General features: G+C 54.3%; 7 protein-coding genes and 4 long non-coding RNA genes across 17 annotated transcripts; 6 read left to right on the top strand and 5 right to left on the bottom strand.

The window, feature by feature from the left end:
• Positions 1-734: 734 nt before the first annotated feature.
• VHL (von Hippel-Lindau tumor suppressor) lies at positions 735-2,355 on the bottom strand. The gene is made up of 3 exons (XM_064433170.1): positions 2,085-2,355; positions 1,569-1,679; positions 735-1,230 (listed from the first exon to the last, which is right to left on the bottom strand). Exons 1-3 carry the CDS (start codon positions 2,338-2,340, stop codon positions 1,058-1,060), a joined length of 540 nt encoding a protein of 179 aa, XP_064289240.1. The 5' UTR covers positions 2,341-2,355; the 3' UTR covers positions 735-1,057.
• A 1,173-nt stretch (positions 2,356-3,528) lies between these two features.
• THUMPD3 (THUMP domain containing 3) lies at positions 3,529-8,397 on the bottom strand. Its single transcript, XM_064433169.1, has 9 exons — positions 8,145-8,397; positions 7,696-7,773; positions 6,670-7,191; positions 5,697-5,827; positions 5,222-5,291; positions 4,724-4,839; positions 4,428-4,538; positions 4,113-4,236; positions 3,529-3,883 (listed from the first exon to the last, which is right to left on the bottom strand). The coding sequence occupies exons 1-9, from the start codon at positions 8,355-8,357 to the stop codon at positions 3,752-3,754; spliced, it is 1,497 nt and encodes a 498-aa protein (XP_064289239.1). The 5' UTR covers positions 8,358-8,397; the 3' UTR covers positions 3,529-3,751.
• A 1,774-nt stretch (positions 8,398-10,171) lies between these two features.
• LOC135308253 (uncharacterized) lies at positions 10,172-19,896 on the top strand. Its single transcript, XR_010368785.1, has 3 exons — positions 10,172-12,417; positions 13,096-13,293; positions 19,602-19,896. It is a non-coding gene; the product is annotated as an uncharacterized LOC135308253 (long non-coding RNA).
• A 3,007-nt stretch (positions 19,897-22,903) lies between these two features.
• SRGAP3 (SLIT-ROBO Rho GTPase activating protein 3) lies at positions 22,904-95,756 on the top strand. Of its 5 annotated transcripts, none has more exons than XM_064433164.1 (22): positions 22,908-23,189; positions 55,526-55,718; positions 58,336-58,498; positions 64,886-64,948; positions 69,903-70,088; positions 70,890-71,018; positions 75,947-76,168; positions 76,609-76,710; positions 76,928-77,125; positions 78,016-78,100; positions 78,603-78,630; positions 80,495-80,597; positions 82,601-82,661; positions 83,016-83,093; positions 84,104-84,238; positions 86,558-86,663; positions 86,905-87,132; positions 88,073-88,161; positions 90,175-90,355; positions 90,893-91,042; positions 91,502-91,829; positions 92,932-95,756. In XM_064433164.1, exons 1-22 carry the CDS (start codon positions 23,123-23,125, stop codon positions 93,346-93,348), a joined length of 3,312 nt encoding a protein of 1,103 aa, XP_064289234.1. In that variant the 5' UTR covers positions 22,908-23,122; the 3' UTR covers positions 93,349-95,756. The 5 variants fall into 5 exon arrangements, 4 of the variants coding, with proteins under 4 accessions (XP_064289234.1, XP_064289238.1, XP_064289237.1 ...); XM_064433168.1 differs by lacking the exon at positions 80,495-80,597 and adding an exon at positions 81,926-81,956 and having other exon boundaries at positions 22,909-23,189; positions 88,073-88,152; XM_064433167.1 differs by lacking the exon at positions 80,495-80,597 and adding an exon at positions 81,926-81,956 and having other exon boundaries at positions 22,909-23,189.
• A 644-nt stretch (positions 95,757-96,400) lies between these two features.
• On the bottom strand, positions 96,401-97,706 carry LOC135308251 (uncharacterized). Its single transcript, XR_010368784.1, has 3 exons — positions 96,930-97,706; positions 96,813-96,866; positions 96,401-96,468 (listed from the first exon to the last, which is right to left on the bottom strand). It is a non-coding gene; the product is annotated as an uncharacterized LOC135308251 (long non-coding RNA).
• Positions 97,707-106,614: 8,908 nt separating this feature from the next.
• RAD18 (RAD18 E3 ubiquitin protein ligase) lies at positions 106,615-134,167 on the top strand. The gene is made up of 14 exons (XM_064433163.1): positions 106,615-106,769; positions 106,889-106,970; positions 108,855-108,916; positions 109,841-109,911; positions 113,424-113,761; positions 114,941-115,040; positions 117,332-117,516; positions 118,596-118,672; positions 119,343-119,403; positions 121,628-121,762; positions 123,364-123,429; positions 124,902-125,058; positions 131,708-131,770; positions 133,388-134,167. The coding sequence occupies exons 1-14, from the start codon at positions 106,722-106,724 to the stop codon at positions 133,488-133,490; spliced, it is 1,548 nt and encodes a 515-aa protein (XP_064289233.1). The 5' UTR covers positions 106,615-106,721; the 3' UTR covers positions 133,491-134,167.
• Positions 134,168-141,097: 6,930 nt separating this feature from the next.
• On the top strand, positions 141,098-146,911 carry OXTR (oxytocin receptor). Its single transcript, XM_064433156.1, has 2 exons — positions 141,098-142,590; positions 146,519-146,911. The coding sequence occupies exons 1-2, from the start codon at positions 141,660-141,662 to the stop codon at positions 146,758-146,760; spliced, it is 1,173 nt and encodes a 390-aa protein (XP_064289226.1). The 5' UTR covers positions 141,098-141,659; the 3' UTR covers positions 146,761-146,911.
• Positions 146,912-150,598: 3,687 nt separating this feature from the next.
• On the bottom strand, positions 150,599-153,777 carry CAV3 (caveolin 3). The gene is made up of 2 exons (XM_064431874.1): positions 153,667-153,777; positions 150,599-151,030 (listed from the first exon to the last, which is right to left on the bottom strand). Exons 1-2 carry the CDS (start codon positions 153,775-153,777, stop codon positions 150,689-150,691), a joined length of 453 nt encoding a protein of 150 aa, XP_064287944.1. The 3' UTR covers positions 150,599-150,688.
• An 18,994-nt stretch (positions 153,778-172,771) lies between these two features.
• LOC135308246 (uncharacterized) lies at positions 172,772-183,133 on the top strand. Its single transcript, XR_010368782.1, has 3 exons — positions 172,772-173,132; positions 173,337-173,472; positions 182,722-183,133. It is a non-coding gene; the product is annotated as an uncharacterized LOC135308246 (long non-coding RNA).
• Positions 183,134-190,047: 6,914 nt separating this feature from the next.
• Positions 190,048-190,798, top strand: LOC135308245 (uncharacterized). The gene is made up of 2 exons (XR_010368781.1): positions 190,048-190,440; positions 190,621-190,798. It is a non-coding gene; the product is annotated as an uncharacterized LOC135308245 (long non-coding RNA).
• A 507-nt stretch (positions 190,799-191,305) lies between these two features.
• Positions 191,306-213,546, bottom strand: LMCD1 (LIM and cysteine rich domains 1). 3 transcript variants are annotated; one of them, XM_064433153.1, is made up of 7 exons: positions 213,479-213,532; positions 205,377-205,444; positions 202,197-202,285; positions 200,780-201,035; positions 196,522-196,851; positions 192,865-193,080; positions 191,306-191,833 (listed from the first exon to the last, which is right to left on the bottom strand). In XM_064433153.1, the coding sequence occupies exons 3-7, from the start codon at positions 202,283-202,285 to the stop codon at positions 191,678-191,680; spliced, it is 1,047 nt and encodes a 348-aa protein (XP_064289223.1). In that variant the 5' UTR covers positions 205,377-205,444; positions 213,479-213,532; the 3' UTR covers positions 191,306-191,677. The 3 variants fall into 3 exon arrangements, with proteins under 3 accessions (XP_064289223.1, XP_064289224.1, XP_064289222.1); XM_064433154.1 differs by having other exon boundaries at positions 205,377-205,441; positions 213,479-213,493; XM_064433152.1 differs by lacking the exon at positions 205,377-205,444 and having other exon boundaries at positions 213,479-213,546.
• Positions 213,547-243,793: the final 30,247 nt, after the last annotated feature.

The raw sequence follows: 243,793 nt of genomic DNA, 5'->3' as shown, positions 1-243,793 counted from the left end.
CAATCTCCAACCAATCTGCTTCTAACCTGAGCTGCACCACATCTTGCTTGATGGACAATTCATCTAACTCTGAACTACAATGCTTTGAACTCTCTGTGCTCACACCAGAGCACATTGCACTGAGATGTGGGGAACAGAATACAGGCAAAGAAATATCATCTCTCCTTCTCCAGCCTGCCAGTAAGCACGGCCCTGTTTGTGAGCTGGCTGTGTGAGCCAATACAGCTCCCAGTGGTCCTGAGAAGACACAGGCAGCTCAAGAGGCCCATGCTCCCTGCTATGAACCTCCTACTGTGACCTGGACTGCAGCACTGCGAGGGGAAAAGACAGAACTTAGAGCATCTGCCTCCTGGGAACCCTGCACGGGCTGCTGGGGAAGCAGCTGTGGGGGACACGCGTGTTCCAAAACAAGAGTCTGGTCTGCGTGGCTGAGATCAGCCAGGCAAGACTCCTATGGCAAAGGCAAATAAGGCATCTGAGGTATGATGACAGTAAAAACATGTCAGCGCTGGAGCAGATGGGACATGGCTTTGTTTGTGGAAAGGTAAGAGGCAGAATAACCTGTTTACACATCATCTTTCCACCAATGTAACGTCTGTCAGACCCTCGGGCGCTGCTGGAAACCCTCATGTACAAACCCCTCATGCTCTGTGACCCACAGGCACACTGAGGTGACACGTGAAAGGGAAATTCCATCAAAACAAATTACTCAAACAAAACCCATGACACAACCATTAGTCTGGGCTAAATTAATCCTTGGTGTAATTTGCTTTCTAATACAATGAAAATTACTTTGTATGAATATTTTCCATTTAGCTGCCCTGATCTTACCCTACAGTTTGCAGTAACTGTAATTAAGAAATGAACGGAACCATCAGAACCCAGCATGCCTCCCCGTGCTGTTCAGTCTTTGGGATTTTACTGTCACCGAAGTTATTGAGTTTATGTTTCAAATTTAAACGGAGGCATCAGTTGGTGTGTGTCCTGGGGACTCTCGCCGCTCACTCAGTGGTTTGTAACGAGGAGTCTGGAGTGAGTAATCCTGCTATTCCACAGTTTAGTTCCTCAGTGCCTCATTCCTCTCCAGAGAAAGCCGCCGAAGATCCTTCCAGATGTCAGGATGATCCTCCAGCTCTTCGTACAAGGACTGAACAATGTCCAGCTTCCTGTAGTCCACGGGGCTGACCAGGCTGCGCACCACCTGCAGACACCTCTCCTTCAGGGTGAACACTGCAGCCAAGCAAAGCACAGCACAGCCTCGTCACGAGGGCTCGCAGCTGCTGCTCCAGCGCCAGCAGCGCTGCCCTGAGCCTGTGAGTGCAGAGCACCAGTGACCACGACAGGCCGGGCTCTGCACACAGGACACAGGTGTGGTTCTGCCAGGAGGCACCTACGAAACCCCTCTGAAAGCCCCTGAAAGGAGAGCTCTGCCACAATACAACAGCTCCACTACAACCCCTCACCATCTCCTCCAGTCTCTGAGCTGGCTTAATTTCATGGGGATCTGATTTCTCACTAATCCCAGCAGGTCCAGAACTCCCCGGAGCAGATGTGCTCCTGTCCCTCACCTGGCAGCGTGATGTCAGCTTTGGTCACGTTGGGGGCTATCACGAACAGCTCCTGCTGGTTGACGAGCAGCCCGTCGTTGGTCCCTGCATCCCGGAACAGCCAGAGGTGCCCTGCCAGGGAACAAGGTGGGAAGGCAGCAATTACAGAACTGTCTAATGAGTGCCTCTGAGGGGCACCTACCGGCAAGGGACCAAGCTCTCCAGCACAGGAGAGCTACCACAGCCCCAGTCACTGGTATGAGTGGGGAGGGGAAAGGAAAAAGGGGGAAAGGAGAGGAAAAAGGAAAAGGGCAGAAAGAAAGGGGGAAAGAAGAGGGGGAAAGGAAGAGAAAGAAGAGCAAAGGAAATGGAGAGAGAAAAAGGGAAAAGGAAGGGAAAGGTAAGAGTGGAAGAAGGAAAAAGGGAAGAAAAGGAAAATGAGGGCAGAGGAGGACGGCACAAGGGTAAATTGCACGGCAGCAGCTGAGCCGCCCGGGCCCCGCGAGGCCCAGGCGCGTCCCGTGCCGCCGCACCCACCCCGGTAGCTGCGCATGACGCGCCCGCTGCGCGGCTGCAGGACCGGGTAGCAGCGCGGGCGGCCCTCGAAGTCCAGCCAGACGGGCAGCACGCGGCGGGGGCTGTGGTTGTTGAACACGACCTCGGAGAGCTCGCGCGTGTTGACGGAGCGCAGCACGGGCCCGGCCCCAAGCCCGCCCGGCCGCCCCGGGACCGGCGGCGCCATGGCGCCCGGCCCACCGCGCACGCGCCAGGGGGCGGCCCCGCCGCGGCGCATGCGCTCATAGAGCGGGGTGGGGCCCGGCGTGAGGGCAGCGCCGTGAGGGCAGCGCCGTGAGGGCAGCTCCCGCACGGGGCCGCCAAACGCTCGTTCTGTTTTAACAAACAGACGGAAACAACAACGGCGGCTGGCGAGTGGTCACTGCAGCTGTCAGCTCTGGGTCACGTCTTACCGCCCTGCGGCCTCAGTTCACAGTCCTGTGACCAAAGCACTGGGCTCACCAGGGCTGCCGCAAACCATTTCTTCCTCAGCCAGTAAGAGTTTTCCTCTCCCGATCTCAGGGTGCCAAAACATTCCTTTATCCTTCAGCTGTAGATTCACAAACACTGTATTATCTTTATCACACGCGTGAAAACACTAAAATTTGAGAAAAATTAACTAGATTTTGGGAAATCTGGACATGAATCAGAAAAAAACCACAAGACATCTCTTTATGCAAAACTTCTGAAACTTTAATACTTGTTAATTCACCTCTGAACAGTTACACAATCTTAGCATGAACACTCTGTAATGGAAAGGGCAAACTGGCAATTTGTTTTCAGCCTCTGATGAGCAGAGTGGGAGGCTGAAAAATCCTAGTATGGTCACAGAAGAAAAAAATATTTGCAACAATATTTTTGTGAATACTGTGACAGCATAGCTGTGGTAGTTAAATTACCTAAGAAATTCAAATTGCCACCTTGATGCATCCATGGTAGACACCAAAACTGTGAACTTTTTAATATAACTGCTGAAAGAACCTCAAATAGTAACTACGGACTGTTTTCTGGGGCTGTGTGTTACCCCCTCACCCATGGCAATGGAATGCCAAAAACCAGATCAGACATTTACTGGCAATTAGCCCTAAGGTGAGGTAACAGGCAAGAGAACCAGAAGCACAGCATACTGTTTGCCAACTGGAATTTGCTTATCAGACCACAAAAACCAGATACTGGCTTATTATTAGTTTACATTTGAGTAATGGTATAAATCAGAAAACTACATTGGAGATACCACCTCTGAACCCTTTAAGGTGACTGTCTTAGCAGTACGGTTAGTAGTTTGAAGATACACCTTGGTAAATAAATTAACTGTTACACCCAGAGCTGCCTCAACATGTTTTCTACTGTAAGCAGAAGAAATAAATGTTTAACTGAAAAATACAAGAGAAAATCCAAGCCAAGGAAATAATTACTAATTCCCCAATGAATTTCGGTTTGGGTGGAAGGGAGCAGAGGTGATTTAAATAATAAGGTTTCAGAACACGCAGCAGAAGTGGCAGCTCTCCAGTTGATCCCAGGTTTAGTATTTGTGTGAGGATTTCTCCAGAGGCTGTTTGGTGTGGAAACCGACAGGCCCGTGCCCTCAGGCTGTACCAGCTGGCTGCTCAGCCGGGCCTGGGGTGTCTCGGGTGCGCGCTGCAGGCAGCTCACCAGCGGGGCCTGCTCTCGGGTGCGCGCTCCGAGGTGCGCCGCAGCAGGTACACGGCGGCGTGCAGGCCCCCCACGTTCACCCACACCGTCTGGGCTCTGCGCCAGATGTGCCCCACGCGGGACAGGGCCTGCAGGCCAAAACAGACAAACAGGGGCACTCAGACAACAGCATTCATTTGGATTACTCTGTATCACAGCTGATGGCAACAAAGGACTTTCCAGGCCCAATACGGAATTTAAGCGTTACTAAAGATAGCTCTATAAACGGAGTGTCTTTTGTAATGATGGCAGCTCACAATTTTTCCCCCAACGCATTTTCAAGTGCAAACAGGTTAGATTTTCTCTCACAGAACAAACCTTGGCAAAGCATTTCTTGTCCTGGGTAAGCAGCACAGCCCTGCCTGTCCCTGGGGTGCAGATCCGGCCCATCTCCATCAGGCAGGCTGGGTAGAGGTCCCAGTTCTTCTTCTTGGACCCTATCCTGCAAGACACATTCAGACCCCCCTGCGGCCACGGGCACCAGCTCAGCGTCCACGGTGTGTCAGACACCAATCTGCCCGTTCAGGAGCAGGTCACTCTCGAGCTCATTTTCAGCACAGGGCCCATGGCTGCTTCCCCAGCGGTTCAGCTCTGCAGCTGGGGAGGAGCCCAGCCCCGGGCAGCACAGCTCACCTCTTGCCAAAGGGCATGTCTGTCACCACGATGTCCACAGAGCCCGTCCGCAGGGGCAGGTTGCAGATGTCCCACTGCACAACGTCCAGGGGAACGCCCAGGGCAGCGCCGCTGCAAGAGCAAAGGCACTGCCCTCAGACATGAGCACTCGGAGGGTTTTCACACAGGGCAGGGCTACAGTGTTGGCAACAAAATGAACAGGAAAACAGGAACCAGACACTCAAGGGCATCAATGCAAAGTGGATTTCTGTGCATACAGCACTGCAGGAAGGGTAAACCCATCAGGCTCCTCTCACCTGTCCTTACTCTCGTTTTTCCTCAGTAAGGAGTTGATGTTGTTTGCTGCTCTCTTCACTGCCTGAGGGTTGTTATCCCCTGCAATGTGGTAGCAGTAGGGCCATTCTGCAGCTCCCTGGGAGGGAAATTACAATAAGCAACATCAGCATCAACACTGCTTTAACGAAAAAAACCAGAATAATTTCTCAAATGTGACAGAATACAACAAAGTGACTGCAAGTGGATGGCTGGAAATTTAGAATTCGGTAACAGATAGCTGTATTTTGCACCTTTAAAGCTCAAAATACTTTTGGATTTAGTCTCTTCCTGCTACGTCCTATGGAAGGAAAATGAGGTCATTTAATAAAAGTGCATTTGCATCTGTTCAAAAACTGGTGAGACTGGAGCTTACTATTCAGTCATTACTAAGAAGATTTACACGTATTATTCAGCTATAATAGAATATAGCTAAGATAGAGACAAGTTTAATTAAGTTTAAAAAATCAAGGAAGAATCACCTCTATTGGTATCGCACCTGTACCACACATGGGATCAACTATGATATCTGTGGGCTGGGGATCACAGAGTCTGAGGAACAGAAGAAAAAATATGGTGAGAAATGTCTTAAAAACCTGAATTTCTGTAAATAAGGGAAAGTGAACTATTTTAATCACTCTACAAAAAAACTTGATGTGATTATTTTTTCCACTAGTTAATTTTTTTTTATAACCAGCAATGAAGTGAAATTCTTTCAAGACTGTGGTACAGTTTTGAAATTTGGCTAATACAGCAAATGTTTACTTTCCTTGGCTGGGAAACACCCACTGTTATTACAAGGCCCATGGTGTCAGCAACTCCAGGGGTTTCTCATTTATTTTTCTTTAAGAATTAACAGAAATGGCTTCTGAGGAAGCAGTGGGGGAGATAAAAGGTTTAATTTCTTAAACAAAAGCCACTTGTTAACCGAGCATAACACAATGTAACTGCCCTGACCTGAGCATGCCGTAAGCCAGGGTGGAGCGCAGCGTGGTGGGCCCGAAGTGTGTGATATTCCGTCTGTGGAGACTCTCTTCAGTTAATGCAATCCCCACCACCACTTCATTGTTGTGAATATTCAGAAGGACCTGAAGAAAAAACTTGACGTGAATTTCAGGAGTAACAGAAACCTTCCACAGAACTCCTAGTAAATACTTACAGGAATCTTAGATGGTAATTTGAAACCCAGGAATGACATATAAAGAAGCTTTTCTTCTTGGAAGCAAAGCAAAGAACCATTTTAATAGGACAGAGTTCAGGTGAGCATTCACACACTCTCTCATTCACACCAAATTTGTCACACAAGACTTCTCAAAGTGCTATAACCATTGCACCGGCTTTTTAAAAGACTTGGTTTTTAAGTCTGGGGCAGAGGCTGGGTAAGTCCAGCAAGACACAGTGAACCATCTGCAAAAGCAGCAATAAAAATCATTTGTGAGACTAGATTAACTAGGAAGGTGAAATCTCACTCAAGGGCAGTGGCCAGCCCTCAGTAAAGCAGCAAGAAAAACTGAGGTCTTTCTGCCCCTCAAAAACACTGGTTCTTCACCACCAACAGGCCAGGGGTGCTGGTTGTATTTTCCCAGCCTCTGCTCTCCCCTGACAGAAAACAAACACCTGACAGTTATTGTCAACTCCTTCTGTGCCCTTCACCCCAAAACCAGCTTCCATTCGGAGCATTTCCTGGTAACTTAGACTGCTAATAAACAATGCATTAGAGGAAAGATTTACTGAAGGTGAAGTGCATGCATCAGAGGACACACATAATGTTGCCAGGGAAAGGAGCACTTCAGAGGAGGCCAATTTCAGCATTACCAGTTTTCAGTTCCAGAGTCTCTGGAAGGCAGTTTGGAGATCTCTAAGCATCAGAAACAAGAACTAAAAATCTGTACTGCAGAAATGCAGGTATTTCCAAGGCATGCCACTATACCTCCACATCAAAATTAGTCATGTCAGCTTTCCACTGGAAGTGCTCCTGCACGGCTCCACCGAAGTCTCTGGCGGCCTCGTTGGACGTGAAGCTGTGCCTGTCCCCAGCTCTGTTGCACGTCACTCGGAACCTCAGCACCTTGGCCTCTCCTCCGCCCGCCTCGGGCCCGCTCTCAGAGCCCGCCTGCGCTTCAACCTTCACATCTTCCTGCTCATTATCTGCCTCCTCCTCCACCCCATTTCCGGGTGTCACTCCCTGGGGATCCTCTGTATCCTGGCCACCAGTGGCTTCCACAGCCACAGGGTTTTGGGCACAGTCCTCCTGGTCGTTAGTGGTATTTTGGTCTGCTCCTCCCTCTTCTCCACCACCACTCAGCTTCCCGCTGCTTGCAGCACTCTGCAGATTGTGTTTTTTGCGTTTTGTCTTTTTCTTTTTCAAGCTGTTGTTCAACTCCCAAACTTTCAATGGATCGGTCCAGGGTAGCTTTTTAACCAAATCTTCCAAATCCTTTAGAGCATCTTCCTTCAAAGGACAGAAGAAGTTGTGCTTTGAAGTTATTCCATCCTTTTAAAAGTTATCCTTTGAGATCTCTCAAATTAATTTATTAAACATTAATCCACTACATGTTTAAGCAAAGCTTATAGGTTTTTGTCTGTTTTTTACTGCAACTAAATGAAATTACACTGAAAATCACAAGACCCACAGGATTTCATAATTTATCTTGTAACACAGACAACTAACACTGTATTAAGTGACCAAAGTGACACTTCACTGTTCTATGTCCGTGACCTACAAACATGGCATCACCTCTTACCCAGATTTTGCCAATGTAAAGCATTTAACTGCAGAAATTATGTTAGATGACATGGTCACACTTACCTTTTTCTGGCTTGTAAATGGAACTAGATAACATCACAAATTAAAGCCTTGTTAAACAAACAGAATATTTTGATACTAGTCTTAAATTAAAAACCCCAAACAAGACTCCAAACCCCAGAACCGACAGAAAAAGGTAGAGTAATTCACCTTATTTTCCTTAAATTGATAGTCTTTGAATTCCTGAACAACAACGAATAAATTATCCACTGACCTCAGACGATGGACCTGGAAGAGATGAAAAGGTGACACATTGTTAACCGTGTGCCGTGGGGACTGCGTTTGCTGTTGTCAGAACTTTGCCATCCTTCATCGAGGTTTCAGACTGCGGTTTTCCACCCCGAGTCCCCGCAGGAGTTATCACTCTACGTCCTTGCACCGACCCCATGTCCCACCTCATCTCCCCCGGTAACGGCGGATACCCCGCTGCATCCCGGCCGGCCGTGGCTGCGGGATGGCTCCGGACCGGCGGCCTCCGGCACCGAGGCGTTCTGGGACCAGCCGAGCCGAGCCGAGCCGAGCCGGGCCGGGCCGGGCCGGGCCGAGCCGGCCACAGCGGCACAGCGGCGGGCGGAGCGGGGCAGGGAGCTCGCACAGACCTGGGGCAGGCTCCGGGCCGGCACCTCGAAGTAGATCTTGCCCCGGTCCCTGCTGATCCTGGAGGCCGAGCCCAGCTTCTCGCGCACCTCCTCGGCCGCCGTCTGCTCGAAGCCCGTGGGCACGGTGGCGCCGATCACGGCCGCGAGCTCCGCGCCCTCCTGGGCTGCGCCCGGGCCCGGCCCCGCGTGGCCGCCCGCCTCCGCCGCAGCCATGCCGGGCCGGCCCCGCTGCCCGCGCCCGCCGCCCGCCGCCCCTTCCGCTTCCGCGCCCGCGGCACCGCCCCGCGGCTCTCGGCTCGCTGCTGGGCACCGGCACGGCCGGGAGGCGGCGCCGCGGCTCCGCGGGCACCGCGCGTCTGTCCGTGCGTCTGTCCGTGCGTCTGTCCGTGCGCCCCGCCGGCACCGGGTGTCGGTCTGTCCACGGGGACCGCGCGTCTGTCCGTGCGGCCCGCCGGTACCGGGTGTGTGTCCGTGGGGACCGCCTGGTACCGGGTGTCGGCACAGCCAGGAGAGTGAGATTGCTCACAGTGCTGATGGAGCTAGCATGAGCTTTAAAGAATGGAAAACTAATAAGCCCTACAGTCATTTTTAACAGATCTGGAAACACAACTCCGGAGTATATAATCTCATTGTGACCCTGCACTGCGCATTGGTGTATTTTCCTGTTACACCTGATTAGCTCCTACCGAGTCCAAAATGCCACTGATGCTAAAAATATGCAGCCTTGGGAAGTTACCACGGGCACTGCTGAGCATCTTCAGAGTCTGCAGCTGTGTTTTACTAATGCCTTTGATCTGAAGCTTTGTTTTCCTAACAGCTAATTTATTAGTGAGCAAATTGAGGCTTTTGCATACTAACAGACTTGCCAAGTATCACTTAGGGGCCAGAACAGAGGCTAATGGAATTATAAAGTCTCTCCTCCACACCCAAAAAACTGCCCCTCTTATAAAGTCAATTTAATTATTCTCTAGAATGGAATGTACAAGATGTGTAGCGTATTGCAATATCAAAAGAGTTCAGTTAATTTACCTCTGTTAACCTCTGTGTGACCCTGCTCTGGGGACGTGAGGATCTGTCACCCCTCGTGCTGTTGGCTCAGCATCTGTGGTGTTAAACCACACATTCAGAGGATGCATTGACTGCTCGGCGCTGCTGCTGTTGCTGATATTTTGAGCTGAGAAGAAATCAGTTTCAGGTTCTTTTCCCTGGAAGCAGCGGCACACAAGTGCTGTACCCTCTTTCCTTCTGAGCCGGGAGAAGCAGCACCTGTCAGAGAAATTGCCTGTACACAAGAGCTGCTGCTCAGGCCTGTGTTCCTGGCTCGTGGGTTATTCCCAGCTGATCGTTGGTCAGTGCTCTGGGAGGAAAAGCAGAATTGTTGCAGTGCTTAAATTGACCTCAGTGGCATCTGAGGGCATGAACATCACCCTGTCCTGCACAGCAGCTTCTACAGTGCAGAGCTCTGCTGGATTTCCTGGGAAATCCCAGCTCCTTAAACGGCAGAAGCTTGGCAGAAACTGGAGTGACCTTTGTGCCAATGACTCTGCTGGGAATTTTTTGGCCTGCATGTAACCTGTATGGGCATTGCAGCTGGATATGGTGGTGGACAGCTCAGCTGAATTGTCAGCTTATTTCTTCAAATACGTCCTGCAGAGAAGATTTAAATTATGTTACTGAATGGAAATCCTTCTGTTGGGAATATTGAAAGAAAACTGGCACACACGCACTTAAAAAGACATTTTTGGGGAGCCTGAGGGTTTGGGTTTTATTTTAAAAAGTCTGATGTACTAGTTTATTTCTGTTTTAAACATGCTTTTAAGTGGGAAACCTACACTGTCTTTTACCACGTGAAACAAACAGTTTGATTGCCCCCTGAAAGCCCATTCTGCACAAACCTGTGCCTGTGCTTGGGATTTCAAAGCAGGAGAGCTGCTGAGGAAGCTGCATGGGAGACACCCTGCAAGAGGCTTTCCCTAAAGGAGGTGACTGAATCTCAGGTGTCTCGTGTGAGGCTGTGTGACACACACAAACCAGCTCCAGCAGCGCAGTGCAGGATCTAGCTGTACCCTCTCTGCCTGCTTGCAGGTCCTTCTCCTGGAAGTGCAGCAAAGGGAGCATCAAGGTGAGAAGCAACAATGTGCAAGCACTGCATTTCCTGCCCTGCCCAGCCCAGCATCTCCCTCCTGCCCCAGGGCTTGCACAGCTCACATGGGGACTCACAGAGAATTGTGTGTGCCTCACACTGCTGCGAGTGGACAGCCCCTCCTCTGCTGGGCAAAGGAGTAATCCTGGGTAGCACGTCTGCTTGCTGCTACCCCTTCATCCTAAATCATTTGAAAAAGATGATGTCAGTAAGATGAAAACTCAGATTTGAGAATTATGTTTCCATGCCAAACCCGCAGTCCCCGGCAGGGTCCTGAGAAGCACCCCTGAGCTGTACTAATTCTTCATGAATTACTCGCTCTTCCGGGCCAGAGACAACCCCCTGCACGTTCTGGTTCACATGTGAATTTCTGGGTATGACTGTGCTGTGATGAGTGTTCTGTCTGAACAGATACCTGACTGATTCCTTAACAGATTCTGCAGCACTGGGTTTTTCAGAGGCTGAGGGGAGATGCCTTCCAAGTTAGACAGTGTTTAACTCAATCTGTGAAGTCAGCCATGGGGAATCCAGGCTGCACTGGAAACCCAGCTCTTTGGCATTAAATCACAGAGATATTTTAATGTGAAACTGGGAATGTTGTGCAACTCTGCAGAGAGCAGAGTCCAGAACAAACTCCAGGTTTAAATTTTCTCACTGTTTTTCTGCAATTTAGTGATTTGTTTGTTCTATATCCATGACTACATGGCTGCAGACATTATCATCAAATGTGGCTTGTATGAAATACATGGCAATAATTCGAGGCTCCTCAGCCTCCTGGGCTGTGGATGCCAATCCTCTGGCTAGGGTGTCCTGCTCTCTAGAGCGGCCCCTCCAGCGTGCCTCACTCTGGGCTGGAGGGAATCCCTTCAGCAGGGACAGGGATTTGACTGAGCTGCCAAACAGTGAAGCCAGAGAATCAATGCTTGTAATTTTGGAATTCTGAAATGTGATGATCTTCAAACTCATTTCACAGTGGGAGAAGACAACCCTTTGTTGGAATGAATCCAACTTTAGCACTGACGTGGGTCACTCACCCAAATTCCTGCCGGTAAGATTTTGGGGTGGAGGGTATGGGACTCCCTCCACAGCTCTGAACCCATCCCCTCTGTGCAGTCATTGCTGCTGTGGTGGGCCTTGGCATCCAGCTCTGCTTCTGATGTGTCAGGTGAGCTGTGTGTGAGGGCTGTGATACACAGCCTCAGGGGACCAGCAGCGCGTGGTGTGTGGCTGCTGCATGGGGATGACAGGATTTAATCTGTTCAATAGTTGTGCCTGATTTTGTGGGGTAAATCAGTAGGTGGAAGTGAGCAGTAGGGAGGTGCCAGTTGTCCCAAATTCTTGGTTTTCCTTACCCGGCGATTTCCCAGTGTTTCATGTCTTAGGGGAGCGTGGAGGGGTCAGTCACTTTCTCTGCTGACCCGGCTCTTCTTTTTTGACCTGGATGAGCTGTGAACTGGAGCTGTTTTGGATAAGAAGTGACAGCTGAGGGAAGAGGGAGCAACAACTCATCCTGTGTACCAACCTGAACCACACTCACACAGCAACCCGTTTGTGGATTAGTGGGATTCAGTTTAGTGTGAAATATGTCAAAACAAAGATCTTGCGGTGTTGGTAATGAGTTTTTGTCGCAGTTTTGAAGCATTTGCAGGAGTGTTTCATGCTGCTCCCCCATGGTCTTGCTCAAGTTGATTATGAAACTGTGACCTTGTGGGTGGTTTGCTCAGGAAATGGGGCTCCCTCTGCTCTGGCCCAGCTCCTGTGCATGCAGCAGCTTCCCCGTGAGGCTGCAGCAGGCTCTGCTGCTGGTGTCAGCTCAATTTCCTCCTCCTAAGAGCACGCCAAGGCCTAGATCTCAAACACTGGCAATGAAACAGCTCTTGGAGGAACCTAGAGCAGGAGTGCAAGAGGGCACGGGAGGGAGGCCAAGACTACAGAAACAAGAGGCAGTAACTGCTCGGATGGTGCTTGGGCAGGACTGCAGCTTCCAGCACTGCTTCCCTCAGTCCAGCAGAAAGGAACGGGCTCTCGGTGCTGGACACCACCATCCGCCTTTTTCTGTAAATATTTCTGGGCTCTCTGCACGTCTGCCTGGGGAGAAACTAGCCATACTGCAGACAGAAAGAGAAGCAGGTGAGCAAACCTGAGATGAGCATGCTGAGATCCCATGAGCCCAGGTCATGCTGCCTGGGAACAGCAGGTTTGGGACTAGTTCATAAAGAATGGGGGTCTAGATCTTCAGCCAGAGACTGATAGGAACTCTGCAAGTAGCTCTTCTGAGTTGAGGGAGTGAAAGGATGGAAAAATAATATCCTGACTACAGGTAAATCCGCATCTTGTGAGAAGATGAAATGCAGGCTCATATCTACGACTTGTCTGGCATTTGATGCATCCTACAGAACGTCGGACTGTGAGCATCGGGGAAGCTGTGTCCTTTGGACAAATAAATTTACAATTAAAACAACAGCAACTCAGGATTTTGCTTGCCTTTGACATTTGAGACTTTACCATGCTCTTGGACTGTATTTTTCAGGATTTTTCTCTGCAGCTTTGAGGCAGGGGAGCTTAATTAAAACCTGAAATGAAAGGTCACTCCAGCCTTTATTTCAAATTAAAATCCCCCACAACATTTTGCCTCTCACACAAGTACTGGCTGTGAGTCCCTGGGAGCAAGCAGGCTGTGCTGTTTGTATTACAGCTGAGGTTGCCAGTGAGATCTGACAGTGTTTTGCACCAATTCTGGGCACGCGGACAGCTGGCACAGAGCAGCTCAGTTCCTGCTTTACACATGTGTTTTGCTCTGCCCCTCAGATCTGGGAGCTGCTGGATCCAGCTGCATTCCTGCAGGGCAGGGCTTTGGAGCAGGAGCCCCACAGCAGAGGGCCATGTCCTTGCTGGAGAGAAGCTGTGAGAGCTGGCAGGTATCTCAGCTCTGCAGAGCTGCACAGCAGTGCCACGGAGCCTCTGGAGTCCCTGCAGAGCCTCTGGAGTCCTGCTGCAGGAGAAAGGGTCAGTGCTGCAGGAGAAAGGGTCAGTGCTGCAGGGGAAAGGGTCAGTGCTGCAGGGGAAAGGGTCAGTGCTGCAGGAGAAAGGGTCAGTGCTGAAGGGGGAAAGGGTCAGTGCTGCAGGGGAAAGGGTCAGTGCTGCAGGAGAAAGGGTCAGTGCTGCAGGAGAAAGGGTCAGTGCTGCAGGGAGAAAGGATCAGTGCTGCAGGGGAAAGGGTCAGTGCTGCAGGAGAAAGGGTCAGTGCTGCAGGAGAAAGGGTCAGTGCTGCAGGGGAAAGGGTCAGTGCTGCAGGGAGCCAGGGTCAGTGCTGCAGGAGAAAGGGTCAGTGCTGCAGGAGAAAGGGTCAGTGCTGCAGGGGAAAGGGTCAGTGCTGCAGGAGAAAGGGTCAGTGCTGCAGGGGAAAGGGTCAGTGCTGCAGGGGAAAGGGTCAGTGCTGCAGGGGAAAGGGGCAGTGCTGCAGGGGAAAGGGTCAGTGCTGCAGGGGAAAGGGTCAGTGCTGCAGGAAAAAGGGTCAGTGCTGCAGGGGAAAGGGGCAGTGCTGCAGGGGAAAGGGTCAGTGCTGCAGGGGAAAGGGGCAGTGCTGCAGGGGAAAGGGTCAGTGCTGAAGGGGGAAAGGGTCAGTGCTGCAGGAGAAAGGGTCAGTGCTGAAGGGGGAAAGGGTCAGTGCTGCAGGGGAAAGGGTCAGTGCTGCAGGGGAAAGGGTCAGTGCTGCAGGAGAAAGGGTCAGTGCTGCAGGGGAAAGGGTCAGTGCTGCAGGGAGCCAGGGTCAGTGCTGCAGGGGAAAGGGTCAGTGCTGCAGGGAGCCAGGGTCAGTGCTGCAGGAGAAAGGGTCAGTGCTGCAGGGGAAAGGGTCAGTGCTGCAGGGGAAAGGGTCAGTGCTGCAGGGAGCCAGGGTCAGTGCTGCAGGAGAAAGGGTCAGTGCTGCAGGGGAAAGGGTCAGTGCTGCAGGGGAAAGGGTCAGTGCTGCAGGGGAAAGGGTCAGTGCTGCAGGAGAAAGGGTCAGTGCTGCAGGGAGCCAAGGTCCCTGCCTTGTCTTCTGTCTTTTCTGGAAAGCAGTCGTGGCTATACTTAGAACATTCCTGATCCTGTCTAAAGGGAAGGATTCACACGCAGCTCACTGAGTGGCACCACAGGAGGAGCTGGCCCATCCCAGCAGCAGAGGCTGGATGCACAGCTCTGCTGGGCAGACCCACGGTGCCTTCCAACAGCTGCTGCTCTGCCACCTCCACATTCCACAGGGCTGTGAGAGCAGCACAGTCAACACAGCATGAGCTTAGAAAGAGGGGAAGGAGAAATCAAACATCAGGGTGCAGCTGAACAATAGCAGGGTTGCTGTTGTTGTCAGGGAAGCTCTTGGAGCCTCCCTGACAATTCCCCCCAGTGGCTGCAGCTCCAGCGGCCACAGTGCTGTCATTGCAGGGTACAGCTCTCCAGCTGGAGGGACCTGCTCACACACAGCTGGTTTTACTGGTGTTGTTGAGGATTCTGGTTTTCAGGGCCTCTGTGTTGTGCGAGCCGCCCCGTTATCGATGGCATATCTGTTACGTGACACTCCTCTGTGCTCTGAGGCTCTGCCAGCGCTGCAAGGCAGCTCAAAGCACACAGCAAATCTGCTTTAACTGCCTTGGAACAAAAGCCTAATGTAGTGTGCAAAATAGAGGGAGACAAAAAGGATAAAAATCAAATTAGATTCACTGTGCACACAAACTCTCAAACCCAAAGCACAGTGATGCTGGTCATGGAGGGAAGAAAACAGCTTTAAAAACATGGCATAAAAGTGGATTGCTGTCCCCACTCTGGGAGTCTCTTTGTGTCCTGCAGGCACAGCCAGGCTGAGATGCTGTGGTGGTTCAGTACACCCTCCCTGCCTGCCCCAGCAGCTGTTTGTGCCTGTGGGGCTGATTGGAGTGGACGATCCCGGTGCTGGCAGACCTCACTCCCTGCAGGGCAGCCCTGGCTGAGCCCGACTGCAGCGAGTGAAGGCTCAGGGCTCCCTGAGAGCTGCAGCAGCTTCCCCGTCCTACAGCTGAGCAGGGGCTGGACCCTCCCAGGGGGTGGCAGCCTGCCTTGGCCATGGGGCACGTCCCTGCTGCCGATGTGTTCCAAACCCTCTGCAGATCCAGGAGGGCTCGGCCAGGTCCGGATGTGCTGACACAGCTCCTGTCAGCAAAGTGCTTGTGCTGCTTCAGCTCTTCTGGGAAGGTTCGACTGATGCTGCTCCAGTAAACAGCCTTCCTTCTCCAGGGAAGGTGCATCTCCGTCGGCTGATCCCCTGGCTTCAGGTGCTCCCTGCAGGGCTGTGCCCCCAGGTCCAGGCCAGAGCTGGCACTGATGGTGCAGAAGATTTGCAACTTGTATGTGGAACTGCCTGTGTTTTCTTGTGTGTGCCCAGTGGTGGGTAATCCATGGGATGGACAGTGATGGGTGTCTAGCCCGAGTTCCTGAGAAAAGCTAACAAATCCCTCTGGGGGGGCTGCTGATAGTGCCTGAGACCTGAGGTACCAAAATCCACCCCTGTGTCTCGGTGCTGCTGCTGAGCACAGGCCAGGTCACTGGGTCTGTGTGCCGAGCTGTGCTGGTGTGAAGGGGCACTTAGAAACACCCCAAAACTTTCCACTCTTTCAGGAAATAACACTTTCATGCTGGAATTTGCAATGAAGTTGTGAATGTGCCTGGGGCCCGGGGCTTCTCCAGGAAAAGGCCCCTTTGGCCGGCTGCATTCAGCTCTAATGAGAGAGCTGAATTCTCCCTCAAAGCTGTGTTTTCCATTTGGCCCCTTTCCCCCCATCAATCGCTGTCAGTTCAGACAGAGGCCCCACATGCAGCTTCCCCTGGGCCTGTGTGCCGCCCGGGGCTGCTGGGGAGGACAGCCTGCCCTACTAAACTGCATCTCTGAGCCTCGGAACAATAGCGCTTTGTGCGAGCGCACAGTGCGAGCTCAGTTTCCCAGGCTTTTCCTTTCTGCTGTCCCTGTCCCGCTGGAGCCCCCGGCAGCGCAGGGGCTGCTGGCACCGAACAAAGGAGCGGGGTGGGCCCCTCGGCCCCTGCCCCGGCTCCAGCTGCAGGTACTGGATCGCTGTCCTCCAGTACAACAGACCGGGTAATTGGAGCAAAAACGCACAGCAGGGTGCAAGGAGGGCTGCAGCCGCTGCTCCAGCAAGTCACCTGCAAGCAGTGCCCTTGCTGCAGCCCTGGGGACACCGTGGTGGCACCGGGGCTGGCCTTGGTGGGCACAGAGTGCCCTGGTGCCCACGTGCTGCGGTGAGGGCTCCCTGAAGGCAGATGGAGATGCTGGAGAGAGGAGCTACAGAGTGAAGCTTAAAAGAAATCAAGCTAGGCTAAATCTCTGCAGGCAGGGCCATCCAGTCTGCACGCAAGGGGATGCTCCTTTTTGCCAGCAGCCATGAAAGTACCCCCAGAAGGAAGCAGGAATGCTAACTCCACTTACAGACGGGGATGTGGGCAAGACCTTGGTGTCCCAGATGAGCCCGTTTCTGTCCCAGTGGGCCCATGCCCACCCGCCTGCCCCTGCTGCCCCTGGCTGCTGCCGAGGGCTCGGGGAGCTGCTGGAAACGCTGGGCCCTGTGGGTACAGGCAGGAACAGGGGCTCACCCTCTGTCCTGTGCCCTGCTGGCAAATCCAGTCAAGCACCAGCTCAGGTGGATGTGCTGGGATGCACAGGGCCCTGTTTGGTGCAGGGATGTGGGGCCATGGTGGCCAGGCTTGCTGGTCCTGCTGGGCTGTGAAGGGGCCCTTCCATGGGGAGAGCTCCTGCACTTAGGAGCTCTGCATCCCAAAACGCCTAAAATTGCCGCTAGTGGGTTTCACACTGCAGATGGAGAGTTGGAGATCATGTGTGACTAAATTAATTGGGAACAACAAACAGCAGGGACCCAACTATTGGAAAACACTGGCAGCCCAGCCACCACCGGCACTGGAGCTTCCTTTGCTGCAGCATGACCAGCTGCACGCAGCCCTGCAGGGCACACCTGAGCTGCTGGCATCCTTACCCTGCAGTGCTGCCTTCTGCTGCCCCATGGCCTGTCCTTCCTGAGCTGCTGTGCTGTTGGCCTCGTCCAGAAAGGCAGTGGTGGGGAAAGCTGTCTCTTATTTATAGCTGCACAGTCCCACGCAGTGCTGATCTGCAGGGTGCAGAGTCCCCAGTGATGGAAATGGATCAAGGAGTAGATGTATCTTGCATGTGACAAGAATGGGCTCAGTTCTGCAGAAAAGAGTTGCCACCATGTGACTTGCAGAGAGGAGCTGAGAACACCACTGTGTGTGACAGGTGTAACACCTGCAGGCTCTGGCCTTGTGTCCATAGTCATTGATACCTCAGGAAGCGATCCATTGGCTGTGAACAGTAATTCAGGGAGGGTAAAAAGATGTTGTTAAAAGAGCAGCAAGCTCCTCCTCTTGTGCAAGTTCTTTTTTTGGTCTGTTGCTACAGCAACTCTCTACCAAGAACAAAGATGACAGCAAGATATTAAATTTTGCAGCAACTCAATTGACTCCTGATTTCCCTTCTTTTTTTCCTTTGGTAACTGAATCCTGCTGCACTAATTGTGTTAGATTTCAGATGGAAATCGTGTGACAAGAATTCCTGTGTTGCTCTTTCCTCCTTCCCCTCAGAAACCAATTAAATAAATTTATTTAAATCCAGTGGGTCATTATAAACACTGGATTTCTTGGCCTTATTTCTTTTGCATGTGAACATCATGTATTTTACCCACAAATCATATTCTGTACCAAAATCCCCAAAGCCTTGATATTCTTTAAAAAGAAGCAAACACTTTTTGGCAAGTACTGTTTTGGCAAAGTTCAACGTCTGCCGGTGGCACAGACCAGAAATGTAAAATGTGAGTAACTGCAACAGAGGTTGTCTGGATCTGGAAATGTTAAAATCGGTTTTAAAGCACTGCTGCATTTCAGTTCTGCTCCCCACAGCTGTGTTCCTTGTGGGCAGACCTGAGGAGCCACGGAGCTGCGTGTCCGGGGTCACGTCTGCACATGCAGAGCCCTGGGTCTGGTGGAGCAGAGCCTGACAAGGCCCTGCTGCCTGCCAGGACCTGCCACCTCCAGAGCCCCAGCCCCTGGCCACGGAGCTGCAGAGCTCCTGCGTGGGGACGGCCCTGGAGCTCTGTCACTTTGGGTGTGACTGTCACCTGTGTGTGCCAGGTGCTGCTCCAGACAGGGCTGAGCGAGCTCAGCGCTGCAGGGAACGAGGATGAGGGGCAGAAAGGCCAGAGGAGTCATCTGAGATGACACAAAACATGACTGCTTCTGGCACGGGGATGAACTCCTGGGAGCGTGTAACCAGGGGGAACAGCACCATCCTACGGGAGCAAAGCATGGGTCAGGTCGTAACCAAACTGCAAATCCAACTGCACCAAATAGCAGAGGTTTGTACCCAACCCTGGGGAGAATTCTGCCCGCATGGTGGAAGAGGAGATGGTGGGACCATGCTGGGTGGTGGAGAGGCAGCTCCCAGGAGCACAGGGTGGGGTATCCTGGGGAGGGAGAGCATGGGGGAAAATGGAAGAAAGTGGAGGCAGAGAGGAACAATAATAACGGAGAAAGGGGGGTTGACTGATGGACATAAATTATTGCATATTTAGCTTTCCTCTGAATCAGTGGGAGTATAATTAACAATCTGGTTCTGGCAGCTTTGGCTTCAGCACGGTGTGCACAGGAGGGATGGGCCCAAGAGGGGTCTGGGCCACCATGGGTTTAGCACAAGATCAAAGCTGTGGAAACGGCCCAGCAGAATAAACAGCTCCTGTTGCTTTTCCTGGAGAGCTGTGCAAAAGCACCTCTTTGGGGGCACATGTAGTACAGGGCAAGGGCTGCAAGCCACCCCATGGCAAGGCTTAAGCAGCCCTGGGGTTTCAGACACACACCTTGGATGTCAACAGGCAAACAGCAGGTTGTGCAGGGCATGTGCTCCCTGAGGAGCCCGGGCGTGGGTGCTGGTGCCCATCCCTGCAGCAGCGGCTGCTGGGCACAGCTGGAGCTGCTGCTTGCAGCGGGGAAGCGAAAGCGCAGCGCTGACCACAGAGCCTGGGCAATCTCCCTGAGGAAACGCAGGCTGCAGATCTCTGGCAGGAAGCTGCTCGCAAGAGCCCTTTCACCGCTGATAAGCACCGTGGCCACGGCCTCGTGCACTTACAGCAGGTTCTCAGTGGCTGGTGGCTCCAACGCCCTTCACAGGAGAATTAGAGCTACTGGGGAGAAATGCTGTTGCCTTGCCAAGTTGTTTATCGTAATTCTTCATGCATCTAGTCACATATAAGTATTCCCATTTCTTACAGGGACGTGAATTATTGACCAGTGTAAAGCTGAATTCTACTGGTACCACAAGGGCTTAAGATGGCAGCAGTGGAAAAGGCTGGGATCAAGGTGGGTGTGTATTTTAGAACACCCTTTCTCTTCTCTGAATATTCATGGCCTCAAGGATACTACACATGTATTTTTGGAAGATACCTTGCTACTTACAACTGAGCTGTTGGTGACCTGAATAAAATAAAAATCAAAAGCAAACTTCTGGGATGCTTTACTTGAAAAACAACATGCATTTCCACATACAGAAATCTTTGGCTGCAGTTATTTTGGGTGCAAAGGCAGGACCCATTGACGAAGCTCTGTCAGTGCCAAGCTACAACTGCACTCCACTACAGAGATAAAAAAGGGAACAGAGTGAGAAGTAGTTTTCTGTTAATATGACAAGGTAACAGCACTTTGCTGGCAGGAAAGAAGATGTAAGGTTCAAAAAACAAAGGTGATGTGCAGCACCAACAGCTGCTGTGTTACGTGTCCCCAGCTCGTTTACTCTTACACTGGCAAAGGTGTGTATGGAAGCCTTTCCCCAGCGTGCTGTGCCAGAGCCATGCCATTCCCACAGCGGGGACAGCCAGCACGGCTGGCTTCTGCTGCCCTGGCTCATGTGGATTCCATTCCCCAGCTGACCCTGCTGCAGCTGAGTGCTTTCCTGCGTGGGCAGTCTCTCCCAGTCTGGCTGGTGTACTCAGGCCTCATGAGCCTGAGGCAGAGCCCTCCTTGGGACCCTCGAGCCTGGGCTGGAATTGTTCCCATCACCAAGGAGGGATTTACAGCAACTTCCCTGAGAGGCTGTAGAGGTTTAGCCACATATCAATGGCCAAAGTCATCCCCCTTCCCAAACTTCTTCAGCAGAAGGGATTCTGCCTTTCAGAGACCTCAGGAAGGCAGACAGACCAAGGGAGAGTTGGGGTCCTGGCACGAGCTGCCTTACTCTGGGATGAGCACCTGGCAGCAGTGCTGCAGCTCTGGCACCTGTGTAAGGTTGTGAAGGGGTTCATCAAACAGCTTGGTGTCCATGTCATCTGTGGCCTCTGGCTGGCTGCAGCCTTCTCTGGCAAAGCTTCACCAGTGTGAGAGTGGCTATGGTGATATTCCATCTCTGAAAGTATCCAAGACTGGGCAGTGCTTGGAGCAGCCTGGTCTACTGCAGGTGTCCCTCCCATGGCAGGGGGTTGGAATGAGATGAGCCTCAAGGTCCCTTCCAACCCAAACCAGTCAGTGAATCCATGACCAGAGGGTCTGCCCAGCTCGTGGTGACATACCTGAGTGTCTCTGGAAGCAGCAGGTCATGCTCTGCTGAGGCTGCTGTTGTAGGCTCAGCACATTGTGAGTTACAGTTTGAAGCTGGAAACAAAGAGTGCAAGACAGCTTCTGCTTAAAAAAATTTCCTTAATTTAGGAATTGCTTTAAGCCAACATTACCTCTGCTTCCTGAGCACACACAAGGCTACTGCCCTGGAAATAATCTGCATTAGCCTTACTGGAGTGACCACGTTGCCATAGCTACTGTTGGTTTCTCTATACCTCAAGCTTGAAGTGTTTATTATGATTAAATCCCATCCCATCCCATTCTTCATTAAAAAATTCTGGGTTGAGAGTGTCACAAAGTGAATTACAATGTAATCCTTCCTTTTAAGAAGCTGTTTCAAGTAGAAATTCCACAAAGTATCTTAGACATTGATATTTGTTAAAGATCATTAATTCATGATTGGATTATTTTTCTTCAGCCATCGCTGCTTCTTTATTCTTTATGATATCTGAGTAGCAGAAACCCCTGGCACTGCTGGATCATTTCATGACTGGGATTTTTCTTCCACTACTAGAAAAAGAAAAGGTGCTTAACACTCTCAGACACTCAGCTTTGACCACAGAGCTGGCCTTGCAGGTTTGAACCAATTTGGCAAGGAAATCAAAATCTGTCTTATGGCACAGGTGGTTATCAGGAATGCTGGTCCTTGCTCCAGATCTGAATCCCTGAGGGTGTCGCAAGGAGAAGTGACTGCTGCTAGGATGAATCCTTTATCCAATGGCCTGTGCTTCTCTTTCCTTGCTTAGTTTGGTTTGTTTTTTCTTTGTGGAGAGCAAGCTCGGAACTGTAAGATCCCTCCAGGGTGTTCTTGGCTGTGAAGGAACACAACATCATCATCCCTGGACTCTTCTGGTCATTGTGTAAATTGGCTTTTCCTTGCTTTGGGAGATGACACTCCGCTGGTGTACAGCAATCATTGCACACCCCAGTGGCACCCTCTCGAAGACCCGATGTTCCTGGAGGATCATTCTTTGATACCTTTTGACTCTCCTCGGTGTTTCCTGTCCAGCCTGGTCCCAGTACAGCTTAGGGCAGTCACACACAGGTCCCAGCCCAGCCCCTGCCCAGACTCCTGGCAGGGGATGCAGCAACTCGCCCTAGGGACTGGTACATGCTCTCTGTGTGCTCCTGCCCTGCCACAAAACACTGACCCACGCTCACAGCCACTGTCCCCGTGCCCTCCCTGTGGTCCCTGTGCCCAGCGGGGGTCTAGCACAATTTTTGCTGTCCCTGAGACTCTGAGTGCCTTGGTCCCCCTGGAGTTGGAGTAACAGTGCTGAGCCCTGAGCCCGTGCCTCACGTTCTGCTCTCTGTGCTTCCCTGGAAGGGCTCGCTCTTTCTCCCTCCTCCCCGGGCCTTTCCACAGCCACTGAGATGCAGAATGCCCCTCTGTGCCGCCTGCTTGCACTAGGTAAATTATTTGTGTAATGGGCTGGGGTTATTTTTTAAAGTTGGCAGAGTAGCTGTGAATCATCAAATCTCCCTGAATTCACTCCTCACAAGACACCCACAAAAGACCCCATTGTGCGGAGCAGCGATGGGAGCGGAGCCGGGGCGGACAGAGGACCCACTCAGCGGCTGCGGGATGTCCCGAGCGCTCAGCCGGGACCCCTGACACAGCGCCTTAACCTCTGGCCTTGCTTCTGCTGCAACGAACACTTTCCCCTTTTTCCTCAGTTTTAACAAGAAGTGACAAATCTGCCCCAGCGCACCGCGCTGTCCCAGCGGCGCCCGGACGGTGCCGAGCCCCGGGCTGCGGAGGGGCCGCTCCGGGACGGGGACACGCGGAGAGAGCGACGCATCCCGCGCCGGGGCGGGGCCGGGGCGAGCCGAGCCGAGCCGAACCGAGCCGAGCCGTGCGGGGCCGGGCCGAGCCGTGCGGGGCCGGGGCGGGGCCGGGGCGGGGCAGGGGCTCCGGAGCGCCCGCCCCGCGCGCAACCTGAGCGCAGGAGCGGCGCCAGGGCCCCGCCTCGGCCGGCGGCGGGAGCGGCTGCGCTCGGCTCGGCTCGGCTCGGCTGTGCCCGGCTCTGCCCTGCCCGCTCCGCTGCCGGCGGCGCTGCGCGGGCTCCCCGCGGTGTCCCCGGCGCCGCCAATGCCGGCGGCCGCTGGCGGCGGCGGGGCCGCGGCCGGGTGAGGCGGCGGCGGCGGAGCGCGGCGGTGCCGCGGGCCCGCGCCCTCCCGCACGATGTCAGCGCAGGGCAAGTTCAAGAAGGACAAAGAGATCATCGCCGACTACGAGGCGCAGGTCAAAGGTGCGGAGCGCGGGCCGGTGCGGGCGCGGCGGGGCCGCCTTTGTGTGCGGGGCGGGGCGGGGACGGGCCGGCTCCGGCCGCGGGCTGCGCCGCCGCCCCCCGCCCCTCCCGCGCTGCGGCAGCGCCGGGCGCGGAGCCGCGGCCCCGCGGAGCACCGGCGGGGAGCCCGGCCCGGCCCGCCCGGCCCTGCCCGCCGGGCGCTGCCGTCGCCGCGCGGGGCTCGGAGCCGCGGCGGTGGGCAGGGGTCGTTCGGCCCCGGAGCCGCGGCGGTGGGCACAGCTCGTTCGGCCCCTGAGGGCGGCGGTGGGCAGAGCTCGTTCGGCCCCGGAGCCCAGGCGGTGGGCACAGCTCGTTCGGCCCCTGAGGGCGGCGGTGGGCAGAGCTCGTTCAGCCCCCAGAGCCCAGGCGGTGGGCACAGCTCGTTCGGCCCCTGAGGGCGGCGGTGGGCACAGCTCGTTCGGCCCCGGAGCCGCGGCGGTGGGCACAGCTCGTTCGGCCCCGAGCGGCGCTGGCCCGCTGGCCGGGCCGCCCTCAGGGGGCAGCGGCGGCTGAGGGGCCCCGCGCGGTGCGCGGCCTCCCGGTGCGGAGGGCATCGATCCTGCGGTCCTTATGTAAGGAAGTTCGCCTTCTGCTCCGGCCCCTCGCCTCCAGGCCCGCAGTCATTATTATGCAAGTGCCGGTAGTGGTGCGGGGTGCGGAGCTGTGCGGCAGGCGCTGCCTTCCTGGGTGTTGGAGAGGAATAGAACTGGGGGTTTTGTCTATTGCGACCACTGAGCAGCAAATCCCAGGCTCCAAGTTAATTGTTGTTTCGACGGAAAGTTGTACCCTGTGACACATGGCAGCTCTGCAGCCCAGGGAAGGGCTGAGCGGGTTGGAGTCAGAGGGAGATAAGCGAGTGAAACCTTCTGTGTATTACACACCCAGGGAATGAAGAGTGCACCCTTCTGTCTATTGCACACCCAGGGGATGAGCAGTGCACCCTTCTGTCTATTGCACACCCAGGGGATGAGCAGTGCACCCTTCTGTCTATTGCACAGCCAGGGGATGAGCAGTGCACCCTTCTGTCCATTGCACACCCAGGGGATGAGCAGTGCATCCTTCTGTCCATTGCACACCCAGGGGATGAGCAGTGCATCCTTCTGTCCATTGCACACCCAGGGAGTGAGGAGTGCACCCTTCTGTCTATTGCACACCCAGGGAGTGAGCAGTGCACCCTTCTGTCCATTGCACACCCAGGGAGTGAGCAGTGCACCCTTCTGTCCATTGCACACCCAGGGGATGAGCAGTGCATCCTTCTGTCTATTGCACACCCAGGGAGTGAGCAGTGCACCCTTCTGTCCATTGCACACCCAGGGGATGAGCAGTGCACCCTTCTGTCTATTGCACACCCAGGGGATGAGCAGTGCATCCTTCTGTCCATTGCACACCCAGGGGATGAGCAGTGCATCCTTCTGTCCATTGCACACCCAGGGGATGAGCAGTGCATCCTTCTGTCCATTGCACACCCAGGGAAATGAGCCAGTTACCCTTCTGTCTATTGCACACACAGGCATTTTCCTGTTGGTACCAAACTGTAGTAATGGGCATTTCTAGATAACTTAATAAATCAGCTCCTTATTGCGATAATTGCTAATTTTGTTAGCTGATGACAGTTCCTTTTCCCACCTTCAGACGGAGGATACTCTCAGCTACTTGCTTCATGCCTTTCACTTGCATTGCCTCCTTCAGTCCCCCCACTATTATATAAAACCAGCTCCTCTCTCTCTCCACTGAGTTGTTCTGTATAGATATGTGTTTACCACTTCATTATATTTAAGTCCAGGACATGGTTAATTAAAGTGTAAAATAGCTTTTCTGTGGATTAACTTGTGCTTGTGCAAACTCAAGAGCTTCCATTTTTCTCCAGATCCCAGCTCAGCTGGTGATGGCTGGGCTGCACAGGCTCTGCTTGGAAAAGTCTCTGCCCAATGCGGCAGCGCGATGCCAGAGGGAGGGATTCTGGGGAAGGGGCTGGCTGTTGGTTTCGTGCCATTGTTTACTTTCGTGAATTTCAGGCTTTTGTAGCTGGCCTCGGAGAGTGATGGAGCAGTCACAACACGCCCTGCTCGGTGCCAATTACCTTTCTGCTTGTGTGTAATTTGGGCAAATTGATGTTATTGCACCCTGCAGTTAAGCAGATGAAATATTCTTTTAGTCTGTGGTATTGTTTGTTTTATGGGAGGGGATTTGCATTTGTTCCTAGAGACTGTCCCATGGTTTTGTGTTATTCTCAAAGATGTCCTGGGCTGGGTGATTCCTGCTCCTCGGGTGCTCAGGGTGCAGAGGGGTCACTGGGGGCAGGACTGGTTCCGAGCTGCTCCCAAAGCTTTGCTGTGGATGTCTCCAGTGTTTTACTCTGATTGTTGTTTGTGACTGGAGTACTCCCGCGCCATGATCATTCTTGGCCTGGCTTCTGCAGCCTCATGGTTTCCATATGTGAGGCAGTTAATGCTGGAGTGTGTGTGAGGGTGTTACATTACACCACAGTGATCACGTTTGGGGCAGCTGTAGTGCAGACAGTTTGCTGATGGGCCAGTAATAATTTCCTTGGTACAGTTCTGTGCATAACTGCACCTCCAGGAAGGTCTGATTCCTGATATAGGGTAGTTGCTCTGTGTTTTCAGCTGAATAGTGGCTAATTCTTGTGTTGAGAGGGTGTGCCTGTGGCTGGGCAGAGCTGGGCACAGTCACCCCAAGGCCCGTGTGTGCTGCTGCTGCCCTTGGGGAGGTGGCAGCTCCATCCCTGCACACTGCTCTGTTACAGCCCCACGGTGGTCGTGGGGTGACCATGGTGGGATGCAGGGCTCCCGTCCTCACAGCGTGACTGGGGAGCCATCACTTGCTGGCACCTCTCTGTGGGACCAGGGTGGTCCTGGTTTTCCCACCTTGCTCAGCTGTTGGAGGAGGATAGGCATGTGAGTTCAAGGGATCCTCTGCCGTGGCCTGTGCTTCCTCTCTGAATAGGAGCAATGAGAACAAACGTGGCAGGCAGGACAGCAGTTGGTCACTGCATTTGTAGGGACCAAGGAGGGCTGGTGGCTGAGGATGCACTGCAGAAGGAGAGGGCTTTTTTGTGCTCAGCTGTGTGTTGCGTGTGCCAGCTGGACATGGGTTTGTGATCATCTAAACCTTCTCTGAGGCGTGGCAGTGACCATGAACACGCACCTCCACTTGTGCACAGTGTGGTCTCTCCTGGCTTGACTGAAGGATTGATGTAAACTACCTCATTATCCCAGATATCCTGTTTATTTTCTTCAAGGATTGAGTCATTATGCTGTTCATATCTAATCCCTTGCTACCCTCGTGAAGACAGATGCCAGACCTCCAGAGAAAGACTAAAATGGAAGAGAAATAGGGATAAAGAAGAGCAGAAGTGGTGGCAAGGGGTACTAACAACCAAGGTGTTGATACAGAAGTGCTGAAATATGGAGACGATAATAGATGAAAATTTGAAGCAGTGATCTCATGCTACGGAGGATGAGCCTTGAATCTGAACGTGACACAGTGTTTGTCCCCACGGCACTGACAGGAAGATGGAAGGGAGGAAGGTGCAAAACCCTGCGGGTGAGCTCCAGGGCGTATGTCAGCGTGCGGGGAAGAGAAGTAACCCCAGCAAAGCTGCGCTGGAAACGCATTTGAAGAGGAGGTCAGAGGGGTTGGGAGCGGGCGGGGTGCTGCTGTTGTGAGGTGCCAGCAGCGCTGGGTGAGGCTGTGATGTGCCAGCAGCGCCTCAGGTGCCTCAAACCAGAGACAGGAGCTGGCAAGGCACCTGCCGTGGCAGGGAGGGGGAAAAGTTACTGAGGCTGCTTTCGGGGAAGTTTGGCTGAAGGCTCTGGCTCTGGCTGTTGGGCATTAGAGCGAGGGCTGGGGTGGCTCGGGGTGGCTGTCAGCGGCTGCAGGGCGGGAGCTGAGCCCTGCCCGCCCTGCGGGTGCTGCAGCCTGGCTCCAGCAATCGAGGAGCCCACGCGCCCTGTGGGGAGTGAGATTGGAAGGGGGAGCGTTGAACTGGGAATTATCTTCATGCGCAGGGTGATTTATTGGCCGTGATGGCTCTGTTCCTTCCCTGGAGAGCTGTGTCTGCTCCTCTCACAGTGGGAAGGAGTTGTCCTGAAAATGCCTGGAAAGATAGCGGGGGCGTGTGGGGTGCGTGTGGGTCTGCTCTGCTGCCCACGCTGTTCCTGGGCGCCTGGGAGGGCTGGTGACAGGGGCTGACAGGGCCGTGTGAGCTCTGGGTCGGTGCCACTCTGCTTTTGGGAGTGGGAGTGCGTGATGGCTGCTGGCGGCTGCAGCTCCTGCAGCTCCTGCAGCTCTGCAGCTCCTGCAGCTCTGCAGCGGCTGCTGCCTGCCCGTGCACGGAGCCCTCTCCCTCACCTCTGCTGCACACAGGCAGCACTGGCAGGCTCCTGCCCACGGTGCGGTCTCTCCTGTCAGTTACCCAGCCTCTGTCCTTCTCTGCTGCTGCTGCTTTGCACCCTCCAGCTGTCCGGAGAGGGGAGAGCCGGCCCCAGCACTGGCAGGAGATGCTTGCTGCTTGGTACCAGAAAGAAAATATTTAAGAATACTTTCAGGAGGCAGGTTTTCTTATTGCCTTAGCCTTGCAGACAGGAGTGGTGGTGTTAAAAATAAACACCAATGGAGATATGGCTGCAGATTTACAACTGCCACATGACAGCTGCCTGCGGAATACAGAGCACAGCAGATCCTTGGATGCACAATTTAAAGTGCTTGTTTTCAGACATACAGTTTTGGGGGGTTTTTTGGTCGATCTGGCCAGAAATCTAAATAAATATCTCTCCCTCATTATGGTTACATGCCTGATTTGTGGCTTTAATGCAGCAAAACAAACCAGTTTTAATTATGCAGATGCAACCGCCTATGGTCCAGCACTGGCAATCTTGCAGAAAATTGCTCATTGTGTCGATTGGCTGTTTTATTTTGTATTGCTTCCTGCAGTTTTCCTTAACCCTGGCAAAACACAGGCCCCTGTGTGATCCCTCTGGCTGCTGTTGGCAGCAGACTGTGTGGTGTGACTGGCAGGTGACAGGATCCTTTGTGATCCTGGAGGTGGGGCTCTCCAAATGGTGCATCTGGCTGCATGCTGGCAAAGGGTGATTCCTTGACTTCTGTGGCTCTTAGTTGCTGCTAAGCAACTAAAATTGATAATAAAACTAGAGTTTAGATGGTTTTAGCATCTAAAAACACTAAAAGGATTTGCAGACTTGGGCCAAAGAAAATGAATGTATTCTTTCTCATTTTCATAAAGTTTAGGTTAATTTATCATTGCCCATTAGCTTCCTTTGACTTCTTCCATTGCAGTAACTGCATCCCTTATTTTGTGTCTGTTTTCTTTTCCTACCTCTTGCCCTCTTTCCTTCGCTCAGAAAACGTTGGGAAAATTCCCATGCCAAATAATTTTCTGGGATACTGGTTTGCTCAGGGCAGGAGCTTTGCTTCCCAACCTGGAGAGGCATGAAGGCTTGAACTTGACAGCTCATTCAGTGAAATGGTTCAGTGCAAGAGGGAAAGTTGCACCCCTTTGTGGGGGCTGGAGGGAAACTGCTAAGTATTAATCACAGAAACAGATAGAAAACGTCTGTTGGCTTGATTGTGCCTAACAACGTGGGGAAGTGTCAGCCAAGGGCACCCAGCGTGCCTGGTACAGCTCAGCTGGCTCTGGTGGAGCTGTCCGCATCAGGTAGAGAATCCTGGTGAATCTGATCTGGTTTCTGCTGTGAGACTCGGGGAGAGCTGCTCCAGGCTGTCACCACCCCTTCCTTCCCTGCTGTGTTTCCTCTGTGGTCTGCCAGCCTGGCCCTGCAGCTGGGTTTCACAGAGCCCTCTGGGCACCGGGCAGCCTGTGTGCAGGGAGAGCAGGGAGTTTAGATGTGAGTCCTAATAAAGATCAGTTGTCAGTTTCTAATGGAATCAGTTTGGATTTACCAGAGATGTTCCTGCAAAGTGCAAGTCCTGAGCGCTTCAGCAGAGGCTGGGATGGTTCAGCTGGGTCAGCAGCCCCTGCCTGACTGCCCACCACCAGCCCCGTGCAGGTGCTTCTGGGATGGTGCATCCATCCTCAGCAGCTCCTCCTGCTTGTCTGCACCACCAGAGGTCAGAGCTGTGGGCACTGTGTCCGGGCCACGGCTTGTCCCAGGGCAGGGATCTGGTGGCAGCAGCTGGGGTCCTGCCGTGCTCTCAGGTGATTTAATACCAAAGAAGGGTGTTTTCATCCTCTAAGCCTGGCTGTGTTCTTCCCTGGTAGCTGGCAGGTGCCGGGGTGTGCAGCTGGCACTAGGCAGTCTACCTGTCCTCCTGATAACAATAAAACCCTCTTACAACACTTACTCAAGGCCTGTGGCTGGTGCTCGTTCCAGGTGAAGAGTTTTAAGGGCGGTTGGAGTGCAGCGCCAAATGCCCTTCAGGTGCTTGGCAGATATTTATAAGCCTGTGTGAGGTGGCATGTTGTAAGTGCTGTGTGCAGTTTTATCCCCTCTCAGGAGCAGGATTTACTCTCCCTTTGCTGGCCCATGGAAGATGAGGGAGGACTGTCCCCCCTGAGCTCTCAGGTTTTCTCCTGGCTGGCTTTGGCTTGGTTGCAGAAGCTGTTTGTCGAGCTCCCACACGTGGCAGCAGCAGTCACCTCCTGAGGTCGTGCCCTTGCTCCCTGGGAGGCTCCTGGCAGGGAGGGGACAGGTGACACAGGTGACCCAGGCCACGCCTGGCTCGGGCTGCCAGGGTTCAGCGGCGTGTGCGGGCATGCTCCTCGTGCTGCTCCAGCTGGCATCAGGGACTCTCCCCTTTCTTACAGCCTGGGTGGCTCTGCACTCCTGACTGCGATTTGATCCCAGGAGGCTTTTGCTGAGCTGCCAGCAAGCCCTCCTCCTGAAAAGGTGAATATTCCTTCCTGATAACTGCTGAGCTGTGTGTGCCCCACCTCTGCGTGTGCCTCAGCAGTGGCTGAGCTCAGGAGACGGGTGAACAGTGAGTCCATGGGGTGATGTGGGGTGAATGTGGGCTCTGCCTGTCACTGCTGACCTCCTTAGGGCTGCCAGCCCTGGCCCTGTGCTCCTGCTCTGGGCCTGTGGTTATTGGATGCACTTTACGCTGTTCACATCTTTGAGAGCCTGGTTTGTAAACTTTTCCCTGACAAACTGCCCTGAGATAACTTATTTTAGCCTCCCTTTTCTCTCTGTAAGGCAGTGGCAGTGGTTTGGACAGAGGCAGCCACTGAACAGTGTATTGCAACATGCGATTTTCAGAGAGGAAGTGGAGTATCAAAATAAAGTTGGTGAGGGAGTTCATGCAGCTGTGGTGTGCTCCCTGGCCTGGACCCAGTGTGGGGCTGTGTGTCCCTTACTGCCAGGGTGCTGTGGGAGTGTTTGATGCCTGTGATTTTCCAGCAGCCTGGCTTTAGAGTTCACGTGAGAAATGGCCCCATCACAGTGCAGCAGCCAGGGACATACAGCCCAGCTTTTATCCCAAAATTGTGCTGTTCCTCCCGGGGTTGTTGGTACTCAGCAGTGAGGAGACAGCTGGTAGGATGGGGCAGGAGGGAAGGAGAGGTTTTAAAGCCTCTTTAATTTAAATATTCCCCTTTGTTTTACCAACAAAGACATGTAAAAAAGGTGTGGTAATAATCCCAGAGAGGAAGCTGGTGCTTCCCAGCCTCTTGTGGAGGTGGGTCCCAAAGTCAGCTCTGCAGGCACAGCATTATCAGAGGGGAGCAGCAGCAGTGCCTCTGGCTGGTGTTCGTGTGGCTGTGGTGTGGTGTGTCTGTCTGTCTGTACTAGGTGGGTTCTCCAGTTTGGGAACCCCTGGCCTGGGAGGGGTTGGGGAAACTGGGGGACAGCTACTGCTGTCAGTCTCTTGCTTACACGTGTTGTGCTGTTGAGCTGCCTTAAACAATCTGCCTCCCAGAAGTGTTTCTATCTGCTTTCCAAATGTATTTTCCTGGCTAGGAAGCTCTGCTGATGTTCAGGGAGGTTCTCTGTGTGGTGCTGCAGGTATTGGTTTGGAAACTGCAGAGTTTGGGAAAATTTCACAGCCGCACTGTGTCCAGCAGCTTCCAAGAAGAATTTGCAGTAGTATTGGTTGCTCTTCTTGCCTTTGAAGTTGGAGAATAGTTTTGAAGAGGGTAAAAAAACTTTCAACTTTTTCACCTCAGCCTTTAGGAGGACCAGTTGTGTCTGTGGCAAGAGATGGCAGTCACTGGAATGCGTCTGGCTTCCCAAAGTAGCTCTGGAAACGTTGCTGCATCTTGCAGCAGTGGCAGGTGTGCAGGACAGCTGGGAGCTTGCTGCTGGAGGAGCGGGGAGCTCAGTGGTCTCCGTGTCTGTATCCGTGGGAGAGGAGAGGACACTGCTCTTGGCTGAGCAGGGGGAGTGCTGCTCTTTGGGATTCTCTCCATCCTGCTGCTTCTGGGAATGCTCAGGGCTGCAGCCCTCAGGGCAGTTTATCCATGTGCCTGGTGCTTTGGTGATTATGGAGACAGCCAAGCGAGCTGCAGTGGTGGGGTGAAGCTGCTGCTCTTTTACCAGCATTGTATTTCAAGTGTAAATATTTAGGAAGACAGAAGGATACAGACGTGTAACTGACCAGGATTCAGGGGATGGGGGACTGACTTTCATGATTCCCATTAAGGGAAGAGGGAATCTGGTTTTCCATGTCTTTTCTTCATCTGTTAGTCCAGCTTTGTGGAGCAGTGTTGCACACAGCAGGACTGCAGTAGAAGGCCCTGTTGTGGGCTCGCTGAAGTGTAGTGGCTTCTCCTTCACCGTGGCACAGCCCAAAGATCCATTCTGTTGCTGCTGCTGGAGTGTTGCTGCTTTGTTTGTTTGTTTGAAGAGCCGTTTGTGGTCTTGCTGCTTTGTTTGTTTGAAGAGTCGTTTGTGGTCTCCAGGCACTTCTGAGGCTCGGTGAGAGCCCCGGGGGATGTTGTGCGTTTGGAACTTTAAGAGGAGATGATCTTGAGAACAGATCTAAGCTCCAGATCATCAGTGTGATAACTTTAGGTTGCTGGCCTGATGTGTGTGCAAAGTTTTTCTCTCTGTGAAATGTGCTGATGAATCAGTAGTTGCTTCGTGGGAATAACACGGGTGTTGGTAAGGATTGAAAATGCTTCCCCTGCCACTCTACCTGTGGTGCAAGCTGGGTACCCACATCAGCTGAATGCCTTCCAGAACCTTTCTGTGTGTGTAACCCTGTGGCTGCCAGCAGCTGGGATCCACAGGAGCTCACAGAGGGTGCTTTGGAACATCACTGGCAGTGTAAAGCCCTGGCTCAGAGCCTGGCTGCAGTAGGTAGCACTGGCTGTCCTGGCCATCCCTGGTGACCTCCTGGCTCTGAATGGACTGGGTTTGGAAAGGCGTCTGTGTTTAAATCTCCACTCCCTTTTTTTGTACTTCATGGAAATGGGACTCTCATGACACCTTAATCATTGAGATTTTGGGACTCATGGAAGAGTAAGGACAAGAGATCAGACTGTTGATGTGGCAGCCTGGAGCTTTTGTGTTGGCAAAGACTTCAGAGACAACTGAAGATTTTCTCTGTGTGAAAACATGTTAATTGATCTTTGGGAAAAGCCTAAATGATGTTTCATTCAAGAGAGCTTGTTAGTGTGGGAATGTTGAAGATACAGACTTGTACTGAGCTGGAGAGAATGGAGTCCTGCTGCCATTTTGCAGTGTTGGCAGTGTAGTGGGACTGAAGCTGCAGGAGAGCTTGAAGGTGGGAGCTGCATTGCCAGAGAGTGATGGTCAGGAGGAAAAGCCTTGTGCAGACAAGTCCTGTTTGGGAATGTTGCCCTGGAGTGGAATGCAGTGTGGATCAGTGGGCTGTGGCTTAGGACAAGATGGGAATGGTGTGAAAAACACCGTGTTTAGCTGCTCAGTTAGTGCAGGAGGAAATGCTGCTGGCAAGATGATCCTGCCAACAGCAGAGAGTATATTTAGCTCTTTCTTAAAATCCACATCTAGTGCTCCTGCCTGCCCTCAAAAGCTGATTAGTGACTCCAGAGTGATGCTGGTGCTGAGCAGGTGACCCGTGGTCAGTGTGGAGCTGGATCCCTGGCCTTGTGAGCCACGTGGGGATGTCTGTTCAGTGATGTCTCTGGGAGGGTGCCGTGGGCCACTGACCAGCAGGGACTGCCCCTGCAAGGAGAACTGTCCCCAGCTGATGAGGATGCATTGGGCCTCCCAAGAAAATGTTATTGTAGGCACCTGTTCTTGCTCCTCTGTTATTTGGGAGAGTGTGCTGATTCCTCTGGAAGGACAGTGTGCCCTAAATGCCCCTTAAATGGTGGGGAAGTTCTACTCTGGCCAAAAGACAGAGTTTAATTCGAAAATACACTCAGCCGCTGTCCACCATGTCACTGTGGGTTTAACAAAGTCCTCTTGTGTGGGTGGGATGTCTCCTGTGGACTGTGGCCTGTGGTGCTTCATGCCCTTGGGATCATGTGCCCAAATCCCTGCTCACATGAGGGATCCTGCAGTGCTAGGAAGGAGTTATGGTGATCCTTCACCTTGCTCTTCATCCTGCAGTGGCTGAAGCCTGTCCACACCCACCCCTCCTGCAGGACCAGTCAGGGGAACCGCTCCTTTGGCATGTCCCTTCCTGCAGGTACAAATCCTTGTTGGCTGTCACTCTGAGGGCTCAGCAGTCAGCTGTGTGCCCCTGGGTGCTCCCTGCCCGCCAGCAGGGTGTTTGCACATGGCAGCTAGTGCAGCCACTCTGCCTCTGCAGGCTGGAGGACTGTGGGCTGGTTTTGTTTGGCTTTTTGTTTGGTCTAATGTTTTTTTTCTGTTCCAAAGTGGGCATGTTTTCCAAAAGGCTGAGTACTTCTACATCAATATTATGTACAATGAGGCAGCACAAGTGAGTATCATGCTTCAGGGTGGAATGTGATTGCTGGAGAGATCAGAGAACAAATTTCCCTGTGCAGAGTACACAACTGGATATGTTAGAGTTTCACCTGCAGCATTGAAGCAATGCTCTGAGAGGCCACTGGGTTTGGTGACCCTGGCATGTCTGTAATACCCGTGGAATAGCTTCAAGACAGCTGAGAGCATTAAAGGCTGTGTTTTCCCAGTGCCTCCAGAGGCAGGCGGGGTGAGGTGGCAGCAGGGCAGTGCTGGGAGCAGGGCAGCAGTGGGGCCCAGCCTCTGCCCCGAGCAGTGACCTGTGGGGTGAGCCCAGGGACCCCGAGCTGGGCTGGGGGAGCTGTCACCCTGCTGCTGCTGCTGCCTGGGGCAGGACAAGGTGTTGCCCTGTCTGTGGGGCAGAAATGGGTGGATGTTCCCCAGCACAGTGCCTGCCTTCACGTGCTGGAGATGTCCTGCAGCTCGGGAGAGAGCAGGCTGCAGCCTGGGCTTGCAGCCTCGGGGATGGGGACTGCTGGTTCCTGAGGTGGTGTGCAGGAATCCTGACAGCCTGGGAGAGCTCTGGGAGCAAATTGTCGTGTCACACCTTGGGGAGCGTGAGCTGTGTCTGGATGGGGCTGGGCAGCTCCAGGGAGTGCTGAGGCAGCGTTGCAGCAGGTGCTGCGAGTGCCCTGTGAGCTGAGAGGTCTGCCTGCACCGAGCTGCACCAGTGAGGGGCCACGTCCTGCTCAGGCCACTTGGAATTCACTTCTGCAGTCACAGACAGAAACTCTTGTGCTTTGCCAGCTTTTCCTTTAATCGTTCTTGATTTTATTTTCCTTTAAATACATTAAATGTTTTGTAGGGGATTTCCTATTGCCCTGATCTTTTTTACCATTAAAGTGAATGGGGCTTCTACTCTGGTAATAAATGAACATGGAAATCAGGATCTCCACTGTAATTGGATTTTTCAAATAGCTCAGGAAGAGCCTGAGGAAGTGTGGCAAAAAAGAATTTTAATTTGGAATAGATCAAGTAACCTGGGAATCAGACTCTCAGTAGGTTCTTTCAAAGCATTTTTTGTTTCTTTTTACATCCTTGCTGGATCGTGTTCTGAGTGACTCATGGCTTTAAAAGCATTTTTCCTGCATGTTTTTTCCTGCTTGTGTGCTCTTGACCTACTCTTGCTAAAATTCCTAAAGAAATACTAAGTAAACATATTGTAAATGAACATGTCATATTCTAAACCCCTGGAAGTGAAATCATTACAAAGAGTACTCATGTAGCCATTGTTCTGCAGGATGGCAGTGTGAGATGCACTGTTGAAATAACAATAATCTGTTCCGTGGGAGAGGTCAGCTCCAACCTAAGGGGGAGTGAGAAGAAGAGGAAAAAAGAAATGCACACTCTTTGCCTGTCCTCCCAATCACACAGCATGTACTCATGCATCCCTGGGACTGTGTTGTTGATGTAGCTGCCTACTGCTTTTAAATGCCTGAACAGGGCAGGCAGGAGACATCTGTGTGCATGGGAGAGGAGCCTGGAGCAGATGGTGTACCTTTCTCAAGGCTCTGGATGGAAGGAAGTAATTTTGCAGGTCACAAAGCCAGAGAGTAACTTCAGAATTAAACCTTCATTGGGGTTTAGTGGTGGTTGGTCATGGCAAGAGTCACAGGTTGTGTCCCCAGGATTTCCCTGACTGTGTGAGAGCTGGGTGCAAACCCTGGCTGCCCTGCTGGTTTCTGGCGTGTGTGGTCTTGTTGGTGTGCCAAGAATTTGGAGGCTGGTCACATTGTCCCTGTGAGTTTGCTGCAGTGTCCTTGTCTGTGGCGTACATCACAATGACAATGAAAAAGACATTTATGGTCACCAAGCTAACTACTGAGCCTGCAGCGATTCATGGTGGCAGTACACCTTTGGAAAAAAGAAAAAACCTTCAGTGTCCTCTTCTTTCACTTTTTGGGGTCTTCCCCAGGCTGTATGTGTCCAGAGTTTGTTGGGAAGAGCTCCTTGTCCCCGGTGTGAAGTCTCAGGTTTCCCAGCAGCTCGTCTGCTCTTTGTCAGCCTGCATCCAGATGACAAGAGCACAGCTGGTCCTTGCAGCCTCTGAATTGCCAGGGTGTTTGCTGTGGCTCCAGCTTCAGTGGACACCCAACATCCTCGGCTTCTGGGATCACCCTGGCTGAGCCTTGCTGTTCTCCTGCACTGCAAGGCCTGTCCAGGTGCAGCCACCCGTGCCTCTGATGGCACTGCCACTGCTCCCCTGTGCTGTTGTCCCTCAGTGCTGCCTGCTTGGTGTTGCACCGTGGGGCTCTTTGATTGTTGTTTGTCATCGTGGGAATTGCTTGTTCTAAAACCAATTACAGCCTGACAAAACTGCTCTGCCTTATTTACAAATACATCCATCTGCTCGTGGATTGCCTGGTAGCGCTGCCAGAGCAGTGTGGGGCCTGACTGCTGCTGAGTTACCAAAGGGCTCCTGTGCCCGCCGCCTGGAGCTGTGCTGCAGGGTGTCCTCTGCAGGACGGGGAACTGGAGATCAGAGTGCCAAACGCTGTGCAGACCAGGCAGGGGTAGGGCAGTGTGTGCCATGTGCTGGAGGGGCTGCTGCAGAGCAGCTCCAGGAGCACAGTGCCTGCTGCGCCTGGCACCGGGCGAGCTCTGCCCTGGGCACAGGCAGCTGGGCAGGAGAGGGATGCACACCCCTGCTGGGGCTGGAAGCCTGGACGCTGGGATGGGGCTGGTGGTGGGTGCCACTCGGGTGGGTGCTCTGTGCCCTTTGGCTGCTGCAACAGCCGTGGGAATCCAGACTGCAGGATCCCCACCTCAGGGAAGCTGGCAGATTCCTAATCTTCCAGAAACCTGTTTGATAATCGAGGCAGGACTAGATTCCTCCCTGGAAGCTGTAGTCTCAGAGTAGGGCTCATGTAGGCAAGAGGAGGTGGAAGGTGCCTGAGGTGCGAGACTCTGGTTTCTGTGTGTTCCTGGAACTCAGCTTTGAAAAGGCTCAAAAAAGGAGAAAAATGAATGGCTGGTGTCGGGACATTGGAGATAAAAACCATCAGATCTGGTAGCTGAAACTGTTTCAGACTATTTTAGTTTTCCTCTGAATGTTGAGTTGCAGCTTAAAAAAGAACTGAGACACTATGAGTCAGTTCTGATTTCACCCTTGGGCCAGCAGTTCAAAGCTGAATATAGTGAATTTCAGAAGCCTTCACTAAGTCTCTGTTCCTTGTTTACTCTGTGTGTGGCCCACAGAGGGGAGGAGACACAGACATACGTATGTTTGTTTACATACGTATGTAAACAAATACATACAGCATGGGGAAAACAGGGAGGAGTTGGCCCCCTAAAACAAGTAATTGAGATTAGTGTGTTTGGGTTTTGGCAAGTACTGGAGGTGAGCGAATTGGTTATTGCGAATAATTGATATGAGAAATTCAGACCTGTTTTTGTTTGTGATTTATCTAGGAATGAACTTTAACTTTTATATTTATGAATAATCACTTGTTTTTTTCTGGTTGGCTGAATAATTGAAAATTCATAAATTGGGATTAAGTGTCAGTACAGAATGCTGCAATCTGTGCAGGAAAACCTGTGTTTACATGGATCTAAGTTTTTTTTGATTCCCCGTCACCATAGTAACAAAAGATTTTCCATAAGGGTGAGCTAGCCTGGCAATGGGAGCGAGGTGGGACATTTCCATTTTACCTCCAGATCTCTGAATGTTCTTTGACCTCTTAGCTCAGATTGTTAGTACCACATTAATGTGGGCTTTTGGTGATGGGATTTTTGTAATTGGTGATGGTTACCACGCTGAAATTGGTATTTGTGTTATAATCCGTGATTTCCCTGATTCTCAGCAGTGCCTGGTTCCTGTTAACAGGTTTTTCATAAGTATTGTTCTGAAATTCATTAGAGACAAATAACAGCCCTTTGATTTTCCTATTCTTTCTCCTCATACCAGACCATAATTTAAAGCTGAAAATCTGGGGGGCTCTTCTGTTCTCCCAGGGGTAGTCTGTTAACTGATTTGGGATTATGGGTGGTCTGGGGCTGTCCTGGTTACACTGCCAGGGTTATGAGCACTCTGGGCTGTCCTGTCCCCAGGGTTATGGGCACTCTGGGCTGTCCTGTCCCCAGGGTTATGGGCACTCTGGGCTGTCCGGTCCCCAGGGTTATGGGCAGTCCTGTCCCCAGGGTTATGGGCAGTCCTGTCCCCAGGGTTATGGGCACTCTGGGCTGTCCTGTCCCCAGGGTTATGGGCACTCTGGGCAGTCCTGTCCCCCAGGGTTATGGGCACTCTGGGGCTGTCCTGTCCCCAGGGTTATGGGCAGTCCTGTCCCCAGGGTTATGGGCACTCTGGGCAGTCCTGTCCCCAGGGTTATGGGCAGCCTGGGCTGTCCTGTCCCCAGGGTTATGGGCAGCCTGGGCTGTCCTGTCCCCAGGGTTATGGGCACTCTGGGCTGTCCTGTCCCCAGGGTTATGGGCAGTCCTGTCCCCAGGGTTATGGGCAGCCTGGGCTGTCCTGTCCCCCAGAGGCTGCTGAGGGGGTGTTGGCTTTGGCCAGGTCTCTCATGGCCCCACCATCCAGTGTGTGCTGGTGTCTCCAGCTGTGGAGATGCTCCAGAGGAGCCTGGGATTGTACAGTGCTGTTCACATGGGCCCTGGTTTTGTTCACTAGTTTTAAATCCAAATGGAAAATTGTATCCCTGTTGATGATCTTCTCCTTGAAACATAATTATGGCTCTGTATAATGCAGCTGTTCCTTAGCTCAGTAAAATGTCCTGGAGGCAACTTATTGGACATAATTTATGAGCAAAGGCATCTTGTGACATTTTTTGGGAGAGGGAGAGAGAAAATAATCCATTAAAATTTACAGTAAAATTTTTAGGATAACCCCTACGAATTTAAAAAAAGTTCATTTGCTTATAGTTATTAATGAAATTTATGGCTAAATTTAGGTGAATTCTTTACACATCCCTTAGTTTGGACAAATGCTCTGCTTTGTTTTATTCAGTTTCAGCATTCATTTTCGTCAACAAAAAGCTCCTAAGTTAAGGGGAGATTTTTTCACAGAACTAATTATGCTATTAATACCTAATTAGAGGCAGTCACCTAATATATAGACATTATTTCTGGGAAATATTAATGTGTAGCCTTCTACCTTTTCACTGAAGCTTACCTTTTCAGTGAAGTTTTCACTGAATTTTATTCGTAATTTACATTTTACAACTTAAAATAAAAGTATGCCTCTTGCATTTGATCTTAAACGTTCCAGCATGTTAGAAATACACAGTTGTTTGTAAGGGTCCTGGGTGTTTCCTCCATGTGCTTGGCCTTGCGGTCAGTCTGTCCGTGGCCTGTGCCATTCCCAGTGCAGCGAGTGTTCCTGATGGGTTCCCTGAAGGCCATACAGTGATTTTCCCGGGCAGGGTGTGAGCACCAGGCCATTGGGGTGAAGCCCAGCGAGGGCTGCGGTGGCTCTGTGCGCTGGGGTGGACGAGGTGTCCTTCCCTGCCAGAGCAGCACGTGGCTCCCGGGAGAGCTGCCGCGTGTATGGTGCTGCAACACCCGTAGCTGTGCCCTGTCTGGCAGTGGTGTGGTTTTGGGGCGTTTGAGGGGCATTTCTGTGGCTTTTCCTGCGGATGTGTGCTGTGGCCTGGCTGGGAGGGCAGGAGGGCACTGACATCCCCATGGCACTGTGGGAACGCCTGCCAAAAAACTCCTCATGCCTCTTTTCTGTATCTTGGTGCCTTCCTGGCAGAGCACGCATCTTGACATATGCTCCTCTAGTCTGTAGATAAAATCCTGCAGTGCTGGGAGATCTGACATCCTCCTGGGTAGTCTGTTAACTGATTTGATACATTTCCCCCAGTACTGAAATGAAAGTTTATCTTGCGTGAAGGAGGTGGCTCCTTCCTGTGTTTTCCTTGGATTCTCTGGGAAGATTGCTGCAGAGAAATCACAACATTTTTCCGGGAGTGCAGCTGTATCCTAGGTGAAGCAGGCAGTCAGTCTGGCAGTGCTCCAGCTGGAGTGTGGGGCTGCGTGTCCAGGGGAGCTGCTGGGTTCTGAGCGTGGCTGATGGAGCGTGCTGCTGCTCAGAGGGACCTCGAGAGCTTGGGAGACAGGCAGCAGGAGTCTCGTGAAGTTCAGCCAGGGAAGTGCCGAGTCCTGCAAGTCTTTTTTCCCCAAAAGGCAGGGAAATAGCCCTTTTAGACTCACTGTGCTGTTACAAGTTACATTTCTTAAAAAGCACTCCAATAAAATAGTGGTGGGCTGGTCTCTAACTGGATTGAAAATGTTTCTTGTAATTCACTAATGCATTTCCCATCATGTTGCCAGAACGTATGCTGTGACTTTGAGGAGGCAGCAAATGCAAGTTGCAGAGATTCCGAATTCATTTATTTTGAGCAGGATCTTAGTTCTCACTTGGAGTTTCCTGCCATTGCTGAGAAGGCTTAAACATTTCTCCTTGTTCTTGTGTGCTATTTAATGCCATGAGTGTGTGGAGGCCCCCCTGAATTGTGCTGTGGCCATTCAGGTCAGCAGTTTGGTGGAGGTGGTGAAGGTTGGGTGCTTGCCTGGGGCACAGCCTGTGGGGCCACGCTGGGTGCTGGGGTCTGGGGCACCCGGGCTGTGCTGGCACCAAGCTCTGCCCGGCCATCAGGGGAGCAGCACACTGAGAGCTGATGACAGATCCTTACACAACCCTCTGCTTGTGTCCTCTTGATGGCAATAGCTTTTGTCTTTCTCTTCTTGGTAATATCCTCTTTCTCTTTTTGTAGTATCCTGTATCTTTATTCATATAGATTCCATAGGATTTTGCTAAGAGCAGACCAGCAGTCTTGGGCAAGATGGTGCTTCAGACAAAGAGCAGGAGCTGTGCTTCTGTGTGCTTCTTTGCTGAGCAGGGTAGCTGTACTCCTGCAGGAGGGACACAGCTGTCCTGCTGTCAGCGCTGTCCCCTTCGTCAGGGACCATCATCGACAGGAACAGTCAGTGCTGGTGAAACTTAGCATTTTGTCCTATTTTTGCATTTATTAGCATACACTGATTATTCATAGGAATAATTACCCTTTACCAATTCACATTAATTTAGATGGCTTTTGAAAAGCAATCAAGAGGAGTGGGAATGATAATGCATCAAAGGCATATGGCACAGAAGAAATAGGGTGCATTTTACGTAATGACCATGTCAAGACACTGTCAGCTTTTCCCTTCAGACTGCAGTCATTAGAACACAGTTTGATGGTTGTGGCTAAAGGCTACAATGTGCTCCCTACCTCAAACTGATTCATGCTCTTTGTCTCACTTCTGTGTCCCTTCAGAAAGGAACAACATCATTTTGGGGAGGACAGCGTGAAAGCAGACAAACCATGTACTAGGTCATTTCACCATTCCAAAGTGCCTTGCCTGTCCCTGCACAGGTAGGGTTAAGTTCTCAACTGCTTTTATTATCAGGGAGCACATGAAGCTTGGAAGATAGAGCAGATTTTTGTCCACCCTCAGCTACAGGGAAGAGCACTGGAATCTTCTTCATGGCCAGGGCCAGCGTGTTTCTTTCACAGGGGAGAATGTCTTGACAGTACAGTCAGATATTGGGCGTGTTCAGGGGGTCACACACCTGTGCAGGGCTGTGAAGTGTTACTCTCTCAATCATGGCGAGCCTTCTCTGACTTTGAACTAGGCAATGGAGACAAAAATCCGAGTGTCACAGGGACTCATGGCCTAAAAGTACCGTGTTCTTTTGCTCTGGGTTACAGATGCTGCTCTGAAAGCCAAATGTGATGTGATGGAATAAGAGTGCCTTGGTAGACAGAGATGTGGAGTGAGTAATCCTTGGAGAAGGCAGGGTTCAGTTCAGGTCAGAGGGGAGGCTGAGCAGTGGTCATGCACATTTTGGAGGAGGAGAGCAGCAAGTGTATATAGGGTTGGTGTTCGTGGTGCTTCAGTGGCTAAAACCTTGTTTTCTCAATTCAGGGAGATAAATTCTTCTGTTTTGCAAATGAGCCTGAAACTGCTCCTGTGCAGATTGGTGCAAGTGTTGATCAGCTGCTGCTGCTCGGCAGGAGCAGCTCCGCAGCCCAGTGTGGCTCCAGTCAATATTGGCTGCTTGCAGGGAGCACAAGTCATCCCTCTTTGGGAGTGTCTCACAGAGGAATGGCTCCTGCATGGAAAACAAACACAGTCAGCTGTGGCAGATATAGCTCCAGGATTATTTTGCTGATATTGTCAGAATTTTAGTAACTGAGAAGAAATCTCTATTGAGGAACGTTTGCAGGGGGTTGGTTACACACTTCATGTGCAGGGAGGGGTGGGTGTCAGTTCTATTAGTCTGAAATAATGTGTTGTCAGGAGATATGAAACGGGGATGCTGCTCAGGCTGGCTCTGTGGATTCTGCTGCACGTCATTCATACACTGTTCTGCATTCCATGTGCATTATTTTTGGCTAAATAAGTGAGCCCCTGAGTTCATCACGGCTTCAGCTTTGTGCTGTCAGATTGGAATGAGGACACGCTCTGAATCTGTGTGATAGAGTGGGACTTGTTCCACCAGAGGCTTCTGTTAAAGGAGGAACACACTTACTGCAGTGTTGGAGACTTCTGTTTATTCCTGGCACTGATGGCAGGATGTAATCATAAAATTAGGAATTCGTGTGAGGAACAGTGACAGCATGCTGCCACCTTTATTTGTTTGAAATTTTGTATCTAAAAGAATCTGTTTACAGCATAAGGAGAAGAGGAAAATACAGTTTTCTACCAGCAGTGCTTTGGTACTTCATTTGGTTTATAAATGATTTGATAAGCATGGATGTGCAATAGCAAAGAATACTTTAAAGCAAAAAGATTGTGAATGTTTTCTTTCACTTTGGGGTCTGAACTCATGAGACCCCCTATCTGAGACCTCAAGATTCCTTGGACTATGCCACGCTTACCCCTTGGCAGCAGTAGGTGCAGGTCCAGGGGGGATTTTAGTCCATAAAAGGCTGTTGGACATTGATGGTGAGCTGTTCATGTGGGTGGGTTTGTCTGCTTTGTGCCCAGGTGGGCAGAGGTGGTTTTGGAGCAGGGAGGAAACGTGTCCCTGTGTGTCTCAGATACACTGCTGTGCACAGGGGTCTGGGCTGAACCCCAGCTGTGCTGAGGCTGACTCCTGCCCCTGTGCAGGGAGGGAACAGACCCATCCCCACCTTTGCAGGCTGCCTCTTGGCTGCCCACACACCTGGTTTGCTCATCTTGCTCGAGAGACGAGAGGAGGCATTTTACCGTGGGGAGGTTTAGGCTCCAGTTCAGGTCTGAGTGAAGAGAGGGTGCTAAACATAGCTCAGAATCACGTAAATGGGCACTTTGTGTGGGAGAGAATGGGAATAACACATGGGGCCAAGGAAGGAGGCTGGCTCTGGGAGGAGCCCAAGGGACCCGTACTCTTCAGAGGGCTCCTCCAGGCAGGTGGTGATGGGTGTCTCAAAGCAGGGGTTAGAGTGCCTCTGAAGGAGCTGTCGAGGTCCCCGTGAGAAAGGAGTGCTTTGTGCTGCTGTTGCCCAGATAAATGATACCAGAGGGAGCCCAAAGGGAGCTGTGCCCGGAGCAGGCAGAGGTGTGAGAGGAGCTGGGTGGGCAGCTGCACTCTTGTGCCTGTTCTGCCATTTCAGGGGGCTGAGATTGTGGCTGATGCCTTGAAACGCAGGAGGTTAGAGCAGAAGAGACAACGCGTGTTTGGAATGCTCCCAAAGTGTAACATATTGCACATGTATTATGTAGGCTTGGGAAACGATGTTTAAAGTAGCTGAGCCCACAGGCTGCTTGGACAAAGCAAATATCAAGACCATTAAGTTTTCTTGCTAAGCTTGACTTGTCCTTGTTATTGTTATTAAGGTCATTTCAGTGCGTATTTTGATAACTGTGAGGTTTCTGTGTAACAACTTTGTGCTTGAAAATTTTTTTTAAATCAGTTGGAAAACATTTTGCCAGATTTTTGTCAAGCTGTCAGTGAGAGCTTTGTTACATGCAGGAGTGATAGAGAAACACTTTTGAAAGTAATTTTTCTTGTTTTTCACTCTTAGGCTGACAAATCAGGAGAAGCAGCTTTTCTGGTCATGCAGGTCAAGCAGAGAAAGGGAGTAGTTCTCAGAGAGACTGCAGGTGTGGTGCTGGCTTGGAGGGGGTTGAGAGCCTGTCAGTCACTGCAGGGAGTGCACAGGGAGCATCAGTTCCATGTGTTTTTATAAGCCTGTTCCAATGTCAAACCCTGTCCTAAAAATGTGCTAAAATTGCCTGAGGGTATTGACCCTCAAGATGATCCCAGGGCCAAGGGAAGTTCAAGGCTTCTGCGCAGAGGAACTCACCATTTCAAAAGGAGATTTTAGGAGGGCTGGAGTAAAACAACTTCCATATGGAATACAGACCCGTAGGTAACAAGAGCACATTAAAAGATGGTGATGGGTGTAAGACACTGCTGCTGCCCAAACTCTTTGTGTTCTAGTGTATTTATACCAGCCTGTAGCAAATCCTCTCTCTCCCTTTGTAACTAACTGCTTGCTTTAATCTCTTTCCAACCAGCGGGAGTTAGTGCTGGCAATGTTAGTTTGGCATGGAGTGGATGGATGACATCCTAAGGCCAGGTGGAAGATACCCCGGGGGAGGGCTGGGGAGAAGCTGCCCTTGAGCTCAGGGTACGGAGCAGCAGCTGGGCTGCCCTGGCCTCAGAGGAGGCATCCTGAGCTGGCTGCCCTGCTATCTCAGCTCTCCTGCCTAACTCAGTGTTCTATCACAGATTTAGCCAGGTTCTGCTCCTCTGAACTCCTGAAGTCAGGACAAGGAACGAAAGTGGAAGGCAAGGAAATTCTGGACATCCCCACCCATCCGCGCAGAGAGGCAGAGGATGTCTCTTCTGTATCAGTTTAGGAAGGGCAAAGTGTCAAAATTACACTTGAGAGTGATAAATGTGATGCTGTCAAATCCAAATGTAGTTAAAGCAGCTTCTAAATAAGCCAGGAGCAGTAGTGAGTCAGCAGAGAGGGGCTATAAATACCAGAGCTGATGCAGCAGCTGCAGCTGGGGGGGCCACCAGGGAAGAAGGGACTCTGGGATGTACCAGGATCACATGTGTTTTGAGAAGCTGTCAGAGAGAAGAGAACCAGAACTGGTAATTACAAGGTGCTCTCCAGATGCTTAGTCTAGAGTTAAATGGCTGGTTTTCATAGGTTCTCCCTTAGATGAAGTAAAAACCAGAGCAGGTGAGTCAGAGCTGTGCTTCAGTGGCAGGGGGTGCTCGTGCAGGTGTACGGACGCTTCACTTGCACTGGAGCAAGCACTGCAGTTGCTTGTGCATCTGTATTCCCAGCACTCTGGAGGGAGAGTTCACAGTAAACAAACCTTTAATTTAACAGAGTTTTAAAACAAAGTGTGCTAACTGTCTCTGCGTGGTGTTTTTGGGAGATACAGAAGCAGGGGAGCAGTGCCTGCATGCTGCAGGTCGGGGGTGTGCATGGAAGTGGCATGGTCACAGCTGACAATTCAGAAAGATTAAGGGCAAAATAATGTTCTGATGTGCTTTTGCAATTGAAGATTATCTGATGATAAAGTCGTGAGATGTTTATTTGTGGGGAGGTTTGTGTATGTAATTGCTTCCTTTTACACCCTGGATGTCTGCAGCCATGTATTTTATAAAGGAATGGTAGAAACAAGGGGCTGAGAGGTTTAATTTCTAATTCCTCTCTACTCTCCCACTCCTGCAGGGCTGTGCCCACTGACATGCTCCCCTCTGCTGTCCCCACTTGCCAGAATGATGCAGTGCTTCTTGTGCTTCCATTTAGCCTTTGTTTTTTGGTCCTTAGTTTAGGTAGAAATCCATGGCTTTATTTGGAGCAGTCCCCATGTCCTCCCTGCTCTCCCTGTCCTCAGATGGGGTGGCAGTGGCATGGTGAGGGTTGCTGGTGGCTCGTTCCATCCTTCTGTCTGCTGTGTGTTCTGCTCAAGTCTGAATTTCAGGTGGGCGGGCAGTTCATTACTCTTTCTGCAGCATTTATGCAGATTGCGGTCTGAGCTTATTTTAGAAGAGCAAAAATCAGGAGCAATTAGCAATCTGCTCAGGAAGGAGCTAGGCAAGAGGCAGACAGCAGCTCTGTGGCATGAAAGGACTGGGCTCTCTGCTGAGCTTGGCCAGTGTGTCCCCATGGTGGCCATGGGCACATCAGTGTGGCCGTGGTGGGCAGCACTCCTGCTGCCAGGCAGCAGCTGGAGCAGAGCCGCTGCAGGTGAATAATGCAGGACTTCTGGAGAACTGCAGCTGCAGGGTGCAGTCTCACGGGCTCAGGTGAGCGCAGGGAGTGGCAGCAGTGCTGTACAGGAGAGGCAGATGTGTCAGTAGCCCAGGGCTCAGGCATGGCTGCCGAACCCTGCCAGGGGCACAGCACATCCCACGGTGCCTCCTCACTGTGCACAGCTGAGCGGGGCCAGGCCATGGCATGTGCCAGCTGACCCTGGCAGGGAGGTCTGAACCAGGGTTAGGGCTGCCCTCAGTACAGTTCACATGAATAAACAAATGCCAGTCTTTATTTGCTCCCCCCACCAGGATGATGCATTACTTCATTTTTAAGTGACTGTTGTTAACCTGGCTGGTGTCTCAGCCAAACTGCAAGCCCTCTACTCTTGCCTTGTGTGAAGGGATGTGAATTCAGAGAATGGGAGAACTCTGCACATCAGAGTGGGAGCAGAAGAGCAAGAGGGGATTTTTAAAGAAAACAGTGCTTTGACAGAAGGAATGCTGGAATGTTTACATCTATATCTTCTTCCATATGTGTGTGACACAAGGCAGGAGAGTCTTGCAGGAACAGTGCTGCAGCAGCTCTGCTCTGCATACCAAGGGAAGCAAGTGAAATATCTGAGGGATTGTTTTCTGGAAGTGATGGACACCTGCAGTGACAGCTGATTTTAGCCAGAGCTGCAGCTGCAGGAGCCCTCTCTGTCCTGATAGCGCTTCAGGAGAAGCTGTGCACACTGGTGCATATGGATTGCACTTGTCTGCTGGCTTGCTTCCCCTGGAGCTGCCCAAGTACCTTTAATGCCCTTTCTTGTTTCTGGGTGGGAATTTAACACTCCTGTACTACAGCAGGCTATTTCTGTATTTTCTTTGGTGTTGTTTGTCTATAACCATCTGGTTCTGCACCCACTAATAAATGGGATTCTGGGGAAGATGGTGAGAGCAGACAATATGCTTTATGCTGATTTACCCTTCTTGAGAAGGCAGGAGCACAATCACTTCTGAAGAAATGAAGCAAGCGAGGGCGATAATCTCTGCGTTGTGGGTGGCAGCTGCACAACCCAGTGATCCCAATGTAGAACATATTATTAGCCTCAAGCTAAGCTGTCTGCAGTCTGGAACTTGCTCCAGGTCTGTAGTAAATGATGAATTCATGAGGAGGTTGTGAAGTATTGGGCTGGATCCTGTCTGGTATGGAAAGCCCTTTGGAGACAGTCTCCCCACAGCTGCTGGATGTCTGTTACCTTCTGAATATCCAGGTGGTCCTTCTGCACTGCACCAGTGAGGTTCTGCAGCTCTTTACTCACCCTGAAGCACCCCAAGACCACTGGTGCTGCCTGCGGCTGCATTTGCAGCCATTGGGGAGGGTTGTGCTGGTTCTTGGGAAGGTGAAATTCCTCCCTACGCTTATGCTTCCTGTCTGCAGGTTCCAGGCTGGCTGGATCCAGTGGCAGATGATGCACTTTCCTTGGTCGTGGTACAGCTTTCCCTTGCTATTCCAATATTGTGCTTTTTCTGGAAAGGAGGAGGAGTGAAGAGCAGTGTCAGCCTTGGGCTGACATTTTGCTGATCTCTGAGGCAGAGGCTCTGAAGGAAGCAGCACTGCTGATTCCCTGGCAGCAGCTGAAGCTTTCCTGGTCAGTGCTGATGAAGGCAGGGAGCAGAGCATCTGCACTTGCCTTTGGCCAGGTCCTTGTGCTGAAACTGAAAAAGCACAGGAGATAGTTAGCCAAGAGGGCAGCGGCATTTCTGGGTGATGAGGACATGCTCCAAAGGAAGCATGATCAGGCTGCAGGAATGCTCAGGAGGTTTTGGTCAGAGGAGCAGCAGGGAGCTGGATCAGACCCTGGAGGTGCCCAGGGGGTTTTGGTCAGAGGCACAGTGTGAAGCTGGCCATGCCAGGTACAGGCCTTGGGGAGCCAGTTGCCTGTGGTATTTTTAGGAACATTAAATCAAACAAATAAAAGAAATTGGGTAACTGCTGCTGTTGGACTTGCCCATTCCTACAGGTTCTTCAGTTTGAGTCTACTGCTTTGGAATTTGTTTTTCATGTTGTTTTCTGTGTCCCTTCAGGCTGGGAGCAGTTTGGCCTTGAAATGAAGCTCAGGCCCATCTCCACTGCAGAAAAGCACAGTGGGAAACAGCAATGGCACAGATGCCCAAGGAAAGACTTGTTTTATCCTATCTGTAAAATTAGGTTGTAATCCATCCCTCTTTCTGGAAGATGTTGAGGCTTATAGGATACTTTGAGATGTGAGATGAAAAGTTCTTAAAAGGAATTATCCTGTGTTTTTAATGCATGTGAGGTATTACTCTGGAAGAGAATTGGTTCAGTGGATCCATGAATACACAGATTTTTCAGGCCAGAAGGCACTGCTGGTTAATCTGATCTGACTTGTGTGTGTAATATTTGATCCTGTTAGGGCTGTACAGAGGTTGGGGAACTTGCACACATACAAGGGGCTGGCTCTAGGAACTGTCTGCAAAGCTGTGCTCTCTTAATGATCTGTGAAATCTTTCCATGCCTGGATTAAGGAATGCGAGGTGCTGAAGTGAACCGTTTAATGATCTTCTCCTTTATTCCATCTCAGTGGCTCAGGGCAGGATTCACATTCTTGTTCAGCTCTTTCTTTTCCAGTTTGAATACATTCTGCTTTGCATCTTAATAGCCGCAAGCCCGGAGCTCGGGTTACATCATTTCGGGGCTTTGGGCTTTTTGGAGCCTCCCTGCAGCCCGTCCCGGTGCCTCCCGTGTGGACACAGGGGATCTGGGGCTCCTGCCGCCTGTGCAGGAGGGCAGCCAGAAGAGCTCTTTTCTCTGGGGAACGAGCCACCATCTGGTTTTGTGAAGTTTCCTTTGCTCTTCTTAAATCATGAACTAATACAAGAGAGCTGTTTGGTTCTTTCTTTTTAAAGCTTTTTTGTATCCCTTGTATTCCTAACAGGCAAAACCAGAGCCAGAGGAGGCACAAACTCAGCAAGGGCAGCCGTTCTGCCTGCCCCCTTCTCCTCCTGTACCTGCCTGGGAAGCACTTGGGGACAGAGCTCACTTGGGCAGAAGTGCTGGCTGTGGGGCACAAGGGCTTCCCCTAAAGACACAGGCAGCAAGCAGGGCATTGCCAGGGATTTTTGAATGCTGGAGGTTTGGGGTGGATCTCTTTAAAGTTTGGCTTCTTTAATGTAACACCAAAAACCCCAAAATAAACAAACAAAAAAACCCCAAATTCAAACCCCAAACAACAAAACCAACACAGCCTTCTCCAAGTCTTTTTTAATGAGCGTTTCTGGGGCCTTGCTCCACCTTCAGTCCTGTAAATTCTCCTTCCCATTGATCAGCACGATCAGTGCAGGGCCACATAGCCAGACAACAGGGTGTAGGGACAGTAAATGAGATTTACTCCCTCGGTGCTGCTCGCAGTCAGACAAAAGTGGCAGCAGATGTGACCAGTTCAGGCTGTGAATTACAAGTGGACAAGCCTCTGTTCCCAAGGAAACGTGCCGGGGGCTGTGGGAAAAGGAGCAGGAGGATGCTGCAGCCCGGGCCAGGGGCTCCCCCATGCCAGCCCTCTCACTGGGCTGGGGTCGGGTCCCTGCCGGGCCGGGGTGGGCTGGGCACAGGCTGCTGACATGAACCTCGGGCTGAAGCACACAAGGGGTGAGTGGAGCAGAGCGCTGGAGTGGCTCTGGGATTCCAGTGCTCCCTGGGGAGCACACAGCCTGGAGCTGTGCTGTGCCCTGCCCATTGCGGGCAGGGGCCATGGGGAGATCGGGGGCACTGCCAGCAGGGCCATCCCTGGGTTTAGCCTGCTGTGCTGCTGCCTGGGCTCTGTGCCCGGCAGGAGAGAACGTGGAAATATGCACTTTGCTGCCTAAATTTAGTCCCCAAAGCTGGTCTGGTCCCAATGGTGACTCCTGTGGTAAACCACAACTCCAGAGTGGGGATCAGCCCCATCTCCAGCGTCTGACGAGGAAGCCAGGAAGTCTGCTGCCAGGCTTCTGCTCTGCTCGTGCCTCTCTTCACAGAGAGCACCAGGGAAAAAAACTGCTGTGGGTCAGTCTCACTCATTTCTGTGGTGGTACAGACTGAAACAAACCAGCTCCTGTGCCGAGTGAAGATTTCTTCTGCAAGCAGCTTTGCCCTCTCCTTCCTGTCAGAGAGGAAGGACTGTGGCATCCCTGGACAACAGTGTCCAGGAGGTGCGAGAGAACCTGGAGAGGCAGTGCCCAGCTGTTCCCAGAGCCAGCGAAGCTGTGGTTGGCATTGGTGCCTGGTCTGGGCACTCTCTGGCCAGCTCTCTTCCCATCTGGCACACAAGATGTGTGGTTTGAAGTGCTGTTTCTGTTCTTAAATTGGACGTAATTGCAACACACCATTATATCTGTTCTCACTCTTGATCTGTGGGAAGTTTGGCCTTGAGGCTCAGCTGGAGTTAACAGTAGCCACTGTTTGGATTCCTTTGGTTGTTTTTTTGGTTCCTTGTGTCCCAGGAGCACGGGCTGTCGTGCAGGCAGTGCTGCCTGTGGAAGGGAACTGGTGCTCTGCTTCACCCAAAACGCTTGTTGTTCCCTGCTGCCTCCTCAGGAGCCAGGCTGGCTGCTTTCAGACCTGCATTCACAGACAGATTTTAAGGGAAGTCTGCTGTCAGTAAGTCCTGTGGATTTGGAGTATCAAGGTGTATGACAAATGCCTCTGCATCTGCAGCAGCAGCAGCCACCATGGTGTGCAAGGACAGGAGAGGGAAGGGGAGCGCGTGAGGGGCAGCGTGTGGGATCTGCTGTCGCTGTGCCTCTCCGTGGCAGAGCTTTGCCACCTTCTTCTTGTACTTGCTAAGCTTATTATTAATCATTTCAAGGCTTCATTGTCACCATATCAGAGGTGATATTTGTTCTTGGACATTGAGGGACTGTTCTCATCTTCCTTTGCCCTTTGCATTAAACGAGGGGCTGCTCCAGGGCAGGGGTTTCCCAGGAGAGAAGTCACTGGGTTTGAGATATGCTATCTTACACTTTCACTTCCCTTCTGAGTGGTTGCACATGAAGTTGTTGCCTCACAGCCCAGCAGTTGCAGTGTGGGTACGAGGGAAAACTGGGGCTGTGCACACAGAGTGCTGCAGCACGGGCTGGGGATTACAGACACACATGGAAATACCTGAAAAATGCCAGTGCCACTGGAGCTGTTTTCATACTGGAGAGAAGTGTTTTCATGTCACTTTTTTTTTTTTTTTTTTTTTTTTTAACCGGGAACACTTGTTTCAGATAAAAGGCTTGTCTTGTTCTTTGTTTTACCAGGAGCCGTATCTCTTGTCTTTGTCTAGGCAGTGATGTTACTAATCACACGGAAGGAAGGAGAGGGGCGGCTGGGGCAGCTTTGGGCTGTTTGCTTTCAGTGCTCCACAGGGAGCCGTGCAGCGGATGGAGGCACCCCTGGCGTTTGTCTGGGGTGCTCCAGGCTGCGAGCCCTGCAGCTCCTCGGCTGCTCAGGCTCGGTGCTGTCCCTGCTGGGGCCCGGCCCGGCCTCTCCTGGCTGCAGCCCTCACGAGAAGGTGGATGGCCCTCTGGCACCCCATCCCTGCTGCTGCTGTGTAGGGGAAGCAGTGCTAGAGGTGCCAGACACGCGTGGGCTCTGGAAAATGCCCTGCCAGCCTGGGACCGAGCCTGGCTCCTCAGCATGGCACCGAGAGCCCGGCGCTGCTGGGCTGTGCTGGGTTCCACAGCAGAGCCGGCTCCGTGTGTGTGAGGGCTCTCCCAGGGGAAACGGCGGGTGCTGGTCAAACAGGGCATGACAAAGCACTGGGAAATACATCCGAGGTGCTGCTGTTCTGAAGGGGGCTGAACTTTTAGGGAAGGCAGCGCAGGGATACTCTGAAGGGGGCATAAAAACAATCGAGTCAAGTGGCCTTGTTAGTGTGTTCTGTAATTGTGTAAGAGTTGGATCCTCCCTGAGTCCAGCTTGCTGTGCTATATTTGCAATGAACTATTGGGTCTAATCCCAGTTGTGAGAAAATAATGGCTTTTGTTGCCAAGCACATTTTCTCACTTGTCACAAATCAGTGGGGTGAAGCATATGTTAGAGGAGCGGCTGTCTGAGGCTGCCCGGCGGGGGGATCCGCGGCAGCGCTGTTCTCCTGGATGGGGAATGCGGATAGTTCAGCGTGTGGAGCAGCCGGGATGGGAAATGCGGATAATTCAGCGTGTGGAGCAGCCGGGATGGGAAATGCAGATAATTCAGCGTGTGGAGCAGCCGGGATGGGAAATGCAGATAGTTCAGCGTGTGGAGCAGCCGGGCTGGGTGGGCTGTGCTCGGGGCCCTGCAGGGGCTGGGCAGCGGGGCTTTGTCCTGCTCCCCCGGCACGGCAGCCGCAGAGCTGGGGCAGCCTTGTCCCAGCCCGTTGCTAGAGAAACCTCGGCCTTTGTCTGTCCCTGTCTGAGCAGCCAGAGCGTGGCTGGGGAGGGGGTGTTGTGCCAAAACCCACATCTCCAGGAGGAGGAGGAGGAGGGTGCTGCGGCCCGCAGCTGCTGGGGCAGGCTGTGCTGGCTGGAGCAGCACCAAGCCCGCGCTGCAGGCTCCCCGTGCTCCCGGCTCCCCTGGCCTCTCCTGTCTCAGGTTGCACTTTGCAAGTCTTAGCTGCCCAGGGTTTTCCACTGCCTGCTTTTGCCAGTGTTTGCCTGTGGAGAATTGGGTTTATTTAATATCCCATCCTAACTTCCCGTGTGTTGCCTGTCCATGAGCTCTGCAGGGTATCCTGCTGCCCTTCTGCTGGGCTTGGCTTCCATGGTGGCTGATGCCACTTGAGGAGCCAAAGGTAAAGTTTTGGGATTTGGTGCTGAAGAGAAATGATCTACTGTGGAAAGCATACCTGGCAGTTGTTTGAAGGTTGGAATTGCTGGCCTGTGAATGCCCCCACAATGGACAGCAGGGATGTAGCATGGCTGCAAGCAGAGAGGAGCTGACTCCCTTGGAGCACTGAGCGATGTCCTTCTCTCTGCTGCCACGTCTGTCTTTGCATTGAGGATGCCAGCTTCGCATTTTGTTTTCTACACGAGCCCTTCCCATTTAGCATGCAGCAGCAGCCCTGGGGTCAGTGCCATCTCCACTGTTGGTGTGATGGCTTGTCACTGGCTGGCTTTAGGGTCACGGCTGGCAGCTCCCTGTGCCCACAGAGCCTGTCCTTTGCCTCTCCGTGCTGGGCTGGCACTGACCTGGCTGAACTCCTGCAAGGAAACAGAAGTGTCAAATCAACATATTACAGGCATAGGAATAACAAAGAAATTCTGTCGACAAAGGTCAAAGTGTGCCAGGGACAGAGAGCTGGACTCCAGCAAACTGGGAACAGAGAGAATAAAGGCTGAGGCACTGATACCAGTTGTTGTGAGACCTCGTTTGCAATTTAGCATCCTTTCCTGCATTCTTCTGGCAGAGAATTTAACTTTTGAAGGTATCTCTAGCATTCTCAGTGGAGTGGGATTGCCCCTCATTTTGGAATTTCTACAGCTTGCTGTGAGTGAGGGCTGATGTCTGTATGTCTGTGTGCAGCAGATGCCCAGAGTCCCAGGGAACCCCCAGTCTGGCCAGAGGCAGCAGCTGTGCTGAGCATCCCTGCTCTGCCTCACCCATCCTCTGCCAGGGGCCTTGGCTTCTCACCAGTGTCGGGTGAGCAAAGTGAGAAAAACAGAGCTACTTACAAACCTCAGGGAAAGGCAAAGGACATCTTGTGTGCTATGGGTTGCTTGTACAGCTATAGGAGCATTGAAGAGGCTGTGTCTGTAGGTGGACTGAAATGGCCACAGGTGCCATGGCTGGTCTGGCACTGCCATGAGAGGAGGAGAGTGAAGGGTCTCAAGGGGAGCACATGCAGGAGCTGCCTCCCCTCAGCTGTGCCCACCTGCCTTCTGCCAGGGGTGTGGGGTGGGGAGCTGGGGGCTGCTCTGCACTGTCCCCGAGGGCTCTGGGGACAGGGAGGCAGCACATGGACCTGTTCCATTAGCTGACCTGCCATTCCAGCTCCTCTGATCCCTCTGCTGTGCAGCTGCCCCCCGCAGCCAGCTCAGCCCAATTGTTCTCAGTTTGAATAGACTTCCCTATGGTCTAGTCTCATTTTTCCTCTCCCTCCAGTTCTGTACATGCCCTCCTGCCAGGCTCCCCATCCCTCCGGGCAGAACTCAGCTGCTGCTCCCGGGAGAGTGAGCAGCTCCTGCACAGGGCTCCTGGCCAGGTGCACTTCACAGAGCTGCAGAAACCCTGCCTGGGGTTGGGAAGAGTTGGGGAGGTCTATTTCCATCACATCCTGTGCCACAGGTGCTGTGTTGCTTCTCCTGCAGGGCAAGGGGGCTGGCTGTGCCCGTGAGCAGCTCTCCTTCCCCACTGTCTGCCTGGCTTCCTGGGATCAGAATCCCCCGTGTGGGGTTCTGAGGTGCTGGGTTCTGGCAGTGCCAGGGCTGGGCCAGCACTGGAGACTAGCTGTTCCTGCAGTGCCTGTTCCCTGCAGGACACAGCAGGGCCCCAGGTGGCCAAGGAGCCCATCCCACCTCCAGGCACTGCTGAGCCCACTTTGGGAAGAGTCACAGGGGGCTGCAGTGTGTCTGACCTGGTGGCTGAAGGTCCTCAGGGGAAAGTAAATAAACATGGAACAGATGAAACCTTTGGTGGTTTTGAGCTGGGATTTGGAGGGTGTGAAAGACTTTTTAAGCCTTTGAGCCAAAGCTGGGTTGGATTTGTTGTTAAACCCAGCAGTGCAGGGGGATGGGGTGAGACAAAGGGTGCATGGCAGTGCCTGCTTTCTTAAGGTCAGTGCTGGCCATCTTGAAGGTATTCTCATGGACATTTATCAAGATAAAATGTTAGTTTATATGAGAATAGTGTGTGATTTCAGGTAGTACCAGCTAGATAGAAGTACGGTTTTCAGGTTTCAAAAGGCAATTGAAAGCTCTGAGGTTGGTCTCAGTGTTGTAAGACCATTTGTTTTGACAGAGAATAAGGTTTAACGTGAGGCTGGTCGATGGCACTGTTCTGCTCTCTCAGGAAGAAGGTCCTTTGGCCTTATTGAGTCCTGAATTCACCCAGGGCTTGGAGGGAGCTCCTGCAGAGCTGTTGGCTCTGGGACAAGGGAGGAGAACCTTCCTGGCCAGTGTCTGCAGCTGATGTCTTTTGTTCCTTCTCGTGTCCCGTGTGCCTGCAGAAATCCGAACGCAGCTGGTGGAGCAGTTCAAATGCCTGGAGCAGCAGTCGGAGTCGCGCCTGCAGCTGCTGCAGGACCTGCAGGAGTTCTTCCGCAGGAAGGCCGAGATCGAGCTGGAGTACTCGCGCAGCCTGGAGAAGCTGGCCGAGCGCTTCTCCTCCAAGATCCGCAGCTCCCGAGAGCACCAGTTCAAGTAAGTGCTGTTCCCAGGGGCACGCTGGGGCACAGCGATGGGCAGTGGGCGCTGGAGGCTGGGCTGGGGCAGTCCTAAAGCAGAATAAGGTCTGTCACATCAGCCGTGACCTGCTCTGCCTCCTCCCTGCGGGGCTCACAGAAGGAGCTGGACAGGTGTCTTTGCAAGGCTTCCACCACAGCATTGCTGACCCGTGCTGTGTGAATTACACTCACTGAGCACTTCTTCAGAATACAATAAGAATAGGAACAGGGGCTAGGAAGGAGTCAAACCCCTCGATTTTTTGAAAGGTCTTGAATTCAGCCACTGCTTTGATTGTGCAGATAGTGGTGGGCCTGGTCTGTAGCCCTGGTTTTTGTGTAGCCCAGTCATCAGCTGTCCAGGTGCTGTGTGTTCCGTGCAGGCTTGCTGGCAGGCTCAGGGTTGGAAGCAGTTTCTGGAAATGGAGTTTACTGCACTTTATTTGCAATAAAGTAAATGCTTTTTCTGTGCTCAGCCGTATGGTGTTGGAGGAAGGCAGATCCTTAGTGGAAATATTGTGAAACAAAGATTTGAAGTAGGAAATATGAACTGAGTCCTGGGATTGTGTGAGAATCAAACCAGTGATGCAATTGTGAAATCCATGAATATGTAAATATGTGTTTTCAAAAGCAGCTTCTTTTCAGTTTAACCACACTTGTGAGCTTGGCTAAACCAAAAAAAATCTGAAAAAAATAGAAAGAAAACCAACCTTGACTCAGATTTTCATTTTGGAGGTGACTGCTCTGTGGTGGGGATACTGGCTTGTGCCATTCTGCTGGCTGGTGACCTCCAGGCCCCGTGGAGCCCACTGCAGCTGGGGGCTGCTCCCCGTGTGTGCCAGGCCAGAGGTGTCTGGCTGGGCTCTGCGGGGCCACGCTTGGTGCTTGTGTGGGGGTTGGCAGCTGCTGGGGGTTGTTGTGTCCCCTGCCACAGCCAGCCAGCTCTCCTGGCAGTGTCGGGGCACGGGGTCTCACTGGGCAGAGAGAGCTGTGCCTGGCAGGATGTGTGCCCAGCAGGATGTGTGCCCTGTGGCCAGCACAGTCTGTGCCCTGGGAGCATGTGGCAGCACAGGTGCTGGTCCTGGCTGCTCTCCTTGCAGCCCCTGAGCCCAAGCTCTCCACCTTTGCCTCCCTGGGCCACAGTGATTGTCCCTGTCTCTTCTGCCAGTGGTATCTGTGAAAGTCTCTCAGCTGGAATTGTGCCCTTTGTTCCAGGTGAAACTCATGTCGTTCAGTTCAGTGGCCAGAGACTGCAGCTGCTGTTCAGTGCCTTTCACAGAGAGCCTGGGCTCTGCCTGATTGCTGCCCTTCTGCTCACCAGCCCCAGGCTCTTCACAGTCTGTTTCTTTCTCTAACCCTTGGTGATTTTTTTCCTGTTTCAGCTGCAAGAGCAGTGATTTTTGCTGTTACATTGCTAAATCCTATTTATTCCATATTACTAAATCCCATTTAATCTGTTTACTCGGTCTCTCTGGTGTGAGGCTTTACTGCTGTCTTATGCCAAGCTCTGCTGATGATGAGTTGCTGTTCAGAGCCTCTCTATCCTTTTGGCATCTGGCTGTTGTGTGTTGGTTGTGGTGCTGGGTGCTGCACTGTACACCAAGGAATTGAAGGAATTGGCCAGTAAGGAGCTGTGGTTCAGAGGTGGAGCCCACAGAGGTTCAGGGGCTATCTGGCCTCACCCTTTAGCTCAGAGCATTGCTTACAATTGTGGAAGCTGCTGCTGTGCAGTGTCCACAGGTGACAAGTGGTTCTCCTCTGTTCCAAAAGACCTGGGCACAAGTGCTGGTGTTGGTGGTGTTAATTGGGTCAGCTTGATTTCAGTGCTCTCTCCTGCTGAGTCCTCACTGTCCATTCCATGTCCAGAGACACCCTTAGTACATTTTTGTCCTCCCGACTGCTCTGTATGCCCTTGCCAGGCTCATCTGCACCACTTCCCCAGCTGCTCATGTGTGTCATTATTGTGATGAGGCTCAGGATTCAGGGTCTCTTCAGTGCTCCTTGTCCCTGTGTGGCTGTGTGAGCAGGCTGTGCCCAGCCCTGGCTCTGGCCGTCGCCGTGGCTCCAGAGCCATGGAGTCATCCTGGTGTCTGCATGCATTCGGTCTGTGTGTGCTTGCAGAGGGGTCTGCAGTCTCCACGGTGTCCCCCAGCATACCTGAGGGTGTTCATGTTGTGCACAGACAAGCTGAGGTAATGCTGGATGCAGAACCCTTTCATGAGTACTTTTGGGTGGACTAAAGGCAGTGCAGTGTATTGGCTGGCCCTTCTGCAGCAGAGTGACAGCTGTATTTGTACTGGGAGTGGAAAGAATGCGTAAAACGAGTAAAACTCTCTCCCTTTCCAGGGATGGCTCTTCTCCTGTGCCATCTTCCAGAGCACCCAGTTTGGGAAGGGGCTGGCTGGGGGCCAGGAGCTCGTGTGCCACTGGGCATCCCTGCGTGGCAGTGCTGGTACAGGTGGAAGAGATCACACCCTGAATCCCAGTGACTGTGTGCATGGGAGGGAGGCGATGTGCCAGCAGAGGTCATCTGAAAATGTGTGCCTTTTTCACATGTTCTCCTGGCCTTTTTGTTTTTCTTTTCCACAATTCTCCAGGAAAGATCAGCACCTGCTGTCCCCTGTGAACTGCTGGTACCTGGTTCTGACGCAGACCCGCCGGGAGAGCCGAGACCACGCCACCCTGAACGACATCTTCATGAACAATGTCATCGTCCGGCTGTCGCAGATCAGCGAGGATGTCATCAGGCTCTTCAAAAAGGTAACCTGGGCAGCCGTGCTCCATCAGCGTCCATCCTGGCATTTTAGTCTAAAATAGAATTGTCATAGATGTTTCAGAGCAAATCTCGCAAGGGACTATCACTAAAAGTCTTTCCAGGTAGTATTTATCCTAGAGTTTGAAAGAAACTGGGATCTAGACCTGTCAAGTCTAGAGTGTGAGGTGTGACCTGGTGCTCAAAGTGTCAGTGCTGGAGAAGTGAGAGTGGAAACAGGCTGACTTTTTTCAAGACTCTTTGGAGGGCTTCAGAGAACAGGTCAGAACAGGCTTGCTGGGTGGAGCCTTGCTCAAGAGCAGGATGACAGCCATGAGGCAGGTACAAGAAAGGAGTCACTGGCTTCCTGAGGGGAAGAGTCATGCCTCAGAAATTCAGTGGAGGTATTTCCAGGAGCCAGAGATCATGTCATTAGCTGCTTGTAGGGCCTTCACTGGAAAAGGGCCTTAGCTGAAATTCTTGAAAAGCTGTTGAGTAGAGAGGGGTTGTTTTCTGGATTAATGATTAGTTAAAAGGCAGGAAAAAAGGGGAGTTCCGGTGCAGTTCCTAATAAATTATTTGGAAAAAGCCTGAACAGCAAGATGACAAAATCTGCTGATGATACAGAATTATTAATGATAAGCAAATTAAAAAGGAGCATCAGAGAGATTCTGAGAATCACACAGTCAGGTGGACCACAACTGTTCATTGAAGCTGAGGAGTGTGGTGAGAACATGAAGAGTCCCAGCAGAGGGTGGGCTCTGTGGCCTTGTTTTCATCAGGGGCAGCTGAGGGTGAGCCACAGGGCACCTGCCTCTCACACAGGAGAAGGCTCATAATCAGGGCTTATCTTGAAATTTCAGCCTGACTGGAGAATAAATTTCATATGATATTTTTATGGCCAGTTTCCTCTAGTTTATAGATCTGACCTAGAAATTAAACTGCAAGGTCAGGTTTGTGTTGGCTGATTTGATATGGGATATCATCCCTTTTCCTGTTCTCCTGCCCTCCAGAAATGGAGATACTTGGTGTATGTCAGTTAGTCCAGTTCTGTCTCAAAATGTTCCTCCCATTTGCATTTTGCTCTGAAACGCTTCTTGAGATTCATATTTAAACTATGCTTCTGCTTTCCCTGCCCATGTCTGTGGATGGTGTGTCTCCTTTGGAAGCACAGGACAAATCCAGCCAGCTGGCAAACAAAGACATGTATTGAGTGTTTTGAGTGTTCTCCTGTTGTATGTCAATCCTCAGCCAGGACAGGATGGTGAGGTATTTCATCCATTCAGCAGAATTATTTCTTTGTGTTTGATGTTCTTCCATCTCCCCTCATTTTTGAACTTAAATTTCAACTTCTAAGGCTCAGCATTTAATTGGATAGAAGTGGTTGCTCCTTGTTTCTCCCTCCTCCATCTCCTGCCAGGAGAGCTGGCGTGGCTCCCTCTGCAGCCTGCCAGAGCCAGCACTGCCTTGCATCCAGAGGAAGCTTTACTGTTGGGGTGCCTGTGATTTCACTGCATTTGTTCCTTGGTCTTACCTGTCCCTGGAAATAACGTTCAGCTAAGTCAGGGAAAAGACTTACTTTGTGTCAACGCTTGCCTTTCATGTGGACAGGGAGGCTGCCACTTTTGAGCATATTCAGGTTATTTGTCTTTCTCAACCTATCTGAGGCTGCACTTCCACTTCCCAGCAGTGCTCAGTGGGAACCTGGAGCACCTGTGAGGAAGTAGGATCATGCTGGTAAATGGATTTTGAAGATCCAGCCTTGCAGCATATGAAGCTGCTCAGGGGAGGGATCTTTCACTGTGGTGTCCAGTCTGGCTTTGAGTGTGATGGTAAAGTGCTCCAAGCCCTCCTGCAGGGGCCAGGCTGTGCGAGGCTGCTGGCAGATAGCCTGGCTGCAGAAGGGTTAAAGCCCCTGCAGTCGTGCTTCAGCTGCTGGGTGTGCTGCAGATTGCTCTTTGATGGTAAATTAGAGTAGCATTTTTTTCCAGAAATGTCACTTTTAATTCTTCCCATCTAGAGTTTATTAATGGCTTGTGACATGCTGTGGGGACATAAGGAGCCAGGAGGTTTTGTGTTTCCTGCATTCATTATGTAAATGTAAACAATGCTGAGGAAGAGAGGGGAGGGCTCATGGGGTAAGGATGAGCACAGCTAAGGAGCAATTGCTCAGCAAGTGGTCATCTGCCTGGAAAGATGTGGGTGCTGAGCTGCTTCCCTGTGGGAAGATGTGGGTGCTGAGCTGCTTCCCTCTGGAAAGATGTGGGAGCTGAGCTGCTTCCCTCTGGAAAGATGTGGGTGCTGAGCTGCTTCCCTGTGGGAAGATGTGGGTGCTGAGCTGCTTCCCTGTGGGAAGATGTGGGTGCTGAGCTGCTTCCCCGTGGGAAGATGTGGGTGCTGAGCTGCTTCCCCGTGGGAAGATGTGGGTGCTGAGCTGCTTCCCTGTGGGAAGGTGTGGGTGCTGAGCTGCTTCCCCGTGGGAAGATGTGGGTGCTGAGCTGCTTCCCTCTGGAAAGATGTGGGAGCTGAGCTGCTTCCCCCTGGGAAGATGTGGGTGCTGAGCTGCTTCCCCGTGGGAAGTTGTGGGTGCTGAGCTGCTTCCCTGTGGGAAGATGTGGGTGCTGAGCTGCTTCCCTCTGGAAAGATGTGGGTGCTGAGCTGCTTCCCTGTGGGAAGTTGTGGGTGCTGAGCTGCTTCCCTCTGGAAAGATGTGGGTGCTGAGCTGCTTCCCTGTGGGAAGTTGTGGGTGCTGAGCTGCTTCCCTGTGGGAAGATGTGGGTGCTGAGCTGCTTCCCTGTGGGAAGTTGTGGGTGCTGAGCTGCTTCCCTCTGGAAAGATGTGGGTGCTGAGCTGCTTCCCTGTGGGAAGATGTGGGTGCTGAGCTGCTTCCCCGTGGGAAGATGTGGGTGCTGAGCTGCTTCCCTGTGGGAAGATGTGGGTGCTGAGCTGCTTCCCCGTGGGAAGATGTGGGTGCTGAGCTGTGCTCCCTCAGCATCCCTGGCTGAGCCTGGCGCAGGTGGGGTCACGGTCACTGAACCAGCAGTTTGTCCCTGTCCACCCAAGTGTCCTCCCCCCGGCCAGCAGCAGCAGCTCCAGCTCGCCTCCTCTCTGTCCGCTGGGAGCCCTTCCAGCCCAAACCATTCTGGCATTCTGTGAGGAAAGCAGAAGAAGAAAACTCAGTTGGGCAGATTTCCCTGGAGCCTGCAGTGTGAGTCCCGTTCCCAGAGCAGGAGAGGTGACCAGGCTGAGGGTGTTGCTGCTGCTCATAGGCAGCAGTGAGTGGGGATGCTGAAATGTGTCCCTGCAGAGATCTGGCTTGCTCTGCTGTCAGGGCGAGTCTGTCACCCTGAAAGCTCACAGAGTGTGCTGGCACACTCAAACCCAGGGTGAGGCACCCATTGCCAGGCAGGTGTTTGCTCCACTCTAACCTTCTGCTGTGCAGAAGGAAAGTTTGATGCTTCTTCCAGGTATGGGATACAGGAAATGACATGTTTGAGACAGAGCATTGCTATGTCCAAAATAAGGGTGCTGGGTTATTCCCCAGTGTGGTGTTCAATTATGTGCTGTGACAGTGAATTTAATTACAGCCCATGCTCCTTTGTCCTGCATGGAGGTTGGAGGAAGAAGCAGGGTCTGCATGAGAGCTCGTCTTTGTCTTTAGAGTGTTCTCTGTTGCCAGTCATCCATGCTACTGCTTCCCCATACTTTGTCAGCATGGCAGGAATTTTAATAAATTGCTAACTTGAAGCCATTGCTGTCTCAGTGAGTAAACTGTGGGGTTTAGGAGGAGTGTGAGGCATAAACAAAGCAGCTAAATTGTAGTTTGGGTTTTGTGGATGGTCCCAGGAACTGGAATGATGTTTTGGTGTTGTTTCTTGTAAGTACAAAAATATAATTTCTTCATTGGAGAAAGGGAAGGCAGCAGGCTTGGAGGAGAGGCAAGTCCTTCAGCTGCTCGCTTTCCTGTGCTTGAAGGAGGCTGCAGCATCGTCACTCATCCTCACTGCTCTCCTGGATGCTGGGGTCTCCCAGCGATGCCGCAGACCGGTTCCAGCAGGGGCCAGGTGTTGGGTTAGTGTCTGTGAGCAACTGGCTCTCTAACTGTGCTCCCCAGCTGTGTCTGCCTGTGCAGATGTAGCTCAGGGAACAGCAACTGAGCAGTTGGTGTGCTCTGTTTTGGAGTCTAAAACTGGGTTTGAGAATTGCGGCTTTGTGGCCTTGCCCTGCAGGAGATCCGGGGCAGGACAGGAGCTGCAGCTCACCTGGGCCACGGCTTCTGCCACCAGCCTGTCCTGTCCTCTCCCCAGGCTTTTGGAAGGCCTTGGTGTGGGGAGTGGCCTGTGACTCATGGCAGCAGGGATGGCTGGAGGGGTACATGAGACTCCTGCAGGCTGTGGGCTCCAAGCCCCCTGTTTGGAGGCCTTGACTGTAATAACTCATATTAAAATCACAGAATGGCTGAGGTTGGAAAAACTCTCTGAGACCATTGAGTCCAAGCCTTCCCCCAGCACTGCCAAGGCCACCACTAACCCATGTCCCCAAGTGCCACACAGGTTTTAAATTCCTCCAGGAATGAAGAAGAAATTTTTTCCAAATATTCAACCTAAACCTCCCTGGCACAACTTGAGGCTGTTTTCTCTTGTGCTGTCCCTTGTTCCCTGTCCCCTGACCCCCCCCTGGCTGCACCCTCCTGTCAGGGAGCTATAGAGAGTGAGAAGGTCTCCAAACACCTTTTGGCTGTCTCTGGGGGGATGCACATCTGTCACAGCTCTGTTGTGAATTAGCAAGTCCCAGTGAGATTTTTGAGAGCAATGATGACCATCAGTGTTGGTGGGCAGGGACTGGGCTCCGGGGTTCTTGTTAGGCGTGGGCCTCAGCTGAGGTCCAGCCTTCTGGTCACTGGCACCATCCTGGCACCTTGTACCCATGCAGTGGGACCAGTGTGCTCAGCTGGGCCTCTGAGGATGGGACTGTCTGACACCCTGACACTAGCTCACGGACACACGGTGCTTACTGGGTGGATTTTCACCCTCTGGACTCCTTGCTTCAGGCTTTGCTTGAAGTCTAACTTCTAATAATTAGATTAAACTTTCAGAGTATGTAGGTTGTCCCACAACTGGAATTAGAGGACCTTTCCGTGTTGAGGGCTTCTCTCATCACCCAGCCTGATGGAATGTTGTTTTCCCTGCCCACGTGCACAAAACTTCCTGGAGTTATTTGAGGAAATCTGGGAGAAGCTGCTCAGTTTTGTTTTGGTTTGGCTTAAGGGAGGGAGGTGTCTATACTTAGTTTAAACACATCTTCAAGCTATAATAAGTATTTCCTAGCCAAGAAGATTCCACGGAGAGATTTGTGGTGTAATTACAGGCAGGCAGGAAAGCAGCGTGAGCACCTCCAGCTGCTGGGCTGCAGTAGGAGTTGGTTTGGTCTGCAGCCAAGCTCCAGTGTTGGGCAGCTCCCCGTGCTGTGGCCTCTCCATGAAGGCTGTGTCCATGCTGTAGGAGGCTGGCAACTGCATCTGCCTCATCCTGCCTGGCAAGCAAAGGGAAAACACAGGCTGATAATGGGATTTCAGCAGACAGGAGGATGCCAGGAGTTCCTCACTGGCAGTGAGTGTCTCCTCAGCTGGCTGAACTTTGGCTGCTGCTGTTGTGAAACTGGAAACTTCATTATATAACTGTGGTGTAGCTATTTTGTATGTCGTTTTTCAGTGATGCTTTGGTTCACTCAGGTCAGAATAGTGAAATTGAGCTACTGAGGAGGAGCTGGGGTGTAGGTCATGGCCAAGGGAGTTGTAAACCTGGGATGCTGGTGCTGGGGAGCCCTGGTAGTCTTTGCTCTGAAATACCAGCGTTGGCTGGAAATTGCAGGTCCAGCAGCAGATGTGTTTAATCACAGAGCAGCAGAGTGTTTCAGATCAAGACACATTGACAGGTGATGCTGTGGGGCTGGAGAATGCCAGTCTAGGGAACTGCCAGTCTAGGGAACACAAATGGCTGTTGCATGATGTACACCTGCCTATCTCAAAGTGAGTCTCTGCCAGTCCCAGACTGGGGGACAGTGTTGTGTGTTATACCCAAATGGGCAGCTGCTGTGGGCTGGGAATGAATTTTACCAGTGGAACGGCAAAGCAGTATTGCCTGTAATTTTAGATTCATCTGTTTGCAGGGTAAGTCAGTTAAATTATATGAAATTCCTCCTCATGGTCTCTGAAACCCAGTTTGGGTGATCCATGGGCAAACGTCAACCTCAAATGAATATGGAACCACTCTGGAACTGCATGAGACTTTGCAGCGCTGTGTATTCATGTTTATGATTCCTCTGAAATGTATTTTCATTTCAGAACGGCATGTTAGAGCATAACAGCCTCGCCTCTTCTTGTTTTTGTCTTGCAGAGCAAGGAGATTGGCCTCCAGATGCACGAGGAGCTCCTGAAGGTCACCAATGAGCTCTACACGGTGAGCAGTGAGCCCGTCCCACGGCCCCAGCCACAGCCTGGGGAGCACAGGCGTTGTTAGAGCACATCTGAGGAGGCTCTGCCCTGGCTGTCCTGCAGCCCTCACCTCCTGTGGGAGAGCCTCTGTGCTCACTGGGGTGGTGGCAGTGCTGGAGGGTGTCCCAGCAGTGCGAGGCCACGGGCTGGGTCCCAGAGCCCAGCTGCTTCCCCTGAGCCTGGCTGGGGCTCTTTGGGTGAGCTCCACTCAGGTTCCTGTGTCTGTGACGCTCTCACCTGCTGGGCTCGGGCACCACGTTCCCTTCTGGCCCTGCTCAGACACTGCAAAGTGTCTGATTTCAGGCACCAGGGGCTCTGAGCTGGCCGTGCTGGTCCCTGCCCCTGTGAGCCCGTGGCCAGGGGTGGCTGAGCACACCTTCTGCTGGGGCGTGCAGGAAACTCCTGGCTCGTAGGGGCTCAGCTCTCTCTTGTGCCCCAAGGAGCACTTTGGCTGCAGAGTTGTCTGTGCCTCCCAGTGAGATCATGTGCTGTTAGTCAGGACATGGCTCTTCAAGCAGGTTTTCATAGCAGAGTAATAAAAAGTCTTTGTGTTGCTTCTGCCTCTTGCCCTGTAGCAAGTGGTTTTTAAAAAAAGTTATTTTATTTGTGGTTTAGCAGCAACAAAACCATATAAAGTCTGCCCTTTGTTGGAAAATTGAGATAATATATTTGCTTTCTTTGGTTGTATCTGTAACTGGTACATAAATAATGCTGCAGTAGGTTTATTCCTAAACAATCATTCTATTTCATCTATTTGAAGAGCAGGCCTAAACAACAGAGCATGAATGATTGTATTTGAAATTTCAGCCATAAATCTCCTCTTAACAGGTTTGTTCCTGCATTGGCTGTTGAAGGATTTGACTGTTGTGAGACCTGCAGTGTGGGTGGACAGCAGATCAGATTAAAAAGCCTTGTGAGATTTGGGAGTGCGTTGTTGATGGTTGAATGTCACAAGCTGTGTTAGGGGTGATGACTAATTAGGATTAATTACAGCAGCAGCATGACAGATGCAAAACAAGGAAAGACTAACAAGGGCTGGGCTGACCTGCATAGCTGTGGGCAGGTATGCCCTGAGCCCAGCCAGGGGACAGGGCCACAACCCGAGGGACACGCTGGGGTCACGGGGGGTCAGCAGTGTGCTGAGGTCCCCAGTGCAAGCAGGGGCCAAGGGGGAGCACAGAGGGTGATTCTGCTCCTCCTTTATCCCATTCACTGCTTTGCTCCACGTGCTGAGCAGAATGGGCTCGAGTGGTGAAACAAACTGGTTTGAGTGGGAAACTGGGAGGGCTGGAGGAGCTCTGTTTGCGTTCAGCCTTGCTGCTAAGACAACAAACTGGTTGTGTCATCCAGGCAGGAGGGAGCAGGGAAGGGACATGTTTCAAAAGCATGCAGAAAAAGCCTGTGGGGCAGTCAGGGTCACCTCACATCTGCTTGGTGCCAGCAGCTCCTTGCTCAGAGTTCTGTTCCGGAGCCATCAGGTGAGACGGGCCCAGCTGCCCCCTGGCTCTGTGCTGGGGTGGCTGGGGACACCCTGGGGACTGAGCTGCTGCTGGTGTGCTCTTTGCAGCACGTTGGGTGCCCACGAGCAGCACGGGAGCTGCTGTCAGAGCCAGACACGGGGTAGGGACCTGGCTCACAGGACCCCGGGCTGCTGCCTCCTCACAAATGTCACTTGTCTGCTGTCAGCTCAGGGAAGTCGATTTTCTTGCCTCTGGCCAGGCCTTTACCCACAGCTCATCTGTGCCCTGGAGAGGCTGCTTTTTAAGCCTCTCCAAGGGGAATTCTGTGCACTGGGTGGAAACAACAATTTTTTACAGGCTTCTCAGGCATTCACTGACTCAAACTTAAGCCAAAACAACGGCATTGATTTTAACTCAGCCTTGTTGCTGTTCTGATGCAAGTCACCCTGTGGAGTCTGTATGGAGAGAACCAAAGCCACACTGATTTTAATCAAAATGGAAGTGGGTGACTTTCATTCTGAAGTGGAGATGCTTGTGAATGGTTTTGTGCAGAAATAGTTCAGCTGTGAATTAAAACCAGCTTCGTTCCTCTGGTTCCTCCATATGGATTCCAGCAGAGAGGTACCAGTTGGAGCTGGCAAAGGCAGAAGGCTGAGGGGGCCTGAGCCTCTACCCGACATGGTCACCCCACTTCTGCTCTGGCTCCTCTGCTGGGACAGAATCTTGGGGATGAGCTGTTGAGGAGAACAAAGCCCTTGTAGCTGGAGACTGCCAGCAGTGCCATTTACGGCCGGTATTTTGGCAACAGCCTTTATCCAGAACATGTAATTAATATGGAAAACACAACTCGTGTTGTTAAATAACTAATGAACATTGGAACATATTTTTCCTCCTTCGCTGCAGCTAATTAACTGATTTGCAGGAAAGATCCCCGGGACGCAGCTGTGGCAGTTTGTCTTTGTGTCACAGCAATGCAAGCCAGGGACAGCGTGATTTGATTGCAGGCACTGAGATGGCACGAGGGAATTGCAGATCAGGGGCTGCCTGCTGCAGTGCAGCTTGGCCCCGGCCAAAATTAAGGCAGATATAAACAGAAATATGCTCTGAATTTCCAAGAGCGAGCTGTGTGGCAGGGCAGCTGGTGAGGAGCACAGTGAGTTGTTTAAGGTGTCTCTTCTGGTTGGGTAACTGTCCTGTAACCTTTAGATTTCACAAAAATCCTGCAATTTGGAGCCCTGTGACTCGTTGGGCTTCTCTGTCGTGTTGTGTCAGGGCCTCTCTGAGTGCTGCAGAACCTTTCCCCTCACTGCCTGAAGCCCTGATCTGCAGCACTTTGCTTTTCACTTCCCTCTGTGTGCTTCACAAAAAGATGTAGATGGTGAGGATGAGGAGGGTTCAGTGAAACCCTCTGGTCTTTCCCAGGAATTGTCTGGTTCATGTGTGTCCTGTGACATTCACTGCAGAAAAGGCAGTTTGAAATACATGGCTGGATTCTGTGTTAAGAATTTGTGGGGTTTGGAAATGCAGCAGCTCAGGGCCAAGCAGGAGCCTTTGCTCACTGCCCCTTGCCTGTCCCTGCAGAGTGGGGTGTCCCTGCAGAGTGGGGTGTCCCTGCAGAGTGGGGTGTCCCTGCAGTGGGGTGTCCCTGCAGTGGGGTGTCCCTGCAGTGTGGGGTGTTCCTGCAGTGGGGTCTTCCTGCAGTGGGGTGTCCCTGCAGGGTGGGGTGTCCCTGCAGAGTGGGGTGTCCCTGCAGGATGGGGTGTCCCTGCAGTGTGGGGTGTCCCTGCAGAGTGGGGTGTCCCTGCAGTGTAGGATGTCCCTGCAGAGTGGGGTGTCCCTGCAGAGTGGGGTGTCCCTGCAGGGTGGGGTGTCCCTGCAGTGGGGTGTCCCTGCAGGATGGGGTGTCCCTGCAGTGTGGGGTGTCCCTGCAGAGTGGGATGTCCCTGCAGTGTGGGATGTCCCTGCAGTGTGGGGTGTCCCTGCCGGGTGGGGTGTCCCTGCAGCGGGGTGTCACTGCAGTGTGGGGTGTCACTGCAGTGTGGGGTGTCCCTGCAGTGGGGTGTCCCTGCAGTGGGGTGTCCCTGCAGTGTGGGGTATCCCTGCAGTGCGGGGTGTCCCTGCAGGGTGGGGTGTCCCTGCAGTGGGGTGTCCCTGCCGGGTGGGGTGTCCCTGCAGGATGGGGTGTCCCTGCAGTGGGGTGTCCCTGCAGTGCCAGGTTTGTGCAGCTCCGGGGGTGTTGGGTTCCTCCTCTGGCTGAGGGCTGTGCTTGGCAGGAGGAGGGATCCTGCGGCGCAGCCTGAGCTGCTCCAAGTCAAACACTGCTGGCTCCTGCTGGCAGCTGCAGCTGGGGAAAGCTGTGTTTGCTTCATTAAGCCGTGTGTAAAAATCCCCTGCGTTTGGGGGTTCCTGCTCTGTTTTAACCCTTGGGCGTCAGGCACCCCGTCCCAGTGTCCCAGCGTGTCCCAGCGTGTCCCAGTCTGTCCCAGTCTGTCCCAGTGTCCCAGCGTGTCCCAGTCTGTCCCAGTGTCCCAGCGTGTCCCAGCGTGTCCCAGCGTGTCCCAGTCTGTCCCAGTGTCCCAGCGTGTCCCAGTCTGTCCCAGTGTCCCAGCCTGTCCCAGTCTGTCCCAGTGTCCCAGCCTGCAGTGCCCAGCCCTGCTGAAGCTGATGGCAGTGAGCAGTCGGGCACTGTGTGCTGTGTCAAAGCAATGTGAAATAAACCATCCACATCCTGAAGGGAGATGATAGAAGGGGACAGTGTGACTAAAGGCATAAAGAGAGAGGAGCAGATGTGTCCCTCTTGCCAGCTCTGTTGAAATGAGCCAGTGTGCCCTTTGGGCTCTTGTTTCTGAAAGGGAAGGTTGTGCTGGAAGTTTTGCCTGTAGAGTGTTCCAGGATCAGCATCATCCCTCCTGGATCTGGATTGTGAAGGACAAGGTGCTGCTGCACCTCTCCTGGCAGTGCCTGTGCCTGCTGGTGGCACCAAGGGGGGATGAGGTGGTGACAGGAGACAAACCCCATTTCTGCTGGGGATTACAACCACTCCACTTTTGGGTGGTTCTGCTGTCTGGGTGAGAGAAAGGGCTGTCTGATGGCTTAGCAAGTCCAAGTGTAGGAACAGAGGGGTCAGGTCAAAAGGCAGCTCAGAGTGACTGTGGCCTCCCTCACAGTCACTTGTCATGGAGACCCTTACCCCAGCTGCAGAGCTCTGAGGTCGTGCCTTATTTCCCTGTTGGCAGACTCGGTGCTCTTTGACTGCACGTGTGTGCTGGATCATGTCCCCCCAGTGGGGCTGAGTGTCATCACAGTTCTTAGACCAGCCTGGAGCCTCTAGAAATAGGGCTGGCATTCATTTCTCAAGCTCTCCTCCCCACTCTGTTCCTTAATGCCCTGCCCAGCGCTGCTGGCCTGCCCTGCTGCGGGTGACCATGGGAAGGTGGCTCATGACCTCTGTGTCTGCAGGTGATGAAGACCTACCACATGTACCATGCAGAGAGCATCAGCGCCGAGAGCAAGCTGAAGGAGGCAGAGAAGCAGGAAGAAAAGCAGTTCAACAAGTCAGGGGACATCAGTGTGAACCTGCTGCGACACGAGGACCGGCCTCAGCGGCGCAGCTCCGTCAAGAAGATTGAGAAGATGAAAGAGAAGGTGGGTGAGAGGGAAGGAAGAGGGAGCTGGGCTGGGGTTGGGGCTCCCTGCAGGCAGCAGGGGTTGGATTCATAAAATACCAGTGTTCTTCCTCTGTAGACTGTCTGGGAGTGAGAGTGCAGTATTTAGATAGATTTACTAGGCAAAACCCTTCGTGCCATTCTAGCCTCAGCAAATCCCTGTGACCTCAGGATCTCCACAAGTTTTTGTGTTAATTTTGGAGAAAAGGAAATGGTTTCCCCAGCCAAGGCTGCATTTGCTCGTTGGCTCACCCAGCCCTGGGACATTTCTAACAGTGAACTTCTCGGAAGGGTTAATCTTTTGATTCAGCCTTCAGAGCAGGGATCTGCCTGAGCAGATGTCCCAGATCTGGAGCACATCTGCTTTCCTACAGTTTTGAATTCTGGGTCCTGTTCTGAGTTGTGTGGCTTGGGCCTCTGGGCAGGATTCCACTTTGATACAGCTGCACACATCTGGAGCAAGTCCAAACGTATGTCAGCATTTCTGGGGGGAAAATTTGGCCCTCTGTTTTTGACTGATGCCAAAATCCCCAGCAGCAGCTGTGCTCAGGGGCTCCAAGTACCTCTGAGCAGGATGCACTCCTCATGGCAGGCTGACAGTGCCAGGGGTGTTCAGGTGGGATCTCCTCCACCCTGGCAAGGTCCCTGTTTTTGTACCAGATACCAAGTTTTAGTACTTACCTCATCACACCCAGGCTGCAGGGTGCTGTGGGGGTCTGTGACAGCAGAAACTGCCAATACCATCCTGTTTGTGCTCTGACCCTCCATTCTGCTTTTTCAGAGACAAGCCAAGTATTCTGAAAACAAGCTGAAGTGTACAAAAGCCAGGAATGACTACCTGCTGAACCTGGCAGCCACCAACGCAGCCGTCAGCAAGTACTACATCCATGATGTGTCCGACCTCATCGACGTGAGTGCCTCCCCGGGCCAGCCTGCCTCCTCAGCTCCTACCTGCACTCCCCCCTGCTGCTGCGGGGTGTCTCTGGGGGCTTTAGAGTACTCCTGACTGGGGCTGAGGGTGTCCTGTGAGGTGGGTTTGCCTTGGGGTGAGCCAGGTGAGACTGAGGTTTCTTCTTGGCCCCTTGGTTAGTCTGTGTTTGAGACAGAGAAATGCTTCCCCAGGTCAGACACAGCTTTGGTTTTGGTGCTGAACCAGAGGGGTTTTTTCTCTCTACTACTCGGTGACTTTGGTGGGGATTCAGCACAAGTGGCAGTGCTGTCCTGGCTGGGGAAGGCTTGGGAGCTTTGTCCCAGTGCTCCTTGCAGGGAGTAGCCTCAGGGCAGGAACTGCTGGAGGCAGCTTCATGGCAGTGGCAGGAACTGAACACTGGTGACTCCTACAAATTGCTTTGAGATGATTCAAAGAAGGGATTTACCCAGAGAAGGGATTTCTGCTTCTTCCTTTATCAGGCATCCCACAGCGTGTAGATTGCACAGTGCAGTTTCTTCCTGCTGGAGTTGCCTCAGTGAGTGCATAAATAGCTGAGCTTGAAGCACTGAGTTACCACCATTACCTAAATGTGCAATTCAAAAAGCTGCTTGAGTGTTTACCTCCTTTCCTAGCCCATTAGCATGTAGTTACACTTCTGAGAATTAAAGTAAGTCTGATGCAAATCCCCTGATGACTTCAAGATTTTGATGTATCATAAAATACTCTTCATTATGTTTTGTTCTCTTTGTTATTGAAGATGTGTTAAAAAACAAATGGAGACACTTGAATGGCAAGGTGTGAGAACACCTTGATTTATCTGCAGGCTTTCTGCTTTTGCAGTGTATATTCTATCTTTCTTTCGTTAACTTATTTTTTAAGCAAGAATGACTTAGTTTTTTGGAGTTTTTTGACTTCGATTTTCTGGAGACTTGCTGAGTTCCATTTTAGCTCTGTCTGTTTATATTATTCTTCCCAACTTTTATTTCCTCACTGACACTTCCACTGGAGTCAGCAAATGGCATTTCTCCCACATTCCAGGAATCCCTTCAGGGACTTTAGCTGAAGCATCTTTAACATGGAGCAATGACATTTCCCCAGTTATAAAGTCTGTTCACCAAAGAAACAAAATACTGGATGTGTGAGCTGAGCATGGGTGTCCTATGTCCTCAGAGGAGAGCAGTTTATCTGGACAGGCCTTTTTACGAGTTCAGTGTATCTTGCAAGGGTGAGGCAAGAAGGGCTTCAGCAGCTCCAGAAGAAATGAATCCAAGTCCCGGGATCCCAGTGGTGCTGGAGGGGTCTGTGCAGGGCAGCTGAGCCCGTGGAGGGAGCAGCTCTGCAGAGTGTGGGTGAGCTGAGCCCAGCTGGCCACTGCTGAGCCCGGCTGGCCACACTGCTGAGCCTGGCTGGCCACTCCTGCGCCTAGCTGCCCATGCTCCCGTGGCTCCTGCTGGCTCCTCCACCCGGCTCCACTGTGGAATGGCGAGGGATACACCGGGCTGGCTCTCTGGGACACGGGAGAGGCGACAGGGCTCTCACAGCCTCCATCTCCAGCACAAATTGCCTCGTGCAGCTGCTGATTTCACACAAATCTGAACCGTCAGGACACTGCAGAACCAATTTAGCGGAGTTTCCCCCAAATCCCGGCTGCCTCAGTGTCATCTCTCGGGCACAGCCATGCCACCACTTGCTCCCTGGGCGTCCCTGCGGAGCAGTGGCTGGTGACAAAGCCGTGCTCCACTCTCCTGCTCTGGCGAGGCACAGCCCCAGCTGCCGAGGGAGGGAGGCTTAATGAGAGCTGTGAAGCCCCTCAGAGTAGCCGTCTGCCCCTCTGTCTCCAGTGGCCTTGTTGTTTTGTCCTGGAAAGGAAGGGAAGAATACAGAGATAGATCAAATTAGCCTCGGACTGTCAGTGCACCACGGGGCCTCCTCCTCGGGTGACACGTGTGTCTATTCAAGCGCCTGGGTTTGTCTCATTTCTGTCATTAACTGTGTGACCAAGTTAATCTTTTTGGCCACGTATGCGAAGAGGAGATAAAGCTCCTTATCCATCCCTCTGGAGTTCTGTGAGAAATGGCTGCAAGATAGTTTGAAGTGGTCACATGAAAGATATCACTAGATTCAGCAGAGAAAATGGAACAGTTGGTGTCCATGCAAACTGATCTGCCAAAACGTGTGCAGCCTCCTCTGAGTCCTGGAGCAGCAACTCGCTCCTCTATGGATTAGTGATTGCTGTATCTGAGACAAGCCAGGAAAGGAGGGGAACTCTGAGGAAATTCAGTGTTACATGGAACTGTCAAATTGCTTGGTCTCTGGAAAAATTAGCTGAGTCAAGTTAGGGAACAGAAACAGCAGCTGAAGTAGTTACGCCAAAAATCCTCAGCTGGCTTCACTGGCCTGGTTGAACAGGGCTTGGAGCAACCTGGGCTCATGGAAGGTGTCACTGTTCATGGCAGGGTAGTTGAAATTGGATAATCTTTAGGGTTTATCCCAACATAAACCATTCTGGGATTCTGTGATTTACTTGCCTCACAGTACAGCTCCAGATTTTGCAGCAATGTCAAGAGGGAAGAGGCCATAAATTTAAATAGGCATATAATTATTATGTATTATGCATATAATTAAAAATAATACAGAATATTCTTTGAAAACGGATAAGGAAGAAAATGCAGAGAAGAGGGAACAGAGCAGAGCAAATGAGTTGGGCTCTTTGTTTGCAGGCAGTGCTGGTCCTGTGGAGGCAGGGGCATTACTGCTGTGCCTGGGAAGTTAAGGGTGGCTTGCAGGGTGCTCAGGTGTCACTCCAGGGTTCCACTTGCTCAGGTCTGCCTGGCTGAGCTCTGTCATGTGCAGGTTCAGCCTCCCAGGTAACAGAGGGACTCGAAGTTGCTGGAGCCTCAGACCACTGTGCATTCCTTCTCCCGGGGCCCAGCACTGCCCCCGTGCAGCTCTGGAGTGGGCAGTGGGAGGCACACGGGTATTTGGCTGCTTCCACGGTGTTTTGGCCAAATGTGCTTGCTTGAGCTCCAGGAGCCAGTTTGTTTCTCAAGCTGAGCTCTGGGATATTTCCACCCCTTGCAGGGTGTTACCAGCCGTGATGAATTAATGCTTGGGGAGCTCTGAGCTTGGCAGATGAAAGGCGCTGCGGAAGGGCTGGGATTATTATTTGTGGTTCTAATTTATTTGCCATCAAAGGGATGAGAGGGGTGAGAAAATGCCATTTGTTCTGGGGCTGGGAGCATCGGTTTGAAGTCTTTTTTTTCCCTTCCTTTTTCTTCTCCCCTCCCCATTGTGTGTTCCTCTGGGAATTGTGTGGAAATCCCTGCTCCGTCTTTTCTTCTCTGGGCATCCGTGTGTGAAGCAGCCGGCGTGGTGCTGATCACCAGGGACTTCAAGGGCTGCAGTGTGTGCGGGAGGTGCTGCCCTGCTTTTCAGGAGCAGCTGATTTCTGGGCACTGCAAATCACCGCCAGCTCCAGCGCGAGTCCAGCAGCAAAAAAGGGGAAACGTCTCATGTGGAATTTTGTCCTAAAAGCAGCTGGCAATGCCCTGAGCCCTCTCCTTGGGTTCCATTCAGTGCTCTGCCTTGCAGTGGCTGGGTTTTGTGTGCTTTGGGAATTCCCACCCTTGAGCAGTGGCAGATATTTCCCCCGGTACTGTTTTTTGTAGCAAAGTAGCTGTGATTTCAGGGGTGGGGAGCACGGGTGAGGGCTGGCAGTGCTGGGGAGCACACAGTCCGTTCCCAGGGCACAGGGCTGTGGTCAGCTGCTCAGGGCAGGAGTGCTGCTCCTCCCCCAGTGCTGGCACTGGGCTCCTGGCCCTGGTCCCTGCCCTGTCTGTGTGGCAGCCCCTCGGCTGCATTGCTCCAACTCTGGGGTTTCTGCACAGCCTGGAGTGGTCGTGTGGGTGTTCATGCTGAAACTGTCTCTTGGGAGAGACTTGCGGCAGAGAATGAGGATTGCCCCAAGCAGCAAATGGAAATTCACCCCTTACCTTTTTTGTGTTGCTTGTTGATTTTTTTAAGGCAGGTCTGTGCTAGTTCATAACTGCCCATACTCTCAATTAATGTGATTAGAAGCTGAATAGAAGCAGGATAAATGGAGGGCTGTAACAATTTGATAGTTTTTACAGAACTGCTCATTGTTGCGCATGAGTTTTCACCGGTTTTAAAGGCTAGGAGGGACAGTGGGGCTGGGAATCAGTGCAGGGTAGCTTTGCTGCTGCTGGTTTTAGCAGAGGCTGAAGCAAGCACAGCCCTGCTGTGATGTGATCTGATGTGTCACCTCACACTGGCACCGAGCGTGGGACGGCTTCTTGGGTCAGAGCTGTGTGTGGCACCTGCTGAGGTTTTGGGTTTCACTTCGAGTTTATCAGTATGAAGTTCAGGAAGTGTTTCTTCATGGAAAGGGTTGTCAGACACTGGAAGGGGCTGCCCAGGGAAGTGGTGGATTTTCCATCCCTGGAGGTGTTCAAGGAGTAGCTGGGCATGGCAGTTAGTGCTCTGGGCTGGGTGACAAGGTGGGGATTGGTCAAAGGATGGACTTGCTCAGCTCGGATGGAGCTTTCAGGGCTGCAAATCCCTGTGCTGGTATGACACTTGACACGCCAAATTCAGTTATAGTGGGGACAATGTTTAAAAGCAGTTTTTTGTCTGAAGTACAGTATTTTGGCAGCAATTAAATCCAAGTTTTATAATTTTCCCTAAGACAGACATGAGAGTGATGAGCAGCATGAGGAACTGCTCCATGGTGGGAGGCAGGCAGCTGCCCAGGGACAGAGCAGGATGTGCACACACCACAGGGCATGGTGTCCACTGCCACGCCTTGCTTCAACGCCCATCTGTGTTTGAGAGCCTTGCCGAATGGCCTGGCAGTGTTTGTGTGACCAGAGCCTCCTGGTGTTTCTCAGTGCTGTGATCTGGGGTTCCACGCCAGCCTGGCTCGCACCTTCAGGACGTACCTGTCTGCTGAGTACAACCTGGAGACGTCGCGCCACGAGGGGCTGGACGTCATCGAGAACGCCGTGGACAACCTGGACGCGCGCAGCGACAAGCACACCATCATGGACATGTGCAACCAGGTCTTCTGCCCGCCGCTCAAGTTCGAGTTCCAGCCTCACATGGGGGACGAGGTAACGTGCTCACCTGTGGGGCTGCAGAGCGGCCCTGCCCTCCTCTGAACCATCACTGTGAAATTGTTCCGGACTCCTCGCCCCTCTCTGCTGCCTTCACACACTGCTGTTCGTGTTTCCTTTCCTAATGAGACTCTTGGCTCGTTAGGGCTCCTCCTTTCAGGCTGCCTCCTGCTCCATTTCTGCCCCAATTAGGGAGCCCGTGGTTTGGCTCTCTCTGCCCCACAGATCTGCACAGGGGAGCTGTGATTAACCTGCTGTAATTGGGAGATGGCAGAAACACTCGGTGCTGGCCTGGGTCCAGGGCACTGCTCGTGGGACACACGGCAACACAGCCTCTCTGGAGGCTGCCAGGATCTTGTGGGGGCTGGAGGGAATTGTGAGGGTATGGAAAGGTGTGTCTGGTCCATGCATGACCCGTGGAATGTCTCCTGTCTCAGGTGTGCCAGGTGAGCGCCCAGCAGCCTGTGCAGACCGAGCTGCTGATGCGGTACCACCAGCTGCAGTCTCGGCTGGCCACCCTCAAGATAGAGAATGAAGAGGTAAGAGCTGGGGTCTGTGGGCAGCACTGCTGAGCCTTTCTTTCACTGGAGGTTTCCTGGTGTGCTCAGGTGTGGAGCCCCTCCTGTGGCAGAAGTGCCCACAGACTGCAGCCAGTGCTAGCCCAGGGCTCAGAGCCTCCTGTTGAGTGGTTGTTTTGGCTCAAGAAGTGTCCTTTTCCCAGTCTGCCTCAAACCCACGCTGTCCTGTTTCTGATAGGTACGGAAAACGCTGGATGCCACGATGCAGACCTTGCAGGACATGCTGACAGTGGAAGACTTTGATGTTTCAGATGCCTTCCAGCACAGCCGCTCCACTGAGTCGGTCAAATCAGCTGCATCAGAGACCTACATGAGCAAAATCAACATTGCCAAGAGGAGAGCCAACCAGCAGGAGACTGAAATGTTCTATTTCACTGTGAGTCTCAGCTCAGGCATACAGGACACGAAGCATTAATTACCAGGGCTGAGGCCCAGTTAAGTGCTCATTAGTGAAGAGCAAGAACCAATTCAGTCTCTTTAAGTACTTGTCTTCTGTCAGATTTGGGTCTGGAATGCATTTCAGTGGCAGGGCACTACAGAGGGACTGACAGTCCAGTGCCTGCCTTGTTTTTTACTTTGAAGGAACAACTGGAGCAGCCAGATGAGATTCAAAACTTACTGAGTGGAGTACGAGAGGCTCAGAGCTTCTCCTTTCTCTTAGTAATATTATTGTAAATAGGGGGGAAATTGTGATTTTCATTTGGAATTGTGCTTGAGATTACTTTAATGGTTTTTGCAGAGATTTGATCTTTCCCATTCTCCATCCTCCATTTTCCATCTCTTGTCTCCCTCTGTCCTCTTACCTGTGTAATGCCTTGCTCAGAGTGTTCTGGTGTCTGACAGCCTCACTGGGGGGTGGCAGTTGTTCTGCACAGTGTCACCAGCTGCATGGGGCACCTGGCAGTCCCTGCCTGCGAGGCCTCAGGCACTGGGGGTTCTTGCTTGGCACTGTTGGTTTGCACAGAGGCGAAGCCTTGGCAGTGCAGGGAAAGCTGCTTTGATTTCCTAGGCCGTTCCCAGAAGCCTGACAAAAGAAAGCCAGCTTTGAACTCTGTCCCTCCCTGCATTCCCGAGCAGGAGGGGCAGCTCCAAGGAGACAAGGCTAATAAGAGCATCAGGGCAGTGGCTGGAGCAGGGAGAAGTGATCAGAGGCTGCTGAGCCCTGCAGCACAGCTGGCCCAGCCTGCAGCCTCCCAAGCCCTGGGCAGCAGCGAGCTCCATTAGGGGCTGTGGTGCTTAACCCACCCGTTTGTTCTTTAATTCCAGAAATTTAAGGAGTATCTGAATGGCAGTAACCTCATCACGAAGCTCCAGGCTAAACATGACCTGCTGAAGCAAACTCTGGGAGAAGGTGAGTTGGGGTCAGGTCCAGGGAGGATCCTCCCGTCACCTGAGAGGGTTAAACCACGTGCCATCTGCCAGCCTTCCCTGTGTGTGTTCTCCTGAGTGACTGAGGGTTCTGTGCCTGGCTGCTCCTCAGCCTAACCAGTGGCATGATTTCCTTGGATTACTCCTCCCAGTTTTCTTTGGGAGTGCACACAGAGAAATCTCTTTGAATCTGAAACTGTGTGAAGTGCTGGGTTACTTCTCCAGCAGCAGAGATTGCCACTCACTCCCACCCTCTGCCTCTTTCCTTCCTCTCGCTCTTCTCCCTCCAGATTTCTAATCTGTCTTTTAATGGTGGGGGCACAGGTGGGCATCTCTCCTCCCCCAATGCAGCTTCTCTCTGCTGGAAGCCATTCCTTGGGGTGTAGGAGCCAGCAGTGAGGGTGTGAGCTCCTGTGCAGCTGTGCTCTGCAGTCCTTTGCTGGTGGCTGATGTGGAGGGATGATGGGAACTTGTGTTTCTTGCAGGTGAAAGAGCTGAGTGCGGAACAACCAGGTGAGCACTTCCTTCCCCTTACTGCTCCTGGGGAGGGCTGGCGCCAGCAGGAGGGGCTGTGGGAAGGGGGGCTTGCTTGGCTACTGGTGCAGCTTGGTGGGGTTCAGTTACCCACCCCCAGCCCTCTGCTGGCAGGCTGGCAGTCCCTGTGCCCACATGCTGCTTCCCAGCTGCATGGCCTGCAGTGCTGGGGTCAGGGGATGGCAAGCAGCCCTTGGTTTCTGGCTGGCTGGCTCTGATGTGCCTGGATGTGCTTTGTCAGCACAGTGCAATGCCCTGGAGCGTAGCTGAGGTGGGGTTGTGTTCAGACAGGGTGACACAAAGGTGTCCACTCGCTCCCTGCCATCCCTCTTCCTTTGAGGATTTTACTACAGCCCTGAAATCCTCTCCCAGCTCTGGCTGCTTTACCTGTGAGTGCAGAGCATGCCTGTATCACAGACTTCATCCCTCTGCTGCAGGAGGTAGGGCTGGGGCAGATGGGACAGAGGGGAGGCTTTGATCCCTGTCCAGTCCATGAAGCACCTCTGCAGAGCTCCAGTGGCTTGCTAGGAGTGTGCTGGTGTTGACAGTGAGACACGGGCCAGCAAAGCCTCCAAACAGCTCCCTAGGACATGCACGGCCTCCCTGTGTGTCAGCTTGTTCCAGCCTTGTTTGTGTTTAATCAAATTTACAGTACCAGCCACCAAAGGTCCGTTCCCTGCTAGAAGTGGTGAAGCAGATGGTGCAGCCTGGCTGCCGTGCCAGGCAGGAAGGAGGCTCCTTGTGCTGGCAGCACCAGCCCGAGTGGTGCCAGGGCCGGGCACCCAGCGGGGCACGGGGTGCTGTCAGGACAGAGAGGGCCCTTCAGAGAGCAGGGGCTGTGCAGTGTGCCACTCTGAGGAGCTGAAATGGCCCTGGGGCCCGGCCGTGAGTGCAGGGCCCTGGCTGGGGCTGCAGGCACAGTCCCTGCAGTGTGGGCAGGGCTCTCCCAATGGGCAGCAGCACCTCTGCTCCTCTGTTACTCCTCAAAGGAGTGCCTGGAAGCTGTAGGAGTGTTGTATAGTCAAGTTGCTTAATTAGAGGCATCTGATTAAGGAACCAGCAGACCCCTGCTGTCCCCTTTGCACTGAGCTCTGTGTAAAGTGTCCATGTCTGTTCCATGAGATCTCCTGCATGAAGGCTCCCAGCACCCAGTTTGGTGTGTGTTTGCAGTCGTGTTCTCTCCCCTGCACACATCAGAACAGCCTGGGCTAGAGGGCAGGGCAGAAATCTGTTTGGGATTTTGTGGTGTTTTTCTCCTTTTTCTAGAGCTAGACACCAAATGTCCTTGATTATCCAGAGGAATTGGGCTGGGAACAGCATTAATGCAAGTGGCACTCCAGTGTCCTCAGTACTGCACTGAAACCTGTCACAGGCTTCCCTGCCCTCTTGGTCACTAGCAGTGGCAGGGTCGTCCCCATCCCTGGGGTTCCAAACAGAAGTTAGACACAGCACAGTGGAGGTGTTCCCCCTGTCCTCATTCTGGCCTCTTCCTGTGAGCAGAGTGAAATCTGTTTAGGAGCAAGCAGGAATACCCCAGCGTTTTCTGGGGTAGCTGTGGTTTATTTTGGCTGTATCTCCTCAGCTGCTCTTGGTGCCTCTTCAGGCTGAGGTGGGAGGCAGGTGTTAGATCCAGCTGGCCACCAATGCTGTTGGTTCCTGCTGGAGTGGTGTCTGTGTGGGACAGCCAGTGTCAGTGGCTGCAGGGTGCGTGGAGCCACACGAATCCTCACAGAGGGACTTTTCTGTTTGGTTTCTTATTCTCAGTTATAACCTGTGAGATCTCACCCTGTCTTTGCATTTATGTTGGTGTTTTGTTGATTTATTTTGTTCCATTTTCTCCCAGGCCCCCATGTCTTCCCCCTAAGCCACAGAAAATGAGGAGACCTAGGCCTCTCTCAGTGTATAATCATAAACTCTTTAACGGCAATATGGAAACATTCATTAAGGTACTTGCTGGCTTGCAGTAGGAGTGTCTGTGAACGCTGGGAATGGAATGGTGGCTTTCCTGTCCTGGCTGCTTGCCATCCTCAGGGGGTCCCTCTGGCCCATCTGCACCCAGCTGGCGTGGCCAGCACGGCTTTGCCTCGGTGATGATTTCTCTCCATGGCTCCCCTCATGCATTCCTGGTGTTCCTGTCCCATCAGCTGCGTGCTCCAGACCCCACCCATGGCTGGTGGCCATGTGCACTGTGAGGCAGTCCTGGCTGAGTGTCCTCATTGTCCTGCTGCTTCTACCCATCCTGGGAAGAAAGATTACACCAGCTCAGCCTGGCTCTCTAAGGAGCAACCTACACCCCCCTTCCTGTTTTTGGTGGTCGTCCATCCTTGTGGCTGAGAAGGAAGATAAAATGACCCCAGAAAGTGTTTCCCACTTTCAAGGACTGTCAGCCTGGGGTAGAAATCCTGTTGTGGGCTGTCCATGTTGGAGGGCACACAGGTGACCCTCAGCCTCACACACAAATACATCAGTAACAGCCAGCCCAGCTGGCTCAGCCCTGCCAGCTGCTGGCAGTGGTGTCCTGTAATCCTGCTCTGGAGAAAGCTTCAGGGAAAACACTTTGGGAAGCTGTAGAGACAAACTGTTGGATTAGGTGACTAATAGGCATCATCTGGCTGGGGTTTATTGCCTCAAGCTCAGCCCTAAGCCCGAGGGCAGTGTATGTACACAGCACCAGCACGGGGAGTACTGGCCCTGCTGGCAAAGCCTGTAATCCCGTTAGGATTTCTGATTACTCCTGACTTAAACTGGTTTTTAAAAAAGTAATGCTCATTAAATCCCAGCTGGTTCAGCACTGAGAAGGAGGAATTACCTGCTCTAGAAATCCATCTGAGCAGGAGTGACCCGTGCTAGCAGAGACCCTTTGGGGATGGCTGCCTGCCCTTGGGGTGTACAGCCTCACAGGCAGCTGGGCCATTGGCTGCTGCCCAGATGTCCCCTGGTCACCAGTGCCCCCATGGCTGCTGAGTGCCCCCTCAGAGCATTGCCTGTTCCCCAGGCCAGGTCTGTCCCTGTGCCCAGGCTCCTGGGAAGGGCCCAGGTTGGGGCAGGGAGGAAATCCGAGAGGCTGTCCCTGCAGGTCGCTGAGGCTGGGCTGCAGCGTGCCCAAGGGCTCTGGGAGGGAGGGTGGGCATCCCAAAGGCCTGTGTTGGCCCTTGCTAAGCTGCCATTGCATTTGAGCATTCATGGCCTCCGAAGGAGATGCTTACCTCTAACTGAACTTATTCCTGCTTAATCTGTTCTCTTTTTTCCACTCTGCTGCTTTTTTTGTGCTCAGAGGAAGGAGGAATGCACGAACAAGGAATCAGGTACTTACTGGAGACCCATCTGTGAGACACAGGGAATTGCCCAGAGATGCCCCTGTGCTCTGCTGGAAAAACCACCAGAATCCCAAAAATAAATGTGTCCACTTGGGCTGTCAGACATGGCCCCTGGTCCCCTTGAGCTTTTGCCACAAGGGGCCTGGGAAGAAGCCAGAATTCACCAGTGGCTCAGACTCAGGCACTTGGTTCCATACCCAGTGGTGTTTGTTGGGTTTTTTAGCTCCTGCTGACAATGGCTCTTTCCTTTGGTGGAAATATTGTTGTAAGCTGTGTTATGGAAGCTTATTCCATCAGCCAGGTATAGCACATGTTTTATTTCAGCTCAGCATTCCACCTGTGGGGTGGAATAGCTGTGATCCCTCGTGGCAGTCTCCTGTTTGAGCCAGACAAGGAGCAGCAACATTTCACACACCGTAGTGACAGCTTTCTTGGGCATTTTTGGCTGTACACAGTATCCTCAGCACTCTTTGATGGCTCCATGTTTGTAACACCTCCTTTCCTGCCTGTCCTCTTACTAAACTCCACAGCATTAATTTTCAAATCTCTGTTTTTGCAATCTTTAGTGCATTTCCTATGCTTTGTTAGCAATAAACCAGTAAATGTTTCTCTTCTCCTTTCCTTTCCTGAAGGATTCAGGACAGGCCATTCCACTTGTTGTAGAAAGCTGCATCCGCTACATCAATCTGTATGGTAAGTTGGCTCAGTGTGGCCCCAGAACCTGCCCAGGAGGAAAGGACTTGAGTGAGCAGGGGAGCCTGCAGGGATTCCCAGGGCTGCCTGCCTGTTCTCCATGGCTCACTTGGAATTCCCACGGCATTGGCTGGCTGGCCACCAGTGAGCACGTGCCCAGGTTCAGTTGTTTGCTCGGCCATGAGCCCTTTCAGCACCTTGATCTGGAGGATATGAGCACAAGTGAGGTGCAGCAGGCTGTCCCTGCTTGCTCCAAGCCTGTCTGGTGCATCAGCTCCTGGGTTCTGCTGTTTTAACCTGCAGGTGTTGCCCCACAGTTCCAGAAATCTCTCCTAAAGTGTTGTTCTCTTCCAGGCCTCCAGCAGCAGGGCATCTTCAGAGTCCCTGGCTCCCAGGTGGAAGTCAACGACATCAAGAACTCGTTTGAGAGAGGTGTGTGGCTGGGTGTGCAGCTACAGCAGGATGCCCTGCCTGGAGCATCCTTGTGGGAGGTGGTGTGTGCTGGGTGCATTAGCCAGGGTGTAAAGCCTGTGTTAAAGCCCTTTGTGCTATGAGACATGAGCAGGTTTTATCCCCTCTGGGTTTCCCCGTGCTGTGTCTCTGGCTGTAGTGAAGAGTTACCCAGAGAAGGAGTATGAGAAGTAGGGGTACATGCAGAGGTCTTTTTCACAGTCGTTAAAAACACAAGAGCCATGAAAGAGTTTGCTGGGGACCTTTTCATCCTTCTTGCAGCAGTTTGCCAAGGGAGGTGCAGCATTCCCTGTACCTGCTGCCACTGCTGGCTGAGGAGGTGCCAGTGAATCTGCTGAGAAAATCACACTCAGGATGCCAGGCCAGTGAGAAAGGGAAAGCAGCCCTGCTGTCCTGCGTGGAGGGGAGCTGTGACAGAGACAGTCCTGCTGGGAGTGGTGACCCTTAATCCTTGAGCAGCGTTGGAAGGATCAGGATGGAGGTGGATGGGCCAATGGATAAGGCAGTGTTAGGATTGTCAAAGGCTGGAGGATTTGCACATCCAATTTAAGATGAATTAGTATCCAAATCTCGGGGGCACTGAAAGCCTTTCACAGATTTAAGTCAGCACAAAGCTATCCAGAGCTGTTGGGTCCATTCCAGAGGTGTGATTGTATCCTCCAGCCAAGCCTGTTCTCTCAGCCTCTCACTCAGTGTCGTTCAGACCTCCTCAGCTTTCCGGGCTGGTGCTGTAAATAAAGGAATGCACTGAGCTGGAAACAGTAAGGAGAAACAACCAATATCATCCTTGTTCTCAGGAAAAGTTTGAAATCCCCCAGTAAAACTGGTTTTCAGGAAAAATCAGCATTGCCATTGCACATGAGGAGGGTTTCTGAGCCCTGGAAAGTTTGGGTGTTCCACTAAATGAGGAAATCCTCTTGTGCTAGTGCTGCTTGATGGTGATGCTGGATATCAAACCTTTCTCTGGGCAGGAGAAGACCCCCTTGCTGATGACCAGAATGAACGGGACATTAACTCAGTGGCTGGAGTCTTGAAGCTGTATTTCCGAGGACTGGAAAACCCCCTCTTTCCTAAGGAAAGGTTTCAAGATTTGATATCTACTATAAGTAAGTACATGTGACAGCTCTTCGGGAGCTGGGTAGGATGAGAGAAGCACTAACTGGGGGCAGGTGCAGCTGAGTGTGCAGCCAGGGCTTTCTGCTGAGGAGGGAGGCAGGTGGGCAATGGCACTTGCTGGAAAGGATGTCAGGAGTGTGCACTGCTGGGAGGGAGAGGGGACATTGCTTCTCTGGGGGGAACGAAGGAGGCACAATGACCTTGAAGTCTGAGAGGTGGTGGAAGTGCTGCCCATTTTGGCTGCAGGGTGATTTTATGTTACAGGAGAGGTGTTGGCATGTCTCGGCTGTACGGGCACCAACGGGGGAACATCTGCTCAAGGCCCTCTCTGGGCTTCACTGCCCGTGGTGCTGTCCCCCTTCTGAACGTGCCTGTTCATAACTGCTGGGGCTCTGGTGATGCTGAGGGAGACAGGTGATACCTGGAGAGCACTGGCACAGCGATGGGCTTGTACCAGGGCAGAGGAATGCCTTCTGATTTCTCAAGAGCAGTCGTTTTATGTAGTAGCTTTAGGACATTGACTGTTGCTATTCAGTTTTGATGTGTAAAGCAGCACAGCACACATGTGAGACAGACAAAGGAAGGTGGTTCTGCACCAGCTCATGCCTGGACAGGGGTTTGCAGTTTGGCTTGTGCTTTCTCTGGCTGCCCTCCACGGGGGCTGCAGAGCTGGAAGCCTGAGGGCACAGCCTGGGAGAAGGGGATGGGTCCCCTCTGGTGCCAGAATGTGCCTGGTGCTGCCTGTGTGCTTGCAGATAGGCTTGTGTTTGGCACCATCCCTAATTAATGCAAATTTGCACTATTTATTAAGCTTTTGGGAATTTTTTTGCAAACATCATCTGTTAATTTTCTGGGTGTTATTCTCTTATTCTCTCTCTTTATTTTTCCCATTTTAACAAGAATCTTCCTTTTCCTCATCTTTCTCTTCCTGCTGCTCTTGCAACTTTTTGATTAAGGATAGATTTTAAGTAAATTCAAGTGTCTTATTCCTGTTAAAAGTCTGACCTGAAGTGCAGCTGTCTGTGCCACACAAACACACATAAACATAGGCTGCACACTTGGTGTCCCAGCCTAAGCAGGGTGAAGAACATCTCGTTTTGCTCTTGGAGGGCTTGGGGTTTATGTGGAGGCTCCTCAAAGGCACAAGGGCAATACTCAGGTCAAAAGGCAATTCCCAGAGTCCACATGGGGCTGTCCTTGTGTGTGCAGTGGTGATTGGTGCCCTCTTAATTCCATATGCCCAGTTGAAACATTTCTGGGAGAAAGGCAAGTGATTTGAGAGTTTGTTCCTCTGGGTGTCAGAACAGATATCTATTGTCATAGGGTTGTATCCAGTTCATATTTAGTTGGGTTTTTTAAAAGCAATAGCCTCTTTTGTAAAACCAAACTGAAGAAGTAGAGAATCCAGCAGGCAATAATGGGATAAATCAAATGGAAAAGTTCCCCATGTGAAATACTACAAAGCTTTCCTTCTTGGTATTGAGGCCAGATTTTGCTCAGAATTTAGATTAAATGGCAGCCTAGCTGCCACTGACATGCTGTCAGTGAACTTTATTGTGACTAGCAAATGGCATAGCTTGAGCCAGAACGAGCACTGCTGTGTGACCCGCCTGCTCCAGAAAAGCTCTGGTGCTTGTCCTCTGCTTCCTGTGAAACAGCAGCCACAGGATTAACTCTAGAGAGCACAGGGATAGCCCAGGGCAGGGCAGCCCTGAGTCAGCCCCTTCCCTTGGCAGGGAGCAGGTGTCTGGGGGCAGCTCTGGGCTCTGCACCCCTCTGGAGTGGAGAGCAATGGGTCTAAAGCACTGACTCAGCACTGGTCCAGCTAACCTGTTTCCTGGGAGTTTCTAATTCCTATTCAGAGCAGTAGGAGACAGGAGCGGAAGGGCTCAGAAGGATCCAATGCATGACCCAGAAGAGTAACCTGAATAAAAACCTCATTTAAAAATCTGCCCTAGAAAATCAAGCAGTACTCTGTTTTCAGTGCCACATTGACTCAGGCTTTTGAGGAACAGAGGAGTTGTTGAGGAATGAAATGAATAATGCATAAACATTTATTTTAAAAATAAACCTATGGAAATGTCTTTACTTGCTGTTCATACTGCATCTGAACATAGAAATTCCCTGCTGGAGGAGCAGTGTCCCCCATTCTCTTCCTGCACCTTAGTACCAGACTAAGGATGACCTCTGGAGACAGGCTTTGTTTTCTTCACTTACTGGGCCACTAGATCTGGAACAAGTCCCTTGGTGCTGAGCTGTCTGGTCCTGAAAAGGTTTTTAAAGATATGCTTTCTATCCATGTGTTCCAGAAATTGAGAACCCTGCAGAGAGAGTGCACCAGATCCAGCAGATCATTGTCACTCTGCCTCGGGCTGTCATCGTGGTCATGAGATACCTCTTTGCATTCCTTAACCAGTGAGTGTTTTCCTGCTTCAGCAAGTTCCTCCTTGCTGTCCCTTTTGCCAGGGCTCCCCGGTCTTTGGGGCAGGAGTCCCTTGTGCTGTTGCCATGGGGAGCTGTGCGTGGCTCCTTCCCGGCGCTGCTGGCCCTGGCTGTGTGCCGGGAGGGCACAGCTCGGTGCCAGGGCTGTGGGCTCTGCTGGGAGGATTCCCAGAGCAGGAGCACGGCACGGCAGCTCCTCCCTGTGTGCTTGCAGCTTGTCACAGTACAGCGATGAGAACATGATGGATCCCTACAACCTGGCCATCTGCTTCGGGCCCACGCTGATGCACATTCCCGACGGGCAGGATCCGGTGTCCTGCCAGGCCCATGTCAATGAGGTCATCAAAACCATCATCATCCACCACGAGGGCATCTTCCCCAGCCACCGGGAGCTGGAAGGGCCTGTCTACGAGAAGTGCATGACCGGAGGGGAGGAGTACTGGTGAGCTCTCTGCAGGGCTCCTGGGTACAAACACCTTCAGCAGGCCAGGAGGCTCTTGCACACTGAACCATTTAATTTAGTCATACCAGTCAAAACAGGCAGTTTCACCAGGCATTTCATTTCCTTGTGCTAAATCAATATTTTAAACCTCAGTAAAAAAAACCAGTAAAAATAAGAAACTTTTTCTGGGGCAAGTACTAATACTGAAGATTTTTTTTTGAGCTGCATATCCACAGAAGCATGTTCAGCAAAACAGAATTTTAGGTAAATTGTATCCAAATTTCACCTAGGCTGGAAATTTTGAGTAAAGACCCATAGTTTCATTATAATTTGCTGGTTGGATGAAATCCCTTGGCCCGAGGTTAACCCAAACCTTTAGTTCTGTTGCTGGAATTCTAACCAACGTTTAGGTCTGGGTTTAACAAACCAGGATCAATGACATACTTGACCTGATTTTCTACCAGTTTTGTACATTTCTGAGATATCACCATGTCTCATACTAGTCACCTGCCACCATCCTTCCTGGTGCAGCAGAGCAGCTAAAGGTGAAGCTCACTGTGAATTAGGGAATGGACATTTAACTTGGTGTCACTTTGTGTTAGTTTTGCCAAGCTCTACTGAAGACACAGGAGCCAACAGAACGTGACATTCTGGGCCTGGTGATCATGGTGTGAGTGTCTGCAGTTCTCAGCAAGTTCAGGGGTCTGCTGTGATTTGAAATCAGAGAATCACAAATCACAGAATTAGTTAGGTTGGCAGAGACCTCCAAGACTGAGTCCAACCTTTGACCAAACACCACCCTGTTGCCTAGACACATCCAGTTGTTGTGGTACACCCCCAGAGGTGGGCACTCCACCCCTCCCTGGGCAGCATTAGGTGTGCTGGGTGCGTTGGGAGCGGTGCCACTTGCTGTGTGACAGCCTGGTGTGTTCCTCTGCAGTGACAGCCCGCACAGCGAGCCGGGCACCATCGATGAGGTGGACCACGACAACGGGACAGAGCCGCACACCAGTGACGAGGGTGAGCTGGGTGAGCAGGGGCTGGTCCGTGCCAGCAGGGCTGTGCATGCAGGGCTGGCTGCAGCAGGGCTGGCTGCAGCAGGGCTGGCTGCAGCAGGAGGCAGCGCTGTGCTCCCCGTGTGCCAGCAGCACCAGCCGCGAGCGCGCCTTTGGGAAACGCCGCTGGCACTGCCGTGGGGAGGAACCGTGGCAGGGCTGGCTGTGCTGGAAGGGCCCTGGGGAGCTGAGCACCTTCTGCTTCCGACAGCTGCTGCTGCCCTGGCTGTGTCCTGCCTCGGCAGAGCACATCTGCCCTGTGGGGAGGAGGGAGGGCTCACCTGATGAACGGGGCCGCGGGAGGAGGAATGGCAGAGGGAAGGGCACGGTGGGCCAGGTGGTTCTGGGCACAGGGAAGGGCACACGAGGCCAGGTGGCTCCAGGCACAGGGAAGGGCATGCAGGGCTGGGCGGCTCCAGGCCTGCTCTCAGCTCTAGGCAGGAGCCAACCAGCCTGGCAAAGGGAGGCAAGGGAGCTGCTGTGCAGCCAATTTCACACTTGGGTGGCCACGTTAATGGCTCCAATCGGGGTTTCCGAGTGATTAACTGTGGTGCCAAGTGAAGAGCAGATGAGCAGCTGTATTTTGTGGATTTACATATTCCCTCTCCCCCTTGCCCTGCATACACTCCTGCTGGTAGCCCAGCATTGTGTCAGGGCTGAGGGAGCCCTCCTGGCTCTGTCTCCTCCAGAACACTCTACTGATCCTCCTGTGATGTTTCCAGACACTCTGCCCACATGTGGGGGTTGCTTAAGGTGGGGAAGATGAATCTGCTGAAGTGGCCTGGCCTGTCCCAGGTGGGGCTGGAATGGGGCAAGGGTCTGATGCAGCATCCTCTGTGTCCTCCTTTGGTCTCCCCTCCTCCACGTGGGTTTGGTTCCTGAGCAGAGTGTCGGGTCACGCACTGCTGGATGCTGAGCCCACAGTCAGTAATTGGGCAGAGCAAGTTTCCGTGTTTAATGAGAATGAGGCAGATCTGGAGGAACTGGGGGGCTTGCCCTGTTCTGCTCTGTCATTTTCTGTCGGCCAGTCTCCAGGTGGGGATTGAAATGATCCACTGTCTCAGTTAATCAAGACATGCTAATGCTCCAGCAGTGGCAGGGGTGGCTGGGGAGTGAAGCAGTTCTGCCACCCAAGCAATGCACAGTGGGTCGCTCTGGTTAATGAGGAGAGAGACACTGCTGCTGCTTTGCAGTTGTTGCAATGGTTTCTTTAGGATTCAGTGCTCCCCAGCTGGAAACAGATCTGCATGTGAGCCAGGCTCTTTCACAGGCTCCTCAGTGCCCTTGGGTGCCCCAGCAGCTCCTGCTGTGACACACTTGGCCAGAGGCTTAGAGGACCCTGGTGTGCTCATGACCTTCCAAAGTGAAGGTCTGCCTCAGCCCTTCTGTATTTCAGGCCCTGAGCTCCCAGTTTGAGTCACGGGTGTTTGGTAGAGCTCACATTAGGAGAAGTGGGGAAACAGTGAGGCAGAGTGCTGCAGATGGCAGGGTGCAGAGCAGCTGCCTGGCTGGAGTGGTATCATTATTTCTGTGGGAATCCCCAAAGGGACATTAGTTTCTCATCAATAATTCAGGCCAAACTGTCTCCAGGATAAGGAAGGGAGGAGAAGGTAAGTGGGGTTTGATCACAGCATCTGACATGGCTTGACAAAATCTCAGGCTGGAGGATAATGGGTTTCTGTAACCAAAGGCAGAAAATGGGAATGTTGGTGAGGGTGCCATATGCACAGAGGGGGATTCCTGCTGCTCCCCATCTGCTTTCTAGCTGTTTGTAATTGTCAGTAGTTTGTGAGTCTGAGAGGTCCCAGAAAGCCTGGAACAGCACTAAGAATTGATCAGTCTGAAAACAAGAAGGCTCGTGCTCAGTGTGAGCTGCTTGGGGGCGCTGGGCGGCAGCAGCACTGCTGCTCTGGTGAGGGGCTCTGGGGTTCAGCCTCCCGTGCAGGGCTGAGCTCAGCTGCCCTCGCTGTGCCTCTCTCCTGTGCAGAGGTGGAGCAGATTGAAGCCATAGCCAAGTTTGACTACATTGGGCGATCTCCACGGGAGCTCTCCTTCAAGAAAGGGGCCTCGCTGCTGCTGTACCATCGGGCGTCGGAAGACTGGTGGGAAGGGAGACACAACGGGGTGGACGGGCTCATTCCCCACCAGTACATCGTGGTGCAAGACATGTGAGTAAAGTGAGGGTTGTTCAAATCACGTACTTGCACAAGGTCCACGTCAGTCACCCTAAAATAATCAGCCAGTTCTGCAGTTTGTTTAAAGACTTTGGTGAGAAATCTGCGCCTGTTCACTTCTCCCTTTCTGTGCATTGGCTCCATTTGTTTCTCATTTGGGCTGATAAAGACCAGTACTAAACCTTGTACCTCAGTGTACCTGGACCCCATCTCTCATTGCCTCTCCAGCGTGCTGTGACCCAGGCTTACCACTGGCCTTGTCCCTGTGAGCATTGACCTGGATTGTTCAGTGCTCACCTGGCCTGTGGGCAGGTCCCAGGGCCCTTTGCCTCTCTTACAAGTGCTGTGTCTGGAGTCATCACAGGGGATGGGGAGGCAGGTGTGCATTGTTTCCCAGCTCCCAGTGAAGCGGTGGCCTTGGTGCAGCTGCTTGTTAACCAAGGGTGGAGCTGCTGAGGTGGCGATGTTCAGGTTGGCGTGGCACCCTGGCTGCCCTGGGCACAGCCCTGTCACTGGTGTGTCCTTTCCTAGGGACGACGCCTTCTCTGACAGCCTGAGCCAGAAGGCAGACAGCGAGGCGAGCAGCGGGCCGCTGCTGGACGACAAAGCCTCCTCCAAGAACGACATCCAGTCACCAACAGATCACATCATGGACTATGGCTTTGGGGGAGTGATGGGCAGGTAACTCACATTCCTGTCACCATGAGGTGGTTGCTGTCACAGGTGTGGGCAGTCGGTGTGTGGGTAGGGCAGGATGGCAGGGAAAGCTCTGGTAAGCACTGCAGGGTAATAGGAGCTTGGAGGGATTTCATGTGCACTGCTAATGGGAATTTAACATTCACAGAGGGTACAGGGGCCCTGAGCATCCTGGGATAGTGGAAGGTGTCCCTGCCCATGGCAGGGGGTTGAAACAAGATGACCTTTGAGGTCCCTTCCAACGCAAACTACTCTTACGATTTGATGCTGTCCCTTTCTTGGTACTGGCTAAAGTATTTGTCTTTCCTCTTGGCTGAGTCTTCTGAAGCTGGGAGGCTGGAATTTGGTCTGAGCTGAGCTCAGGGCTGAGCTGCTGCCTTGCAGCAGGTGGCCAGCCGTGGTGGGGCTGAGACGCTGACCCGGTGCGTGCTGGATTCCTTGCAGGGTGAGATTGAGGTCTGATGGTGCAGCCATCCCCCGGCGCCGCAGCGGGGGGGACACCCACAGCCCGCCCCGAGGCATGGGGCCCGGCATAGACACCCCTCCTCGAGCAGCAGCCTGCCCCAGCAGCCCCCACAAGATCCCCCTCAACAGGGGCAGGATCGAGAGTCCTGAGAAGCGCAGGATGGCGACGTTCGGCAGCGTGGGCAGCATCAATTTCCCAGACAGGAAGGCCCTGGCTGACAGCCACCCTCTGAGGTCGACCTGCGGCTCCACCCGGCACAGCAGCCTTGGAGATCAGAAATCCCTGGAAGCAGAAGCTCTTGCTGAGGTGAGAGGGCTGGGAGGGCACCTGGAGGCTGCAGGGGAGTGCCTGGAGCCCCTTCGCCTCAGACACTGTTACAGTGCTGCTGCCACTGCTGTCACACCCAGCTCTGTTGGGATGTTCTTGGAAAAGATGCTCACCCAGATGATGTTAATTTTCACCTTGAGTCTTGTGGGGCTGCTGGGCTTGGGAGTCCTGAGGCTTCTCTGGGAGAATATTTTCACTCATCATCTTAGAAGCTCTATAGAATTAATTGGAGCTAACTTGATAGTTATTTCCCTTCAGCTGATTCTTTGAATGTTACCTGAGGCTCACTGAGCATTTTGTAGGTGTTATAAAATTAAGGACTTGTCTACACCAGAACAGCATTAACTAGAGTGACTTTTCAAACAATTGGCTCTGGTGCCTTAAATTGCTTCTCCAATGGTCTTGCTGAGTTAGAGGCCTTAATTAAGTTAAGGTGGATTTAAGCAAAGGCAAATGAGGGTCTCTCCATTTGTACAGGAGACCCCAGCACTGTAGCCATAGGCAGTATCTAGTTCCCTCTGCATGGGCACTTCTGGTTGAACTGGGTTCACCTTCTGGGGGGTCCCTGTGGACAGAGTGTGGAGCCTGGAGGTGGGTGGGCAGTGAGGGGCTGGAGCCAGTCTCCTTGGCTGCCTCAGGCCTTGTTGCTGCCTCTTGTATATCCATGGCGAGCTGCTGTTGTGCCACTCACTCCATAAACATCCCTGTGTCTGTCCCTGCCACGTGCCATTGTCCTGTGTGCGTGGGGCAGCAGAGGCCCCAGACATGCAATGGAGGCTGCAGGGTCTCTCCTGTGAGGAAAAGCCAGCCTCAGTGCTGTGGGGGAGCTGTGTGGGCAGGCTGGTGCTCACCCATCACTCCTGGTGCTCAGGATTTGTGCCCTTTGGAGCCGGTGACGTGGGGAGCACAGGGCACCTTTGTGCAGCCAGTCTGGGCTTCACAGCTTCTCCCAAAGCTCCTGTTTTTCCTGGGAGCTCTTAGCTCAGAGACCCCCTCTGCAGACACGCTTGCCAGGATAGCTGGTGGTGTGCAGGAGAGCGGGTGGTGCTGTGGCACAGCTGACGTTGCTTTGCGTTGGCAGGACATCGAGAAGACCATGAGCACGGCGCTGAACGAGCTGCGGGAGCTGGAGAGGCAGAACACGGCCAAGCAGGCGCCCGACGTGGTCCTGGACACGCTGGAGCCCCTGAAGAACCCCCCGCTGGGCGCCGCCAGCTCGGAGCCGGCCAGCCCCCTGCACACCATCCTGATCCGGGACCCCGAGGCGGCCATGCGGCGCAGCAGCAGCTCCACCAGCGAGATGATGACCACCTTCAAGCCGGCGCTGTCGGCCCGGCTGGCCGGGGCGCAGCTGCGGCCGCCGCCCATGCGGCCGGTGCGGCCCGTGGTGCAGCACCGCTCCAGCAGCAGCAGCAGCTCGGGCGTGGGCAGCCCCGCCGTCACCCCCACCGAGAAGCTGTTCCCCAGCAGCTCGGCAGATAAATCGGGCACCATGTAGGCTGGGCACGGGGACTGCGGACGCCGGGAGCGGGGCGGGCGCGGCGGAGCCTCGCTGGCTGGGCAGGGGGGCAGAGCCCTGCCCGGGGAGCCTCTGTGCAAGGAAACACGCGTGGGGCCTGGGCCTGGTGCTGTACATACGTGTGTGTGTATGTACCTAGGTGTGCACACACCCCATCCATGCAGAACCACTTCCCGAGCTTGCAGTCCTACAGCAGGAGGAGACGGCAGGTCTACGTGTTGGCACTGGAGAGCACACTCAGTGTAGAAGTATATATTAGAAACAAAGTGTACAGAATTCAGTGACTTTTTAAAACAGTAGATTTACCTCAGAAACTGGCTCTGAAATGTCCTCTCTTGAGACAGTGGGTTGGTCTGGGTTTCCAAGGTTGTCTGTGTGCACCTGGAAGCTCACACTGCAGCAGCTGTGCGCCAAGCAATACAAGGCCAGCCTGGAATTTATCTTCTGTACCTCTTGGCATTGAAAAAAAAGAAGGGATGGGAATACAAGTGGGGTCTGTTCACTGCTGGGCTGTGGAGAAGAGCTGGAAATCCATACATGACCATGTGTGACTGGCCAGCAGGAGTCTTTCCAATCCTGAATCCTGAGATGTCTTCATGTGCCTGTGATGCCCTGGCAGCAGGGACAAACCTAGGTGTGTGCCATGGGTGGGAATGGAGTGAAGTGAGTGTCATGAGTGGGACAGAGTGAGGCGTGTGCCATCACCCTCGTGCAGGAGGACGCTGTGCTGCACTGGGACTGTGGAATGCTGCTTCTCTGCAAGTTCTCAGAGTGAGCAAGGACTAGTGACCAAACCTGTGGTAAAGCATGGAGTAACTTAGAGTTTGGAGATTCTTCATCTCCCTTTCCCCACGTGCTTTTTCCTTTTTTTTTTTTTTTTTTTTTAAATCAAAACCCAACCCAGTGGTCTCTTGAGAGTCAGGCCTGAGCAGTGAGGAGGGGTCTCAGGTCAGAGTGGTTGTCCTGCATGAGAAGCATGAGCCGTGTTTGACCTCATCAGATGCAAAGCTGATCTGATGGGTGATACTTTGCACTTTCTGTACTGTACCATATAATACAACAGTTTGAGTTTATGCAAAAGAATCTACATTTTGTTTTACCAGAGAAAAAAATATGCAGAAGGCTGGGGATTGCATGGTCCTGTGTGATAATCCAGACTCCTCTGTAAGCACTGAATCTGAGATGCTCCGTGCTTCTCCTGCAGCTTTTCCTTGTACAGATTTCCATGCAATGCCCCATGGTTTGATTTGGCACTTCCCCATGGTCACGTGCTAATGTCTCCTGACATTCACCCTTCCTCCCTGCTGTCTCTGATCCTGCTGCTCTGTGCCTGGGCGAAGACGCCTGCAAGCCCTCCTGACTCACCCAGCAGCCACTTACCCTGCCTGGGGCTTTGCTTTGTCCCCCCCTTCATCTTCCTCATCTCTCCAGCACTGCTGCGGACCCCAGCTCTGCAGGAGAAGCAGCCTGACTTCTGGAAGCAGCGGAGGCACTGCCCAGGGTGGCAGAACCCGTCAGTCCTGCCGTGGCCCGTGTGTCCTCGGCTGGGGAGCTGCCACGCGTGCAGACTGCCTGTACACTGACACCTGTACCCGTGTGCCTGTGCTTCCACAGCTGCACCCACACCTCACCTCCACGGCTGCGCCCTGTGCACGGGCACAGAGCTGACACCGCAGCCGTGGGACCGGCGGGTGCCCGTCGCGTGCCCGGCCCCCGCGTCCCCTCGCGCCCCGCTCTGCCAGCCCTGTAAATATTGCTGTACTTGCTTATCTGCTCGAAAGTAACTGTTAACCTGTAAACTGTACAAAAATAGGCTCAAATTAGATAAAGCCAATGCCACTCAACAAATCTTTGCACTTAGTAGGTAGCTCAATGTAAAAATAAACCCAGTAATAATAATAGTAATCGCGAAGGGAAGCGAAGCCGCCGGCACCCCTCGCAGAGCCCGTGGGGAGCAGCTCTGCCCATGTCCCTCCCTGCCACGCTGGCAGGGCAGACGGCGTGTGTGCGTGTCTGTGAACGTCCTCGGCGTTTGGTTCACGTTGGTGTTTATTTCTCCATCACCCCCTTTCCTGGCGCAGCCCCTGGGCACTGCCCGGCCTGGCGCGGCGGCTGCGGGTGCTCGGCCAGGCCGGGCTGGTCGGGGACCTGTGCTGGGGAGGGAAGGACCCATTTGGCACGAGTGCTGTGTGGCCATTGCCAGTAATTATTACTTTTGTTTCCATTTAGTTCCTGGAGAACATTCACTTTGCCAGTTTTCTGGTTTTTGTATGCTTTCTGAGATGACTTGAGAGCAAACCCATCTTCATTAGGGGTTTTATTTCCTCCCTTACTTTTGACCATACGGTACAAATTCCAGTGTCTTTCTATTAAATTATTGCCTTCCATTTTCCTTTGTTTTGTTTTGTTGTGGGTTTTTAATACAATTGTTTTCTTATCTTTAAGTGCCTTTTTGAGCACCAAAACAAACGGTTGGAGTTCAGGCCTGGGGGCTGTGCACACATGGGTTCGTCTGGGCAGTTGTGTTGTGCTGGGGGTGATTGCTTTTGAAGTCCTTCCATTTTTCTGTTTAATGAAAAGGGAACCAAGAATTTTTGTTGGAGAATAAACTCCCCCTTTGTAATATGGTATTCCAAGTGTAGTTTTAACTACTGTAAATTTAAGGGAAGAAATGTATTTTTCTGTAAGCGAACTTGGCACAAAATCGAACCACATGCGTTGTAGGAGCATCATAACTGGAACTCGCTCATGGTTTGTGAGTGACTGACTCCGATCCTCGGTACCTCCCTGAGGGCACAGACTGTGTGTGGGCTTCAGGGTTCACAGAGCTTCACTGTGACGGCCCACGGCCGAGCTGCCGCCGGAGCCGGGCTGGGTGAGCTGTGCCCCAGAGGGCGGCTGCTCAGGGCAGCTGTGTCTGCTGGGCAGAGCGAGCGCCGCTCTGGGCTCAGCCCTGTCCAGCCCTGCCGGCCATGGCCTGCCATGAGGGGAGTGTGGTGGCACTTGTGTCATCCATCCCAGCCGTGGCCATGGCCCTGCCATGAGGGGAGCACGGTGGCACTGTGTCCCTGCAGTGTCCAGCCCAGCCATGGCCATGGCCTGCCATGGGGCTGAGGAGAGCACGATGGCACCGTGGCCCTGCCCCATCCCAGCCATGGCCCTGCTGTGAGGGGAGCACGGTGGCACCACAGCCTTGCCGTGAGGGGAGCACGATGGCACCGTGGCCCTGCCCCATCCCAGCCATGGCCCTGCTGTGAGGGGAGCGCGGTGGCACCACGGCCCTGCCGTGAGGGGAGCATGGTGGCACCATGGCCCTGCCATGAGGAGAGCACGGTGGCACCGCAGCCCTGCCATGAGGGGAGCATGGTGGCACCATGGCCCTGCTGTGAGGGGAGCACGGTGGCACCGTGTCCCTGCAGTGTCCAGCCCAGCCCGGCCATGGCCTGCCGTGAGGGGAGCGCGGTGGCACTGCGGCCCTGCCCCATGCCAGCCATGGCCTGCCGTGAGGGGAGCATGGTGGCACCGTGTCCCTGCAGTGTCCAGCCCAGCCCGGCCATGGCCTGCCGTGAGGGGAGCGCGGTGGCACCCCCCCCTGCCCTGGACAGGCCCTCAGCGCTGGAGCGCGGGCCCGGGCGGCCATGACTGCACTTTGTTCCTTAGGCTGAAGTCCCTGGTAGGTGGTTGTTGTGTCCCGGGTGTGTAATTTGCCTAGCAGTGTTGTGGTTCTCGCGGGGCGGCAGTAGATGTCCCGAGTCTGATTTGCTTTGCGTGGCTGGGCTGCGGGGTCTGGGGGGGCCGGGGCTGGTTGTGCCGGGAGGCCGTGGGAGACTGCCCGCTGTCCTGGCCATCCTCCTCCTCCTCTTCCTCCTCTGGTGTTGTCTCTGTAACGTATGGTGAGATGCCGTCAGCTAGAGTGTCTGAGTGGGTCCTCGTGTGTGCTGGTGATGCCATGTAGATGAAGCCACTGGTTGGGTGTGGACTCATCCTGTTGAATAAACTGCTTAACTTTTCTCAAAAACGTTGTCTGTGGTTTCAGAACATTTGCTGCCTCTTGCCTGTGCTTCCTCCCCACACCTCCTACGCCCCTCAGCATCCTGCCCTGCCCTGGGCAGTACAGACACTGTCTCCTGCCCCTGCAGCCGGCTCTGCGTGCTGTTTATGCTGCTGAGGGGATAAAAAACTCACATTCTAAACAAACAGCCCCAGGGCCCTTCGCACCCAGGCGGTGAGGAACTGCGCTGGACTCTTCAGGCTGGGTTCTGTCTCTTCCCATTGTTTGTTTTTGGGTTTTTTTCTGCTGGGTCGTGGCTTCATTCCCCTCCCATCCTGGCGGCGTGGAGAGGCAGAGAGCTGCCCGGTTCCATCCATGATCCGTGCTCGAGGTGGGGCAGCTGCAGACACAGCTGGTGATGCTCCCTGGGTCTGTGTAGGGCACGGGCAGGGGGAGGGCTGGGCAAGCTGCATCGCCCCGTCCTTAATTACCCCTCCTTAAATGCGGTTAATGGGCTCGGCCCGGGGGGCGGTGAGTGCAGCGTGGGCTCGGGGCTGCCCTGGTCACCGCCCTGGCCTCAGCACCGAGAGCAGCTGGCAGCAGCACGGCCCGGGTCTGGCACGGCCCGGTACCCACCGCGGGAGCACCTGGGCACCCTGGGCACCGCTCTGGCAGGTCCCTGGGCAGCGGGTGCGTGTGGAGGAGCGGGGCTGGGCCAGGCCTGGAGGGTGCCAGCTGGGGACTAGCTGTGTGCGACACTTGGGAGGCCTCGTGGGGTGTGTGCCAGGCGTGCAAAGTGTGTGCCAGGTGTGTGCCAGGTGCGCTCCAGGTGTGTGCCAGGTGTGTGCCCGGTGCGCTCCAGGTGTGTGCAAAGTGTGCTCCAGGCGTGCTCCAGGTGTGTGCCCGGTGCGCTCGGTGCCCGCGGTGTCCGCCCGCCGCCAGCAGGGGGCAGCAGCGCCCCGCGCCCGGCCGGGCCGAGCGCCCGCGGGGAGGGCACCGGGCCGCTTATTTTCCTTTTCCCTTTTCCTTTTCCCCTTTTCCTTTTTCCTTTCCCTTTTTCCTTTCCCTTTCCCTTTTTTCTTTCCCTTTTTCCTTTTTCCTTTTTTCTTTTTCCTTTTTTCTTTTTCCTTTTTTCTTTTTCCTTTTTTCTTTTTCCTTTTTCCTTTCCTTTTCCCTTTCCTTTTTCTTTCCTTTTTCCCTTTCCTTTTTCTTTCCTTTTTCCCTTTCCTTTTTCCCTTTTCCTTTTCCTTTTCCTTTTTCCTTTTTCTTTTTCCTTTTCCTTTTTCCTTTTTCCTTTTTTCTTTTTCGTTTTTTCTTTTTCCTTTTCCCTTTCCTTTTCCTTTTCCCTTTTCCCTTTTCCCTTTTCCCTTTTCCTTTTTCCTTTTTCCTTTTTCTTTTCCTTTTTCCTTTTTCCTTTTTCCTTTTTCCTTTTCATTTCCCTTTTCCCTTTTCCTTTTTCCTTTCCCTTTCCCTTTTTCCTTTCCCTTTCCCTTTTTTCTTTCCCTTTTTCCTTTTATTTTTCCTGTTTCCTGTTTCCTTTTTCCTTTTTCCTTTTTCCTTTTTCCTTTTTCCTTTTTCCTTTTTCCTTTTTCCTTTTTTCTTTTTCCTTTTTTCTTTTTCCTTTTTCCTTTTTCCTTTTTCCTTTTTCCTTTTCGTTTCCCTTTTCCCTTTTCCTTTTGCCTTTTTCAATTTCTTTTTCCCTTTTTCTTCATTTTTCCTTTTTCCTCTTCCTTTTCCCCTTTCCCTTTTCCTCCGGGCAAAGTGCTGCACGGGCTGCCACTGACTGAACTGAAATGAATACCTGATTCTCTCCAGAGGGCCCAGTTAGCCAGGTGAGGTGCAATAATCATTAACTCTAAGCGTGAACAATAAATTGGATGTATTTATTAGTTTCTGTGGGCCGGTTGCAGCATTTGCATGTAGATCACCTTTCCGCTCTGCTGCGCCGGGTGTTGGTTCCCTCTGCAGTCGGCTTCAGGGGGATGCGGCAGGGGATTGCATCAAACCAAAAACTGCCTAAAACCAGCCTGAATGCAGGCGCGGAGGCGGACACAGAGGGCCGGGGGCAGACGCTGCCCCAGCCAGCCCCGCTCTCCGCGGGTGAGGAGACAGCAGAGCCCTTGCTGTCAGCTCTGGGGAGCTCCTGGGCTGCTGGAGCGGGCACAGCTGGAGGGTGACAGTGCCGGGCCCTGGCTCTGCCTCACCAGCACTCCCTGGAGCCCCCGAGGAGATGGAAGAGCTCTCAGCTGCCTCCAGTCAGCTCTGACTGCCAAGGAATGGCCTCTGGGTGACTTGCCTTGGATCCAAGAGCCTCTGTGTGCTCCAAGGGACACCTGAGGGCACTCTGGCTCCTGTCACACTCACAGCTAGTGAATGAAAAAATGACCCAGAAATGAAATGTAGAGGAAATGGTGCAGAACTTAGTGATTAGTGCTTTGAACCTGGACTCAAAGTGGAACAAGTGCTCTCAGTCCTGCTGACTGAATCAAATAACCCAAATTGCTAATACATTTTAGTAATTTTTTTCATGCGCAAAGACATGGAAGTGCTTTTAGCAAATGAGGTAAAGATTTTCCATTGAAGTCTAAAACTAAAACAGAGCTGTGTGCTGTGGGTGCCCAGAGCCTGCTGTGAGCTGATGGCAGGAGCTGTGCATGGCTCCCTGTCCCTCCTGTGGCTCTGAGTCTGACTGCCCTGGCACTGGCTGTGCCCTGGGCATGGCTGTGCCCTGGCACTGGCATTGTGCACAGCCACGGGCCACAGCAGGGAGCCAGCAGGGAGCCCAGGGTGCAGAGAGGAGTGGGAATGGGAAGCCAGGGCCATGTGGGATGTCTGGGGCCACCTGAGGGTAGTGGCTCACCCAGCATCCCAGGTCAGAGGGGTTTTGCAGCCCCTGCTGCTGTTTCAGCCCAGATGTGGCTTTCAGATCCCTTTGGGCAGCAGCTCTGTCTTTCCTGGGGTTCCCTGCTCTTGTGAACATTTGAGAGATGCTCTGTTCCATTTTGGAGGGTGGATATTAAGTGTTAGGGTGTGGATTTATTGCACCCTCGTTGCTTGTGGCTGGACCATGCCCTGCTGGGCCATTTAGGGCCCTTTCTCCTGCCTGATCCCCTCTGCCCGTGGCACCCCTGGTGCCTGGGGCTGCCCAGCAGCTCAGCCCCCGGGCAGGGCAGCAGGAGTGGCCCCAGGCACGTGGCAGAGGTTTTCCTGTGAGCATGTGCCTGGGTTTGGAGGCATTCCCTGCGAGCATGTGTTTGATTTCCTGTGCAGAGGAGAAAACACTGCAGATGAGACTGATTCTTGAAACTGGCCAAGTGTTTTCCAGCTGTCAGCTGCCCTGGCCCTGCCCAGGGATAGCTCATCAGCCGTGGGAGGGACAGTGCTGGCACAGCCCGTGCTGCTGTGGTTTGGTGCATTCTGAGCTTGGATTCAAATTTAGTTTTTTTCTTTGAATGTTTCGCTCCCTGCCCCAGCCCAAGCCAATGTCCCCGTGTCCCTGGAGAGGAGCCCTGCCCTGGCTGACCAGTGCTGACGTGCTGGGTGTCTGGAGTGTTCCTGGTGCCCCCAGTGTCCCCAGCCCTGCCCAGCTCTGGGCTCCAGCAGGACCTGCAGCAGCCAGGGCTGAGTGAGCCCCTTCCCTGGGGGGGTTGTGCTGTGTCCTGTGCCTGAGCTGGCTGCAGGCACACAACGAAAATAGGAGTATTTACTCAACTTTTGAGAACCCTTTTATTTCCCCTTAATATACACCTACAGCCTCACTGTAGAAGCACTGGAAACCAGACTTTAGCAGGCCTGAGAGACTGCAGCATTATCCATCTTCTGTCAATACTGTGGAGCAGTTGGAAACCTTCTTATGATCCCAGCTCAGCTGGAAAACAGCTCCACATTCCTGCTGCCCTTTGGGATCACTTCCCTTGCTTGTGGGGTGGGAGGCAGCAGCTGTTGAAACATCTTGGTTTAAGTGTTTATTGGGATAAAAGTGTCATTTGCTGGATTGTAAATATCTTGTGCATCAGATCAGCATAAGCACTGCAGGTAAACCAGCCTTGCTGTGTTCCACAGAGATGCCTCTTCCCTCCCAGGAATCTTCCAGAGACCTGGGCTTGGAGTCCTTGATGCTGCAAAGCCAGAGGAGGTTTGTGTGTTGGAAATGAAGCTCCAGCTCTGGAGCAAAGCTTATCCCAGACCTTTAAATCCAATAACACCCTCCTGACAGCTTCCAAAGGCCAGGCACCCTCTGGCAGCTCCTAATTCCACCCCAGCCCCATCAGCATGAGACTCATCTCTGGGCACGCAAACGCGTCCGGTCCTATCTAACGAAGATAAATTTCTTAATTAGGACACAGCTGCCTGGGGCACTTGGAGGTTTGATGAGTGAGAGCTTGGCTGGGAGCTGCTGCAGATCCTTGGCTGCTGTCCCTGGGAGCTCGTGCACTGAGGATGGGGCTGGGTGGGCTCAGCCTGGCCACAGCTCCCTGTGACTGGCCCAGGAAAGGGCTGTCAGCAGGGCTGGTCACCAGCCCAAACCTCCCTATCCCGCCCAAAGCTGAGGGCTCGTTTCCCTCCTGGATGTGTCTCCAAGAAATAACTGTCCTTGGCTGCATTTCCCACCCCCCACCTGCTGCTGCTGAGCACTAATGGAACTTCTGTTGCATTTCTCTCTCTAAATTGTTGCTGCATCCATTTTTTTTACTCCCTTCAAGACAGCCTTTATAAAAATTATATAGTTAGCAATGACTGGGCAAGTGCTGAAGCTGGCAGAGCTGTGCCATGGAGCAGGGCAGTGCTGAGCTTGTGAGGCTGTGGCAATGGCTGAGAGTGAGCAGGCTCTCAAGAAGGCTCTAGGTGAGATGAAGCCTTTTTCTTAAAGGAAAAAAATAAAAAAAATTAGTCTTACGTAAGTCAAAACATCTGCTGGTGCATGACTAATGCCTTCCCTCCTCCCTGGTGTGGCAACTGAAGTCCATGGGAATGATATAAATGATTGTTTCCTGTAAGAAGTTATACATTGTTGACAGGGCTTTTGGGGACAAGCCTTGTGTGCAGCCACCCTTCCCTTTGGCTGCTTGCTGTGCCTTTGGATCCAGCTGCTCCTGGCCCCGCTGCCACGCGCTGACAGCAAGGGCCAAACGCGTTGTGCCAGCCCAGCCCGTGCCAGGCTGGATTTGTTCCTGCCCAAGTCAGCTTAACGGGACAGTTACCTGTGCTCGGGGAGGTCACTGGTGCACAGTGCTGACAGCTGAACCAGCTGAGTGCTGGGCTGTGGGGTGCCCAGCGTGGCAGCCTCGGTGGCACCGCTGTGCCCTCCAGAGCAGGGGTGCTGGCACTGGGGTGCTGCTGCCTTCCCCAGGGCACGGCTGATGGCAGCAGGTGACAGACTGCATCCCTCTGGGGTGGCTGTGTTGGTGAGGGCTGGCCTGTCTGGGGGGAAGGCAAGGAAATGTTTTACAGACCCAACAGCCAAAGTGGCCCCAAATGTGGCTTTGTTCCCACAGAGCTCCCCGTTCTGGCAGTGGTTCTCTGCAGCACCTTTACAACTTTGCTCACCTGTTTGCCTCTCGATTCCAGTTTAGACCTGGTGTGGATCTGGTGCCCCTGCCCGTCCCAAGGCTCCCACCCCCCACGTCCCAGCAGGACTCCTGTGCCAGTCTGCCCAGTGCCACCCAGCAGGGAATGGGGCTAATTCTCTTCTGTGCTGAATTTCTGTTGATATGTCTTGAGTTTTGGTGTCGTTTCCCTGCCTGGATCTCAGTTCTGGACACTCTGTGTCTGTGTCTCTGGTCAGAGCAGGAGGAGCTGCTGGTCCAGTAGGGGTGAGTGCTTCTAGCAGATGGATGGATGCAGGTGTCTCTCAGCTTCCAAACACTGCACCAGCCTGCTCTGGGTTTCTGCTTTCCACGGTCTGGGACATTAACTGCTGCCAGAATTACTAATGGGCTTCTGCTTTTAGCCTGAGTGCTGCAGGCTGCTGCTCCAAGGTGGAGATCATGGAGTCAATTAAGTAATTACCTGGTGTTTCAGCTGCCAACACTCGAGAGGTTTTGTTTTCCACCACTGGCATCAATCCCAACACACATCTCACCCAGAGTCATCAGCAGTGGTCTGTGCACTACCAGAGCAGGCTGCTGCGCCATGGACAGGCTGGAGCTGCTTTTCTGCGTGTGCTCTGGTGACAAATGGTTCCTCCTCCCTCTGTTTAGTCTCATTCTGGCACATAAATCCAGGCATAAACAGGCTAGGCTGAGCAGAAGCCGAAATTGCCTCTGCATAGTTCTTGCTGTGAGTGTTTTACCCTGCTGATTTGATGAGCAGCAGCTCCCCAGTGAAATGCACCAGTGAATTCTGCTGAGCTCAGCAGCGCGAGCTGAGCTGGAGGTGACACACAGTGGCACGAGGAGCAGCCAGACTCTGCAGAGGCCCCATCATCCAGGGAAATGCATCCCCAGTGGCTCTGGACTCCTCAGGCTCCTGGTGAGGCAGTGCTGGGCCTGCTGGAGCGTGCTGATGCCCAGGGACAGGGCTGGTGGGAGGCATCCCTGCCCCCGGGCACAAGGGGCACAAATGCACAATCCATGGCAGAGCACGGCAGCCTCGCTGGTGAAAGCTGTGTTCCTAAATCAGAGCTGGGAAGGGCTGAGGGGCCAGAGCCCCACGAGGAGCTCCCGGGCCTCTCTTGCACTTCCCAGTAATTTACAGGGAGGACAAATGAACCTTCACAGGAGCAGGGGCATGTCTGGGGAATGTCTTACCTGGCAGAGACACGGAGTGCAGGGAGGTCTGCTACCCCTGCATAGGCTGAGAACTGTTTAGGAACAGGGGAAGGCAGCACTGAAGTGGTAAATACAGCAGCAGAACAGCCCTAACAGTTTTTGGCAGAGGAATGAAGTCCCAACAATGGGCATTTTGGTGGCAAATCAGCAGCCATGTGGCACAAGGGACTGCCAACAATTTATACACAAACTGCTCCCAAGTCCCTTTCCTAGCTGAAAAAGGCTAAATCTGTGCAGGAGAGCTGGAATGTCGACTAAGAAACACTTCTGGTAATGTGTTGACTCTCTTGCCTTTGGATTTCACCTGATTTACCCATTTTGTCTGCATGGGAATGCAAATTGTTGTTTCCTATTTGTCAGCCCCTGCCTGGGGCCTCCATCTCAGGTCTCTGGTGGGATACAGAGCACTGCAGTTATACACGGAATAACTGCACAGGGAATCACTGAGAGAAACTGGGCAAAGTCAAGTCATCTCCCCCTGAGAAGGAAGGGTCTTAGCCTTTCCTGAGGCTGGGATGTTGTTCCTGGGCTCTTGCTGGTACTTGTTCTCAAAATGCTCAGCATCCTCACGTTTCTGCAAGCAGATGAATTAATTTAATTCAGCTTTTTTTTTCTTTTATTCCTGTTTTTTTCCCCTTTGGTTTATTTTAAATGGTGGGGAAGGGAATTGCACCCAGGCTAAGAACCAAACAGACAAAGAGTGCCTCTGAGGCACAAAGCTGTCAATGGAATACACTGTTGGGAGACAATCAAAGAGAATGGGAAGTATTACAGACCTATCACTGTGTCTAAGAGTGCATGGATTATCAGTGTGGGAGTTTTTATACCGGAGTAGTTTGGAGCTGTGAGATTACTCATGATTTTTCTAACATTTACTGGATCAGCATCATTGTCCAAATGGGAGATATGTGCGTGTGCTAAACAATGTCTCTGAAATGTCAGCAAGTGTTGCTGTTGGCAGAAGTCCCCAGCCAGCAAAGGCCACTTCAGCACTGGCTCTTTCTCTGACTCCGTGTCCCTGTCCCAGCTCTGGGCTCTCTCTGCCTGCTCACCTGCTGCCCCCTCTCCCCAGGCTGCCTGTGCAGCAGCCAGTGTCATTTCATCCATCCCCCAGGCCAGGCCCACTCAGTCAGCACTGTTTGCTATGAAATGCCCAGAGTGATTTTATTCATCTTGTCCATCTTAAGGCACTCCAGGAGAAAGTTTAAATATTATTTCTGGCTCCTTTGGCTGCTAACTCACAGCATTTTCATGGAAGCTTCCACGCTGCTCTGTAAAACAGTAAGATGCTTTTGGCTGATTTATGTTGGCCTAAAGTCATTGCAGTAGACTAAAAAACAAAAAAAGGATTTCATTTGTGCTTTCAAGTAATTTCTGTGTGAAATGACCAGACACTTGTGGAGCTGTGGCTGTGCTCTGCCAAAGCAGCAAAGGTTGTGTTTGAGGGAGCTGCCAGCACAAGCTCTGCTAGGGTGATAAATTGGGAGCATTTTGGGTGGGCTGGGAAGATGCTGACTAGTGAAAGGCTGTCAGCATTGCTGTGCCTTGTGTGCTTGGAGGGCCGTGAGGGAGCTGGGCTTGACTCAAAACCCAGACTAGCTCACAGGAGAAACCAGGCACGGGTGCACAGGGTTTTCAGGTCGGAGCAGGTCTGAGTCTGCAAGGAGTGAAGGGCTAAAACACACCTGTGAAACGCAGGGAGCAGAGGGAGCCCGTGCTGCTCTGCAGAGCATTATAGAAATGGTTAAATGTGCTTCAGGTGTGTGTGAAAACCTGCAGTGCAGCACGTTTAATCAGCAGGAACAGCACAGGCGTGTGAGGCGAGGGCTCTGGCGGCTGTCAGCCGCTCCGGTCACTGCCGGGCTCCGGCCCCGCTCCGGCACTTCCCATTCCCTGCAGCTCCATCCCCGCTCCGGCACTTCCCGGTCCCGGGCTCCATCCCCGGTCCCGCAGTTCCCATTCCCGCTCTTCCCGTTGGTTCCATCCCTGCTCCCATCCCTGTTCCCCATCTCCGTTCCCGTAGTTCCCGTTCCTGGCGCTCCCATCCCAGCTCCCGTTGGTTCCCGTTCCCGTAGTTCCCGTTCCCGTTGGTTCCATCCCCGCTCCCATCCCCGTATCCCGTTCCCCATCCCCGTGGTTCCCGTATTCCGGTTCCCGTGGGCTCCTGTAGTTCCTGTTCCCCGTAGTTCCCGTTGGTTCTATCCCCGCTCCCATTCCCCATCCCCGTTCCCCGTGGTTCCCGCCGGTTCCCATTCCAGTAGTTCCCGTTCCCATCCCAGTTCCCGTTTGTTCCCGGTTCCCGTTCCCCGTGGTTCCTGTTCCCGTCGGTTCCATCGCCGCTCCCGTTCCCCGCTCCCGTTTGTTCCCGTACCCCGGTTCCCGTTCCCGTGGGCTCCTGTAGTTCCTGTTCCCCGTAGTTCCCGTTGGTTCCATCCCCGCTCCCATTCCCGTTCCCCGGTTCCCGTTCCCGTTCGCTCCTATCCCGGTTCCCGTTGGTTCCCTTTCCCGCGGTTGCCCGGCGCTGCCGGAAGCGCGCCCGGAAGCGCGCGGGGAGCGGGCGCGGAGCGGAGCCCGCCGGAGCCCGCCTGGCCATGCCGCTGCTGGAGCCGCCCTGGCCGCCCGGCCTGGCCCCGCTGAAGGTGCGTGCCGTGCGGGGCCCGGGGCGCGTCCGGCCGGTGCCGCTCGGCCCGGCTGCAGCGCCCGGGGCAGCCCGGGCAGGCCGGGGCAGGCCGGCCGCGCTCACCCGCTCTCGTTACAGGCCGTGGATGACTTGCTGCGCTGCGGGATTTGCTTCGACTACTTCAGCATCGCCGTGATCATCCCGCAGTGCTCGCACAGCTGTGAGTCCGGGCTGCGGGCGCCGGGGCAGGCGGGCTGGGGCTGAGCCCGGCGGGGAGCAGGGGCTGGGGCCGCGGGGAACGGGCAGAGACTGCACGGGGAACGGCTGCCCGCAGGCGGAGCACAGCGTTAGTTAGAGGGTCAGAAGAGGCCTCCCTGGAGGGTGGGCAGGGCTGGCACAGGTGCCCAGAGCAGCTGGGGCTGCCCCTGGATCCCTGGCAGTGCCCAAGGCCAGGCTGGACACTGGGGCTGGAGCACCTGGGACAGGGGAAGGTGTCCCTGGGACAGTGGGAGGTGTCCCTGCCATGGCAGGGTGGCACTGGATGGGCTTTAGATCGCCGTAGGGTTCTGTGATTCTCTCTGCCGTGGAAGCTGGGAGGAGCTTTGCAAGATGGAAGCAGCCAGAACCTTCCCTTGTGTAGTTCCTGCTGTAATGCAAACATGTGGCATCCCACATTCTTCATTTAAATATCTTTTTTAACATCTTGAGGGTGGTACAAATACAAAGCTCTATGTGCAGAGCATTAATAGCTCAAATTTTCCATGCTTCTCTGTCTGCCCTGGGAGATCTCTGCTGGAACCTGCCCCAAGCACTTTGCTGAGGCCAGATTAGGAGGGAAGTACCTTGCCTTTTCTCACATTAAAATAGAGGCTTGTGATTGTTTGGTTCAGAAACTGTAGCACTTCCTTCCCTGAAGGGGGGCACTGTAGTTTGGCAGTGAAGTTTAGCTTGGCAAAGCTGTCGCCATTGAAGCCAGTGTGGGGAGCCACAAAACTGGAAATTCTCTCCCTTGCTGGTGGTGCGGCCTGCCCGGGGCACAGGCTCCAAGCAGCAGTCCTTGCACACGTGGGAAGGTGCTGGCAGCCTGGATCTACCTCTTCATTCCTGTTCATACAGTTAAAGTTGGTTTCTTTATGGGTTTCTCACCCTATTTCACTTCTTACTAGGTATGTAGTGACTTTTGGGCATTTAGATGGATTTGAGGTTTTGAGTGTTAATTGGTGCATTAGACCAGGCTGGATTGGCCTTGGAGCAACCTGGTCAAGTGGAAAATGTCCCTGCCCATGGTGGGGGTGGGATGGAATGAGCTCTAAGGTCCCTCCCAACCCAAACCGTTCTGGGATTAATTAATGCTTCTGCTGCTTTCCCAGTGCATTCCCAGAGAGTCTGTGAATGCAGATCTCTTTCAGGAGCTGGTGCTGAGACCCTGACCCATGATGATCTAGGGAGGGAATGTTTTCCTGGAGAATTACGAGACTTTTTAAATCCTGAAGTGGCCGTGAAAGCTCAGGGATAAATTGACAAAGGGTAACAAACACAGAGATTTACTGTGACCGTGTGGTGTGTTTCACTCCCAGTCTGCTGAGGCTTCCTGGGGTGGTGAGGTGGCATTCAGCTGTCTCTCAGCATTTCAGTGCTGTCTGCCCTCCTTTTTAGCCTCTTCTTTCAGCAAGGTGGTGTGGTTTTGGAAAGGGGAAAAGAGGGGCTTGTGAGTTTGTCTGGGGCTCTGCAGGAGGATGAAAGTGATGAGCATTGGTCATGTCAAAACCCCAGCACGGTGGGGGAGTGAGCAGTGCTGCAGTGGTGGGGCTGATGGAGGGTTTCTGCACCCTTCATCAGCCCCCACCTGGGGGTTGAGGCACTGGGGAGCAAAAGGAAACAAACATCAGCTTTAGGTGCAGGAGCTGATATTTGATTTTGAAACATGTTTGTACAAAATAGGAGTTTTTTGCAACAACGACAATCTCAATTCCTTGTGAAAATGGTGTATTTTCAATATTTGTATATTGTGGAGTAGCCTCCATTATCCTACAAGGAAATACACGGGCAAGGGTGTGGAACTGCATTTGGAATAGTGTTCAAAACGATGTGTTTCCTTTTCCAGATTGTTCCCTTTGTATCCGCAAGTCTTTGTCCTACAAAACACAGTGTCCGACGTGCTGTGTGGTGAGTGTGGCTTTGGTTTGGTTTTCCCCCTCAGTTTATTTTTTATCTTGGCAAATCTCAGGAGCTTTTCCCTTTGGACTGTGCCAAATAATCAATTCTGATTGCATGGGCAAAGAGTGGTGCTCTTGCACCTGGAATTCTCCTGTTCCAGAGGCACCCCTCTGTCAGTGCAGGCAGAAGGGATGGAGCATCAGGCCTGGGTGTGGCTCAGGGCTGTGTGTGCAGTCTGGCACAAAACATTTAAAGTCAATTTGTTAAAATACTCCATCGTCTAAACCAGCAGTGCTGAAACATAAGCACTTATCTTCTGTAAGTGGCCCCATTTCATCTCAAATTAAAAATAAAATTAAAAAATAATAAAAACTTTGTTTAAAAGAACAGCAGAGAGAGTTGCAGTGAGGTAAAAATCAGAAATTGTTTAAAAAGAATGAATTGGATGCACTGAGGCAGTTCACAATTCATATTTTCATTCCATAATCAGAAGATTAACATTTCCCTTCATCAGTTGTCACGCTTTGTTGCTTAAGGTTCTTACCACCTTCAGAAGATGGTTTGGTTTGATTTTCAACATTATTAGACCTGTGCTACAATAAACCATTGTTGGAGCCTGGGCACACTTGGCTTTGTTGCTTTAGCTTTATGATTTGTTTTTACCTCTTGCCTTAATATCCCAGACTTAAGTTCTCAGGCAGTTATTTTAATATGAGACATTTTTGGGGAAGAAGTGTTTACCTTTTAAGCATCTTAATTGCTGTAGCACTTTAGTGGGGGTAGTTGAGGCATCGAGCCAAGAAGCAAGTTATTGATAACTTGAACATTTTCTGGGCACTTGCTGTTTTCACTGCACTTGAATGTTTGTTTGTTTAGGTTTGTTTTGGCTTTTTTCTTTTTTTTTTTTTTTTTTGCTTTTTCTTTCTTTTATAGGCAGTCTCAGAATCTGACCTGAAGAACAACCGGATTTTAGATGACCTAGTGAAGAGCTTTAATTCTGCAAGGTATTGATGTGATTTTGTAGCTGCTCTCTCTGGCTTGGCAGCTGGCAGGGTGTGACTGTGTGTGACCAGACCTGGAGAGGAGCGCTCTGAGAACTGAGCAGAACAATCGTGGTGTCACAGAAGCTTTGTCAGAGATGAACGTTTACACTGTGGAGAAATCCTGCAGTCTTCTGGCTGAGGGTTACTGTGCACTCAAGTGATGTGGAGGTTTTGCAAGCTTACTTTGGTTCTGCTTCTGGTTAGCTGCTCTGGAACTCTGCCAGTGTGTAGGGAGTCAACAGATATGTCAGGATTCTCTGGGGGAAATAATGGTAGCAAAGATTTTCTTCAAGATCCTTCCTCTGTGTGCAGGGGAGAGTCTGAATAGAAGGATTTGTCCAGTGGTTATGGTCACCTTGCCAGAGCATTCTTTTGGTGAAGTCTCTGGCTAGGAAAATACAGGTATTGAAAGACTAGAAATGTGAGTTTTCTTGGGGAAGGAAAGTAATGGAGTGCTGTGCTCTCAGCTCGATTTCTTAGCTACTTTTCTGCTTGTTTTTAATTAATTTTTGAGCTTTACATCCCTTTCAAATACAGGAACAACAGACTAATTATGACTTGATAAAATCAAGTTACGACTTGATAAAATCAAGATACCACAACAATATCACAACATGTATGACATGTTGATGATACATCAGTAAATACATGAAGCTCCTGCTATTGCTTTCTTTGGATCAGAAGCTACTCAGTGATTTGCTGGGAATTCTATGGGTGTTCCTGTCTCTGTAGGAGACAAATGCACTTTCATCTTTTTCTCTGAAATTAACTTGGAGCTGGAAGTCAATGAGACTCTTGGCTTTGTAAGTGACAAGAGGCATAGTTCAGTTGATGGCTTTATTTCATGAGAGACTTTTTCTCTGAAGATCATAGAATGTAGATAGATCTAATCTCCTATATGACCACTACTAGATTTAATTGATTTATTTGAGTAATTTAAATCCTACAGTTCCCCTGTTTCAGCTTGAATTCTGGTCCTTTCTAGTGATAAATGCATTACTATTTTTTTTGTTAATGCCTAATTTTGTGGGGAACAAGTAGTGCTGACTTGGATCCATTATGATATTGAATCTTAAATGTTAATTTTTTTTTTGGCCTGCTTTAATGGATTAGTATAAATCTTACCAGTGAGAGTAGTTCAATAACCTTTCCCTTTGTGACTTGGAGCTCAGTCAGTTTCTCACTCAAAGCTGGGGCTGTGGAGCCTGGCTGGGGCTGAGGGAGGCAGTGCAGGGGGGTGGGAAGGGGTCCCTGCTGTGTGGTGGATGCAGTGTGGTGTCCAGGGCCTGGCAGCTGGGCTGGGGCTGTCCCTGGGGCTGAGGGGACACTGCTTGTCCAGAGACCTTTACTGGGATGGGTGTCATTCAGTCAGAGCTCTCTGTCCTCTTCTCTCTCCCCCCTTCTTCTCCATCTGCTTTGCTTCCCCTTGGCTGTCCCCAAAAACAAATCCACAGTTGAGGGCTTGAAGGGCTCAGCACGTTTGAAAGATCAGGTATGTTCTAACTTGACTTTGAGCCTTGGGTAGTTTGATGTTTATGAAAATTAGGCCTTAAATCTTCTCAGCATTTCACAAAGTGCAAACCCATTTCTTAAGTCAGGCCTGGAGGGGAAGGAAATGGTAATGTTGGTGGCACTTAGCAGAGTGAAAGCTGTGCTCCAAGGTCAGCTGTGCAGGGAGTGGGAATCATTCCCAGCAGATCCCAGTTGTGCTCTGCTCAGCAGTGGGTGTTTCAGGATGACTGGGGGATGTGTGGGATGCAGCTCCCTCCCTGTACAGAGGGTGGGCTCTCACTGGAGGTGTCCATGTCCTTATGGCCATGGATTTTCTGTGTGAAGGGACAGGAGCATTCTGGCCGGGCTCCAGTGGCTGTCAGTGCCCTGGTGAGGGCACACCCTGACCCCAGAGGGGCAGGAGCCTGGGGGGCACTGCCATGGGCACTTCTCTGTTCCCTCACCTGTCTGCTCTGGCCAGGCCAGGAGAGAAAGATGAGGAGCAGTATTTGCACGAGCTGACCTTAATGAAGACTTCTCTTATCAGCTGCACTGAGGCCAGGATCTTTAAAAAGCTGAAGTTTTGTGTGAAGTGTAAAGAATTGATTTCATTGCCCTCTACTAAAGAGATTATTTTGAGAAAATTTGTCAGTTTCTGCATCACCTTGTTAAATAGAAAAGTAGTAGTGCTTGCTGAAAGGAATCTCTGGTTTTCTTTATACATAGGGAAGAAAAATGTTTCTACTGTCAAGTTTATCTCTGTTTCCTAGTCAGGGTTACTCGACAGGTAGTGAGTCAGAGGAATAAACACATCGACTCTGGGTGCTGGAGAGAGCAGGTGCTGTCACTGCTGATACAGTGATTGAGCAGGAATGCAGCAGGATTCAAGGAGATACATTGCTTTTAGTGCTGATCTGGGTGAGTTCTTGCTAGGAAGATTCACAGCTCTGTCTCTTCCTCTGAATTTATTTATGTGGAAGCCCTAGATTCCCAACAACTCTGCTTAATTGCTGCTTCAGCAAGAGAGAAGTAAACAGACTGTAAAATGGGAGCCAGGAGCCTGATGAAGGACACTGAGTTTTTGTGGGTGTTGCAGACATGAAGGAAAGAAGTGGGAAGCTGTTGATGCTGTTGTTGAAGCAGAGGGAGGATGTTTAGAAACCATCCATCTTTAGTTAAACAGGTGGTCTTTAGCTCCCTGCCCTGGCTCATCTCAGTGACTGAGGAGGATGGGTCTCACAGGAGGGTTTGGGCAGTGCCTGGTGGATCTGGGCTCGCTGACACCTGCTTGATTCATCTCTCAGCCTTCAAAGGGAAGGACGCTGCTCTGCTCATAAACTGAGCATTGTCAGCTGTGCTGCAGTTACTGCTTTGTGCCAGAAAGGTGAAATCCTGTCAGCTCAGAGCTCACACCAGTCCATTAAGTTCTCAAGAGTGTCACAGATAACACTGAGACCGTACACAATATGCAGAGGTTTTTGACCATGATGCAGAACTGATGTTTGCTGTAGGATCAGCTCCCAGGTGAGCTGGCCAGGCTGGACCCCTCCACCTCTGTGTGATTTCTGTGGGCTTGCTGAGTGATGGATGAACTTCTGGTCTGGTCACGTGTGTCCGAATCTGCAATCACACCTGTCAGAGTTTCTGTGATTAGTGAGAAATTGGAGTGATTCACTCTGATGCTGAGGGAGGGGGTGGCAGGTGACAGTGTTCCACTGGAGAGCCCAGGGCTGTGCCAGGAGCATCCCCTTGCCCTGGCTCTTCTGTCCCTGTCCCTGGGGTGTGGGACTGTGAGATGTCATCACCCAGCTGCTCCTGAGCCCCAAACCACTTTCTGGGAGAAGCCAGCATGGGCCTGCTCCCTTCTCTTTGCCCTCAGTCCTAGCATTTTCACAGCCAAAACAAGCGTGTTGGCAGACCAGTTCTCGAGCTCCTCACGCCGTGCAGTGTGCTAGCTGTGTGTTTTCCCCTGGTGCTTCTAGGCAGCAGCTGTTGCAGTTGGTGTTGGAAGCTCCCCCAGTTCCATCCCCCCTGGCCCACAGCCAGCGTCCAGCTGAGAGCCACTGCAGCCCAGTTTCTCAGCCAGAGTCTACAGAGGTGCCAGGGGTTGACAGCTCCTTGGGAAAGGACAAAGTCTGCACCTCCACAAAGGCATGGTGGACTGGTCAGAAGAGTTTCCAAACCGAGGAACAGCATGACCTACACAGCACTTCTGCAGAGGCTGCTGGCAAAGACAGCCAAGTGAGATCACAGGAGGTTCCTGGCTGCACCCAAAGTCATGAAAAGCCTTCTACGTCTGTGCTCAAAGGAGACAGGAAAGGTGAGGTGTTTGGTTTCTGATTGTGTCCTGCTCTCCCTGGCGTGTGGCTGGCTCTGTGTGTTAGAGGCACCCATCCCATTGCTCCTGGTGGCTCTGGGCTGTGCTGCACACTCAGCTCCTTCCCCTTTAACTGGCCCGTGCTGCCTTCCCAGCTCTGCTCCCAGCTGTTCTTCACGGGAAAGCTTGAGCTGCTGCCAAGGAGTTAAGTGGAATTCAGTGCTTATGGATTCCTTTGCTTTGAGTAACAACAGGGAAAAACAATAGTTGTGCAACAGTCTTTAGTAAAAATGAAGTAATTTCTCTTCTCCTTCCCCCTAATGACTAGACAGACACTGGCATTTATTCTGCCCTTTTATCCTTGAGCAGGTTATTTTATAACATGTTTGTTATTTGAGGGTTGAGCCTGAACTCAAAATTAGCATGGCAGCAGTTCTGTTAATATTTCTGTTCCCACACTCTCCAGAAGAGTTATCTGCTTTATTCTTTTGTAATTCTTGAGAGTTAAGGTGAATTTACTTTGAGGCATGAAAATGCTCATTTATACCAGTCAACCACAATGAAATGGCAGAATCCTCTTAGTTCTGATGTGCTGGCAGCCATCCTATTGACCTAGCTAAAAGCCTAAATTAAAACAAAGCACCATGTAGGAGTACACCCCTGGTTCTTATTAGTTCAAATTTAGCTGTTGTTTTGTTTAATGATTTATTCATCTGGAACTCTGAAGTCCATATGTATTCATTAGCTGGATGAATCCTGCTGAAAGAGGTACCACAGCCAGGAAAGGAGCCACGGGAAACCTGTCACGGTTGTACATCAGACCTGCTTGTGTTGATAAGTTAAAACTCACATGAAATTTTACTGTTTGTTTATTTTTGAGCAATTAAAACTTTCACTTGCTTCCCACTCTGTGATCTTTTTGAATCTTTGAGCATGCATCACATGGAAATTATTTCCACGAATGCAGAGCAGTTGGTCAGACAGTATTTGTGAAACACCTGCAGTGAGAGGGTTTAGTGTTCTTTGTTCCTGCTCTGAGGACTCCAATGTAACTTCAGTACAGTACCAGACAGCTCAGGACTAGTGTGCTTTGTTACTGTCCCAGCTCTTAGTTCCTCAGAGGAAAACATTTGCTCTTTGCTGTTAATCCACACTAGTAAGTTCCTTCTCCCTTGCTTCCAGTGGAATGTCCTGTCTGTGAGGTTGCTATTCTGGAGCAATACATAAACAAACATCTGGATAGCTGCTTGAGCAGAGAGGAGAAGAAGGAGAGCCTGCGAAGGTAAGGACAGCTCTGGGAGCTTCCACGTGCACGTGGTGGTTTGAGCAGTGCTGAGCCTTGAGCTGTGTGTTGCTGGGGTGTAACAGCAGTGCTTTCTGCTTGGTTCTGGCTCCCCTGCTCTGTGGAGCACTCTGAAATCTCTCTGGGGATTGTGCCCCCTTGAGAGAGGGTGTGGGTTGCCAGCTCAATTACTCTTTGGCTTTTAGTGGCAAGAAAACAGTGGCCAGTGCTTTAAAAAAGTCAGCTGAGGGAGAGCTTAGTCTGTGCATTGTTCTTGTCACCTTTCTGCTCCCTGGCATTAAAATTCCCTTCAGATAACACTGATTGCCATTTTTCATTTGGTGAAGGAATTGCTTCCTTTGGTTCAGGTGTGCCAAGAGACATTTTCTTCAATAGCTGTCAAGTTAAAGAATAAAAATTGCACCTTTCTGTCCTCTCTGTGGGGCTGTTGAGGTTTCCTGAAGATCTCGATTTCCATAAGATTAATGCACTCCTTTGGCTCTGTGCCCCTGCCCCAGCATTGGTCATGGTCACCACATTCACATCACAAGTGGGGTTTCAGTTTGTTTTACTTACAGCAGAAATTTAGGCTGTTGTTATTTCTGACTGATCAGACTAAAGAACTGGGAGGATTTGTACTTCAGTGCTTGTTTTTCCAATTTCCCCGAAACCTGAATTAGAAAATATTTTTATGGTAAAGCTCTTGTTTTGCCCTGTCATGCTTAGAGTGCAGTCTGTAAGCTAAAGGACTTTCCAGATGAAAAAATGGTAAATTAATATTGAAATCTGATGTTACATTTAATTTCCATTTGGAGTGGTTTGGTGCTTTCTCTGTTCTTAATGAATGGAAAAAGAAGCCAGATCTGTCCTTGGTTCACGCCCATGTCCCTAACAGGATTTAGAGTTGTGCTTATTTAATCTGCAGAGTGCTTAGGCCTTCAGCAGGTGTTGGAGCAGACGCTGCCCTGGGGCTGGCAGCTCTGGGCAGTGCTGGCCCGTGGCAGTGCCTGCTTTGTGTCTGGTGCTGGCAGAGCACATCCCCGGCTTCCCTGAGGACGTCAGCTCTGTTTGTTCTCAAACCCGGCTGGGGCAAAGCTGAGCAGTTTCAGCAGAGCTGCTCACGTAGCCCCCAGAGCTCCACAGGGTAATTCCAACATGTGAGTGTGTTTCCAGGGAACTCCGTGTTTCTCAGCATGGGGAAACCCAGCCAAGATTAGGATTTAAACCTGTTGTGAGGTGTTTCCTGTGGCTGGCTGCTGCAAAGCTGTCAGCATACTCTAGGTCATGCTGCTGGTGAGCTGGAATACACACCAAGCTTCTGTAGGACTTTCAAAAGATTTACTTTAATTGTTCAGTGAAAGTCTTTATATTTCCCAAAATATTCTGAAAAAAGCTTCCCTAGAGCGTGTATTGTGGTAATCCATCTTCTGTTTACCAGCCATGCTACAGGGCTGGATGAGACTAAATGAATTATTGACAGCTTTTGTGTAAGGCTTTTCTTTTAACCTTGAAATTTCAATGTGGTAAGTCAAAGTGCTGAATAGCTTTCAAATAAATCTCTCATTTTCACAGTGGAAAGCTGTTAACTGCTCTCTAATCCAGAGTAATGCAGCTGAGCTTTTTTTGCTGCAGAAAGAAAAATGTCTGATTAAATGCTGTTCCTCTATGAATTGCTGCAGTCACAGAAGATGAGTAAGGCTGCAGATGGGTTTTGGCCCCTTTGTTTTTCCTGGTTTGAGAGTATCTCACCAGGAGGTGTAGGGAAGCCTGAGCTGATTTGACAGGAGGAAATGTTCTGCTAATTTTAGGTGACAAAAGTTGTGCTAGGACTTGAATTTTCTCTGGCAGTTTCCTGTAATTAAGATGTTTTCCCCAGCTGTGCCAGGAGTGTTGAGTCCTGACAGAAAGCAGTGGAAAGCAGTAAATTTTGGCTTTAGACGTTATTCCTCTAGGAGCACTGTTACTTATCTTTAATGTCTCTCTCTGTATCACCAAACTACCTCTCTCTTAGCTGGGAACTGCTGCCTTCAGGTGCATAACTATTTTTCTCACAGACATTTTTCCAGAAAGCTGAAAAATCTCCTAATTTGAGTTTTGGCTTGATGTTTTAATACTGCTAATACTTCTCCAGCTGATTCAAGTAAGCCATGGCCAGCACTGGGATGGAAACCCCAAGTTTCTTTCACGTGTGTGTTATCCTGAGTGGGTGAGGTACCCTGAAGTAATTGTAAATAGTTGGATTTTCACAGGAGTGTTAATGAAATAAAGTCTCTCTTGTTTTCCTGTGGCAGTTCTGATCACAAAAGGAAGCTGATGTCCAAAGTTGTCTATAACCTGCTGTCGGATCGAGATCTGAGGAAGAAGCTCAAGGAGCATGGTCTGTCTACCTCTGGGACCCGCCAGCAGCTCATTAAGAGACACCAGGAGTTTGTGCACATGTACAATGCTCAGTGTGACTCCCTGAACCCCAAGTCAGGTGAGTGAGAGGCTGCAGGGAGGTTGCTGCCATCCCTGTCTGCATTCCCCTTCTGTTAGCTCTCTGTTAGGGTGGGAGGAACCCTGTGAGACTGCTGGGAGAGCTGGAAGGGTTTGTCTTGGTAAGTCAGGATCAGTGCAAAATACTGCTGGGGGTGCTCAGGCTGAGCCTGCCCTCCGTGCTGCTGGTGGATGGAGGGGCACCCAGCCTCTGCCCCGCTCACCCAGGGCAGGGAGCAGCTCTGGGGGTGTGCTGTGCACTCCAGCTGCTCTCCCCAGCAGTGCCAAACTGCTCCTGTGTTCAGCACAAAGGATTTGTGAATTATTAAACCTGCTCTTAAGATGCAGACGTGCATTTTGGGTGGTAGCAGGGAGCCTGGGGTTGCTGTGGAACACCAATAGCTGAGCTTCTGAGGAAGCACAGGTGCCAAATTCCTGGAGTGTGCTTAAACCAGTTTGGAACAGGTTTTATTCTTTCACAGCTTAATGAGCTTTTGTTCTGCCTGCTTCACTGTATGGTGAAGTGTTTGTTTTAATAACTGCCCACAGCTGCTTGGCAGTGCTGTGGAGATGATGAAATGCAGAAAGAGATTTGTAAAAGCAAATGTCAGAGTAAACTGTGCAGGGTGCTGCATAGCTGTGGCTCTAGTTAAATGTTGCAGTTATGTTGTTTATAGGCTTTGGATGTGTCTGACATCCAAATTGGTGAAGTCGCTTGTAATTCCTCTGTGGGCTTTCCCCTTGAGCCTGCACAAGGTTCTGTTGCCCTGGAAGGTGGTTTGGGGGACAAAGTAATATAAATGGTAGATGCAATTATTGTGTCTTCCATTGAAACATGCAGTGTAAAATGGAAAATCTCTCTGAATGACAGCCTGTGTGCCACAAGCACTGTTGTGTGCAGGAGGGAGGTTTGGTAGGATGTGGAAGAGCAGCACGTTTGTCTGGATTGGAGTCTGAGCTTTCCCTCTGAGGGCTAATGCTGTTTGTGTTTGAAATTCAGGGTACTGGCAGTCTGTGCTGTTACAGCTTTTTATTACCCATCTCCTTATTCAGTGATCCCTTTCTTGTATTTCCAAACAGTTGCAGAGGTTGTTAAAGAGCTGGAGAAGAACGAGAAGATTCGGGTTCAGCTGGAGTGTAATAAACCTGGTGAGAATGTAAGTGACTGAGCTTGGCTCTCACAGAGGGGTGGCCAGCAGAAACTGCAGACTGGGCACTGGGAATGTCTGCCCATTGCTTTGTTGTGGGGATTCCCAGCTTGCATATTAGAATTCACATTTAGCATCCTGTGGTGAACCTGATTTTCTCACACCACTTGTCGTGGGCAGCCCTGGGTGCACTGCTGAGCTTTATGCCCAAACCCGTTCAGTAGGAGCAATTTTTGACAGCAATAAAAATTCTTGAGCAAAGTTCTCCTTGGCCATACTGGAAGATTTTGACCCTTCATGGCAGTGTGGGGAGTATTTTGCTTCCTGGAATTCTCCAGGATTTAGCTAGCAAATCCCATGCTTCCGTATTGGCAAGAGTGCCTGTTCTTTTCCCATGACATCTGATACTTTGGTGACTTTTGAAACCTGTTTGTTGCACAGTGGTAGGAAATACTTTATGACCCACATGTGCTGGGTGTTCCTTGGGCTGGCCTGGTCCTGGTGACTCGTGGAAGCAGGGCAGGACACTGGACATGTTCTGGAAATGTGGATTAATGTGATGAGGTACTGAAAGCTGGGGGGAAAACAAACAGTTCCTTCTTCCAGTTTTAAGTCTAATTTCAAAGTCTGCAGCTTTATCTTTTTGTTTATGTTAAAAACGTTTGTGTGATTTCTGTAGAGCTTGACCTTCACAAAGGACCAGACAGAGGAAGAAATTGATGAGATCCACACTGAATATCGTAAGTAACATGCAAATTTCACCTCATTTTGCTTTTAAATTTACTTTCTTTTCCTTTGAGCTAAAGTACACACACTGATTGCCTCCAAAGGTTCTCTATTTATGCACTTTGTTCTTTCTTAGTGTGCTGCCATGTTTGCTGGCCATGAAAAGAGCAGAGCAGGGTGTGGGATGTGCAGCTGTGTGGCCACTGCTCTGAAGGGCCTTCTGCTCCTGGGTTTATTTTCTTGGCCTGTTGTACACATTTAGAACAAAATATATTAAATACTGTCTTAATTTTTCAAAGACGAGTATTTGATTGAGTTTAGATTGCTGAAAGGGCAAGGCTACAAAACTAATCACTTGGAGATCTTGATAGTCTCAAGCAGGTTCACTGAAAATTGAGAAGTTAAAAAAAATAGGAAAAAGGGGAAGATAGAAAAGTATTTTAATGGGAAGATATGGTTTTAAAATTTAATAAAAAATACTGACCAAAGAGGCAAATGGTAAGTGGAATCAAGTAATTATTTCTTATAAAATAATAAGGAAGAAATCATAAGCATGAAAAAAGAACTGCATGTTAAAATGCAAGAACAGTTTGAGATTAAAGAATTCTTATCAAATGCTATTATTTCACTGTAAAACAGATGGACTTTAAAAAGCTTTCTTACACAATGAAGGATTTTTTCCCTTTTATTTTACAGCATTTACACCCCAGACCCTAATTCCCAGCTGAATGAATGAATGAACTCTGGTGTAAATTCTGAATAAAAATCCTCAAATATATTTTTGTTCTGCTTTTCCATATGAAAAAACACACTGGGGCTGTGAACAGCCTTGGGGAAAGGCAGGACAAACTGTTTGGGAGAAAACGCTTTTTTTCTGCTTCTTTGCACTTTTCCTCTTGGCGATTTGCACGTTGCACTGTTGGCATTTTTTGCTGTTTATGAAATAGCAATTAATGCTTTGGCCTGATGAACCTGAGGATGGGAGCTGGCTGGGAGCTCTGCCTGGCAGTTAGAGCCACTGTCATTTCCTTCTGCCCCACAGGACTCGGGGACACCTCAGCCCACTCTGCTTTTGTCGTGGTCTCTATTTAAAGAGTTAAAAAATCTACAGGAAAGGAAATACGTCTGTGAAAAAAAAATGATTTGGTTGCCTTTTCTGCTTATAAATCTTTTCATTTGCCATGTTCTTTGGAGGTCTGCTGCTTTGTCTGTGTTTTGAATATTTGTCGTCGTGTCTGGGGCTGGTTTACGTTGCTGCAGTTTGGTGGGATGTGCTTGGGGTGTTTCAGCACCACAGTGATTTACAGTGTAGCTGAGCAGTGCTTGTGTGCCAGGACATTTCTTTGCAAAAAGCTTTGTAGTTCTGCCATGAGCCAGCACAACAAAAGATAGTAATGCTGGAAAAACTGAAGCGCCAGAGGAATTCCATAACGAGAGTGCAGCAGCTCAGACACGACATCTGGGACAGAACTTGCTTTTTATTAAAAGAATTTTTGGCCTTATGTGGTGTTTTCAGCTACTCAGGGAAAGGGAGTCTGTGTCAAACCTGTTTCCTTCTGTGGGGCAGAACTTGGTGTTTTGTCGTGGAATACATCAAAGAATTTCTTCACAGGAAGGGTGGTCAGTCATGGAATGGGCTCCTCGGGGAGGTGCCACAGTGCCTGGCAGTCCTTTGAGAAGCAATTCCTGCTGATGCCCAGCCTGAGGCCGTTCCCTCTCCTCCTGTCCTGTCCCTGGAGCAGAGCCTGAGCCACACCTGGCTGTCCCCTCCTGGCAGCGGGTCCCTCCCTGCCTGCCTGGCTGAGGTGACCCACAGCATCCTGATGAAACTCTGGGTATTTTCCCAGCCTCTGAGTAAAGCACTTGCAGTATCAAGCTTAAACAATTCCATTGCTTTGGCTGAGCACCAGAGGAGCGCTTAAAATGTGATTGAAAGTGCAGAGAGTACTTGCATTATTACCTTACTTAAAGGATCTGAATCCCAGCAGTGCAATGGGCATGACACAGAGCCTGAAGTGTTCATCTGTGCTCTGGACAGTGGGCAGCTCTGGAACAGCACAGACACGGATTTGGATCATTAATAGGATGTGGAACATATCACAGCCGGGTCGGTTTTCACCTGCTGTAACAGAAATGCTTTTAATTCAGTTTTTGGTGTCCATTTCTGTTCACGTCCTTGCAGTGTTTGTGCCATGCCTTAGTCCTGTGGGGTGGTCACTGATGCTCTGTGCCTTTCAGGAAACAAACACAGAAGTGAATTCAAGTTCCTGGTGGATCAAGTAAATAAACGGTGGAAGAAAACGGGTGAGAGGAAAGCAGAGAGTGCTCAAAACAAAGAGGAAGTTGCTGTCAGAGAGCTGCCAGCAGCCACAGGTCAGTCACATTTCCTATTGTCCCCTCTTGGACCACACTAAGAAGTGCTGGATTCCCCAAAGAAATGATCTTTCATCTGTTGTTGTTCTTCTAGACCCTTTAAGGGGAAAAAAGCCCAACCAGCATAAAGATCAAACAGACCCTAAAGTGATTTACTGTTGATTTTAGTGTGGAACATAGGCATGACCCATAATATGTTAGTCTGGTTTGTGTGTGTTGTGTGTGCATGTGCTTTATCTGGGGCACGTTCCAGTGGGTTGGAAAGGGGTGCCAGGTTCAGGTTTAATGGAGGTGCTGAGGGTGGATGTGTTTTATCTGGGGCACGTTCCAGTGGGTTGGAAAGGGGTGCCAGGTTCAGGTTTAATGGAGGTGCTGAGGGTGGCCACATGACCACTGGAGTGCAGGTGAGGGTGGGTGCTGCCTGCTGCCTTCCAGCCTTCCAGGATCCTTGCTGTGAGAGGGGGTTGGTAACTGGGAGCTGCAGAAGCATTAGTGGGGATTGGATTCAGGAATTTTTGTCCTGAGACTGAAGCAATGAAATCCTTGTGCTTGTTTTAGGCTGTTCAGGCAGGCTGTTGCCCCTCTCTCTCTGGCTGTTTTGTTGGTGCACTGGGGCACAGTGGGAGGTGGGGATGCATGGCTGCAGCTCCTCCCTGGCTGGGAGGAAGGGCAGCCTGCTGCTTCTCCATCCTCCCACAGCCCCCAGCATCACCAGGGTGTGCCCTGGGAGCGCTGCCTCAGATCCGTGGTCTGCTCTGCCTTGTGCTGCCTGGCTGCTTTGGCAGGGAGCATCTGTCTTTGAGTGTGGGGGTTACAACAGCATCCTCAGCCTAATAGAACCTGTGGGTTTCTAATTGAAGAGGCTGAGTTCTGGAGAGTCCCCTGCTAAAGTGGGACGTGCTGCTCTCAGGAAAACGTGGCAGTGTCCTTTGCCCCAGCTCTCACAAATCCCTGTGCTCTTCATCTCTGCCTCTCTCCAGTGCTGCCTCTTCCAGCACAGCTCTGCAGAACAAAAAGAAATGAAGACAACAATATAATAGTATGAATTTTATCCTTATGTTTCCTGCAGACCTTGGTGCAGGGCATAATCCATTCTGTGTGAAGGGTAAAAGTTAAAGGAATCCCAAGGATAAAAGATTTTAAGCTGTTCCTCTTCTATAGCAGAAGAAGAGGCAGTGTGTTATTGGATAATGGGGTCCCAGCCTTGATTTCCACCTCTGGAAGGGAGGGATGGGCTGCTGTGGATTTTGGGGTTTCTGTGTCCTGTGTGTGCTGCCCTGCAGGCTCTGGGAAGAGCTGATGTAAAACCATGGAGTTTTTCCAAAAGAGTGATCACGTAGAAAATAACTTGAGTCAGATGTATCATTCTGCATCATACTCAGAATGTGGCAGCACCTCATTTGTTTCTGGCAAACCTGCACAATTTCCATTACACTTTGTTCTCTGAGCTACCAATAATGCTTGGAATTTCAGTTTTGAGTTCTATGCACAACATCTGCACTCGGATGACTGTTTATAAACAACTGGAAAAGCAAGAAGGTGATGTGCAGGGGAGGGTACAGATGCCTGAAGCCTGTTTCCTCTTGGTTCCTTGTTAACAGCAGTTGCCTTTGTATTTAACTGGGAATTGCAGCATGGGAAAGGAAGAAGGCAGTCATGGCCTGATGGTAAGCTGGTAGATCCAAGGCTTTGTCTGCATTCCTTACCCACTTGCTTTGGGTTCTCATGGAAGTGGTGGAATTGTACAGAATTAAAGCAGATCTTTGGTTTGATTGGGGCTTTGTTCGTTTATTTTAATTTCCTCCTCCCTCTCTCCCGTTGCCTCTCCTGTGCTATTGGTTGATGTGATTTAACCTCACTCTGTTTGTGGTGACATTTTAATCATCTGTTCCTGATTTACGTCATCTTGCTTTTCATCTTTAAGCTTAAAATATGTTTCCCAGTCTTTATAACTTTTAAACATGGGGCTGTGCTTTGTCTAAGGGGAAGGCTCCATAAGGATTTGATATATGTTGGTGCTAAATAATTTGATTCAATAAATATTAACTGTGCTGGGCTGCATTATTGCACAGGCCTTTGCTATTTTTACCCTGCTAATTTCAGAGAGTTGTGTTTCATTAGCTGGACAAGCGACTCACTGGGATCTGCTGGTTGTTTTCAGCAGGCAGAAATATGGCCCCTGATATTTAATTATGCCTGTTAGGTGGAGAGAAAGGGCAAGCTGAGCTGAATCCAAAGATTGTGAAGCTCCTCCACACTCTAATTAAAGTTCGTGGCCATTTCTGTCCAAACCCTTGCTGGAGGGGCAGAGAGTCAGTGGTGTGAGCAGGAGCATGGCTGGGCCTGGGTGCAGCCAGGACATGTCTGTGACTGATCAGTTCTCAGATCTGCAGAGGCTTAGTGTCCCGAGTGATATTTTAGTTAAGTACCTCACTTGCAAATATCTGGGGGTATGGCATGAGGGCAGTCTGTCTTTTCATACCAGAATTTTTAACCTGTATCTTTTTTTTTCTTTGGAGGGGCAGAAGGTGTCTTTTCAGAGAAGTGTTCATCTTTTAATTGAACAAAACATGTGACACAAAAACCAGCAGAAGGGTTTTCAATTTTTGGCTGTTATATTGTGTAGAAATTATTTTTCCTCTTAAATGGAAATGTCAGTGCATTGACCTTGTCTGAGCTGCATAAGGAAGTAAATCACAACTGAAAATAAGCCTGTTAACTTGGTCTGTAAAACTTAAAGCTCAAGCTGTCTGGTGCAGGGGCTGAAGGGAGTTGGTAGCACAAGCAGCCAACAGCACTCATTAAGTGCTTGCTAATTTCTGAAATAAAGTTCCATCTTAAGAAGTGTGTAACACATCCTCACCCTTTATTTCTCTCCTTGTGCTGGAAACTCAACAGTGAAACATTTCTGGTTCTCGGGGAGTTGTTGGTTGGTTTCCTTTTTTAAATATACACAAAAAGAAATTCAACCTTTGAAACTGTCAAAGTTTTGGAAAGTAAGTATGTGGGAATGAGATGTTGGTATTCAAATGTTCATAACTTAATTTTTTCTTTAAAATCTTATCTCTAGGCTGCAGAATCCTAAACAATAGTGTTTTGCATTATCATTGATTCTAATCTCTGTCTTTGCTCTTGGTAGAACCTGGGGGAGAGGATCCCACAGCTGCTGTCCCTGGAGAGGCCCAAGCACTCCAGTCAGAAATTCCTGATGGCCGAAGAAGTGACTCTCCCAGCGTGAAGGGGTGGCAGAGATCAGCCTCTCCTGAGCTCTCCCTGTCATCTGGCTCAACAAGCAGGTCAGTGAGGCAGTCCTGCTGCAGCTGGGGAGAGCCACAGCAGAGCAGAGCAGTGGCACTGCAGGGAGCAGTGCAGGCGTGCAGCTCACAGCTGGCTGTGCCCACATTCCTTCTGCACCTGGGCCTGGCCTTCAGCAGCTTCAGCAGTGCAGCTGCACTGCGTGTAGAATTCACTTAACACTTTGGAATGCCTTCGTGAGGGATTGCTCGTGGAAATGTTCCTTTGGGTACAGAAACAGGGACTGGGATGTCTGGGGAACCAGGAGTGTGGTTGGTGAGTCCCTTCCCTGCTTCACCCTCCCATCTGCTGCAAGTTTTATTAGAGAGGTCCCAAAATGATACAGCCCCAGTCTTTCAAGTAGTGTAGCTGTAAGGGCCTGTGGCCCCAGTTTCTGGAGGAAAGGTGAAAAAGTAATTGAAAACAAATACAGAATAACTGGGTTTTGCTATGTGTCTGAAAGCAAGAGAGCTAATCTTGCTATCCTGTTCATAACAGAACTGAGAGGAGAATGCAGGTCTGCATTACCAGGAATAAAAGGGTTTCCTGTGTTTTTAGGAGTGGGAGATAATCAGAGGAAGTAGCTGAAGATCACCAGCTGAGCTAGGGGTGACATTTCTTGATTTCCCACCCCTTACACCCCTAGTACCTGCCTCTTCCTCCTTGTTCTGCAAATATTAAGAGTAAGGTAGTGATTGGCATCATTGTTGGTTATTAACAGAGCAATCTAATTGAAATATTGTAACAGAAACCAATTTTCCTAAAGCCATTTTGGTTCACAAAGCTTTTAGAAGTCATCATGAGGGTTCCTTCCACAGAGGGAAATGTTGAACTGTGAGTGAAAGCCCAGGGAGACTTTGGGATGGGGAGATCAGCTCGGGGGATGAGAGAGCATCAAACAATAAATGTCTCTGTTTTGCAGGATCAAGCTTTGCTGCCTGATTCCATTTACTTGCATGAGTGGGAGCATACAGTGAATATTTGTCAGTAAACAGCAATCTGCTGGCAGGCAAGCACTGGGGAGGCAGGAAGGGTCGTTGTTGCCCTTTCAGAATATCCTTGCATTTCTGTTTGACTTCAGACCTGCCTTACAGAGCAGCAAAGCCCTTCCCCTCCCGTGGCCTTTCCCCTCTGTGCTTTCTGCCTGAACTGGTGCTATAAAATTGATAAAGGCAACAAAGCAGTTTATTTGCTGTTCAGTGAGGAACAAGCCTTTAGGTGAGCACTAGTTTTTTCTCAGTTTGTCAGGATGTGAGTGATGGCAGCAGTTTTTCCTTCCTGTGACCAGGGAACTGTTCTGCCCATTCCTGGGTCAGTCCCAGGGCTCACCTTGCCACAGCCCATGCTGGGGTGTCTCGTTTCCAGGTGTGGAGCAGGCTCCAGCTCCCAGTGGGACCTGCAGAGGTTGGTGACCCTGGTCTGACCCTGCCCAGGGCAGGGGCAGCTGGAGAGGCCAGGGAGCCTCGGGGCATCACAGCCTGCAGCTTCTCCTCCTTTGCATCCAGCTCAGCACAGAGGTGAGAGCAGCAGCAGTAAGGCATGGAGGCTCAGCTGAGGTGACAGTGCTGCCTGCTGGGGAGGGAGAGTCCCTCCTGTGTCACCAGTGTTCCTCTGCCAGCCTCTGCCTTGCTAGGGAGCACTTCACAGTGTTTGTCTGGGAAATAAAGGGAGGCTGCAGGGAGTCTCCCCCTTTCCAAATGCTGAGGTAGAGGAACACATCCTGAAAAGAGTCAGATGTGCTCTTTGTGTGCACTGACTGGCTCCTGGTAGCTGCTGTGAAGGGCAGGAGGGCTGCTGGCAGTGCCCAGCTCCTGGTTAGGCCTGTGGGGTCCTGCTGTGCCACAAACCAGCTCTGGGCTGTGCAGCTCCATCCAGGACTGCAGCTCTTGCTCCCAGCCTGCTGCTCCTCAGGGCTCTGTGTCCAAAGGGCCCTGGGCTGTGGCAGCACTGCCAGGGGCTGGAACAACCACTGTAGCCATTCCAGCTGCATGAAAGAAAGACATTTTGTCACTGTGTCTTACCGTGGGGCTGGGATTTCGTTAATTGTAGTGAAATAATGCCAGCAGAAATCAAACAAGAATGATTTAGGTGTTGATGGTTTTAGTGGTATTGTAGCAAGTAATGGGTTTCTGAGGCTTGTGTTTTTCTGATAACGAGAGGGTATCCTTTGCCAAGAGTAAATGTTTTTCACATTGAAATGTCAGAACTGGAAATAGATTTGGAATTCCAAATCTGCATGCTGTGTTCCTGTGAGGAGGGCACTTCTAAATGGAGGGCTGTTGTATTGATGAATTAAAACAAAATGAGGATGTTGAGTAGCATATCAAATGTAGCAGAACAATCCACAAGTCAGAGTTGAAATGTTTGTTCTGCAGAAGGATGCTGCAAAGAAATCAGTGATTCTTCTGTTTTCTCCTTCATAAGGTTTGTCCCTTTTCAGTCTCATGCCAATACTGGCTAAGGGAGTAGTTGTCAAGATTAGAAATTCATCCATTGTACACTGATCACTGATGAACTGATGTTATTCAAAGGTCTGTGCTAAAACTGAAGAGATGAGAATTGTTCTCGTGCTGGAGAAAAGATGCAGGCCAGGCGTGGAGCTTGTAGCAGTGCCCCAAACATGCTTGTGCTCCACAGAGATTGATGATCCCACCAAGAGAGCAAACTGTGTGTTACAGATAAGCACCAAAACACAGCCATGGCTTTGAAAGGTAATTTTTCAGAGCTCTGAAGTCACAGTTGCACAAGGCTTCCACAGGACTCCATATGAATAGTCCTGTGGAGTTCTTTGACTCTCTGGGACTGAAGCCAGATTTTACGCAACTGCTTAAACAATAGGAAAATTAGAAAATAAATTAGGAGGAACAGTGATAAGCCAGTTAATGATCTATGTAAAGGAAATATTCCATTATAAGTATTTTATATAATGGGGATAATGTGCAGTTCTTTAAGCAAATTATTTTTTCTTTTCTGTTCAACACAAGTGTCAGTTCTTCATGAGTAGAGTGAAACCTCAACAGGAGACAAAACCCAACATTGACTGTGTCTGAGATGCTGAAACACAGTCAGAATTTTGAAATGCTGGTGGGAAAGTGCTGTGTCCACAGCCTGTATAAATCCCTGTGCTGTTGGAATCCCCAGAGTGACTGCAGTGCCTGCCAGGAGGGGTTCATGCCCAAGGAAGGGACCCCATTTGCAATGTATGGGGCAGTGATTTAGGAGCCATTGATCAGGATCCAAGCTCTGGGTTTAGCAGGTCACTTATCGTTGGATTTGTGTGCTTTACATAATATGGGCTTTAGTTCATCAGCAGAGGAGGTAGAAATGGGAGAGCACTGGGGGGCTGGAACCCTCTGGAATGGGTGCCATGGGTTTGGCAAAGCTGGCAGGATGGAGTGCTTGGAAATGCTGTGAGAGCTGTTCCTGGGCAGCTGCCTCAGCCTGAGGGAGGAGGCAGCGTGGTCCTGCGCCCTGGCCACGCTGTCAGATGAGAGAAGTGTATGAAAATGTGTTGATCAGTGCAATAATTGCCTTTTATAGATCTTCAGGACTTTTTTACTTAATAAATCTTGCACTGCTTTGGCTCAGAGATGATTTGCATCCCAGTGTTTGATCTGTGAGTTTTGGCCTCGAATACGGGTTCATTGTGAAAGGATGATGATACTTTTCTGCTATGCTGTTGATTCATCCTTTTCTTCCCAAAACTTTGAGCTGGAGCTGTGAGGCCTGGTGGCAAGCCCTGGGGAGATGGTCAGATAGAGCCAGCTGGTGTCCTTGTGTGTGTGGGGGAAGCTCTCACCTGCAGGCTGTGTCCAGGGGGGCTCAGTCCTGGTCAGGAGCCGTGGGCTGTGGACACCTCTGAGCCCTGAGGGCAGGAGCTGTGCTGGGGAATGCTCCTGGGGCTTCAGCCACCACCTCCCCCTGCTGCCAGGCTCCTGAGGGAAGCTGCTCAGGAAGGTGCAGCAGATCTTTCCCTTTTCCCAAGGCTGTCTTCTTGGGCTGCAGAGGGGAAAGCTAAGGAAGCCTGGAAAGAGTCAAGGAAAACAGCAAGATGGTGGAGGCTGTGCAGGTACAGACAAGAGCCCTCCGTGGGCAAAGCCAAGGCTGGCAGAGCTCTCCAGAGACAGGAGCATGAAGCCATGGTCTGAAGAGGAGGTTCTGGAAAGCTGTGGAAGATGCTGTGTTGCACAGCTCACCTTGGACATGGCACTGGCTGCTCCAGCAGCGAGCTCATCCCGCTCCTTGCAGGGGGACAGAGAGCAGGCAGGATTGCAGGAGGGACAGAGCTGCTTTCCCTCTCTGCTGGGGCCTGGGCATTCACCTGCAAATGACACTGGTGAAATGAGATGGGCTGGAGCTCATCTCTTGGGCCAGCATTGAGGGAAAACATGCCCAGAGCCTGGGCCAGAGCACACGGAGGGAGGGATGGATGCAGGCATGGATGGATGGATGATGGATGGATCCATGGATGGATGGGAGGATGCTGGCTGCTCACACAAGGCCGAGGAGGAACTTAATCTGCCTTAAAATAAACCAGTTCAAAGGGCTGCTTGCTCCTCTCAGTTTTGGAGCAAGACATGTCATTCACACTTACATCAGCTTTTTTCTCTCTGTTTTAGGGTGGTGTGTTTATCTTAAATGAAAAAGCGGGGGGTGGTGGAAGTCAAGCCCAACTGATGGTCAAGAAAGGAAGAGTTAACTCTTGGTTGACTGTAGGGGGTCAGGGGAACCAATCCTGCAGGAGTGGGACAATTGCCTGAGTCACTGGAGCTGCATTTTTCCCAATGTGGAGGCATGAGTAAGTGCAGATTGCCCTGCCACAGGATGCTGGCTGCACCCTGAGCAGTTCAGGTGAAGAACTTTAATCGTTTTGGCTGTAAAAATTGACTCACCTGGAAATGATCTGTAAAATTGAGGGAGAGATTAGTGACCTTTAGTTAAGAAAAGGACAGAAAACTTGTTGTGGGAATTTGTCTTGAATTTGGAGTCTGAGTAAAGTCTGTGTTTTGCTGTGCTTGGATGCAGTGTAGGTAGATACCTGTGAAGCATTGAAAAGGCAGAAAACATCAGAGAAATGAACAAAACAAAAATTCTCAATTCTGTGAACTCTGTGGCCTACAATTTGTAGGAAAAAAACCCTTCAGAATAAGGTGGCTGTTTCTCTTCTTTAATTCATAATCTTCAGTTTAAGGGCTAATCATTTGATGCTAAGAAGAGGGAGGAGTTTTCTTCAGGGAAAGCAAAAGTTAATTTCAAATACAAATTCAGTTGATGGTCAAAATTGCTTTTGTTTAGTCGACAATGGTTTTTGATAATTGTTTTCTAACTGTGGCATATTTGAGTATTTTTTTTTTTATACTTCTGTCCCCTGGCACGTGGCAGAAAGGTGTGTAATTCCCCCAGCTCCACAGCCGGCCGTGCTCGGGCTCTGCAGCTGCAGTTGGTGTCTGGCAGTGCAGTGAGGGGCTGCAGGAGCAGTGGCATGCTGGAAAAGCTCCTGAAGCAAGGGCTGTTAGCTCCAGCTGGAGCTCCAGAGCCCTGCTTGGCCCAGCTACTGCAGCTCCTCGGTGTCTCAGTGCAATTAGGGCGCCGGGGTTAATTGGGGTCTCTGGGGAGCGGGGGCTGTGGCGTCAGGGCCGCTCGTGGCTCCATGTGCAGGCCAAAGGTGGAACTCGCTCCAGGACGTTTTGTACTTGGTTTTCAAAGAGTTTGGTGGGCCTGGACCATGGATTCCACATGTGAATTCTGAACACACATTACTGCTTTGACTGTTAGCCAGACTTTTTCAGTTTTATTGTTTTGCGGTGACAAACGCGGCGGGTGATAAATGCTGCAGTTTTCAAGGCAGGGAAGTACATCATGTTCAGGCCTCAAACCTGTTCTTTTTCTATTTTAGGGGACTAAAAGCACACAAATAGTCCCGTGTCCTCCCCAGTTCTTTTTTAAAATGCAACTGGAACATGAGAGTGGGGTTTGGAAATATGATAACTCATTCCCTGGGCATCCACTTCGTGCACCGAAAATGAGCTTTTGATGGGCTTCTAATTCTGAGAGTAAAAACAATGTTGACTTTCAAAACGTTTCCCATCCATTTTTGGTATCTTTTTCCTTTTTATCTGTATGACTGAATGTGTGTGTGTTGGAGGTTCTCTAACCTGGTGTTGTCCAGCCAAATTCCTGTAGGTTCTGTAGTTATCGCCACAGTAACAGCTGAGGACTCTCACTTCACAGGGGAGACAAAATGGCAAAGGGTGAAAAAAATCCTGCTTCTTACAGAAATTTTGTGTCACATTGATTTATTTAAGAGAGACTTTAAAAAAAGGAAGATACACGTTACCCCCCAAGATGTCTTGCAGATCCTCTCCAGAGAAACTTTCTGGTGCCTGGGAATACAGAGGTGGTGTAGTTACCACCTAACAGAACAAACACAGAACTGTCTTGTGTGTTAAATACTGATAATGAGACCCCAGGGATAGCTGAAAATGAAGTGAGACAGAAGCTTCTGGACTGTGCTGTAGGTGTTATTTCCCACTGCTGTTGCTGCTGGAGGGGTTGGTCTCACCCGGGGGTTCTGCTGCCATTGCCAGGGGAGCCCTGCAATGCTGTAGGTGTTGCTGAAATAATTTCCATCTGTTTTATTTCCCCCTTCAGCACCAATTCAGACATTCTGACAGACATGGAAGGGTCTGAGACATGTTCAACGTCCTCTGACAGGTGAGTAGAATATCCAGGAGCTGAAGTCCTTGGGATGGGTTTAGGTCTGTGGTTTGCAGTTGGTGGAGTTCTGGAGAAGCAAATGCCTCAGGAAAGTCAGATTCTTGAAGAATCCCCACGGTTCTGAGAAGCACAGTTTGGTCAGTGGATGTGGATCCTTGAAAAATGATACCTGGTCCTCCAAGAATCCACAGGTGCCCAACTGAATATCTTTATTTTAAGGGATATATAACTATATATTTTATTTTAAAAAAAAAAAGGAAACTGCTTTGTTATGGAAAATTAAATCTGATCTTCTGTTGCATTTGAAAGTTCCATTCTTGACAGAGCTGTAGGTGAGGCTGACAAGTTGAACACGCTGGAATTGAGCATTTAGTTCTGTCTGAGATTAGAAGAGCACTCCTTGGTTGTGTCTGCAAGTCTCTGAATCATGTTTCTGTTTCCCGTATGAAAACCCCTGTGAAGGGGCTGGAGAGGCCGTGGGTCTGCGAGGCCCCTCGGTGCTCTGGGAACATTGTTCAGTCCCACCACCAAAGCCCAGCTGGATCTGACTGCTGGCATTCACACAGATCTCCCTGGTGTGGCTGAGGGTCCAGGCATACAGCAGAGCCATTTCCATGGTGGTGCAGCTCTGAAACACAGCTTGTTCCTGCTGTCTCTTCAGTGTGTATCTGGTGGCACTCAGCAGATGTGGACCTGAGCAGCTCAGAGTTGTCCATTGTTATTGTCACTTGTGAATTCCCAGTTTAAGACAAATCAATAGTCCCTGCAGGATGGATTCAGCCTAGCAGATGGTATAAAACAGAGTGCACTTAAAAGGAATGTTTAATTAGCAAAAGCTGTTGACAGATTAGTGGCATCTTTCATGTCAACACTATGTGGAATTCTGAGCTCCAAGGCTGAGTGACGGAAATCAGCTGCTTCATTTACATACAGCTAGTTTAAGAATTTTTTCTTTAAAATTAACTGTGACTAAAAATAAAACGGTTGTTGAGTTTTCTGTGGAAAATACTTTGTCCATAAATGAGGAGAGTGCCTGGTGAGGCTGCAGGCCCTAAGCCCTCCTTTGAGGATAACGCTGACCAACCTCTCATCCTGCTTCCAGGGACTGTGCCCCAAACTGCCTTCTCTGATAGAACATCTTTATGGTTCTGTCAGTGCCAGGGGCTGTCCTCAGTTATGGACAAGGAATCTGGGGGATTGCTTCTGTTCCTTGGGCTCCAGACTGGTCTCTGGGGAGAGAAGGAGAGGCGTTGTGGTGACCCTGTTCCTGCAGGCTCTGGGGCTGTGGGATGATTCGTGTGCTGTCACCTTCCTCAAATGAGAAGGCACAGAAATATTCCTCTCCCCATCCTTGGCAGTGCCCAAGGCCAGGTTGGGCAGGGTTTGGAGCACCCTGGGGTGGTGGAAGGTGTCCCTGCCCATGGCAGGGGGGATGAGATGCTCTTTAAGGTCCCTTCCAACCCAAACCATGCCCCGATTCCTGTCACCTGTAACACGTGTGTGTGCAGCATCCGTGTGCTGCTCCCAGTGCTTCTGCACAGCCTGGGAGCAGCCTGTGCACTTCTGCTGTGCTTGGGCATGGCAAACCCTGTCACCCTTCTGCTCTTTCCCCAGCAGCAGCTCCGTGGCCCTGACAGGGAACAAGAGGAAGCTGCGGCAGCCGCGCGTCCCCGGGGACAGCGGGACCGTGCCCCGGGGCAAGAGGAAGAGGAGCTAGCACTGCAGGAGTGCCCAGCCAGCCTGGGAACACCCCTGGCTTCTGCCCGTTCTCTGAGTCCCTGGGTACTGAGTAAAATGCTGTATTTTCACATCACTGCCACTCCAGCTGCCTTAATGACCAGGCTGGTGCGTTTGCCCCAGCCCTGGGGCTGCTGATGGCTGAGGTTGGGCACAGAGTGCCAGGGCCCTGTGGGAGCCTGACCTGGCTCCTGGGCCCCAGTTCCTCTCTGCTGCAGCACTGGGCTGTGCTGCCACTGTTGTGCTTGCATCCTGGCCCCTCATGTGCCCTCCTGGAAGCAGCTGCAGGATGGTGTTTTGTTTGGGGGTGGGCAGGGACTGGGGCCCCAGTTCCTGGCACAGCCAGGGGAGGGGGGGACCAAGAGATGCAGGGAGATTCTGCCCTACACTAACAGGCTTTTTTATATATGTCTGTGTAAACTTACTCAGTATGATGTGTCATTATTTCAGTTTGAAGTCCTGAAACTGGAAAGAAGTCGAAAGGTTGTTGGACATGAACTATTTTAGCTTTCAAGCAAATAATAGTTACATTGAAAAGTCTGATCTTCCTTAGGAGGTGGTGGGATTTTGTGGTGCAAGAAAACGAAGGAAATGCAAGAAACCTGAACACCAGAGAAGGCTCTGAAAAATAAAGCTTGTAAGCAAAATATGAAAATACTTCAGGTGCTTTTGCTGAGCCCTGAAGTTTTGGTCAGCCTGTCAGTGGGAGCTTGGCAAAGAAGGCACAAAGTCTGGGTAAGATGGAGGGTTATTGTGTCTGGACTTCAGAGTGAAGCTGGGATTCAGGTTAGTGGGAGGGGAGGCAGCATGGAGCTGACACGCTGGGCAGTGTGGATGGAGGCTTAGGGAAAAGCAGGGATGTGATGGTCTGCTGCCAGGGCCAGCTCCAGCCCCAGGCAGTGCCAGGGTGCTGCCAGCTCCAGCCTTTGCCAGGAGGGGCTGCTGATCCCCCGGGTGCCATAAATGATGCTGCTGCTGCACATCTCACCAGCCCAAGAGTCCCAGGAACTGCATAACATCAGGGAACAAACAACAGGGAAGGAAACACAGTGTCCTGCCCACGCTGTCCTGTCCCCTGCTCCCCGGGCAGCTCTGCTCTCCGTCACTGAGCCAAGGGGCAAGGGGGCACTGGGGAGCTGAGAGCAGCCAGGCTGGGGCCCAGGTCACAGCCAGAGGAGCCGAGCTGGCGCTGACAGGGGTGATGGGGGACAGGGGTGATGGGGGACAGGGGTGATGGGGGACAGGGGTGATGGGGGACAGGGTGATGGGGGACAGGGGTGATGGGGGACAGGGTGATGGGGGACAGGGCACGGCCCCACCGGGGGGCAAACCCCACCTCTGTGTTCTTTGGGTGAGTAATCATAAAGTTCCTGCGTCCTCCTGACACTTTCCACTGACTGATGATGTTTGTCACATCCCCTGAGCCAGTGCCCTGGGCTGGGCAGGGCTGAGTGCCAGGGACCCTCTGTGTCACCCTGCTGGGGGTCCTGGGGACCCTCCATCCCCCTGCTGAGGGTCTGTTCCCAGAGTGGATCTGGGGCAGATTCCTGATGGCTCCCTGGAGAACTGGGAGACCTGGGAGGACAGAAGCTCCTGGGGACTGATCCTGGCAGCCAGGGTGCTGCCCCTGGAGAGCTTTGGGCAGGGAATCCACTCAGCAGGAAATGAACTTGGTCACGGAGCAGTCCCTCAGGCCGGGGCAGAAGGGCGAAAGTGGAAAGAAAATAATCAAAAAGGAGAAATGTGCTGTTCCCCAGGCTGGGAGCCGTGAGAAAGGCAGCAGTGCTGGCAGTGGGGAGAGGCAGGAGCAGAGAAGCCCTGCTGGGCATGGGCCCTGCTGCCTCCCTCCCCAGGCACCTCTGCAGTGAGCAGCTGGGGTGTGGGCAGGGCAGCCCTGGCTCTGCTGGCTTTGCAGGTACCAGGGAGTTTCTGCTGGACTGGCTTTGCCAGGCTGTGGGGCCTGCTTCTGCCTGCTCAGAACAGTGCTGCTCTGTGTCCAGAGCTGTCCTCGAGGTTGCTGAGTGAGCTGGCACACGAGGAGCTGGCACACAGCTGGCACATAGGGAGGTGTCCCACAGCTGTCCCACAGCTGCTGGCACACAGCTGGCACACGGGGCGCTGGCAGGCTGCTGGCACACGGGGAGCTGTCCCACAGCTGGCCCACAGCTGCTGGCACACAGGGAGCTGCCCCAGTGCCCGGGCTGGCTCTGCCCTGGCCTGGAGAGGTTCCCTGGCAGCCAGGACTGGGCAGTGTGATCTCAGGGCACGGGGCTCACACTGAGCACCCCGGGAGGGACTGGGGCTGCTGGGGACAGGCAGGGTCAGGGTCCCTCAAGGCCACTTCTCCAAGGTGGCTGTGTTTGCTGGCTGGAGTTAAAAATAAAAACCCTTTTGGTTGAAGGTGGGTCTGTTGTGATAGAAGAACAGATTCTGGCATTGGAACACCTCACACAAAGAGAGGAGATGAATCACAGTTACCTGCTGGGCAAACCCAACACCAGGATCTGCTGCCCAGAGGAGAGAATAATCATGGTTCTGTCCCACTGGCACTGGAGGAGCCAGAGGGCCTGGATTCAAAATGATTTGGACAAATTGGTGAGTTGGCTCCCAAACAACCATCTGGAACTAAATAAAGAAGAGCATGAATTACCAGCTTCAGGAAGAAGGTAAACACATTACTGCAAATGGGAAGTAATTAGTGAGGCAGAAAAGTTTGTATAAATGTAGCTGGACTCCATTTTTGTAGTGAAAGTTCACTGCTCTGGTTAATTACTTGGCCCTGCAGAGGCATTCCTGGAGCCTGGATGGGGTTTTCATTGCAGGTGTTTGGTGGGAGAGAAATGGGGGCTGTGTGGAAGCACCCTCAGCCTTGTGGGCATTCCCAGACACACCTGCTGGGATACTCACACATATCTGCTGAACTATCCCGAGGATTGCAGCCTCCTTCATACCACTTGGCTAAGATCCTTGTAGCGATGAGCACCAAAAGTGACTCACTTTCCTTTACATATGCAAATAAATGTAGAATTTGCATATGAATATATTCAACCAGACTATATTCTGGTTTTGTTCTGGCTCTTCTTTCTTTACCTAAGAATCTCAGATCTTGCTATTTCTATTTTGTTCAAAGAGAAAAGTGCCTCACTTCAGTGGGCAGAAGCACCAGTGTGTGCAGGGCTGCAGGCAGGGCTGTGCCTGGCATTACCTGGGCGATCCATGGCTCTGGGAAGGTTAACTACTGTCCCAGATCCCAGGAGGTGACACTCAGTGTGACACCGGGTGTGCAGGTCCCCTGGCACCCCTCACTGCTGCAGGGGGAGCCCAGTGCCACGGGGACAGCCCAGGGCTCTGGCTCTCACTTTGCTTTCCATTCCCTCCTGATGGTGAGGGGGAGTTCAGGGCACTGCAACGAACAGCTTGAAGTTACACACAAATGTGGGAATCCCCCCAAAAGCAGTGAAATGATTGTATTATCTCCCAAAGCTTGAACCTGAAGCTCTTTGTTAAAAACCACATGGATCCATATTTCAGCTTTATTACCCCAACTTGTTACTCCCGGGTCTGGGCAGGCTCCATTGGTTTTACGGGCTTTGAGGCCATAAAGGGATGAAGCAAGGAGCATTTTAGCACAAGCAGCGTCCCTGGGAGCCCTGCAGAGCTGGCTGCTCAGGGCGTGCCTGGGGAGAGCCCCTGTCACCCTGTGCTGGGCCTGGGGAGTGGGGGAGTTCCCTGTCGGAGCCCAGCACATCTCTCTGGATGCCCTGGATGGCTCACAGCCCTGGCAGGGGCTCGGAGACCCTGGCAGGAAGACAAAGACACCTGGAAATTCGATCTTAATTCATGGAGCAAATTGCCAACCTTATATAAAGAATTGCAGGTCACAAAAGTTTAAGTAGCACAGTAGTAGCAATCACAGGGTGAAGGGAAAAAGTTTAGAGCACTGTACAGGGGGGTTTTGTATGTTGTACAGGGGGGTTTGGAATCCTGTACATGGGGGTCGGGAGTCCCAAGATGGAGGGATTTGGGCGTGCCCTGTCCTTCTTCTTTCTTCTTGGCACCCATGTTCAGGATGATGTTGGCACGTGTGGATTGGTTCATGGTGAAGGTGCACTTGCCAACAAGGGTGAAAAGTATTGGAAACAGAAGGTAAATATCTTATACGTAGTTTTCACTATAAAAGAGACAACCGCCCCGTGGACGGGAGAGAGTGCCCTTGGCTGTCTGCTGATCAGACCTGGCTGGACAGACAGAAAAACTTTGTAGATGAGGAACAATAAACTCAACTGAAGACCAAAAGCAAGAGCCCAGACTCCTTCAAAGCACAGCCTGCCCAGAACCACCTTTTCCCGTGCTGGGGCAGAGACAAGTGACAGCCGACCCCGGCAGTTCCCCAGAGTCACAGACTGCCTCCCCCGGGAGGCTCTGCCAGCCTGGCTGGGGCTGCCTGGCAGGATCAGCCTGGTTATCGGATCGGCAGGATCCACAGCCTGCTCTGGTCTAGACGGGTTTGAGCTGGGAGATTTGATCAGAGCCCTGCTGTGTGCCAGGGCTCGCCCCGGGGCAGGAGGTGGCACCTCAGTGTGCCCTGGGATGTGTCTGCAGAGCCTCTGCGGGTTTCACATGCAGTGCCAGGGATTGTGGGGATGGAAATGTGCACTGGCTTAATGCCAGGAGCTTCAGGCTCCTTTTCCAGCATTTAGCTCCCGAAGCTGAGGCTCCAGTGCTGGTGTGGGCTGGAGGCCATGGGAGCAGAGGCTGATGGATTTCAGTGAGTTGGGGATCCACAGGAAATGGTTTGAATCCCATAAACCTTTTAGGGACACGATGTGAAGGATTCTCTAACACAGAATAAGTTTAGTGTAGTCCCACATTTATTTTCTCTTCACACTGGGAAAGAGAAAAGAAATTGTCTTGATATGTGCATGAACTCGTGTAAAATCTCTTTCTGCTGTGAATGCTTTATAGAACTCAAGACTGCAGTAGGTCCTCCCTGCTCCATTTGTCTGCATACACAAATCAGCTTCTCTGGCTCCTTCTCCCCTCCCAGTAATTTCTGATGACTCAGTTTCCAAAACCTTCCCCAGCCATGGCACAAGTCTGGCAGCCAGGTAGTGTGCTGGGCCAGAAATTCTGGGACTGACCATGGGCTGCAGGTTTTTTTCTGTATTATTTGGTTTGTTTTTTGGTTTTTTAAATTGTGATCAATCTGAGGACTAGGTTTTTGGCTGGGTTTTTTTTTGTTGTCGTTGTTTTTCAGCTAACAAAAATAAATACCGTGGCCAGAGGATGGTGCAGGAGGGGCTGTGAAGGATGACACAGCATTAGCCAGGAGTGGAGCTGTCACACAGGTCTGGACTGGCTCCTGTTACCCCTGGTCAGTGAACTCAGTAACACAGGGAATTTGGGGTGTGGGTTTGGGACCAAACAATTCTGTGCATTGCTGATATTTCCACGCTGTGTCTCCAAAGCCTTGTTTCCTTTGGTGCAGATTGCAATATTGATTGTGTGTTTTTGTGGAAACCAGCACACCAGCTGGTGAGCCATGGAGAATTCAATATCAGACTTGAGAGTTTACTCATGTGCCCATTTAAGAAAGACACAGAAAAGTTGTAACTGACTGTGCCCTTCGTACGTTCCCAGCCTGATTGAACAGCCAGTTCATCAGCTCTGTGTGGAAGCACAGGTATCCCTTTTCCCTGAAGATGTGTCCATGGCACTGCTCTTCTCCGTGGTTTTAGCAGATTTACCAGAGCTAGGCTTCCTGCAGGCTGAGTGCAAGAGGTGAGGACTAGGAAGGAATTCTAGGATGAAGGAATTCCCATGCAGGAGCAGGCAGGTACCATTCCCTGGCTGTCCAGCCTGCAGTGCCTGCAGTGCATGCAGCCATGCACGAGTTCATGGGCGGCTGCAGCTCCATCTGCAGAGCTGTGGCCTGGGCTTGACATTTTGCCAGACCTCTTCTGTCCTGGGGACCATAAAGTTGTGATCCAGATAGCTATTGGAAAAACAGCTATTTCAGCTCCAGCAGTAAACCAAACGGCAATTAAATTTAGCTTTATTTAGTGTTTGTGCTTTTGATTATCCCAAAGCATGTATTTTAAAATAAAAATGTTTCCAGCTCTATGGCATCCCTGAACATTTAAAGCTGGAAGAAGTAGGGGATGACTCAGAAAACCCTTTGATTCTCACAGGATTCTTTGCTTCAAAATCACGTGTGTTTGGGTTTTAGCGGTGGAGCAGCTGCAGCTTTGCCTGAATAAGGACTGAGCATCTCTGGCTGCTGGGGGCAATGCCCAGCCCTGGTGGGATCACTGGGGAGGGCACCAGGGCTGGCTGTTACCCTGCTCAGTGCCCAGATTGCAGTGTGCAGTCCTCCTGAGCTGTCCTGCACTCCGAGGCAGGGCAGAGCCTGTCGGAGCACGAGGCCCTGGGAGCAGTGTGGCAGAGGCACGGGGACAAGCAGGGCCAGTGCTGGCACCTGTGGCACACCACTCCTGGAGGTGCTCAGCTGCCAGGGGCTGCAGAGGGCACTGGGCCCTTCCCAGCAGCTCAGGTCTGTTCTGGGAGGGAGCTGGGTCTGTGAGTGCCACCTCATCCAAGGCCAGAGGGGAGCAGGGCTGCTCTGCCTCCCCTCAGGCACCATCTCAGGGGTGCTGCAGCCACACCTGAGTCCCCAAGGAACTGAGCAGGAGCCAAGGGCAAACCTTTCCCTGCCTCCACCCCCAGTCACCTCCTCCTGAGAGCTCTCCCCAAACAGCAGAACAGTAAAAAAATCATTTCACATGGTGAGCTGCACTCTGCAGCAATTCCCACTGAAGTTTTATTGCCTGAACGAGGAAGAACGTGAACCCTAGAGGGAACAACGTGCCAAAGTATTTAACATTTCTTCATCTTGCGTGGAGCTAAAACTTCCCAAAAATCTTTAAAAATAGCTGCAGGGATGTTTGTTCAGGGCCTAAGGCTGGGCTGAGGGGGTTTTGAGATGTGACTTGGAAGTGGGGAGCAAAGGCTGGTGATGCTGGGGGCCTTCAGGGCTGCTGGACTGAGGGGTGGACTGGGAGGGTTCCATGCTCTTCTCAGCATCCCCCCTGCACTTCCAGGCTCTGATCCCTTGTAGGGAGCCTGAAAACGGGGACAACCATTGAGCTGTGCCGATGAGCTGGTGACAAATGCTGTCACTCATAGTACTGCTCCTTCCTTTATAGAAATAATATTCTGAAGTCTTCCTCCTGAAAGAACAGGAGAGCTCTCGGTGGGTGTGTTAATGCGAGTGCCCAACGCCTGAGCCCGCTCGTGGGACGAGGCCGGGCTGGCATTTAGAGAGGGACCTTCCCTGGCGTCTGCGACGGCAGCTCCGGCAGCAGGGCTGGGGCTGAGCCCGCTGCGGCTTCGGGAGAACGGGGCGCTGCCCGCGGCCAGCCCCGCGGCCAGCCCCGGGAACCGGGGGAGCGGGGCTGCAGAGAACCGGGGCTGCCCGAGGGGAGAGGGGCTGCGGGGAACGGGGCTGCCCAAAGAACCGGGGGAACCGGGGCTGCCCGGGGGAACCGGGGCTGCCCGAGGGGAGAGGGGCTGCAGGAACCGGAGCTGCCTGGGGGAGAAGGACTGCGGGGAACGGGAGCTTCCCAAAAGGAGCTGCGGGGAACGGGGACTGCCCGGGGGAACCGGGGCTGCCCGAGAGGAGAGGGGCTGCGGGAGCCGGGGCTGCCGCTGTGCGCGCACGGCCGCGCTCCGCGGAGATGCTGAGGCGGGTCCGGTGCGGGGCCAGGGCGGCGGGCGGGCCCCGAGGGGCCGGGCCGGGACCCGCCTCTGCCCGCCGCCCCCGCCGCTCGCCCGGCCCCCGCGCCGGGGCTGGTGGCGGGGCAGCGGCCGGCGGAGACGCCGCGGGACCGGCGAGGGGACAGGGAGGAGCCGCGGGGAGCCGGGCACGGCACAGGACGGGCGGGAGGAGAGCGGCACCGCGGGGAGGGGACGGCAGGGGACACAGAGCGGGGACACGGAGAGCCGTGCAGTACTGAGAACCGAGGAGACACGGAGGGAGCGGCGGGGACACGCGGCTGCCGCACGGAACGCGTCGGTACGGGCTCTGCCCGCGCTCTGCCCGCTGTCGCTCCTCACCCTGCCCCAGGCTCGATGCGGGCCGGCGCTGGCCATGGAGAAGCTGTACCTGGCGGGGAGCAGCACCTGGATCATCAACAGCTCCCTGGGGAACGGCAGCCTCCGGCTGGAGAGCCCGAGCGCCGGCAGGAACAGCACCGCCGACCCCCTGAAGAGGAACGAGGACATGGCCAAGGTGGAGGTGACAGTGCTGTGCCTCATCCTGTTCCTCGCCCTGACCGGCAACCTGTGCGTGCTGCTGGCCATCCACACCACCCGCCACAAGCACTCCCGCATGTACTTCTTCATGAAGCACCTGAGCATCGCTGACCTGGTCGTGGCCATCTTCCAGGTGCTGCCCCAGCTCATCTGGGACATCACCTTCAGGTTCTACGGGCCAGACTTCCTCTGCCGCTTGATCAAGTACTTGCAGGTGGTGGGAATGTTTGCTTCCACCTACATGCTCCTGCTGATGTCCCTGGACCGCTGCCTGGCCATCTGCCAGCCCCTGAGGTCCCTGCACAGGAGAGCTGACCGGGTCTCTGTCCTGCTCACCTGGCTGCTGTGCCTGCTGGTCAGCATCCCGCAGATCCACATATTTTCCCTAAGGGATGTGGGGAATGGGGTGTACGACTGCTGGGCAGATTTCATCCAGCCCTGGGGACCGAAAGCCTACGTTACCTGGATCACCCTCATGGTCTATATCATCCCTGTGTTGATGCTGAGCATCTGCTATGGCTTAATCAGCTTCAAAATCTGGCAGAACGTGAAGCTGAAGACGGCTCACGGGCCCGGCGTGGGGCTGGGCTCGGGCTCCCGCGGCGGGATGGTGTTTGCCAGGGTCAGCAGCACCAGGCTCATCTCCAAAGCCAAGATCCGGACAGTCAAAATGACCTTTATCATCGTGCTGGCCTTCATAGTGTGCTGGACTCCCTTCTTCTTCGTGCAGATGTGGTCTGTGTGGGACAGCAACGCCCCGCAGGAAGGTACAGCTCCCCTCCCTCGCCTGCAGGGCCTGGAGGCTCCGCTCAGCGCCCCGGGGACACCCAGGGAATGCTCCGGGTGGGCTTGGGGGTGCGAGGGAGATGGGAGAGCTCCTGGACACAGAGAGCCCCGACAGCAGCAGGGGCTGAGCCGCAGCCTGTCCGGGCCAAGGGCTGCCCTGGCTCTGGCAGGGCCCGGCCACTGCGGCTCGGGGGCAGCGCGAGGGTGGTGCCTGTCCCTGGGTGCCACTGTCCCTGGGTGCCACTGTCCCTGCACGGTGCCACTGTCCCTGCACGGTGCCTGTCCCTGGGTGCCACTGTCCCTGGGTGCCACTGTCCCTGCACGGTGCCACTGTCCCTGCACGGTGCCTGTCCCTGGGTGCCACTGTCCCTGCACGGTGCCTGTCCCTGGGTGCTACTCTGGGGTCCCTGGAGATTCACTGCCCACCCTGACTGCTGAGACACGCTGTGGGAGCTCAGGAGAAAGCTGCACAGCCTGAATTCCTTCCCTTTGTTGTGTCGTTTCTTCCTCACTGACTTTTTGCTTCCTGCTCTTGGCCTCTTCTCCCTCTCCTGCTCCATCCACCCCGGCACTGTGCTGCTGTTATTTTATCTCTGACTGGAGCACAGCGCCCGTAGAAAAACCCTGATTTATGAGCAAAACCTTTTCCTAAAGATGTGTCACGGATTTATCATTTTTTGATATTTGGGCTGGCTGCTCCTGCCGTCCCTGAAGTTGCAGATAGAACAGAGAGTGTCACCCTCGCTGGTCTGACACGGCTGGAGCTGTGCAGCTCTGTGCTGTCCCCGCCAGACGGGACAGCCACCTGGGACACCTTACACAAAAACTCCTCAGGACTTTGTGAGGCGGGAGGAAGGGCAGAAAATGTGCCCAGGGAGGAGAGCGCCTTGCACAGACTGAGCCGGGCTCACCAGGGGCACGGGTGCCAAAGAGGAGGAGGAGCTGCTCGGAGCTGCTCCCTGCTCCCGGGCTGTCGCTGCTGGGCTCAGGGCAGCTGGCAGGGCACGGCTGCTCAGCCCAGCCCTCGCCCAGCCCGTGCCCCGTGGCACAGCCCCTGTGCCAGCCCCGTGCCCCCAGCCCCGTGCCCTGCACTGCCAGGAGCCTGGGCGAGCTCTGCCTCCCCTGCTTCTCCCTGCTCCAGTGATTTCAGGAGAAGTGCAATGTGCCCCCTGCACCTCCCTGTTGCTCCAGGGGTTTTCCACCTGATTCGGGCCGCTCAAAACTTCCAGTTCCCCGATGGGCTCTGGGTGAAGCAGCAGCCCTCCCTCGGGCTGCATTTGAATCCTGCAATCTCGAGGGCTGCCCCTCCCTGCCCGGCACACAGCCTCGGCAGCACCCAAATCTCTGCTGCTGTGTGAGCCTCGATGGACAGGATTGGTCCATCCCAATCCTTCTGGCTGCAGAGGGAACCTTTCCCTTGCTCACCCCGTGCAGTAGGCCTTGCAGCACCTTTCCCTTTCCCTTTCCCTTTCCCTTTCCCTTTCCCTTTCCCTTTCCCTTTCCCTTTCCCTTTCCCTTTCCCTTTCCCTTTCCCTTTCCCTTTCCCTTTCCCTTTCCCTCCCCCTTTCCCTTTTCCCTTTTCTCTCTTTTCCCTTTTTTCCCTTTTTTCCCTTTTCCCTTTCCCTTTCCCTCCCCTTTTCCCTTTCCCCATTTCCCTTTCCCTTTCCCTCCCCTTTTCCCTTTCCCTCCCCTTTTCCCTTTCCACATTTCCCTTTCCCTTTCCCTTTTCCCTTTTCCTTTCCCTTTCCTCTTAGCTTCATTGCAGGAGGGATGTCCAGCCCTGCCAGGCTGTGCCTCTCTCCCACTCCCAGCTCTGTCACGTTCCTGTCTGCGGGCACCCGTGGCCTGCACAGGCTGGCAGCTGTGCCAGGGCTCTTTCGTGGCACGGGGAGGAACAGCCTGGGGTGGGTACCAGTGCTGGGAGACCCCAGGCCTTGGCTCCAGGCTCTCCTCCTCCCCTTGGCTGCGCAGAGGCGCGAGGGGCAGCACAGTCAGGTCTCTGCAGAGCACTCGGGCTGTGCCTGCGCATTCCCACAGCCTTGATCCCGGATCCCCACCCTCGGGAGGCTCGGGGCTGTGGCCAGCAGCAGCGCGGGCTGCAGGAGAGGTGTGCCCCGTGCTGGGAGGGAACGTGGCTGTTCCTCACCTCACGGCTGGGTGGGCACAGGAGAGGGAGGGCAGGGGGCACGACTGCAGCCAGTGAGCTGCACTGGGGGTGACTGGCCAGGCAGCAGAGACCCCCTCAGGTGGCCACACAGCCCAAGGCCTCTGTAAGGTGGGTTGGGCGGGAGCTACACCTGGTTGTGCTCCAGGTTTAAGCACTGGGGATCCTGCCCAGGGGCTCCTGCTGCTCACACCTCACAGGGAACGCCTGCGGGGCTGAGCTGGCAGCCAGAGCTGGCTCCAGGTGCCTGTGAGGGCAGCTCAGGCTCTGGGGCACCACGGCTGCTCTGCCACTCCCTTCAGCCGGGGCAGGCTCCTACACGGGCTGTGAGGGCAGCAGAGCCCCCACAGCCCTGCCGGGGCACAGCCTGCGCCCCTGCCCACCCTCAGCCCTGCCTGGGGACAGCGGCCATCCTCCCGGACACAGCTGCCTGGGTCAGCACCCTCGGGGTCCCTGGGGCTCCACCCTCCAGACCTGCCCTGCAGCAAGCTCCCTGAAATTCAATTTGCCTCCTGCAGAGAGGGAAGAGCTGAGTCAGCCCTGGCTGGGTGTTTTCAACAGTGTAGAAACACTGGGATGTATTTCAGGACTCGTGCCTGGGGTTTGTAACCCCTCCGCCTGGAATTATTTTTTAGCATATACTTGAATTATTATTGAAATATTATTATTACTTGAAGTTAATTATTAATTACTTTTTAGAATATACTTGAAATTAAAAGTGTTGCAGCAGACGTCACAAGAGCAGGAATTACGCATCCGTTGGCTAAAGGTGAATTTGGAAGCTAGCATTTATAGCCACATTTCTTCACTGGTCTAAACACTGCCAGTGGATTTTTGCAGAGGCACGAAGGGGCCAGGAGCAGCCAGAGCAGCCGTGCTCATCCTCGCTGCTGTGCGTCCTGTGGGAGCAAAGGGGCTGAGGAGATGGGCTGGAGCACGGGGAGCAGGACAAAGGCTCCATCTGCACTGCAGCCACCTCACGGAGGGGACGTGCCCCTTGTCCGTGCCACGGCAGGTGCCAGTCCCACACCCCCTTGTCACCACAAGGTGCCGGTCCGGCCCCTCAGGTGGGACAGTGGGTGCTTTGTGCTCTGGGGACAGGGAGCAGCAGCCAGGACTTGATGTCCTGGCACTGCACTGGCACCGGGGGCTGCCAGGCTCCCGGACTGGGAATGTCCTTCCTGGCAGGGCACTGCGTGGGGAGCACTAATTCGGGGGAAAGATGGCTGGGAAAGGTGCTGGGAGAGCAGCGGGCAGAGGGCTCGGCCAGGGACAGCCCAGGAGCGGGGGACACCCGGGACTGTCCCCCAGCCCGAGCGGGGCAAGCCGAGAGCCTGTCCCAAATCAGCCGCTGCTGCGGGAGAGCGAGCCACGGCCCTGCCTGCCCCCAGAGCGGCTCTCGGCCATGAAACTGCGAGGGCCGCGCTCCCTTGTCCTGCCTGGGCACCTTGGGCCGGGCAGGTTGTGCTGCGGGGCAGCTCTGCCTGCGGGGCGGAACGCGGCTCCTGCGGGAAAAGGCGGAACCCGAGAGGCTGGAGCTGGGGCTGGCCCTCTCTGTCCCCGCAGCAGCTCTCCCTTCCCAGATGCTGGGATTGATGCTCTCCCTCCCGCAGCAGCTCTCCCTTCCCGTGTGTCCCCCCAGCTGTTCCTGCGGGCCCATCCCCGCTGCAGGGCTCTCGGGGCAGGGCTCGGGCAGGGGCCCTGTGCCCTGTGCCGTGCTGACACCGCCGTGCTCTGTCTCGCAGCCTCGCCCTTCATCATCGCCATGCTCCTGGCCAGCCTGAACAGCTGCTGCAACCCCTGGATCTACATGCTCTACACCGGGCACCTCTTCCACGACCTGATGCGCCGCTTCCTCTGCTGCTCCGCGCGGTACCTGAAGGCGCGGCCGGCGTGCGAGCTCAGCAGGAAGAGCAACTCGTCCTCCTTCGTGCTCAGCTGCAGGGGCACCAGCCAGGGGAGCTTCGTGCAGCCGCCCAGCCCGTGAGGCCGGCCCGGTGCCCGTGCCGGGGGTGCGGAAAGCCGGCCGGACAGGGGCTGTGACCGGGGATCCATGGCTGCGGGCACCACACAGGGCTTGTTTAACCGGGACCGGGGGAGGAATTCTGTGCCCAAGCCCCAGTGCTCCTGGGATCAGACAGCAGGAGCCCGTTCCTGAGCCCACACCCTGACAGAGTGGCTATGGATGCCACCGCGAGGGACAGAGGACGCGGAGCTGCTGGGGTGGAAGGGGCCGCTGCAGCACAGGGACACGGGTGCCACCCTGGTACGTGGCTGGGCACCGTCCCACCTCCTCCTGCAGCAGGATCCTGCGGGGTGGCAGCGCCTGGCACCGCGCTTTCAGCACAGGAGCGCTCGCTTCGCTTGCAGCCTGTGGGGCAGAGGCAGCCCCGTCCCTGCAGCCCTGCAACCCTGCAACCCTGCATCATGGCAGCCCTGCACCCTGCCAGCCCTGCCAGCCCCGCAGCCCTGCACCATGCCAGCCCTGCCAGCCCTGCATCCTGCAGCTCCGCCCCATGCCAGCCCTGCATCCTGCCAGCCCTGCAGCCCTGCATCCTGCCAGCCCTGCAGCCCTGCATCCTGCAGCTCCGCATCCTGCAGCTCCGCCCCATGCCAGCCCTGCATCCTGCCAGCCCTGCAGCCCTGCATCCTGCAGCTCCGCCCCGTGCCAGCCCTGCCCCCTGCCAGTCCTGCCAGCCCCGCTCCCCCTGCCTGGCCACAGACAAGAGCACTCCTGAGGTCAGCAGGGACCAGCCTCGAAGGGACAGCGCTGTGCCCTGTGCCAGTGAGGCTGGGCAGAGGCTGCCAGGAGCCCGGGGCACGGCGGAGTGCCCTGGCCGGGGGGGCCGAGCAGCTCTGCCCGGGGGCGTGCGGGGTCCGGGCGGGCCCAGCGCCCACAGGGACACTCCTGTCGCCCCCGGCCCCAGCCGGGCTTGGCTCCGGTCCCAGGGGGCACGCTCCACGCTCCACGTCCCAGGCTCCGTGGCACGGGGCACGCTCACGGCATGGACTCGTATTGCTAACAAAGACTGTAAATAAAGTTTTCTGACTGTGTCTGTGGGAGCGGGAGGGGGAGCTGGGCTGAGGGGTGTCCCCGCAGCGGGCTCTGCCCCAGCGCACAGAGCCGGCTGTGACACGGGCACTGCAGCGGGATCCTCTCAAAGGGCGGTGTCGTTTGGCCTTTCGCCATGGGAATGAACATCAAAAATGCATTTAAATGTGTCCTTTGTTTCTTCACTGTGGCCAGCAGGCCCATTCGCACCTTTCCTGTCCTGAATTTCCTTTGATTTTTTGGTGGGAGCTCCAAGTGAGCTCTCAGCACATTTGCTGGCTGGTTGAAATCCCTGAGATACCATGGAGCATTTTCGTCCCACGTTCACCTTCTCCTTGAGAGTCACAAATCCTGCACAAAGCAAGGCAGGAGGGGTCTCCCTTCCTGGAGAGTGTGAGGTGCATCCCCCTGCCAGGGAGGAGCAGGGCAGGGCCGTGGATGTCACTGGACGGAGGCAGAGAAGGGAGGGAGCTGTGGGGCACACAGGGAATTGCTCCCCAGCCCCGGCTGCAGCTTCTGGGGGTGTCTGGGGTCCAGCAGGGCCATGCCCCACGCCTGGAGGGGCCGTGCCTGAGCTCCTGCCCCAGGCTGGGCACAGACAGAGGTGCTGGCAGGTGGGCAGCGTGTGCCCCAGGTGTTGGGAGCCCAGGGGGCAATGTGGTGGGACATCAGCACTTCAGGGATTTTGGATCCAGGCAGTGAACTACAACAACAACAACAACAACAACAACTAGTATAAGCCCATTATACAATTGATTTCAATTATTTTTATTCTCACAAAAAATGACGTTTTCTTTGAGACTTTCCCCCACCTCCCTGTAATTACCTAAGTATCTTTTTTATTTTTTTTAATCATGCCATCCTTCTTGGGCCCTGCTGTTGCTGGAGCCTGGGTACCACATTGCTATGGAATATCAGCAGTATACATTCCCAAGCCCTTGGAAGAGCTCCAGCAGAAATCCTGGCTCTTTCTCATCCTTGGCGTGGCACTAGAGGAGTCTTTGGCTCCAAGTCTTTGTTGGAATCCAAGGGGAAGGCTCACATGGAGACAATTGAGAGCAGCCCCTGAACAAGGAGACCTCCTGGGCCCTGGTTCAGCAAAGCACTTAAGGCTGGAGCCAAGAGAGCCTTCAAGGGCCTCAAAGTGAAAGTGCAGCTCTGACCAATTAATTGGCAGTACAGGGAGGGAGCAGCTCTGAGTGATCCTCGTGCCCCTGGCTCCTCTTTCCCTGCAGCTGGAGCAGCGGGGTCCCGGCACAGGCTCCCTCCTGCATCCCAGGGGAGCACAGCCCTGTCCCCGTGGGACACACACCCAGCTGGCTTGGCACCTGGACACGTGCCTGGTGGTCCAGAGAAACCAGCCCAGGCTTGGCTTGGAGCCCGGCCTGTCTCAGCTGAGGCTCCCCAAAGCTCCGTGTGCCCCTGGGCTGGCTCCCACCTGGCTCCTGCCCTGGCACCTCGATGCTCCACAATTGAGCACACCATTGAGCATGGAAGTGCCACGGGCGGGTTTGCAGCTGGCAGAGGCCCAGGGTCAGCTCAGACACAACATGTCATGCATGGACTGCTCTGGCTCCCACAGCTTGGCTGAGATGCAAACAGGCATGAAAAAACTTTGGTTTAGCTATTCTATCCCTAAAATCTTTGTGCAGCGGTTTAATGCACAAGCTCCCACCGCAGCAGAAGCCCCCACCACAAACAATAACTCCTGTGGGGGAGTTTCTGTCAGCCCAGCCCAGCCCGGAGGGGGCAGGAGCAGGCAGGCTCTGGGCCGTGGCCAGCAGCAGCTCTGCAGCCCCACTGCTCACCCAGCACTGCAGGCTGTGCTGCAGGAGCTGCTGCAGGGGCTCAGGGGCTCTGGGCTGCTCCCTGGGCCACGATGGGCTTCCTTCTCCTAAGGCTTCTGGCTTGGGATGGAGTAAGGAGCAGCCTGGCCCACCTCGGTGAGCAGAGAGCACCCTGAGAGCCAGCTCTGCTCTGGGACCCTGCCTTGGTGAGCAGAGAGCACCCTGAGAGCCAGCTCTGCTCTGGGACCCTGCCATGGTGAGCAGAGAGCACCCTGAGAGCCAGCTCTGCTCTGGGACCCTGCCTTGGTGAGCAGAGAGCATCCTGAGAGCCAGCTCTGCTGTGGGACCCTGCCATGGTGAGCAGAGAGCACCCTGAGAGCCAGCTCTGCTCTGGGACCCTGCCTTGGTGAGCAGAGAGCACCCTGAGAGCCAGCTCTGCTGTGGGACCCTGCCATGGTGAGCAGAGAGCACCCTGAGAGCCAGCTCTGCTCTGGGACCAGGCCATGGTGAGCAGAGAGCACCCTGAGAGCCAGCTCTGCTCTGGGACCCTGCCTCGGTGCTGAGCTCCTGTGCCATGGGGTCTGTGTGGGTTCCTCACTGCACAGGGGTGTCCATTTGTGGGTTCCTCACAGGAGTGTCCATGTGCAGATCTCTCACAGGGGTTCCATGTACAGGTCCCTGACAGGGGTGTCCATGTGCAGATCCATCACTGGACAGGGGTGTCCATGTGCAGATCTCTCACAGGGGTGTCCATGTGCAGATCCATCACTGGGGTGTCCATGTGCAGATCCATCACTGGGCAGGGGTGTCCATGTGCAGATCCATCACAGGGGTGCCCATGTGCAGATCTCTCACAGGGGTGTCCATGTGCAGGTCCATCACTGGGGTGTCCATGTGCAGGTCCCTCACTGGACAGGGGTGTCCATGTGCAGATCCATCACAGGGGTGTTCATGTGCAGATCTCTCACAGGGGTGTCCATGTGCAGATCCATCACTGGGCAGGGTGTCAGTGTGCCCCAGGGCAGGCAGCCTGCACAGAGCGGGCAGCGTGGGGGTGCTGGGGCAGCTGCCAGGACCTAAATCTCCTTGCGGACAGCGACTCGGACGTTGCTGCAGATCTTGGCGAGCGCCTCAAAGAGCGGGTCGCAGAAGGTGTGGATGCAGAGGGAGTAGATCCTGCTGACGCACTGGATCTCGATCAGGTAGCTCTTGATGCAGGGCACCACTGCCCAGATGTGGCAGAAGGAGATGAGGGCGAAGAGGAAGCCCCAGAGGACGGCCAGGGGCACGCCCAGGAGGGCGGAGAGCAGCCGGTAGCACCAGTACTTGCTGACGGTGAAGGTGGTGTAGCTGCTTTTCCAGACGCCGTCGAAGCTGTAAGTGCCCACGGGCTCGGCTATCACATCCTCAAAATCCACCTGGGAGGAGAGCAGAGCACACAGGGAGGTCTGGGGGTCAGCAAAGGCCCTGATGTGAGCACGAGGGGAGAGCAGATCCCAAATGGGGGGGCCTGGGGAGGGTCAGACAGTGCTGGGTCCCTGGATCCCTGCAGCCCCGGGCAGGACAGCCCTGCAGAGCTGCCCCAGGGCTCCCAGCACTGCCCAGGGCCACACGGGGGGGTCACAGTCCCTGTCCCATCCCTGATCTGGGGAGTCAGGTGGGGCCGGGCAGGAGCCCTTGGAACAGGAGCTGTGCGTGGGAGTGTTGGCTGCAGAGGCACCCAGAGCCCATTCCTGCCCTTTTTTAGATTCAGGGATGTGGCTGCCCCCTCGGCAGGAAGGCGTTTGTGCCAATAACGACCCAGCAGCCCTCGGGATTAATGGATTCTTTATTCATACCCATAGGATGAGGTGCTCAGTGCTGTCTGTCCCTGCTCCTCCTGGGGCAGGGAGCTGGGCTCAGCCCTGCCCTTGCCACTTGTGCAGGCACTGGGAGTGCCTCTGAGTGACAACACTCCCCAAAGCTGCACGCAGAGATCCCTTGGGGTGTAGCTCACTTCCAGGGAATACATGAGCTGAGCTATCTGTCTTGAAAACCAGCCCGGCCTCCCCTCCGGCAGCTGACGTGTCTGTACACTCATGTTAAACAACGATATTCATTCTGCTTTTGGAAGCACTTGGATCACAAAATCGCTCTGTGTCATCTTTAATTTCCTGCAGTGAGCAGGAGGTGCTGACAGAAGCATTGACAATGAGGAGGCAGCAGCCCCAGAGCTGGCCCTGAGCTGCCATCAGCAGCCCCAGAGAGCCCAGGTGTGCTGGGGACGAGCCCAGGTGTGCTGGGGCTAGCCCAGGTGTGCTGGGGACGAGCCCAGGTGTGCTGGGGACGAGCCCAGGTGTGCTGGGGACTAGCCCAGGTGTGCTGGGGCTAGCCCAGGTGTGCTGGGGACTAGCCCAGGTGTGCTGGGGCTAGCCCAGGTTACTGCCCTGAGGGGCTCATCAGGGACCAATTAATGCAGGGAGCAGTGGGGTATAAAGGCAGGGCTGTGCCCCACTGCTCCTTCTGCTGCCATGGCCTGGGGGAGCCGTGGGGGCTCAGGCTGAGTCTGGATGCTGCTGGGGTGCTCAGGGAGCAGCACTGCAGGTACTGCTCCTTTACAGAGCCGTGCTTCCCTTCGGGCTGGGAAAGCCCTCCTGAGGTCCCAGTGAGCCGTGCCCTGCCTGGTGCTCAGGGGCTCTGGGAAAGGCTCTGTAACTCACCCCCCATTCTGGCTGCTGCTCTGCTGCTCGGGCTGTGCCCAGGCCAGGTGAGCCCTTCCTCCCGTGGAACACAGCAGTTCCCTGCTGCCCTGGCTCCAGGGCACTCCTGCTGCCGTGCCCTGGCTGCTGGGCTGTGCTGGGCTCTCCTGGGACAGGGCAGGGTGAGCTGTGCCCCTGCCCTCCCTGCCCGGCTGCCCGTGCCCTCCCTGCCCAGCCCTCTGGGCTGTTCTGGGGAGGAGGAATGCTGGCCTCTGAAGGCTCCCGGTGCTGCTGGAGCAGCGTGGCCACGGCTGTGGGTGAGCTTGGATGGTCCCGTCAGGATTTGGAGGTTTTGGAGAGGGACAGTGCTGGGGACAGGGGCTGCTGGGGGCCCTGTGGCTGGGACCCTGCTGGCGCTGCCACCCAGGAGAGGCTGCTGGCTCTGCCTGGCCCGGGGCGAGCAGGCTGGGGGCTCTGCTGGTCCCTGCTGCCGGGGCACAGTGCTGCTGCCCTGGCCTGGCACTCTCCCCGCCCAGGCAGGGCTGGAGGCACTGGCAGGGAGGGCACGGGTGTTGGGCACGCTGCTGAGGGGCCAGGCAGAGCCGGGGCAGGGCTCACCGTGCCCTGCGAGCTGTCCCTGTCACACACCCCAGGGAATTTCCTTTGACCACGCCACGGCTGCAGCTGGATTGGTGTTTCCATGCCCAGCTGAGGGCTGTGTTTGAGCAGCGCTGTCAAGGTCACAGCCTGTAACAAAGCCCGAGTGAGCAGCTGTGTGCCCGCTGTCCCTCCTGCTGCGACAGTCACAGCGCTTTAACAAAACCCTTCCACCTCCTCCTGTTCTCCTTCGGGCTGGAATTAGCTTTGGCTAACAGAGACAAATTCTGTTTGCAGTTGTAAGGGAGTCTAGAGGAAGCCCAAGAGTTAGAATGGGAATCCCTCTTGGTCAGAACTGGGGGCTGCTGCACCTCTGGGCTGCCCTGGGGGGAGCAATCTTCCACAACCACGACAGCACACACCAAACAACAGATACAGACCCTGGTGTCTTGAAGGGCAGCCTTTCCCCAGTATCCCTTTAAACCGGTGCCATTTCATTTCTGTGTTATTTTTGGCTGCCAGCTTGCTGGTGCAAAGGAAGGCGTCTCCATAAATTTTCAATGGAACTGGAGAGCCCATTCAAGGAATGGGAACATGGCACTAACTGGAGCTGGGCGTGCCACCCAGCCAGTGTCTGGGTGCCCGACCAGCAGGGCTGTCACCTCCCCCAGCCCTGGGGACAGCCCTGCTGGGCCGCATGGACAGGACCACCAGCAGCGGCTGAGTGCAGCCAAACACAGCAAGGCCTGAGCCCAGATGCTGCAGGAGCACGGCCCTACCTTCACCACGTCCTCGTTGATGTGCTTGGGGTCTCTGTTGACCAGGTCGATCTCCTTGGTGTGCTGGTCCTTGACGATGATCCCCTCCAGCTCTCCGTGCTGCTCGGCCATGGCTGGCACTGGGCAGGGCTGGAGCCCCAGGGACAGGGACAGGGACACGCCGGCCCCGCCTGCAGCAGCTGCCCTGTGCCCCTGGCACTGCTCCAGGCTAAAATTAATGTCCTGGCTGCCGAAGTGTCCCTTAAAGGGGCTTTCCTGGGCCAGCCCCCGTGCTGTCACCTCAGGGGGATGGCATGTGTGTGGGTGGCTGGTGGCCTTTGAGCCGGGGCAGGGCAGGGGTGCAGCCCCCCAGCCCAGCTGTGCTGGTGGGAGTTCACCCTTGTGTGGGACAAACAATGCCCAAACTGGGGCAGAAGATCTCAAAAGCCTAAAAGAAATTGTTGCTTGTGAATCTTTTGTAAGATTTGCTGTTTGCAGATGAAGCAGCTCAGGGATTCAGGAATCATGTCTGTAAATACCACCCAGAGAAGCCACACTGCCCTGGGGTGGCCAGAGCTCCTCGGGGCTGTCCAGAGCCCAGCAGAAGGCTTGTGGTGCCAGCCTGGATTCCTCAGGCTCCAGCTTCTCACCCGCAGAAACTCGAGGAAATCCAAGACCAGCCCACAGAACCACAGTGGTTGGGATATCTCCTCCAGGGATCTTAGTTAAGGTTTATTTAACCTGGGCTGTACTTTGCTAATCCTCCTCATTGCCTCCTGTGCGCTCCTGCCTTTCATGATCTGGGGATTTGTTTAAAAGTGGTGGTTTTGTGGAAAAGCACTGCACAAAAGGGGAGGGAGGGGGCCTGGCAGGTCCCTGCGGAGGCTGGAGGAGTGCAGGCAGGAGCTGTGGTAGCAGTGCCCTGCAGAGCCCACGGGCACGGCTGGCACTGCAGGGCAGGCAGGGCTCTGCTGCCTTCCAAAAGCTCCAATGCCCGGGCAGGGCTGCTCTTGGCAAGCCTTGTGCCTGGAGCTGCAGCGGCCAGGGGGTGCAGCCTGGCAGAGACCTGCCTGGGGCAGCGAGGGCAGAGCTGGGGCTGTGAGCCCCTGTGAGCCCACAGGACCCTGCAGACACACCAGGCACCTGTGCAGAGGGGCAAACTGCACAGGGCTCTGAGCCAGGCGCTGGGGTGTAAACCTGGCAGGGTGCTTCTGGAGAGGAGTGCCCATCAGTGTGCCCTTCTGGGCCAAGGGACACGGGGAACCCTTTGGTGGCACCAGCTGCACCTCCCTGAGCTCTCTCAGCTGCCCCACAGGAGCTGGGAGATCCCAAGCCCAGCACAGAGCGGTGCTGGAGGTGAAATCCCTCCACCCTCGGGATCTTGGGCTGCTTGGCCATGCTGGATCCTGCAGGGTGTTGGGGCAGGAGCAGCTGAGTCCTGAGTGAGGAACGGGCTGTGCAGAGAGCCCCGAGCTGCTGCTCCGGGCTGGGCTGCCCGGGCCAGACCCGGGTTAGCAGGCACAGCTGCTGCCGGGCCGGGGCAGTGCCAGCCCGGCCTCTGGCGCTGATTCTGCTCGGCCAGTCCCACCTGAGGGCTCGGCCTCGGTGCCTCGGTGCCCTGCCCTGCCCGGGCTGTCCCCAGCGCCCCGGGGCTCTGCCGAGCGCGGCAGGGGCGCTCCGCCGGGTGGCACTTCTGGTGGCACTTCTGGTGGCACGAGTCACTCCCCGCCTTTAGGCTGTCCTGGGCCCGGCTGGGCTCTGATGTCCCGCCCCGTCCCCGGTGTCCCGTCCCCGGTGTCCCGTCCTGGCTCTGGTGTCCCCACTCTGGTGTCCCGTCCCAGCTCTGGTGTCCCGTCCCCGGTGTCCCGGTTGGCCCCGGTGTCCCGGTTGGCCCCGGTGTCCCGTCGCCGTGTCCCCGCTGCGGTGGCAGGGGGGGACAGCGCAGCCCGGGGGCGGCAGCGGCAGGCCGTGAATGTCTCCAGCAGCCGGGAGAGGCACCGGAGGGCTCTGCGGCTGCTATAAATAAATGTATTTCCCAGTACTTTCGGCTGTGCACGGACACGGTGTGACAGTGGGCAGTCACACACGCGGGGCAGGGGAGGGCAGGGACACCTGCTCTGCTGCACTGATCCACCCCGCATGGATGCCAGGGAAGGGTTGGTCACTGGCATCCAAGCCTTTCCTTGTGAGAACATTTGGTAGGAACGTGGTGACACGTCTCCTCTGCAGGACCAGGCAGCCACCGCTGCCCCACCCTGAGCAGCCCCGTGTGCCCATTGTCAGGACCTGGGCAGGTTGTAGGGCTGGGGAACCTCCTGGAAGTCAGATAAATAACCTGCTGCCAGGAGCCAGCAAGCCAAAGAGATTTATTTCTCTTGAGCAGTGAAGAATGAAGCAGAAATCAAGCTCACTGAGATCAAAGTTCCTGTGAAAATGAGCAGACCAGAAGTGCAGTGAAGGAATAGTAAAGAAGGGGAAATTGGGAGTGTGGCTCTCCCTGTCAGCATTGCTGAGGGACCCAGCCGTGCAGGGTGGTGCCAGAGCCCCTGGGTGAAAGCCTTGCCGGGGCAGGGCCTGGCCCTGCCAGGGGCTCAGGTGGGCCCCAGCCCTGGTGGCACAGACGCTGCTGAGGGCAGGGCTGTGCTGGCATTAGCTCTGGAGCCAGCGGAAATCGTGGCTGGCAAAGACGAGCCTGAGCAGGAGCTCCGTCATGTTTAATATCAATTAAAATTAAATTTCACAGAGGAAGTACAGAAGAAGGGTAATTCATCATTCAAGCTGTTGTCCTAGTTTGTTTCTATACAGGGAGTTTGCCCTTTAAAACAAAGTCTATGAATATCAGATTCGTGCCCCTGTGGTACACAGCCAGCAATCTCTGCATCCTGGGCTCGCTGCAAGAGCTGCAGGGGAGCCTGGGGGGTCCTGGGGGATCCTGGTGGTGCTGCCTCTCTGCAGGTATGAGCCCGTGGAGCAGGGTCTGGGCTGTCCCTGTGGAAATCCTTTATTTGTTCTTTTTGTGAGTTCTTTGTTCCTCATGCAGCCCCAGTGCAGGTCAGCTGTGACACCCTCGAGGCTGCATTTCATCCCGTGGTCCATGATCAGCAGTTCTTCCTTTTGTCTTCATCTGGCCCATGAGCTTCTTTCTGCCCTGGGCACCTCTCTTGTGGGTCACAGGGATGCCAGGGGTGCATCAGCATCCCCCAGGTGAGCTGGGAGGGGATGGAGCCCCACGGAGGCACCAAGGGCTGTTTGGTGACCCCTGGGTGCCACAGGGACCAGGGCAGCTGCTTCTCCTGCTGTGCAGCCCCCCAGGCACGGGCACTGGCTAAAACCAGAGCTCAAACCAGCTCTGGCATCCCCTGGGATGTTGCTGCTCCTCTGCTGAAGGCACAGGACAGCTCTGGAGAGGCCTCTTGCAGCTTGTGTTTGTGTCACCTCCTAATCTCAGCCCTTCTCTCTCACTGGCACTCTGAATTCCTGTGGGTTTTCATTTTAAAATAGCCTCTCTTGCCTTTCCCTATCAAGAGCCAGTGCTGCCTTGGTTTATCACTTGACATAACCAGCGGGGTATTCTGGGCTGAGCAGAGCTAACAGCTGTGCTGCTGCACAGAGCAGGGTCCCAGCCTGCCTGGGCTGTCATTTACCCGGCGTTTGTTTTCTCCTGGCTCCAGAGTGGCAGCAGGGAATGATGCTGTGCTTCAGCCAGGTGCCAGGGGCACTGCCAGGGTCCCAGCGCCAGGGGCACTGCCAGGGTCCCAGCCATGGCCCAGGGAAGGGCTCTTCCCCAGCTGCAGGGAGGGTGGTGGGAACCCAGGGGGTTAAAGTGTCTCACTGAGAGGGCAATGAGCACAAACTGGGGCTTTGTGGCCAGAAAGGAGGGAGCCCGTGTGCCCTGCCCCGTGTGCCCTGCCCCATGGGCACTGCCCCGTGGCACAGAGGGGTTTGACATTCCTTGGCTGTGGCACAGCCAGGAGGCCCCAGATGCCTGCAAATGAGATCCTTTCCAGCCCTGGAGCAGGGTGAGTCTCCAATAACCCAGCAGAGAGCACAGATCCTATTTCTAGCGCCGGGAGCTTTGTGTGTGGAGCCCTCAGCTGCTCTTCCCCTCCTGCTCCCCCTGACCTGTGGTGGTTCTCTCTCTTCACTGCCTGTCCAAAAGCTGAACGCTGGGCTGGGCTCAGGTGCAGCGTGGCTGCTGAGCACCTCCCTGCCCAAGGAGCACTGAGGAGCTCGGGCAGGGCCAGGCTGTGTCTGTGGCACTGCTGGGGGTCCCGGGGGGCACTGGCTGTGCCAAGGGGGGCACCTGAGCCAGGGCAGGAGCTGACAAGCTTGTGAGCACCTAATGCCCCAGCTTAGCATGCGGGCAGCTGCTGGAAACCAGGGCTGCAGGCACGGGACAGCAAATACAGCAACAGTGAGAGCTTCCCCGTGCCCCTCAGTAAATACAGCAGTGAGAGAGCTCCTGTGTGCCCCTCAGTGATACAGCAACAGTGAGAGAGCTCCTGTGTGCCCCTCAGTAAATACAGCAGTGAGAGAGCTCCTGTGTGCCCCTCAGTGATACAGGAACAGTGAGAGAGCTCCTGTGTGCCCCTCAGTGATACAGGAACAGTGAGAGAGCTCCTGTGTGCCCCTCAGTGATACAGGACCAGTGAGAGAGCTCCTGTGTGCCCCTCAGTGATACAGGGACAGTGAGAGAGCTCCTGTGTGCCCCTCAGTGATACAGGACCAGTGAGAGAGCTCCTGTGTGCCCCTCAGTGATACAGGAACAGTGAGAGAGCTCCTGTGTGCCCCTCAGTGATACAGGGACAGTGAGAGAGCTCCTGTGTGCCCCTCAGTGATACAGGAACAGAGAGAGAGCTCCTGTGTGCCCCTCAGTGATACAGGGACAGTGAGAGAGCTCCTGTGTGCCCCTCAGTGATACAGGAACAGTGAGAGAGCTCCTGTGTGCCCCTCAGTGATACAGGAACAGTGAGAGAGCTCCTGTGTGCCCCTCAGTGATACAGGAACAGTGAGAGAGCTTCCCAGTGCCCCTCAGTGATACAGGGACAATGAGAGAGCTCCTGTGTGCCCCTCAGTGATACAGGGACAGTGAGAGAGCTTCCCAGTGCCCCTCAGTGATACAGGAACAGTGAGAGAGCTCCTGTGTGCCCCTCAGTGATACAGGAACAGTGAGAGAGCTTCCCAGTGCCCCTCAGTGATACAGGGACAGTGAGAGAGCTTCCCAGTGCCCCTCAGTGATACAGGGACAGTGAGAGAGCTCCTGTGTGCCCCTCAGTGATACAGGGACAGTGAGAGAGCTCCTGTGTGCCCCTCAGTGATACAGGAACAGTGAGAGAGCTCCTGTGTGCCCCTCAGTGATACAGGGACAGTGAGAGAGCTCCTGTGTGCCCCTCAGTGATACAGGGACAGTGAGAGAGCTCCTGTGTGCCCCTCAGTAAATACAGCAGTGAGAGAGCTCCTGTGTGCCCCTCAGTGATACAGGGACAATGAGAGAGCTCCTGTGTGCCCCTCAGTGATACAGGAACAGTGAGAGAGCTCCTGTGTGCCCCTCAGTGATACAGGACCAGTGAGAGAGCTCCTGTGTGCCCCTCAGTGATACAGGACCAGTGAGAGAGCTCCTGTGTGCCCCTCAGTGATACAGGAACAGTGAGAGAGCTCCTGTGTGCCCCTCAGTGATACAGGGACAGTGAGAGAGCTCCTGTGTGCCCCTCAGTGATACAGGAACAGTGAGAGAGCTCCTGTGTGCCCCTCAGTGATACAGGGACAGTGAGAGAGCTCCTGTGTGCCCCTCAGTGATACAGGAACAGTGAGAGCTCCTGTGTGCCCTCAGTGATACAGGGACAGTGAGAGAGCTCCTGTGTGCCCCTCAGTGATACAGGACCAGTGAGAGAGCTCCTGTGTGCCCCTCAGTGATACAGGGACAGTGAGAGAGCTCCTGTGTGCCCCTCAGTGATACAGGACCAGTGAGAGAGCTCCTGTGTGCCCCTCAGTGATAGAGGAACAGTGAGAGAGCTCCTGTGTGCCCCTCAGTGATACAGGGACAGTGAGAGAGCTCCTGTGTGCCCCTCGGTGATACAGGAACAGTGAGAGAGCTCCTGTGTGCCCCTCAGTGATACAGGAACAGTGAGAGCTTCCCAGTGCCCCTCAGTGATACAGGAACAGTGAGAGAGCTCCTGTGTGCCCCTCAGTGATACAGGGACAGTGAGAGAGCTCCTGTGTGCCCCTCAGTGATACAGGAACAGTGAGAGAGCTCCTGTGTGCCCCTCAGTAAATACAGCAGTGAGAGAGCTCCTGTGTGCCCCTCAGTGATACAGGAACAGTGAGAGAGCTCCTGTGTGCCCCTCAGTGATAGAGGAACAGTGAGAGAGCTCCTGTGTGCCCCTCAGTGATACAGGACCAGTGAGAGAGCTCCTGTGTGCCCCTCAGTGATAGAGGAACAGTGAGAGAGCTCCTGTGTGCCCCTCAGTGATACAGGAACAGTGAGAGAGCTCCTGTGTGCCCCTCAGTGATACAGGGACAGTGAGAGAGCTCCTGTGTGCCCCTCGGTGATACAGGAACAGTGAGAGAGCTCCTGTGTGCCCCTCAGTGATACAGGAACAGTGAGAGCTTCCCAGTGCCCCTCAGTGATACAGGAACAGTGAGAGAGCTCCTGTGTGCCCCTCAGTGATACAGGGACAGTGAGAGAGCTCCTGTGTGCCCCTCAGTGATACAGGAACAGTGAGAGAGCTCCTGTGTGCCCCTCAGTAAATACAGCAGTGAGAGAGCTCCTGTGTGCCCCTCAGTGATACAGGAACAGTGAGAGAGCTCCTGTGTGCCCCTCAGTAAATACAGCAGTGAGAGAGCTCCTGTGTGCCCCTCAGTGATACAGGAACAGTGAGAGAGCTCCTGTGTGCCCCTCAGTAAATACAGCAGTGAGAGAGCTCCTGTGTGCCCCTCAGTGATACAGGAACAGTGAGAGAGCTCCTGTGTGCCCCTCAGTGATACAGGAACAGTGAGAGAGCTCCTGTGTGCCCCTCAGTGATACAGGGACAGTGAGAGAGCTCCTGTGTGCCCCTCAGTGATACAGGAACAGTGAGAGAGCTCCTGTGTGCCCCTCAGTGATACAGGGACAGTGAGAGAGCTCCTGTGTGCCCCTCAGTGATACAGGAACAGTGAGAGAGCTCCTGTGTGCCCCTCAGTGATACAGGAACAGTGAGAGAGCTTCCCAGTGCCCCTCTGTCAGAGAGCAAGTCTGTGAATATCAGATTCGTGCCCCTGTGGTACACAGCCACCAATCTCTGCATCCTGGGCTCGCTGTAAGAGCTGCAGGGGATCCTGGGGGGATCCTGGGGGGATCCTGGGGGTTGGTGGTGCTGCCTCTGCAGGCAGGAGCCCATGGAGCAGGGTCAGGGCTGTGCCAGGCTGGGCTGAGCCCAGGGCTGAGCCTGGCTGGGCTGCCCTGGCCTGGGCTTTCAGCCTCCCTGGGGCTGCTGCCCTCTGGGTCCAGCTGGGTTCTTCTCCCCTCTCTGCCTTGACCCGTCCAGAGGCCATTCCCACTCCAACAATGACCAACACCAAGAGGAAGCATTGCCTCTACTTTTTTTTTTCTTTTCTTTTTTTTTTCCTTCTAGACTTTATTTATTGAAAGCAAACAAACCACGTGTCTTGGGCAAATATTATGACATTTCATTATTCACACTTGGTGTGATAAGTGAGCTGGTTTGGGGGCTGTGGTTGATGATTTATTTGGTTTGGATGTGGATATAAATCCAGACTGTGGAGGAAGCACTGTAACTCTGTAGGAATGCGGATGCTCTCAAGTCCATTGGAGCATGGCCAGTACCCAGTGCCTAATTTGTGGTGTTTTAATGCAAGCAGGGCACACAACACCCATTTGTAATGTTGTAGGAACCAAGGATTTCAGCAGTGTCCAAGAAGATCTGAGTAGTGGAAGGTGCCTACTGGCTCATTAGATGGAGAAGGGAAATCAATTTAAAATAAACTTTATTTAGTGTATAAAACTGCTGATTGCTCTGTGCAGGATAAAAGGCAGAAACAGAACAAATACTGTTAAGTTCCATTGCCTGTACCTTGCAGACAGGCTTTGGGGACTGTTCCTGCAGTGATCAGCCAGGGCAGTGGTGCCAGGCTGCCCTGGAGCCTGGCAGGCGGTGGCAGTGCCAGTGTCCCTGTGGGCTGCTGTGGGGCACAGCCCTCCTGGGGCTCTCCTGCATGGCGCCTGTGGGTCAGGGCACGCTGCCCGTGCCAGCCCTGCCACAGCTCCCCCTCCCTGCCCGTGCCTGAGGTGGAACTGGGCTCTCTGGGGTGGGGGGATGCTCTCTGTGCCAGGCTGAGCTCCAGGGAAAAGGTGTTTGAGCTGCAGGCAGGCTGCTGGGGGCTGGAAAAGCCAACAGGTCTTGGTCTCCTTTGGGCACACAGCAGGCAGAGCTTGGAGGGGCTGCCCAGGGACTCAGGGGGTCTGTCAGCCTGCTCCAGCCTGCTTAACTTCCCAGGAGTTAACTGAGCCCTTTGTGACTTTGTGGGCGCTCTGGCTGGCACTGTTTGTGGCAGAACAAGAATCAATATTCATGCCTTCCCTGGCGGTGCTGTGTAAATCACAGGGCTGCCTCAGAGGGCCCTGCTCCAGCCACGGCGTGGCAGCGGCTCAGATGGGCTGGACAGCCTTGCTGCACAGACTGAACCTTTCTGGAGGAGCTCTGCTGCTGCCCAGCCCGTCCGGGTGGCTGCAGGGCACCCGTGAGCTCCTCCCTGCAGGAATGCAGGGCAGGAGGGTCCTGAGGGCTCTCCAGAGCAGACCTGCACCTTTCCAGGAGCTGGTTTTCCATCCTCAGAGGGGCTGTGCAGCCTGGCCCCAGGGCTGGGGACCTGCTGGGGCGGGCACTGTGCCAGGGGAGGTGGCACTGTGCCAGGGGAGGTGGCACTGCAGCACGGGACTGGGGGCTGGAATTGCCACCAAGCCCCTGCCTGAGCTGTGACAGGGCTGCCACCCCCCTCTGAGGTGCCAGGGGGGTGGCAGGGAACACAAAGGGGGTGGCAGAGCCCCCAGCACGCTGCTGAGGGCGGGGTGGGCAGGAGCTGGGTGTGCAGCACAGCTGTGGCTCCCGGGGCTGTCCAAGAGGTGACAGCTGGATGTGCCTGCGCTGCAGGGACACGGAGATGGGTCCCTTGCTCTGGGGCTGGAGAGCCCCCAGGGCCCCGTCTGCACCCAGAGAGGAGGGAGAGGCTGCGGGGCTGCCAGGGAAACTGGCTGAGCCACCCTGACCTCCAGGAAAAGGAGGGCCAAAAAAGGAATAAGAAAATTAATTGTTAATGGAATAATAGATGGAGGGAAAAATAGAAGAGGGTCAACAAGATCCCAGCTATGCCAGAATCAAAAGGGATTATGTTTGCGTGTGTAAATCCCCCTCTGGAACTGGATTCCATATGTGGAAGAAAAACAATGCTGCTTTTCTGTTTGCACACACTATTTCTGGTGCTCTCTAAAGTCACGGCCCAAGACTCGATGGCATTTCATCAGGAACCTGCTCAGCCTTCAGGGCAAGCAGTGCCAGAGTCCAGAAAAACAGACACTGCAAGAACCTCAAATGTTATTCTTTCCCTTGTTTTTATTATAAGAAAAAGCACTTGGCAAGCAGGCTTCATCACTCTGACATCCTCCATCATTGAAGCCCTAACTCAGGCATGGAGAGGGGAGACTCCCATCCCTGAGGGGCAGCAAAGAGTGCTGGGGGCCCAGGCAGGGAGCAGGGGAGAGCCTGGGGCTGTGCAGGGCTCACCTCTTCTGGGGGCTGTGCCAGCTCACCTGTCCTGGGCAGAGCCTGGGGCTGTGCCAGCTCACCTGTCCTGGGCTGTGCCAGCTCACCTGTCCTGGGCAGAGCCTGGGGCTGTGCCAGCTCACCTGTCCTGGGCTATGCCAGGCTCACCTGTCCTGGGGAGAGCCTGGGGCTGTGCCAGCTCACCTGTCCTGGGCTGTGCCAGCTCACCTGTCCCGGGGCTGTGCCAGCTCACCTGTCCCGGGGCTGTGCCAGCTCACCTGTCCCTGGGCTGTGCAGGGCTCACCTGTCCCTGGGCTGTGCCAGCTCACCTGTCCTGGGCTGTGCCAGGCTCACCTGTCCCTGGGCTGTGCCAGCTCACCTGTCCTGGGCAGAGCCTGGGGCTGTGCCAGCTCACCTGTCCTGGGCTATGCCAGGCTCACCTGTCCTGGGGAGAGCCTGGGGCTGTGCCAGCTCACCTGTCCTGGGCTGTGCCAGCTCACCTGTCCCGGGGCTGTGCCAGCTCACCTGTCCCGGGGCTGTGCCAGCTCACCTGTCCCTGGGCTGTGCAGGGCTCACCTGTCCCTGGGCTGTGCCAGCTCACCTGTCCTGGGCTGTGCCAGGCTCACCTGTCCCTGGGCTGTGCCAGCTCACCTGTCCCGGGGCTGTGCCAGCTCACCTGTCCCGGGGCTGTGCCAGCTCACCTGTCCTGGGCTGTGCAGGGCTCACCTGTCCCTGGGCTGTGCCAGCTCACCTGTCCCTGGGCTGTGCAGGGCTCACCTGTCCCTGGGCTGTGCCAGCTCACCTGTCCTGGGCTGTGCCAGGCTCACCTGTCCCTGGGCTGTGCCAGCTCACCTGTCCCTGGGCTGTGCCAGCTCACCTGTCCCTGGGGCTATGCCAGCTCACCTGTCCTGGGCTGTGCCAGGCTCACCTGTCCCTGGGCTGTGCCAGCTCACCTGTCCCGGGGCTGTGCCAGCTCACCTGTCCTGGGGCTGTGCCAGCTCACCTGTCCCGGGGCTGTGCCAGCTCACCTGTCCCGGGGCTGTGCCAGCTCACCTGTCCTGGGCTGTGCAGGGCTCACCTGTCCCGGGGCTGTGCCAGCTCACCTGTCCTGGGCTGTGCAGGGCTCACCTGTCCTGGGCTGTGCCAGGCTCACCTGTCCTGGGCTGTGCCAGCTCACCTGTCCCTGGGCTGTGCCAGCTCACCTGTCCCTGGGCTGTGCCAGCTCACCTGTCCCGGGGCTGTGCCAGGCTCACCTGTCCTGGGCTGTGCCAGCTCACCTGTCCCTGGGCTGTGCCAGCTCACCTGTCCCGGGGCTGTGCCAGCTCACCTGTCCCTGGGCTGTGCCAGCTCACCTGTCCCGGGGCTGTGCCAGCTCACCTGTCCCTGGGCTGTGCCAGCTCACCTGTCCCGGGGCTGTGCCAGCTCACCTGTCCTGGGCTGTGCAGGGCTCACCTGTCCCGGGGCTGTGCAGGGCTCACCTGTCCCGGGGCTGTGCCAGGCTCACCTGTCCCGGGGCTGTGCCAGGCTCACCTGTCCCGGGGCTGTGCAGGGCTCACCTGTCCCGGGGCTGTGCCAGCTCACCTGTCCCGGGGCTGTGCCAGCTCACCTGTCCTGGGCTGTGCAGGGCTCACCTGTCCTGGGCTGTGCCAGGCTCACCTGTCCCGGGGCTGTGCCAGCTCACCTGTCCCGGGGCGATGCTGGCGTGTCCCTGCCCGGGCAGAGGCAGCTCCCGGGGCTCAGGGCAGAGCTGCGGGCTGCGGGTGCCCAGGGTCACATCCTCAGTGACGGCCCCTCCCCAGGAGGTGCAGCAGGAGGGAACGCTGAGCTCCAGCAGCCCTGGTGATGAGGAGCAGCCTGAGGCCCCGCTGTCATTGCTGATCTGGAGCCCTTTCCTGGGAAAACACAGAATTATTTGTCCTCAGGCCGTGGTGGTTATAAGCAAAGGGCAATGTTTTCCAACATTCTTTTCCCAGAGAAATATAAATACACGTGAATATTTCGTGTGCTCGTGCCTGGTTTGACACGACGGTGGCTGCAAATGCCCTTCCCCCTCTGAACCCGGGCAATCAGAGACCCCAGACTGGCATTTCCCACTCAGTTTTCCCCCGTGGTGCTGTGTGAGTGCTCTGAGGAGGATGCAGGGAGAAGGATGGCTTTGTTTGCACGTCTGTTGGGGTTCCAGCTCTGCTGGGGCAGTGAGGGGCTGTGCCCCAGGGCCAGCTGTGTGCTGAGGCTGCTTTGCTCCATTTCCCTGGCTGTGTCTCCACCCTGCCGTGCCCAGGCTCTCTGTGCCACCCTGCTGGGGCGGTGTCACAGCCCGGGGCAGCGCTGGCAGCCAGGGCTGTGCTGTGCTGTGCTGTGCTGTGCTGTGGGACCCAGCTCACAGCCTGCAGCCAGGGCTGTGCTGTGCTGTGCTGTGCTGTGCTGTGCTGTGCTGTGCTGTGCTGTGGGACCCAGCTCACAGCCTGCAGCCAGGGCTCACCCAGCTGGCTCCGGGTGCCTCGGGCCCAGCCTGTCGCTGCCATTGCTTTGGACACTGCTGTCAAGGTTTGCTGTCAGTTAGAGGGCTGTAAAATGAAATTAGAGTGACCTCAGGTGCTGCAGGAGGTCCTGGCTTGCTCTGCCGGGTTGTTCTGCAGGGCCTGACAGGAGAGCAGCTGCCCTGGGAAATGCAGAGGTGAGGAGGGGAAGGGCTCACCTGGGCTCAGGGGCTGGGCTGTGCTTAGCAGGAGGATGGGATGGGAGGCACACAGTGCTTTGGGTTGGAGGAGACCTCCAGGGCCACCCTGGGGCAGGGACACTTCCAGCAGAGACCCCTGCCCCAAACCCCACCAGCCTGCAGCACTTCCAGGGATGCCCAGCCCAGCCCAGCTGGGGCCACCTCGGGCTTGCTCTGGCACAAGATCCCCTTAGGGAGAATGTTTGGGGTTGCAGAAGCCCAGAGGGCTGGGGCTGCTGCTGGGCTCTCCCCTGCAGGCGCTCCTGGGCTGGGGCTGGCCCTGGGCTGGACATGGGACAGCCCATGGGGCTCAGGAGGAATCTGAGCTGCCAAAAGCAGAGCAGGCTGTTTGGCAGCACAGCCCTCAGCTTTCCCAGTCGCTGTGGAACCACACCGAGTCCGTGTTCATCAGGAGGCCAGGGCTCCTTTTATAGTGAGAGCAATGCTGGAGGGGCTTGGGGCCAAATGCCCCTTTGTGTCACCCTGCAGTGCTGCTGTGATTCCCCGAGCTCTGAGCCCTCAGATCCCGGCCAGAGGGGCAGGAGGGGTGGTGGCTGGCACCTTTGGAGCCGGGCTGGGCACCACCAGCCCCAGGGTCACCTTCCCCGAGGCTGTCACAGGGACACGGCTCCTCGTCCTTCAGCGTGTCCCCAGGGAGCTCAGTGCCATCCCAGGGGCTGCTGCTGCCTGCAGGGCTACATCCCTCCTCAGCAAGTGCTCGGGCACCTTCTGCTTGCTGTGGAGCACAGGAGGGAAGGCAGATGTGCACTTCTGGCTCTGTTTCAGACAGTTTAATGCAGGGCTGGCTGGAGCAGAGGTGAGAAAATCCCTTTGTACATGTGCAGAGCAAGGGCTGGGAGTTTAAACTCTGTCCTGTGTAGAACTCTGTGAAGTTGTCTTTATTTTAAAAAAGCTTTTGCACAGAACCTTTAAAGCAGGTGAAAGGAATGCTTCATAGAGGTGGCTGGAGAACAGATCTGCTCCTGGGAGCTTTGAGTTAAAAATGGATGTTACAATCAGTGTGCCAGCCTTGAATATTTTCTCAAACTGGAATTATTTAACCACAATTTCGATGTGGGTCAGTAGAGAGCAGACTGCAGGGGCTGGACGGGGGATTTGGTGCTGCTGGAGATGCTGTGCTGCTCTTCTGCTGTCTCGCAGCACCATCTAGCGAGGGCTGCCGAGGAAGAGCACCCTCCTCCTCCTCTGAGCCGCCTCCTCCTTGGGGTCCCGTGTCCCTCGGGGAGGGTGGGATTGCTGGCCTGGCAGGGGGGGCTGTGCCAGGACAGCCAGAGGAGCCTGGGCGGGGAAAGGTGGAAGGGGAAGGTGGAAGTGGCCTCAGGGGATGGGCTGCAGCTGCCCCTTCAGGGAGAGGGCTGGGGGTGTGCAGGCAGCAAAGGGAGAGAGCAATAACCCTGAGCTGCAGCCACTGCAGCCATCCTCCCTCCTCAGCTGCTGAGGCAGGGGTGGGCTCTGTGGGGATGGTCCCTTCAGAGACCCAGTGAATATCCAGTCCTGGATATTTACTGCTGGGAGAGGCCTGCCTGGTCCCCTCTGCCTGCAGCAGCCTGTAGAGACATGGCTGGGTCTGGAACGGAGGGGCCAGCAGAGCCCCGGGCTGGCAGGGCTGAGCCAGAGGGGACAGGGCAGCCCTGGCCTGGCCGGAGGGGACAGTGCCCAGGAGAGGCTGCAGCAGGCAAGGCCTGTCCCTGTCCAGCAGCAGGGCATCCTGCTGTGGCTGGGATCAGCAGTGCCCAGGGCGGGCAGAGCATCCCCTGGGCTGCAGAGGCACTGCCAGGGACCCCCTCACCTCCCCCCTGCCCTGCCAGTGCCCTCACCAGTGCAGTTTGTCACTCCAGGAGTGTCTCCTGGGGTTTCTCCTGCTGAGCCCCTCTCCCACACCTGGCAGTATCCCGATATTCCAGCTGCAGATGCCAGGGCACACGTTTGTTTTAACCTCACTGGACTTTATTTGCAGTTCTGTGTTTCTGGGGAAGGTTTCTGCTCCGTGTGCCTGTTCTGCCGGAGTTATTTTTACTCATTAGAACGAGCAGTTATTGGTGCACTTTTGTGTTTATTGCTTCTTTCCTTCATGGCTCAGTGATAAGAAAAGATAACTCTGGCCCTGGCTTGAAGCTCTGCTGTTCTGCTTGCACTAATAATTGTATTTTGATGGCTCCAGATAAAGGATTAGCACTTGGTTTTGGCAAAGAGCTGCTTTTACTGCTTGAAATAGCCTGGACTGTGCATTTTATATGGGCAAGTGCCATCAAAAATTATTTGTACCCACCCAAAGGAACAAAACCCAAGTATTTGTACTCCTGGGATAAATCATCAGGAAGTGTAGTGCTAGGAGAAGGAGCAGTGGGTTCAAAGTGACAGAGGGGAAGTTTAGAGACACCAGAGAGAGACCCTGGGAGCCTGCCTGCGTGGTGAAGGCTGCCCGGGGAATCAGGAGTGAGCTGGGCTCTGCCGGGGCTCCGGGCAGCCGGGCTGTGCCCCGGGGGCTGTGGGCACCGAGATGGAAAGCCAAGCCAGGCTGTCTCTGGGCAGGTGTTAGTGCTGCGGGGCAGAGTGCCGGCCGTGCCCGTGCTGTCATGTGAGGGGCTGCTGAGCTGCTGATAAGGGCTGCTATCAGCCGGCTCATGCTGAACGTGCTCCTCCCGTGCCTGTGAGTACTGCTTTGGAGAGCTGTCCATCTGCAGCAGCCCAGTTTCTGAGCACCCGGAGAGCTCAGCCGGGCTGTTTTTAGCGCTGTGTTTGGACCAGAAGGTGTTTGTCAGCTCTTTGCAGGGCTGGGGGCCAGTGCCACGGGGGGTGACATCTGGCAAAGGAAAGGGCTCTCACAGGGGCACGGGGCCAGGGACAGGTGACAGCACTTGTCCTGCTGGGTGTGTGGCTCCTGCCTGCTCTGCTGTCCCTGGGATGCTGCTGTGGCCACGTTTGGAACAAGGTGACCCTGGACACCCCAGAGCCTTATCTGAGCTGTTGTACCACAAATCCTTTGTTTTTATCCCACAGCTGAAAGGATTTCAGGTTTCAGGACCACAATGGGCAGGCTCACCCTGTCAGAGCTCACCCACCCAGCCCTGGCAGCAGTGCCTTGGGGCCCCTGGGGGAAGGACCACGGGAATTGCCCTTGCTGCTGCTGGTGGGCAGGGCTGGCTCCGAGCAGGAGCAGCCCTGGCTTGGCTCAGACTGCCACGGCACTGTCTGGCCACCCGTGCTAATCCCCAGTCCCAGGGCCAGTGCTGTCAAATTTACACGGATTATCCTATTCCACAGAGTCCCGACTTCCCTTTGCTGTTGGTTTGGGGGTTTTGGTGGCTTTTGCAGTGAAAGGGAAAAATCAGGAGCGCTGCTATGGGTTCCCAGCAGGTCCTTTTGCACAGCTTTGTGCTCCTTTGTGTCTCACTATCCACATGCACCTGAGGGTGCGAACGCTGAGCACTCACCTTCGAGCTCTTTCGTGTCATCCTCGGCAGTTTTAACTGCTCACACATCTCAGAGCACAAAAATAGAGGAGAAGCAGCTTCCAAAAGTGTATCCGGCAAAACAGGAGCAGAGAGCCCCTGGCACTGCCAGGCAGATGCCATGCTGATGAGTCTCTATTTTTGTTGTACTTCTTGACTGAGCTATTCATGAACGGTGTTTTCAAGTAATTTGTTAAAAAGAACCGTTCCCAGAAACAAAGCGTCTCTCAGCAATGTCAGTGCAGTTGGTGTGTGTGGAAGGGAGCACAGGGCTGGGCCAGCTCTGTGACCTGTGCCAGCTCTGTGACCCGTGCCAGCTCTGTGACCTGTGCCAGCTCTGTGACCTGTGCCAGCTCTGTGACCTGTGCAGCTCTGTGACCTGTGCAGCTCTGTGACCTGTGCAGCTCTGTGACCTGTGCCAGCTCTGTGACCTGTGCAGCTCTGTGACCTGTGCAGCTCTGTGACCTGTGCCAGTTCTGTGACCTGTGCAGCTCTGACCTGTGCATCTCTGTGACCTGTGCAGCTCTGTGACCTGTGCCAGCTCTGTGACCTGTGCCAGCTCTGACCTGTGCAGCTCTGTGACCTGTGCATCTCTGTGACCTGTGCCAGCTCTGTGACCTGTGCCAGCTCTGTGACCTGTGCATCTCTGTGACCTGTGCAGCTCTGTGACCTGTGCAGCTCTGTGACCTGTGCATCTCTGTGACCTGTGCAGCTCTGACCTGTGCCAGCTCTGTGACCTGTGCATCTCTGTGACCTGTGCAGCTCTGTGACCTGTGCAGCTCTGTGACCTGTGCCAGCTCTGTGACCTGTGCAGCTCTGTGATCTGTGCAGCTCTGACCTGTGCAGCTCTGTGACCTGTGCAGCTCTGACCTGTGCAGCTCTGTGACCTGTGCAGCTCTGTGACCTGGGCAGCTCTGTGACCTGTGCCAGCTCTGACCTGTGCAGCTCTGACCTGTGCCAGCTCTGTGACCTGTGCCAGCTCTGACCTGTGCAGCTCTGTGACCCGTGCCAGCTCTGTGACCTGTGCAGCTCTGTGACCTGTGCAGCTCTGTGACCTGTGCCAGCTCTGTGACCTGTGCCAGCTCTGTGACCTGTGCATCTCTGTGACCTGTGCAGCTCTGTGACCTGTGCAGCTCTGTGACCTGTGCCAGCTCTGTGACCTGTGCAGCTCTGTGATCTGTGCAGCTCTGACCTGTGCAGCTCTGTGATCTGTGCAGCTCTGTGATCTGTGCAGCTCTGACCTGTGCAGCTCTGTGATCTGTGCAGCTCTGACCTGTGCAGCTCTGTGACCTGTGCAGCTCTGACCTGTGCAGCTCTGTGACCTGTGCAGCTCTGTGACCTGGGCAGCTCTGTGACCTGTGCCAGCTCTGACCTGTGCAGCTCTGTGACCTGTGCAGCTCTGTGACCTGGGCAGCTCTGTGACCTGTGCCAGCTCTGACCTGTGCAGCTCTGACCTGTGCCAGCTCTGTGACCTGTGCCAGCTCTGACCTGTGCAGCTCTGTGACCCGTGCCAGCTCTGTGACCTGTGCATCTCTGTGACCTGTGCAGCTCTGTGACCTGTGCAGCTCTGTGACCTGTGCCAGCTCTGTGACCTGTGCAGCTCTGTGATCTGTGCAGCTCTGACCTGTGCAGCTCTGTGATCTGTGCAGCTCTGACCTGTGCAGCTCTGTGACCTGTGCAGCTCTGTGACCTGTGCAGCTCTGTGACCTGGGCATCTCTGTGACCTGTGCCAGCTCTGACCTGTGCAGCTCTGACCTGTGCCAGCTCTGTGACCTGTGCCAGCTCTGACCTGTGCAGCTCTGTGACCCGTGCCAGCTCTGTGACCTCTGCCAGTTCTGTGACCTGTGCAGCTCTGTGACCTGTGCCAGCTCTGTGACCTGTGCCAGCTCTGTGACCTGGGCAGCTCTGTGACCTGTGCCAGCTCTGTGACCTGTGCATCTCTGTGACCTGTGCAGCTCTGTGACCTGTGCCAGCTCTGTGACCTGTGCATCTCTGTGACCTGTGCAGCTCTGTGACCTGTGCCAGCTCTGTGACCTGTGCATCTCTGTGACCTGTGCAGCTCTGTGACCTGTGCCAGCTCTGTGACCTGTGCAGCTCTGTGACCTGGGCATCTCTGTGACCTGTGCCAGCTCTGACCTGTGCAGCTCTGACCTGTGCCAGATCTGTGACCTGTGCCAGCTCTGTGACCTGTGCAGCTCTGACCTGTGCCAGTTCTGTGACCTGTGCAGCTCTGTGACCTGTGCAGCTCTGTGACCTGTGCCAGCTCTGACCTGTGCAGCTCTGTGACCCGTGCCAGCTCTGTGACCTCTGCCAGTTCTGTGACCTGTGCAGCTCTGTGACCTGTGCCAGCTCTGTGACCTGTGCCAGCTCTGTGACCTGTGCAGCTCTGTGACCTGTGCCAGCTCTGTGACCTGTGCATCTCTGTGACCTGTGCATCTCTGTGACCTGTGCCAGCTCTGTGACCTGTGCAGCTCTGTGACCTGTGCCAGCTCTGTGACCTGTGCCAGCTCTGTGACCTGTGCAGCTCTGTGACCTGTGCCAGCTCTGTGACCTGTGCAGCTCTGTGACCTGTGCCAGCTCTGTGACCTGTGCATCTCTGTGACCTGTGCATCTCTGTGACCTGTGCCAGCTCTGTGACCTGTGCAGCTCTGTGACCTGTGCCAGCTCTGTGACCTGTGCCAGCTCTGTGACCTGTGCAGCTCTGTGATCTGTGCAGCTCTGTGACCTGTGCCAGCTCTGTGACCTGTGCAGCTCTGACCTGTGCCAGTTCTGTGACCTGTGCAGCTCTGTGACCTGTGCAGCTCTGTGACCTGTGCATCTCTGTGACCTGTGCAGCTCTGTGACCTGTGCCAGCTCTGTGACCTGTGCAGCTCTGACCTGTGCATCTCTGTGACCTGTGCAGCTCTGTGACCTGGGCATCTCTGTGACCTGTGCCAGCTCTGACCTGTGCAGCTCTGACCTGTGCCAGCTCTGTGACCTGTGCCAGCTCTGTGACCTGTGCAGCTCTGTGACCTGTGCCAGCTCTGTGACCTGTGCCAGCTCTGTGACCTGTGCAGCTCTGACCTGGGCCAGCTCTGTGACCTGTGCCAGCTCTGTGACCTGTGCCAGCTCTGTGACCTGGGCCAGCTCTGTGACCTGTGCAGCTCTGTGACCTGGAGGTGTAACACCCCGCAGAGCCCAGTGACCCCGGGCCATGGGGGCCTCAGCCCTCCAACTCCAGCTGGATTCCCAGCCTGTGACCCAACCCTCAGATGGCCTGGGACACTCCCCAGGCTTTGAGGAGGGGGCTCCTGTTTGGTCTGGGCACGCTGAGATGCTGAGTCCATCTCACTGATGTGCTTTTCACTAGAAGCTCCTGCAGAGCTTCTCGCTCCCAGCCCTTGGGAACCCGCGCTCCTACAGCTCAAGAACAGCCTCTCCTGCACCAGGGATGTGACATTTCCTGTGGAGCGTGTGGGGTTTTATTTTCATAGGAAGAAATAATGGAGTGATTAATTTAGCTGCCCGTGCTCTCAGAAGAAAAGTGCAATAAATCAGTAGGTGGGTGACACCCCGGTCTCTCCCTGTGCCGTCACACCGGCTGCTGTGGCCAGGCTGGCATTTTCTGGCTCCTCTCCGTGCTCTTTTCTTGCCTGGATGGAATTTTTTTAATCTGCTGCAGTATGAAGGTCACTTTCATAGGCTGAATAACATCAAGGAGTTTGGACATCGGGAGGACTGATTGTTCCCCGTGGTTATTTTTAGAGCGATACCTGAGGAAACAAACAGCCCGTGTCCCACGAGCAGAATGAAAATCAGCTGGAAACTTTAAGGAAAAGGCTTTAAGGAAATTTTAAGGAAAAGGCTGAGCCCCTCACCTCCAGGGTCCCCTGGCTCACAGGTGAGTGTGCAGTGCTGAGCTCTGCAACTGCAGCTCCTCACCTGCTTCCAGACACGGTCTGGGGCTCTGGAAAGCTGCTGGAGCCTTTTGGTGCTCAGCACAGCGCGGGCTGGGGCTCTGCTCAGTGAATGCACAGCCCTGCTCTGGCTACAGGTGACTGTCCCTGCACAGCCCCAGCCCTGCTCCGGGTGCAGGTGGCTCTGTCCCTGCACAGCCCTGCTCCGGGTGCAGGTGACTGTCCCTGCACAGCCCTGCTCCGGGTGGCTCTGTCCCTGCACAGCCCTGCTCCGGGTGCAGGTGGCTCTGTCCCTGCACAGCCCCAGCCCTGCTCCGGGTGCAGGTGGCTCTGTCCCTGCACAGCCCTGCTCCGGGTGCAGGTGGCTCTGTCCCTGCACAGCCCCAGCCCTGCTCCGGGTGCAGGTGGCTCTGTGCATGCACAGCCCCAGCCCTGCTCCGGGTGCAGGTGGCTCTGTCCCTGCACAGCCCCAGCCCTGCTCCGGGTGCAGGTGGCTCTGTCCCTGCACAGCCCTGCTCCGGGTGGCTCTGTCCCTGCACAGCCCTGCTCCGGGTGCAGGTGGCTCTGTCCCTGCACAGCCCCGCTCCGGGTGCAGGTGGCTCTGTGCATGCACAGCCCCAGCCCTGCTCCGGGTGGCTCTGTCCCTGCACAGCCCTGCTCCGGGTGCAGGTGGCTCTGTCCCTGCACAGCCCCAGCCCTGCTCCAGGTGCAGGTGGCTCTGTCCCTGCACAGCCCCAGCCCTGCTCCAGGTGCAGGTGGCTCTGTCCCTGCACAGCCCTGCTCCGGGTGGCTCTGTCCCTGCACAGCCCTGCTCCGGGTGGCTCTGTCCCTGCACAGCCCTGCTCCAGGTGCAGGTGGCTCTGTCCCTGCACAGCCCCAGCCCTGCTCCAGGTGCAGGTGGCTCTGTCCCTGCACAGCCCTGCTCCGGGTGGCTCTGTCCCTGCACAGCCCCAGCCCTGCTCCGGGCGGGGCTCTGCTCTGTCCCTGCACAGCCCTGCAGCACCGGCCGGTGTCCCCGGGCACCCGCAGCCCTCCCGGGCGTGTGGCGGCTCCGGGGCGGTCCCGGGCCTGCAGGGCTGTGCCAGCCACACGGGGGGTCAGTGTTGCTCCACGGCAGGGACCGGGCAGGGACCGGGCAGAGCCCCCGGCACCCCTCTGCCCTCCGCGGGCACCGCGGCAAGGCTGCAAGGGCGCTGGCCCGGAGCCAGGATGTGCCCTGAGCCTTCGGTGCCCCTGGCACGGCCTGGCATGGCCGTGAGGATGGTCTGGGCACAGGTGAGTGCAGGGCACGGGTGAGTGCAGGGCAGGTCACACCCCTGCAGCTTCCCTCTCTGCGCTGGGAGCTGCCGGGTGAGGAGGCCAGTGCCACGGGACACCTGTCAGTGCCACGGGATGTATTACAGTGCCCTGGCACACCTGTCAGTGCCACAGGGCACCTGTCTGTCCCCTGGCACAGCTCTCAGTGCCATTACACACCTGTCAGGGCCGTGGCACAGCTGTCAGTGCCATGGGATGTATTACAGTGCCATGGCATATCTGTCAGTGCCATGGGGCACCTGTCAGTGTCATGGGGCACCTGACTGTCCCCTGGCACACCTGCCAGTGCCCTGGCACACCTGCCAGCCCCACGGCACACGTGCCAGCACCATGAACCCTCCCTCCTGCCTGCTGCACGTGTGTGCCCAGGGCTGCTCTGCTGCAGACAGAGGCTTTGGGAAGTGGCTGGCTGTGCCAGCTGGCCGTGCCTGCCCCTGCTGGGGAAGTCACCGAGCCCTGGGGCACTGGGGAGCTGCCCCAGCAAAGGGCTGAGCCTGGCACCAGCCCCAGGCTGTGGGGACCCCCAGCCCCTTGGGGTGCTCATGGGCACCTCACTGCAGTTCTCACTTTCTGGCCTTTTCCTCCTTCTGTGCAGGTAAAACAGTCACAGATCTCTTCTTCCTGTTGCTTTTTGCCTCTGTAATTTGAGGGCGGCTCTTCCCACAGCCTTATCCAGAAGCAGTGCTGGATAATATTTCCTTTTTCAAAGGAAATTCCTTTTCCAGCATTAGCAGGACATTTGTTTGTGTGGCAGTTCCCATTTAGCTTTTGACAAGCTCGGTAGCTGGTCAATTTATTTTACCTTTTAAGTGAAATAATTAATAAAGGGGAAAAACTGCTTTATTTTGCCAGCCCTACAGAGACATTTGCCTTTGTGAAATAATTTTATTTATGACTCCGTTAATGGTTGTGCAGCACAATTTTATGGCTTTGGATTGTGTCCCGTTAGGAGCGGGATTTTGTCACTGAATTTAGATGCAGGAAGTGTGTGTGTGCATAATGCGAGATGCCCGGATCCGCGGCAGCGTGTGACACTGTCCGAGGGTCACACCCGCTGTCCGAGTGTCACACCCGCTGTCCCAGTGTCACACCCGCTGTCCCAGTGGCACATCCGTGCCCCGGTCCTGGCGCAGGGCTGGGCAGCGCTGGGGCAGGAGGGCAGGACGGGGTGGGAGAGGGCTGGGCAGAGCGGGGCCGGACAGGGATGCTGATGCTGGACAGAGCCAGGCAGGGCTGGACAGGGCTGCCCGGGCAGGGATGCTCACGCCGGGCTGGGCAGAGCCGGGCAGAGCCGGGCAGAGCCAGGCAGGGCTGGACAGAGCCGGGCAGAGCCGGGCAGGGCTGCCCGGGCAGGGATGCTCACGCCGGCTGCCCGGACCCCTCGGGATGCAGCTGCAGCCCCGATTCGCTCCCCGGGCCGGCTCCGCTGCGCTCGGAGGTTTCACGGCCAGCGCAGCCGGGAGAATTATTACCGCCCTCCGTTTTATCCAAACAATGATCTTTAAGGCAGGAGAAAAAAAGAGAAGAGACTGTTCTAAAGCTGCTTTGTTTATGCGGCTCCATTAAGTTTGGAATAACAGAGATGGTATCGCGTGTCCGAGGCAGTCACTGTAAAGCATGAATCCGCTGGGGCTGATGATGGCCCGGAGAGCTCAATGAATCCGAGGTTAACTCTGCTGCTCCTGTGCCCCGGGGATGCTCCTGCACGGGCGCTGCCTTCCTGCAGCGCGGGGAGGCTGCCCTCCATCAGATCCCGCATTCCGGACCGACCCGCATTCAGAATCACATTCCAAACAAATCGTTCGTTTTTCCCTGTAAACGCGATGCATCCTCTGGGCAGGGCGGGCGGTGACAGATGGATGCTGAATGTGCCGCTGCTGGAGCCGCGCACAGAGCGAGGGCATCGCCGCGGATCCGCCGAGCTCCGCAGGGCTCCCCGTCCCTGGAGATGCCGTGTTTGTGCGCCCCAAGGGGCAGCGGGGCTTCTGTGCCCGTGCCAGGGCCAGGCAGCTCCAGCTGGGGCCCCTGCCTGGGCAGGACTCCCGGTCAGTGCTGTGTGCCCCCGGTTTTACTGGAAGGGGCAGCTCCGCTGGGCTCTCTGGGGAAGCTGGGGGGATTTGCTGCCTTGGGTCGGTAATCTGCCCCGGCAGGGGCTTGCAGGGGCAGCCTGGTGCTGGGGGCTGAGCTGGGCAGGGGCAGGGATGGGTTATGGTCGGGCAGCTGAGCTCTGCCCTGCTCCAGCCCAGCGCCAGGGCTGAGGTGGGGCAGTGCCCAGGGTCCTTTCTCCAGGGTTTCAGTGGCAGCTGCTGGCTGCTGGGGGTGGTTTTGCTCAGGCATTTGCACGGGGGGGCTGCAGGGCCGGAGAGCACAGCCATGGAAGGGGTGTCAGGGCAGAGGAATCCTGTGAGGTTCAGCAAAAAGCCATTGCTGTCCTGCTGGGAGCTTCCCATTGCCACAAAGCGCCTTCAATGACTCCGTGTCCAGAACACATGCCATCCCTCCCGAGGGATTGGAAGGGCCCAGCCATGCCCCCCACGCTGGTGGGGGCACTGGGGGTGCAGGGCCCCGGGGCTGCAGTGCCCAGACCAGCACAGCTCTGCCCGAGGGGACCTGCAGCTCCCCTGGGTCCTGCAGCTGATGGAGCAGAAGGTTCCCTGTGCCTCTGGAAGGGAGCACAGCCCCTCTCCCTCTGCAGGAGCTAGCAGGAGGCTCTGCAGCCGTGCTGATCCCCATGGAGGTCTCATTTCGGGACTGTTTGTGCCAGAGTCATCTGTTACAAGGCTGTTGAGAAGCTAATGTGGGAGTGCACATAAATTAGGCAGGATTGGCTATTGCCCTTGGAAATTAGGGAGATTTGAACATGGCATTGGAGCTCAGGCATTGGGAAGGAGCCTGGGGGCAGTTTCAGAGGTCTTGAAGAACCTTTCCATTTAGCAGCAGGAGGAGCAGCTGCTGGGGAAGGTGCCAGAGGCTCCTGTTGGGGCAGAGTCAGCAGAGCCAGTTTCAGTCCGAGCTGGCAGCTGGCAGCCCAGCCTCTCCCCGTGGCGCTGGCTCTGGCTGGGCTGGGGTTGGTTTCCCCCAGAGAGGCATATTTGGGGTTTGGGTTGGGATGCAGGGCACTTTCTCTCAGAAGCTGGCTGGGGTGGCTGCCCGTGGCAGCACCAGCCCCTCCTGCCTGCTGGGCACTGCCACAGGCTGTGCAGGGCACGGGCAGCTCTGGGCACCTGCAGCTCTGCATTTGTTCTGGGCTTGCCCAGGTCTCGTTGCAGAGTGCTGGCAGCAGTGCATGAGTGCTTGTGCCACACCAGCAGGGTGTCTCAGTGCCTGGGTTTGTCTCCTGCAGACGTTCCCCATCGCTGTTTTCTGGAAGCTGAGCTCCCCCCGGTGTCAGAGCAGCTCCCAGCTCGCCCTGCCCCCTGCAGCAGCTGAGGGCTGCCCTGCTGCCCCCAGCCCCGGGGCTGCCTCCTGGGGGTGATTTGGGAGCTTGGGTAAACACAGGCAGGTGTTAGGAACAGCCACTGACTACACTTTTTATTTATTTAGACTTTAGTTCTTTGGCAAATGAAAAAGAAATTCTAATTATCAAAGAAATCTCAATTACCAAGTGAAATACCAGCAAAATAATTTTTTAGAAATGTATTGAAAGATTGAGGTGACTGGGGTTATTGTTGTCCCTTTTGCATTTTCAGAGCCCAGGCAGACATTATTTATTAGCACTATTTTTACCATAGCAGTTAATTTTGAATAAACATTAGGATTCTACTCCATCTGATCCTCACTGGAGTGTTGCAATCTCTGCTGCTGCTGCTGTTATAAATGTGATTGCAGATGCAAGAGCTCAGCTAGAACATACCGTCTTCACACACAGGAAAGAGAAGGTTTCACAGGAAAAATGCCAGTAAGCCAGAAGACCAAAATAAGCCCTAAGTGTGATGGTTTGATTTTCCGTGCTCTCTGTCAAAACCAATTCTTTGGCCGATTTCTGGCTTCCACTTAATTCCAGGCTGCACCGTGCCCTTGGTGCTGAGGGCAGCCTGAGCACTGAGGAGCACCCTGAGCACTGAGGAGCACCCTGCAGCCCTGGGGGAGCCCGTGCTGCTCCCTGCTCCCCTCACTGCTGGCTCCGGGGGCTCCTGCCAGTCCCAGTCCCAGCCCCAATCCCAGTCCCAGTCCCAGCCCCAATCCCAGTCCCAATCCCAATCCCAGCCCCAATCCCAATCCCAGTCCCAATCCCAATCCCAATCCCAATCCCAATCCCAGTCCCAATCCCAATCCCAGCCCCAATCCCAGTCCCAATCCCAATCCCAATCCCAGTCCCAATCCCAATCCCAATCCCAGCCCCAATCCCACTCCCAGCCCCAATCCCAGTCCCAGCCCCAATCCCAGCCCCAATCCCAGTCCCAGCCCCAATCCCAATCCCAGTCCCAGCCCCAATCCCAGCCCCAATCCCAATCCCAATCCCAGCCCCAATCCCAGTCCCAATCCCAATCCCAGTCCCAATCCCAATCCCAATCCCAGCCCCAATCCCAATCCCAGTCCCAGCCCCAATCCCAATCCCAGTCCCAGCCCCAATCCCAGCCCCAATCCCAGTCCCAGCCCCAGTCCCAGCCCCAATCCCAGTCCCAATCCCAATCCCAGCCCCAATCCCAGTCCCAGCCCCAATCCCAGCCCCAGTCCCAGCCCCAATCCCAGTCCCAATCCCAGTCCCAGCCCCAATCCCAGTCCCAGCTCTCTCACCCTGGGTTCACCCCTCCCCTCGGCACTGGCTGAAGGTTTCTCACTAACAGTCGCATCTTTGGGGAGAGCTGGGGTGGCTCTCTCCCTTTTAGAGCAAGCCGTTCTCCCGTTGTTTTTGGCAAACCCTTGGCTCCGGGCTTTGAGAGTCCAGGGCACAAAGAGTGGGGGCATTTTATCCTGAACAGCAGAAGGTGCCCCCCAAAGCCGCCCCATCCGTATATTCACCCAGGAATGCATGGACGGGTGTGTGCTCACAGAGGGGCTGCAGCTGCTCTGGGGTCCAGCCCGGGGTTCAGCCTGCGCAGCTTTCCCTGTTTGAGGGGTGGAGAGGCAGCCCCGGAGCCCCGGCAGCCGGGCATGAAACCTCAGGGACCCTGAGCCACGGGGTGGCCCTGCAGCTGCAGGGCTGGCACTGGGGGGCAGGGGAGGCACACAGGGGGCTGCAGGGGCTGCAGGGGGCTGCAAGGGGCTGCAGGGGCTGCAAGGGGGGTGGAGGGATGGAGGGAAGGGGTGAGGGGATGAGAGAATTCAGGGATGAGGGGAGATGGGGAGAGGAAGGGAAGGGATGAGGGGAGATGGGGAGAAGGGAGACAAGGGATGAGGGGAGATGGGGAGAAAAATAAGAGATGAGGGGAGATGGGGAGAAGGGAATTCAGGGATGAGGGGAGATGGGGAGAGGGGAATTCAGGGATGAGGGGTGGTGGGGAGAGGGGAATTCAGGGATGAGGGGTGGTGGGGAGAGGGGAATTCAGGGGTGAGGGGAGATGGGGAGAAGGGAATTCAGGGGTGATGGGTGGTCACCCCGAATGCTGTGGGTGCAGGGGCAGCAGCCGTGGCCAGGCTGAACCTCTGTCCTGTCCCCCATGCCAGGCCAGCAGTGACCTGTGGCTCACAGCCACCCCCTCCCCTGGGGAGGGCTGCACCTCAGGCTGTGCCCTTTGGGGTGCCCACACGGCACCGGCAGGGCAGGGAGGGACAATGGGGAGCTGTTCCCCCGAGCCACCAACAGCAGGGCCCAGACAGTTTGGACAAGCTGTCGAAGCTCTCCAAGCAGCCTAAATAATCACCAGGCCAGATTCCTGCCGGCCCCAGCAGTTGCTGTGGCTGTTCCGAAACAAATACAAACCCAGTTTGCTCTCGGAGTCATTCTCGAAGCACGAGATAAACTTCATCCCTTCCAGAGCTGCTGCCAGAGGCCGAGCAGTGACCCCCGAGACACCCCCGGCCCTGCCTGGGCCGGGCTGGCCCCGCAGGGACCGTCCTGGGCTCCAAAGCCAGCCCTGCTCCCGTGCTCAGCCGTGTCCCACCCCGCAGCAGTGCTGCCATCACCCCCCCAATCCATCCCCCAGCCAAGGGCGGGAGCACCCTGGGGTGAAGGGACACGAGGAACCGAGGGACTGGCACCCAGAGCCCTGTGTCACCTCAGGACTGGCACCCAGAGCTGTGTGTCACCTCAGGGACTGGCACCCAGAGCTGTGTCACCTCAGGACTGGCACCCAGGGCTGTGTCACCTCAGGGGACTGGCACCCAGAGCCCTGTGTCACCTCAGGACTGGCACCCAGAGCTGTGTCACCTCAGGGACTGGCACCCAGAGCTGTGTGTCATCTCAGGACTGGCACCCAGAGCTGTGTGTCATCTCAGGACTGGCACCCAGAGCTGTGTGTCACCTCAGGGACTGGCACCCAGGGCTGTGTGTCACCTCAGGAGTGGCACCCAGAGCTGTGTGTCATCTCAGGACTGGCACCCAGAGCTGTGTGTCATCTCAGGACTGGCACCCAGAGCTGTGTGTCACCTCAGGGACTGGCACCCAGAGCTGTGTGTCACCTCAGGACTGGCACCCAGAGCTGTGTCACCTCAGGGACTGGCACCCAGAGCTGTGTGTCATCTCAGGACTGGCACCCAGAGCTGTGTGTCATCTCAGGACTGGCACCCAGAGCTGTGTGTCACCTCAGGGACTGGCACCCAGGGCTGTGTGTCACCTCAGGAGTGGCACCCAGAGCTGTGTGTCATCTCAGGACTGGCACCCAGAGCTGTGTGTCATCTCAGGACTGGCACCCAGAGCTGTGTGTCACCTCAGGGACTGGCACCCAGAGCTCTGTGTCACCTCAGGAGTGGCACCCAGAGCTGTGTGTCATCTCAGGACTGGCACCCAGAGCTGTGTGTCACCTCAGGACTGGCACCCAGGGCTGTGTGTCACCTCAGGACTGGCACCCAGAGCTGTGTGTCACCTCCCGGTGCCGCCTGTGGGCCGGAGTCCGGCCCTTCCTGGCAGGTTTAATAGAACTCCAACTATATTTAGATGAAAACGAAATCCGTTCTTGGCGGGCACGGGGGTTTTGGTGCCTGGTGAATGAGCAGGAGCTCTGACAGGAAGCTCTCACATTCCTGGGGCTGTGCTGGGCAGGGAGGGGCCCTGCCCGCCCGTGCTGGGCACAGAGCGCTGCCCGTGCTGGTAAGAATAGCTGCACTCTGCATTTATTTATAATAATGAATGGTATTTATTATTAGTGCTGCATGGGAATGGCAGAGCGGCCCGGGTGCTGCCACCCTCAGCCTGTGTGTCTGGGAGGGCACAGGAGCCTGGCTGGGCTGTCACGGGGCTCCCTGGGGACAGCACCTGAGCGTGGCCATGCCAGCGCTGTCACGCGGGATGCTCGGGGCCCTTTCCTGAACTTCTCCTTGTGCCCAGGACCTCCCAGAGCCCGCTCCTGAGCACACCCCCCCCGTGCTGTGCAGCTGCCAGGGGTGCAGATGGCACGAGGAGCTGCAGCTGGGGCACAGCTGAGGCTGGCATTGAGCTGGCTGCTCCTCCAGAGTCAGCAAAGGAGCAAATTCTGCTGGGAGAGCCCAGATCTTCCCTCACCGCCTCCCTGGACCTGCGGGGTTTGTAAATCAAATTCAACCTTCTGACCTAAATTCAATTTCACCCAATAGACATGGCAACGTGGCAGTGCCCACGCTGCCAGCCCAGCTCCTGCTCGGTGCCAGGGCGTGCAGCATCACACAGGGAGGGCTTGGCTGGGCTCCCCTGTGGAATCCCCCTGCAGCCCCATCCTTCCCGGGGCGCTGAGCACGCCAGGATGCCCCAAAGGGCTCCTGCACTGCAGCTTCCCCTGCTGCAGTTCCCCCCTTTGGCTTCCAGCCCTTTAAAATCACATTTCTTCCACTGCCCACAACAGGTTCCTTGCTGTGTGTTGAAGAGCCAAAGCCATGCTGAAGGAACTCCCCAAAAACTCTTCCCAGGAAAGAAGTTCTCATGGCCTGACGTGTCTCTGTGAGCTCTGGGGTCCCTCCCACGCTGCCCTGTGGCGTTTGGGGACGAAGGAGCTCTGCTCATTTCCTCCCATCCTCCCGGGTCCTGCAGGGGCTGTTCCAGCCCTGGGACTCGCGGGCTCTGGGCTCTCCACATGGTAATATCACCCCTGGCTTCAGAGCTTGCTGCTCCCCAGTCCAGCTCCCATTTTAGGACATATTTTCCCCAAATTGCTGCCTTATTTGGCCTTTCCCCTGTGGTTCTGGTGACATCACCCAGCAGGCAGTTGGTTCCAGGGCCACCACCCCGTGGGACCCCGTGAGGAGCTGCCCTGGGGAGGAGGGGGACAGCAGGGCCTGGGCTGGAGGGTGGCACTGAGGGAAGGAGCTCTGAGCCTCCCCCAGAGATGCCAACTGCTCTGGCTGGCACGGGGCAGGGGACAGCGCCCTGCCTCCTGCCCAGGCACAGGGGTGGGCTTGAGGGTCACCCACGGAACCTGTCCCTCGTGCCTGTCCCTCGTGCCTGTCACTCGTGTCTGTCCCTCGTGCCTGTCCCTCGTGTCTGTCACTGGTGTCTGTCACTGGTGTCTGTCACTGGTGTCTGTCCCTCATGTCTGTCACTCGTGTCTGTCACTCGTGTCTGTCCCTCGTGTCTGTCACTGGTGTCTGTCCCTCGTGCCTGTCCCTCGTGTCTGTCCCTCGTGTCTGTCACTGGTGTCTGTCCCTCGTGTCTGTCACTCGTGTCTATCCCTCGTGCCTGTCCCTCGTGCCTGTCCCTCGTGTCTGTCACTGGTGTCTGTCACTCGTGTCTGTCACTCGTGTCTGTCCCCACGGGTGTCCACAAGCTGCTCTGTGCAGAGGGGACACTGCTCTGAGGATGTGACAGTGCCACCGTGTGTGTCCCAGTCACTCACCCCGCAGCAGGCTCTGTCCCCCCGAGCTGCCCCCGAGCCCTGCCCTGCTCTTCCCCTGCCCGTGCTCCCATCCCAGCAGGACGTGGAAAACCACACAAAGAAACCTCCTGGTTTCCCTGCTCTGGAACTTTCACCTTGCCCTGTCCCGAATTCCCAGCCCAGCTCGTCTCCCTCTGGCTGAAGCCCTGCTATAAAAACCTTCTGTGCCAAGAGCCAGTTGGAAATAAAAACTTATTCTGAAAAATCACATGGAGGGGATTTCTCTGGGTTAGGGATATTCCTGATTGCTTAAATGCAAACGAAACAAAACTGGCATATGAATGGTTCTTCAGGGATAATTAATTTTGCTGCATTTAAGAATGAATCTGAGCCACTTTTTTATCAGGAGTGGTGCTGCCAGCTTGTGCTGCTGGAGTTTCTGGGGCAGAATGGCTGAGGAATGTGGAGTTTTGGGTGTCCCTTGGCTGGGCCAGGACAGGGCCTGCATTTTCCAGGGTAAACTGCTCTGAGAACTGATTCATAATGAGAACTAAGTCAGAATTGTATATGTTATTTTTATTTCTAATTTTCTATACTGATTTTCTATACTTTTTCTATGCAAAACCATAATGACAATCTCTATCTGAGGCAGGGTTCATGAAGCAGCAGCAGGAATTGTGCTCATCCCTTTGGGAACTCCACAGGGGTTGGAGCTCCCTTGACTTTTTGCATCTATTTTTGACATGGAACCTCTCAGATGGTGAGGACATCAGCTGGCCACGCTCGTCCTGTGCTGTGGAAAACAAGGAAATGGCTCTTCCACGTGGGAAGGGAAGGAGCAAAGGCCCCACAGGTGGCTGCAAGGGTGCATGTGGCTGCAGGGGGCCCGAGGGGCAGTGACTGGCACTGGCTCCATGGCTGCAGAAGGCTGATCAATCCCTTATTGTTCTGTACTCATTAATAACCCTCAGCCTTACACAGTCTGATACAGGGGGTCCCAGCTGGTCCTTCAATGCAAACACCACCACCAGTGGCCAGCCAAGAGCCCACCCCTGGCAAACAAATCTCAGAGCACACTGCATGGTGCACAGCTCCAGGGGCAGCCAGTGAAGGTGAGAAGTGTTTCTCCCTCTTTTCTCTGGTCCTCTCACAGCCCTCCCCAGGGAAAGTTGTGCCTGCTGCTCTCTGTGCAGAGAGCTGCTGCCACAGGCACAAGAATTGTTTAGGCACTAAGAACACATGAAATAAATTGAATTTCATTTTAGGAATAAGGAGGAAAATCCAGGGAGGCTCTGAGACAAATCTGGGACCGTGTGAGAGTTGCAGTTAATTGTAGTGTTTCAGATGTGGGTTTTTTACCATTTGGAATTTATTTTCCCAGAATTGGGATCTCTTTTGGAGAGCTGTGACTGGGGCTCGCACACCGCTTTGAATTTGATACTTCAGAAGTAGCTGGGGTTCCACACCCAGCTCAGCTGAATGCCAGGAAATGTGGATTTCTGTCAGCGTTCATTTCCACAGGCCTCGTCTGCGTGGCTCCTCCCTGCAGCTCATTCCCAGAGGAACAGGCACGGAATCCCGAGGACAGGAGCCCCAGGCTGAGGGTGCAGCACGTGCAGCTGTTCCTGCTGAGCCAGATGTTCCAGCAGGGCTCATGCATTCCTCTGCAGCCCTGGAAGGGCTGAGGTGGACATTGCCTCTGCACAGGGACCCAAGCAGCTGAACAGGCACCGGCCACTGAGTAAAGGTCTCTTTTATGAACCAAGGCCATTAAAGCTCTGCCAAGGCCTTCCCTTGAGGCTGCCTAAATAAATTCCCTGGGACTGACAGCCTTGCAGGGCAGCCCTGTGAGTGAGAGGGACTCAGCTCCTTCCTCCTGGGTGTGCAGCTCTGAATGCACGCGGGCAGCAAAGGTCATTTTTCAAATCCAAGCAAAACTTGTGGCAGTTTTTCTTTTCTGGTGACTTTACAGGGACTAAATGTATTCTGGAAATCTCCAAATCTCCAAGTGGCCTTTAATTAACTAATATTGATAAACTGACTGTGCCTAATGATGGGGGGTTTTCCCAAAGTTCCTGGCTTTGGGATGGAGCTTCCTGCAGCAGGAGGAGCACAGGGCTGTGCCAGGCAGTGACTGGTGCCACTGTGGTAGGGCAGAGGAGGGATCCTGGAATCACAGCATGGTTCTGGTTGGAAAGGACCTTAAAGCTCATCTTGGTGTGGGGCTACAGCCCCTTTTTGAGGGGAAAAGAGCCCAAGAGCTCTCCCTGTGCTTCCTGCAGCCCTGCACACACACTTATGTGTGTGGACACAAACCAAAACTGAACCTTTTGCTCCTCTGCCTGTAATTGCCCAGCACTGCCTGCAGCTGCAGGGGCTCCTGTGGGACAGACACAGCCCTGGGCTCGAGTCCTTCTCCTGGGGCTGTTTCCAGGCCTCGAGGTGCCAAACCACAGCTCCCAGTGGGAGCAACAGCGAGGGAGGGAACAGGACCCAAACCAGGGGACAGGACCCAAATTGAGGGGACAGGACCCAAACTGGGGGGACAGGACCCAAATAGAGGGGACAGGACCCAAACTGTGGGGACAGGACCCAAACTGGGGGGACAGGACCCAAACGGGGGGGACAGGACCCAAACCAGGGGACAGGACCCAAATCGAGGGAACAGGACCCAAACTGGGGGGACAGGACCCAAACTGGGGGGACAGCGTGGCCCCTGCCCTGTGACTCAGGGGCCAAAGGGGACAGGCTGGGACCACTGGTGCCAACTGGATGGGAACAGCTGGGTGAAACATCTGGATGGAACATCTGGATGGAACAGCTGGATGGGAACAGCTGGATGGGACAGCTGGATGGGACAGCTGGATGGGAACAGGTGGATGGGACAGCTGGATGGGACAGCTGGATGGAACAGCTGGATGGAACAGCTGGATGGAATTGCTGGATGGGACAGCTGGATGGAACAGCTGGATGGAACAGCTGGAGGCCTTCCTCACCCCCTGCCAGCCAGGGCTACCTGAGGGCAGCAGAGCCCCATGAATATTCAGAGCACAGCTCTCAACCTCAGGCTCTTTCTTTACGTTGAGACAGAAAACACCAGTTTTTGCAGAGCCACTCCTAGTATTTTGCCTGAGCAGCCCAATTGTTTTCTCCTCAGCCCCAAGGGTTCTGTGCTGCGGGCAGAGGCAGGCACTCCCGTGCCGAGGTTGAGGTGTGCTTTGTTAAATCCCCAGTGCTGGTGTCGGGGAGCCAGGCAGTGCCTGCAGGCTGGGCAGGGCTGGGGCACAGCCAGGCTCGGCTGAGCCCAGCAGTGCTGCTGTGTTTTAGCACTGTCCAAATAGGAACTCTGCCCGGAGGATGTGGAGGTGTGTGCTTGACATGTCAGCACCCGGAGCAGGCGCTGCCAGGCCCAGCATCCCCCACAGCTCCCGAGGGCAGCCTGGGCTCTGAGCTCGGGGAAAGGCGGGCAGCACAGCCCGGGACACGGGGGTGTCACAGCACAGGCTCTGGCTGCAGCACGGCCAGCACTGACACAGGGCACTGCCCGGGGCTGGCCCTGCACCAGTCCTTCTCTGGAGCCACATGAAATGCAGTTCCTGCTGCTCCTGGTTTGCTCCAGGTGATCTCAGCATTTTTTGGAACATTTTTTGAAATCGAGCAACGATCTACAAAACCCTCACTGTGGTAATTTTGGTGACTTGGCTGAAGAAAGGGAGTTGAAAAGTAAACTCAACTCAAATTAGATTTATAGAATCATAACCTCACTTTTTACAGAAGGACACACAGCCACGGGGGCTTTCCTTAGCTGTGCCCTGAAGCAGCAGCTGCTGCAGGTCTCAGGAAGTTTCCACTGAAATGCACCCGCACTTCATGAATAGTTGCTTTTTCACCTCTACATTCTTCTCTCTGGGGCTTTTAAGCAAGTTTTATTGTAGTGTTTATACAGCCAACTCACTCTGCCCTTGGTTTATGTTTTTCTCGCCTGCAGCCACTGAATTTTGAGGTTTATTAGTTACAGGTATCTGAAATCACATTTTTTTAGAATTGACTGCCTAATAAAGCCCCTTAAAAGTTTCTGTTTGAGGCGATTGTCCTCCACCCCAGGATCAGGTTCCCACTGAGTTATACCCAGGATCAACAACTTCTTTGTGGCTGTTTGTTACCAGCGAGGGAAGCAACAACAATCCCATCGGTGCCAATAACCAGGTCTGCACAATTCACTGGAGAAGTATCCAAAGAGCTGCCCTTGGAAACAAACTGTGAAGGAGGAGGGTGATTGTTTCCTGGCCCGGATGATGCAGACCAGCCCCAGCAGAGCAGAGCAAGCCCCCCGCCGGGGCTCTGCCTCCCCCCAAGGCAGGCTCTGCGGGCAGTGAGAGCCGCTGCAGCTCCCCCACACGAGGATGCTCTGCACAGCTCCACAAGCACAGGGGGTGCAGGGCTGGCTCAGGCTGCCCTCCCCATCTGTGCCCCAAATCCCTCCTAGCCACTGCCCCTGAGGGCAGGGCTCCTTCCACACGGCCCAGTGCCAAGGAAGAGAGAAATAAAGCTCGGTGCCCAGGTGTTTTCCATAGGCCAGGGAAACTTGTTAAACACCTCAGACCTCCCTCCCTTCTGCCTGGAGAGACCCGTGCGGGGCACGGCTGGCACTGAGCCTTGCTGGGATGCCAGCCCTGTTCCTCTGCTGTCCCCCAGCCCTGGGTGGCAGCTCTTTAACACTGAGTCACTGTCCCCCTCTCACTGGCACTGAGAGCTTTCTCTTATTCACAGAAACTGAATTTCAGGTTTAATAGTTTGTTTTGGCCTGAATGTTACAGATATTCACAGTGACTGAAGGGCTCTGCCCTCCCTCTCAGGATGTGAGCTCGGTGCAGGCACCGCTCACTCCTCACTGGTTCCCCCCAGCAGGTGAAGCCCCCTGAGCTCAGCTCAGGGCACAGAAACCTCCCTGGCTGGGGGCAGCCCCTCCTGGCCTGGGGGGGATGGCCCTGGGGTCAGGGGGATGTGGGGCTGGGTCAGGGGGATGTGGGGATAACCTGGGGTCAGGGGGATGTGGGGATAACCTGGGGTCAGGGGGATGTGGGGCTGGGTCAGGGGGATGTGGGGATGGCCCTGGGGTCGGGGGGATGTGGGGCTGGGTCAGGGGGATGTGGGGGTAACCTGGGGGGTCAGGGGGATGTGGGGATGGCCCTGGTGCCAGGAGGATGTGGGCAGGAGGGTGACCCACGAGCAGCCACTGCCCTCACTGCTCCTCCCTGCTTCCATCTCCACATCACAGACACATGGCCCCTTTCTCTGCCTAGAACATTTCTTAAAAAAAAGGGGGACCACAAATGAGACAGCACTGCAAATATTTGCAGATTCAGAGCAGTTAAGCTCTGAAAAACTTCAGCTTGCAAAACATTTGCTGAAATGTGGCTTCTGCCCAGGCAGTGGTTATTTCGTTATTTCCCTGCAGGGAGGCTTTGCCCTCCCTCTCTCCCACCCCTGCTCCTGGCTGCGTTGGCAGTGGGGGAGCAGGTGAAGGATTTTTGTAACCAAAAGTACTTTACTGAAAGCTTTAGGAACATTTAAATGTACTGTCAGTGGTATTTAGAACAACGACACAGAACGCTCGAGTTGAAATTGGAGCTGGATGCTCACACAGGAGGCACAAATTCCCTGTGCTCCTGCCCTGGCCACCCCAGGACATGAAGGGCTTTGTCCTTTGCAGCCCCACAAGTTAAAACACTGTCCTTGCTGGGGAGGCTCAGCCCATGCCCTCCTGAATTTCAGTTCCAGTACCAACACTAAAGGCTCCCATATGTTTCGAGCTGTTTGATGCATTAATTTCACGCTTCTGCTCCCGACGCTGGAGAGCACAGGATTTTGTTAAGCTGTTTAATTGCAGTAAATTTCTTTAGCAGACAGTATTTTACGAGCTGCAGAAATACCTGCAAGGCTTGAGCAGGTGCCAGCAGTCCCAGAGTCTGAAGTGTGTGCTGGAGCAGGGACTTGCACAAGTCACAGTTTATAGATCACAAAATCACAGCTCAGCCCTGGGCTGCCACTGCCCCTCGTGCACAGTCCCTCTGCAGCTCTCTTGGGGCCCCCTTACGCCTGGAAGGTACCTACAAGGTCTCCCTGGAGTCTTTCATTGTGCATAAAGTGAACTTGGCCCCTGTTCTGTCAGAGAGGGCGCTGGGCATGAGCCAGCCCTGCCCTCGCAGCCCCAGAAGCCCTGCTGTCCCCGTGCCTCTGCTCTGAGTTTGCCCAAGCTCCCAGCCGTGCTCTGCAGCCCAGCACCAGCTCTCTCACTGCCACCGCTGGGGCTCAGCTGGTTTTCAACCTGCCTGGGGTGGAGGGGATCCCCCTTTCCCCCAGAGCTCCCCAGGCAGGGCACAGGGGAGGTTTACCACAGAACCAGGGTCTGCTGAAGACCCCACCTCTGAAGAGCTCACGTGCCCATGTGGATCCCCAAACACACAGGAGTGGCACCACGGGGGCTGGCAGAGAGCTCACCCCTCTGTGCACCCCAGCCCCGGCTCCTGCAGGACCCCAGGGTCCCCACGCAGGGGCTGTGCCAGGGCTGCTGCTGGCACAGCGGGCACCAGGAGCGGCTCTGTGCCACCCAGCTGTGCCACCCAGCTGTGCAGGGCCACAGCTCACCTGCAGCAGGTCCGGCCCCACCCAGCTCCCACCTCCGAGTTATCCCACACAGGTGAGTTACTCCAACACCCACGAAACAGGGCAGGCCTGGAGCAGAAACCAGAGGTGCTGAGCAGAAACCAGAGGCGCTGAGCAGAAACCAGAGGTGCTGAGCAGAAACCAGAGGTGCTGAGCAGAAACCAGAGGTGCTGAGCAGAAACTAGAGGTGCTGAGCAGAAACCAGAGGTGCTGAGCAGAAACTAGAGGTGCTGAGCAGAAACCAGAGGCACCGAGCAGAAACCAGAGGTGCTGAGCAGAAGGAGCCCCCCGCAGCTGTGACTCCCTGGACACTCACCTCGGCGAGGAAACATTCCAGTTCTCTGGCAAACCACGAGGAGAGAGGACAACAGGGCAGACTGGGCACAGACACCTGCCAGCCTGGGCTGCCTGAGGTTGCCAGGGAGTAGCAGAAGCATCACTTGGTGTAGGGAACAAATAACACCCAAAGGGACTCGGGATAGAGCCAGGCCTGCGAGGCAATAGCAGAGCTGTGGGACAGGGAGCAGGGCAGAGCCCCGGGCAAGGGACAGCTCCCTGGCACCTGGAAAGGTCACTGAGGTATTGCAGGGAAAAAGGGACAGTGCAGCATTCGGGGACACACACACACACACACACACTCTGCCCCCGAGACAGCTGATAAAGCTGTTTTCCACAAAATTCTTTACATTCCAGTTGCGGGTGGCAGCTCCTGAGTCAGCCAGTGCCCAGGCAGAGCCTGCCCTGCCCCTCTGACCAGGGTGAACCCCTCGCCCTGTGTGCCCACTCCTTGGTTTTGCTCTTGCACAGCACAAAGCCCCAGCTGCGTGTGGCTGCAATCTTATACCATTTGCTTTCAGCAAGTTGATCAAATTCCTCCAACCCACTGCCTTGGCACAGTGGCAGCAGCCTGTTCGCCTAATTCCAGCAAGGATTTAAAAACCACAAACACCCCTTGTTTTTGACCACAGCTGTAGGTTTAGTATGCCAGAAGTTACTGTTGAGATGTGTTATTTCCAAAAGACTATTGCAAGATCTTAGTCATAAGAGGGTTGGACAGACTTGACAAAAACCAGCAGAGCCCAGCCCCTCTTTCCTTCCTTTCCAGCCCTCCTGGCCAGGCACAAGTGCCTCTCCCACCCGTGGGCACGAGGGCTCCCTGGCAGATCCAAGAGGATCCCAAGGAATCACTTTCCTCGGGCTGTGTGGGATGCAAGGGCACACGGAGTTGCTTGCAAGTGAATAGTCAGACTTTTAAATTTTGTAACCTTCCCCTTCTCCTGCATTTCCAAGTGCCCCAGTGCTGGTGGGCCTGGGGAGCCCCTGCTCAGGCCCTGCTCTGGCTGCAGGTGGTGCACAGCAGGCTGGCGTTGGCCAGGGCGAAGGCTTTGCCCGTCAGCAGCGTCTCACACTCCAGGCAGGCAAAGTGCTGTTTGTGCCAGGCCAGCCCCTCCACCTGCTGGTAGTCCTCCGAGAAGATGATCTGCGGGACAGACAGACACACAGACAGACAGACAACTGCTTATTTCCACCACCCCACCAAGCTGGAGCGTGGCAGGAACAGGGAGACACATGCCACACCTCCCACCAAGCCCATCAGCCATGGGGTCAGGAATGGGTACAGAGAATTATCCCAGGATGGTTTGGGTTGGAAAGCACCTGTAAAGGTCACCTTGTCCCACCCCCTGCCCGGGCAGGGACACCTTCCTCTGGCCCAGGTTGGTCACTTTGTCCCACCCCCTGCCCGGGCAGGGACACCTTCCTCTGGCCCAGGTTGGTCACCTTGTCCCACCCCCTGCCCGGGCAGGGGCACCTTCCTCTGGCCCGGGCTGCTCAGAAGCCCTGACTGAGCCTGGTACTGGCAGGAGCAGAGGGACACTGGTGGCTCCCACCCACACAGGGGGGATCAGAGGGTCTGCAGGTGGTGCCCACCCTGACACAGGGGTCCCAGGGTCACTGCCCAGCCTGGCACAGGGGATCCCAGGGGTCACTGCCCAGCCTGGCACAGGGGATCCCAGGGTCACTGCCCAGCCTGGCACAGGGGGTCCCAGGGACTCTGGTCAGTGCCCATTCTGGCACAGGGGTCCCAGGTCACTGCCCAGCCTGGCACAGGGGGTCCCAGGGACACTGCCCACTCTGGCACAGGGGTCCCAGGTCAGTGCCCACTCAGGCACAGGGGTCCCAGGGACACTGCCCACTCAGGTACAGGGGTCCCAGGTCAGTGCCCAGCCTGGCACAGGGGGTCCCAGGGACACTGCCCACTCTGGCACAGGGGTCCCAGGTCAGTGCCCAGCCTGGCACAGGGGTCCCAGGTCACTGCCCACTCTGGCATAGGGGTCCCAGGTCAGTGCCCACTCTGGCACAGGGGTCCCAGGTCACTGCCCAGCCTGGCACAGGAGATCACAGGGACTCTGGTCAGTGCCCAGCCTGGCACAGGGGTCCCAGGTCACTGCCCACTCTGGCACAGGGGTCCCAGGTCAGTGCCCACCCTGGCACAGGGGTCCCCGTCCCTACCTCGTCGCAGCCGGCGCAGCGGGGCCGCAGGCTCTCGCAGTAGTGGCGCCCACACCAGGCAGCCCCGCTCCTCCAGAAGTAGATGAGGTCGACGAGGGGCTCGTGGCAGCGGCAGCACACGAAGCAGGCCGGGTGCCACTGGCGGGCGTAGCCGGCGCGCTCGGCGTACACCACGGGGCAGTCCCCGGGCACCGGCTGCTGGCACGCCTCGCAGCGCTGCGCGAGAGGGCACCCTCAGCGGCTGGCAGGGCAGCACGCTGCTGGCACCTCGTTTCTGGGGGGACCCCTCCCAAACTAACACCTTCACCAAATCCCAAGATTCTCAAAGATGCTAAGAATCCAAATAGTGCTGCACGTCAAAGATGTAAATTTGAAATAGATCAGGAGCTTTGGTCTTTTGTCACTGTTTTCTGTCTGTGCCTAACTCAGCTGTCACCCCACAGATTTCAGCAAGTGTTTTCTATTTCTAACAGGCCACAGAGCCAGAATTAGACGTGATTAATCTCAAGATTAATGGCATCCATGCATGTTACACACCAGACCAACTAGGCCTGCTCTTTGTCTGTGCCTGCAGAGCAGTCTGTCATTAGTGAAGAGCCAGCCTCAAAGCTCCACTCAGGGGCTGGCAGGATGCTGCAGGGGTCAGCCTGTGTGTCACAGGGCTGTGGTGACACTGCTGTGTCCCATCAGAGCGCTGGCACAGCAGTGCCCCCCTCCAGGTGGCACAGGGTCAGGGACTGGGAATGGCCCTGGCTCAGATGACAACTTACAAACACCCCAGTTTAAGTCAACAGCTTCCAACAGGTGTAATCATAGAACCATAGAATGGTTTGGGTTGGAAGGCACCTTGAGGATCCCCCAGTTCTGACCCCCTGCCATGGGCACAGACACCTTCCACTGGCCCAAGCTGCTGAGAGGAGAGGAGACACAGACCCAGGATTTCTCAGGAGCAATAAACTGACGTGCCTGGGCTGCAGGAGGCCATTGGGGACGGGGCAGGGATAGAAGACGGACAATTCCAGCACTGCCAGCCCCCTGCCCCGGCTCACACGGGAGTGCTGGCACACTGCTCCTTGCCCTGCTCCCTCCTGTCACACACAGAGGCCGTGGGACCTCTGCACCCGCAGGTGGCTCTCCCTGTTGGCTCACTGCTCTGCACCCGCAGGTGGCTCTCCCTGTTGGCTCACTGCTCTGCACCCACAGGTGGCTCTCCCTGGTGGCTCACTGCTCTGCACCCATAGGTGGCTCTCCCTGTTGGCTCACTGCTCTGCACCCGCAGGTGGCTCTCCCTGTTGGCTCACTGCTCTGCACCCATAGGTGGCTCTCCCTGTTGTCTCACTGCTCTGCACCCATTGGTGGCTCTCCCTGTTGGCTCACTGCTCTGCACCCATAGGTGGCTCTCCCTGGTGGCTCACTGCTCTGCCCCCCAGGCGTTTCCCCCTCGCCCCCTCCCTGCCTCAGGGGGTTCTCAGTGCCTGCCCCGTGCCCTTGGTGTGCTGTGCCACAGCCAGACCCTGCAGCTGCCTCTGCTCTGCCACCCCCAGAAGCCACAGCCCAGCCCTGCTTATCCTGCAGGATCTAAAGCAAGAACAAACACAGCAGTTTCCAACACTGAGCTCAAGTTTCTTGCCAACAAGAACTGTTAAAAAACCAACTTATTTTGCTCTTTCTTTCTATGGAAATTATTCACAGGGAAAATCTATTCACAGGGCTTTTCCCAAGCTTTGTATAACCTCTACATCCTGCTATTTACACACTGCAAAAAGGTGATCCTTCAAATCTGAGGTGGGATTACAGCTTGGTGCTCCTTCTATATCTCCATCATTCAGGCAGAGGAGTGAATACTTCATTAGCTGAATTACCAGAGGTGTTGGCCAAAAAAGTGTCCTGTTCTCTTAAGCTTTCCCATCCTGCTCGTCCCCAGCTCCTGCTCTGCAGTGCCAGCTCCCAGGGAAGGAGCTCCCAGACACCAGCAGCACTCTGGGCACTCCCTGGCCTCGAGCTTTGGGGAACAACGATTAATTTGGGTCAATTGCCTCAGGATCTGATTTGGTTCCAGGGCAGGAATCAAGTCTTGTAACACCAGAGGAGTTCCCAGCTCTGGGGGGGTCAGGATTCTGTGCCCTGTGGAGAACACCCTCTCGTGGGACAGACTTGCAGCAGGGATGTGGAGGCACAAGAGGTCTGTGGCCAGCAGGGTCTGCCAGTCCTGCCATGCCCTGGGCTGCACAGCGTGGCTGTCCCCATGGATCTGCCACTGCTGTGAAAGCTGCTCCACTTTTCAGCTGGAGCCTTCAGAGAAATGATGCTTCAAACTAAGGAGAATAACATCACAGTTATGTATTTATTTATTTGAAAGGACAAACTCGCAGTTTAAGTAAACCCTCATTGCCAGGATGACTTATTGATATGTTTAAAGGAAACCTTCCTTTTTTGGCTATTTTTTATCTTAAAATGCAGTGTTTTGTTGCAATAGTGCAAATCCTTACTGTGGCACTGGATTCAAAGTCAGAAGGACGTTAACAGACCATGGCAGAGGGGAGACATTACCCAATATGGGCTGAAAATGAAAACTGCTCTTTCATGTACAACCTCAGTGCAGGAATGGCAGGAAAGAATCTCCTCTTAAAAACACTTGGGCACCATTTGCTTTTTCAGCTTTAAATCCTCTGCTGCAAGTCACCCTCACAAGGACCAGGACAAGGTATTTCCACTCACCATATTTTATGATAAGCATCTGTTCAGCAGCCACTCCAGACAGCACTGGGGGAATATAAATCTACAAGGGTGTTGAGGAATCTCAGCCATTTCTCTGTGGAAGTGTATTTGTATGCCCAGGCACCCAGGGCAGCTGTTTCCATTTCCCCAGAGCGATTACAGCCCTGGGAACACTACCTCCATGTTCACAGCTCTGTGCTAACTGGACAGAGCCTTCACCTCCTGACATCTGTGGTCTCTCTGGGTAAGAAGCCTACTTGGAAATATTGACTTGCTTCACAGAATGGTGAAGGTTGGGAAAGACCTCCAAGATCACCAAGTTCAGCTTTCAACTGAAACATTGCCCATATCATCCAGGGGCATGTCATGCCCAGCCTTTCAGAGCTGCCAAGAACCCAGAGCTCAACCAGTTCCCACAGCGAGAATTCCCTGACCTTGGTGGCTCAGCAAGGCCCTTGCTGCAGAGAAAGGGAGATGAAAAAGAGGAGAACACCCCTCATCAGCCCTGCCAGATGGCCCCTTGTGCTCAGCAGGGCTGGCTGGAGCAGAGGGGCCCTCCAGGCTCCCACAGTGCTGCTCCAAAGCATGGTGATGTGACCTGCAGCAGGCATGGAGAATGCCCTGGAGCAGATGGGGACAAGGCACAGACTGCCCTGCCTGCTGTGATTTTTGCCACTTGAGCTGAGACCAAATCTATTCCCAGTGGCTCCCTAAGCCTGGAGCAGCCCCAGAGCTCCATTCCCATCCCATTGCATCCATCCCATTGCATCCATCCCATTGCATCCATCCCATCCCATCCCATCCCATCCCATCCCATCCCATCCCATCCCGTCATCCCATCCCGTCATCCCATTATCCCATCCCATCCCATTATCCCATTATCCCATCCCATCCCATTATCCCATTATCCCATCATCCCATCACCCATCCCTCACTCACGTAGTGCCCGGCCGTGCTCTCCAGGGCCCCGTTGGGTGACTCGGGGGCTCTGCCGGGGTCGATGCTCTTCTCCTGGGCCTTCTCCTCGTCCTTCCCGCCGCCGGCCTGGCCCGGCAGCGCCACCTCCCCAACTCCCAGGGCCTCGGCCTTGTAGGTCCTGACGAACTCCTGCATGAGCGGCTGCTCGGCCTCGGCCAGGCCGCGGCACTGCGCCGGGTCCTGGTCGTGCAGCGGGAGCTGCCGCGCCAGCCGCCGCCGCCGCTGCAAGGCGCCCTCCGTGCCCGCCACCGGCTGCAGCTCCTTGGGGACCAGCTCCATGTACTGCATGGCCTGCAGGGACACGCGGGCTGCTGCGGCAGGGTGGCACAGCTGCCACGCTCCTCTTGCGCGGGCAGCGGCAGCAGAAACGCGCCCGTGCCCTCCCCTCTCCCTCTGAGGAGTTTGTATCCAGAAGTAAAAGCTGAACCGGCTTCTTATAAATCCTTTCATCCTCAGAAGCCAGACTGGGTGTTTTTATGGTGTTTTAGATTACTTTTTGTTTGTTTGTTTGTTTAAAACAAACCCTATGTTGCCCAGGAAAGCAAAGCAGCACAGACAGACCTGCTTGGCACGAAAATCCCAGCATACCCCCCTTGCTAGCACTACCGTGACACTTTTCCATGAAATTTGATAACACAGCTGCTGAAAGGGCTAAAACCCCATAAACATCAAAACCTATGAGCAGCTCTCTATTGCCTTGTGGTGGGACAGGGAGAGCTGCAGGGAGTGAGTTCCAGGCCACACTGAGCACCCCAGAGCCCACGGAGCTGTGTGCACCTAGCTCACAGTGAAAGACCATCCTTATCAACTAATGAAATCATCATAACACAGGAAAAGTTCAGGTAGCACTTGAGTCTGTCACACTGACCAGAGTCACAAGGTGTTTGGTCACTGATGCCCTGTGACACAGAGAGGAAATGCCCAGAAACTGCCCAAAATGAAGGCTCTGACTTAACTGGCCACGACCTCAGAGCAGAGCAAACCCCTCTCAGGCTCAGGCTGGGTGATGCACAGTTAACTTCCCCTGGCCCGAGGAAGGGAAGGGAGTTTCCCACTCCGGCATTTTCCTATTGTAGTGTGAGGAGTGGCAGGGCAGCCAGTTGGCTCCCTGCCATCCCCTTTAGACCAGCATCCAGCTGCATTAGATTTGCTTCTTACTGGGTCAGCACTTGAGAACTCAATCTTAAAAAACTTAGCACGGATATTTAACTGTTTGTGGCACACAGGCTGGTTCAGGCTGGGCTTTTCAATGCAGAAATGCTTGCACAGCACTGAACTCTTCAGCACGTCAGGAAAAACTTCCAAGTCCCTTGCACCTTGGCTCCTCTGGGGCAGAGAGCAGTGCTGCCGGGCGGAATTCCTGACAGGAAATTGGGAACAGCAGCAGATAATGATTGAATGGAAGCAGGGCTTCTTCCCCACCCTTGGGGTGCAAGCTAAAATCAGTGCACACTGGGGTATCAGACATCAACACTTGGTCCACTGTGCCCCTGTGCCAAGGCAGGGCTGATGTCCAGTGTCTGGGAAGGTTGTTCCCCTGTGGTGCTTGGAGAGCTGTGGGATGTTGGGCAGTGACCTGGTGCACAAATGGCTTTCACAGACGTGAGGAATCCTAGGAGGAATGACAGCAGAGAGAGACAAGGATTCCCTGACTGCTCCTCCCAGGCTCACACAGGCACTGCCCCACAAGTGGACAGGAAACAACTGAAGCGATGCTGTGAGAGCAGCACCACCAGCACAGCACGAGCTCCAGCAACGGGGTGGGATCTCAGGGGGAGAAACTTCAATGCACTGCTGTGCCAAGACTAATGAACATTTGCACCAGAGCAAGGGGCCAGCACAAGCACCTGGAGCCTCCTGCTCTGCTCCACCTCCAGCATCTCCGTTCCCAACAAAATGTGTGTGCTGAGAGTGAGGAAAACAAAGCCTCAAGGCTTTTTTTAAGGCTTACTTAAAGACTGCTCAGGGGCAGGTTTCAGTATCTGCCCAGGTTTCAGTATTACTCCCTGACCAAGGGAATGCTTGAAGTAATAATTGCAGATGTCAATAAAAATGTGTCCAAAGATTAGGGGGGAAAAAATCCAACCTGACACCAAAAACTGCCGTGAAGAATAAGAAAAAGTTGCTACATCTGCTGCTATCACTTATTGTTATGGCCAACGCTTCACTATGTTGCCTGAGTGCAGGTAATTTGGAGGAAGAGCATTTTGGTTTTCACTGCTCACTACTGGATCTTGGGGCTATTTTATGATCTGTTCTTTTCACTGTCTCCGAGGACCTAAGTGTCTGCTTCATGACTTCTGCAGGCACACTTAACAAGAACGTGCTCTGAACTTCCTCCTATTATTGACCGTCCACTTCAGCAAAACAAGGTTAAAAGCCATCCCAAGTTTCCAGCCTGCCTTCAGGAGGAAACCCCTGGAGAGAGGCAGTTGTGCACTAACAGCTTTTTGGCCCCAGTGCCTTTGAAAGCATCCTGAGAGTGGCTGACATCCAACACTTCTCCTCAAAGCTTGTCAAGCTGATCTGCAAGCCAGGATTTATCAAGGTTGTCTCCAAAGCTCCTGCTGCTTGTTTACTTGAACCAAGATATATTCCAGCCTGTCCAGCACTATAAAGAGATCAAAAACTTCCATAAAGTTTTTGAACCTCCCCCATCAGGAGGGTGGGACTGGGCTGGGAGGAGGGGAAGGGAAGGGAAGGGAAGGGAAGGGAAGGGAAGGGAAGGGAAGGGAAGGGAAGGGAAGGGAAGGGAAGGGAAGGGAAGGGAAGGGAAGGGAAGGGAAGGGAAGGGAAGGGAAGGGAAGGGAAGGGAAGGGAAGGGAAGGGAAGGGAAGGGAAGGGAAGGGAAGGGAAGGGAAGGGAAGGGAAGGGAAGGGAAGGGAAGGGAAGGGAAGGGAAGGGAAGGGAAGGGAAGGGAAGGGCTCGATGAAGCATCCCCAGCACACAGCTCAGCCCCACCCAGCCTGTCCAAGGCCCTCAGGGCAACTGGCTTTTACGCCAAATCAACACTCTGGCTCTGGGAGCCGGCTGTGCTTTCACACCTGTATCACAAATTCTTCTTTAAAAAGGTCTCTGGCTGCATTTTCACCAGCATTTTTGTTGATTGGTATCCATAGCTTGCAGCTATTTGTTCCATTTGAGGAGCAGAAGCTCTTCACTGCCCACGCCTGACAGTGGCATACAGAAGGGTTTTACACCACAGCACAGTGAAAGCCAGCTAAAGGCTTTCCCGCAAGGGCTCTGCTGGCTCACACCCCCACATGCCAAAAACCACTTCCACCCCTTCCCACGCAGCTAGTCCAATTGGAAACCAGGCACGGGAGGGAGGTGGAGCTGGGCTGGGGGCTTGGTTTTGGATCCAGCCCTCAGAAGGGGACCACGCTCCCTATCTCGCCCTTTTACCCTGAGCTCTCTCTATAACGCTGTTTTTATTTGGAGCAGATTATGCTTAAACTGTAAGGAAGGAATTGCCTGCTCCAGAGCTCGAGGTGAGAGCGGTTCTGCCAGCAGCAGCAGCGGGCAGGAGCTGCAGGCAGGAGCTCTCAGACACTGAGCTCAGCTCTCGCCAGGCTCACACCCCGGGCACGAGGAGCTCCTGGGGCAGGAAGCTCCTCAAGGCTGCTGGAGCAGGGATGGGCTGCTGTTCTTCATCCAAGGGACTGGGAGGGACCCCGGCAATGGGGCCTCTGAGCCCACTCTGCAGGCAAGGACTCCTCCAGCAGCACAGGATGCTCTGAGAGCAGGAGGAGCCAGCCCCGAAGCACAAGCACCCAGCTGCCCACCAGCCCCATGTGCCCCCCAGAAGCCAAACCCCTTCCTGCTCCTCTGCTTGCCCAGCCCAGACACCCCAGAAGGACTGGAGCCATTCTTACATCCAGCCTGGGGCTTTGGAGCAGGCATGGGCTGCACAGGGCTGCAGGACAGCAGGGATGGGATCTCTCCTCAGCCATGCTTTTACTGCAGATGGGCTTTACCAAAAGACAAAGAGCTTTCTAGCTGTAAAATCCATTAAGACTTCTTCGAGAAATGTAAACAAACCTATAAAACCCAAAGGCCTTCCATGCCCCTCTCCTACCTACTGTGCTTCTTTACAGTTTGCCAGGACACGGAGTGCTCTGCACCCTCCTGCTCCCGAGGCAATCCACGGTTCCCGTTTCTCCCCGCTAACCTCACTGCAGAGCAGAGCCCTGTTCCCAGCCCGCCTGGAGCCCCTTACCAGCTTCTGGGTGAGCCCGGGGGGAGCCCACTCGTAGGTGATGGTGTCGAAGGTGGGGTCCTTGCCCGAGATGTTGGGGTTGGTGACGATCATGCGGTTCCTCTTGTAGATGCGGGCGCCGTCGCCGCCCTTGAGCCGCGCCGTCAGCGTGGCGTACTTGGAGCCCGCCAGCAGCCGCCCGACCTTGCGGTCATCGTCCAGCTCCGAGCTCAGCCCGTGCTCCTCCTGGCTGCACTTGCACGACTTGCAGATCTTCCTGTGCCCAAGAGAGCATCTGGGCTGTGAGCTGGGCCGTGGGGTGCCAGCCTCTCCCGAGGGGCACACACAGCCTGGGCTTAGGCTCAGGATGGAATGGGCTGGGTTGGGAGGACCCTAAATCCCAGCCAGTGCCACCCTGCCATGGCAGGGACACCCCCACTGTCCCAGGCTGCTCCAGCCCCAGTGTCCAGCCTGGCCTTGGGCACTGCCAGGGATCCAGGGGCAGCCCCAGCTGCTCTGGGCACCCTGTGCCAGGGCTGCCCACCCTGCCAGGGAACAATTCCTGCCCAGTATCCCATCCATCCCTGCCCGCTGACAGTGGAAGCCATTCCCTGAGTCATGGTTCTGCAAAATCTGCTGCCCCTCACCCACGGGATGCTGCTGAACTCTGGAAACCCCTTCAAGCATCATGAGATTGGAGATTAGTCTCCTCACCAGATTCCAACAGACCTTGCCTATTATGAACCTTTACATGCCATTAAAAAGTGACTGCTGGAAGGAACTGATGCTTAATTGACTGTAATTTGAATGATGATAGGTGTAAATCACACAGACAAGTGTCTAAGGACACTCTGGTGGCCAGCACTGCCATCAAACACTAATGGCAAAAGGGGCAAAGTAACTCTGACACGACCCCGAGGATTTCAGCAGGATCTTGGAGTAAGAATGAGTCCAACCAGCCTTTAATGGAGTCAATAAAAAAATGGTTGTGCTTCCACCAAATGAGTGCTTTAAATTTTAGATTTCACACAGCTGAGGTATCACAAGTGGAGCTGAAGGCACCCAAGGCATTCCAGCTGCAGAGCACAGCTGGACCACAGCCTCCCTGCCCCACCACCACGGGCCCAGCACCCTGGGGAGCTCCCCAGGAGCACAGAGGAGCCCAGTGCTTGTGAAGCAGCTCAGAGGGCACCAATTCTCTTTTAATTACTGACATCTGGATGTCTGCATTCCATTGGACAGCCCCTTTGCTGTCCTGCTGGGGCAGGAGCAGCCCCTGCCCTGAGCTGGGCACTGCCCGGTCTGCTCCCACCAGCTGCTGCTATCAGGGGCTATTTACCCAAATTAGTGCTTTTAAGAGGAAAAGCTGGAAGTGAAGCATCAGTAAGGAGTGTTCTGTCCCCAGGCTGTTTCAGGATGCAGGGCAGCCCCACGTTACCTCCAGGAGTGCGGCTCGAAGCCCGCGCACAGCCCTCGGCAGCGCAAGCAGGGCACGCCTCTTCCCCCCGGCGGCTGGCTCCCCGACATCTGCAAGAGAGCAGGCACCACATGGAAAGGCTTCGTCCTCAGGGGCTCCCTGCGACAGCACCGACAGGGACACTGCCCTGCACAGAGCGATTCCCTCAGCCATCCCCTATGTCCCCTGAAACCTCAGATCTCCCAACTCCACTTGACCATGTCCACACAACCCTGCTACATTCATCTAAGGATACCTGGGGTGAAGGTTTTCCCTTCAAAGGGAGGGAGGATGGAGGGGCTGGCACATCAAACCCAGGGAACATGCCCACACCGGGGCAGCCACCTTCACCTCCTCCACAGCAACCTCAGGTCTCATTTTATCCAGTTTACAGAGTTCATGTACTGCACATGGACCTGTGCGAGTCAGAAGGCCAGGCAGGACACACGGAGGCACACTGCTATAACCTGGTGCTGATTGCAGCAAGGTGCAGGAAACCTAACTTGCTTTACTGCACCTTGGACCTCCTTGGTCTTTCTCCAAGTGTACTTTGGGACTGGGAGGGATTTCCAGGCCTCTGGCACTGGAGTCTAGGGGTGGTTTCCAAAGTGAACAGGAAATACAGTGGGGAAATGCTCTGGGGAGGAGGGGGGGGTGGAGTGACAAGGGGGGCTGTGGTTCTGCTGCACTTTTTGCTGCTCACTGAAAACAGATGAAAGTCACCCATCCTTGGGTGTCTGCTGCTGCAGAGACATCCTAACAACCTCCCAACAGGACAAAGACAAGCAAAAACCCACACCAGGAGCCCATAACACTGGAAAACAAACCTATTTCCTGCCTGGCCCATGAATTTGTCAAACGTGGCTTTTTGAGCGTAAGGAACGCAGCAGGGTACGGCGGGAGACAAAAACAAAGTGCTGCAGGAGGCACCGGGGCAAGGTGACACCTCCAGACGCCGAATTTATCTCAGGCTGGATGTTTACACAGGAGCTGTCAGGCTCCTGCCTGAAAGACACGCTTGTTCCCTGGAAAAACGAGGCGAGGGGAAGCAAGGCCAGCGCCAAGCCCAGCAGGAGCAGCGGCAGCGCCACGGAGCCACCGCAGCTCAGCAGCCCCGAGCCCCTGCAGCCAGGGTCAGAGCACACGGCCTCCCCCTCCAGCACGCCCCAGCACCTCCAGCCCCCAGGAGGCACAAGGTCAGGGCTGGGCAGGCTCCTGACCACTCTGCCCATCACAGATGGCACTTCCCACCAGGGCTTGTGGCACGCACGGGTCCCACAGCTCCCTGCCTTTCTGGGGTCGTTGGTCAGGGTTTGTAACAGGTCTGTAATCTCTCGAGGCAGGAGCTTGTTCTAGGAACACACTGGGAGCCTGTCTGACTCACAGAACAGCTGCCTTGGGAGGGACCCACAGGATCCCCCTGCAGCTCCCTGGCCCAGGGGAGGCTCAGGGCTCAGCCTGGCAGAGCAGGGCGAGGCTGTGGAGGTGCCAGTGCCGGTACCTGCCCATGGCTGCAGTCCCTGCACGTCCCTGCACTGCCACAGTCCTGCAGTGCAAGATCATGCACTATTTAAAGCACCCTTTGGCACCTCGCAAGAGGCTGTCCTTGCCAAAACCTGTTTTCAAAGGGAGGCACCAAGAGCAGTGAGGAACTGAGGAAAAGAGCAGCTGCTGCTCCCCTGCAGGGACCCGTGGGCCCTTGGGCTGAGCCAGGCTGTGCCAGGGTCAGGCTCTGAATCTCTGCTCGGAGGCAAAGCAGGGGTGATGCTGCAGCCCAGCTTCCTCCTGCTGCCTCCCACACCCACCTGTCCCACCTGCAGCACCAGGCTCCCAAAGCCTGCAGGATCTGGGGCGCCCTGAGCTCTCCTCTGATGTTCAAACCATGCTGCAGCTTCCAGGAGGACAAGGTGATTTGATGGCACTCAGGAAAGGTATTTCACTTGCTTGGAAAATACGATGTTGCTAATAACTACAAAGTTTTTATAAACAGATGTTCTAGAAATGACCAGATGTTTGTCTGCCAGTTTTAAGGTAGATGACAGGCCTTTACATGCCATTTTGTCTTGCCCAGAACTAGTAAGTCTCCACACAAGGCTGCTCATCCTGGAGAAACCCAGCCCGGGGTGTAGGAAGTGGTTTGTTTCAGCTCCCTTTGCCCCAGGACTGCTGTTTTATTTCTGCCTCACCTTTCACCTGGAATTTTCATCTCAATTTTCACCTGCAGTTTGTCCAATATTTTGAAGCCAATGAAAAAACCTCTAACCCCAGAGTTCATAAAAACACATCTCAAAATTTGCCTTAACACGCCTAGATAGTCCCCTCTGCCTCTAATATCCAAACAAAGGATGGTTTTGATTCTCCAGCCATGTGCCAGCTGTCCAGGACAGATAAAGACACTGAGGATTGCACCAGGCCACTCACAGCCCTGCCAGCTCTGGAGCCATGTGCCAGGTACCACCAACTGCTGGGCTTTAGCTGGCTCTGATCTCAGCGAGTCAAACAGGAGCTGAGTATCAGCAAGGGACTGCAAGTGCTGGTTTATCTAAAACACAAACATCTGGATTAAATAAACTCGTTTGGAAAAGGCTCATTGGCTCAAGGGGAAAGGCGCAGGGAGAAGTGTGGCCAGCAGCACGAGGAGCACAGGAGGCTCTGGCAGCTGGGAGCCCAGGGCAGTGCCCGTGCAGGAGCTCAGCCCCAGAGGGTGCCCAGCACGCCAGACCCCGGGGACAGCCCCTCCCCGAGGCTCTGAAAGGCCTGGCAGGCTCTGTCTGGAGCACGGTGTTGTTCCTCACCGCTCCAGAAGCAGAGTTGAGCCACTCTCACTCCCATCCCTGTGCAGGAAGAGGAGCCAGTGCCCGCTCACTGCACGTCCTGCCCAGGCACAGAGCTTCTCCTCACATCGGCATAAAAGGAGATTTCCTTGCAAAAATTATGCAAGACACTGCAAAAAGCCCAAACCCGGTGAGATAATGTGAAACAAATGCTCTGACTGTCCCAGGCTCCACCTATGCCCAAGCCCATCCGGGGAGTGCAGCTGAACTTTGGCATCACCTTAAGATAAAGGGTTTGGAGACATTTGTAATGCTTTAAAAAAGTGCCAAAACCCCACAACCAGCCCCGTATCAACAAACTGGTTGGAGAAAAGCAAATCCTGCTCACCAGGACTAGATAGACGCTCCTTGCAAGATTTCTCTTTTGGCTCTCTGTGCCTCACAGCATTCTTGCTGCTAGAAGAGAGAAAGCAAGTCAGGGCAGAGGAAATTCTTGGGTAGTGAAATGATAGGAAATCGAGGCTGTTCTACCCACAAAAACGTTGCTGAGCAGTGTCAGGAGCACACCAGTAATGCCATGGGCTGCTGTTACACCGGCCAAAGGCAGGGCCATCGCTCGCTGACAGCTGGAAAATGGGGAGCCTGCAGTGACAAGTGACAAGGAAAGAACCCAAACACTGCTCTAGCTTGGTTCAGAGCTTGAGGACTCCTGGGAAGGAGCACTGAGCTCCCTGGCAGGTCTGGTGAGACGGAGTCCTGGCCAGGGATAATCTCTGAGCAGGTCAGGCTCCAGCTCCACAGCCTGCCCTGTTTGCTGCTCAGCTGAGACCCCACAGGGGTCTTTGTCCTGTCACCTTCTGGCCAGCCCAGCACACCTTGGCAAGGACCCTTTGCCAAAGGCTCTACTGGAACCAGTTTGAGAGCTGGGTTTGCTGCCAGGGACTGTCCTCAGGGGCAGCAGAGCCTGTAGGACTCGGGCCCGAAATCACGTTCAGAGTTTCAGTAAGCTTGGCCAGCGTGGTGGTTAACCCAGGACCATGGAGGACCCAGCACACCCCAGCACACCCCAGCACACCCCCAGCACACCCCCAGCACATTCCCAGCACACCCCAGCACACCCCAGCACACCCCCAGCACACCTGTCCCCCCAGGGCAGCAGGGGACAGGCAGGACTCGGCTCTCTCCGAGTGCTGTGCTCGGTGCCAGCGGAGTGCCAGGGGCAGATCCACGGGCAGGGTGAAGGGTGTCCCATGGCCCTCATCCCTCCTGGCACTGCTGCTGGCTCTCCAGCCCCAAAAGGGCTTTGGGGACACAGTGCCACAGCCACAGGCCAAGGGGGGACTGGCAAAGGGGGCCCTCCTGCTTCCACAGAGGCTTCTGGATCCCGAAAGCATTTATTGCACAACACCCTATTTGGAGACTGAAAACGGTGCTGGAGACACGTAACTACCTCAAGTATGTTTTCCCCTCCTTTTTAGGGAGGGAAGAGGAAAAGCTGGTTTCCAAAAAGTTACTCCAAGTTCACAACAGCCCTTCAGAGCTGAGGTCCTTGTTTCACCTCTCCCCAGTGGCCACGACAGGCTCCATCCAAACCCTTCCCTGCAGCACCAGATATCCTCCCCTCAATCCCAGCCGTGGCAGCACAGAGCTCCAGGGAGGCTGAGGAACTCCAGAACCCTTTGGGGGGTTCCTCCAGCTGCAATGAGTTTTGAAGATTTACAGCTAACTCTGGACTAGACCCGTGAACAAAGGAATGGGAAAAGCCACACAGTATTCACATGGGTGGGACCAGTCTGCTCAGCACAATTGCTGAGGGATGGGGATGGATGGATCATTTGTTGTCATTATTGGACTATAATAGACTAAGCTTGCATAGTAACAGTGGGCTAGCTCAGAGCTCCTTAAGGACGTGGGGCTAGCTCAGACTTCCTGATGGATCTGGGGCTAGCTCAGACTTCCTGATGGATTTAGGGCTAGCTCAGACTTCCTGGTGGATCTGGGGCTAGCTCAGACTTCCTGATGGATTTAGGGCTAGCTCAGACTTCCTGATGGATCTGGGGCTAGCTCAGACTTCCTGATGGATCTGGGGCTAGCTCAGACTTCCTTAAGGACTTGGGGCTAGCTCAGACTTCCTGGTGGATTTAGGGCTAGCTCAGACTTCCTTAAGGACTTGGGGCTAGCTCAGACTTCCTGATGGATTTCCAGTAACAGCAGGGTGCAAGGGTTTACACCCAAGGGGAATGCTGCATGCTGCAGGGCACATGTTGGCCATTGGATAAACTCCTCCTTTCTGCTGATGACCAGCAAACAAGGGTTTGGGTTGCAAGGGACCTTAAAGTTCAGCATCCCCCTTGACTGCACTGAACGTGTGCTGAGGTCCAGCTCAGGAGCCAGCTCCCAGTCCTGGCACAGAGCAGCCCAAAACATCCCCCAAACCTCCTGAGAGGCAGCTCAGGTGACACCTGGGGCTGCTCTGGATTTCAGGAGAAGCTCCTTGACAGCAGCTGCAAGGGGAATAAGTCTGAGCAAGGCAAGCAGCTGCCCTCAGAAGCGCATTAACCAATAAACACATTCACTACTGCAGTTCTAAGGACAGCAAAGGGATGTTTTGATTTATTTTCTTCTCATTTTCATAGAAAACATCCATTGTAATCATGACCTGCAAGCAATTTGTTTCCCTGCCAGATTGCAAGCAAGCGTTATCCCAATTACCACTCACAGGAAAAAAATTCCCTTACAAAAGGCTGTCTTTCATCCCAAGCTCTCTCTATTGGATTTATTTCAGGCGTCAGTGAATGGCTTGATATCATCTGGAGCACTGCAAGCACTTATTGTATTAAACTTTGCAGAGTAAGAAGTTTGCTGCCTTTTATTTTAACAACATAAAGAGCAGGTAAAGGCACTGATACTGAGGAAACTATTTCAATGGAGCTGCCAGATCCCAACCCACAGGATGACAGAGCTCCAACAACCAGGGCCTCTGCAAATAGCTCCCTCTTCCAAGAGCACATAGCTGGCAGCATTCCTTTCTTCACTAACAATGTGTGAATTAATGATAAGAGAAGGGCAAATGCTGAAAAATCAGATTTTTTCACAAAGCCAGACAGTGCTTCAGATACTTGGACTTAATTATAAACCAAACCAAGAAGTGAGGAAGTGTCTGGAATGGGAAGAGCCCCCCAAAGTTAATGAGACAGCAGACGTGGTGAGCTCCAGAGCACTCAGGGAAGGGTCTCGGGGTGATCTCCAGTTACCTGCCCAGAACCAGCTGGGTCCTTCCCATCTCCCACGTCAGGAGAAGGTTCTGGATGCCACTGGGAATGGGGGGCCTCAGGACACTGACAGCGTGCACCAAGGGAGCTGCTTCCATCAAATCTCCACATAACAACTGGTTTAGGACTAAATATCTTCTCAGCAGTAGGAGGAGGATCTTTAGTGGAGGAAGCAGGAGAAAGCTGAAGGTGGGCGAGGGCAGGGCCATGCCTGAGCCCCCATCCCTGTCCTCACCCTTCCTGCACTGCAGCCTCTCTGTAGCAGCCCTGAGCGTCACAATCTCAGCACGTGATGGAAAATAAAGTGAGGTGGTTTTGAGCAACACGTGCAGGTCTTCAGAAGGAGCACACAAGCAAGTCCAAGTGAATCTTGTGGCTGGTGATGCCCTGAACCCAAGGCAGGAGCTGAGGGACTGTGCCACCCCAAATACTGGCAAGACACAGGCAACCAGCAGGATGCTGTGGAGAGAATTTACCTTCCTGTGCCCATCCATGTAACCCAGCCATGGAGTGAGTGCTGGGGTAGGTGAGATGGGACCAGGGTGGGGAATCAGGCTGGAACCAGCATCAGGGACCTCCAGCTCTCCAAAAACTGCAAATGGCTGCCTGGAAATATTCCCCTTTCTCTGAGCCCCATCTCTAAATGGAACAGTAGCTCCAAGATGGGACATCTGAGTACTGCCTTTCCTGGATGGCTGAAACACAGTATTTCTTCCTTTAAAAAAAGGAGAAAAACCCAGCCTAAACAAATACTGCAGACACTGCCTCTCTGCAGGGCCAGAGGGATTTTGTAATTTGTAAATTGCATTTCATTGGACTCCGTTTAGCTCTGAGTCCAAGTCCCAAAAGAAGGTCTTTAACCCCTGTGCTGCTTCATGATCCCATGTCTATAAATAGTTGCCCAGAGCAGGTTTCTCCATCAAGATCCACACCTGCTTCCTGCCCTGGGCTCCAGCACAAGCACACTGCTCCTTGTCCCTAAGGACACAGCAGCCTTCAGGGCAGTCACAGCCACCCCCCAGGCCCCCTGCCCTGTGTGACCTGTCCCCTGCCCTGTGTGACCCATCCCCAGCCCTGGCACCCCACCACCTGCTCATGCTCCAGGGGTGGCTCTGCAGAGATGGTGCCAGCTCTGCAATGAAACAGCTTCTGCAGACCAGAAATGATGAGCGTGAGAACTCTGCAAGGGCCAAAGCGCTCCCGGGGTGGAACTGCTCAAAGAGCCGTGCTGCAGCCCCTCAGAGCTGAGATGGAGCTGCTTTCTGCAGCCCTGACAGGGCTTGCACAACACAGCAGCACCTTCAGGAGACTTGGGCACAGCCTCCATGGCTCTCACTCAGCATCCTCATCCTCACCCACCCAGACTGCTCACAGAGGGCACAGCCTCCATGGCCCTCACTCGGCATCCTCATCCTCACCCACCCAGACTGCTCACAGAGCTCTGGGACACAACAGAGGCTTCTCAGATGTGTCCCACAGCAGTCTCTGGGCAGAACTCCTGTCATCTGGGAGCAGAGCATCCTTCCCACAGAGCCAGGCTGTGGGAGCACTCAGGGGCCAGCCCAGGCACCCTGCACACCCTGACCAAGGCACCCAGGTTATGAAACCTCAAGTGACAAAGCTGAGTTTCCAGCTGGGATGAAAAGCTTTGAAAAGCTCCCAGGTTTTGGACCTCACCAATGCAAGCTGCCAGTCCCAGCCAGCACGCCCTGCAGAGGGCTCTTCAAGCATCCAGTCTTTGCTGATGAGGAGGGAGCTCCTGCCTCTCCCTGAGGCACCAGGACCCCCAGACCACACCTGGAGCCCATTCACCCCTGCAACAGCAGCACTTCCCTGCTGTCCTGCAGGAGGCCTTGGGTGTTTGCAAGTCCCATGCTGAAGGACCGAAGGAAGAAAAAGTTAAAGAACCCAAATTTGTATTAACTGAGTAAACTTTACCTTGGCTTTGACAAGTGCTTTTAGCTCGGCGGGTTATTTTGCTCTGCCAGGAGGGGACAGAGCTTGGTGAGAACAGTACACAAGCGCAGAGCCTGCCTGGCCAGCTGGGCCCGCTCCAGCGCTCGCGCCGTGCCAGCCATCGCCTTCTCCCTGCTCTGAGCTTAACTCTCCACTCACAATTTAATCTAAACAAGCCCTGTGCCAAACAGAATGCCGTCCCACTCATGCTGCTTTAATTTCCTCAGAAAGAATCCCAGAATACTCTAGGCAAGACATCAACAATAATTAAACCCAACAGTGATTGAAAATCAAATTTTCAGGGCCTCGCAACAAGCTCTAATGAGTTCCAGACTCGCCTTCCCGACTTGCTCAGACTGGCTGTGTGACACTGCCAAGCTAAATTAAAATTTGACAGTATTCCACACCATGCCCAGAAAAAAGTGCCCGTCTTAGGATTCAGGAAATTAAGCAGCCGTCTACTGCAGAGACACCCATTTATGCTGGGACGTCGATTATTCAGGCACTGATACAGCGTCTGTATTATTCTTTGTCCCTGTTTTCATTATGTCATTTCGTATCCCTTTTGAAGTACAAACTAGCTGGCATGTGTTCTTTCATCCTGCAGTGTTCAGGTGAGAGGAGACAGGCAGCAGAGGTTGCAGAGCCTGGGCATGGCCCTGCCCAGGGCAGCCTGGGAGGGTGCCAGCAGAACTGCAGCCTGTGCCCCTGCCTCCCATTTAAGTGACATTAAAGGTGACATCCTGTCCTTTACACTTCCCCTGATGGGAGCTGAGCATCCAGGCACACATTTTGGGAAGCCTCTGATGCTTTCTGCATTCACAAGCCTTTTTGGGGTGCACTGTGAGCCCTCCCTGCTGCATCCCCTGCAGGTGATGCTGGAGAAGCTCCTGGGACAAGGCTCCAGTGCAGAAACAGCTTCACCGGGGCTCATCCCACAGCAGGGATTTGCTCAGCCCTCCCTGCTGTCCAAATCCAGCCCCGCTCCTCACTCCCCCCGAGGAACCGCAGCCTGGGGCTGCTGGCAGAGCTCAGAGCCCCCTTCTGACCCCGCTCAGAGCCCCCTTCCCCAGACAAGGCAGGGACTGAGCTGCTGGGGAGGGCCAGCCTGACCACAGCCCCGCACCAGCACAGCCTCAGAAAAAGGCTCTGTTTCCACTCCTGTGGGATCCATCCCCACACAGTGCCTGGCAAGAACTTCCCGAGGGCTCCAGCTGGCACCCCAAGGTGCCCTCCCCACGGCAGCCAGGACCCCGAGGACATGCCTGAGGTGCCAGCAGCAGGACCTGCTGGAGGGGACATTGCTCTGAGTCTCTGGGGATGACACAGCAGCAGGTCCCACCAAACCCTGACTGCTCCTGCCGGGACAGGGCCACCCTGTGGTGCCACACCGGGGGTCCTGCCCCTGTCAGCCAGCACTGGTTGTCCCCAGGGTGGGCAGCCTACAGGGTCAGCACGCAGGGAAGGAAGAATCCCGAGTGCCTCAGTCCCCCCTCAAAGCACCGTGTGTTTCCGGAGAGCAGGGCAGGGCCATGCTGAGGAGCATCCGTGGGTCACCCAGAACAGCTCCTGCTGCCAACACCAGCCTGTGCCCAGATACCCTGCCAGAACAGCCAGTTCCCAGCAAAACCGGGCAGAGCTTTCCCTGGCACCCAGCAGTGGCTCAGCTCAAACCCAACAGGACACAAAGTGCTACACGTCGCAGCAGCCAGGCTGACCTGGCCATCCTGACAGGCAGGGTGGGCCCCGAGGCCAGCTCTGCCAGGGAGCCCCATGGCAGGGCAGGGTCTGAGGTGCCCCCGGAGATGGGATCACACCGGCTGACACGGCTGCTGAACTCATCCCCGAACCGCGCGGGGACAGAGGTGCACAGAGGAGGGGCACGGGAGCAGCTGCTGCCACTGCACACGCTTTGGGCTGGCAGCCAGGATCCCTTCCTGGAGCCCAGTGCCACGGCAGCAGGACACTGCGGCAGGGCCGCATTTCTGGGAGCAAACACTCGAGAGGGTCTGGAGGGGACAAGCGACTCCCGCCCTCCTTCCGAGGGCAGCGCAGCACACGAGCTCATCAGGCAGCAAGCAGCCGCTCTGCCAGCAGCAGCCTCGCTGGGCTGATCCTTGCCCTGAAATGAGCCCCCAGCGGGCACAGAGCGGCTCGGGGGCTGCGGGCACGGCTCGGGTGCCCCTGCCAGGGCAGCGAGAGGGCAGAGCGGGAGGCACGGGCTCTGAGCCCGCACTGCGCCCGGCCGCCGGCCCCGGGACCCCGCGGGGGCTGGAGAGCCCGGAGATGGAGACAGCGGGAAAAGAGCCCCGGCTCCTGAGCCGTGCGGAGATGGAGACACCGGGAAAAGAGCCCCGGCTCCTGAGCCGTGCGGAGATGGAGACACCGGGAAAAGAGCCCCGGCTCCCTGAGCCGTGCGGAGATGGAGACACCGGGAAAAGAGCCCCGGCCCCTGAGCCGTGCGGAGATGGAGACAGCGGGAAAAGAGCCCCGGCTCCCGGGCCGTGCGGAGATGGAGACACCGGGAAAAGAGCCCCGGCTCCCTGAGCCGTGCGGAGATGGAGACACCGGGAAAAGAGCCCCGGCTCCCGCACCGTGCGCTGCCCGGGACGCACCCGCCGTGCCGGGCACCGCCGGGCGCGGGGACCGCTCCGCCGGGCCCGGGCTGTCCCGGGACGGGGATCCGGATCATTCCTGGTGTGCCCCGGGCTGTCCCGGGACACGGATCGGGATCATTCCCGGTGTCCCCCGGGCTGTCCCGGGACACGGATCGGGATCATTCCTGGTGTGCGCCGGGCTGTCCCGGGACACGGATCGGGATCATTCCTGGTGTGCCCCGGGCTGTCCCGGGACAGGGATCGTTCCCGCGGTCCCGGAGCTGTCCCGCGACACGGAGATCAGGATCGCTCCCGCTGTCCCGGCACGGGGATCGGGATGGTTGCCGCGCTCCCGGGGCTGTCCCGGGACACGGATCGGGATCGCTCCGCTGTGCCCGGGCTGTCCCAGGACACGGAGATCAGGATCGCTCCCGCTGTCCCGGCACGGGGATCGGGATCATTCCCACTGTCCCGGCACGGGGATGGTTCCCGCGGCCCCGGGGCTGTCCCGGCACGGGGATCGGGATCATTCCCACTGTCCCGGCACGGGGATGGTTGCCGCGGTCCCGGGGCTGTCCCGGGACAGGGATCGGGATCGCTCCGCTGTCCCTCACTCTCACTCTCCCCTCACAGTCTCTCCCCTCACAGTCTCTCCCCTCACTCACCTCCGCCCGCTCCGCTGCTCTCGCGCCGCCGCCGCCGCTCGCGCTCCCCGAGCGCCGCCTTTCATTGGCGCGCGCGGCGGCCTCGCGCCGCTCTCAGCCAATCCGACGCCGCCCCGAAACTTTCCTGGCCAATGGCGAGCGGGGGAGCGCGCGGGGGGGCGTGCCCGAGGCGGGGAAAGCGGGACCGGGACGGGACGGACCGGGATGGGGACAGGGATGGGGACAAGGGGGACAGGGATAGGGACCGGGACAGGGATGGGGACAGGGATGGGGACAAGGGGGACAGGGACAAGGGGGACAGGGATGCGGACAGGGATAGGGACGGGGATGGGGACGGGGACCGGGAAGGGGACAGGGAGGGGGACAAGGGGGACAGGGACAGGGATGGGCACAGGGACAGGGATGGGGACAGGGAGGGGGACAGGGAGGGGGACAGGGACAGGGATAGGGACAAGGGGGACAGGGATAGGGACAAGGGGGACAGGGACGGGGATGGGGACGGGGGCGGGGACCGGGACGGGGACAGGGAGGGGGACAGGGGGGACAGGGACGGGGATGGGGACAGGGATGGGGATGGGGATGGGAATGGGGACAGGGACAGGGAAAATGGCCTAAACGAGGGCACGGGGAGATGGGACACTGCGGATGAATTGTTCCCTGTGAGGATGGGCACGGTGCCCAGAGCAGCTGTGGCTGCCCCTGGATCCCTGGCAGTGCCCAAGGCCAGGCTGCATGGGGCTTGGAATAAGCTGGGACAGTGGGAGGTGTCCCTGTCCGTGCCAGGGAGGATGGCACTGAGTGAAGGTCATCCTTTTCAATAATCAAACCATCCTGGGATTCTGTGCTTGGCAGCACCGTCCCTGGGGCTTAAAAAAGAGGGCAAAAAGAATGGAATTGGTATTGTTGGAATGGAATTGGTAAATGTTCCTGCCCCAAAGCAGCAGTGCCAGACAGGGTGTGAGCAGGGATGGGGCTGCACAGTCCCTCAGTCCCTCTGTCCCTCCGTCCCTCAGTCCCTCAGTCCCTCCGTCCCTCAGTCCCTCTGTCCCCCAGTCCCTCAGTCCCTCCGTCCCTCAGTCCCTCTGTCCCCCAGTCCCTCAGTCCCTCTGTCCCTCTGTCCCTCTGTCCCTCAGTCCCTCAGTCCCTCTGTCCCTCTGTTCCACCTCCTCCCGCCCCAGGCATGGCTGACACGGAGCTCAGGGAAATGGATTTCCGAATCATACAGGAATGTGCAGGGGCAGTTTATCACAGCAGACAGCCACGGAATGTTTTTAGCAGAAGAAACCATCCAAAGCCATGTTTCTCTTGTTATTTCAATGGATGCTGAGCACTGGATGACAATCTATTGCCTTTTGTATTTTGCTTTTTTTAAACATGGGTTGGTGAGGTCTTTACTGCTTTAGCAAACATTCCTGCCTGCTCCAAGAGACATTCCTGCTGCCCCTGCTGAGGCCAGGAGGGCCAGCACAAAGGCCCTTTGTGCAGGTGAGGGAGCGAGGGCTCCACGTGCTCCCAGCTCCTCCCCTGGCTCCCAGCTCCCCCCGATCCCCGCCGTCCTCCTTCTTCAGCGTGCCCGAGTCCAGGAAAACCCTGGAACAGCAGGAACCAGGATCCAGCTGCCTGCTGTGCTCTGTGACCTGGGAGCACCAGCCCAGCGCCGAGCTGCAATCTGAAACAAAAATCCTGAGCTCTTGTTGGTTTTGTTTCCCCCTTGTTGGTTTCATTTCCCCATGTTGGTTTCGTTTCCCCCTTGTGGGTTTCATTTCCCTCATGCTGGTTTCGTTTCCCCCATGTTGGTTTCGTTTCCCCCATGTTGGTTTCGTTTCCCCATGTTGGTTTCGTTTCCCCCTTGTGGGTTTCATTTCCCTCATGCTGGTTTCGTTTCCCCCATGTTGGTTTCGTTTCCCCCATGTTGGTTTCAGTTCTCCCATGTTGGTTCCGTTTCCCCCATGTTGGTTTCATTTCCCCCATGTTGGTTTTGTTTCCCCCATGTTGGTTTTGTTTCCCCCATGTTGGTTTCATTTCCCCCATGTTGGTTTCCTTTCTCCCATGTTGGTTTTGTTTCCCCCTTGTTGGTACATTTTTCCTGAAATTTCTCGCAGCATTCCTGCAGAGAAGGGGGACAGGGAAACCTGCATCCCAGGGTCCCATGGAGCTGGAGATGCTTTTCCAAGTAAGGAGCAGAGTTCACAGCAGCCCTGCGGAAGGAAATGCGTGCCCAGCAGCCAAAGGCAGCACATGGGGAGGTGGCACTGGCTGGGAACAGCACAAAGGCCAAGGCCCTGGGGCTGGCAGCCCCTGGACAGCAGCAGTGTGCCCCTGGGTGAACGTCTGAACATTTGTAGAAGAGGTATTTGAACATCACACAAAAATCTGGGTAAAATTCAATGGCAGAAGAGGAATTCTGGAGAGATAAAGTCCCTCCACGGCGGGCGTTTGAGCCTGACCTTGCAGGGGCATTTTGGGAGGGAGCACAGAGAACAAACAGCGCAGGGATATTGTTTTTCAAGCTGATGAAGGGCTTGGCAGCCCCGGGAAAGGTTTGACATGGCAATGGGGTGAGATGATGTCCCTTTCCCAGGGCACACACGCACGTGGGACATAGGAAAGAACTCACTTGGGGACTGCAGGCGCCACGGGGTGCCAGGCCAGCACCCAGCACAGCAGTGCCACTGCCACTGCCACCAGCCCAGGGACACTGGGACGGTCCCCTCGCTCTGCCAGGCTCCCAGGGAACCCAGCTCATGCTCGGACAAGCGTGGAGGGAACGTTTTGTGTGTGTGTGGGGGGATCCACCTAGCAGGGAGATGTTAGAGGTGACAGTGACAGCTTTGGGTGGGGATTTGTTGGTTGTTTTCCTTTCAAGCAGCAGTTGCAAATCTCCGGGTGCTGAGCAGGACTGGGCACTCCCTGTGCAGCCGAGGCTTTCCAGCAGCACAGACCCAACACCACAATAAGAGGTAAACCCCTTCAGGATGCTTCCCTGTACAATAAAAACACGCCTGGAGCAGCTGTAATCGATGCTAGCACAAAGAAATCATGGGCACTGACAGTGGCACAGAGCAGTGAGAAGGGCCCAGGGCAGTCAGCCCCACGTGCAGAACCTGCTGGGGCTCTCTGGGGCCTGTGCAGTGCCCTGCTGGCTCAGCCTGTCAGTGCCCAGGAATGAACAGCTGGGAATGTGGGGATCCCTGGGCATGAAAGGAGCTGCAGTGTGCCGGCAGGCCGGGGAGCAGAGCGGGGAGAGGGGAGGTGAGATCCAGAGAGGTGAGCTCCAGGAGAGGTGAGATCCAGAGAGGTGAGATCCAGAGAGGTGAGATCCAGGAGAGGTGAGCTCCAGGGAAAGGTGAGATCCAGGTAAAGGTGAGATCCAGGGAAAGGTGATCTCCAGGAAAGGTGATCTCAAGGAGAGGTGAGCTCCAGGAGAGGTGAGCTCCAGGGAAAGGTGAGATCCACGAAAGGTGGAGGTGTGCTGCAGAGAGATGTGCTCCAGAGAGGTGCGCTGCAGGAAAGTTGGAGGTGAGCTCCAGAAAGGTGCACTCCAGGAGAGGTGCACTCCAGGAAAGGTGCACTCCAGAGAGATGCACTCCAGGAAAGGTGCACTGCAGGAGAGGTGAGCTCCAGGGAAAGGTGAGATCCAGGGAAAGGTGATATCCAGAGAAAGGTGAGATTCAGGAGAGGTGAGGTCCAGGAGAGGTGCACTCCAGGAGAGGTGCACTCCAGAAAGGTGCACTCCAGAAAGGTGCACTCCAGGAGAGGTGCACTCCAGGAGAGGTGCACTCCAGAAAGGTGCACTCCAGGAGAGGTGCACTCCAGGAGAGGTGCACTCCAGGAGAGGTGCACTCCAGAAAGGTGCACTCCAGGAAAGGTGCACTCCAGGAGAGGTGCACTCTAGGAGAGGTGCACTCCAGGAGAGGTGCACTCCAGGAGAGGTGCACTCCAGGAGAGGTGCACTCCAGGACAGGTGCACTCCAGAAAGGTGCACTCCAGGAGAGGTGCACTCCAGGAAAGGTGCACTGCAGGAAAGGTGCACTGCAGAAAGGTGCACTCCAGGAGAGGTGCACTGCAGAGAGGTGCACTCCAGGAGAGATGCACCCCAGAGAGGTGCACTCCAGGAGAGGTGCACTCCAGAAAGGTGCACTCCAGGAGAGGTGCACTCCAGGACAGGTGCTCTGCAGGCGGCCCCAGAGCAGCCGAGCCGAGCCGAGCCGAGCCGAGCCGTGCCGTGCCGGGCCGGGCTGGCTGCCAGCGGGGATCACTGCTGCAGGGAGGCCGGGCTATACTTAGCTCGGTGCTAGAAGAGACAGAATCATCCTGTGGCTGAGCACAGCTGAGCCTGCGGGAGCCGCCCCCGAGGATGCTCACTTACCAGAACCAGGATTAGCTCCGCGCTGACTCCCTTTACCAGCACAGAGCTGTCCGGCAGCCGTGCCACCGCTGTGCCACACGTGCCACCCTCCTCAGGTGCCCTGGCTGTGCTCGGGGGGCAGCAGCCTGGCTCTGCAGGGCGGTTTCTGCTGGCAGCAGCAGCGGTGATGCCCAGAGGGCTCCTGAGTGCTGCTGGGGAGGCAGGCTGCCCTGCTCCTCCGAGCTCTCTGCTGTGCCCAGGGCTCGGGGGGTCCTGGAGACCCCCAGGGCAGGGAGGGAAGGAGCTCTGAGGTCACCCGGCAGCCCCAGTGCCGAGGTTCTCAGCTGCTGGAGCCCGGTGTCTCCTGGCCAGGCTGGCACCTGGGCTCCCTGGCTGGCACGGGCGAGGCTGGGGGCAGCTGAAGGACAGAGGGGGGCACAGAAGGAGATTCTTAAGGATTTTGTGATTTCCTCAGGAACCCCACGTGCAGGAAGGGCCAAACCTCTGCCTGGAGCTGAGGCTGACCTGCTTTGCTGTGAGGAATGGAAGGCACCCGTGGAGAAGGGGGATGAGGGCTGGCACTGCAGGGAGGCTGGCTGCTCCCCACGAGTCTGAGGAGCCCACGGAGCCCTGGTGCTTCCCGGGCACACCACACCGGGAGTGTCCCTTCCAAAGGGCTGCCTGAACGGCTCCCTGACTGATCCACGTGGAAATGTGGCACACGGGCAGAAATGGCCAGCACTGAGGAATATTTGTGCTGCTGTGGGCCGGTGAGGTGGCAGCAGGGACCACCCCAGCAGCACCCCGGGGACGGGGGCGTTGGTGAGCTGCAGGAGAGGGGCTGGAGCTCTGGCTGAAGGGATTACTGCACACTCTGCCGTGTTTTCTAGCAGGGAATCTGTGGTATTACCTTCTTGGCTAATTTTCAATTTCTCTCTTTTGTACAAACATAAGGGGATAAATGAAGTAGAAAATACGGCTCTGCAGCTGCTTTCAGTTAAGTGTTTCCCCTCTTCCGTGAACGTAGTAGCAAAGCTACAGATTGGGTTGAAATATTTTGGAAGAAATTGTCATCTCCTGGATCCCCAGTTGGAGCGAGCAATCAAAGGGAAATGACAGGAAAATGAATGGAAGAAACTAATCAAAGAGGCAGACAAAGGCCAGTTAAATCCAGGCAGCTCCTTTTCTATTAAATATTGAATAAGATAACCTAAATTTTTGTATGGGCTGCTTTTGCCTGTGGCTGATTTACGGAGATACAGGATTGAAGTAGGAAGGAAGAAAATACTGCATCAACTCTAAGAAATATTTTGTGGCGACACACACACACTGTTTTTTCACTGGTCGTGATCAAATGAGTCATCCCGTTTGTAGTCAAAAATAGATTCAGTAATGTAGATTAAAAAACAAACCAGCAATACGTGTGGTTTTGAACACAGCTGTTACGGGAGGGCTTTCCTAATTTGGCTATATTCGTGCAGGGTCTTTCTTCCAAAGTTTACGCACTTGGTTTCATCATCAGAAGATTTTTTGCAGTGAGTAAAGCGCTTGAAATCAGGGATCAGTCAGAGGCTCGGGACTCTGTGAGCCTGTCTATAAGTGAGAAATGACACACAACGCTCATGCAGGAAATGGATTACCTTTTTGGTAATCTTTTATTTCCAGTCAAGGGCTTCCTTTGCTCCAGCCTGCGCTGTGCTGCTCAGGGGCGGCTGCTCCTGGCACGGCCAGCCCTGTGCTGAGGCACCTGGGGTGGCCAGCCTGAGCTGCCCAAATCCAGCTGGGGCTGCTGGGGTGTGGGACCATCCCCAGAATGCGTGGGACCATCCCCAGACTGCTGTGGGACCATTCCCACACTACTGTGGGGCTGCGGGACCATGCCCAGGCTGCTGTGGGACCATCCCCAGAATGCTGTGGGACCATCCCCAGAATGCTGTGGGACCATCCCCAGAATGCGTGGGACCATCCCCAGACTGCTGTGGGACTGGGGAACCATCCCCAGACTGCTGAGGGGCTGTGGGACCATGCCCAGGCTGCAGGGTTTGTTCTGGGCTCTCAGTCCTTCAGCCCACGAGAGGCAGGCTCCTGCTGACCCAACAGCCCCGTGCCTCTCTGGGCACTGGGAGCACAGGTCAGTGCAGCCATGGCCAAGTGGCTGTGCCACCTCCGTGTGCCTGTGCCACCTCTGAGTGTCTGTGCCACCTCTGTGTGCCTGTGCCACCTCTGAGTGTCTGTGCCACCTCTGTGTGCCTGTGCCACCTCTGTCTGTGCCACCTCTGTCTGTGCCACCTCTGGGTGTCTGTGCCACCTCTGTGTGCCTGTGCCACCTCTGTGTGCCTGTGCCACCTCTGTGTGCCTGTGACACCTCTGTGCCTGTGCCACCTCTGTGTGCCTGTGCCACCTCTCTCTGTGCCACCTCTGTGTGCCTGTGCCACCTCTGTGTGCCTGTGCCACCTCTGTGTGTCTGTGCCACCTCTGTGTGCCTGTGCCACCTCTCTCTGTGCCACCTCTGAGTGTCTGTGCCACCTCTGTCTGTGCCACCTCTGTGTGCCTGTGCCACCTCTCTCTGTGCCACCTCTGTGTGCCTGTGACACCTCTGTCTGTGCCACCTCTGTGCTTGTGCCAGACCTTGAGTTGTCTTTGAAGACTGAAATGTTGTGACATTAGGAGCTTTACTACCAGGGAGAAATCTCAGAAATGCAAGAATGCAAAATAACAAAAGTCATTTTGCAGATCATGCAGTTAAAAACTAGAACCATTAGCAAAGGAGGCCTGACCTTATCTGCTGCTCCTCTCCAGGACCTGGCATGGAGCTTTATGGATGGGGCTGTTTTTCATTTTGACACTAAGAGCCCTCTTTTAACTTTCCAAAAGGCACATCTGAAAACAGCTCAGGAATCTCAAAGAGAAAAAGAGCTGAAAACAAAGATTCCTCCTCCGCAAAGTCTCTTCTTCACTGAAACTTGGCCACCAAGGTCTGTCTCCCAGCTGCAAACCCTCTTTTGGAAGAAATGACGAGTGCCTTCTACAAACAGAGCAGTCCTGCTGCCCCACCACGGCCCTGGGATGGGCCAGGAGGGACCAGGAGGGACCAGGATGGAAAAGGATGGGCCAGGATAGGTGAGGATGGGTCAGGATAGACCAGGAGGGACCAGGATAGACCAGGATGGGCCAGGATGGGCCAGGATAGGTGAGGATGGGTCAGGATGGACCAGGATGGGCCAGGAGGGACCAGGATGGACAAGGATGGACCAGGAGGGACCAGGATGGACAAGGATGGACCAGGAGGGACCAGGATGGACAAGGATGGACCAGGATGGGCAAGGATGGGCCAGGATGGGCCAGGATGGGCCAGGAGGGACCAGGATGGACAAGGATGGAGGACTTCTCTCCACAACCTTTATGAGGAGAAGGTGGATGTTCATGCTGGGGCTCTTTCCCCACTTTTTGACCCTTTTGCAGCTGCCTGCAGTGTGGAACAAAGGTGCCTCACCTGGGGCTTGCCCACGTGCTGCCAGGGCCATTGGAGCAATCTGCTGCTGCTTGGGAATGGGTTCAGGAGCTCCTTTGAAAAGGCTGCCAGATCACCCCCATAATTCACTGCAGAAGGACCCATTGTGGCTTGAGAGGAGGTGTCCTGTTTCCTTAAATTAATGATACACTGCAGGGCTGCACCATATATTTAAATTGCCATTTACTGTAGTAATAAATATTAATCATCCTCTAAAAGAAGAAACGGGCCATTGTCAGAAGGAAGTAAAGGAACATTTCATGTTACCCCAGGCTGTCTTGTTTCTGCAGGGACACAAGAAAAATTGTGTTTATCATCTGGTATTTCAACAGAAAAACACTGTAGGGCCTCTCTAAATCCATCCAGCTTAACTGGCTGCTTGCAAGTTCAGAAAACAACTATGGATTTAAGAGAAAGCATTTATTTCCCTATAGTTTAGCTGCAGTTTATCAAACGTTCTGGCAAGCTGAAAGAGCGCGTGGGGATGCAGGGCCCTGCCGTGGCACGGGCTGTGCCAGGGTGGCAGAGGCAGCACCAGGGACACTTCCATCCTGCTCAAAGGGACACTTCCATCCTGCTCAAAGGGACACTTCCATCTCCTGCTCAAAGGGACACTCCCATCCTGCTCAAAGGGACACTTCCATCTCCTGCTCAAAGGGACCCTTCCATCCTGCTCAAAGGGACACTTCCATCTCCTGCTCAAAGGGACACTTCCATCCTGCTCAAAGGGACACTCCCATCTCCTGCTCAAAGGGACACTTCCATCCTGCTCAAAGGGACACTTCCATCTCCTGCTCAAAGGGACCCTTCCATCCTGCTCAAAGGGACACTTCCATCCTGCTCAAAGGGACACTCCCATCCTGCTCAAAGGGACACTTCCATCTCCTGCTCAAAGGGACACTCCCATCCTGCTCAAAGGGACACTTCCATCACCTGCTCAAAGGGACACTTCCATCACCTGCTCAAAGGGACACTTCAATCTCCTGCTCAAAGGGACACTTCCATCCTGCTCAAAGGGACACTCCCATCCTGCTCAAAGGGACACTTCCATCTCCTGCTCAAAGGGACACTCCCATCCTGCTCAAAGGGACACTTCCATCTCCTGCTCAAAGGGACACTCCCATCCTGCTCAAAGGGACACTTCCATCTCCTGCTCAAAGGGACCCTTCCATCTCCTGCTCAAAGGGACACTTCCATCTCCTGCTCAAAGGGACCCTTCCATCTCCTGCTCAAAGGGACACTTCCATCTCCTGCTCAAAGGGACACTTCCATCTCCTGCTCAAAGGGACACTTCCATCTCCTGCTCAAAGGGACACTTCCATCTCCTGCTCAAAGGGACACTTCCATCTCCTGCTCAAAGGGACCCTTCCATCTCCTGCTCAAAGGGACACTTCCATCTCCTGCTCAAAGGGACACTTCCATCCTGCTCAAAGGGACACTTCCATCTCCTGCTCAAAGGGACACTTCCATCTCCTGCTCAAAGGGACACTTCCATCTCCTGCTCAAAGGGACACTTCCATCTCCTGCTCAAAGGGACACTCCCATCACCTGCTCAAAGGGACACTTCCATCTCCTGCTCAAAGGGACACTTCCATCTCCTGCTCAAAGGGACACTTCCATCCTGCTCAAAGGGACACTTCCATCCTGCTCAAAGGGACACTCCCATCACCTGCTCAAAGGGACACTTCCATCCTGCTCAAAGGGACACTCCCATCCTGCTCAAAGGGACCCTTCCATCTCCTGCTCAAAGGGACACTCCCATCCTGCTCAAAGGGACACTTCCATCTCCTGCTCAAAGGGACACTTCCATCCTGCTCAAAGGGACACTTCCATCTCCTGCTCAAAGGGACACTCCCATCCTGCTCAAAGGGACACTTCCATCACCTGCTCAAAGGGACACTTCCATCACCTGCTCAAAGGGACACTTCAATCTCCTGCTCAAAGGGACACTTCCATCCTGCTCAAAGGGACACTCCCATCCTGCTCAAAGGGACACTTCCATCTCCTGCTCAAAGGGACACTTCCATCCTGCTCAAAGGGACACTTCCATCTCCTGCTCAAAGGGACCCTTCCATCTCCTGCTCAAAGGGACACTTCACTTCCATCTCCTGCTCAAAGGGACACTTCCATCTCCTGCTCAAAGGGACACTTCCATCTCCTGCTCAAAGGGACACTTCCATCCTGCTCAAAGGGACACTTCCATCTCCTGCTCAAAGGGACACTTCACTTCCATCTCCTGCTCAAAGGGACACTTCCATCACCTGCTCAAAGGGACACTCCCATCCTGCTCAAAGGGACACTCCCATCACCTGCTCAAAGGGACACTTCCATCCTGCTCAAAGGGACACTTCCATCCTGCTCAAAGGGACACTTCCATCTCCTGCTCAAAGGGACACTTCCATCCTGCTCAAAGGGACACTTCCATCTCCTGCTCAAAGGGACACTTCCATCCTGCTCAAAGGGACCCTTCCATCTCCTGCTCAAAGGGACACTCCCATCCTGCTCAAAGGGACACTTCCATCCTGCTCAAAGGGACACTTCCATCTCCTGCTCAAAGGGACACTTCCATCTCCTGCTCAAAGGGACACTTCCATCTCCTGCTCAAAGGGACACTCCCATCCTGCTCAAAGGGACACTTCCATCACCTGCTCAAAGGGACACTTCCATCACCTGCTCAAAGGGACACTTCAATCTCCTGCTCAAAGGGACACTTCCATCCTGCTCAAAGGGACCCTTCCATCTCCTGCTCAAAGGGACCCTTCCATCTCCTGCTCAAAGGGACACTTCACTTCCATCTCCTGCTCAAAGGGACACTTCCATCTCCTGCTCAAAGGGACACTTCCATCTCCTGCTCAAAGGGACACTTCCATCCTGCTCAAAGGGACACTTCCATCTCCTGCTCAAAGGGACACTTCACTTCCATCTCCTGCTCAAAGGGACACTTCCATCACCTGCTCAAAGGGACACTCCCATCCTGCTCAAAGGGACACTTCCATCACCTGCTCAAAGGGACACTCCCATCCTGCTCAAAGGGACACTCCCATCCTGCTCAAAGGGACACTTCCATCCTGCTCAAAGGGACACTTCCATCCCCTGCTCAAAGGGACACTCCCATCCTGCTCAAAGGGACACTTCCATCTCCTGCTCAAAGGGACACTTCCATCCTGCTCAAAGGGACACTTCCATCTCCTGCTCAAAGGGACCCTTCCATCTCCTGCTCAAAGGGACACTTCACTTCCATCTCCTGCTCAAAGGGACACTTCCATCTCCTGCTCAAAGGGACACTTCCATCTCCTGCTCAAAGGGACACTTCCATCCTGCTCAAAGGTCACTTCCATCCTGCTCAAAGGGACACTTCCATCCTGCTCAAAGGGACACTTCCATCTCCTGCTCAAAGGGACACTTCCATCTCCTGCTCAAAGGGACACTTCCATCCTGCTCAAAGGGACACTTCCATCTCCTGCTCAAAGGGACACTTCACTTCCATCTCCTGCTCAAAGGGACACTCCCATCACCTGCTCAAAGGGACACTTCCATCTCCTGCTCAAAGGGACACTTCCATCTCCTGCTCAAAGGGACACTCCCATCCTGCTCAAAGGGACACTTCCATCACCTGCTCAAAGGGACACTCCCATCACCTGCTCAAAGGGACACTTCCATCCTGCTCAAAGGTCACTTCCATCCTGCTCAAAGGGACACTTCCATCCTGCTCAAAGGGACACTTCCATCTCCTGCTCAAAGGGACACTTCCATCTCCTGCTCAAAGGGACACTTCCATCCTGCTCAAAGGGACACTTCCATCTCCTGCTCAAAGGGACACTTCACTTCCATCTCCTGCTCAAAGGGACACTCCCATCACCTGCTCAAAGGGACACTTCCATCTCCTGCTCAAAGGGACACTTCCATCTCCTGCTCAAAGGGACACTTCCATCTCCTGCTCAAAGGGACACTTCCATCACCTGCTCAAAGGGACACTCCCATCACCTGCTCAAAGGGACACTTCCATCCTGCTCAAAGGGACACTTCCATCCTGCTCAAAGGGACACTTCCATCTCCTGCTCAAAGGGACACTTCCATCCTGCTCAAAGGGACACTTCCATCTCCTGCTCAAAGGGACACTTCCATCTCCTGCTCAAAGGGACCCTTCCATCCTGCTCAAAGGGACACTTCCATCCTGCTCAAAGGGACACTTCCATCTCCTGCTCAAAGGGACACTTCACTTCCATCTCCTGCTCAAAGGGACACTTCCATCCTGCTCAAAGGGACACTTCCATCCTGCTCAAAGGGACACTTCCATCACCTGCTCAAAGGGACACTTCCATCCTGCTCAAAGGGACACTTCACTTCCATCTCCTGCTCAAAGGGACACTTCCATCACCTGCTCAAAGGGACACTTCCATCCTGCTCAAAGGGACACTTCCATCACCTGCTCAAAGGGACACTTCCATCCTGCTCAAAGGGACACTTCCATCTCCTGCTCAAAGGGACACTTCCATCCTGCTCAAAGGGACACTCCCATCCTGCTCAAAGGGACACTTCCATCCTGCTCAAAGGGACACTTCCATCTCCTGCTCAAAGGGACACTTCCATCCTGCTCAAAGGGACACTTCCATCACCTGCTCAAAGGGACACTTCCATCCTGCTCAAAGGGACACTTCCATCTCCTGCTCAAAGGGACACTTCCATCCTGCTCAAAGGGACACTTCCATCACCTGCTCAAAGGGACACTTCCATCCTGCTCAAAGGGACACTTCCATCTCCTGCTCAAAGGGACACTTCCATCACCTGCTCAAAGGTCACTTCCATCTCCTGCTCAAAGGGACACTTCCATCACCTGCTCAAAGGGACACTTCACTTCCATCTCCTGCTCAAAGGGACACTTCCATCACCTGCTCAAAGGGACACTTCACTTCCATCTCCTGCTCAAACGGCGCCAGGGGCACGGCAGGGTTTCACTGAGGTGAGCTGCTGTGCCCAGATGTGCGCCCAGAGCCTGCCCTGGGTGTGTCCTGGGCAGCTGCAGGCCCTTCCCACAGCCGGCTGCAGCAGCAGGAGCAGCGTGCCCAGCAGCTCTGCCCACCCTGAGCAGTGAATTCCCTTTCTTTCCTTTCCCCTCCGGGAATTCTGGGTTTGTGGCTGACATTCAGTGTGAGCAGTGCCTGCCTGGAGCGTGCCCAGGTGTGGCCTGCAGCCCCTCTGCCATTTCCTGCACACGCAGCTTTACCCCCACCCCTCCACCAGTTTGTGTTAATCCTCTTTATTTCCTCCTTGTCCCTCCCTGGCAGCTCCAGCTCTGTTCTCCCGAGGCTCAGGTGTGTCTCTGCTCTGGTCTGAGGGCTGTAACTCCCCTGGGGAGGTTGTCCTGCCCTGGCTGCCCCGAGGAGCTCTGCCCTGGGATGGAGGGGCTGAGACCCCTCTGTGTCCCGAGGGCCTGGATGGAGAAAAGCACAGCTGGAAATGGCCCTTCCCAACAAGGGCCCTCGTCTTTTGGTCAGTTCAGTCACTTTGGGGATGCTCACAGGCCAGGGGCAGGCCATGCTGCCCTTGCTTTAACCCTGGGAGGGAGGGAGGGAGGGATGGAGAAGAAAGAAAGACAGAAAGACAGAAAGACAGAAAGACAGAAAGAAAGAAAGAAAGAAAGAAAGAAAGAAAGAAAGAAAGAAAGAAAGAAAGAAAGAAAGAAAGAAAGAAAGAAAGAAAGGAAGGCTGGCACTAGCTGGCTGTGCCACGGTGTGTGTGCCCATCCGTCAGTGCCTGACACCCTCACACACTCAAACACGGGTTTGGAATGTGGCTCTTGGCCACAGATGGAGCAGATTTACAGCCCTGAGCTCCAGAGCAGCATGAGGAGGTAAATCTGGGCAAAGGAATTTCCTTGTACCTGTCATTGTAGAGATTTCACACAGCGCTGCTCCAGCAGAATTATTTATCTCTACAATCACACCAACAAGAGAGGAAACAGTGATATGTAAGGGATGTGGATGGGTCTGTGTGAGAGAACAGCACAGTGCAGGTCTGTCACTGTGTGTGAGAACAGGACAGTGCAGGTCTGTCACTGTGTGAGAACAGGACAGTGCAGGTCTGTCACTGTGTGAGAACAGGACTGTGCAGGTCTGTCACTGTGTGTGAACAGCACAGTGCAGGTCTGTCACTGTGTGAGAGAACAGCACAGTGCAGGTCTGTCACTGTGTGTGAACAGCACAGTGCAGGTCTGTCACTGTGTGAGAGAACAGCACAGTGCAGGTCTGTCACTGTGTGAGAGAACAGGACAGTGCAGGTCTGTCACTGTGTGAGAGAACAGGACAGTGCAGGTCTGTCACTGTGTGAGAACAGCACAGTGCAGGTCTGTCACTGTGTGAGAGAACAGGACAGTGCAGGTCTGTCACTGTGTGAGAACAGGACAGTGCAGGTCTGTCACTGTGTGAGAGAACAGCACAGTGCAGGTCTGTCACTGTGTGAGAACAGGACAGTGCAGGTCTGTCACTGTGTGTGAGAACAGCACAGTGCAGGTCTGTCACTGTGAGAGAACAGGACAGTGCAGGTCTGTCACTGTGTGAGAACAGCACAGTGCAGGTCTGTCACTGTGTGAGAGAACAGCACAGTGCAGGTCTGTCACTGTGTGAGAACAGCACAGTGCAGGTCTGTCACTGTGTGAGAACAGGACAGTGCAGGTCTGTCACTGTGTGAGAGAACAGGACAGTGCAGGTCTGTCACTGTGTGAGAACAGCACAGTGCAGGTCTGTCACTGTGTGAGAGAACAGGACAGTGCAGGTCTGTCACTGTGTGAGAGAACAGGACAGTGCAGGTCTGTCACTGTGTGAGAGAACAGCACAGTGCAGGTCTGTCACTGTGTGTGAGAACAGCACAGTGCAGGTCTGTCACTGTGTGAGAGAACAGGACAGTGCAGGTCTGTCACTGTGTGTGAGAACAGGACAGTGCAGGTCTGTCACTGTGTGAGAGAACAGGACAGTGCAGGTCTGTCACTGTGTGAGAACAGGACAGTGCAGGTCTGTCACTGTGTGAGAGAACAGGACAGTGCAGGTCTGTCACTGTGAGAGAACAGGACAGTGCAGGTCTGTCACTGTGTGAGAGAACAGCACAGTGCAGGTCTGTCACTGTGTGAGAACAGGACAGTGCAGGTCTGTCACTGTGTGAGAGAACAGGACAGTGCAGGTCTGTCACTGTGTGAGAACAGGACAGTGCAGGTCTGTCACTGTGTGTGAGAACAGGACAGTGCAGGTCTGTCACTGTGTGAGAACAGCACAGTGCAGGTCTGTCACTGTGAGAGAGAACAGCACAGTGCAGGTCTGTCACTGTGTGAGAACAGCACAGTGCAGGTCTGTCACTGTGTGAGAGAACAGGACAGTGCAGGTCTGTCACTGTGTGAGAACAGGACAGTGCAGGTCTGTCACTGTGTGAGAGAACAGGACAGTGCAGGTCTGTCACTGTGTGAGAACAGCACAGTGCAGGTCTGTCACTGTGTGAGAACAGGACAGTGCAGGTCTGTCACTGTGTGTGAGAACAGCACAGTGCAGGTCTGTCACTGTGTGTGAGAACAGCACAGTGCAGGTCTGTCACTGTGTGAGAGAACAGCACAGTGCAGGTCTGTCACTGTGTGAGAACAGGACAGTGCAGGTCTGTCACTGTGTGTGAGAACAGCACAGTGCAGGTCTGTCACTGTGTGAGAACAGGACAGTGCAGGTCTGTCACTGTGTGAGAGAACAGCACAGTGCAGGTCTGTCACTGTGTGAGAACAGGACAGTGCAGGTCTGTCACTGTGTGAGAACAGGACAGTGCAGGTCTGTCACTGTGTGAGAGAACAGCACAGTGCAGGTCTGTCACTGTGTGTGAGAACAGCACAGTGCAGGTCTGTCACTGTGTGAGAACAGGACAGTGCAGGTCTGTCACTGTGTGTGAGAACAGCACAGTGCAGGTCTGTCACTGTGTGAGAACAGGACAGTGCAGGTCTGTCACTGTGTGAGAGAACAGCACAGTGCAGGTCTGTCACTGTGTGAGAACAGGACAGTGCAGGTCTGTCACTGTGTGTGAGAACAGCACAGTGCAGGTCTGTCACTGTGTGAGAGAACAGGACAGTGCAGGTCTGTCACTGTGTGTGAGAACAGGACAGTGCAGGTCTGTCACTGTGTGAGAACAGCACAGTGCAGGTCTGTCACTGTGTGTGAGAACAGCACAGTGCAGGTCTGTCACTGTGTGAGAGAACAGCACAGTGCAGGTCTGTCACTGTGAGAGAACAGCACAGTGCAGGTCTGTCACTGTGTGAGAGAACAGGACAGTGCAGATCTGTCACTGTGAGAGAACAGCACAGTGCAGGTCTGTCACTGTGTGAGAACAGCACAGTGCAGGTCTGTCACTGTGTCAGAACAGGACACTGTCACTGCACGTGGCACAGCTCACAGGGACTCATTTGCCACCTTCCCAACAGGCAGCAAGAGCTCACCAGCCCAGAGCTGGCTGGGACAGGGCTGAGGGAGTCCCAAAGGAGGGGGGTTTGATGGCCCAGGACACGGGGAAGTGGGGTCTGCCACTTCTAGGGAGGAACACTTATTTTTCAGAGGTTATAAAGTAGTAAAGTAAGTGACTTTGCCAACCTTACCCCTGCAGCTTTTCCGTTGTTCCAATTCCTTTAGAGAATGAATCTTCCACCTTTGAATGAATTCTGCTCTTTTGGCTTGGATTAGGGAAGCAGTAAATGGTGATCAAATTAAGGATAGTCCCAAGCTCTAAATAGGAGAACATGGGAGCAGGGAACCCACGGAGGCTGCCCACCCCTGCTCTGTAAGGAACATTCTTACCTGCAGGCGAGCAGCAATACAGGTCTGCAAACAGTGGGGAGGGAGATCTGGGGATGTGCCAGCTGAAGGGACCTGGGCAGGAACTGGTGCTGCAGGGCACAGAGAAGGGCCACGAGAGGGAAATTCCCAGTGGCACAAACCCTGGGGCAGTGCTGCCCACGGCAGGGGCTCTGGGGGCTTGGGGAATCCAGCCGAAATGGGCAATCAGCTGAGGAATTCCTGCTGGGACGGGGCTGAGGGGCTGCAGAATTGGCACAGAGCCCCGGCAGGGCTGGAGCTGCTGGGATCAGTCCTGGGGTGCTCTGGGACTCTGGCTGCCTTTTCCAGCGAGCCTGGGGGCTGGCAGGGGGTCTCGTATTTGTAATTGCTGCAGCAGGAGCAGAAAAGGGCTGTGCAGCCTGAGGGACAGCAAAAAGGCAAGCAAACAAACTCCAGTGTAAGTTAGAGCTACCCAGGGATTTTTCTAGCTCGTTTCTGGCCCCAGTGAGGGTTTTATGTGTCTCTTTCCTCTGAGCAGCCAATAAAAACAGCCCTGCCATGGAAACTGCCTCCCTCACCATGCAGAGAGCCAAGGAGCCCTTCTGAGGATGCTGCTGCCAATTAGCCCCAAGCCTTGGACACACAAAGCCCTTCGGAGGAGCTGCTCACTCACAGAGCCCTTGCCATCAACATCTTTATTTTAACCATTCAGAATGGGTGTGAGGGCCCTTCAGAGGAGCTGCTCACTCACAGAGCCCTTGCCATCAACATCTTTATTTTAACCACTCAGAATGGGTGTGAGGGCCCTTCAGAGGAGCTGCTCACTCACAGAGCCCTTGCCATCAACATCTTTATTTTAACCACTCAGAATGGGTGTGAGGGCCAGTCCCAGCTCCTTGGGAGGATGGCTTTCCTGCAGGGATGGTGTTGGTGGGAAGCAGTTTCCCATCACACAGAGCTCACCCACGAGTGCTCCTGTTGGGGGTCCCAGCCCCATCCTGAATCCAAAGACAAAACTCCTTTTCTAAGGTTCCCCACAGCCCGTACATACCATATTTGCAAAGCAGTGTCTGCATAACTCATTGCTGTGGAAAGAGTCATCAGGATGATGTATTGAAACCCAGCCATCTCCATTATGGTATGCCATGTATGTTTTTAGAAGCTATTTTTAAAATTAATAGTACTCTGTAATGCTGATAAAGTAGAAAGCATTTATAATTTGTTGCACTCCCAACCTCTTCCTAAGCCCACATTAGTTCACTTTCCACCCGACTGGAGGACAATTTTTTAAAGATATGATGGTTTGGAATTTGTTAATAGTGTATTAAGGGAAAGAACCCTTTGTTATTTAATGAGAACATGGCTCTGAAGTGTTATATAAAAGCTGTTGTGCTTCCTCTCCAGCACTGATTTACGCCTCACTGTGCCATGGCAGGGCTCCCAGAGCTCCTGCCACAGCAACTCTCCTCCTCATCTCCCAGCTTGTGCTCTGGGCCAAGGCTGGGCTCAGCTTGGTGCCACGGGCAGGGAGCTCTGCCCCGTGTCCACACAGGGAGGGGACCCAAGGGAGCTGCTCAGCCCTCTCAGGGCTCCGGGGAGCAGCACTCCGCGGGACACTGAGCTTTATCCAAGTACATGGGTGTCCATGCCCAGGCTCTTTCCACCACCAGGTTCAAAATCCCCAAGGAACTGAGGTCCTGCTGGTGTCCCTTGGCTTTCTGCTTGGAACAGGCAGCTCCTCTCTGACAATGGCACCTCCTGGCAATTTCCCTTTCTGCTGCCCCCCAGCTGCTGCCAGGGCAGGGCAAGGCTGGGCAGGTGGCAAAGCTGATCCCCAGGGATGTGGCACCTGGCACCTGGCACCAGGACACCCGCCTGGGCTCTCCTGCTGCCAGAACCACGCTGTGCAGGACACTGGGTGCACTTGGGCAGACCTCGGGGCGTAAACAGAGCCTCTCAAAATTATTCATGGTGTTTTTCTAACCTTTTTAACGAGGAGATGCTCACTTCCAACAGCACTGCCAGTGTTGGCATCCTTGAATTTTTTTCTGTCCAAAGTGGTTTAATTGAGCTAGGTATAAATAGCATATCAGTAAACAAGACCTTTTGGCTCTGTGAATCATGTCTAAAATATTTGAAGCCCTCCACAGGCTCTCTAATGGTGAAGAATGTGCTCATTAGGCTGGTCCAGATGCGTTCTGCAGCCCAGGGAGAAGCTGTGTGCAGCAGATAAATCACAGCAGTGCTGGTGCTCCTGCTCGCAGACACCGGGCGCTCACAGCTCTGGCAGCCCCTCGAGGACCCTGGCACGTGTGGCCCTTTGCCCTTCCCACATTGACACAGTTTCACCCCAAAATAATTTTGACGCCGGAATGGCAGGACCCGAGTTTATTTCCTTCCACTGACTTCACCCCCTGCCTCAGAGAATTCCAGAATGACTCTGAAAAACCCATAAACAATCCTGCACTGCAAACAAAATGGACACTGGGAAAAAGAGCAACTTTTGTTCTGAGTTTACTTTCTTGGGAATTTCTCAGCTAAGCATTTACATGACAAACATCTCCAGTTAATCTGGCTTGGGTGATGTAAGGGAATGGTCCCATCGTCCCCAGGAATGCATTTTATTTTCCTTCCGTAATCTCCATGGCATTAATTACGTCTGGTTCAGGGTATGTGGAAGTGTTTGTAGCATCAGAAACTTTATTTTTAAAGTCACACTAGACCTAAAAACATGTATACACGTGGGTTCACACCTCCCCCCACCCAAATAACTGCTACAATTATAGAACAGATTGGAAAGCTGGAGCCCAAAAGCAGAGCCCAAATGCCTCTGAGGTGAAGGGCGTAGAGGGTTGTTTTGACCTGAATAACCAAACTGAAATGCCCAGCTCTAAAAATAGCCAAGAATATTCTTAGGTCCCAGATTCTTCAAATTTCCTTAAAATGCAAATATGGGGATTGGAACTTTCCTTATCTCGCCCGACGCCTCTCGGAAATGGAATTTGTTGCATTTTTAGCCTGCTTAATCCGGGGGGTTCAAAGCCCTCTGCTGATCTCAATTAAAACTTGGATGTGGAGCAGGGTAAGGTTCAGAATTCTTGATGGAGGTAAGGAAAAGGACTCCATTAAAAACAAAAGAGAAAAGAAGAAGCCTCCAGGGCAGGAGGGCAGAGCTGGGTCACCTGCCAGCCACCTGTGGGCAGTTCCAGCCCCTCTGGAAGGGAAGGAAACCCAGCCCTGTGCTCAGTGTGGGCTCTGCTGATGCTGCACAGCCTCACTGGCTGCTGCTTTCTGTCCCCTGAGAGTCACACACTGAACAGCAAATGCGTTTTATAAAGCTTCCCTCTCCGTCTCAGAGCAACTGCACTGTTACATCTGATATTTTATCACTTCTGCTGGGGATTTAACAGAATAAAACTGCACTCATGCACGCCATGGGATTATTAATAGAGCACAGCTGAACTCATGCTGCCCTTCAGGGTCGTCATTTGGGGGGTGATTGTGCCCTGGACATTTCCATCCTTGTGCAGCCCATGGTGGGCAGGTAAAGGCACACTGACTGTGAGGGGAGGGGAAGGTCTGCAGGGTCGGGCTGACACCACGGACCTCAGCACAGCTCGGTGAGAGAGGAGGTCTCAGGCCATAAATGTTTCCCGTTATTTCCCAGCCATCAGTACCTGTTCTATCCCAAATCCACGCCAGGAGTCCTTGCTGTGCTCAGGAGATGCACCCCGAGTTCTCAGGGCTGTGAAATGTGCTGAGCTCACCCTGGCACTGCTCGTCCCCCTTTCCTCCTGTCAGCAATTAGAGCCAATAAACATCTCAGGCATAATGAATGGATTTATTATGGTTATCTCAGTGCTAAGTAAACTCAGAGATAAGAAACACAAAGATGGTCCATAATCTTAAACTGCTTATTGAGTTATTATCTTTTAAGTATTTTATGGGCTGAGGAGAAGAGCAGCAGCTCCCAAAACCGAATCCCTCAGAGAACAGCCTGGTCTGGTGGAAGGTGTCCCTGCCCAGGCAGGGGCTGGACCTGGGTGGTCCTTAGGGTCCTTTCCAACCCAAACCATCCCGGGATTCCATGAAAGAAAGATTGGATGCCTGGGCTCGATGATCCTAGAGGATTTTCCCCACCCAAATGATTCTGTGGTTCAGTGAGAGAGAGCCAAGCACAGGCTGCACTCAGAACCGCAGGGAGAGGTCACACGTGAGCTCACGCTCCTAAATCCCAGGTTGTATTTGCAGTCAGGAAAACCAGGCTGAGATTCTCTGTCAGGAAAAGCAGAAAGATTGAAAAAGCCCCTCTTGGCCACGCCACGCTCCCCTGGTGTCTAATTGCCGGTGACAATGTCCCCGCTGTGCAGTGTGCTGCTGAGCCCTGCAGGAGGGCAGGCGGCCCCAGTCCGAGTGCAGAAAGGTGAATTCCTGTGCATTGCAGCCCTGCAGAGGGTGGGGAGCAGGGCAGGTATTGCTCTGTTACTTGGTGATCTTCGAGTGCCTTTAATTGGACAGGATTAAGTGCACATCTCCACTTTTAGAGCACATAAAAATGTTCTTTAGTTCTCCTGCCCGTTTCCAGGCACTGCAGTTCCCCGTGCTGGGAAAGCTCCCATATTGCAATGAATCACAGGCCTTTTCTTGTCTAATCACCAGATCCCTGACCTGGCACAGCAGTAACAATTCACTTAAACTATTTGTAATGGTGGAGCAGTGTCTGTAAATCAGCCTCTGTCTGCTGACTCTGCTGCAGCCGCACGGATTTACTCAGGGCTGGCCCTGCCACGTCCATTTTTTAAACGGAACCTTTTCCTTTATTGATGTGCCATCTGTGAAGGTCACAGATATGTCTGTGTGATGCCATATGAAAGGAGACAGTACAAGGAGATGCTGTTCATCAAATCCCAGACAGTTCATTCCTGTTGATGCAGAGCAATTCCCAGAACTGCCACACGTCTCCCTCTGCCCCAGCACTGCTCCATCACCGGGAGCCCTCGGCCGTAAATCTGCGAGCCCAGCGTGGTGTGGAGCTCATTCCTCCCCGGATAATTCTGCTGAAATGGTCAGCAGAGTGCAGGCTGGACCAAACTCTGGTCCTGCCTCCTGTGCTTTGGTCTCGGGGCTGTTGAGAGCCTTTCACTGGCTTTGTTTTCGTATTTCAGCAGTACTGGGGTTCTGTAAATCCGGAGAAAACAAAGGTGGGGCAGTGTTCAGAATATGGAAATTGCATCTTCCTGAAATCCCCGGCGGTGCTCGAGGTCTGGAGAGCTCGGGGTACCCCGGCAGTGCTGCCCTGAGGGGCACCCCCGGCACCGTGCCCATCCCTGCAGGGGAACCAGCATCCCCAGCCCGTGCCCAGCCCGTGCCCAGCCCGTGCCCAGCCCTACAGCATCCCCAGCATCCCCAGCCCGTGCCCAGCCCGTGCCCAGCCCTACAGCATCCCTAGCATCCCCAGCCCGGTCCCATCCCGTTCCCAGCCCGGTCCCAGCCCGTTCCCAGCCCGTTCCCAGCCCGGTCCCAGCCCGGTCCCCGGCAGTCCCAGCCCGTTCCCAGCCCGGTCCCAGCCCGTTCCCAGCCCGGTCCCAGCCCGTTCCCAGCCCGGTCCTATCCCCGGTCCCATCCCGGTCCCATCCCGTTCCCATCCCGTTCCCATCCCGTTCCCAGCCCGTTCCCATCCCGTTCCCAGCCCGGTCCCAGCCCGGTCCCAGCCCGGTCCTATCCCCGTTCCCATCCCGTTCCCAGCCCGTTCCCAGCCCGGTCCCCGGCAGTCCCAGCCCGGTCCCAGCCGTGCCGGGCCGGGGCCGATTTAGGGCAGGCGGCACTCGCCACCTACGGAGCCACGCGAGAAATGCAGAGGCAGCCCGGATCCCACCCTGGGAAGGGACATTTCCTCCCCAGGCACAGCATCCCAGGGTCCCTGGGGCTGGCACAGCCCTCCCAGCCCAGGCAGTGCCAGCTGTGCCCGCCGTGTCCCCAGCCCGCAGCCCTGAGTGCCACCTCCGGGTGACACCTGCAGGGATGGGCTGCAAACCTCCCTGGGCAGTGCCAATTCCTGGCCACACTTTCCATGGGGAAATTCCTCCTGCTGTCCACCCTGATCTCCCCAGCCCAGCCTGAGCCGTTCCCTCTGCTCCTGTCCCTGTTCCCAACCCTCTGGCTGTCCCCTCCTGGCAGGAGCTGTGCAGAGCCACGAGGTCTCCCCGAGCCCCTTTTCTCCAGGCTGAGCCCCTTCCCAGCTCCCTGTAGGTGTTCCAGAGCTGTTTTAAGCTTCCCTGTGCTCCTGCAGCTGCCACGGGGCAGTCTCACCTCTGCTGGCAGCCCCGAGGATGGGCACCCATCCCTCCCGAGCCAGCCTTCCTCCCTGCCACAGAAACCTCCCCACTGCCGGCTCTGCCCAACCTGATTTTGCCTTTTTCTCCATCCAGCTGTGTCTGTGTCTTACCATCCTGAAAAAGAAACCATCATGGGATATTGGGAATGAGGAATTGTTCCCTGGCAGGGTGGGCAGGGCTGGCACAGGGTGCCCAGAGCAGCTGTGGCTGCCCCTGGATCCCTGGCAGTGCCCAAGGCCAGGCTGGGCACTGGGGCTGGAGCACCTGGGACAGTGGGGGTGTCCCTGGGGCAGTGGGGGGTGTCCCTGGGGCAGTGGGAGGTGTCCCTGGGGCAGTGGGAGATGTCCCTGGGGCAGTGGGGGTGTCCCTGGGGCAGTGGCAGTGTCCCTGGGGCAGTGGGGGTGTCCCTGCCAGGGCAGGGTGGCACTGGGTGGATTTAGCCACTCTCTGGGTCTGTGATCACTGCAAATGCAGGTGAGATATGAGAGCAGGGAGTTCGTTCCTGTGCAGAGCTCAGCTCCAGCCTCAGCCCAGCAACGCCTCAACCACCACAGCAAGCCCGTGAGAAATTTACTGAATACCTCCTGCCTCATTTTCTTGTCACAAATTGCCAGTATTCACTGTTCAGTTCATCACAAAGTAATTTTGGCAGACAATTCTTGATCTGAAGTTCATTTGTAGTTCATCTTCAGAATTAATTTCTTTTTGTTGGACACATTAATGGCATATTACTGGTAATGCTTCTAATGAGGCTTCCAGCATGAGCACTCACATCTGCAATCTGAAAGAGGGTTTATGAAAATATTCCCCACTAGGTAAAAATTGATTTACAAAAGAATGTCCAAGTAAATTGCTAAATATTCATGAGCACTGGGCATAAAATACCCCTGAGCAAACGTGAAGACAACTGAAGATTTTGGGGTGCATTTCTGGCTCTCTGTGTGGGTTTGTGAGCCTGTGGAGCCCTTGCTGTGCCCAGCACGAGGCCCCTGCCCCAGCTCTGGGCACTGGCAGCCCCTGCCCAGCCTGCAGGGTCCTCTGGGCAAATCCACCTCAGATGCAGCCAGGATCCCTCCTCCCTCTGCTCCCAGAACGTTCTGGGCCACACGTTATCTCTCAGCAGACTCACAGTGAAATGCTTTTAAACTTTATCTGCGATTTCTCATTAAATCCTGCCTGCATTGATGCTTTAAGCTGTTCTGTCAGCGACGTTGCCCTCTCTGTGTTAAACACAGAGTTAATGAGCAGCTCTGCTTCTGTATTGAACCCTCCTCACTTTTTTTTGGTTCAAAATCAGGATCGATAATCCCTGATCAAGAACATGGAGTTATTAAAAAACCCCTTGTCTCTGGAATTAGAAGTTAATTTTGGATTTTGCGGCGAAACATAAAAAATTTGGGAAGGAAAAGCTCCTGAGCACAGCAAAGCAAAGCAGAGCTGAAGCTGTCCATGAGGAGGGAAATGTGCTGCTCCCCGAGTCCCCCGGGCTGGGAGGGCAGAGCTGGGCAGGGCAGCAGCCCTGGGTGTGCCAGCCGTGCCCCTCCTGCCGGGGCACCCGCAGTGCCAGGCTGTGAGAGAGGGCACCAGGCTCTGCTGGGCAAGGAGAAGGAGGCTGGCCTCCCTCCACTTAACAGCGGCAAATATTAAAATATACAGAGAAATATTAAAATACAGGAGGATATTTAAATATTAAAATATAGGAGAATATTTATATATTATCCTTTAATAATATATATATTAAATATATATATAATAACATATATATTAAATATTCTCCTAGCTGCCGAACAAATTTAGAGCTTGAAACATTTAAGGGAAGGAAGGAAGGAAGGAAGGAAGGAAGGAAGGAAGGAAGGAAGGAAGGAAGGAAGGAAGGAAGGAAGGAAGGAAGGAAGGAAGGAAGGAAGGAAGGAAGGAAGGAAGGAAGGAAGGAAGGAAGGAAGGAAGAAGGGATGGGATGGGATGGGATGGGATGGGATGGGATGGGATGGGATGGGATGGGATGGGATGGGATGGAGGGAGGGAGGATACTGACACTGGAACCTTTGCCCATGTTCCTTTGAACAGCAAACACATTTACTTCTGTTATTCTTTGCCACATGGAAAGGTGACAGAATGTGGCATCAGCCATTCTGGGATTTGGGGCGTTTTTGCCCTCTCACTCCAAATCAGCAGAATGAGTGGTACCATCTTTGTGTCCCTCCACTCAGGGCACGTGGACCCCGCTCTGAGGCTGCACCATGTCCCAGAGAAGGGTGCAGGAGTAGAAGCAGGGACAGAGCCCAGCAGAGGGGTCCCCGAGCTGTCACTGATGCCCGGGCAGCAGGAGGGAGGCAGGAGCAGAGGGGGGTGGATTGTTCAGGTTTGTACCTACAGACACCGCGGGGCGATGAAGAGCCAGACAGGCTCGTGGGGAGAGGGGATCTGTGTTTGCAGCACCTGAGCAGAGCTAATCTGATCTTTTATTAACACTCTATTGAATCTATCCATTAATAATTTACCTGGACAAGGCCATTCTCTCCCTGAGCAGTTCTGAGCGCTGTGAGACACAGCAGGGGCTCAGGAGGAGGGGAGAGCCTGTTCCTGCCTGGTGCTGCTCTGTCCTCACACCAGGGGCAGGATTTGGGGTTTGGGGTTTGGGGTTTGGGGTCCCTGTGGGTGCTCTCTGCCTCCCCCAGGCTCTGGAATGCCCCTGGCCCGGGGTCCCAGCACACCTGATGAGGATTTTGGCTTTGTATTCATTATATCTCTCTTTATCAGACTGCCGCCCTCACAAGCAGGACTTGTTTATGTCACATTTTGTATTTATTTATTCTCACTACACGTTAAATGCTAATAATGGGGACCTTGAGGACAGACTCTGTTAGTTCTTATTTGCTGCTCACATTTCAATGCCTCCTCTTAGGCATTATCTAAATTAATTCTTTATTCTTTATCCAGCTGTGATCACGGATGTTTCATGGAGGAAACCCTGGAGCAATGACCTGAGTCCTTTTTAAATCAATGAGAGAACTCCCAGAGAATTAAACCTAAACTAATCTCTACATAAACTCCCTCCATAGTCTTAACCACAATTAGGGGTTGATTTACAGCCCGAAGCTGGAGGTGTTTCACCTCCTTGTGTGGCTGCTCACAACACAGCCTTGCTCCTTGCACAGACACAAAATGCAGGATTTTAAACCTTGAAATAGCTTAAAGTCTTTGTACAATTACGGTTTTGATTTTTTTTTTTTTTTTTCTTTTTCATAGTTACCTCCTCTTATAGTACACAGACACTTGCAGCACACAGACACTCAGAATTTTTAAGTAAATTGCCTGAGTGTAAATATCTTTACTGCTCCCTTGGAACGTGCAGGCGTGCCACAAATCTCCAGCACTGAAGCACAGATCTCCAGGCAGCTCCAGGAAGGGTGTGCAAGAAAGTCTTGTCTTAACCTACTCCTGAGATGAGAATTTCCCTTTTACTTTGCGTGGCAGAAGAAACTGAAGGTATCAGCCAAGGAAACCGAGGAGATCAAGCAGCTGCTGAGCAGAGGCACCTCCAGGGAAGCCTTCAGCTCCACCGGGAAAAACGGAACCCATCCACAGTCAGGGACACGCCGCAGCTCAGGGGACAGACAGACACGGGAGCTGGCTCGGGATGGACAGACAGACACCCGAGCTGGCTCTGGATGGGACAGACAGACACGGGAGCTGGCTCTGGATGGACAGACAGACACGGGAGCTGGCTCTGGATGGACAGACAGACACGGGAGCTGGCTCTGGATGGACAGACAGACACCAGAGCTGGCTCTGGATGGACAGACAGACACCAGAGCTGGCTCTGGATAGACAGACAGACACGGGAGCTGGCTCTGGATGGACAGACAGACACGGGAGCTGGCTCTGGATGGACAGACAGACACCAGAGCTGGCTGTGGATGGACAGACAGACACGGGAGCTGGCTCTGGATGGACAGACAGACACGGGAGCTGGCTCTGGATGGGACAGACAGACATGGGAACTGGCTCTGGATGGACAGACAGACACCCGAGCTGGCTCTGGATGGACAGACAGACACCTGAGCTGGCTCTGGATGGACAGACAGACATGGGAGCTCCCTCTGGATGGACAGACAGAGCCCGGAGCCCTGGGGGTGTGCCACGGGCTGTCCCTGCCGGGTTTTTCCCATGTGCTCGCACTGTGGGAGCGCTGCAGAACCCAAACCCCCCGATGGCTCCATCTCCCCCTGCCTGCAGGGCCGGGCTGCGATCCCGGGGTTCGGGGCTGGTCCCGGTGCCGGGGGTCCCGGAATTCCCGCAGGAATTCCCGGTGCTGGCCGGGTCCCCACCCGTCAGGACGGTGGCAGTGCCGTGTCCCCAGCCTGTCCCCTCCTGTCCCCTCCTGTCCCCGCCTGTCCCGGGCACACCGAGGCCCCACCGGGTGGCACTGTGACAAAACCTTCGCTCCGAGCCGCTTCCAGCCCGCCCGGCAGAAACGCCGATTTCGGGCAGGAATGCCCATTTCAGGGCAGAGATTATGATTTCAGGGCAGAAACGCCGATTTCAGGGCAGAAACGCCGATTTGGAGTTCGGAGGATGGGCTGGATCTGTGGCGGAGCTGCCGGTCTGTAATGGGCCAAGGATGCCCTAAAGGAGGTTTGAGATTTGCCTGTGGCTGCCCCTCCGAGGAGAGCCTTTGGGGCAGACCTGCACACATCTTAAACCCTGTGGATCTGCAGGACAGGTTTAGGGCAGACCAACACACATCTTAAACCCTGTGGATCTGCAGGACAGGTTTAGGGCAGACCGACACACATTCCGAACCCTGTGGCTCTGCAGGAGAGCCTTTGGGGCAGACCTGCACACATCTTAAACCCTGTGGATCTGCAGGACAGGTTTAGGGCAGACCAACACACATCTTAAACCCTGTGGATCTGCAGGACAGGTTTAGGGCAGACCGACACACATTCCGAACCCTGTGGCTCTGCAGGAGAGCCTTTGGGGCAGACCTGCACACATCTTAAACCCTGTGGATCTGCAGGACAGGTTTAGGGCAGACTGACACACATCTTAAACCCCGTGGATCTGCAGGAGAGCCTTTGGGGCAGACTGACACACATTTTAAACCCCGTGGATCTGCAGGAGAGGTTTAGGGCAGACCAACACACATTTTAAGCCCTGTGGCTCTGCAGGGCCGATGCTGACACCCGGGGTGAGCACAGCACCCCTGAACAAACCTCCTCACTCCCTGGAGGAGCCTTGGCTGCAAAGGCAGTGCTGCAGGGCCAGGCTGAGCTGCCAAACCTGCCCTGCCCGCAGGCAGAGCCAGGGGAATCAGCCCCAGACTGCCCCAGCCCTCTGACACACCAGAGCCCCCTTTCAGCCCCTCACTGTCCTGTATTCCTCAGCACTGAGGGCAAACCCATTGGTTTTAAATGCAAATCCCCCTTTAAGAGCCATGATGTGAAGGGAGACATCAGAAGTTCCTCTGGCAGCAGCAGGGTAATGAATGTCAGGGCTTGCTCAGTAGCTCTCACTCCCAGCATCCCAGGGGACCTTGCAGATATAATAATAATGCCCTGCAGAAGCTTTTGGAGCCAAAACAAAATAACAGCTGGCCCAGGGCACTTTAAAAATTCCATTTCAGGTCTGCTCTCCCCTAGAGCCCCTGGACTGATTTGCCCCCCAGAGCTGAGCTAAGCCCTTTGGGCTTTGGTGCTTTGAAAGGAAAAGAGAAATGAATGATGATAGATTTCTCAGCACTCTTGTGGAGACCGAGTTCAGGCCTGCCCAGAAATCTGCCTGGCACCCAGGGAATGAGGCTGGGCTGGACACAGCCTGACCACAGGTACTGTTCCAGGCTCCTGGGGGACACCTGGACATTCCAGGTCATTGCTCCAAGAGCCTTGACGAGGCCTCATCACCTGACAAGCCTGAACAGGTTTGGTAACCTGATGAGTGGCAGGAGAGAACAACCCCCGAGCCTGCTCACTCTGCTCACAGAGCCCCAGCACAGAAATGTTGGTTTAAATTGCTTTGTTCCCATCGGTGTGAGCTGCTCGGAGCTCAGGTATTTGACAATGCTTGGATGCTTTCTTGGAAGCTGCAAGCTGAACCTCCCAGCCTTTCTGGATAACACAAAGGCAGAAGAACACAAAGTTGTGCCAGAAGCACAAAACTCTCCCAAGGCTTTGAGGGGAACTTGCACAGTGCTCTGTGCTGCCAGTCACAGTGTGTGTGAAAGGAGACGGAGGATAAGAGGCAGAGAGTTGTCTAGGAAGGGATGGGAGGGGGAAGAAAGGAAGCTTGATGGTGAGAAGCAGGACAGAATAGGAATTATGTAGGCAAAACAGGCAGAAAATGAAAATAATGAAGAAAAGGCTGGCAAAGTTTCCTAGAACTGCCAAGTTTCTGCCTCCTTTTACTGCTGGTGGTTCACAGAAGCACAGTTCAGGTGGGTCCAAATCCCCCCATGCTGCTGAACAATCCCAGCCATGGAAAACAGCAGCACCTGGCTGAGTGTCCCACGGCCCCCAGAGTCACCCCCGTGCTTCCAAAGGCAGTTTCCATCCCGTGGGTGGGCAGCAGGGCCAGCTGGGGCTGACAGGGTGTGACACCTGCCGTGCTCTGCAGAGCGGCTCAGGCTGCTGTGAGCGCCTCCAGCAGCATCCCTGCAGACAGCAAACCGAATGGATTTGCCTTCCCTGGCCCCTTTCCCTGCCTGCCTGGGTTTTAATGTGCCCGAGGCCATCCAGGGAATGTGCTGGGGGCAGCAGCTGCTTCAGTCGAGGTGCCTGCTGCCTTTGAGCCAGAATGAAAGTCATCTTCCCCGTGTCCTTTTGCATCTCACAGCTCGTGACTGTCCCCAGCACACTCTGGAGAGCAGCACATCCTTCTCCTTGTGTTGTCAGTGCTCACACACCTCGTTCTGCTGCAGGGGCTTTTGCCAGGGGCCGCTCCTGGGAGGCATTTCCACTCTTGTTCCTGCAAAGCACACCAGCAGCAGCTGCAGAATCAAAGTCTGAGCTCACAGGGGGGACCACAGCAGCAGCAGAGCATAGCTTAGCCCAGTTCCTCCTGGGAACACCTACAGGATTAAACTTTGCTTAGTTCTGCTGAAATCCTGCTGGTTTCCAAAAGATATGGTGATATTTGGGCTCAGGCTGGGTACAGTGCCCCGGGGCAGGGGCAAGGATCTGCTGGCACACACGGATGGGGCAGAGCTCAGGGAGGGCCCAGGGCCAGGAGCTGCTTCCCAAAGATCCCCTGACTTCCCAAGCATTAACTGTGCTTTCACATTTGAGGGAAAGAGGAGATCTATTTGGGTTTGTTTTGTAATTTTTAATC

This window comes from Passer domesticus, chromosome 9 (assembly GCF_036417665.1).
Source record: "Passer domesticus isolate bPasDom1 chromosome 9, bPasDom1.hap1, whole genome shotgun sequence".
NCBI lineage: Eukaryota > Metazoa > Chordata > Aves > Passeriformes > Passeridae > Passer > Passer domesticus.
The sequence above is the reverse complement of the archived record's forward strand: the minus strand, read 5'-3'. Positions and strand labels throughout refer to the sequence as shown.

Excerpts from the sequence above, each read along its gene's own strand:
- VHL (XM_064433170.1), bottom strand. The coding sequence starts at position 2,340 with ATGCGCCGCGGCGGGGCCGCCCCCTGGCGCGTGCGCGGTGGGCCGGGC. Across the intron at positions 1,680-2,084 it reads CGTCATGCGCAGCTACCGGG|GGCACCTCTGGCTGTTCCGG; the intron begins GTGGGTGCGGCG and ends GTTCCCTGGCAG. Across the intron at positions 1,231-1,568 it reads AGCTGACATCACGCTGCCAG|TGTTCACCCTGAAGGAGAGG; the intron begins GTGAGGGACAGG and ends GCTTGGCTGCAG.
- THUMPD3 (XM_064433169.1), bottom strand. The coding sequence starts at position 8,357 with ATGGCTGCGGCGGAGGCGGGCGGCCACGCGGGGCCGGGCCCGGGCGCA. Across the intron at positions 7,192-7,695 it reads ATCAATTTAAGGAAAATAAG|GAAGATGCTCTAAAGGATTT; the intron begins GTGAATTACTCT and ends TGTCCTTTGAAG. Across the intron at positions 4,539-4,723 it reads AAAAACGAGAGTAAGGACAG|CGGCGCTGCCCTGGGCGTTC; the intron begins GTGAGAGGAGCC and ends TTGCTCTTGCAG.
- SRGAP3 (XM_064433164.1), top strand. The coding sequence starts at position 23,123 with ATGTCAGCGCAGGGCAAGTTCAAGAAGGACAAAGAGATCATCGCCGAC. Across the intron at positions 55,719-58,335 it reads TCCCGAGAGCACCAGTTCAA|GAAAGATCAGCACCTGCTGT; the intron begins GTAAGTGCTGTT and ends ACAATTCTCCAG. Across the intron at positions 80,598-82,600 it reads ATATGGAAACATTCATTAAG|GATTCAGGACAGGCCATTCC; the intron begins GTACTTGCTGGC and ends CCTTTCCTGAAG.
- RAD18 (XM_064433163.1), top strand. The coding sequence starts at position 106,722 with ATGCCGCTGCTGGAGCCGCCCTGGCCGCCCGGCCTGGCCCCGCTGAAG. Across the intron at positions 119,404-121,627 it reads TGAGATCCACACTGAATATC|GAAACAAACACAGAAGTGAA; the intron begins GTAAGTAACATG and ends TGTGCCTTTCAG. Across the intron at positions 123,430-124,901 it reads AAGGCAGTCATGGCCTGATG|AACCTGGGGGAGAGGATCCC; the intron begins GTAAGCTGGTAG and ends TGCTCTTGGTAG.
- OXTR (XM_064433156.1), top strand. The coding sequence starts at position 141,660 with ATGGAGAAGCTGTACCTGGCGGGGAGCAGCACCTGGATCATCAACAGC. Across the intron at positions 142,591-146,518 it reads CAGCAACGCCCCGCAGGAAG|CCTCGCCCTTCATCATCGCC; the intron begins GTACAGCTCCCC and ends TCTGTCTCGCAG.
- CAV3 (XM_064431874.1), bottom strand. The coding sequence starts at position 153,777 with ATGGCCGAGCAGCACGGAGAGCTGGAGGGGATCATCGTCAAGGACCAG. Across the intron at positions 151,031-153,666 it reads TCAACGAGGACGTGGTGAAG|GTGGATTTTGAGGATGTGAT; the intron begins GTAGGGCCGTGC and ends CTCTCCTCCCAG.
- LMCD1 (XM_064433152.1), bottom strand. The coding sequence starts at position 202,285 with ATGTCGGGGAGCCAGCCGCCGGGGGGAAGAGGCGTGCCCTGCTTGCGC. Across the intron at positions 201,036-202,196 it reads TTCGAGCCGCACTCCTGGAG|GAAGATCTGCAAGTCGTGCA; the intron begins GTAACGTGGGGC and ends TCTTGGGCACAG. Across the intron at positions 191,834-192,864 it reads GCTGCGCCGGCTGCGACGAG|ATCATCTTCTCGGAGGACTA; the intron begins GTAGGGACGGGG and ends TCTGTCCCGCAG.